The following is a 283,318-nucleotide window of genomic DNA, read 5'->3' as shown; positions in this document are numbered from 1 at the left end:
TTTATATTCTGCTGTTCTATTTAAACTAAGACAAGCCATGACTTGGAAAAGGAAACCCCAGACTGGAGCAGTGGGTCCTGGGGGCATGGAGTCATCTGGATTACAGCCCCTGTAACAGCTAAACTCTATTATTATAAAGTTAAACATGTGAGGAGTGTAGCCGTTACAGGGGCTGTAATACATAAAGTGTCCCGGGGGCACAACAGGCATTTACGCCTGCTTTGCGTGCCCCCGAGGCACATAGAATTACAGAAGGGGTGTCAAACGCTTGTGCGGCCCCTTCTGTAATACCAATAGCGCTGGTGCAAATCTTCAAGGGGGGTGTACCTTCATTTGCACGGGGGTGTGGCCCATGCAAATGAGGGAATCCCTTTGTCTCTGCTCCTGCACCATATTACTGACGTGGGCACAGCGGCAAAGAAGTCCTCAGGACATGCCCGTGCGCCTCCTGAGAGCAGCGCTCTGCAGGGGGTGGAGGGGGACCCATGGACCCCCCTGACATCCCTTTGCAGGCGGGTGCAGTCACTGACTGCACCAGTGGCGGCTGGTCCATGGGGGCATTTGGGCGCCGCCCCCCCTGTTTTCTCGCCGTGCGAGAAGGCAAACAAAGGTAGTTATTATTACCAATGATAATAACTACCATTTGTTTCTGCCTTGCCTTCTCGCACGGCGAGAAAGCAATAGTTCCTGATTGGGCGGTGTTACTCGAGGACAGGGGGGAGTGGCTTGCCCACTGTTGGTAATACTGTCTGTTTGGGCAGCCTGAGAGGCTACCCAAACAGACAGTATTAACACAGTAGGCAAGCCGCTCCCCCCTGCCCTCGAGTAACCCCTCCCACTCTTCCTGTCTCTCTGTATGCTGCTGTGCTGCAGCATACAGAGAGAAATTACGTCAGTAGGGCAGCCGGCCGAACCAATCACAGCGCTGGCTGCTGTGGAGGGGAGGGAGGCTGCCTGCCGCCTTCTGATGACGAGCTCAGCCCAGAGGAATTTGAATGCAGCGACGGCGGGAGTCGCAAGTCTCGAGTCTCAGTCTGGACTTAAAGCGGGAATCCAAGGTAAGTTATTTATCCCACCTCCCCCCCCATCCACTCCACCGCAACAACCCCATTTCCACCCCCCCCCACCCCCCTAATGCAGGCCGCGACTGCTGTGCCTGCTGCCCGGTGAAAGCAGTGTGGCTGGTACAAGGGTTAGCAATATGTTTGTTATTTGGGGGAGGTAGTGTGTTAGTATACAGGGCTTTACGCCTGATAACCACGGACTATAGACATTGTTGTATTTTAAATGGACTGTAGTTATTTTACTTTATGTTAGTATCCTAGAAACCTAGCAGCGACCCAGCCCTCCCGGGCCTACATTGGGTACTTGTGGCCTGGCGCGTCTGTGTCTGGAGCGAGCCGCACGTCTATGCATAGGAGTGGGCTGGGCAGCGACTGCATCTGTTAGCGGCAGCCGCAGGGCATTGTCTGTCACAAAACCTTTGACTAGACGCGGCGGTTCGTCTTTACAATACACAGTGTGCCTGTTACATGGCCTGGAGGAGGGTGCTGCAGAGCGCGGGAAAACAACCCCAGAAAGGGCTCTGATCTGTCTGTGGTTGAGGAATGCTCCTTTTCTGTATTTTTGTGTATAGTTTTGGGATTAAAATAATCGGAATTGGTTAGACTCAGTCCCCGGAATGGTATAGCGCACATTCTGCCATATGTATGACCTCATAGCGCTTTTGGCAGTTCATAGAGCTTCCCAAACGTTTCGGTGTTACTATGACAGGCAAAGGTCGGGTTCAGTTTGTATAATGCTGTGTACTGGTCATGTTCCTGGTTAGGAGGCGCCGTGCGTCTTGTTCATTGTTGAGCTGTGGGTGTCGGATTACAGTGTTTGAGGGTAAAGGTCGGCTCCGCCCACATTGTTCTGGTGTTTCCACGCAATAAAGTAACATTTCTAGTAATGCAGAAAGGTGTTGCTTTCCGCCCAACTACTTTTACCATCTACCAGCCGCCACTGGACTGCACCCACCTGCAAGGAGATCTTTATTCTCCATAAATGTGCAGGCGGGTACCCGCCTGCACAGTGAAACACGAAGCAGCTTTAAAGCAGCTGATCCGTACTTCACGGGAATGCGTTGCCCCCAGGACAGCATAGGCTCGCGGCTGCCCGGTTGGCAGCACATTCCCATTAATGCAGCCCATTTTATTTTATTTGCCCTGGGTGCAAGGTGAGCCCAGCGTAATGAAGGAAAATGCACTGCATGTGTACTGCGGCCGCAGGTTCAAGGCTTTCTGGTACATGTAGTTTTGAAAAAGGGACTACAAATACGAAGGGCCACATTACAGACAAGGCACATTTTTATTGCTTCAGTCGGGTACAACTTTTAAAAGGTGCGCCAGGGGCAAACAATGAAAATTCTCCCTATTATGATGAAAGTGCTGCCCCTAGGGCAGGTGTGAATTTGCACCGACCTGGGGTCACTGCATCCAGTGGAAAAAACGGAGCAGCTGCTTTTGAGCCGCTCCATGTTTTTCGTTTTCCCAGTGCAAGCGGCACCCACCTGCACTTCTAAAGGGGATTAGAAATCCTGTGCAGGTGGGTGCAGTCAGTGACTGCACTCGCCTGCAAGGGGATGTCTAGGGGGTCCACGAGACCCCCTTTCCCACCACCAGAGGGCTGCTCTCAAAAGGTGCATGTAAAATGTGAGTGCGCCCCTAAGAGCATCTTTGCCTCAGCACCCACGTCTAATACAACGTGGGTGCAGAGGCAAAGGGATTCCCGCATTGAAATGGAGCACATCCCCATGCAAATGACGGAATGCCCCCTGAAGACAGCGCTGGTGCTTTATGTGCGCCAGCCCTATCGGTATTACAGAAGGGGCTGCACAAGCATCTGTGGCCCCTTCTGTAATACTAAAGTGCCCCTGGGGCATGCAAAGTGGGCACAAACGCCCGCTGCGCCCCCTGGCGCACTTTCTGTAAGACGTCCCCAGAATACAAATGATTAAAATGAACTGGATGAGCTACACAAACAGAATCAGTGAACTTGAGTTCTCAGATGCCTTCTGGGAGTTGTATTCCTGAGTCACCTCATTTGGTAAAGAAGCAGGGTTTGGTCTTTTGTTCCGGCCTTGAAAAAGAAGAGAGGTAGAGGGTGTGGCATGATGGCCAGAGCTGATGACTTTGGAGCTAGGGAACCAGGTCTCAGTGAAGGCTCAATATCCTGTGATTCTACGCAGATCACCTACTCCCGCCCCTCCCCCACCCACCAAAAATGAATGTAACTGGTGCTCATGCAAAGCTCTCCAATGCCTTTGGGTCGAGTTTGCACTAATTAAAAAAAAAAGCTACCTTCTCAGCTTCCAAAGCGAGGTGGGGGATTGTTGTCTCTTATGCAGACATCACTGTTCCATAAGATCACAACTGCTGTCGACAGAAAGGGGTGCCAGCCAGAGGCAACAACCTATGCATAGAAATGTCCCTGTGTCCCAATGGGTAACATGGGAACTAGTAACTAAAACGGGAAAGAGGCCAGGGCCACACAAGCCGGGGTGCCAGGGTCAACTATAGTCCTAGTCATCCAAAGCGGGGAGCTTCTTTTCCACCGCCATCCACTGGGTATTTACTGACTGGCACCAGGAGGGCATGAACCTTGGATTACACGGTGGAAGGCAGACCCCACATGTGGAGTCTTCATGCCTCCATCGTGGCCTTAGAAAAGTGCCAAGTGGGCAGGCCGCAGATAGCACTGGAGACGGTGCCACAGAACCTCTGCCAGGAAGAGCTGGCGAGCCAGAGAGCTGGTTTTGGTTAGTGGGGGTGTGTTCAGGCAGGCTCTGGGCAGGATGTATGTTTGCAACCAGAAAGCCTACAGAGGTGAACCATTGTGTGATCTCTGAAGTGCTGAACTGAGGGCTGCACCAGGGACAGGGGAGCCCGGATGCCTTTGCAGTAAGGAGGCCGCAACATTTTTGAGCTGCTAGAAATATGTCCCTGCAGGGAACGAGTCATGGCCAGTGATATCATTCAAAACGATGGCCCCCACCTGCAGACTATTGTGAAGGGACCACTACTCCCCCATATACCACAAATATTCATTGATCTTGGCCTGAATTTGGGGCCCTCTGAAGGGTTGGGGTCCCTGGAGCTATGGGGGACCCCTGCGAAGGATGGGCTTCTGTTACGCTGCTGGTCATGCCATGCCCACTGGCCAGCGGAGCCTAGTGCTCTGCGGGCGGAACAGGGTACCCCAGTGAACTCATACATTTTGTGTTTCACTGAGGTGAAACAGGGAGGAAGGGCAGGACATGGTGGAAAAGAGTAAACGGCCCTGCTTTCCACACAGTACCAGGACTTCACTGAACCCACGTCACCGGTTACAAGGACAGGAGGCACGGGTGGAAGGAAAGTGATCTGGAATTGTTGGACTCAAGGTAATTGTGAGAAACAGGGGTGTAGGAAAGTGCCCTTTTGTGCATGGTTACCACTCACTTTTTGCCGATATCTGATGCACTTTGACTGAGTGTGCACTGGGTCCCTGCCAATCAGAGTCCACATGCCGGAGTTCTTACCCAAAACTGTACTTCTGTCTCCACAATTGGCACACCTCTGGCTCACATGAAGGTACCAAGGACCTTCTGACCAGAGGGGCTTCTAAGCACTGCAGCATGTAGCGTGCCACCCTAAGAGATCCCTCACCAAACACATAAACACTGCCATTACAGCCTGCGCTTTTTGGTGCAAGCAAAGCTTAGAAGTCGACATGGCACAAATCCCAGTGTACCATGCCTACCAACCACTGCCAATGGCAGAGGTAAGTCACCCCTCCAGCAGGCCTCACAGCCCTAAGACAGGGTGCACTATACCACGGCTGAGGGCACAGCTGCATGAGCAATGTGCCCCTACAGTGGCTGTGCCATTCACAGACATTGTAAGTGCAGTGGAGCCACATTGAGAACATGGCCTGTGAGTTTGTCATTATGAACTTCACAGCTCCTTGTTGACTTTTCTGAATGCTAAAGAGTTTGGTATCAAAGAAGCATAAATACTCTACGCATTGCCTGTAAGTTATTCTTGTAGATCCAGGTGCAGAACCAGTGCTCTGCCTGCTTGGCAGCTCCCTGGTACTGGTGAGCTTTATATCTATTCGGTGTTCCTTAATGGCAGGAAAAACATGACCGAACACATTCTCTCTTGAAAACAGATTGCACAGCTCCTCATAGGTTTGACCTCTCTACTCTTCACCCAACCATCCAGTAACAAACTGAAATACTCAGCAAAATCCACCCAAGACTGGTAAGACAACTTCTGGCTGTTACTGGACTTTAATCTCTATTTCTCAGGGGGGAGTCTCATTTTTCTGACATGGGCTGCCTCAACAGGGGGGTATTTCATCCTGACACCCTTACCCTGGACAAACAAAGAATCTGTCCCTTCTATGGATATGTGCCTCCAAAGACTGGGTCCACAATCCTCCTCATGGACCCCTTGCATCTCTAGGGCTATGTCATAGGCCTTAAACCATTGATCTATGTTGTCGCCCCACCATCAAGCTAGGCCCCAGGTCTTTAGCTATGTGGACTCTCTTTTCTCTATTGAGCACTGGGAGGTCACTGCATCCATTGTTGTTGGACTCTGTGTGCTGTTTGGCTTCTTTGTCCAGCTCTTTAACCCCTCCCACGCTTATGACGGAACAGCTCCGTCACGCCCCTCGGGTGGGCTGTGCTGGTGACGGAGCGGTTCAGTCATGGCCCACTCGCCGCGCTTGCGCGGCGCGTTCTATTGAGCGGTAGGGGCCATGACGGAACCGCTCCGTCACAAGCACAGCTCACCCGAGGGCCGTGACGGAGCGGTTCCGTCATAAGCGTCGGAGCGCCGCGCGGCCGCCCCACCCCCTTAGAACTGCGGCGGAATTGCCGCCGCAGCGAAAGGTTTAAGACTCATTTCTTGAGCTATTAAGATGTTTCTCCCCTCCAATTCTCTCTCAGCCTTATTTTCCTCTGTCAGCCTCTCTTCCAGGGCCAGTCACCTTTCCTCCAAGGCCGCCTTTGAAGCAGCCTATCCCTAGTTGCTCCTGCCTTTTTCTCATCTGCAGCCAGCTTAGGTTTGGACAGCTAATCTGAATTCTTTTTCTGCCCTCCTGTCTCCCAGTTCTGCATTATAGGTGCACAAATGAGGGACGAGTTAAATTTGGAAGAAAAAAAAGTAAAAATAGTCAATTAAGGAGAATTAAAAATAAATCTGATATCAGATTACTCATAGGGGGGGTAGTATTACACAAAATCACAGAGTGGTGCTGCACAAACACAAGTGGATCCCACCCCTAAACACCAATGTAAGAAATGTTTTTATTAGTTGAGGGGTAGAGGCTTCAGTCAGGAAACAACCACAGTCCTGGCCAGGATGAACCACAATAGTCAGTAAATTACCCTGTGCTTAACCCTCTATTAGCTTGATGCAAGGCAGTCAAGAATAACTTACAGGCAATATGTAGAGTATTTATTCTGCACACAGACAGTAATAAAGTGAAATCACAGCACAAGAAAACTCCCAAACCAACTTAGGAAAATAGAGCAATTTCCCATAAATAATATGATACCAGAACAAAAAATCCAATCAGTACAACAGGAGATATTACATTTTAAGTAAAAATAGCCCCATAAGGCACACAATGTCAACTGTGGGTGTGTGGTTGCGCTGACTGAAGCAGGATGGCACATGGGATGAAAGTGACACAAATAGTGGCTGTACAAAACCTAATTTCATCCCGGTGGAACTTGCCTACTAGGATGAAGAAAGGACACGAATGATGAAGCATGCCACAAAAATGTGGGTGAGATGTCCTTTTGCATAGTCATTTGATACTGATGGTTCTCTTCGGGGCAAATAACAGTGTTCTACTAACTGTTGCACCTTTCTGGAGATATCAATCAATAGAAAACCATATAAACAGCAATGAGCTGCTAATAACCACAAGAGACTCGACTCTGACGGCTACTCACAGAAAGGTTTTTGTTGGAAAGTGGATTATTGGTAGTGGTAAATATATATCTGCCACTGTAAATATGGCTCTTTACACAGTCTAGGTCTCGGAAAATTATTCCCATGCTCAACCCTAGGTAGCTTGGCTACGAGAAGAAAGGCGTATCTTCAGAGACAGGTATGTAAAGCATGTAGGAGAGTAGGGTCTGCAATCCTATGATCACCCAGATTTTTTGCTTTTGTTTCACTGGTTTACGACTTTCTCTGGCTGTGGGCCTGCCAATCAGACCCACAGCCTGGCTGTTCTCTTTCTAAATTACGATATGTACAATAGGTGCATTCACCAATTGGTACTGGGCCACCTTATCAGACCCCGTAACGCAGGGCATAGGTGTACCCAGGGCCGCCAGGGGCTGCAGCATGTATTATGCCACCCCTGGCTGGCCTCCTAAATTTGACACAACTGGCTGCATGACAGCTGGGGCAAAGTCGTGTAATCACCCTTTGCTTTAGGTATAGTAGCTCTATATCTAACCATACAATGGACACCCGAGTTCCTATCAGTCACTCCTATGGCAGGCCTTGACAATCCTGAAGGCAGAGTGCGTGGGCTCGTGTGAACTAGGTTCTGGCCCGAGCCGAGCCCGGTTGCAGCTTGCGGAATCAAGACCCAATGGCTGTTCCATGATAACGCGTACCACATCGGTAACTTCGGTGTCGCGTTATCAAAACATGTCGAGTAAGGTGTCATACGAATCGGGATGCTGCCCTCTCACCAACTCTGGCGACGAGGTTAGCATTCCGCCGTTCTAGAGGGACACGACATGTACGTAACTGTGAACCCCGGTTAAAGTTAACTAAAGCCTCAGCTCCACAAAATGGATGCTGCCACCACAGACACGAGTCTGACCTCCTGCTGCTGGGAGTCCTTCCAGCGAGGAGAGCTTGGACAAAGGGTTTCCTGTCGAGGGCGGTGTTCGCACCGTCCCAGACAGGGTTTGTGCATTCTGGGTAGGTAGGGCTTTTGCGAGAAGGTGACTGCGGAGTGGCACCCCGGTGCTCACTACGCATCTGCCGGTTAGAACCAGTTCCAGGGGCACCAGCCCTGGCCTGGGGAAAGTCCGGCAGGGGAGAGGGGTGTAACTACCCCCCTTCCTGGTCCCACCCTTAGGGCAGGACCTAGTCATGTACCCACCCCTTTCTTTAGAATAAAGGCCGGAGCGGGGACCCTTCCAAATTAGATCATCTTTGAATCAAGAATACTTTCTACGAAAGGACTTCGAGACTCTTCTCAAGATTTCTCCCTTGTGACTAAGGAGTAGTCACCCTGCATCAGCGGGCACCATCTAAGAACTCTGCGGTTTGCTGTAAGTCCTTCCTCAAGGAATCCGACGGCCCAGCTGGACGAGAACCGGCTTCCCTGGCACCTCTGACCTCTACCCATGTCATCAGCTCAGCTGTGATCTGTGGGTGCGACGAGACCTCGAGGGACCGGCCATCATCAGAACCTGCACGCTCTTAACCAGCACGACCATCGAAGCAATTCTCTGGTGAGTGCTCTGGGGTCCGAGAAGCCCCGACCCGGAGCCGCTCCAGCACCGAAGTGCAGTCTCCCAGCATCTCCACGATCTGCGTGGGGCCCTTCTGCTCGCTGCTCAGCACGTTGTCTGGTCACTAGCCGCTGGCTTGTGCCCTTCTGTGACGACATCCGACAATCAACACTGCTGGTCTGGTTGCTCCAGACTGGCCCTTGCTTCCATCTTTGCGAGAAGCACCCCGGACCCTCCTGGTCCACTCACGACGCCATCTTAGGCCCACCACGTGGCCCTGAGACCTGCCAAGGCTTGTTGCCCCATCCTGGGCCCAGCGACGCCGACAGCATCATCCTTCGTGGGACAGCTCGCACCTCCATCCTGGTCGCCGACAACGCCTCCTGGTCCGTGAGACTGCAGAGCCTAGCGTCGCCCACTCACCTGGCCGAGGTGACGGCCAACCGGTGCCTTCCTGGTACCCTCTGACTACTGGCTAGTAGTACGAACTTGGTCCCCTCTGCTTTCAGGTATCATCAATCTCTGATCCAGGCTTGGATCTCTACGAACTATTCATCACTGGTCGCCGGCCAGCAACTCCTTTTCTTCCGGCTCCTGGCTCGTCAGCGAAGACCCCGACGCCTGTAAGACTTGTGCAGCCGCAGCCCTCGTGGCTAGGTAACTCGGCATTTCGGTGCCTGCATAGCCTCTTTACTCTAGGGTCCCGAGTCCCTCGCTTCCGACTTGCCTTATCGGGTCCGCCCGAGACCTTAAACTTTCCGTGCCCTCGGACACTTGTTTTAATTGTGCACTTGAAGTATTTTCCTAAGAGATTTGGTTTGTGCTTAGTACCCTGTCCTCATAAAGAGTACAGGGCTGTTGTGATTCTTAATAAATATACTGTTTATTTTCATAACACTTGTGTGGTGTCGTTTCACTTGGTGTTCAAGGGGTACATGTGTGGTAAACAGCTGGCTTAACGCGCCCTCTCGAGTCTTTAGCCTTAGACTGCTCGTATCCACGCTACTAGGATAGCTGGTCTATAGGTTGACTTACAACCAATCACCATAAGGGTCGTTTGGAACGATACATAGCGGTCGCTAGAATAGCGAACGCTGCATATCGGGCCAACTCCTCACATTGGTGAGCAGCGGTTGGGATTTGAGCTTGCTGTTGTTTTACCACACGTATCCTAAGAATATCTTGTTGAAAGATCACATAAGTACTGTTAGTACATAGTACATATAACTAAAGCTTAGAATACTCTGAGTTCTACTGAACCAGCTGTTGCAGCTCCTCAAGGCTTAGCACACCTTGGCTGCAACTCTTAGCAAGGGAACAGTAGGTAAACACATAGTGTAGGTAGGTGCATCACTTACACCACACTAGAAACAGTATGTCGGACAAAGGAGGAAACTCTGAGTCTCCCCTTGTGTCAGTTGACCCTCCACAGGTCATCCCTTCGAGATATACTGTGCTGAGCTTCAAGGAGTTAAGACAAGTGTGTCACTCCAGGAAGATCAAGCAGGGGTCTAACCCCACAACGTCCTTTCTGATTGGTCTCTTGGAGACTTATGATGCCAGAAAAGCTGAGACCCTTCCCAGCTCTTCTAATCCAGAAGGAGACATGCCTCCCCTCGAGGGAACCAGAGACGATCCTGACCTCATCCACCTCGCAACTGAGAACGAAGATGTGGAGGATGATGAGGATGAGGATCCCTCTGGGGATGAGGCAGATAAGGGACAGGTAGAAGTCGTCAGACTAACCCGGTCCAACTTAAGCAAACATGATAGTGGTACTGGGGGACCCCCAGCGCTACTGTCAGGTCAGCTTAACATTGGGAATGGACGAGCCCGATCTCTGTCGAGAGACTCTGGCAGATCCCTTCAAACCAATGGCTCTCACAACTCTTCTCAAAGAGGGATGACGTCCCCTCAGAGGAGAGTGTACGAAGCTAAGGAAAGGGCAGCTAATCTGAGGATTGAAAGGGAAGAACTTGCCCTGGCCAAAGAAAGGCTTGCCTTTGCTAGAGAGCAACAGTTAAGTGGGGTAGTCCCCACTGGTGGCAGCATTGTACCTAGCAATAGGGAAAGGAGTTTTGATACGAAACACCTTGGGAAGATAGTGCCCCCCTTTAAACAAGGGGACGACATCCACAAATGGATTACTGCTTTGGAGAGGGCCTGCACTGTGCAAGGTGTTCCCCAGAGTCAGTGGGCAGCTATCTTGTGGCTCTCCTTTGAAGGTAAAGGAAGAGACAAGCTCCTCACCACAAGGGTGGAGGATGCTAACGATTACCAAGTCTTGAAAAATACACTCGTTGAAGGGTTCGGCCTAACCACTGAGCAGTACAGGGTGCTGTTCAGGGATACCCAGAAAACGCAGTCTCAAGACTGGTCTGACTTTGTCGATTGTGCCACTAAGGCTTTTGAGGGCTGGTTGCTGGGCAGTAAGGTTACTGATTACAAAGGATTGTATAATTTGATGATGAGAACAAATTTTAAACAATTGTCAGAACCAGTTGTTGCATCAGCATCTTGTCGACTCGGATCTGACCTCTCCCCAAGAATTGGGAAAGAAGGCAGACAGATGGGTTCGTACGAGAGTTAAACAGAACCAGGGCCAGAATCAAGGTGGTCAGAAGAAAGCAGACCAGAAGGGTAAAGATTCAAAGGGGGAACAAAATGACCAGAAGTCTTCGACAGGTCCCCAACAACCCAAAGAGGGTGGGGGTCAGGCTCCCCAAAAGAAGAAAGAAGGCCAATCCAAAAGATGGTGCCAGTACTGTAAAAGTAAATCTCACTGGTTTAGTGAGTGCACCAAGAAAGGAGGAGGGCAGACTCCTGCCACTGCAGCCCCTAAGGCACCTGTGCCCCCTAGTACAGTCAGCAGTGGTAGTGCGCCTCCCAAGGGTTTAGTAGGGTTAACCCTGGGTTCTGAGGGGCGTGACAACTTAGTTGGCACACTCACTCAGGCTGTCCTTGTCAGTACAGGGGACGTGGACGTGTCCCCTGACATAAGTCCCAATACTTTGGGCAAATACAGACAGACGCCTTTCATAAATGGAAAGATGGCTCAGGCCTATAGGGACACTTGTGCCAGCGTCACCATGGTGACGCCTAACTTTGTGGACCCTGGACAGATCATGCCAGGTACAGAATTCCTGGTGACCAATGCAAGCAATGTCACTACCAATCACAGTATGGCAATTGTAGCTTTCTCCTGGGGAGGGGTAACTGGCCAAAAGAAGGTTGTAGTTAGTTCAGACCTCCCAGTGGATTGTTTGTTGGGCAATGATTTGGAGTCTTCACAATGGTCAGAAGTGGAGCACCGGACTCACATGGAAATGTTAGGTTTGCCAGCACATGTGTTCGCTGTGACCAGGTCACAGGTCAGGAAATGCCCCACTGAACAGGTGCTGGATCCTGGAACAACGGACCAGACACCTCCCAAGAAAAAGAGCAGTAGGGTTAAGGCTGCGCCTTCCCCCTTGCCCCAGGTCGTGGATCAAGTCTCAGAGGAGGCTGACCTACAAGAATTGAGGGAAACTGAGCCTAGGGAGTTCGAACTTGATCAAGTTGAATTCTTGGGTTCAGGGGGACCCTCAAGGGAAGACCTGGGGAAGGACCAGTTAGACTGCCCTTCTCTTGAACCCCTCAGACAGCAGGCTGCTGCTGAGGCTGCTGGGAACGCCACAGGTACCCACAAGGTATACTGGGAAGACTGACTCCTGTACACTGAGTCAAGAGACCCCAAGCCTGGCATGACCAGGAGGCTGGTTGTACCCTTGTCTCAGCGTGGTTTCCTACTTACCTTGGCCCACGAGATTCCCTTAGCAGGTCACTTAGGCCAGACGAAGACGTGGGACAGGCTTGTCTCACACTTTCACTGGCCTCATATGAACGAAGATACCAAGGAGTTTTGCCACTCCTGTGTCACTTGCCAAGCCAGTGGTAAGTCAGGTGGCACGACAAAGGCCCCCCTTATACCAATGCCTGTGGTGGGGGTGCCCTTTGAACGGGTGGGGATCGACATCGTCGGTCCCATGGAACCACCAACAGCATCAGGGCACAAGTTTATACTGGTGGTAGTGGATCATGCCACCAGGTATCCTGAAGCTATTCCCCTTAGGACCACTACAGCGCCTGTTGTGGCAAGAGCCCTAGTTGGAGTATTCTCCAGAGTGGGCTTCCCTAAGGAGGTCGTCTCCGACAGAGGTGCAAACTTCATGTCGAGCTACTTAACTGCTATGTGGAAGGAATGTGGTGTCAACTACAAGTTCACTACACCCTATCATCCACAATGCAATGGGCTTGTTGAGAGATTCAACAGGACCCTGAAAGGGATGATTCATGGACTACCGGAAAAGCTTCGGCGTAGATGGGACGTCCTGATCCCCTGCCTCTTGTTCGCCTACAGAGAAGTCCCACAGAAGGGGGTTGGCTACAGCCCTTTTGAACTTTTGTACGGACATCCTGTAAGAGGACCCCTGTGTTTGGTGAAGGAAGGATGGGAGAGACCTCTCAAAAAGCCTGCAGCCAACATAGTGGACTATGTGCTTGGCCTCCGCTCGCGGATGGCTGAATACATGGAGAAGGCATCTGAAAACCTTAAGGCCAGCCAAGAACTCCAAAAAGCTTGGCATGACCAAAAGGCTGTCTTGACTGTTTATCAGCCCGGACAGAAGGTGTGGGTGTTGGAGCCAGTGGCCCCAGCAGCACTCAAGGACAAATGGTCCGGGCCCTACACCATCCTGGAGAAAAAGGGAGAGGTCACCTACCTGGTCGACCTGGGAACTCCCCGGAGCCCCCACAGGGTGCTTCATGTCAACAGGCTCAAGGCATATGTCGACAGGAAGGACATGAGTTTGCTCATGGCCCTAGATGAGGGACAGGAAGAGGAGAGTGACCCTCTCCCCGACCTGCTCACTCAGAATCCTGACGATGGATCGGTAGATGGTGTTGTCTTTTGTGGCAGCCTCTCCGAACATCAACAGAGCGACTGTAAACAGGTTCTTCAGTCGTTCAGACATATGTTTTCTCTAACACCCAGTCAGACCAATTGATGCACCCATGAGGTTGACACTGGTGACAGCTTGCCCGTTAAGAGTAAAATCTACCGGCAGCCTGATCACGTTAGAGACTGCATCAAGAGTGAAGTGCAGAAAATGTTGGAGCTGGGAGTCATTGAACCCTCGGACAGCCCTTGGGCTAGTCCCGTAGTTCTAGTGCCGAAACCTCACACCCCGGGCGGTAAGAAAGAGATGAGGTTCTGCGTAGACTACAGGGGTCTCAATGCAGTCACTAAGACTGACGCCCACCCAATACCAAGTGCCTGGTTGATGTCCTGCCAGGATTTTGAAGCAACTTCTGGGAGAAGATTCAGGAACAGATGTATGGTCAGTGGCTGTATGGTCAGTGGCATGGACTCACCTTCCTATAAGGGTCCGCCCTTAAGCGCTAGAAAAATCTGCCCAAAATTGGCAGTATGTAAAATTGCACAAAATAACATGTGCATTCTAGCTGCAACCAAATCCCAATTGCATCTTTAAAGTACACCCAAAGCAGCTTTGATAACGGAAACCAATACTATTCTAGTGGCTAAATTGTACAGCAATACTAGAAAACCTCTGCTTGGCCAATTTTTGTGATCCTAAGAAGCGACCCACCCCATTAGCTCAACAAGCATTTAAAACGGGCACAACTGCCCTGGTGACACATAACCCTGACTAAGCATCTCATACGGACCATACAGTATACACCTCTACATCTTAGGGGCCAACAGTCTGGGCTGTTCTTCACCCAGCGCAATAGCAAGAATTCATGTTTGGGCATTAAAATGACAATACTTATAGCGGATTACCATTATAATGCGTTGAGGGATCCACGCAAGCCATACCTCCCTGGAATTCCCTGGGTGTCTAGTTTTCAGAAATGTGTATGTTTGGTAGGTTTTCTCTAGAGCTATTGCCAAGATATGCCCCCAAGGGGGGCAGAAAGACTGGCTATTCTTTTGGGCGGGCAGGCATTGGCATGCCCATTCTGGGAAGCCCCCCCCCCCCTACTAATAGAAAAGCCAGCATAACCACTGACACCTAGTGGACTTTCTGCAGATCAGGGGTACTGTCCCATCTGCCTCCTGGGGAAGGGGGGGGGGGGCAGAAAAGCTGCAGCATCTTTTTTTGGAGGGGTGGGCAATCCCCACCCCCAACTTTGGGAGGAAAAAATCCCTGGTGGTTAGTTGGATTTCTGTCCAACCGGGGGAGGGGGGAATTGAGATAAGGGGCTGTCCCACCCAGGGGGGGGCGGAAAAACTATTGGGGGGTGGGCTTTAACATGCCCATTCTGGGCAACCCCCACCCCGAACTTGGGGGGAAAATCCCTGGTGGCTAGTGGGATTTGTCCCACCCAGCGGGGGCAGATGAGGGGCTATTGCCCCATCTGCCCCGGGGGGGGGGGGGGCGTTGAGACTTTCTTTGGGGGGGGGGCCTTGACATGCCCATTCTGGCCAACCCCCGCCTACATAAAAAAAATGCTTAGCGCTTAGTGTGCTCTCCTCCCCCCCCCCCCCCCCCCCCCCCCCGGGGAAGATCAGGGACTATTGCCCCCATCTTCCTCCTGGAGGGGCAGCAACTCTCTACTTTTCTTTGGGGGGGGGGGTAGAGTGGGGGCATTTGCATGCCTATCCTGGGAAGCTCCCAACCCCAGGCCTATATATAAAAAAAAATGAATCCCACGGGGGGGGGGAACAGATTGAAGGACTGGAATTTGGGGGGGATGGGGCATTGGCATGCCATCGGGGTTGGGGTCAGAAAAACTTATTCTGCAGGGGGGTGGCCCCTCCTGTGCCAGGTGAGATTCGTGAGGCTAAGGGTGGTCCACCCCCTGCCGCTCTAGTCTGATCAGGGGCCCATTTCTAACCAAGCACCCTGCCTCACATGTTGGAGAATAGTTTGGTGGCTGGCGGCACCACCCCAAAGCACACCAACGTTCCCTTACATATGTCTTCCCATAATATGCCAGGTCACCACCCAGCTCTGCATAATTCATGCCATGCCATCTGTACCTGCTCCTAGGATGCGCACGCCAGGAATCTCCCCGGAGCAGCCCCTACATGTTCGTACATGCATGTACACATGTCTGCATACAACTAGCCCAGTGCCCCTTAATCCAGCAGCCTAGTCTCACCAGGGGGACACCATTAAAATCCACATGCAGTCTCATCATGAGTTCACTGTGGGAGAATCCCAACCTATGAAGCTCTCCCACAGTAAAAGCTCATTAGGTGTTTAAAAAGTGTAAAATCCAGGCGACTCAGATGGTCAGAACCATGTTCTAATGGGTGCTAGTATCCTAATTTTTTTATATTCGTATTAACCAACCCCAATAAAAAGATTACCAGAACACAAGTTAAAACATTGTATTGGAGTATACATTGATATAATAAAAGTTAACTATGCACAGCATACCCCTTTTTACCCCCTTTGTGTTCTTGTAGGATACCACCTCGCAAGTCACAAGAGGCTGTGCCCAATATAAATTGCGTATTAGGGAAACACTACTTAAACTACTGCCAAATTCAAAAACTGCTTGCCTTGAGCTGTAAAAAAGTTCAGACAAGTCTTGTCCTATTTCAGACACCGGTGGGATGCGAAAAATATTTTAACCTGCAGTCCCAGCTTCTTGGTGGATCAGCAGATCGCAACGCCAGTTAGTGGTATAGTGTCTGCCAAGGAGTGACGGACCAAATGATTGTTGCTGTACAGTTTTAAAAAGTAAGTAATGTGGAGCTCAAAATCCACAGACCTAACATCCATGGAGGTGAGCCTGGGAAGAGGGTCTCAGGAGTGGAAGGAGACCAGACTCACATGGAGCAAGGGGAGAAAGTGAAGCAAAAAAAAAAAAACGCCCACCATGCCAACACCCTGTACTCTTGCCTGATCACCCTGATGAGCCAGAACTGCTTAGAGTGGACATTTGTGCACTTCCAGGTAAAAATGACCATCAGCATTAGTGCTTTAAGACTTGTTCGCCATTAGGATCACTGATGATGCTTTCATACTGTATGCTGTAAGAAGTTAATGCCACCACCCCCAACCCCCTCTTCGGGGACTATACAGGCTGCTTTAACCAGCTCTTAACCTTCCAAATCTCCTTCAGGAAACTAAAGACCTGGCTGTTAGAGCAGTAGCAACCCCCCGCGCCTTGAGACCCTAGCGGGTGAGTAGCACGCTATACACTTTTGTTTGATTGAAGTCATTGTGACCCGGGCCCCACTTTACCATCTTCAGAGGCCTCTCCTTTTTAGGATTTGCCTGCACAGCGCTTGGCTGTGCTTGAGAAATAGATTGTTTTGCATCTAAACTTAAAAAGGGACTTAAGGCTTTTCATTGGTTCCTTTGCGTGCCATTCGCCTTTCCTCTATTATTGTTGGCGTAAGCATATTTTCCAATTTTACCAATGCTTGCTCCTAGTCGGCTTTGCATCAGTTTCCCACCACCGAAATACTGTTAACATCCACTTGGTGGGACTATATTTTCATTAAATACGGCATAATTTCACCCAAAGAATAATATATATATATATATATATATATATATATATAGAGGTTGCACGTCGCAGACTCGAACCGGGCTCCCCTGCTCGTGAGTCAGCAACTCAGCCCACTGCACTACATACTCTCCACTCCTGTGTTATCTGTCAAGGAGCTCTTTCCTTCTCCCGGACGATGATTGATGAACAGCTCTCAATTACAAAGGCGAAAGGCTCCATAACAAAACAAGTTCATACCTGGAGTTTAGGTGCCACAAGAACAAACCAATTCATGGCATGGAGTGTATCTACATTGCAAAACTGTCTGACTTCCCCATTAAAGGTAGCTGTATGCATGAAATGCTGCGGTTTTCTGTAAACAAATGTTTGGCACAGATCTACTTAACTGAGGGTAGCCCTCACATGCATGATCAGTTCCTTGGTGCACATAGAACTGTCTGCAGCACACAAGAGCTTACAAGCAGCAGAACTAGTATCCATCCAAGAAAAAAAATATATATATATATTTTTTTAAATACGAAGTGCTCCGTCAGATCCTCTTTTTTGTGGTGGCTCCTGGGTTACTGGGGCTATCATAGGGGTGTGAGCAGCTTGTGTTTTAGCTAGAAAATGGGCTGTGCCAGAAAGTAGTAGCTTATGCAGAAGGACTGCATCCAGGTACAGGGAGGTAATGTTTTTACCTTACTCTTCTAGTAAGAGTGCGCTTTATATAGAACCTTGTTATTGGAGCAAACCATGCCACCCCAGCAGCACTGCTGGACGGAGCAGTTCAATAAATAGCAACATTCCATGAGTCAAACTAAGTGCAAACAAACAAGTAAACATATGTGAAGCACAAATACCATGGGGTTGTCCTGTGAGCAGGTGAGGACATATGTGCAAAGCTCTCTACCAACTTATGTTAAAGGGAGCAGTGCCACCTGAGGCCCATCAGTGGCTGAATGAAGCCAGAAGTAGTTCATCTACCACGAGTCTTAGAGAAGGTTATTATACAAATTTGTTCAGTTTTCACCGACAGGACAAAAGCGGGTTATTTTCCTACTCGCCAGAAAGGGTGAGTAATACCTCAACAGCTCGACCTGGTTACATTTAGCTCCACTATGCGAGCGGGTCGAGTGGAATTTGAGCCCTGCTGTAGAAAATAGAGAACTCACTGCAGTAATGTAGACTTGAACCAACTCCGCTAGTGTTGCACCACCCACCCCAGGTAGAACTGCAGTGACAATGAATCATACATGGTATCATCTTTGAAGATTAGCACTGTTCACCGTGGCACCTTTTTTGAAGTGGAGTGCCAATACTCCACCATTAACCATGCAAGCAGCAGCAAAGTTAAGAAATAAGACGTCATTTATTTGAGAGTAAGCATATGTACAAGTCCAGAGTAGGCACGTCAAGGCCACAGCAGTGCCACAGGCACCTTGAAAGGGCAGACCATTGGCTGGGACAGCACAAGCTCCCATGTACATTCAGGCCTTGCCGAGCCGCAGTTGCTCCACTGTGGGGACTGGGCAGCCTTCAGTTCAGAGATGCAATGCCTGGCACAGCTGCCGCTACAGGGTCAGTCGCTGGGGTATTGCCATTCAATCAGAGTCTCGAGTTTTCTTCTTTTTTTTCTTTTTGTCACTTTTGGGCGTATCTTCTGGGACAGATTTCTTCTTTTTCTTGGACGGCGTTTCCACCACTTCCTCTTCAACCCCATTTTCTTCTAACTCCACCTCTTCGGGCTCCTCTGCCTGCTTCTTTTTCTTCTTTTTTTTCTTTATTACAGTCACTTCAGCATCCTGAAAGTTGAAAAGAGATGGTCAAAAAAATAGAATTGACACAAGCACTGAAATACGAAACTAGGGCCCGTGTGGCGCACCCCTCTACAGCCCGAACAGTGCGCCCTCTGCTTTGCAACAGCTCTAGACAATAGTTTGCTAACCTAATACTGCAGTGTTGAAGCTTTCAAAAGGTCTGTTTAAATTTTAAGTTGAATTGGTCTAGAGTAGATCAGCGGAAAATGACCTGGGCCCAAGCTGGATATAAATTGAAATAGGGATAAAGTCTGAAAAGGCGGGTCACTTTAATGACACATCTACCTTGATTTCTATCCGGGACTTGTGGGTGACTTTCAGACTTCAGCCTAGAGAAGACCACTAGGAAAGGAGTGGTTAAACTATAAAGATGTGTCCACCTTTCTGGTCATAACTGGATATGTATGTGTGAGAAGGTGGTTCTGACCATCTGAGCCTTTTGCTTTTCAAACACCCGAGGAGCTTTAACTGTGGGAGAGCCTCATGAGCTGGGACTCTCCTAGAGTAAACTCACGATAAAATTGAGTGCATGTGGGTTCCCCAGGCATCTGCCTTGAGATAAGGCAGCTGCAAAGCAGCCAGGGTAAGGGGCACAGGTGCCACTGTGTAAGGGCTGAGTGGGGGATATTCCAGCTGTGCAGCCCAGGAGATGGCTACAGATTGGGACAATGCAGAGGTGGGTGATGACATGGAATAGGCCTTATAATGAGAGACATGTATGGGATGGTCAGTGTGCTTTGCTGTTTGGTGAGGTTTAGGACTACACTGAGGTGCGAGGCTGAATATGGATCTTCGTGGAGACATCCCCCGGGGTGGAAAGGTGTAATTGCACAAGAGGTACATTTATGCAAGGATGTTCCTTTCGAGGACTGGATGCAATATGTGATGTAATAAACACATTGGAAATACGTTTCCATCATCTTTGCCAGGGTGCCTGGTTGTTAAGTAAATAGCCATGTGATTATTAAGGTTATGCCTTCTAGGGGGTGTGAGTGAATTACATTGAACATGTTACCAGATATGAAAAGTACCCCTTGTTCCAAGGTATGCTTAGACATGTATTCTTGCTACTGCATTAGTTGAACAGGACTGTCAGACAATGATTCAAGGGTGTACACCAGTAATAGGTGCCCTCATCCAGGGTTGTGTCACTATGGCAGGTGTTCCCATTAGAAATGCTTGCTGAAAGAATGAGTAGGCCACCACTGGGGCGGAGCCAGTGAGAAGTACTCCTGAGGCGGAAGCCGGGAGTGATGTTATTTTTATTGTTCTCGTCTTCCCCTGCCTATATGCAGTGAGGATTTTCTTATTAAAAATAGCACTACTTGTGTACTTGCAGTGCTTATTTACTTACTCTGCTCTCAGACACTTGGGGCTCCTGTTATATTCATTGCTGGGCAAACCGAGGGCCGAATCAGGGCTCCACTCTGTCACAGGTAGCCTTCCCGGGGGCGACGACTTTGGCCGCCATCTTGGGGCAAAAGGCACGGTTAGCGCACTAGCGGTCGGGCGAATCACGGCCCGGGTGCTATAAAATGAAGGCCAACTTCAGTCTGTGCAGCGGGCGGGCGCAGCGATGGCGTGCCAGAGGCAAGCCCGTCTGAGCCAGACCGGGCTTAGGGCCAGTTACTATGCCCATGGCTCATAAACGGCAGATGGCGTACTCCAGGGAAGAACTCCTGATGCTACAAGATAAGAAAGGCCAGTTTGACAGATTTGATGAACAATTCTGCCGGTGCAAGCTCTGTCCGGATCCTACCCCTGTGAGGATAATTGGGAAGGAGGTCTGCAGGGATCTGGGGATAGCCTTATCGAACTGTAGATCTCTACCAAAGCATGCGGTAGAGATTAACCTACTGATGGACGGCAATCCCGATGTGCTCTTCCTAACAGAGACGTGGTTATCTCCTAACTCAGAGTTTAATATCACCACTGCACTTCCTGACGGATTTTATCCAGTCAGAGGGAACTAGGGAAGGGAGGAGGGCTTGCTATAATCTACAAAGATACTCTTACTTGTAGAATTGAGGACGGAGATATCAGTCTCAGAAAGTGTCCTCTTCAATATTCAAATAATTCCTACCAACTCTCAGGATTTCTTATTTACCGCCCGCCGGGCTGCATAAAACAGTTTGCAGGTTCCTTGCTGGAATCCACGTTGGCAGCTGCAGCCCAGTCACCCAATTTCCTTGACCTGGGAGATCTGAACTTGCATTTTGATGACCCTAACGATAAAGTGGCCTTAAAACTTAATTCGAACCTTAATGCCTTCGAACTGAAACTTATAAATAAAGAGGCACCTCATATCAGAGGGCATCTCCTAGACCCTATATTTTCAAATTGCAACGAGCTTACGACCAGACCCCCACTACCGGTGCCATGGTCTGACCATTTAGTAGTACCATTCTCATGGAAAATTTGTATTGAAGGGAAAAGTGCACCTCGCACTCGCATATTACAGAGAGCTTGGTCAAAGCTATTGGTGGAAAAACTGACACTTGCCCTAGAACAAACTGCCCCTGTGGTAGAATCAGACCCCCTGTTGGCAGACATAAGCTTCCAGAACAACTCCCTGAATTAGGTACTACCTCTCAAAAAGGTCACTAAGAAAAGTAGTACTTTTAAATCGCCGTGGTATACTGCAGAGCTTAGAGATCTTAGAAAGGCCTGCAAAAAATTGGAACGTAGTTAGAGAAAAGACTAGGCAGCTAACAAAGCCGCCTACCGCTCCGCCTTGAGACTATATATAGCCGCCCAGAAAAAAAACTCAAGCAACTTTCTGCGAGAATAAAATGAACTCAGTCAAATTCCTTGAAGGAAACGTTTAAAATTGTTAAGCAACTTCTTAAAGTCCCTTCCCCGGTGATTGCTCAAGATTATACTGAAGCAAGGTGCAATCAGTTAGCGGAGTTCTTTTGACACCAAGATACAAAGAATCCTCGATAGCCTACCACAGAATGTTACCTCAATCAATGACGATACCTTTCCAGCACCTATCTCCGGCCCTTTGCTGGACGCTCTTAGTTGCATCACCAAGGAGGATTTATGTAAAATCCTATCCTCCCTGAATAGTGGTTCCCCATCTGACCCGGCGCCCATATATATCCTGAAACAGATTGCAGACACTATTGCCCACCTAGCAACAGAGCTGTTAAACTCCTTATTTATCTGCGGGATGGTGCCACCGAGTTGGAAACAGGCAAGAGTCAAAACACTCCAAAAAAACGGGGCTTGATACCTCCAACCTGTCTACTTTTCGCCCGATCTGTTACCTGGTATGGGCAAACTTGCTGAAAAAATTGCTAACCAACAGCTCTCAGGGTTCCTAGAATGCAAGGGGCTGCTGAGCGACTCTCAAACAGGATTTCGCCCGGGACAGGGTACTGATACAGCCCTTATAGTGGTGGCAGAGGAGGCAAGGTGCATCTTCGATTCAGGAGGATCTGCAGTTGTGATCCTCCTGGACCAGAGTGCAGCGTTCGATACGGTGGACCATGATATATTAGTCCACTGTCTCGCTAGACTGGGCATAACAGGTTCGGCCCTTCAATGGCTTGAATCCTTTCTGAATAAACGATCGTTTAAGATCTGGGAAAACGGTGTTATGTCCAAATCTACCCCCTCCAGTGCGGAGTGGCCCAGGGCTCCTCGTTGAGCCCTACCCTGTTTAACGTTTATATGGCCCCACTGGAGGAGGTGGGTGCCCCCTTCTGGATTAAATCTGTCACTTACGCAGAAGACACTCAATTAGTCGTCTCGTTGGCTCAACAAGAGGGATGTCTGGATAATCTTTCAGCCTGCCTCACAGGAATATTCTCTTGGATGACAGGCTCGAAGCTCAAACTGAACGGAGCGAAAACTGAGATCATGCTTCTGGGCCACCAATTGACATCTTTCCCCAAAGCTTCTTGGCCTCCCTGTATGGGTGAGCCGCCCGTGCCAAAAGAAAAAAAATCAAAAGCCTAGGGGTGTGGTTTGAGCCCGAGCTAACTTTCAGGACGCATGCTCAGAAAGCCGCTGGCGTCTGCTTTGGCCTGCTTCGGGCAGTGCCGAAAGTTCTTCCTCTCCTGCCTTTCCAGTCCAGGAAACTATTGATCCAGGGATTAATTTTATCCAGACTGGACTATGCAAATGTGTCCAACAGTAGGTGAGGAAATTCAGGCAAGCATGCGAAGTGCTACTTTCTCAACTGGGTCTGCATCTTATTTGCAAAAACTTGAAATCTAAGGGGGGGGTTGAGGGGGAAGAGTACGAAGTGTGGACTAGCAAGCTGGTGAAGTGTTCAGTGCTGCATTGATCCTGCACAGTAGTCCTACTGCTGAACCACAGTTGGAATGGGTGTGGAGTACGTGAAGCCAGGTTGGGACTCCTGACTCCCAGCGAGCCTAGAACACAAAGCTCCCATCGGCTTAAAGAATGTGGAGCTTTCATCAAGAGCGGAAGCAGCTAAGCTACCGTGGGGGCCTCCTCCAGAGCTGTACTCTGAAACTGTGCAATGATGACAATTGAACAGGGGTGCCAGCTAAGGAAGACAGATCACTGCCATCAACCAGCGATCAAAAGCCAAGAATGAAGCTCCAGCCACCTGGCGAACCCAAGCACATACCTCCTCCTCCTCCTCCTCCTCCACTCTCGCCTTCTTCGGAAGAGGCTCCTCGTCGTCCTCGGCCTCCCCTGCGGCGGCCGCCAGCGCCTCCAGCCTCCTCTGCTCGCGCCTCTTGCGTTTCTTCTCCCTCTTTTCAAGTTTCTTCTTGAGAGCTGCGGTCACCTCGGTGGCCTGGTGAGGGCGAGACAAGATCAAAGGTTAGAGTCTGACGCGAGAGCGTGCTGCCCGCCCCATGTAGACGGCACTGCTGGATCAGCCTCATTAAATCAGTGTTTGCCTCCAGTTGTAAGTCAGGAGTAAAGTTCACATCACTTCCAGCAGACGCAGATCTGCAGCATACAGAGGACCCCCACCCTTGCTCACCTCCAACAGGGCCTCCTTCATGACGTCCACGTTCTTCCTCGGGGCCTCCCCGGTCTCGTAGAAGGACAGGCGCTCCTCCACCTGCTCCCGCAGCTTGTCTCCGTAGACACTGGTGGGGAACTCTGCGGGGGAGAGGGACAAGTCAGCACTGCATCCAGCATCAATGTGCAACATGACAACCCAACTACCGACGGAGCCCCGCCATCACCAAACCTGCCCACTTCTACTGGCGAAACCCAGGACAGACTCCAGCCTTCTCCCTAACGAAGACCCCTGCCATAACTGGCTCTGCCCACTTTTACTGGCGAAACCCGGGACAGACCCATACCAACGGCCTCTGGAAATACTGAGCCCGCCCGCCCCCCAATACTGTCCGGCTACTCTTGAAACGCCCCCCATAACGGCTTCGCTCAGAGAAGTTTTATCAACATTCACTTCTGGTGAAATTCTGTTGACGAAAAATAGTTCCATCATTGCAGAAGCCGAGGCGCGCAGTGCAGCGAGGCCAGCTCACCTGAGAAGCAGTCTATCCGCGACGCGATCGAGCACTTGTTGGCCAGGTACCGAGAGATGCGGCCCTTGTTCTTGGCTGCAGCCCGCCCGATGAAGGTGGAGTGGAAGATCAGGCCGTACTTGGGGGTGTTCCCCCTCGTCTTCAGAGCCCTGAAACAGAAGAGGGGAGTCAGAACAGAGGGTCCCTCCCACCCCATGCAATACCAGGAAGACACGGAGCCCCACAGGGAAACAATCTATCGAAGTCATCCCACGGAGGCCTCGATCCAGAGAACGAGCCATCAGCAACACATTACATCAGAGTCCAACCCTCAGGGCCTCCAAAGCCCACCCGAGGCTGGGAAAGCCGCACCCCTCTGCTGGGACTGACATGCACCAGTAGTCTAACCTGCGGCGCTCACGGGCGCGGCCACCAAAGGCCCTTCAGGTGACGGACGGAAAGGAAAGCACAGTGGTCGCTCAGAGTCTGGGGCCGGCCGTATCACCCACACAGCCAACGCGTTCTGGACGCGTCCCGCCAGCATGTCAAGGCCAGCACCCAGGAGCCTGCCATCACCGTGACCACACTGCAGAGGTACCTGAAGAGAGCCTTCTCCGCCCCCAGGATCTGCACCGTCGATGCAGGGTACTTGGCCAGGTTCGTTAAGCTGCCAGCGTGGGATATGAGACGAGCGCCAACCTGGAAGACAAAAAGAAAAAGCAAGGTGAGCAAAACTCACACCACAAACGCTCCGGTGCTCAGACGACTAAAGGTGCCCCATCGGACCACAGGAGCAGCTCACCAGTCTGCATCTCAAACGTAAACTACTCCTTACCCGACCCTTAGAGGAGCCTGGCCCGATGCTCATGAACAGCCTTCACCCACCACTCGCAGTAGCGGAGCTAAGTGCACCAGCTGAAGAGACTTCAGACCAAACACAGCGACCAGACTCCTCGCATCACACCCCATTTTAATGAACTACAGCCTCCAGTTCAAGATGCGGACCCACGTCTACAGGGCCCTGCACGAAGGACCAGGATACATCAATTAATCCACCCACCGGACACCCCAAGAATCCGCGGAACCAACAGCAGAGGCGGATTATCGCTCCTGGCCGCCACGGCATAAAGCCACCCCCCCCCCCCTGCACCGCCCTCCTAGCAAAGGATCTTTCCACACAGCCCACAACCTCTCCGCGCCTAGGAGCGCAGCGGTGCACAGATCAGCAGTGAGGGGTGTCACTCAGCAGTTCAGAGGATTGACAGATTCACGTGATCATCATGTCCATGGCACCGGCTACGCGTCACTCACGACGGACACTTACCACTTCCCCGATCAGGGAGGACAGGCTGGGCGCCACCTGGCTCATCTTGGAGCGCAGGTACTCCTGCAGCTCCTTGCGGTACTCCGACAGGGAGATCACGCGCGCAGAGAAGCTCTCGATGTTGATGAGGTCGATGGGGGAGATGTCCATCCCTGAGAAAGAGGCAGGAAGAAAGGAGGTCAAGAAACGCGAGCACGCAGCGGTGGGATTCACAAGTACTCGCTTCCACTAACTAAAACCCCGCTGGACCATTGCTAGAGTGCACCAACGGAGCAAAGAACAACCCAGCATGTTTCATGCAGACTCGGAGCGCGAGTGGCGCTGATTTAGCGCCATCCTTTGGAGTAAGTGGTCTGACGCTTCGGGAACAAGGCACTGTACTGCAGGACCAACCACCCCAGCAAGAAACAAAACTGAACACTCCTAAATCTGCAGGCTTAACTCGTGTTTATGGTAACCCCGAAATCAACTACCCACCGGCACTCACCAAAAAAGCAGCTAAACGCTTTAAACACAACTTCCTTAGGTCACACCATGAAACACCCTTTGCTGACACCTACTTCTCACCGGTCAATGGATCCCTGAACACTGATATCATCTTCCACACCACACGCAGAGCTCAATGGCAAAAGGCGTTCCACACCCTACTCACCGTCTCTTCCACCAAGAAATCCTCTCACAGCCTAACTCTTTCCATCACGCCATCCCAACTCTTTCCAGGCAGAGCCACCATCACCATCTACAATAACGGGATTGTCCTATCTCAATCCACAGACAGAAATCTGGAACTACTAGACAACTTGTTCCCGACTCTCATAGAGCACCTCTCCAACTCGCGGAACAACATCTAAATTAGGGACGCACCTATTACCCCGGACCCCCCATCTCCCACCCGCAACTCTCCTATCCCAGTTCAGCACCGGGCAGGTGACTCAAGCGCATCAAACACTGACACAGATTGCTCCCCCTCATACACCACCCACACCCCCACCCCTTCTACCAACTCACGGGCATCCACACTTTTCATCAACACTACTCACACACCTACAGATGGCCTTAACACCCAGCTCACCGCAGACGGCACAGCTCCTTCCCACAGCACACCTAACCTAGTTCAACACCAGAACATTACCCCTATTTATAAATCCCCCTCTCTATCCCCCCCATACTCAGCCCCCATTACCCTCGAACTAACCACGCAGAACACACATCCTCTCTCAATCTAACTACCCCTCCCCACAACAGGTCCACCTCCAATCTCATCTTCCCTCCTACTCAGCCCCCACTACCCGACCGGTTCCCCCACCACCACTATCAGTCTCCCAGACTACACCCTGATCCGCCCGCCTACCATCAATGCCCTCACCCAGACCGCCAACCTCCTACCTACCTCATCCACTCCTCACCCGCCCAAAACTTCTCCCCCCTAACATCACCCAGTACACTAACACAACGCAACCCCGTTCGAACACCAGCCCTCACTCCCATCAGCACGCGAATTCCCCAGTCGGTCATTCACCTTTGACTACCACCCCCAACCCCACCCCTTCCCCCTCCACCTACCTCACGATGGACAACACCCCCTACACCTACCCCACGATGGACAACAACATGGCCACTCTCTTCCAGATCAAAGAAGACATACACATCATCAAAGAACTACTCTCCATACACCCCACACATCCCTTACCCACCCCCACGCCCCGCCCCAAACTGGCCACCCCCCCCAGCAGACACCCTCACACACCCGCCCAAATTGGCCACTTCCCCTACGGCCGACACCCACACCCTACACCGGGCGTCAATACCCGTTCAGTCGCAACTTCTGCCCTCGGCCCCCTCGCCGTCCCTGCAACCCCGCAAACAACTTCACCTCCCAACCCATCTTGTCCTCCGCCCTCCAAATTAACTCTCCCACTCAACTCTCCCCCAACCGGACCTCAATGCCAGCTCGCAATCGCAACAACCGCCCTCGTCGCACCCACAACCCTATTTCTGATCGACACACTCACCCTTCTCCGCTCCTATGACCCAGCATCCCAAAATGACACAACCTCCCCATACCTCACCATCCCCTCGATACACTCAAATCCCCTTAGACCCCCCACACTAAACAGATCCTCCATCCCCAATAACCTCAGAAGAGTCCCCCTCGCTCTTGAACAACCCACCACCCCCAGCACACCCAGTCTCAAATGCACCCTCAATTGTAGATCGGCCTCGAAACATGCCGCCGCCATTGCAGAGCTCCTCTTATCGCGGGACCTCGACATAATCATACTGACTGAAACCTGGCTAACTGAATCTTCTACACCTATAATGGACATTCTAGTTCCCCCTAACTACCACATTATCAGGCTCGACAGATCAGGCCAACTGGGGGGTGGAATCGCATGCATCTACAGGAACAACATCTCTGTTCGGAGAGCCAACTCCACCTCACTACCATCTCCAAATTCCTGTGAATACATCTGCCTCGACAATATCAGTGAGGGCAAACAGATATGCTCTTCACAGCATTTACCACCCTCCCAGGGACAACTTCACCTTTTCCCAACAAATCATGGATATGATCTCAACCAATTCCGGGCGGCAGCTCACCCAAATATACCTTGGGGACTTTAACCTCCACTGGAACGATCGTAATGACGCGGTGGTAAATAGTCTTAAAAATGTCCTCGACGCCCTTAACCTCACCCAAATATGCAACAGCCTGACACACGAGAAAGGCTCTATCCTTGACCTGATCATCTCCAAAGAGGACTCTATCCTACTCGAGTCCGTCCAACCCTGTGACTGGTCAGATCACCATATTATCACATTCTTCAATGAAAAAGTTAAAGTCAACCCCGACTCAATTCCCCAAACCGAAAGTTTGGAAAAGAGACATGACAAATCTCAACCCAGGCTCTTTGCCCCCCAACAGGCGCAATCTCCTTCCACCGACAGACGATACGGACGTTCAAACCCTGACTGACCACTATCTCAATGCCATGACCACAATAATTAATGAGGCTGCACATTTGCAGCTGAAAAGAGTCAGTACTAAAATCCCCAACCCATGGTACGACGGGAGTCTCAATGAGGATAGACGAGACATGCGAATGGCTGAACGTATCTGGAGAGCAGCCCCCTCTGCAATGCACCTAAAAGACCTGAAGAAAAAGAGAAACGCCTACTTCAGGAAAATAAAACGTACAAAATCAGACTTCTTCAGCCGCCAGCTCGACCAGGCAAAAAACAGACCGAGAAAACTATTTGAGCTTATCAGATCACAATCCAAGGAACAACCCCAACCACTTAACACTGCGAGTAAAGCACCCTCCTGTGAAGACTTCGCTGCTTTCTTTATCCAAAAAACTGACAACATAAAAAGCGATCTCCTTATTGATGCAAGCCTCCATTCCAAACCCCAGTGCCCAGCAACCGCTGAACCAAAAAACAATGCTACATGGTCAACCTTTGGCACATACTCGGAAGAAGAAATTGGTAAACTGCTCAACACCCTGAAACCATCCAATCACCTCACGGACCCCTTGCCTGCCTCCGCAGTGAAAGACTTTACCCCTCTGCTTCTCCCTCTGGACTAAAATTGTCAACAGCTCTCTCCAACAAGGAAGCATCCCTGACTCCCTCAAAGTTGGTCAAGTCACACCTCTACTAAAAAAGCCCACAGCCGACCCCTCTGACCTCAACAACTACCGACCCATCACCAATATTCCCACTCTCGCTAAACTACTAGAAAAATGCGCACAACTACAATTGACTAATCACATTGAGCAATTTGATCTCCTCAACCCGCACCAGTCAGGCTTCCGAGCGGGACACAGTACTGAAACGGCCATGACTCACATAATTGACGACGCACTTCAAATGCTAGACCAAAACGACACTTGCCTCCTCATCCTTCTTGATCTCTCTTCAGCATTCGACACCGTTAAACATGAGAATCTGCTAGAACTCCTAAACACAAGAATGGGCTTATCTGGAACTGTTCTCAAGTGGTTCACTTCCTTTCTTCACAACAGGACGCAGAAATTCAAGAGCAACAACCTGATGTCCTCGCCAATACCTGTAACGCTAGGAGTCCCCCAGGGCTCCTCTTTATCCCCAACTCTGTTCAACCTAGTCATGGAACCACTCACCACCTTGCTACAAGCATCCAATGTACACTTTCACATGTACGCCGATGACACCCAACTCTCTCAAATTACAATCTCCCAATGACATCCTGCTCCTGAACGCAAGAATCAGATGCACCCAATCCTGGCTTGCCGATAATCACCTCAAACTCAATGCCCTGAAAACAGAGTTCCTTCTGATCTCACCTCCAGCTAAGAGCTCCACTGCTCAAACCTGGCTTAAACACCTAACTGCACTCAATGTCCAACCCACCATCGTGGACTCAGCAAAATCTTTAGGCATTACACTTGACACCAATCTCAATATGCAGCAACACATCAGCAAGGCAACTAAGGGCGCGAACTTCCAGATCAATACTCTGAGAAAACTTAAACCCTTCCTCCCAGCCAAAGACTTCCAAACCGCAGTACAAGCTATAGTCATCCCCCGAATTGAATACGGCAGCACCGCACTAGTCGGACTCCCCCTAACCACAACCGCACCCCTAAGAGCCTCCCTAAACGCTGCAGCGAGACTCATCACTGGGTCAAAAAAGCACTCCCACATTACCCCTGACCTGAAAGCCCTGAATTGGCTGCCATTTGAAGCCAGAATACACCTGAAAATCGCCTGCATGACACACAAGGAGGTTCACCTTAAATCACCCGGTTACCTCGCCCAGAAATTGACAATATCTGGGGGAACCAGAAACACTAGAGGCACAAATAATCTTCTGCTGACACCGCGAAGATTCCGGAAGGAAAAAACATATAAGCGCTCCTTCTCTGGAATGGCACCTAGGATCTGGAACTCTCTCCCTCCAGAAACAAGGCTTATCCCATCCACTACACTCTTTAAAAAAGTAAAAGCTATCCTCCTGGCTAAATACACTTGAACTAGTATCTAGAACTCTGTTAACACTGTACTACATGCTTCTACCTGCTTGACCCCTTTGCCTACTTGTATGAGTAGTCTCCCTCACATACCCCGTATGTAACCTAGTTGTACTGTTTGATTTATTTGTATAATTACGCCCCCACCATGTACCCCTCTATGTAACCTATTTGTACTGTTTTGATTTATTGATTTATTGGTATGAGTACGCCACCATCTATGTAAAGCGCTCTGATATCTGCAAAGATCTTGTCCGCGCTATATAAAACTTTTAAAATAAATAACCTGAGTTAGTACTGCCGCTAGGGATGCCAACAAGCCCAACACTTTTGCAGATAGATCAGGACTCACCCATGGAGGAGCGCGAGGCCTCCAGCACCTCCTGCGCCTTGGCACTGTCCATCACGATCTCCTCCATGCCCTCCAGCTGCTCCTCGCTCAGCTCTTTGCGGTTCCCGATGAACTTGGCCATGCGGCAGTACGTGTAGTTATCGGAAACGATCCGGATCAGCTCCGGGAAGTGGTAGCCGTACCATTCTCTGAGGAAGAGGAGACGGGACAGTTGAGGTGAAGAGTAGACACTGTGGACAGCTATACCCGCACAGATGCTGCCTGGCAAACACCGTAACATGTATGTGGGAAGCACACATTCACCCAAGGCCATCCTGGAGATACACAGATATTGGTTACCAAACTTAATGATGCTCATTTTTAAATCCTCAGAAGGATGAAAAGCTGTGTGGATTGAAACATGTGACCATGAGGGTACACATTACTCCACAGAGAACGCACTAAGCCTCCAGACCCCTCATGGCTCTCCGCAGGGAGCGATTGGACATTGGCATTTCACACATTTCTAAGCCCACAGGTTGCCCCTCCCCGCTTCCTTACTCGCGTATTCGTGGGCACCCAACGTGCACCAGCTCGGCCAAGTGTCTCCCCGCTAACAATACAGACAAGGTCTCCATTCACCAGGCTGTGGTGTATACACGGGGATGTTGCTTTTCCTCCACTTTCTATACAGTCAGCACAGGGAGAGCACTGCTGTGGTAAGCACTGGGAGGGAGAAGGGAGCCCCCAGGGCCAGTCTCCGGTACCCACCTGACCCGCATGGAGAAGGTGTTGATGTCCTTGTCGAGCTGGTCCAGCAGGCTGATGGACTGGATGATCATGTTATCCACCCGGTTCACATTAAACTTCACCTTGGCCCTTGAGTAGCTGTGGCCAAGGCCCAGCTGAGCCTTGGAAGCGGACTGGGCCGTCAACCCCTTGACGAGGGAATGGAAGTGCAGGCGGATGCCTAGAAACGACATTAACACATTAGGTCAAGCCCCATCCTTTCAAAGAGCTCAGAAACAAGATACAACAAGACTAGGTACACTGCAGGGCACATAAAACATTGTTTTTCTAAAGGTTGTCGAGGCAGAGGTCAGAGACTCGTCAGTGTGCCATGTCATACAAGGGACTTCGACGATTTTTATCAAACACATTTGGCAATATGATCATGTGACAGCCTGCTTCTAGACATACATAAAATGTGAGGGTATATCCTCACACACCAAAGCCCAAACAAAAAAAAAAAAAAAAGAAATTATGCTGTATAAATGGACTGTCTTTCAGGTACATAGAGACCTGAAAACTTAGGGTGGCTGCAAAGGCCAGACCACCAAAACAGTGGCATTATGTGCCACAAGATCCAGTTTTGTCTTGACAGATGCAGTGGACTCGAACCAACAGGTAGAAACAAACTGAGTGGCAATGGTGTTCACCCCTTCGCCACACAAGTTTTAACCCGCTGAATGCTGATGACGGAACCGCTCCATCAGCTACGGGCGACCTGTGCTGATGACGAGCGGTTCCGTCATGGCCCGCTCGGCACGAATTCCGCGCATGCGCTGACGTTCTATTGAGCAGGGCGGGCCATGACGGAACCGCTCCGTCACAAACACAGGTCAACCGACGCTGGTGACAGAGCGGTTCCGTCACCAGCATGCGGCCGCCCGCCCCCTTAGCACTGCGGCGGAATAGCCGCCGCAGTGAAGGGGTAATACCAAGTGATACCCCACTACGATGAAGCGTGACAGACACATGGTGGTGTGCGAGGACAGTCACATTTGTTTGAGTCTAGGAGCCTGCTGATGTAAAACAACCCTATTGCGTTATAGTTTAAGTTTATTTTGCATAGTTAATTAAAACTATTGCAATAAATTACACAATTGTTAAAGACATCCTTATTTAAAACCATTAAGAAAAATCAAGTGAGAAATACATTAGTTTAAAATGATAGTTCAATAAAGCCGATTAAAGACCCACATTTATACACTAACTGCTGGGTAGTGTTGATCCCAGTTTTCACTTGCTCTCATCCAGTTCAACTGTATGCTGTTTACCATGTGGACTCTGCTTACACAAATTGTCCCCCTAGTGCTAAATGGACATCTTTAATAAGGTGTTGCTAAGTCCTACTGTCCCATCTGCTGGTCAGCCTGGGTCTGTGGATCTTGTAGAGCATGTTTCACCATTTGTCATTCATTCGACGTCAGAAATTTCACGAATCTGCAGTTTAGTTTAGAGTTTGACGGATTCAGGCAGGCGAGCACCGCTTCCTTCTGGTGCAAATCCTTTTTTGCTGGAATCAATCTTTAGGAGCAGTCGTGCTTGGTGCAGCTCTTCACAAACAGATTACGTGAAGGATGTCACCATAGTTGGAGTTGCACAGCCTGCACTCATCCATGGTGGTAGGTGCCCTGCACATGGAAGAATCATTAGTCTGTGCTTTAAAAAGTTCACTTTTATAGCTGTGGGGTAACCCTAATTGAAGTAGATTTGTAGAGTTAATGATTTATGAGAATTTAGAGTCATCCATGCGCGAGATCTTTTTGAGAAGGACGCCTTGTCCTACAATAAGGAGTGTGATTTTACATTTTTCCAAACTAGTTTTTTTTAAAATTGCTGTGGCCAAGTTGTAAGTCCCAAAGCTCAGAGTTTAGTGACTTCCAAGGCTAGCTGAAGAAGATCCCTCACCTCAGAGACGTCCATGTGTTGTATGTCGAGCCATAGCAGATAGTTTAGTATATTTGTAGTGGCGCTTCTTAGTTTGTACCAGATATATGCCCTGTACCTGGCTTAGACTTGTTTTTGCAGGCCGAACTCCAGTCTTACTTGAGCCAGAGATGTGTAAAGCAGGAGGGAGAACATTGTTCTATAGGCTTTAACCTGTGTACTATCCAGGTCTTTGGCGTCTTCCCCACATTGCCTCACTACTGTACTGTAGGTAATTGAAGGGAGCAGTTTGGCCTGAATTACCTGGTCATAGACGTATCAGTTGGGTTGACAGGTTTTTCATCGTCATGGCAATCAATTACTCTCCTTATTGCATTACAGATTAGATAACAATCTCAAAAGTTGAACTCTGGTGGCTTGTTCGTCACGAAAAGACCTGCAGTTAGTAGTGCACATCAATCTGCCATGGTCCCAGCCCTTCCTGCACACGCTGGCTTAGCAAGCAGCTGAAAAATAAAACTAATAAGTATTTCTATTTTTGAGCTGTTAGCTGAGCCAGTGGGGCGATGCGCGGCCACCCTCCGCTGAGGAGGAGGCGCTGCTAGTGCTCCGGATCATTGGATGGGGGTCGGGATGAAGGCTGTATTGTCAGGATTGGTAGTTTACCCTTGATGGGGCAGGCTGTGTGAACGCACAACTAGCCTGCCACACTGGAGCAATGGTTTTTAGAACAAAGGTGTAGTTTAGGATCCTTACTTCTGTGTAAAATCTCTGCAGATAAGCATTTCAAAAAGTGAACGTCCAGGGCACTGACAGGCCGACAAACAGGCTATTAGAACAGGCAGTTATGCTCGTACGTTTTGTGGTCTGCATTGACAGTGCACCTGTTGCCAGATTTGGGAGGAGAAACAGGAGCGGGATGTTAAGCTCTGCCCATGTTTTCTCAGGAGTACGTTTCCTAAGGTGACGAGTTTACAGGTGTTTATCCCTAATGAACGCATCGGGACACGAGAGCGCGGAGTAGAGTGCTGTTAGTGCTCCCGGTTTCCAGTGTGATATGGGTGCATCTACCTTGCCGTAATCGGTTGTGGCCAAAGCAGTAATGACGGGTACAGTAGACGTCACTCCCCACCCTCCATGGTCATCTGCCCACCTCACTTACCTCTAAGGAGCTCGGACACTACGCCACCAGTCTGGCATGGGTATCCCAATTCTTCCTGTATGGCAGCCCCAATTTTGGCATCTCCCACTCCCAGCAAAGCCTTTTTCTTTTTCGCGGGCATGTTTGTTTCTAGAAGCAGCTTCAAGTCCTCGTGAAGTATACCTGTTAAGAGGATCAAGAAGTGAATGCTTAAGAGTACCTACCGAGCTAGCATGCACGTACGAGTTATTCACTATTCAGAGTGAGTGCGTTAGAAGTCTGTGTGCTCAGTCCAGAATTTGACATCACATGGTTCAGTGGATTGACAGATTAATTTTAACATCATGGCACGTCAGACGCTACCCGGGAGCCCCGAATCCCAACACGCAAAAAGTGATACTTGTCACGTACTATTTAGAATTCACACAGCAAACACGAATGTTCGGTCTATAAATATTAGTTTATAAAACCGAAATGCTTGTCATCTGTTTCTATAGATTACACGAGAGGAAAAGGTTGAACTCACCTTCAGAGATGGCATTTATATTCTCGAGAGCACTTTGGGCGGATTTAAAGGGGGAAAACCCCGCTAATCTGACAATGTTGTTAAACCTCCCGATGTTCAGCACGCTCTCCTCCACCTGGAAACAAAAGATGCAAAATGAACGTAGAGCGTACACCCATACTACGCAGGCAACAGTAAACGTATGCACTCTAGTTTTCGAAATATACTAGACCTGGGGAAATATAACGACGCCCGAAAACATGAGAATTTTGTGCTTCCTCGTGACCCGCAATTGTTGATAATGAGCAGCCAATTTGCGCAAATAAAAGTCGAGGGAGGATAACCCGAACTCTACAGACTATGGTGCATTCGAGGCGGACTTCTCTGCATTCGTTACGAGCCTTAGTTTCGAGCCAAACTATTCTTTTACGATAAAAGACGGGGCAAGTTTTTTTAAAGCGTGTTTACTAATCAGCGTGCAGCATTTCGGAAACTAGAAAATAATGTCTAAATGGGCCCATAAACTACAAGGATGAGAGTGTTGAAAAAACTGGAAATGCAGGTGGACTGGAAAGACGATCATGGGAGTGGGGCCTTCCAGTTATATTTAAAGGGGTGCCATCAAATAAGCAAACTCACGAGACCAGCATGGCTCTGCAGGACCCCCCCTTGCCCCTGCAGACACAATGGTAAAGGGGAATGCTGCTGGATAGTCTGTGGCAACATATTGTGTAAGGGGTAGAAACCGAGTAAATACACCGAGGGGACTGCGTCTAGAGCACTGTACTTAAGACGGCATTGGGAAGTTGTAGGTTTACAAAATAACTCAAGAAATCGATTCAAAGATCACAATTAGGCCTATGCCCTCCACTGCTATGGACGTCGGGATCACGTCCATGACAAGGCCTCGTCCCCCTAGAAAGCAGTGCCAGCGCTCAGAGTCGAGTCTCACATCAGGCGTCAGTGGATTGACAGATTTGAGTCACATCACAGCACCGGCTTGGGGGGGGGGGGGGCGTCCAAGGCGGGGGGCGGGGGGGTATAGGGCACGTACCTGAGGCAGCAGCATGCTGATCTCCTCCACCTCGCACACAGCGAAGAGCGCGTAGCCGGCCGCATGCTCGTACAGCACGTGGAGCAGCACCTGGAAACAGAGGGAGGGTTAGGAGGCGCTACACAACAGACATGACGCAAACAAACCTAAAGACGCACATGAAACCAGACATGGGGCGTATGCGAGTATGGAGGCGGATGAAGCAGCGCCAGGGGAGCACGTGCATATGGAGGGCCTGCCAGCGGGCCCCGCTGCAGGGAAGAGTCCAGCCCACCATGCACCCCCCAAAACAGGGATCACAAGCAAAGCGGCAGACACCCTAGAGCGAAAGACCACAAAAAATCTCGGGCCAAAAGCATGCGAGGGCGCAGCGGCCCCTCTCCCTCTCACGCCCGCACCCTGGCGGGCCTGCAGACATTAACGTCCACGGCGGCCCTCCCCCCACCCCCACCACCACGCATGAAAAATAGTCACATGGAAAGCATGATGTCACAGCCGAGCGCAACAGGCCCACTGACCCCCCCCCCCCCCCAATCTTCCCGTACCCTCCTGCACCGGGCCCTGCACCCCAACCTACTGCATCCCACCCCTGGGTCCTCTGCCTCCTAGGGAGTCTCTTAAGAGCCCCCTGGCCCCGCCTCATCCACCCAGAGGAGCCTACGGCCTGCAGACGTGGCCGCTCCCGCCGCACACGTGGCCGCTCCGCAGGGCCTACAGCTAGGCCTCAGCCGTAGAAGAGGCTCCCAGGGAGTTCCGCGGCGCGCGCCTTAGACATCAGCTGCGGCGGTCCGACCAACGGACCTCAGCGCGCGGGCCGCCGCCATGCTGCCTGCGCGAGCCCAGCACCCACCATGTTTACAGCTGCGCGGCTCCCTCCAAACAGACTAAGAGCGGAAACCTCCCCGGACCCTAGGGCTCAGCGACCACGAGACGACACGCCCCTAGCTCGCTCCGCCAATCAGTAAAGACGCCGCGACGGAACACAGCACTGTTGACGGGGTGACGCAAAGGTGGTAGCGGAGACGTCAGAACACGCGCTCGGTTCAATCTCCAAAGTCGCTCGGCTACAAGGACGGCTTATATGACAGCGCAAGGGCCGCTGGGAATGGGTGGAAGGAGGCCGCCATCTTGGAAAGTGCACGCTGTCATTGCTGTGAACCTAGCCCGGATTTGAGAAGAGGCCCGTTTTTTTTAGGTCTCGCCTGTCGATGCGCATGCGCATCGAGCAAGGCGAGAGTATTGGGACTTATCCGCTCTTTATCCACACTGCAAGGAATCGTGGCGATTCCTTGCAGTGCCCGTGACTTTTAAGCTCAATGCGCATGCGCATTGAGCTTAAAAGCGCGTGCACGTCCGTCTTTGTTTACCCGCTCCGCCCCCTCCCCTTCCCGCCGTGTCGCATTTCTCCTCCCCCCTCCCCTCTCCTCCGTCCGTCCGTCTTGTTTGTTTGTTTAATTTAATTAACCCGCTCCGCCCCCTCCCCTTCCCGCCGTGTCGCATTTCTCCTCCCCCCTCCCCTCTCTTCCGTCCGTCCGTCTTGTTTTCTTTCTCTCCTGCCTCTTGTGTTTTTCTCCTTCACTGTTGCCTTTTCAGAGTTGCCTGTGCGCCCTGAGGACGGTTAATCACCCCGGCTCTCCCCTGCTTGCACCCCTGGCGCCTGAGCCCACAGAGGCCCATTGAGTGCCGACCCTAATTGGTGTGCGCCCACCGTCTTCTCACCGGCGTCTCCAAGCACTAATTGGACCGGTCTCCCCCTTTCCTCGCTGCCAAGATGAAACCGAAAGAAAGTTACAGATGCTACGCATTTAATATGCAACATTTATCTGACGTGGTTAAAAACATCAATTTCCTGCTGACATGCATTCATGCAAAACAATGCATTTTCATGAAAAGCTGAAGTTGGATCCACATTCTAAAGGTAGGGGAGCTCTTTACAGGAGCGGCAGGTCTAAGGTTTTTTATTTTATAGACTTGCAAGGCATGGGTGCTCGTCGTGTTGCCGCTGATATGTCGGACTGGCAGAGGTGCCGTCCTCTGTGCCTGCGGCCTGCCACTGGAGAACAGTTTGAGTTACTTTATAAGTCAGTGGCCCACAGACAAGGACACACACACCGATCTCTTACCGCAGTCTTGATCTCGCAGGACGTACTCCAGGGGTCAGCTGTGCCCTGTTGCTGAACCCTGACGGTATACCGAGCCGGCAATGGACGTTCGCTTGCACTGTACCAGAGTGAGAGGCACGCTCAGCCTATAATTTAACAATTCCATGGGGCGATTTTTGACAGCCCAGCCTGGACAAGCAGAAGGCAGTTCTGCGAGCGCCATAATTACAGCGCCGGCTCCGGCGATAAACAGTCTCTCCGTGCTGCTTCCTTCCAAAACAAACTCCCCGCCGTTGGCAGCAGGATGTGACGGCGCCAGCCTTTAATTGTAATCAGCCTGCACCCTGCCCCAGCTGTAATGGTAGGAGGCTCGGAGGCATTGCACACCTCCATCCAGGCTGTTTGAGATTTTATTATAGAATTTGCGTGTCCCCAAATAAATTATAAAGGCAGCCGCCAGTGCCGCGCGGCCCCCGTGTGAAGAGCAAGCGCACCTTGTAAATGCAGCCTGGGGCGGACTGCCCCCCTAGCTAAGCCACGGTTCCTCCTTTTTCGCCCGTTTTCCCCACCGCCACTGCTGCTCCCGCGACCTCTTCCCCCCTACCCCCTCCCCCCTTCCCCCCCCCGGTCTCCCCCTTTCCTCGCTGCCTTGGTGATTAATGTGTGCGCTTTCGAAGCAATTGATCCAGGTTTAGGGTGCACTGAGGGGGGGGGGGCTTTTAAGCACTGTACCCGTCCTGGATGGGGCTGCTGGCCCATCACAGGGCACCTCCCCGGCCAAGCAATTAAGTGCCCTCAAGTGGAGGCTTTCAGCTCTATTTCTATTTTAAATAAACATTCTGCCGCGACCCCAGCACTGGGTTCAGATCACTTGACTGGGCGTTTCCCGGCCTCCGAGGACTCTCGGTCCTGACGTGAGTTTCTAGAGGGAAACGTAACACACACACAAACATAGGTTTTGTGTCCCTTCAGGTATGTCGTACTTTGGGTGAATTTCGGTGCGCCGTGTATTGGAAGAGCTTGCTTCTTTTGACCTCCTTTGACTGCAGGGAACAACAACCTCTCCCAGAGCTGAACCTACAGACAGTTTATTACAAGTAGACCGAATATATTTAATTGGCTTCACAGGTGTGAAAGGTGTTGCCAAAGTAAACACTTCTAGTACGTGCTGTGGTACAGTCTCTCCCGTGGTGGTCAGTCACATTTGTTCTCGGTATCTTTCGAAGCACGTTTTAGGCATTGTCTCTAGTTAGTGACGTAATTTGCTGCCCTCCCCTGACCCCCCACCCTGTTAATGGTAAGCCTCCTTGAATCATGCTCAGTGTTTACTTCACTTCAGTGCTTGGAATGGGAAAACAGAAGTGCAGGTACTCAGTAGCAGACTCGGAGTGCCTGCTTGTTTCCTCAACCCCTCACCCTCACCCTCACTCACCCTCAACCCCTCACTCACCCTCACTCACCCTCAACCCCTCAACATCAACCCCTCACCCTCACTCACCCTCACCCTCACTCACCCGCACTCACCCTCACTCACCCTCACTCACCCTCACTCACCCTCACCCTCACTCACCCTCACTCACCCTCACCCTCACTCACTCTCACCCTCACTCACCCTCACTCTCACTCACCCTCACTCACCCTCACTCACCCTCATTCTCATTCACCCTCAACCCCTCACCCTCACTCACCCTCAACCCCTCACTCACCCTCACCCACCCTCACCCTCACTCACCCTCACTCACCCTCACTCACCCTCAACCCCTCACCCTCACACAGTGCAATAGGTCTCGGAGCATTTGAGTTAGAGCTTTTAGAAATGTTTATGGCTTTTTTTTTAATTCTTTAGCATTGGCTACAGGAAACAAAAATGCTAAAGATTTACAAAAAAACCCATAAACAATTCTAAAAGCACTAACTCTAATGCTGCGAGACCTATTGCATTTCCAATGCTTGTTTCCATCATTCCCACGAATGTGCTTTATTTCACGGTTTTTAAGTGAGATATATTTTGATATGTTAGAGTGCAGAGTATTAAAGTCCATTACCCTATCAAGTAAACGACACTAATTACCAGTATGAATGCATGCCTACATTTTAGAGGCAGGTTTTGAAAATAAAATCAGTGGAGTGTATTTTCCCCTCAGCCTACATTGAAACAATGGCAATTCTAATCGGAAAAGAGTTAAAATTAAGCCATTTTTAGCTTTGAAAATCAGAAGTCTCCTGCCTAAATTGGGTCTGTTGCATAGCTGCCAAGGTTTCAGATTGCTTATGTGTGACATGTTCATAAAGTATGAGTGACATTTCAATCACTATGAGTGACACTTTCTCGCGAGCAAAATCAAGCAATAAAGATGAGAAAAGCATATAAATATCAGAAATTGCACCCACTTGAGCAATGAAAAACTTTAAAAAGATCTTAAAACTGCTGCAATTGACCTATGTCTTTGTTGTTACTCAATATTTGTGACTGCTGTAATTTCTACTTTAATGCTCTTAGTCTATCGTAAATGGCCCAAAACCATTTGTAGTATTATTTATATGCCTTATATCATCTATTTAATTTGTAAAGCACTCTAACATCTTTCAATCCCTTTCTCACAAACCGTTCAGGTGTTTTATAGTGCTGCTCATGCCAGTGCATGGTGTCAAAGCTCTTTACATCACACACACAATATAAAGACAGAATGACTAATTTGTAGGTAATCCAGTCTAGAAATGATATTTGTAGCACATCCCCCCTGGCAACAGCTGAAGTGTTGTCATAGGTAGTTCATCCATCCAGCAATAGTCTGGGATGAAACTGAAGTGATTTGCAGTGGGCCAAGCATTCTGCCTGGTGGTGCACTAAGAACTCCAGCAGAAATATCGAATAAGTAACTGGGGGCCAAGACTATCTAGATATTTGATATTAAAAACATCCTGCAGTGTCACCTTAGAGTACTAACACCTGCAGGCATCGGCTGCAGCTGCCTGGTACGGTACAGCACAGGTGCCTCTGAGACTTTATGTTTATGAAGCACAAGAATGGAGTCACTGTGGCTTTCGGTAACTATCCTGTTGTTCGTGCCTTGGTGCACTTTTCTAGATGAAACAAAGGTAGCAATGTCCACAGGCAAGTAGCAATTTGAGCTCTTGCAGTGAGTAAAATCACTAACCAGATCGCAACATTTAGGGGTAAAGGATAAGGTGGAACTGAAATTAACTCTAGGTAAATTCATTTATGCAAAAAAGGTGGCTACGGACAAAATCTCCGTTGTGTGTCATCCAAACTTGTGTGGTCTCCAGGGCATAGATTTTCAGCGTGGGCACAAAAGTAAAGGAGGCATCAAATTGTGATGAAAATTGAGACATAAAAGGGTTTAAGTAAATAGCACTGTACCACAGGTAAATACACAATGCTCTGTGGATACTCAAGAAGGGATTCAATCATAATTTACATTTTATAAATCCATGATGAATAATAGTTTTCTATATTGCGGGATCCTGAGAATAATACATAACCCTCTTTTTTTTTCAAAAATCTTTATTTCGATCACAGATCATAAAAGATACAGAACAATATATACAATTAAAAGTTATTAAACACAATGTGATCCAAATTTAAGAAAATTAGTTTAAATATTGAGTAAAACAGGGGAAAGAACCGCTGATGGTGTCCATTATACCAGTCTTTTCATCATTCGACTTCGGGTGAACCACAGCGAAGTTAAAAATTTTGAGAGTGCAAAAACTACGGGAGGAGAGAAGTCTGATTTTAAGACTCTATAAGCGGTTTGGTAAGATCTAAATCCCAAGTTCCTGAGCATCGGAACTAACCAATATTTCCTGCTCCGCTCGTAACCCTTGCAGAAGAAGACCGCGTGCATGTCATCCTCCTTCGGGTGTGCACACATTGGGCAAGATGATACAGTGGAGCATGATGTCCAGGACGCTGTGAACGAAGCTAGAGGAAGGCATCCATAGCGCCATTGTAAAAACAGTTTCCTTGTTAGTGCAGGGGCAATCTCATCTAATGTTTTTTCGAAGGAATAGGTGTCTTTCATTTTCAGGAATAAGCTTGTCAGGGACCCCTCTCGAGTGTCATTAGAGGCTCTATTGAGCATCATGGCATAGTAGGCACTCGCGAGTACCTTTTTTGGGATCTTGGTACATGAGTTAGAAGGATCGGTCCATAGTTCCGGGAAACCCATTTCCTCGAAATTTCCCTTGACATAAGTCAGCCAAGGAATCCTCTTTATGTTCCGCAGTTCCAGAAGTTCCTCTTAGTTGGCATTATGTTCAGGCTGACCAAAGTACTTACTTCTCTGTTCTGTAGTTTGACTGGCAGGCTGGTAGTCGCGACGTTGCAGCCCACAGAGTCCTATGTCACTCTGTCTACTCTGAGTGTCATGTTCGGTGCAGTGGCGACGGTGAGCACAGCACTGACTGCAGCTTCTCGCAACGCCCGAGGCCTCGACCCCTGCACTGCCATGATGATATGAGTGTTGAAACTGCCGTCCTGTCCGGTCCAAAGAAGCCCCGGGAATAAATATGCGCAGGCAGCAGCCATTTATTATGCCATGTCACTGGGACAGCAGTCAGCACACCACCCAACTCGAGTCGAGCCCCCCGGCTGCCTCTTCCTGAATCTGACCTCACTTCCGAACAGGCGCGGCGCGGGAATTTCTAAGGCCAGAGGCAGCAGGGAAAAAAGTAACATTGTAGCAAGCAGCACAATGTGTTCGAAATTATTAACTGTTTACTGAGCCTGCCGGCAAGTCCCTATAGGGAGCTCAGTAGCAGAGCCGGTGCGTGTGCTAGCAGCCTGATAACCAGTTTCAGCACTGGTACAGCAAAGTGACACAGTGGCATTTAAATGCGTGACAACGTATTTCAGTGCGGTGATGCGGAACACCACACTGAAATGCATTAGTGTCACACGTGAAGCGTGATACTTGACAGGCATGCTGTTGGTATGTATGAGTATGCACTGCCTTCTCAGAATCTGCAATTAGAAAACTTCCTCATTTACTCTCAACCCTTTTCCTCCCCTGTTTCTGGAAAGACACTGTCCTTTCAAGATTCTTGAGCAGGATAATCCTCTCCTGCATTTCCTTAATAGAAAGTGAGCATTATGCATGTTCTAACTTTACTGAACATAGTTCAAAATACATATCATTTTAAGTATGTGTACTGGGCACTAGTCATTACGAGTTACCTAGCTACATAATGGCTTCACTGAAAATAATGGTGCATAGCTGCCAAGGTTTCAAATTGCTATGAGTGACATTTTCATAATTTCAGTGTAATTATGAGTGACATTTCAATGACTATGAGTGACACTGTCTCGCTAATAAAAAATCAAGCAGTAAAAGTAAAGGGAATCATATAAATGTCAGAAATTACATTTATTTGGGCATAGCTGCTAATGTCTCAGATTGCTTATGTGTAAAATTTTCATAGATTCAGTGGATTTACAAAAGACATTTAACTAAATGCATGACAGTTAGAGCTACACTTCTTGTGGCCAAATCATGCAATGAAGTCCATGCAAACAGACAAATTTCAAAAATCACACACATTTCACCAATAAGAAAGTCGAACTCAGTAGCAGGTGCTTTTAAAGCAATTATTTATTTTTTAAATAATCAGCACCCTCCAGCGCAACCTCAGCTTCAGGTGTGGCTGAACCACAAAAATCAAAGGGTTCTCTGTGACAAAAGCAGCAACCCAACTAGCTATCTACATATAATACAGTTCATTACAATACAATATGCTGTTAGACTTTCGTTGCAGTATGCATTTAAACTCTCTGCTCTACTTAATAGTGAATGAAAACAGCCATAAGACAAAACTCTGACAGCTCTCTAGCAGGGATATTAATTATCTGCCTTACTCTGACTAAGCAAGTCTCACAGTGCTGGGAAAATAAAGGCTGCTGCTTGTAGTACCACTGTCAAGTAAGGATATTAAACCCTTTAACTAAACTAGCAGCTTTGGTGATTTATTAGTGCAGACTAAACTCTGAGATGGCCTGCATTTACAGCACAAACAGACAACTTCAGTGTACCCATTTACAATGCAATATTCTGTGCTGGAGGCCCCCCTCCCCATTCTCTTAATAAACATTTTGAATTTCATCAGTGAATTATTAGATTAGTATCTAACTTACCTTGTGTGGTCTCTTGAAAGTCAGAATGAGCCGCTGAGAGGAGCTGCCTGAGTGTCACGGGGAGATCGTTAGCCTGTCTCTTCTTAAGAGAGTCAGACAGACAGCCGTGCTGCAGTCTACATCTGTGCCACCTGCTCTCAGTATGAGTTGGGCTCTGACTGGCTGGGCAGGGCACAGTAACATGTGCCCAGGTCATGTGGAGGTGAACAGGTGATCGATTGTCGTACACCGGTTTCCTCCTTTAACTCTAGGCCATGCAGCAAAGCGCGCAGGGGAACAGCAATTAATTCCTCTGTGCCTTGGGGCCCCATGGCAGGCAGGAAATAAAATATCCTGTCACACAGACTGGGACAACCGAAGGAGGACCCGGCAAGGCCCGGGAACATCTACTAACAGTAGTTTTGGCGCTTGTTTCTTTGGCATAAGAAAGCCTTCGTTCTCTCCATGAGCAATTATTGCATTTGGTAAGTATGCGCCTCGGCAGAGTTTAAGACGAGAAACAGTAAACGGTGTCTCTCCTTGATCTTTTGTCCTTGCACGGACCCTCCCCTCCCCTTGGGAGAAACTGCCGTACCAACCTCCGGAGGGGTGGGGGGGTTTGCGGGGAACGGGAAATGAATCCTCTCAGCTTTTTCTTCCTCTCTGCCCCATGCTTACTGAGCCGGCCCGGAGTGCCTCCCAACGGTCCGCGCTCTCCAGACTGCATGATGCAGCAGGGCCCTCTCCCTCACCCAGTGCCCTCGAGGCCTTTCTTTATTAATTGAGTTTCTGGGCCTGTCCTGTCATAGCGTGGGGACCTGGCTGCAGGGCAGAACAGATCTGAGGTGCGAATAGCAGTGTGGTGTGAGAATGCGCGGCCAGGCCAGCAAAACTCACACTGTGCAAGGTGACGACGAATCAGTTAACTGCAGCTCATCAAACATAAATTCACGCGATGTTAGCAGGACGTGTAACGTCACATCCTAGCGGCGCTACTGCCAGTCTGAGACTGTCACTCAGCCCGCGGCGCCGCAGAAATCATATAGATACATTGTAGCAGCATTTACTGAGTGCCACTGTGAGTCTCAGAGAGCCGGCTCAGCTGCTGGAACTGCTCGAAGCCTGTGAGAGCAGCCAGCCAGGCACTGGAGCTCGCAGCTACTACTGTTTGTGGTTTGCTTTGTGTGACAGCTGATTCTGCGGCATTATGCGTGACAATGCATTTCAGTGCGGTGATGCGGATCGCCGCACTGAAATGCGTGAGTGCCACACCTGTTGTGTGACGCTTGGCAGGACTGATGGTGTCTGGTATCAAACACCTCCTCTGCACATGATTCATACTGATGCCAGTATCAAAGTCTTCCTGACATGCACCCAGGTGCCCCTGAATCCTACTAGTCCCTTAGTGTGCTGGCTGACTGGTATAAATCTAGCCTGTCACCACACAAGTTTCTGACCACCTGCAAGTGAGATCCTGCGCTCTCTGAGGTTAGTAACAATACCTGCTCCAGAGGAACGTGTTTACACCTCCTCCAGCAGGATGGCTAGTGTTTTTTAGTACATTAAGGCTGGAGGCTTCAAAGCTTCTGCTACCTTTGATATGCAACTCTGGCTTACCCCTAGACTTGGGAATGCTTTCTCCTGCCCTGAGGCCCATTTTGCACCAGGACAGGTGGGAAAATGAGCTAGTCAGAAGGCGTGTTCACTCTCAGGATAGTCACTCCCCTAAGGTGGGCTACCTGAAGTGAATAATTTATTTATTTATTCATAAAGTTTTATATAGCGCGAACGTGACCCACGAGGGTATCAGAGTGCTTTACAGTATAAAACATAAGCGGATGATGTACTATACAAGCATTTGAAATGTATCATTACTTACAAAAGAGATATATAATATATAGATAACAAACCAAGATGACCGGGGATCAGCAGGACTTTGCACAATATACGGTTATTGAGCATTAGGTGGTTGTGCTAATAAACATACATATAATATACTCCTTCGATTTACCATGGGTATGAAGTATATGGATAATATAGAAGATCCGAGGCCCAGTGCGCTTTACGCTATATACAGTTATAGAGCATTAAGTGGCTGTGGTAATATTCATACATATAATAATCTCATTCATTCCACTGGAGGTAGGCAATGATATGCAGCTCTTATAGGTGACTCAGTGTCAGCCTAAAATTAAGACTTAGGAAGTGAATTTGTTAATTAGTAGTATTTTCACTTTTTTTATGAAGTAAAGGAAGAGATTCCACGCACCGCAGGAGGTAAGGAGTTCCAAATCTTTGGTACAATCCCTGAGAAAGCTCTGCAACCAGTTCTCTTCTTATGGAAGGATTGTGGTTTGAGAAGTAAAGTACTCACACTACGAAGTTGTCTGCTACCTCCCGACCTTTCTAACTTTAGAGCTAAGTAACTGGATGTATTGTTATGTAGAGCTTTATGGGACATGCAGGCAACCTTTAGGTGTATTCTAGCCTTGTGAGGCAGCCAGTTCAGGGCTTTCAGGGTCGGAGAGACGTGGCTGTTTCTTTTAATTCCTGATACCAGTCTAGCCACAGCATTAAGTGATGCCCTCAGCGGAGCCAGCTTGTATTTGGGGAGACCGCAAAGAGTGGTGCTTCCATAGTCTAGTCTTGGTAGCCCTAGGGCTTGCACTGCCATTTTAAGGTCAGCCTGAGGGAGGAAGAGTTTGGGTTTTCTCAGTATATTCAACTTGTGATTGGCTCCCATGGTGGCATTAGAGATGTGCGACTGCATATTCACGTGTTTGCCTATGGTGATTCCTAGGGATTTTGCTGAGTCAATGATGAGGGGAGCACAGTCAAAGGAGGTTAGGTGTTTTAACCATAGGTTTATCTTAGGTGTGTGATTCGGTTGAGAGATGAGAATGAATTCAGTTTTTTTGGTATTCAGCATGAGGTGGTTGTTAGTGAGCCAACCTGCGTGTTCAATAGAATTGCATCAATGGAAATGAAATCTTCTGGAGTGGAGATTTTCAAATACAGTTGGGTGTCGTCCGCATACAGGTGATATAGAATGTTCGCTGATTTCAGTGCGTTCGCCAAAGGTTCCATTAGTAGGTTGAAAAGAATGGGTGAAAAGGCTGATCCCTAAGGGACACCCAAGGTGACCATGGAGGGTTGTGCGACAGTGAGTTCTTCATCTTGATTCTTTGTGTTCTGTTATTTAGGAAGGAGGAGAACTATTTCAACACTGTGTCCGAGAGGCCCATCCTTCGTTCCATTAGGGACAAAAGGTTGTCATGCTTGACCGTATCGAAGGCGGAGGATAAGTCAAGAAGTATCATTAGGCATGACTCGTTGCGGTCAAGCATTTTTAGTATGTCGTCCATAATGTGAGTGTTAGACCTGTCGGCCCTTTGGGTGGTCCCTCCTATTATTTATTTATTTTGTCCCTTTATGCCTCCTAGTACTTTTCATTTTTATGTTCACTGGAAATTTTTGGTGTTGTCCTAGGAGTAAGGTGCTACCTTGTCCCTATAACTTTTTGAGGCCTAGGTGTTTCCTTATAATGGTGAAAATTTAGTCACACAAAATAGTGGCTGGTAACTGCCACAACTGATTACCTCAGAAGTTGAGCCATAGGACTTCAATGGGAAGGTTCTAGAACCTTCCAGCTGGTTCCAGTAGCCTGGGCGCAGTCTATATAAGGGTCAAAACCAGGGCGGCCATTTTAGGAGTGACCAGAGCGCTGTAGTAGAACCTGGTGAGGAGTGAAGCAACAGTGAGGGGGGGAAAGCGCCTTGTTAGGGGCTAGATCGTCCCTTAGGCCGGCTGCTCAACTTGATGACATGCCCCCTACCTATTGACTGAGCCCTGCTGCGGTTATAGCACCACTAACGCTCTGGTTTTATCAGTAGCTGAGAGGAACTTGTTTCTAAAGAACTGGTGGGGTATCGTGAGAAGTTCATACAAGAATTCTACGAAGAAAGTAGTTAACTGAAGAAGAGCCTGAGTAGTTTTCCCTTCCCCTGTCTTCAGTGGTCCAATCAGACCTGCTTTGATACTGAGGGGAAGAGGGAAAAGGCTCCGGTAATATCTCCGCTACTGATCCCTAGCACTACCGGTGCTGAAAGAAAGTGAATCCGATCCTACCTGGACGCAGCGGTTGCCGAGGTTCCTCTCCCTAGATCACCGCCGCTTAGTTACTGGCCCCCACTGTGGAGATTCCGTGCGGGAGTGCCCTGGTTGTCATCAGCGGTGAAGCAGGTCAAAGGAGGCGGTGTTGCGGAAGCCAGCGGCGCTGACGCGGATGCGCTGAGGAGAAGGGGGCAGGTATCGGAAGAGGCCGACCTGCGGAAGCACCTTCCCTCGACGATGACGAAGCTGTAGGAAGCATCAAGGGGGCGTGAGGAAGTTCCGGCCTAGCCTGCTGTGAGGTGGGTGCAGCGCTGGGGCCGGGAAGCTTCAATGAATAATTGCGGAGCAATCAGTGGTGAAAGCTGACCGGGACGAGTTGTCCAGCACCCGGTAAGATAAAGAAGTGAAGTTCGGGGCCCACGAGCAAAGCGGGCCTCGCTGTCATCTCAGAAAAGGGTAATGGGAGGGGAGGATCCGAGCTAACCGGCTTCCCCACGAGAGCCATCCAACTGCGGGTGCCTGGTGAGACTAAATCTTGCGGCACGGCTCTGGAGGAATTCCTACCTAATAACCTGCGCTGCTAATGGTAACTCAGGCAAGCGCAATTCAGTGGTGTTAATTCCATTCCTGCATAACGAGATTGCCTGGGGAGTAGCTGGTATTGGAAGAAATTTTTAGTACTGACTTGAGGAACCGAGTAAGGGAGCGGAGCTAGACGCAGGGCACCTTGGTTGAGAGAGGGGATTGATTCTTTGGTGCAAAGTGTGTGAAAACTACAAATTTCACTTGGGCAACCTGCCAATTGGGTAGGGAGACCGCGAACTATTGGAAAATATGAACTAACAAAACAACATGCCTATCTTGTTTTAGATGCCAATTTGAACTCAGATATTGTTTAGATAACTGTGTCTTGTTTACTGACCTGCTGTAACCTAATGTCATTAATAACACTGATTTTTCTATGGCCAGGTACAGATGTGGAGGAGTGTAGAGAATCTGATTATTGATTAATTGCTTCCATTGAAACTGTGGAATATTTAATGCAAACATAAGGGCCAAGAATTACCGCTGAGCTTCCATCAAGGAAGGAAGGGGAAGGTGACCTTATTGTTAATTGGGACTGTGAAAGTGCTACCTGTCAGATGTAAAGTAGATCTATAAATGAAATCTTAACACTGCTAAGAAGCCAAGGGTAACTACAAGAGAATTTTATAAAACAGCCCGTATTTTTCTAAACTGGTGTAGTGTCATTTATTTTTGGTGGTGGAGCGCTGAGTTACTGTGAGTGAGTGATGTAAGCACAGCATAATTGCCTTTGGAGTGTTGCTATTTCCCCTCTGTGCCAGGCTACCCTATGTGGACTGGTAACCCCAGGTCCAACAGTGAGTGAGTGCAGATTCAGTACCGTGACCTTGACAGAAGCCAGATTGGTGACTGTCTAAGAGGTTGTAATTCTCAATATGGTTGCATAATTGAATTTGTACACATTTCTCCAACAGTTTCGTCAAAGTGGGGGTGTTGGATATTAAGCGGTAGTTGTTGAGATCAGATGGGGTAACGTCAGCTTTCTTTAGTATAGGTGTGAGTATAATGAAGGACAGGTTTCACCATCGTGTCTTTGGTGAAACTTTGAACTCTGGCGTAGGTTTTTGTCCACTCCTAGTAGGAAGTGGCCATATAGGGAGTGTAGTTGGTTTTGCTGAGGCTAGACTATGGCAGTGCTATGCTCTGTGGCCTTTCTAAATATACCTTGGCCCTACTTAGGGCTGCACTGAATGCTGCAGCCAGACTGACCACGGGCACAAAAAGAAATGCGCACATTTCCCCAGTCTTGAAATCTCTAAATTGGTTGCCTTTTAAAGCAAGATTACAGCTAAAGATTGCCCGCCTGTCTCTCAAAGCTCTCCATTTCAACCCCCCCCCCAAGTATGTAGTCCAAAAGTTAGAATTATCTGGAGGTGGTAGACCCTCAAGAAGTCCTAACTCCTTTCCACCTGAAACCACAGATCTTTCGCAAAAAGAGAACTGGTCAAAGAGCTTTCTCTGGCTCCGCCCAGAGGATCTAGAACTCTCTCCCTCCGGAAGAACGCAGACATACCTCCAACCGTTGCTTTGAAAATGGAAGTAGAAAGATTCCTTATGAGCAAGTTCTTACCTTAATTGGGTTTGGATCATCTGTTGTACGATACTGGAATTACACTTTCACGACTTGTACTGATTTGCTATACTTCCTTAGTTAATTTTTACTTCCCCTCCCAGATTCACTATTGTGATGTTTTTGATGCACCCTTTGTAACTGTTTTGTTTGATATGTATTTGACGCCTGTACATCCCTGATCATCCTTCCTTATGTAATTGTGAAGTGCTCTGATATCCCTCGGGATCATGTTTGTGCTATATAAAACTTTATAAATAAAAAATAAAATAAGTAGTCACCCCAGGGGTAAGTAGTCTATTGGCTACTACCTTACACTCCTCTTAACACCCCAAAATTACATAATTAGGTGTCCCCCTCCAAACAGCATTTGTAAAGCGCAACACTGTCACCCCTAGAGGTATCTGGGCACTGTGCCTCCGTCGAGAGCCAGGTCTTGACACCAGGAACTCAGATTCAATTACTGGGAACAGTGGAAGGATGAAGAAGTACTTACAGAGCGAGAACAGAAAACCTCCACCAGAGATTGGCACCAAACCATGACAGGCAGTTTGCCCCTCAACAATTGCAGAGACTGAGTAATCCACAATCTGCACATCCTCTCCAAACCCATGAAGGACTGTCCAGCATCTGAACAACCAGCCAAGACCTCCCTTGAGGTGGAGTAGCCACTCCCCTGCATCTGCAGGCACTGACTGCACCAGCCCGGTTCACCGTTTTGCTGACTCCTGTGTCCACGGAGGGAGCAACTCACTAGGGGAAGGTCACTGAGAGTCCAGAAAGCCATCCCCATGTCTAGAGACACAGAGCCTTCCCAATGCCTCCCTGCGCCAATACCCAAGGTACCGAAGCCCTTGCAACTATCAATGCTTATTGAGTATCCAGTCTTGGCACCACCAATGCCAAAACGCACCTGCCAATGAAGAACGCCAGGATATCCAAGGTCATCACTGAGAGTGGCCGTGCAATCTCGGCAGCGATCCTGACCTGGGATTTAATGATCCCTGACCTGGGATCTGGGGATCCCAGACCTCTCTCAAGCTTCGAGATGACACTTGCAGCCTCAACCTGAAGGCCACCCCAATCGGAGCTGGTAAAAAAAAAAACAACACCAAAAGACACCCCTGCACCCTGATGCCCCACGGACTTGGGTAACCCAAACAACGGTGTCCAGCCATCCCCTAAGAAACCAACTTACATCTCCAGTCAGTGGTTGCCTGCAGAAGGTCTTCCTTGCCGAGCCTGCAGCAACGTTGCCGAACCGAAGGTCTCCATTGAGAATCACAGGGCCCCCGACGTCTCTTGGCACCCTGCACCTGGCTGCCACAGTGCCGCTGGTGGTGCAGATCCTGTCCTGTTTGTTGGTCCCTGCAGTGCTGACCATAACCCCAGGAGCTCTGCTCCCACACCTGTGTGGCCTGCTCATAAGCAATCCTTAACCGAAGGCCCCCTTAGCCCCTTTGGCTCACAATGGGCCCATGCACTCTGCACCTGGCCGCCCCAGTGTCGCTGGTGGTGCAACTTGCATGCCTACCTAGACTATGGGCGAACCTTGGTCCTAACCCCCCAAAACTCCTACTTGTGAGACATTTACTTACCTGTGAAACTGTTAACCCATGTTATGAGTTTTTAGGCCTAAAATGTTCTAAGTGTTGAACTGTTGTTTTTTATGGAGGAAAAGTCACTATAACTTAAACCAAGAACATTCTTAGTTACCTTGTATTGTGAGATCACTCGGTGTGGTATCTAGACATACCACTCCGAGTAGTCATTTTGCTTACCTGTGCCAAGTCCTGCTTGGTTCTAAAAGTAAAAAATTAGTATACCCTTTTTATATTTACTTAATTGGTCAGGATTCAGTCTCTGAGTGGGTGCCATCAGTCTTGATTGAGTGAATACAATGAATGCTTAACACACCCTCTGGATAAGCCTAACTGCTCGCCCACACTACCACAAACAGAGCTATTAGTAATTACCTAATTTAGCCTCTACTATACCTCTGGAGACTCCCTGGACTCTGTGCACGCTATACCTTACTATGGTATAGCATATACATAACCAGATTCTACACTACACTGTTTCAAACTGAATTCCTCTAAAATGGAGGTCATGATATTCAGTAGGAATCCTTTTGTTCTCCTAGTTGTGGCCTCAGGATCTTGGTGCCCCCCTGACCCCAGTGAAAAATGTTAAAAACCTTGGGGTGTTGTGGACAAGAAACTGTCATTTGAGGGTCAGATTTGTCATGTCACGTCAGCCTCGTTTTATATGCTGATATTGTTGAGGAAAGTCGTCCCTTTTATCCCGGTGGATCTAAAGAAATCTCTGGTTCCCGCCCTCATTGTAATCAAAGCTAGATTATTGCAATGCCCTCTTCATGAGCATTCAGAAAATATTTTTGAAGAAGTTACAAGCCACTCAGAACGCAGCTGCCAGACTATTGATGGGTATCACTAAATACAAATCAGTATTGCAATCTCTAAAACAGCTGCATTGGCTCCCGGTCAGGAAATGTATTGACTTATGGCATTATGCATTGCATTGAGATCCATACATGATATAGGTGCTAAATATTTCAAACAAAATTTGCTCTCCTATGTCCCATGCAGACCCATGCAATCTGCTTACTTTCACAACCTCCTGATTTTAATTTAATTTTTTAACTTTTTATTGTTTTTTTTTATTTTGCACATTGTGTTCAACAACAACATCGTATACTAGTAACAGTGAATTGCATTACAACTCTGAAATGTGATCATTTTGCATTTTGTTTGTGTTTGGTTGGGTTGTTTTTTGTATGGCTAGGGTGGAGATGTTTTGGCTCCGCATGTGCTGCCATTAGTTCGTAGGCTTAATCATTTGTCCCGTCTTCTGTGGATACGAGATGTGGGTGCGATTACCCAACTGGGGATTAAACTGGGGGTCGGTAGTTGGGAGAAGGGTGTAGGGTGGGCGTCTGTGTGTCTTTCTTTATGTAGCCCTTCTGTGCTGGGTGCAAGTTTGTTATTGCGGTGCTGAGAAGGTGCACCTCTTTGTGGGGGAGTCCAGTGATGTATCCGTGTGGGAAAGGTTGGGGGGTTGCAGGTAGGGGACACTCATTTGTGTTTATGGTTGGGAGGGCTGGGTCTGGTGGGCCTGTCACTGTAGATGATTTCCTGGGTGATTGGGCTGATGTCTTTATTCGTTTGAAAATTTGAAGGCCTGTTGCCCACTTTCCCAATCTCCTGATTTCCAGGTTTAAGAGCTCTTCCTGGGGAGGTAGAAGTTTTGTAGTCTGCACAGCCAGATGAAGTTGTTCCTTCTCTTCCTTTGGGGCCAGTGCCTAGACACCCTAGAGTAGGGGAGTGCTTTAGAAATCTTTTTTTCATTTCATTTTCATTGATGTGCTGGTGTTATTTGCTGAGGGCTATTTTGTGAGCTGCTCTGTCGAGACAGTTCTTAGTGGCCCACCATTGTTTCTACAGCTCGTGGTCCAGAGTTCTCAGGTGTACCAGCTGGAATGTTTGGAGGTTTTGTTGGATTTGGTAAGTTTTAGTGGGGCAACTTTGTTGGGGCTGTTGCTAATCCAGATGACAAAGTTCTGGACGGCCTGCTTGAGGTCTGGTGAGGCTGAGATATTGAGGGTCTGTCGCCACAGTTTCAGTGCCCTTGCTCCAACGGCTGATGCCTGGTGATGGTGGGCTGGGCGTCGGTGATGGTGAAGTGTACAATTGCGGGGTCAGTCCAGGTGAGTTCAGTGGTGTGGCTGAATCTGATTCTGTCGCTGGAGGTGAAGATGGGGTTGAGTGTGTGTCTGGTTTTGTGTGTGGGTTTGGTGTCCAGTTGGGTCAGGCATCATGTAGTTACGTTTCTCCAGGAGAGCGATGGAGTTGGCATTGTTGGTTTTGTCAATGTGGAAGTGAGGTCACTGAGTGGGACATAGTGGTGAAAATCGATTGCTAAGTGGGCGATGTGGTTGGGATGGCATCCCAGAATGTTAGCACACCTATAGAGTCCTGATGAATGCCTGGTAACTTTACACCGTTTCAGAGGCAGAAACATGTTGACTGACAATTAAGGAAATAACCACACAATTAACTGTGGACTGCTTTCCTACACATAATTTTAATAATATGTCCTAAGTGATCACATAATAAATCATTTTTAATACACTAAAGACATTTTTAATCCCCTCACCACTATTTAGTTTATTTTTCACTGCACGCCTTGAACTCACATATCCTGCTCCGCAGTAGATCTGGCGTCGAAGCACACTGAAGAGGCACTCTGCCTCTTCAGTGGGGCCCAATGATGAAGCATGTCATCACCAGGTGGTGAGTGAGGGCTTTCCTAAACGTCCTGAGTGAGGCCGTCTCCCCCCTTTCGTTGCTCCTTCGTGTGGTCTCGTTGAAACCATATGACACTCTTTTTTTGCTTACTGAAGATCCCAGAATGTTTCCCAGGTTCCCGGGGATTCTGTAGACGAGGGTGCCTCTTATTGTGGTCTTTGTATCAGTTTGGGATGTATGACGTTACAACGCATACATTCACAACGCATACCATCACAACGCAACTTTTACAATGCAAGATCCATTACAACGCATGCCATTACAACCCATGCCATTACAACGCAGATGCTATTACAACGCATGCCATTACAATGCAAGTATAGGTAAGTATATAATTTTATTAATATTTATTTAATTTTAATGTAATTAAAAAATTTTTAAATTATTTATTTAAATAAATTTTAATTTTTATTCAATAAAATTTAATTTACTATTCTAAATCCAGGAGGGTGTAATAGTAGGGTAAGAGTTGGATATAGTGTAGGGGTAAAAATTACTATTCTAACTCCAGGGGGTGTAATAGTAGGGTAAGTGCTGGATAGTGTAGGGTTAAAAATTACTATTCTAACTCCAGGGGAGTGTAATAGTAGGGTAAGTGCTTGATAGTGTACGTGTAAAAATTACTATTCTAACTCCAGGGGGTTGTAATAGTAGGGTAAGTGCTGGATAGTGTAGGGGTAAAAATTACTATTCTAACTCCAGGGGGGTGTAATAGTAGGGTAAGTGCTGGATAGTGTAGGGGTAAAAATTACTATTCTAACTCCAGGGGGGTGTAATAGTAGGGTAAGTGCTGGATAGAAATGTAATTTAATTAAATATTAATTTTAATTACTTAATTTAAATAAAATTAAATTAAAATTTTCAAATTTATTATAATAAATTAAACTATAACTATTTTAAAAAAATGAATTAATAAATTAAAATTAAATTAATATTAATAAAATTATATACTTACCTATACTTATGTTGTAATGGCATGCGTTGGAATAGCATCTGCATTGTAATGTTAAGGCCGTACTTTTAGAGCGCACGGCTACCCCAAGGGGTGTCCCGGCGCTTTGGCAAAGAGACCTGAAACCTAAAAACACAGAGGCAGCAGCACTACAGTCACAGTGATTACGCGGACAAGAGCATGGTCTTCAGCTCTTTCCTGAAAGCTAGGAGACTCTTAGCTTTGCAGAGGGAGAGAGGGAGCTCGTTCCAAAGGCGAGCTGCCACATGTTGGAAGGACCGTCCTCCCATCCGAACTCGTTTGGCGATAGGCACCTCCATTTTAGCCAAATCGGCTGACCGCAACGTCCTCCGCGGCACATAGAAAGCGGTACGCTTCCTGATATAATTAGGACCGACAGAGTGTAATGGCATGCGTTGTAATGGATCCTGCGTTGTAAAAGGTGCGTTGTGATGGTAGTGCGTTGTAAAAGTTGCGTTGTGATGGTTGTTTCCCTCAGTTTGTGGTAGGACTTTGAGGTGTTCCTTGAGAGGCGTGTGATCGTTGTTGGTGATGGTGCATCTGAAGGTTTCCTTGAATATGATGGTGATACCTCCACCTTGTTTGTTTGCTCGGTCTTCGTGTATTATCTTGTAGCCTTCAGGAGAGGTGGTGGTGATGTCTGGGGCTCGGGGAGGGGTTGAGCCACATTTTGGTGATGGAGGCAACATCCGTGGAGAGGGTTGTGATGGTATCCCAGATTTCCGTGGCGTGTTTGCAGAGGGAGCGGGTGTTTAACAGGATACAGTGGAGCAGTTGTGGGATGTTCTTGGTCTTGTGCGCAGGAATGGGGCAAAATCTTTCATACATTGTATCACAGGAGAAGTGTCAGTGTCAGCAGGTGAAGGATCCTTTGGTGGATAGTGGAGAGGAGGTCTAAGGTCCAGCATGCCAAGTTTCATAGTGATCCGTGTACAGAAATCAAAGTTAACAGGGGCTGAAAAAAGAGGTGCATTCCCATTTTAGCTCCCATAGTAAATGCTCCTTATCCCCCCCACCCCCCTCTGAGTGCCAGGCAGCAGACAGAAACAGGAAAAATAAATTGAGCATAAAAAAATAGGTATTTTTTTCTTGCTGCAGGCAGCCAAGTCTGGGGGAGCGTGCAATGACGAGTGCAGGAGGAGGAGTGCACACTGTAAAGTGCGCATGATGGTTAGGCTTGCTGTCTAAGATTGTCCAAACCGTCATGCACACTTTTATCTCTCTCTACTGAGCTGTGTTGTACAGCTGGCTGAGGTAGAGGCCCACGCTCCTAGGATCTAAGCAAGTATTAAACAAGCCCGATCAGGCCAATCACGGTGCTGTTCTCTAAAAAGATGAACAAATACAATTTTTGAAGTACAGTATAGCGACTAATTGAGTTGAATGTGAAATCTGCATAATTCATTACCAGTATCAGAATTGGTGGCCAGGAGCTTTTGTGGGTAAAGAATGTTCTCATGAGAGCAGCGTCTTGATTGGCGTCTAGGAGCCTGCGCAGTCAGCAGGGACCCCGAGCCGTAGAATACCAAGTTCGGCGGTCGGCAGCACAGCAGCAGGTAAATGGTTTTTAAAATGTATTATATTCCTCTACCCACCCACATCACCCCCCTTCCTACCACTTGTTATGAAAGTGAGCAGCAAATGCTTATTCCTACAGCCCAACACCAGCCTACAGATTGATATGGAGCCTGGCTTCCACTGGAGACCAGAATCCTCAGATATCCACTTTCTGCGGATGACTTCCTCAACCTAGAAGTGATGAATCTGTCACTACTGTCAGCCCCATGTTGGCAAAGGCTGGTGACCTGCCACTTTTGAGCAGATACTACTGTAGATCTACAAATCAGTAGATCTTTCTCCTGAAATCTGGATGGCATCTGTCAGATTTCCTTGGTGCCCTAGTATTTCAAATTCCAATGCAGGGTCCGCATGTGCCACCTGGTGTAGCCGACCAGGGAAGTGCAGGAGGCTAAGAGGCCAAGAAGCCACATAATTGTTTTCACCAAGATCCAAGACCAAGGTTTAAACACTGGGGTTTCGCTGCGGTGGAAGGAAGGCCTTGAACGGCGCTGTGTGCAAGAGAGGTTCAATTAATGGCATGCTCTGCGAAGGAGTCAGGTGTGACATAGATTCAATGACTATGAACCCCAACAATGTCAAGTGGCTTGCCCAGCGGCGGCCGCTCCATTAGGGCAGAGGAGCGCCGCCCCCCTGCCACCACCAGTATTGTATTGTAATTGCATTTATATAGTGCTTACTACCCCTGATGAGGTGTTGAAGCGCTTTATTGTATTGTAATTGCATTTATATAGCTCTTACTACCCACAACAAGGTTTTGATGCGCTTTTTTGGCAAGTAGCACACTACTCTGGAAGGATTAGTGGTGAATTATTATAGTGAAATATGAACCAAACCTAATTTGAGCGTTGGATATGTTAGTCTGTTATTTAGATTGAGAAGGACAGTATTGTATTGTATTGTATTGTATGTTGGATTTATATAGCGCTTATAACCCAGGGGTCTCTAAGCGCTTGCCTTGGGAACCCGTCCTGGGGAAAAGGTTTGAATTTATATAGTGCTTGTTCCCCCCTGATGAGGTGTTGAAGCACTTTTAGGCGAGTAGCACACTGGTCTGGAACCAATAAAGAATTAGTGGTGAATTAGACTGGGGAAATATGAGATTAATTGAGCGGCGGACATGTTAGTCTGCTATTTGGATTGAAAAGTATAGTGGAGCGATAGAAGAGGGTATTGTAATTGCATGTATATAGCGCTTACTACCCCATACAAGGCGTCAAAGCACTTTTTCGGCGAGTAGCACGCTACTCCAGGACCCATAGTTGATTAGTGTTGAATTAGTATAGTGACACATGCAGGTCTAGAAAGTTTTTTTTTTACATCTAACTACACCTTTACAAGTTTAACAAAATATGCTGATAATAAGCGCTGCATAAAAATCTGGGCTTGGCCCCCAACAGTGTCATACCCCTGGAGACAGCCTTCTGTGCATCTCACTCTCAGAACCACCTCCATATCAGTGAATTAGCGGGCATTTTGGAAAGTGTGGAATGAGGGGGAATGTTTTTTAATTATGGTCTCCGGATAAGCCTAAATCGCGCAATATTAGACATTCATTTTCGGTCTTTGGTTATTATTACAAGATTAGAAGAATTTAGAATTCACCTTGGAGTTTCTAGAAGTGTGTGATAATAAAAGTGGATTGGACCCCAACACATGCTCATTAGATATTATGTCTTTAAAGATTGAACCCAGTACATAAATGGATAATAAAACAGGTTTTAAACCCTTATATTATTGTTTTATTTTAATCCCCTGGACCGGCCCCCAGGACTCTGATGAGTCTTGGGGGGCAGGTCCAGGGGATGACACTGCTGGTGGGGGAGTGATGGGCACTCCCTTCTCTGCGCATGGTGTTTGACCGGCCGACTCAGCTGCATTGTTGGGGCAGGAAAGAACACACACAGGCTCCCAGTCCGACTGGGAGCACATGTTGTCAACGCTCAGGCTAACCTTGAAGCTGCTCCCATGTGAGAGCAGCTTCACGATTGGGCGCAGAGCAGGCTGGGAGCCTGTGCCCAGCCCCACAGCCACAAGCAGGAAGATCCGATGCGCGGGAGATGGCGGCGTCGACAGCATTAAGGTATTTTTTTTATGCCCTAACGCACCACACCTTCCTCCTTCCCACCTCCCTCCTCTGACCCCCCCCGCCTCTGACACAGGACGGGCCGCTACTGCAACTGCCTGTGGCAAGCCTGCCTAGAATAGGCAGTCGTAGATGTAGGGGAAGAGTGATATCCCCAGCCTCTGAAGGTGTGCTGCAACCACCACCATCACTTCCATGAACACTTGAGAGGCAATGGAGGAGCCAAAGAGGAGCACTGCAAACTAGAACTACTCCAGGCCTACATTAACCCACAGTTACTGTTGAGTGGAATCTTTATTATGTCATTGTTCCCGTGTTCTTAGTGTAATGTAAATGTAAATCCAGTACTTGTATAGTGCACGAATCACCCCAAAGGGTTTCTCAGTGCTGGGGGCTGTTGGGAAGATTAAGTGAGCCATTGCCCAGAGTTGCATGGTGCTGGGCAGACCCCTGCCGCTGAAGCCAGGGATCGAACCGTGATCCCCAGCGTCCAGGGTCAGTCACCCTGGCCGCGGTGCTGTTGTGTATTCCGTGCACGAGTCAGCGCGAGCATATGCTCGGCGCGAGTATTTCCTCGCGCATCCTTTTACATACACTCGTGCCGACTCGTGCCAGTGTTATTATTCAAGCACATGTCTCGAGTGTTATTGTGGTTTGATTGTGCATCACTCAAGACCATGTACAGTTTTTTATTAACGTCTTCTGTATCACAACTGTATTGTGGAGTCAGTTACCGCTGAACTCCTGGAGACTTCAGCTGTATGCAGGGAGTGCTTCTCTTGTACAAATAAACTTACTTTGCTCATCATTTGCTGTGGATATTTACTCTACAATTTGGCGACGAGGATGGGATGAACACTGAACCCTTCAGAGAAGCATTTCCTGTTTTATTTTATGCAGATTTTACGATTTTTTCAATTTTCCGTTGGAACTAGTGAAAGTAAATAATTTTTTTTACTTATTCATCTACCTGTTTACAAGTCACGTACTGCCATCCGAAGGAAGAATTAAGCGCTGCACAGCCATCTGAAAGGAAGAATTCATTTATTTCCTTTTCTTCACGCTGCAGTGCGATAGTGATTTCTTCCTACACGCTCTGGTTAAAGACGAAGCGATGTCTGCACCTTTGAGACGCTGAGACACTGCTCTTGATTGGTTACTCCGTTTTGAGGTGAAACCGATGAGGTGACTTCGTTTCTTTTCCCCGGATGTGTTTCATTTTACAGTTTAAATAAACGGGGAGAATTAAAAAACCGAGTGGAAATCGGAAAGGCAGATTATGATACAAAATACAGGAAAAGACGGATATTATCTTCATTGAACACAGAAAAACGCTTGGATTCTTCAAAACTTGTTTGAAGGTTTTATTTTTCTTCGATTATCAAGTACTTTATTTTTTTCTCTGGCCATTACCACCAAGTACTTTATTCTAGTTACTTTCTTTCAGTGTAAATTAACTTGCTAATTCTTTTCATTATGTGTGCTCAAGGTTATACTCTTGCTCCTCCTCAAAGTTATTGGTCAGCTGGTAGTTCTCCTTGTATGCCTTGGATCGAATGGAAAGCTTATTTCTTAAACTATATTGAGACATTAGATGCCAATGGTAAAATGAAAGCACCTGAAAAAAAAGGTATTTTTTTACACTGTTTGGGACCTGAAGGATTAAAAGCCTTCAATCAACTTCCCACTTCACAAGCTAGTGGTGACATGAATGTTTTTGATAAAGCAGTATATGACTTTGATAAATACTGTTCTCCTAAAGTATGCATAGGAATTTCTAGATTTAAGTTTTTCCAGAGAAAGCAGTTAAGTGAAGAATCTGTGGATAATTTTGTTTCTTGTCTTAAAACTTTAGCACTTGATTGTAAATTTGGTAATTTACAAGAGGATCTCATCAGAGATCAGGTAGTTATGCATTCCAGTAATGAAACTATACAGGAAAGACTATGGATAAATGGTGATGAAAACTTAGACTTTGTAGTAGCTATTGTAAGAAAAGCTGAACTTTCTTGTAGGAGCGCATTGCAGGTTAAAGGCAAAGAGACTTCAGTTAGTAAAGATGTGGTTGCTAAAATTAATCATAAATATGATGGTAAAAATAAGGACTCTTCTAAAAAGAAACAAGTATTTTCTCATAAAGAAAATCTTGAAGATTCAAGAAGTAACCTTACGTGTTTTAGGTGTAACAGTAAGTCACATTTGGCAAATAACAAATCTTGCCCAGGTTTAAAACAGAAATGTTCCAATTGTGGCTTAAAGGGTCACTTTACATCTGCTTGCAGAAAAGGTAAAGTTAATCAAAAAGTAAAGTGTATTGAACTAAGTGAAAACAGTGATGATGAGGATTTCACTAATGACTCTAATAACTGTTCTTTTGTTTTGAACATAAAAGATTCTGTAATTTTGAATGTGAATGACAACACCATTAAGAAGAAACCATTATGTGATATGGTTATTGGAGGGGTAAAAATCAACATGTACGCTGATTCAGGATCACCCTACTCTATAGTGTGTGAATCTGTCTGGAAAAAATTATTCGTACCTAGACTAGGCAGTCACTTAGAAGACAGTGATATCAATCCCGAGGGATATTCAGGGGGAAGGATAGATATTTTAGGGTTCAGAACCTTAGTTTTCAGGTTTAAGAACAGAAAATGCATAGCAAAATTATATGTTTCAAAAAAGGGTCCGTCAGTGCTTAGCTGGTTTGACTTTGGCAAACTTGACATAGTTCTGGATCCAAATAGCCCTAATCCAGTGATGTTAATTGATGAGCAGAATGGCATTTCCTCATTAATGTTAAAAAAATTCCCTAATGTTTTTTCTAAAAGTATTGGGAAGTTAACTAACTTTAAACATGAGATTCGCTTAAAGGATAATGCTTGCCCTAAAATACACAAAGCCAGAAATATTCCTTTTGCTGTCAGAGAGGAAGTTAAAAATGAATTAGATGGTTTGGTGGAAGGTGGCATAATAGATAGAATTGAATCGTCTGAATGGGTTTCGCCCATAGTAGTTGCCAGACGGGCCAATGGCAAGGTGAGATTATGCATTGACCTTCGCCATCTTAACAACAATATTGTTGTAGACCAATTCCCTCTTCCTCGTATTTCTGAAATGTTGTCTGTTGTTGGGGGGTCAAATATTTTTTCAAGTATCGACTTATCTGTTGCTTACCATCAGATAGAGCTAAATGAGAAAAGCAAAGATCTAACTGCATTTATTACACCTTTTGGGTGTTTCAGATTCAACAGGATGCCTTTTGGTTTGGCGTCTGCAGCAGCAATTTTTCAGAGAGTTATGCAAGACATTTTAAAAGATTGTAAAAATGCTATCTGTTTTCAAGATGACATCTTGGTATTCAATGATGACAAGGACAAACACATTGCTGCTTTAGAGGAAGTTTTGAATGCACTTAATACACATGGCCTTACCATTAAGCATGAGAAATGTAAATTTGGTGTTCATTCTGTAAATTATTTAGGTCATGAGCTGTGTGCAGATGGTGTCAAACCAAAGCCTTCACTTTTAGAAGCAATTAAGTCTGCTCCTCATCCTCGATCTAAGGATGATGTAAGATCTTTCTTAGGCTTAGTTGAGTTCTACGCAAGGTATGTGCCTGATTTCTCATGCAGAACATATAATATTAGACAGTTGATTAAGAATAGAGTTGTCTTTGAGTGGACAAGTGAATGTGAGAAGGAGTTTTGTGATGTGAAAAGTGCTATTTGTTCTGCAAGTGCACTTTCTTGTTTTGATCCTTCTCTGCAAAACATTATTACTACTGATGCTAGCGCAAAAGGACTGGGTGCTGTGTTTACTCAGAAAACCAAGGAGGCTAAAGAAGTAATTATTGCGCATGCTTCCAGAGCTTTTACCCCTGCTGAGGAAAAGTACTCCACAATAGAAAGAGAAACATTAGCGTGCATTTGGGCTTTAGAACATTTCAGAGTATTTGTATGGGGCAAGGAATGTACTCTGAGGAGTGATCACAAACCGTTGGTACGTCTTCTCACCACGGAAGGCATGTTGAGAGTTTCAGCCCGCATTGCACGCATGTCCATGCGTTTACAAGACTTTATTTATAATATACAATATTTACCTGGCAAAGAGAATGTTTCTGCTGATTTTTTATCTAGGATGCCCCTACCTATTCAGGAAGATTTACATAATGAATGGGACAATTTTCAGATTGCCATGATTCATGATGAGGGTCCTATTTCTATTGATCAAACTCTGTGGAAAGAGAAATTTGAAGTTGATGAAAATTTGAAGAATGTTGCTAGTTACATTACTGGTACTTGGCCCGACAAGAAGTGTTTGAACTCTGAATTGAAAAGTTTCTGGGAAGTGAGGTCAGAACTTTCATGTTGTGAGAACATCATCAGAAGAGGTGAGCGTATTGTTCCACCCGTGGGTGTGAGGAAAGTTATAGTGTTACAGGGTCATGAAGGTCATAGTGGCATGGTTAGGACTAAGCAACAAGTTAAACATTTATTTTGGTGGCCAGGGATGGATATGTTTATTGAACGGTTAGTTAGGAATTGTGTAGTATGTGCTAATTCAGATAAGTCTTTGGTTACTTTAAAACCCAATATGGGTGCGCATACCATTCCAGACAACCCTTGGGAAACCATTGCCATAGACATCATGGGTCCTATTGGTTGCGAATCTAAGTATGTCATTGCAGCCATTGACATTTTTTCTAAATGGCCAATTGTCAAAATTGTCCAGAAAATAGATACAGATTCGGTTCTTTGTTTTTTAGATAAAGTTTTTATTGAAGAAGTTCTTCCAGTAAGAATTATTTCAGACAATGGTGTGCAGTTCAATTCAAAGAAAGCCCATGATTATTTTTCAAGGCTTGGTATTGTCCATTCCACTACTTCCTTATACAATCCTAGTGGGAATGGAGTAATAGAAAGATTCAATAGGGTTTTGAAGAGTGCTATACTGTTTACTGGTAATGATGACAATAAATGGGAAATTGAGATTTTAAAAAAAGTATGGATGTACAGGATAACCAAGAATTCCATGACTGGATATTCTCCTTTTGAGGTGATGAGGGGAAGAATCCCTAGAACTAAGGTGAATCCTTCGTGGTTAGTCAAGTCTACTTCTGCAAGCGTAGATCTGAGTATAGTTAAGGAAAATCTTATTCGCACTCATTGCTCTAACAAAAAGTACTTTGATGAGAAATGTGGTTCAAAGAAGGATCCGAAAGTGGAAGTTGGTATGTTGGTAAAAGTTAAGAAACCATGGAAGGTCAAGAAAGGTGAAAGTTCATTTATGGGCCCTTTTGAAGTTTTAGAGGTATTAAAAAACTCTGTGAGATTATCTAACAATAAAGTTTGGAACCTGGGTAGAATTGCTATTCTTAAAGCTGACAAGGATGTTTATTGCAAAGAACCTGTTCCTGAACATCCTGATCTTTCTTTTTTGGATGAAGATTCCAGTGAGGGTGCAGTTCGTGATAACACAGATGCTTTGCCTTGTTGTTCAAGCACTGGTTATACCAATCAGAATACTACATATACTGTACCTTCCTGTTCTAGTAATAGTACCTCCAGTCAGGACGTTGCTGTTCTGTGTGATGTTCCTTTATCCAAAAGAGTTTCTAAGAAACCTAAGTGGTTGTCTGATTTTGTTGCTTATATGACAGGAAAAATGTAATTTTATGTTTTTTTTAAGAGTAATGCAACTTTATTTTTTTTTCTTTCTGTTTTTTTTTCTTTTCTCCCTTTTATAAGGAGGGAAGGTGTGTTGTGTATTCCGTGCACGAGTCAGCGCGAGCATATGCTCGGCGCGAGTATTTCCTCGCGCATCCTTTTACATACACTCGTGCCGACTCGTGCCAGTGTTATTATTCAAGCACATGTCTCGAGTGTTATTGTGGTTTGATTGTGCATCACTAGAGACCATGTACAGTTTTTTATTAACGTCTTCTGTATCACAACTGTATTGTGGAGTCAGTTACCGCTGAACTCCTGGAGACTTAAGCTGTATGCAGGGAGTGCTTCTCTTGTACAAATAAACTTACTTTGCTCATCATTTGCTGTGGATATTTACTCTACAGGCGCCACAACTCTGTGTTGCTAGGTCACGAGTTAGAATGTGCTAAGGATCATTTTGTATGCTGTGCTTACTGGTACTGGAGGTTCTCTGTTCTCCGCACTAGTGGGTTTTAATATGTTTATTTCTCAATAAACATTCAACATATTTACTTCGATGTGAGACTCCTCTTTACATTGGCGACGACTGGGATCACACCCACCATGAAGGAGGGAATTGAGCCTGACCCTCTGCACGTCTAGTGATGCGGAATCATTTTTTATTTCCCTTCTACCGCAACTTCACACTATGTAAACCTCTGCTGGTGTTCCTGGAGGATTCTACTGGAACCACTGCTGTTTTTGAAGAGATGTCCTACGGTTAAGGTACTTTTCTTACCTTCAGTAGTTTGCTGTGAAGGTTGGTGTTGTCAAGCGGACCTGGACCCAAGCATACTTAAGGACTGAACAGTAACCAAGAGACTACTAAGAAAAGATTGTAACCAGCGCAACTACAAAGAAAAAAAAAGGAAAGAAAAATACATGAAGCAGAATGGAGTAAAAGGCAAGTCAGCCCCACCAGTGTCCTGTCATCAGACGGCCCCAACTTGTGTCCTGCCTGATCTTACTCCATGGACTTGACCACAGGTATGGTCTGTATGATAGGGTATGAATGTACTCACTTTCACCCCACCACTTCCCTTTGAATCTGCTGTATGGATGTATCCACTGCGCAAGGGAAATGTGGTTGTTCAAAGATATGAGTTATAGTCTAACTCAGTGAATTTATTCACACAAGAGCGTTGTGGTCATGCCAAGTTTGTTGTCTTAATTACTCATGCCAAGCTGATGACCTACGCAACATTTACTAATTTCCACATGTGCACACTAGAAGAGAATTTCATTTTATCTAAAGTGACGCTGTCTGCACTCTTTCTGACTGTTTGTAAATGAAACTACAAGAAACAGAGCATAGCTAACGGCGAGTGATTTAACCGGACAAAAAAAAAACTGTTGAAAATAATTTACACAGATAATTGCAGCAAAAGTTGAATATTTGATTAATAAACAGCCGAGCAACTAAGCGTGAAAGAAATGAGCTGCTGAGTGAAAAGGAAACTGTCTTTGTAGTACAAATAGCTCTCGACCAACCAAGCGAGAAATCAAGTAGAAAATGAAAAGAAATTGACAGTGCTCACATTAATGAATTAGTGAAAATATACAATGCTTGTGCCGTTAATAGTGGATATGATGATGCCACGGAGCCTCTAATTAAAAAGTATTTACAATCCAAGTATTTACATACCAATTATTTACAATCCACGTCAAAGTGACATCAAGTAATGTTTGCTGCGTTTACAGAACCAACATATTCAGTGTCCAACTGCGTGAATGCCCAGTGCGTAGTTCTTTGTCTTTGTTTTTCCGACATTTCTTTTTCTTTTTGTGTTAAAAGACATTTATAAAACTTGATTTTCTTAAGCCCAGTGGGAAATGTCAGTTTTACTTCGAATTCAAATGTAAAATTGCCTCATGTACCTCACCCGGTCAATTGTGTCATCCTGGAGTCTCTCCAGACTTTCATGACGTCTTTGTGTCTTCAAGTTCTACGAGGCTGCTAAAGGATGTTAGGGACCAGGAGCGCTCCGTGTGCCATTCGGTATGCGTCCTTTGTACGTGACTCCATTTTGAGATTGGTAGATGCAGACAATGTGCAGTGACGCTTTCGGAATCCCTCAGTGTAACTTTCATCGCGCAATAAACAGACCACGCAGTGTCAGCGTAAAAGGCCATTTTATTAGACCAGAACTGCGTAATCTGTACATAACAGTAACATAAACATAATAATAACAACAAACCCCCACTCACACTCCCCTCTCATTCGTTTCACTCGTTCCGCTCCATCACCAAGCCCTAGAAGCTCCAACCATGCTTTATTATTGCCCCTCAATCACTTGTCATCCAGCCCACTCCTTGCGTCCTGCCATTCACGCTTCTATCCGCCCTACGAACCCCCCCCCCAAGGGATGGGTGTGCCCGCTCTTGACCCCCCTGTCCCTTCAAATCCTGCCTAAAGCAGCTCTGGCCTAAACTGGCAACGCTATGGACCGACCCAAACACACCTCCAGCTGCCGGGTGGGTGGGTGGGTGGCCTTTTCAGCTCCCTCCCGATGGTGCCAGGCGCAGGAAGAGGAAGTTTCCTTCCTCCCCTGCGCCTAAATACCCACCCCCTAACTCCTCCCCTTCCCCTACCTGGCCTATCAATGCGCGAATGACCCCGGGGGAAGACTAGTCTGCGACTCTGCTTCCCCCTGGGCCCGGCATCGCGCAATAAACACACCTCGCAGTGTCAGCGTAAAAGGCCATTTTATTAGACCAGAACTGCGTAATCTGTACATAACAGTAACATAAACATAATAATAACAACAAACCCCCACTCACACTCCCCTCTCATTCGTTTCACTCGTTCCGCTCCATCACCAAGCCCTAGAAGCTCCAACCATGCTTTATTCTTGCCCCTCAATCACTTGTCATCCAGCCCACTCCTTGCGTCCTGCCATTCACGCTTCTATCCGCCCTACGAACTCCCCCCCCAAGGGATGGGTGTGCCCGCTCTTGACCCCCCTGTCCCTTCAAATCCTGCCAACCAGTGAACCCCCTGTAGGGCGGTTCACTGCCCCACCCCCCTTCCAAGTCCGCCAGTTCGCAACAGACACTTCCGCATTCACTCCCTGCGACACCAGATAGCCTCATTCCACAACTTGCTCACCACATCTCTCATCTCCATCAAGTAATACGCATTGCCCAGCTGGGACAAGTGCACCCCGCCGTCCCTGAAAACTAAAGGCTCTTCCAGTCGTATCCCGCCATGTGCAATAACCTTAATGTCTTTGTCACCACAGTAGAGTCTCATTGCCCTATTGAGCTTCCTTCGTGCTTTCTCGAAGGCCCCATTCTTCATAGCCCCTCTCCACACTTTCCTGGGGACCAACTCAGTCCAGGCAATGCAGGTCCCCGCAAGCCTCGCTTTCAAAACCTCCAGGTCCCGTTGCATGAGCTGTAATAGTGCCAATCCGGACAGTTGCACCAGGTCATTCTCCCCAGATGAATGATTAACAAATCAGGACATCCCCGCTGTGGGATCATCTTCTCGAGCCAGGGCAGTAGTGCCCCTCATCGCATGCCACTTTTGACCCACCATTGTACCTCGTGCAAGTGTCCTCTCAGTCCCATGTTACGGCCGTAAACCTGCTGCTCCGCATATTTGGATGCCCAATGCACGAAGGAGTGCCCAACAATCCAAGTCACCGTCTTACCGCCGGGTCCACCCACGCAACCTACGAAGAAAAAGATGTTAGAACAAGAAAAACAGTCTGAATCAACCAACATCCTGCCTGGGACCACCCTACCGCCTCACATACCTCTCACAGCAGCTCGACTTCCATCGCCCAAGTCTCCTAATCCTATCCCAGGACCAACCCAACCTGGCCGCCGCTGTCGCAGCCCCAATCTTGAAAGAGTGGGTCCCAAAACCAGCCTCATCCATGCCCAACCGCCTCAAAGCCTTGCGCAAAACAGCCAACAACTGGCCCGCCGTCACTCTTGCGCCAGATGCATGACAAAAAATCTCCCCACAACGCACCCTCCCCGTCCCCAGGAAAGTCCGCCATTCCAACACCGGGCAAACCGCCCCGCCTGTCTCATTCAACCACACCCACTTGCCCCTGCCTAACTGATCAGTCTTGGAGCATCGCAGCCAAATACCCAAGCGCCCCCCATCCACTCGAATCTCCTCAAACAACCTGCCAGCCCCTCTCCTCGTACCCAAAAGCTCAGAAACCCGAAACGCCCCGAAAAACATCCACACCATACACAAGCGAAAAAGACCCGCCTCAACCAGGTCATAACAACATTCCGGCAACAACCCAACCAGCCGGACCAACAATTCAAACGTCACCGCCTCCCTCAGTCTACCCCCCCCCCACTCCCTCGCTCCCTGCCCCAGCCCCGCAACATTCTGCTCAGTATCACATCCTTGGTCGGGTCAAAGCCCAGAAACAAAACACAGTAGAAGGATATCCCCGCCAATTTACCAGATATCGTAGCCGCGGTCAAACCCCGATCCATGCAATCCAACACATAACCTCTCAGCCCTTGTTCCACAGCCGACTCCACACCCACAACGCCATTCACCGTCCAGCCCATGAAAGCACTAAATTCAGACCATGCAAAACGATAAGTCCTCCTCGTGGTCTCAGCCAGCGAACCCTCCACCAGTCCAATCATCCTCACTCCCCCAAGGCCCAGATGCCGGCTGGCAGCTCGGTCTTGCATGTATCCGCTCCCGGTGCCAGGTGTCGAAACCGCTGCCACTGCGAACGAGACAAAGGATCCGCAATGTCATTATTCGCCCCAGGGACATGCTTAGCCCGAAACACCACATTCAACCGTAGACACGCCAACATGAACCTCCGCAACAGCCGCAGCACTCTCAGGTCCCTTGCCCTCTGATGATTCACCAGCTCCACCACCGTCATATTGTCTACGTGGAAGAGCACAGACCTGTTTCGAAATTCATCCCCCCACACCACCAGTGCCACCAGCAAAGGGAAGAATTCCAAGAAGGCAATGCTCCTGCCCTGTTTGATCCAGGAGGCCGGCCAGCTCTCCGCACACCACCTGCCGTCCCAGAAGACACCAAACCCTGCTGACCCAGTCGCATGCTATATTATGTTATGTTAAGTCTGCTTATATAGCGCATGGCTACCCCAGCAATGGGGCGTCCCAGCGCTGCGGACATACCTAAGAACAGTGCGACACAACAGAAAAGGTGAAGTTAAATAGAAGAGAACAGCCAAGTTTTAATCTGTTTACGGAACAGCAGGTGGTTAGAAGTGGCCCGAGCCCCAAGAGGGATCGAATTCCACAGCTTCGGCGCCAAATGCCTGAAAGAGCGACCACCAGCTCGGCACCTTCGGATCTTAGTCGTGCGTGCCAGTGATAGATCGGCTGAACGAAGGGCACGTGAGGGGACATAGAAGGAACAAAGTCCCTGCAAGGTTTGAGGGGCGGTGTTATACAAAGTTTTATGAATTAGACATAAGCTTTTGAACTGGATGCGTTGTTTAACCGGTAACCAGTGTAACCGATGGAGAATAGGAGAGGTGTGGCATTTTTTTGGCAGTGCAAATAAAATGCGAGCCGCGGCATTCTGGGCTCTCTGTAGTCTGTTTATCACCGTCAAGTTAGAACCTAACATAAGAGCATTGCAGTAGTCTAGATGGGATAAGACTAAGGCCTGAATTATAATCTGGCGAATGCAGGGCTCAAAGAATCCGAGGATAGGTTTAAGGGAGCGCAGGCGACCATAGCAGGTGCCTGCCACTCTCTTAGCATGAATTTCCATGGAGAGTGAATTGTCCAACATCACACCCAGGTTTTTGACAACCTCTTTGGGGGCAGGAGAAGGTCATCAGCATCAAGCATCAGAGTAAATTTGGCATTGCCAGACCGCCCTCTCCTCGTCAAATTCCAAAGACACACCATTGAAGTCCTGCAGGAAAGTAATCCATGCCCTCAAGTCCGTCCTCACTCCCATGGAAATCCTGACCCTGTGATGTGGAAGCACTGCCCCCAACATGGCCATGCCGAGCCGCCTGCAGAACGTCTGCCCTGCCCGCACTACCCTACACGCAAAGTTAAGGAAACCCAGAAGTTTCTGCACTGCCCGCAAAGGAATCCGCCGTTCCCCCACAGCCCACTCCAGACATGCCAGGATCTCCGTCACTTTGGCCGCAGGAAGGCGCGCCAACCACTGCACTGAATCCAGTTCGATCCCCAGGAAGGTGAGGCAACAGCTGGGACCAGCCGTCTTCTCGGGCGCCAGAGGCACCCCAAACTGAAAGGCCATCTCCTGGAATCGCGACAGGGCCCTGCCGCAATCCACGGTATCCGACCTCCCCAGGAAGAGGAAATCATCCAAGTAGTGAGTGACTTCACGACACCCACTAACACGCACCATGACCCACTGCAGAAAAGTGCTGAACAGCTCGAACAGAGCGCAGGAGATGGCGCACCCCATCGGCAAAACCTTGTCCACGTAGATGGCCCCCCCAACTGCATGCCTAAGAGTGGAAAATCCGCCGGGTGAATAGGCAGTAAACGGAAAGCAGACTTGATGTCACACTTCGCCAATTCCGCTCCCGTCCCACACACCCTCACCAGGCGGATCGCATCGTCCACCGACGCATAGAGCACTCTAGAATCTTCCACTGCAATAAAGTCGTTCACTGACTGGCCCTCCGGCCACGACAGATGGTGAATCATCCTAAACTCCCCTTCCTCCTTCTTCGGCACCACCCCCAATGGGGATATGATCAGGTCCTGCAACGGCCAGTCAGTAAACGGGCCAGCCACCCTTCCTTCCTCTACCTCCTTCTTCAACTTAGCAGACACTACACACGGTAATTCTTTGGCAGATCTCAAATTCTCGGCCCAACGTCGCTCCCTGGGACCCTGGTAGCCCACCATAAAGCCCTCAGTGAAAGCCCAGAAAAACCGCGCCGCCGCCTCCTGATCCGGTTAGCACGAGAGCCACAGGGCCATCGCCTCCACCTTAACCGGTGTAGGCGCCCTTCGGTCCAGGGTGGCCCCGCCCTCTGGCGTTCCTCCATTGCTCCGATGGTGTGGTGAGCGTGAGGCACTGCGTAAGGGCATGCTTCCCGCCGCGCTTCGAGCACTCGTGTTTGAATTTACAGGGATACCGGGAACAATACCCCTTATTGTAGCTCCAACAGGCCCCCGTGGAATAACCCCCTGGCTTGGACTGCTGCCCTGAGACAATGGTGCTGGGCACTGTTCCACCCCCCACCCCGCCTTGGGCGGGACGCGGCGGAAAAGACCGATACACAACCGGTAGGCCACTGGCCGTGTGTGTGGACGCAGTGGAGTGCGAAGACGCCATCCACTGAACCCAGAGTTCCTGATCCACCTCCCCCCAACTCTTCTCGGGATTCGTGCTAACCCTAGCTCGAAACTCCTCATCATAGCTTAGCCAAGCAAAACCCCCGAAATGCATCTGGGCCTTGCGAATGATGTCCATGTACTTGAAAAGCGCGATCGCCCTATCCAAATACTTCTGGCAATAAACACTGGCATAGATCAAGAACGCCGACGTCCAGTTCTCCATTGTCACCGGCACCCTAGGGCGCCTCGTCAGCTCCCACTCTTCTTCCTTAAACCCCTCCTTAGCCTGCACCTCCCTGTGTAGCAACTTAAAGACATCCACAAACTCATGTTTCCAGATCCGATCCTTGAGCTTCTCCGAGAGATGCGACCCCAAAGGCATCTCCAGCCCCATATATGGTAGCTTCTTAGGTACCTTCACTCCCTTCTCCTCCTTACCATCCCCTTTGTCCGTCTGCACCCCCAAAGTCACCGACTTACCATCCACCTTCTTACCATCCTCGGGTGGACCGCCCGATGGCTTCTCCGCCTCCCGCACCGAACCATCACCCACTCCCACCGACCTGCAAGTCCTCTTCCACCCCTCCCCCCCCCCCCGGGGAACGTCTTCCCAGGCCGCCCACCAGGCTCCCTCACCTGTGAGTGCCGTGGTCCGCTCCCGGGGCCGTCCTCTGAACTCCGTCACCTGGACCGCCGCCGTCCCGGCCTTGGTCTTCGTCGCCGCCTTGTCCTGCAATACACCAAGGTCGCCGTTGTCCGCAGCGCCTCCTAAGCCTTCCAAGTCATCCCGCACCTCCCTGTCTTCCAGCTCATCACTCTCCGCACCATAATCCAACTCAAGCACCGGTTCCAGATCCACACGCAAATCGTCCACCTCCTTCACCGCTCGCTTCACACCTTTCTGCACACCTCCCCGCCCACGCACGCCAGTCTCCACACGCGCTGCAGGAGCCCGAGCCCTCGGTGGAGGGACAGCCGCCGCGGACTGCCCTACTGCTTCCGTCCTGCGTCTTGGAGCCGTCTTGCTCCCCGCCAGGCACCCCGGGCTCTGCCGACAGCCGCCGGCTTGGATCCCCTCCCACCCCTCAGGTCGCTCCAACCTGAGCTGGCCCCAGCACCATCGGGCCTCAAAGCCGTCCTGGCCGTCCCTACTCCTGCCATACTCCCCTTGGGGGGGTAGTCCTGCACTGCCTTCCTGGCCCTGACCCTCCTTAACTCTTCCTCCAACTCCGCTTCCCTTTCCTCCTCAGAGGTCGGGGTGGGAGGGCCCTCAACCTCATGGCCCCACACAGCACCCACCCTGGCTCTGGTCTCCTCGGCCCACCTGACCTCCTGAATCTGCTCCAGGATCCTCTCACCCTGGGCCCTATCCTCCCAGGAAGTGGCGCCCCAGATCTGGGGGGGGAAGGGGGCGGGCAGTAGCCAAAAATTTCAGCCCCCGGGGGGAAGAAACCCACCTGCGGAAAACCAGGAACCCAACCAGGCCCCCCTCCCATGGGAACCAGGGTGGAAAGCCCACCCCGGCCCCCCAGGTCCCCCGCCGCCGCCTGCCTCACTGGGGCAGGGGTGCCAGCCCTAGAGCTGGTAGACAGGTCGATGGGGGCCTCCTCTTCCAGTCCCCGACTTCCCTCGTGTTGTCCCCAGTCAAGCCAGCCCCAGGGGCAGTAAGAGCCGACTGCCCGTCGAACTCTGGGGCCCCATTCCCACCCGGGGCTCCCTCTAGCTCCAGAGCAGGCCCAGAAAGGCTGTCTGCCTGCCCCTCCCCCTGCACAGCGCCGGCCGGCACCTACAAAGGCCCCTGGAAGCGCGGGGGCGCGGCCCTCACAGCAGCCCCCGAAGCCCCAGGCAAAAACTTGATCGGAGGGTAGGCCCGCGGGGGCAGGCTCCTGCGTTTCCCGCCCCTCGCCGGGTCCTTGGGCGCTCTGCCCCCCCTCCGGTCGCTACCATGGCCTGAAGCGTCAGGCTCGTCCACCTGGCAGGTCACCACTGCGGCCTTAACCCCGGACGAGGAAGCGCGTGTGCCCCTGGTGGCCCCCACCCACGCCTGACCTAGAACCCCCGGCTGAAGCAGGTCCTCCCGCCCGGCCCTCGCTAGCAGTAACAAGGCCTCCCGGACCTCTTCAGACGACACCCCCGACATCCTGCCAAATGCCACGCTACTGGCGGAATAAAGCTGAACAGGCTGCCGTGAAACAGCCCCGACGCCGATCGGCCTAACCCAGAAACCTGCAGACTACGCTAAACAGGTGAAAAACAGCCCTAAACTAACCTCCCTTTTCAGCTCCCTCCCGATGGTGCCAGGCGCAGGAAGAGGAAGTTTCCTTCCTCCCCTGCTCCTAAATACCCACCCCCTAACTCCTCCCTTTCCCCTACCTGGCCTATCAATGCGCGAATGACCCCGGGGGAAGACTAGTCTGCGACTCTGCTTCCCCCGGGCCCCGGCATCGTCTGTGTTGCTGAGCAGCTGTTGAAACGTTCATGGAGGGTGCAACAATTAATTGTGAGTGGCCTCACGAATAGTCATTTTTCACGCTCCCTGGCAACTCATCGGCTCACAATTTTCTTTCAATTTTTCGTTTAATTGTAGCACAATCTTAGTTATACTTTCAGTGTGCTGAGGTCAGGTTGCCATCTAGTGTCTCTAGTTGGTATTCATTCTTCATTTTCAAGACTATTTATTATTACTCTTGAATTATGCGCATATATTCTAATTCAAGCACAACTCGGGTGAGAGATCGCTCACTGGCGTGGGGCACAGTTTACTTGCTCTAGTGTTGCTGGATATGTGTCAGTATTAATCCTGTTATTGGATTTGCGTTAGTGTTAATGCTATGCTACAGTTTCATTTGTTGTGATGCCACAGTTTTACGCTATTTATAACTTGGGACGTCCTGGTCTCCTGGTGGGTGGACTTCACAGGTTCTCCCTTAGTTGAGGGTGGTTCTGGTTTTGGTGGGTGGTTCCCATCTTCTTGTGTTATGTGTTGGTAAGTTGCCTTGCGCTGCACATCTTATGTTTGTATGTGTGTAAGTCGCCCTGCGCCTCACATGTTGTCCTGTGTAAGTATCCCTACGGTTCAGATGGTGTTATGTGTAAGTCGCCCTGCGCCTCACGTGTTGTCCTGTGTAAGTCGCCCTGCACTTCAGATGTTGTTCTGTGTAAGTCGCCCTGCGACTCATGTGTTGTCCTGTGTAAGTTGCCCTACGCTTCAGGTGTTGTCGTGTGTAAGTCCCCCTGCGCCTCACGTGTTGTCCTGTGTAAGTCGTCCTACGCTTCAGGTGTTGTCGTGTGTAAGTCGTCCTGCGCGTCACATGTTGTTCTGTGTAAGTCGTCCTGCGCTTCAGATGTTGTCGTGTGTAGTCGCCCTGCGCCTCACTGTGTATGTACCCTCTATGTGGTCCATATTGTGGTACACGTGTATTTGTAGTGTTTGTTCACCCTTGTTGTTGATTTCTGGCCTCAGGTGTTTGTCCAATGGTGCGTCCACTCTTCTCTACTAAATTGTTCTTTTGTGATTGGGAAAGAACGGGGTTATTCCTGATTTGTAATGTCATATTGCTGTTTTTCCTTCCCAATTTGATATTGTCTGATGGTTTGTTTCTAATGTATCTTAACAAATGTTCACGAGGGAGGATGGGGGATTTTGATGCATGTTTTTATTATGTCGTATTATGCCCATCTTCTCTTGTTTGCTTTGTTCTCTCTTTGGTAATGTTTTAAATTCATTTTCATCCCTTAGTTATGTACATTATCGCCTTTTGTCTATAGTTATTTTTTTAAAGATTGTAAGTTTTTATTTTCATTTTTACAGGAAAAGGATAATGTTATATCCTAAGATTTACATTCCTATGTGAATCAGCCTAGGTCTTCCTAGCTGATCAGCCAGAGTGAGAGATGGTGATGGAATGTTGGTGTGCCTGGGATGAATGGAATGCCTGGGTGCCTGTGTGGATGAGTGGGTGACAGTTGGAGATGGGCTGAGCAGCTAGGCAGGCTGCTCCTGGTGGGGCTGGCATAGGAGTAATTAGAGCTGGATTAAGAGCTGTACTTGGATGATCCCTGTTTGATGTTACAAAACATGGATTAATAAAGAAGACTTCAAGAAACTTACTATCTGGCTACCAGAGTCTTCATTGTACAGTACAAGTAGAAATCCTCACCATACACGAAGTAGCAGGAAAACAGCTAAGTGGTAACTGATTGTTGGACACGCCTGAAGCCTGATAGAAACTGAGAAGACTGCATATTTAAAGTCAGTACGTTTAAAAGCAGTATCAAAAATTGTGGCTTGTCTTACTGTACCCCCATCAATGTTTCCACAACACACAGAAGGTTTTTACATCCATTAGGTACTAATTCCAAAAGTGTAGTCACTGTACGCTAGATGGCTGCACATCTCAAATAGTGCCAAAGATTTAAAGACATTGAAGGCTCTGTAGAGCGCTGTAACTGGAACACAAACAATCAGGGTGCTTAAGGAATACACATCTCAAAATTGTGCCTTGACCTTTATTCTGTCACTTAACTGAAAGGCACTCTTCACACATTAGTGTGATGTGGCTGGTACACCAACACCTGGTTGTAGAGACGCTACGCATCCAACTCACAGTCAATTTAGTACATTACCAAGTGGCTGGAACTCCAGATGAGGCTGTAGTTGAACTACTCAACCAACTCACTAGTCACCGTTGTGGCTGAACCACCCAAAATCGGTTGTAGTTGCACTACTCCACCAGGTCACAGTTGCAGATGTATTCCCAGAATGAAGTGTCAGTTGGTGGTGACACTGCTCGTTGGGGCTGTCCAAAGGAAGGACACTGGTGGAGCTGGCGCTGGCTTACCGGGAAATACCTTCTTTTTTTCTTGAAATTGCTTGTAGGATCTCTTGGTTACTCTCTTTGTTCCTCAGTTTCTTAGTTACTTAGTTGCTTTGCTGTACCAAGAGTCACTGGGGTTCAAGACTGTCCTCGTTGCCAAAATAATGTTGTATCCTTAGTGGAAAGACGCCAGGATGAATATTCAAGACTTGTTTATTCAGTCTTCAGATCAGGTTACATCTTAGATGACTCCAGCCAGCCTAGTGTGGTACCAGCCCCACCAGGAGCAGCCTCCCTAGCTGCTCAGCCCAACTCCAACTGCCACATTCACCCACTCAGTCACCCAGGCATTCCACGCATCACAGGTACACCAACATTCTAATACCAAGACACACTCTGGCTGAGCAGCTAGAGGCAGCAGTGCTAGAATACATGTTATATAATTATGTAGGATATAACAGTTGGCATTTGGAACGGCCTCTGCTGGAGCTCTTCTAGCTCACCCCCGTCGCCTGTGCTCGTGATTGATTTTCTTCAACATGCCAATCCTTCCACGTCACACTCTGCCTCCACAAGACCTAATTCTTTAGAAATTATACGTCACAAGACATACGTGGCGGCCATTTTTAATTGATCTTGTTTCCGACAGTATCTGCTTTTCAGCTGCAACTTAACTAGCTGTTCTTCACGCAGTGTATCAGTGATACACACAATTTAATTTCACGAAGCTCCTTTTCGTCTCACTTCATACCAGCTACAGTGGACATCATTTCCAAGGTATTTATTTTCAGGAGTGCATATTTTGAAGCAGATTTCTTCTTCTTTACATTTATGACTAGATACTTCATGATTAAGTGTATTTTGTACTACAAGTTATGCGCTCACTTTGTAATTGGTGCATATCAACATCAGTGATGCGCACACTTTGAATTTGTACTTACCTTTTGACATTCTACGCTTTCATTTTTCTATTTGTAGGCACACTTTTTACATTTCTTTTTTTTAAAAAATTTTTTGAAAACCTTTATTGTGCACAAAAACAGTACAAATACGGGCCCACAACCTTCCGGCCGGCCACGAACTCTCGTGTAGCACTAGTGCATGCAATACGGCGACAAGGTAATGCGGCTTGGCAATGGCTACGGTGCAAGAACAGACTGGAAAGCGCCGCAATACCCAGGCACAGGAGCAATGTAGGTTAATTTAAAAAAAATTTGTGCGATCATTAGGATCAGGTCATGGTATTCCGTACTTAAACAATGAAAAAAAGAAGAGCAAGGTCCATGTAGGTGGGACTTGACAAGAAACATCATTACCAGGCAATTCGATTCACAACATGCAAGTCCCGACCAGAGGATGGCCACAAAATAGTCAGTCCACAAGCAGCTGCCTCAACAACCCATCTGCATATGCACCGCCACCCATCCCCCAGTATGCCTAGCACGGGCCAAAGAAAGAAGGGAAAAATCATAAAAGAGCAAAGAAAGGCACCATAGAAAAAAACTCGAACTAAAAGTTAACCCCCCACCCTACACACATGCAGAGGCTATGGCCTGCCCCCCCCCCCCCCTAGCAGAGTGTCTGTCGCCCCATAAACCCGAAATATAGCAAGAGAAGAGAAAAGAGGAAGAAGAAAAAGCGAAAGAGAAAGTAAAAATAAAAGAGCATAATCCAATGACATAGGGAGTAGGAACAGAAATCCGTCCCTAAACTCCCACAAGAGAAGATCCGGGAGGAGGATCAATTAAACATACATACGAACTCCGCCGGCCCAATAAGCATTCCCCGCCCCAATAGCAACATCAGGTAGAGCAACAATAAGCAATCAATTGGGGAGAGTCAATGCACAGTCCGTGACAAAACAGGCCATATTCGAGGACACTTTTTACATTTCTGAATATATATAATATTTGCTTACAAGTTTATTACTATTATTCCGTCATTGCTTCGTCACAAATCTGCAATCAACCATCAATATTTTTAAATGTACCTGGAAAACCCACATTAATCTGGAAGAAATGGTACAAAACCTTTGAGAACTATATTGTGGCAATGGATGGTAAAAAAATTCTGCTGAAAGGAAACATGCGCTCTTATTTACTTATTTGGGATCAGCTGCCATTGACATTTTTGAAAATGTACCACATATTACAGCACCAACAGGAGCAGGTGATTCTTGGGATATTTTCAAGGAAGCTGTTGCTAGGTTATAAAAACAATTCACTGAAGAACCTAATGTTTTAATTGAACGTCATGCTTTTCACAAGAGGAAACGATATGTGGATGAAACTGTTGAACAATATGTAGCAGCATTAAAGGTGCTTGTGGCCAATTGTGAGTTTAGATCTAATTTATGATATTTGTATAAGGGATCGATTTGTGTTCAATTGTGAGTCTAAAAAAAATACAAGAAAGGTTATTGGCTGGTCGTAGTCCCACGCTAAATGAAATTTTGGATGTAGCCAAAGGTATTGAAAGACCTATACAATCATCTAAAGTGTTATCATCTGAGGAGAGTGTTGTCAACAATCCTATGTGTGCAATTCAAGTTGGTAAGAAAGTGTTTAAAGCTAATAACGTTGCTAGGTCTATTAAACCTTCTTCTTACTGGTGTGGATCCAAGTTTCATCTTGCTAATAACACAGAATGCCCAGCTATTAGGAGAAGATGCACCGAATGCAATAAAATCAGTAATTTTCAAACTGTATGCAAGAACATAAGAAGTAGAACTAATGTAAGTGTGAATTCTGTTAGTGAGGTCATTAATAATCTGGAGAATAGGATTATTACTTTGTATGATCCCATGATTAATTCAATATGGTTGGCATTAGCTTCAAAGCACCTTTAGGAGAAGTCCATACTGGTGATTTCACATTGGAAGTTATGGCTGATTCCGGCTCTCCGATTACTGTCATTTCTGATGTTACTTTTGAAGGAAAATGGAAAGGTACACAACTTAAAGTCACAGATGTCAATCCCAAAGCTTTTGGCAATTTTGACATTGAAATGTTAGGTTTCTTTGAGGATAATTTAAATTTTCAGGGATGCTGCATTTTCACCAAAATGTATGTAGCAGTCAATGGTAAGAACATTGTTGGATGGTGTGATCTGGGCAAGTTAGGTATCATTTAATGTCCAGGTACTGATACTCCAATTAGATTACTGGACATTTCTGTTAATCAAATTGTAACTCAAAATTCAAGTACTGATATCATTTTAACAAAACACAACGCTGTGTTTCCAGATAAAGTTGGTCATGTGAAGGATTTTACTCATTGCATCAAATTTTAAAAACGGTGCCATACCTGTACAGCACAAAGTACGTATGGTACCATTAAGGGTTCATCAACACTTAAAGAGCATCTTGATAATTTATGTACAGAAGGCATAATTGAAACGACCAACAGTTCTGAATGGATTGTGCTATTGTGATCGCACTTAAAAATAATGGCGATTTACGGCTGTGTTGACTTAAGGTTGCTCAATAAGAACATTATCATTGACAGTCATCCCCTCCCCAGGATTCAAGAATTACTCATGGCTGTCAATGATGCTAAATATTTTTCTATTATCGATATTAAGTCGGCGTACCATCAGGTAATCTTGGATGAAGACTCTAAAGATTTTACAGCTTTTGTTACTCCCTTTGGAGTGTATAGGTTTTTGAGAATGCCTTTCAGACTAGCTTCCGCAACCAGCGTTTTTCAAAAATTGGTTGATGTTTTGTTTCAAGATCTAATAGGAATACAAGCCTTCCAGGATGACATCCTTATGTTTGCAAAGTCTCTTGAGGAGCATGATTCTATACTAGATAAAGTTCTTACCAAATTTGAGGACAGAGGCATGACTGTTAGCAAAGAGAATTGCACATTTTTAGGTCTCGGCTAGCGTAGGCTGCGCGCATGCGCAGTCTCGCTGGCGAGATTTAATGAGATAGAGAGAATATCACTAGCGAGGTTAAACCCCGCCCCTCTTCTCCATCGGCTGGCTTTCTAAACGGTGGCCAGCCATTGGAGAAGAGGTCCTTGTGACGTTCTCCTTTCTCGCTAAGCCCCCTCCTTTTCAGACTGGCTTACTTGACTTACTGCTGAGGTAAAAGCTTTCTTATCTTCTTTATGGGGCAATCTGTTTCGCTCCATAAAGAAGATAAGAAAGCTTTTACCACAGCAGTAAGTCGGGCCAAGCCAGTCTGAAAGGGACCAGCCCCAGGTGGTCAAAATTTCAAACACTTTACAGTATTACTGGTGCCTCTTCTTAAAACTAACAACGTGCATTTTTTAACCATATTGTTATCAAATCCAGTGTCGTTTGCTCCTATTAACAAATTACTTTGCTTTAAACTTTATAAAAATAAAAAGAAAGCTGCAATAGTTGCTTATGTGAACGCTGCATATCCCACAAATTCCTGACCAAGATGGCCGCCACATTGATTTTTGATTACACTTTATTCGCTCCACTTTGGGCAAGATAATCATTGTATTTTGGCTACCACATGCATAGAAACTTACTGACCATGTGTTAGTTTTAAAAAGAATGGTGGCAATGATTTTATATTGGGCTTCCGGCTGTGGGTGCCCAAGCATGTATGAAACTGCTGCTGCCAGTCCTTCTTCGGTTTCCTTGGCTCAGTCGCTTGCGACAGGCGTTGGACTGGGCAGCTACATTTTGGGGGCCTTTCGTCTCCACCTGAGAAGAGACGGACCTAATCCAGAGACAAGCAGAGCCTCCAGAAGGAAAAAATGGGGGGACAGGAGAAGAAAAAGGTAAGAAATTCTGCATGGCGTTAGAAAAAGGTACTAAACGGGATACAGAAGGAGAAAGTGAAAGGGCTTGGAGTAACAGTAGAAGATGAAAGAAAGGGTGTTTAAGAGCAATGGACGTGTGTAATAGAGACAAGTAGGCACTAGAAAAATGTTGTGAAATCAAATAGGGTTGAGTAGGCACGCGATAAAATGAAAGCAAGTAAGATAAACATGGGCAGGAGACGAAGAAGTAAGTAAAATAGGTCTAACAAGTGCGAGCAAGTAAGTAGTATAAACTAGAGCAACAGGTAGTACACTTTGTGTCAAGGCAGTAATATAAACCTGTTATTTGTATACGTCTTCTGTGACAACAAGGTGGCAGTTACAATGTCCCAAGACATTCGTCGGAAGCTGCCTGGGAACCCGCGAGCCTGGTTTACCTGGTCAGATCCGTCTCGGACAGCCTCATAGAGTACTGCAGGCTGAAGCCCCATTTGACCACAGAGTGGAGGTACGCAGGGCTACGGAGCTCTAGGAGTGGGCCTCCTCATGGCTGGGTCTCAGCTCACAGCGTTGACAGAATCAGTTCCTACTTGCTTTCAGTCAGAGGCGGGTTCGACGTATACTAAACATATTGCAGTTGCTGGGTCAGTCACATCGATGTCATGGACAGCATGCCAAACATCTAAACCCTGAAATGTCACCTTCAACTCTGCAGATCGCCCACCATTCAGTGTCAAACACAGCACACCATTCAAACTATTGTAGAAGACGCTATTGATATTGACATCTTAACCAGAGTCGATATCGACATCGGTAGGACTTCCATCTACAATGTCGAAAACTGAAGACTGATCCATTCAACAACAAAAAAACAAACAAGGCAACCTCGTGACGCAAGGTGTTTACTTCAGCACCCAGTGATGGAGCCCCGGGCGCATGTAAGCAAATGAGCTGTCAGCACCTCCACGGTGCCCCGGATGCTTCTTCACAAGTAATTTTTAAACTAAATTGGCTCTCGGAATTATGCTCTGGGGCTCTGTGTATGTGTGTGTGGCTCCGTGTGTGTGTGTGGCTGTGTGTGTGTGTGGCTCTGTGTGTGTGGCTCTGTGTGTGTGTGTGGCTCTGTGTGTGTGTGTGGCTCTGTGTGTGTGTGTGTGGCTCTGTGTGTGTGTGGCTCTGTGTGTGTGTGTGGCTCTGTGTATGTGTGACTGGCTCTGTGGGGGTGTGTGTGTGTGTGGGTGCAAATGCAATAGGTCTCGCATTTGCGAGAGATTAAGCTATTTTCATTGTAAATGAAAATGCCATTTATTTATCTGTTTTCAAAACCAACACATAAATAAATATTGTTATTTACAATGCCAATAGCTCTTACTTTTGCAAAGGCGAGACCGTTGCATTGTAAATGCTTGTTTGTGAGAGAAAGTGATTATTTAGGACACAAAATTTCTTGTGAGTGCATTTCTCCTAAGGTTGATTTAATCAGCGCTCTTAACAATGCTATTAAGCTGTATGACAAAGATTCCTTGAGATCCTTTTTAGGACTTGGAGAGTATTATTCCAGATTTGTGCAGGGGTATGATCTAGTTAAACCTTTGAGACAATTGCTTAGGAAAGGTGCATCTTTTGTATGGACAGAGGAACATAATAATGCTTTTGGGAAAGTCAAAGCACTCATTTCACAAGCTCCTGCTCTAAAAACATTTGACCCTAATGGAGAATCTGTTGTAACTGTTGATGCCAGCTCTATTGGATTAGGAACTATTTTTAGTCAATTTGCAGCTAGTAGAGAGAACCATTTCTTTTATTTCTAGAGCTTTGAGGGGTGCTGAACAACATTATAGTACGATTGAGAGAGAAAAGCTCTTGCATGTGTCTGGGCTGTGGAGAAATGTAAGATTTTTTTATGGGGAAATCCTTTGAAGTTGGTCACGGATCAGAAGCCATTAGTGTACAGTACAGGGATGTGGAATTCCTATAGCCCGAATCCCCAGGACATATTGTTTGGGGTCAAGGGCAACAAGTTTTAATGTGCATTTTGTCCTTGGGACAAGCAGGCCCAACCCCCTGAAGCGCAAACCCTTTGGCTGTCAGTTTGCAGTACCACATTAAGGATCTCGGAAGGGCACTGCCTGCAGTTAAGTTAATATTTGTGTGCATATGTTAATGCTGTTCAAGCTAGTATTTATGGCTCATTAATTGAGAGCCTTTATTATAAGGCTGAGCACTCTCAATAAATGTAAGTTCTGACTGCACTAATGACAGTGGTTCCAGTATAAAAACGTGCACATGGTTTCAAAGTTTAGCAATATGAGGCTATGCATAATGTTCCCAGAATGCTCTCTGATTAGATGCAAATATTTGCAGAAGCTTGAAAGAAAGACTAATGATTATTTGCTTTCAATATAAAATGTTCCTAAAAAATGAAAATGGGAAAAACATTTTTTTGCTAAACTGCTGTAAAATTTCAGTTACCATTTCTTTTCAGCATAATTTTGTAAAATGTATTGATGCATGCTAGTATTTCCCCAAAATATTCATATTAGAAAATCAGTGTAACCAGTTTCAATAAGATTTTGGGAAACAAAAATAAACAAGCATTGGAAAGGCCAAAAGGTCTATAATGGTAGTCTCCTTTTTAGTTTTGGCAATGTGTGACTTGTGTTGGCATAGTTTTTGTAAAACCCTATTTGATGTAAGAACTGCCGGTCCCTCACCAATATAACAAACATTGGCAAAAGCAAAAATTATTTTTGGTCTCCAAGCACACACTGCCACATTAGTTACTGGCACTCAACAAAATACTTTGTGTGCTGATATACTCCTTCTGAAAGAGCAGAATGCTGTCACTCACCGTGAAGCCAGCCGATACAGAGAGAGAATTCTAATAAACACAAAAGGTCATGGTTAACGCCAGACCAAATTAGGGGCCCAATTATTAAAGAAAGTCTCAAAAGTGCACCCTATGTATATTTCTTTGCATTAAGGGCAGCTATATGGCTTTCGTGAATTCACAAGAATTTACAGCAGTAGGACAAGAAATAGTACTCCTTGAAAATATCTGTGAACTGCATTTTAGCATGAGCAATTATGTATGTGTAGATTTGCTCATGCGAACACCTGAGTGTTTGCAAGTTTATTTTCCCTCCAACCACTTTTTTCCCCCAACTCTGGAAGAAGGTTTACATCTGCCATTGTCAGGGGTACATTTCCAACATTTCTCAGTATTGGAAAAGAATAGAGAAGAGTTGTTGAAAACCCTTAAAGCATGCAAGTTAGTATGTTTGCACAAACTCAAAAGGACATGCCAACCCTGGAACTATTGTTTACCACTACCTTCAGTCCCAGTATGTAGATCTGTGGAAACGTAGCAATATAAAGGGATTTCTAGTATTCAAACACTACTATGGTAGGAGCCCTGGCATAATCTGAGAGGCTATATAAGTGCTCTTATATAATAAGATTGCTGCCATAATTTGTTGCCACCCAACATGGCACCAAAGGGACAAGTGGATTTTGTTACAGGACAAGTAGATTTATGAAGCAACATGCCCCATGGACAAGTAGATATTTTAATAAATGCCACAACCCTGAGTGTATATGATGGATGGCGTGCGTTCTGGAAAAGCTTCTTCTACACTTATTCGACTCATTGCCAGATTGCAAGAGTTTAATTTTGGGATTCAACACATTGGAGGAAAAAGTATTACAGCTGATCTAGGTTGCCAGCTAAAAATGTCAATGAAGATTCCAATATTGATCATCATGAGTGTGTAGTTGCCTTGGTGGACATTTTACACAGTTGCGAGGGCAAGGTTTCAGAAGCTGAGTGGATCAAATATTTGGAAGAGGATATTTTGCTTAATAAAGTCAAGCAATTTCTTTTTCAAGGGTGGCCACCTGCGAGAAATCTTGAGACAGGATTACACAGTTATGCACAGGTACCTAGTAAGCTTAGTATTGAGAATGTTTGTTTGGTCAGACATGACTTATTTATTCTTCCAATGGGTCTTAGATATAAACTTATTGAATTAGCTCATTATGGTCATAATGGTGTCTCTAGCACTAAGAGATCCCTTAGACAACACTATTGATGGCCTGGAATGGATGCCTCTGTTGACAAATTTGTTGAAGCTAGTGCTGTTTGTGTGAAGTCGGATAAACATTGTAAGATTTCTTTTGAACTGGTTGGTTTACAAGAGACCCCCAAAGGACCTTGGGAGAAGGTATCCGTAGATTTTTCAGGTCCTTATGATACTTTAGGGCGACAACACAGATTTTTGATTGTCTTAGTTGACAATTTTTCAAAATGGATTTATCATATATTTGTTGAGAATCCCAACACTGATGAAGTTATCACATTTTTGGGAAAGGTTTTTAAAAATTAAAGGTTTTCCCCAAGTTACTTATGTCTGACAATGGAGTTTAATTTATTTAATCTAAAAATTGTACCATTTCTTACAAAATGTGGTATTCGAGCTGAAAGAGCTCCTTTATCTTGTCCAAAAGCAAATGGTCAAGTGGAAAGGGCCAACAGATTAATTAAAGAGGGCACACAGTCTGCTCATGAGAGTGAGAAGAATGTTTTTGATTTTCTTAAAGAGAAGCTTTGGTCCTATCATACCACACCTCACTCTGTCACAGGTGTTTCTCCTTATTATTTGATGAGGGGGAGAAAGAGTTGTACTCTTATTTCGCCTTGTTTTGATTTTACTGTTCACAAGGATTTTGAGACGGTAGAAGACAAAGTTAAGAAAAGTTTGGATGAAGTGGCTTTAATAAACAAAGCATACCATGATGACATATATAGAACCAAATCCAAAATTATACGTGCAGGTGATTGGGTTTGCATCATTAAGCCTGGTTGACAACACAAAGGTACTTCTGCATTTTCTGCTGCTGTACAAGTAATTCCTGTCTCTGGCAGTGCTGTTCTTCTACACAAAAGAAGTTGGTGGAACAAAAGTCCCATAGTTCTAAAACCTGGTCAAGAAAAAATGTTTAGTGTAGTGAATTCTGATGATTCATTTTTTGACTTAAACATTTCTAAGAAGTGTGGAGTTGTTGTTCCCAATGTGAGTAATTCTGGTGTTGATACACGTTTTGTCAGTATTTCTTCTGACTGTGATTCTAATTCATGTTCAGAATCATTACATTCTGTTGTTAAATCCCATGTAATTCCCGATTCTCATGTTCATGATGTTTCTTACTCTGAGGAGTTAGCTCTTGAAAATGTCAAATCTGATACTTGTTTGAAAAGGGTAGTTAAGTTACCAAAGAAATTTGATGATTTTGTTTGAAAGTAATTTCCTTTTGCCTTTATTCTTCTACTTCCTAATTTCTTTCGTTTTTTCTCCTTCTCCTCTCTCTTTCCTACTCTATATCTATCATATCTCTTTCTTTAAATAAAAAATAATATAAACAAGGGGTATGTTGAGTGGAATCTTTATTATGTTATTGCTCTCGTGTCCTTAGTGACTGTAGAACTCTCTGTTGCTAGGTCACAAGTTAGAATGTGCTAAAGATCATTTTGTATGCTGTGCTTACTGGTGCTGGAAGTTCTCTGTTCTCTGCACTGGTGGGTTTTAATATGTTTATTTCTTAATAAACATTCTACATCTTTACTCATCTATACAGGTACCACCTGTGGGACTGAGGAACGGATGTTTGAAAATAAACATCCTGCAGGTTGTTATGTTGCCCTTTAATTCTTTTAGAATGTTTCTGTATGTATTCTACTGTATCCTAGTTTCCCCTCCCTAGCAACTATGGTAGTTGCTGATGAAGACAGGTCCACGGGCGCCACCCATTATGACGCAGATAAGACCTGATATGTACACTAGCGCTTCCCCAATTCTGCACTTACACTTTTAGTATTAGTGAGATTTTACCCTTAATGGATTATAAAGGATAGTCTTCACAAAATGGAATACACAACTTGCATCTTTATTTTCAAGCCACAGCGCATGTTGGCAATATTCAACATAAAGATTTATTATTATTATTATTATTGCATTTATTGAGCGCACAGCTACCCGGAGGTTTCCCGGCGCTTGCCTTGGGAACCTGTCCTGGCTTTTCCCTGTGAGATAGCCCCTACAGGGCATCCCCAAGGTGAAAGCCAGGCATCCCGCCGCAGGGGGCCGTTGTGGAGATTAAGCAAGCTTAATGCCCAGAGTTGCCAAGTGAGAACCCATGATTCGAGCAGGCACCGAAGCGAGAATTATCGAGTCCGTGGACATTTGAGCTCAAGACCCTGCCGCATCGGGAATTGAACCCTGGTCCCGGGTCTGACCTCAGCTTCCGGGTCTGCCTGCTCTACACCGTGAGCCACACTTCTCCACTTCTCAAAGATAAAATGTCAACACGTGGTGCAATGTGCCCTGCAACATTTCATTTCTTAATAAATAAAGATTTGATAAATATAACATAAATTAGTCATAATAGCTGATGTGAACATTGTTTAAAATTCTAAAGTTTTGGAAAACAAAACATTTGTCACATTTTTCTGAAGTAATGAGGGTGCTTGTGCTTACTGTAGCTACTACATTCAAAATTACTTCTCAAACCCTCGGGCAGCCGAACACAAGGTGCAGGAAGAGACTGCCATGCTCTTAGGTCCTATTTTAACGTGCCTATATCTATAGCAGGGGGTGCCATGATCCCCTTCCCCCACACATTAACAGCTAAAGTGGGGTGGAGTTATTGGTGGGCCTTTTTGTGAGCAGCTCTGCAGACAAAGTCTTTTAATTAACGTGAAATGGTGAGTGAGTGAGTGAAAGGAAGGATGGATGAATGGCTGGATGGATGAGTGGAAGGATGAATGGCAGAGAGAAAGGACCTCTTTGGCCTACAACACGGCAGAAAAAGGCTCATAATTATCGTAAAAGGAAGGGTGGATGGGTAAAAGAGTGAAAGGGTGGATGGTTGAGTGAAACTGTATGGATAGATGTATGGATGAATGAGTGAAAAGATGGGTGCAAAGATGGATAAGTGAAAGAATGGGAGGATGAGTTAAAGGGATGGCGGATGGATTGAAGGATGGGCGAAAGTGTGGATGAGAGTGAAAGGGTAAATGAATTGATGAGTTTGTGCATGGAAGGGTGGATGGACGAGTAAAAGGATGCATGAGTGAAAGGAACAACAGATGGATGAATGAGTGAAAAGGTGGATGGAGTGATAGATGACTGAAAGGTGGAAGGATGGGTGGTGGAAAGGGTGGATGGATGGATAGGTTTGGAGATGGCTGGATAGGTTTGGTTATGGATGGGCGGATAGATGAATGGACAGACAGAATGGTGATAGACTGAATGATGGATGAAAGTATGAGTGGATGACAGAATGTACAGTTGAAATGATAGATATCAGTGGTGGGTGGATGAAAGGATGAATGGATAGAGGCTTGGATGGAAGCAACAAAAGAGATCTTCTGGGGTGGGTCACGATGACTTGATTCACTTGCTTGGGGCCAAAGTTGTGGGTATTTTTATTTTCTGGCTACTCCCTTCGTCTATATACTGGTTGGAGCACAGACATTTCATCTTTGCACATATTCTGGTTCTTCTGATCAAGCTTTACAACTAAATGACAATTCAAGAGCACTTTATCCTGAACCGATGCGCAGTGACAATTATTACATTCTGTTCTCTTCACTTTGGTGCTTTTGGGTTAGAAACTTTTAACATATCACACACGAACACACACAGACACACAACATAGTAAGGTGCAGGTGAAGCAGCAAGCTGGCTGCGGAGCTCACACCTCCACAGAGGTCTGGTACGTGGCCTGTTGGGCGTCTTGTCTACGAATGGAGGTTCGCGATCACGGAACGCGTGAAGTCCGCACACGTTCCGTAGCCGCCCATGTCCAGAGTCCGCACCTGCAAGGAGTGGAAGACAGCGGTTAGTGTGGGCAGGAGAAATAGGTGTAAATAACTATCTGATTGTTTCCAGGAGCTTCCTCTTGGATTCTTACAAGACAAAGGCTCATGCCTGACTCACATAAGAGTCTTCTAGGCTTCTTCTGAGAGCTTGTACATAACAGCAGAATGTGCCAGCAACCTTTGGGAAGGGTCCCAGAGACCAGCCATTTAGAACAGGGTCCTACAGAAAATGAGGTGTTCATAGAAGAATTTACTTTTCCAATAGTTAACTGCAGGGGCAGTATAAGGATTTGTACCAGTGCTGAAAGCCTTGAGTACTAATGAAAGACAGGCTGATGCGTCTAGCTCTTGCGTATTTATGCACACAGGGGATAGAATTCCAGAACATCCGTTCATGATGTTGTGATACAATGTGCTGTGAGGCTGTTCCTTTCTGCGACTTTTAACTGTGCTCATGTACATGGCGCCTTGACCCAGTGCATGAATGTATTTTGTCTATGTAACTTTGTCAATAAAGGATTTGAAAACTTGAAGAAAAAAAAAGAACATCTGTTCATGGAAGGCTCCCAATCATCAACTGTTTTTAAATGTGTAATATGATGTAAATTTGGCCAAAAGCAACGACACTGGAATAGACTTCAAGGTCAATTCCACAGAGGACATGACCTTGACAATCACATAAGCGTCTTAAAGGGCACACGAGATGCATTTCCCCCATTTGAGCCGATGATCAGTGCTAGGGACCCCCAGCTCTCCAATGAGCCAGCCAACACCATTCCTCATTTTACTCCCAAAATGGGTGCCCCATGGTTCCCAATCAAGGCACACCATTGCTATGAATGGCTTCCAAGCACCGACCATGCTTGCCACAGTAATGGAGCCAGATGCAGACAGTGGCATCAGCTAGCCATGGTGGCCCCCTGCTTTCAGTTAAGTATATGAGTTCCATACATCAGCACATGATGTTGGTGTCCATCAGCACAAGACCATAGCATGCACCTTAGCCCGTGGAAAGGTAACTAGAGCGCATTATGGCTGCTGCTCTGAGAGCTGAATGAGCTTTTAAGCAAGACGGGAGGTGGGTGGACTTCGCAGGAGAAGCCAGAAGAGCAGCAAAGGTGCCGCGGTTCTTCGGCAAAAGAGCTGGGAGAAAGTTGAATAAACCCCCATCTGGTACTAATCGAAGTTCTTTTCAGGTTACTCTCAGTGTAATGCCTATAATGGTGTGATGATCCCGTAGTCGAGGGAGCCCATTTATTGGTACAGACCAGGTGAACCCTTGGCCAAGTGTTTTCTAATTTTTGTGATCACTAACAGAACACACTTCATATTTCACCTAGTTTGAGGTTAATTTTTTTCCAAAAGTCTCAAAGCCCAAACACAACCTTCCCATTTCTTTTTAAGTTCAAAGTGTTTTATTAGATTCTACAACCAGAGATGGACAGTAGTCAACAAAATAAATATACAGTGAGAAAAGGAGGATACACCAGGGGGAGGGGAAGAGGCTGCGCATAAGATTATACAGTAAACAATCGACAATGGGGGTTTATCAGTACTTTGCATATGAGTTGATACATAGTTAGGTAGGCATGTAGTACCACAGGGGAGTCGTAGAAGGTCATTATAATTCGGATAGTTGGGATTGCAATAAATCACATAACGCTACACAAAAACCTTTAGATGAACTTGAGGGTTAGATACAACTTGAAAGATATACATTGACGTCTATGACACATTGGTATGCACAGGTGTGAATCAAATGATTTTGTCTCATGTTTGAGGGAAGAAGGTGACACGAGTATCTATGGCCCTGGTGCATTAGAAGTAGCGTGGACGGATTATATCTGGCGTGAAAGGCGAGATTTGAAGAGAAGGTGAGTTTACCTGTGGGAAAGATCATGGGGGATTATAAATAAAGGCACTTGTGTCTAGCGCATTCCAAATTGAGCAGCGCGAAGATCTCCACGGGGAGAATTGGAGAGCAATGTTGTCAGCGCCTCTGAGGAAAGATAACCATTCTTGCCACTTAAAAAAAAAGAGACCACTTTGAAATGTTTCCAGTTGTTTAGAATTAGTTTGCAAGCTAGAGTGAGCATTAAGTCCATGAAGAAACAATTGTGTCTTTCTTGATTTGGGGATCCAAAGGACCCAGAAAAATGTATGGGAAATCTCTTGTGGGAAAAATATTTTGAGTATGTATAATGCAGTCAAAAACTTTATTCCAAAAGTCTTGGAGGAGGGAGCACTCGAATAGCATGTGATCAAGGGAGCCCTCTTGTTTGCCACAGCACCAACAGTTAGGGTCTTCTGTAAGGCTGACTTTGAAGAGTCTTGCGGGAGTCCAGCATGTCCTATTTATTAACATATATTTTGTTTGTGATAGGATAGGTGCGAGTTTATGTGAGAAGGGGGAATTGTTGATGGCGACCCAATTAAAAGCAATATCTATCTTGGTAGAGTCAGCTTCACAGTTCTGTTGATTACGAGATTGAGTTTTGTTTTGGTTCGTCAGGAGAATTTTGTATATGCTAGAGACCAGATGCCCTACCTTGGATAAGCGATTCAGGAGGGTCGTGACAGAAGGACTAACACCCGAGACATTTTTGGGGGCAAGCCCTACTTTAAGCTGCAGGAATTTGTAAAAATCAAGGTTAGCAAGATTGAACAGATTTTGCAAGATTGAGAATAGAAGAGGAGAAGTATCTTCAAAGATGTCCTGTACTAGTTTAATGCCCTTACGAGACCAGTCTGACCAGAAAAATGAGGACCCGTCAATTTTGAGTGTGTAGGGAGGACATGTGAGAGTGATGTATCTTGACCTCTAGAAGTGAGTCAAGGAGCAGGATGGCCCTTTGGTGTTCTGTATAATGTTTCTAGAGTGTGGAAGATGGTTTATATTCATAGTGGGTGGAGCGGCGATAGGGATGTTCTGTAAGAGGGACTTTCCTATCCCCACCCAGGGTGGTTCATATGTTGGGTTATGAATAAACCAATTTACACCCTGTTTCCAGAACAAGGCAGTTTGATAGTTTCTGAAGATGGATAGGGAGAGGCCCGTCTTTTTTCATAGAGATTCTGGGCTTTTTGCCCTGCCAAAGTCCATGGCACAGTGTGCATGATTGTTCACTACTGTAGTGCTACAATCCGTGTCACACTTCCGAGGATGGGTGACTCGTAAAGTCACACAGTCCATGGCACGGATTGTAGCACTACAGTAGCGAACAGTCCTATACATTGTGTCACGATGCGGAGGCCGGGTGAGCAGTAAAGTCATAGGGTCCATAGCACAGTGTGCAGGACTGTTCACTACTGTAGTGCTACAATCAGTGTCATAATGCGAAGGCTGAGTGACTAGTAAAGTCATACAGTTCATGGCGCAGTGTACAGGACTGTTCACATCTGTAGTGCAACGATCCTAGTCACTGCGGAGGCCCAGTGACTTGTAAAGTCATACAGTCCATGCCAGTGTGCAGGACTGCTCACTACTGTAGTGCCACAATCCATGTCACACTGCGGAGGCCGGGTGATTAGTAAAGTCATACAGTCCCTGTAGAGGTTCAGCCCCGACACAAATTACAGAACAGGAGGCTGTTTCAGTGATGCATATTCCTATCACTTCTGTAGTGATACAGGGCTCTTCCAAATAGACATCACTTTAGACATCCTTCTGGTTACTTTGTATATACAGATGTTGCACAAACCACTATCGTACAGAAGGGCTTTTCACACTAATGCATGACTATAGTAGTGACACAGACCATGTAGTGATTTTGGCCCTGTTCCACTTTGCTGGACCGGTGACTACTTTCTTGATGCAGCTGCTCTCACAGTGTGATGGGCAGGTCACTTCTGCAGTGATGGACTTAATGTCACAGTATATGTGTCGCTCCAGAGATGCCTCTCCAGATGGTCACTCAATACATGCAGCTCTTGTCCAGGCCTCTGTAGTCCTGCGTGTCTTGTCACGCCTGTCCTCGGGTCTCACAGACATGCGGCTCCTGCCTCACCTGTGCAGGGCACTATCCATATACACATCTCGTGTGCAGGTTCTTACTGGCAGCAGCGTTTGTTACACGTTTTGGAAAGTTATTAAGGGCATGCAGCTTTCATGCATTAACAAAGCAATCTAGTAAACTGTGTACTTGTGTATCTTGCATGTTCAGCTTGTTGTTTTGACCTACTTGTCTTCCTCCTTTTGTCCCTGATCATCTGTAAAGTGCTCTGATACCCTCTTGGGTCATGTTCGCGCTATACAAAACTTTATATAAATAAATAAAATGGGTAAATGTATGCATTATTGCGGCATTGTTGAAGGAGACAAGTACTTGTTTTACTTCTTCTGGGTTGAAGCTTGCCACATATGTGCACTGCTGGTGTATTAAGCAGAATGAACAGCAATAGGTTGAAATGGGAAGGAGATACCTAAAGGCAGTTCTGGAGAGGTTCAATTTGGGATACAACCTGATCAAAATTATAATGGCTCTCTACCACAAACCCACTGCTAAAGTCAATGCTGGAGGTATAGTTTCCCCCACATTTATTAACCTGAACCAAGGGACGAGGCAGGGCTGTCCTCTCTCGCTCTATCTATCGCCCTCTCTCTCTATCTATCGCTCTCCCTCACTCTATCACCCTCCCTCTATCACCCTCCCTCTATCTATGTATCTATCGCCCTCCCTCTATCTATCTATCTGCCTTTGGACGCTGCGAGTGCTGCCTGTCTGCCACTTAGCCCTTCATCTCTCATCCTTGTTTCCAGCGCCTGCCACTTTCTCCACGCCTCGCGGCACCCGCTTCGCGGGCGCCGCTCGTAGGCAAGACTTTTGCTGAAGTTAACTGCCCGAGGTCACTGCGGAGTGCACAGGAGCACCAACGCGACTTCTGAAGAGTCAACATCTATCCTTCTCCTCGAGGCGGGACTGCGAGGACCAGCGTGCAGCGCGGCGCTGATCGGCCGCAGCTGGTCCTCTTCCCGCCCCTTCCACCGATAAAAATCAAGCGGTGTGGTAGGAGTGTGGGTTCTGCCTTTGGACGCTGCGAGTGCTGCCTGTCTGTCTGCCACTTAGCCCTTCATCTCTCATCCTTGTTTCCAGCGCCTGCCACTTTCTCCTCGCTTCGCGGCACCCGCTTCGCGGGCGCCGCTCGTAGGCAAGACTTTTGCTGAAGTTAACTGCCCGAGGTCACTGCGGAGTGCACAGGAGCACCAACGCGACTTCTGAAGAGTCAACATCTATCCTTCTCCTCGAGGCGGGACTGCGAGGACCAGCGTGCAGCGCGGCGCTGATCGGCCGCAGCTGGTCCTCTTCCCGCCCCTTCCACCGATAAAAATCAAGCGGTGTGGTAGGAGTGTGGGTTCTGCCTTTGGACGCTGCGAGTGCTGCCTGTCTGTCTGCCACTTAGCCCTTCATCTCTCATCCTTGTTTCCAGCGCCTGCCACTTTCTCCTCGCTTCGCGGCACCCGCTTCGCGGGCGCCGCTCGTAGGCAAGACTTTTGCTGAAGTTAACTGCCCGAGGTCACTGCGGAGTGCACAGGAGCACCAACGCGACTTCTGAAGAGTCAACATCTATCCTTCTCCTCGAGGCGGGACTGCGAGGACCAGCGTGCAGCGCGGCGCTGATCGGCCGCAGCTGGTCCTCTTCCCGCCCCTTCCACCGATAAAAATCAAGCGGTGTGGTAGGAGTGTGGGTTCTGCCTTTGGACGCTGCGAGTGCTGCCTGTCTGCCACTTAGCCCTTCATCTCTCATCCTTGTTTCCAGCGCCTGCCACTTTCTCCACGCCTCGCGGCACCCGCTTCGCGGGCGCCGCTCGTAGGCAAGACTTTTGCTGAAGTTAACTGCCCGAGGTCACTGCGGAGTGCACAGGAGCACCAACGCGACTTCTGAAGAGTCAACATCTATCCTTCTCCTCGAGGCGGGACTGCGAGGACCAGCGTGCAGCGCGGCGCTGATCGGCCGCAGCTGGTCCTCTTCCCGCCCCTTCCACCGATAAAAATCAAGCGGTGTGGTAGGAGTGTGGGTTCTGCCTTTGGACGCTGCGAGTGCTGCCTGTCTGCCACTTAGCCCTTCATCTCTCATCCTTGTTTCCAGCGCCTGCCACTTTCTCCACGCCTCGCGGCACCCGCTTCGCGGGCGCCGCTCGTAGGCAAGACTTTTGCTGAAGTTAACTGCCCGAGGTCACTGCGGAGTGCACAGGAGCACCAACGCGACTTCTGAAGAGTCAACATCTATCCTTCTCCTCGAGGCGGGACTGCGAGGACCAGCGTGCAGCGCGGCGCTGATCGGCCGCAGCTGGTCCTCTTCCCGCCCCTTCCACCGATAAAAATCAAGCGGTGTGGTAGGAGTGTGGGTTCTGCCTTTGGACGCTGCGAGTGCTGCCTGTCTGCCACTTAGCCCTTCATCTCTCATCCTTGTTTCCAGCGCCTGCCACTTTCTCCACGCCTCGCGGCACCCGCTTCGCGGGCGCCGCTCGTAGGCAAGACTTTTGCTGAAGTTAACTGCCCGAGGTCACTGCGGAGTGCACAGGAGCACCAACGCGACTTCTGAAGAGTCAACATCTATCCTTCTCCTCGAGGCGGGACTGCGAGGACCAGCGTGCAGCGCGGCGCTGATCGGCCGCAGCTGGTCCTCTTCCCGCCCCTTCCACCGATAAAAATCAAGCGGTGTGGTAGGAGTGTGGGTTCTGCCTTTGGACGCTGCGAGTGCTGCCTGTCTGCCACTTAGCCCTTCATCTCTCATCCTTGTTTCCAGCGCCTGCCACTTTCTCCACGCCTCGCGGCACCCGCTTCGCGGGCGCCGCTCGTAGGCAAGACTTTTGCTGAAGTTAACTGCCCGAGGTCACTGCGGAGTGCACAGGAGCACCAACGCGACTTCTGAAGAGTCAACATCTATCCTTCTCCTCGAGGCGGGACTGCGAGGACCAGCGTGCAGCGCGGCGCTGATCGGCCGCAGCTGGTCCTCTCCCCGCCCCTTCCACCGATAAAAATCAAGCGGTGTGGTAGGAGTGTGGGTTCTGCCTTTGGACGCTGCGAGTGCTGCCTGTCTGCCACTTAGCCCTTCATCTCTCATCCTTGTTTCCAGCGCCTGCCACTTTCTCCACGCCTCGCGGCACCCGCTTCGCGGGCGCCGCTCGTAGGCAAGACTTTTGCTGAAGTTAACTGCCCGAGGTCACTGCGGAGTGCACAGGAGCACCAACGCGACTTCTGAAGAGTCAACATCTATCCTTCTCCTCGAGGCGGGACTGCGAGGACCAGCGTGCAGCGCGGCGCTGATCGGCCGCAGCTGGTCCTCTTCCCGCCCCTTCCACCGATAAAAATCAAGCGGTGTGGTAGGAGTGTGGGTTCTGCCTTTGGACGCTGCGAGTGCTGCCTGTCTGCCACTTAGCCCTTCATCTCTCATCCTTGTTTCCAGCGCCTGCCACTTTCTCCACGCCTCGCGGCACCCGCTTCGCGGGCGCCGCTCGTAGGCAAGACTTTTGCTGAAGTTAACTGCCCGAGGTCACTGCGGAGTGCACAGGAGCACCAACGCGACTTCTGAAGAGTCAACATCTATCCTTCTCCTCGAGGCGGGACTGCGAGGACCAGCGTGCAGCGCGGCGCTGATCGGCCGCAGCTGGTCCTCTTCCCGCCCCTTTCACCTCATTTGCTCCTCCTATAAACCAGTCCAGCCCTAACGCGCACGCGGGACGCGCGCGGGGCGACTACCGGGGCGAAGACCGGGCAAAGAGCGGGCCGTTTAAGGCCGTTCAAGGACGGCAGAGGACGGCCCTGGCCCAGAACTCTTGTGTCTTCACCCCTGTAACCAATACCCAAGATGTCGACCATACGCAACAGAACTCGAAGTTGCGCGAAGAAAGCTACGGCGGTAGCTCAGGTGACTGGTCCTATTGATCTCTTTATTTCACGCGTACATGAGACTATCGACCAAAGTATTGTTATATTGGAAAAAAGAGTCTCTATGGACCTCGCTAACGCTAGGCGTTCATCCCTGGGCCCTTTGGCAAAGGCCAAATCTCCTGTTCCGCAGAATGTGAATAATTGTTCATTACCTATAACTTTGCCCACTAATCATGTTTCGACTGTACCGAATACTGTAGATCTATCGGTTGCCACATCAGACTCGGACCCGTCTTTTGAAGATCTGGAGGTTACACCAGATCTCGAAATCTGTCAGTCACCTGACAAAGTGGAGCCGAGTCTGAGTGGGCATAAGGATGCGGAAACAGTTTCTGTACCCACTGCTCCACGGGGGAGGGCTCCTAAGGCCATATTGAAGGGCAAAAGTAAAGCAAAAGCCCCAGTTAGGAATCATAATTTGATCTCCCCTACCCCACAATTGACATCAGGTATTCCGTGCTGGGTGCAAAACATGGTAATAGACCTAAAACTAGACCTAGAAGCCACTTTAGCAGCACAAATTAAGCCTTTAATTTCTAAAGTGGATAGGCTTACTTCTCTAATACATTCCAAATGGCCACAAAAAAAGCAGGTACAAGTGTCTGTCCAGTCACAAGGGACCATAGAATCAACCCCTGAATGTCCAATGAGCACTCAGGCCCCCAATGGTGTATTAAATAAGGCTCAAGGTACTGTAGTCCATGGGAACCCAGTTATACTCCCTAAGCCGCAAATAGGGAATATTCCCGCTCAATCAATATCTGCTCAGATTACAAAGGGGAATACTCCTGTCCAAGCGACCCAACATTCTGTTGTTGATAATACTGCTACTCCCACTATCCAAGCTAAAGAAGTAGCAGGGAAACCTAACTCAACTTCTGCACCTCCCATTATAAACAAACCTGAAGGGCCCAAACCAAAGCAGACACGTTTTAGGTCCATAAACCTACCACCAGAGGTTTCCCCTTTTGTAGTCGTGTTGACGGCGGTTCCCCCATTGAAGGAGGGAGTAAAAGAATCGTTTACCGAGCTCAGAAACAAATGTGCTCAATGGCTTCATTTACATAAACCCCTACCTAATAACGTGAACGGTGAAATCCTTACCGTGCGTAGAGGGGATTGGGTGGGCAGAAGCAAGAAATCAATAGTAGGGGACGTAATAACTGTTAATTTTAGGGATGTAGGGGCAGCAAGCTACGTGTGTAATGCACCCAATAGTGGTCCTGCGACCCAAATTAATCCACTTCCCCTGTCTTATTTTCTATCAAAGCCCGCACGACCTAACACTCCCTGTCCCAATTTTCAAAGCAACAGTGGACCTGGATATTTTCCACAGCAACCTGCTAAATCTTGGTTGCAACCACCTTATCCGCCCCCTTTTTTTCCACATCATGTTAATTTACAGCAGCAGCCCCCAATTGCCCCACTCTTTCCTATGCATCAAGCAAAAGCCCACTGGCAACACCCTTTTCATTTTCCGCCACCTTTACCTCAGTCAGTTTATCAATGGCCGCAATCTTTTCAGCCACCTCAATTGGATAAATATTCTTGGCAACAAACGTGGCAGGACCCGCCCCACTCTCAAGACCCCATGTCCTCACAATTCGCCCACCCAAATAGATATGCCGTGCTAGATGAGGTAGACTGACTCAGCTCACTAGAAGCATTGGATCTAAACAACCTTAATTCTGAGATGGAGTATTCTTCTTCTTCCTCTGCCAAGCCCCCAGTTGTACCCCACGAATCTATTGAATTGTCATCATTAAGACCTTCCCAGCACATAGGCAATCAGGGTAGCCTGGATATATGTACAACTACTGCTAGCCCCAGACTAAGTCCGGTTACCATCTTTCAGGAAGAGGGTCCTGCTTTATTATCACCAGTAAACCAGCAGGAGTTACCTGTTGCTGGTAATGCTGGGAAACCAGCAGGAATCTCTCTTATTTCCTGGAATATTGCTGGTCTTACTAGTAAATTGGGTACACCTTTTTGGACCAGCTTTTTGGGCGAGGGTTTTGATTTAATTTTATTACAGGAAACTTGGTGTCCAGACCCTATTAATATTGAAGGGTATGCATCTTTTTGTCTCAGAGCAACCAAATCCAGCTCGGGCAGGGCTAAGGGAGGCCTTTTATTGTTAGTGTCAACTAAGCTGTGTGATTGTACGGTCAAATATAGTACAACTGTGGGGACACACAGCCAAGTTATAAGGGTGGAATGCAGAAAGAACATTGACTTAGTTATTGTTAATTTCTATAACAACATTTTTGATGCCACCAGGGGGGATATTTTACTGCCTTTAGAAAAGGAAATCATTAAAGCTTTAGATATCTCGAAAAGAAAGGCTGAGGTGGTATGGGCTGGGGATTTTAATTTGCAGCCTTGCCATCTATCTAACGGGAATATCTGTGGCTTTGATGTAGTATTAAATAGCCATTGGAGAGATCAGGGGGGGAAGGAGGATTCCCCTCATTTCCAACACTGCAGCTATGGTTCCACCCTAAATAATATGCTAGCCATGCTAGATATGACCCTGTTAAACTGCAATGTTAACAATCGGGCAATAACATGCCCTACATTCACGGGTAGAGATGCATGTTCATTTATTGATCATATCTTGTTGTCTAGCAGTGGAGACTACACTGATTTATATGTGAATGAAGAAAGTCTCAGTGACCATAATAGCCTACGTGTTACCCTCTTGGGGCATGGCACCTCAACAGTTTCAGGTGGTAAATGTACAACCGATATAGTGCCTACTAGACCAAAGGGCCTTAGGGTTAAATGGACCGGTGTAAATTCCAAAGTTAAGCAGAAGGAGGTTGTCACCCAATGCAAGAATCAAATTAGTTATTGTTTGGATGATGACAGCGATTCTGGCTGTTTAATAGAATGTTTTGTATCTTTGAACATCATTATTGAGGGTATCTTCACTAAGACCCCGTCAGCCAACAGTGGTCAAAAGCAGGGGTGGTTTGATAAGACATGTATCGTCGCTCTCCGTAACCTAAAGAATGCGCTAGGCACCAAACCACGTGTTAAGACTGTGATACAACACCTCAGGGCTAGTTATAAATTAGCCATCAATAAAAGGAAAAGGGTATTACAGTCTGAGGCGTGGGACAAGCTGAGGGAGGCTGCTGAGACTAAGAACAGTAAACTCTATTGGGAAACGATTAATAGTTCGTTTCTCAGTAGAGAAAATGTTCCAGAACTGACCTCATATGTGGCATGTAGCGACTGGGTTAATCATTTTTCTAAAATATTTAACCCTGAAGGGCCAACTTCTGAGTTACCACCACCAGATATAAACCCATGGTTGCCCCTTTCGTTGGCTATAACATTGGAAGAATGTCAGGAAGCAATTTCTTTAAGTAAAGGAGGCAAGGCACCTGGCCCCGATGGGGTTCCGCTGGATTTATATAAAGATGAAACAGCGTTATGGGCTCCCATTTTGACAAGGATTTTTAATTGTGCGGCTGAAAATGAATTCCCTCCTACCTGGGGTCAATCGATCATCATCCCTTTACATAAGAAGGGCGATAAGTCAGAGGCCTCTAATTATCGCCCAATTTCATTACTGGACGCCTCCGTAAAGGTGATGAGCAGGATTTTACTGAAGAGGCTAGAAGACTGGGCAACTGATTTTAACATCTTAACTAAAGTCCAATACGGTTTCCGCAAAGGTCTGGGTACACTGGACCAATGCGTAAATCTGGACCTTTTAATCAGTAAATATACTGTGGCCAAAAGTGGCAACCTCTTTTTATGTTTTGCTGATTTGAGCAGCGCTTTTGATTTGGTTAACCATAGTATTCTTTGGGAGGTTCTGCTCGAAGCAGGGGCACCAAGGGAAATAGTGTATTTTTTAGCCAGACTATACGAAAAACTTTCATGTAAAGTCCGCTATGGTACTCTTGGCGAATGTACCCCGTTTTTTAAAGTGTCTCGGGGCATTCGTCAGGGTTGTGTTTTAGCCCCGCTTTTATTTTCCCTTTTTATTAACGGTGTAGACCGATCCTTGACCAATATTTCAGCAGATGCCCCCCTGATTGGTGGTAAACCTGTTCCGCTGTTACTTTATGCGGATGACGCTGTTCTTTTATCTCGAACACAGTTGGGCCTACAGCGCCTTATTGACAATTTCACGCAGTTTATACAAGCTAGGCAGCTTCGTGTGAATAAAACTAAGACATACGTAATGTCATGTGGTCAGGCAGCCAAGCAGGTAAAACATACTTTCTTCCTAGATAAGGAAAAGCTGACCTCTGTTAAATCCTTTTGTTATTTGGGAATAACATATAGTAACAGTGGGTCCTGGCATGCGGAATTTGATGCCGTAAAAATAAAAATGTTACGGTCCACTAGTAGCATTTTTCGTTTTGCCTCTAAACTTGGCTCACGAAGTATCTATGATATGACGAACATATATAATGTATGCTGTGTTTCCTCTGCTCTGTATGGGGCAGGGGTGTGGGGTCACTGTGAGGGTATTCTTTTGCAGAAGGAGGAAAATAAGTTCTTAAGGAGGCTATTATGTGTTCCCCCCTCCGCCTCCATACAGCTGATCCATGACGAAGTTGGGATCGAGTACATCTCTGACTTAGCAGCAGTTCGGCCACTTTTATTGTGGCGATCTATTTGGGCTAAGCCGGAGACCCGATTCACTCAGGATATTATCCTTGACTGTATAGGTTTGGATCATTCCTCACGGGTATTATGGTTAAGATACATCCATCATTGGTATCTACTTTTGTTTAACATTAATGTGTTTCGTGAGCCGGAAAAGGTTGTATCCATTTCAAAAAAAGAAATTAAGATAACGTTCCTTAATTTTCGTAAGGCTGAGCGAGACAAAGCTGTTGGAAATCTTGCTACTTTGAAATTTTACAAAGATCTAAATTTAGCTTTTGGACTGCAATCCTATCTTGTATTTGTGACCCGCCCTTCCCACCAGTATGTTCTAACACGGGTCAGATTGGGTATTGTACACCACTTGGTTGCTTTTCCAAACACAAAGACTAGTTCAAACACACCTTGTCCGTGTGACGGTATTTCTCGTCAGAGTAGTTGCCATTTTTTACTTTTTTGTAAATTTTATCAGTATTTTAGGCTTAAATACCTTAAACCAATTTTTATCAAATATAATATCTGTACCACACAAACAGCACTGATATTTTTATCCTTACTAGTGAACGAGGAGATTTGTTTCTTCTTGGCTACTTTTATTTTAAAATGTACAGCTGCCAGGAAAAGTATTGTACTTTAATGTTGTTTACTGACCTGTCTGTACTTGTGCTATACAGCTGCCAGGGTTTATTCATGATGAAATTAATGTTATTATCCCTGTCTGTATATATATGTTTATCTTTCTTTGAATTTTATATCAATGTCTGTATTAAGGTATTTATGCAGTGCCCCACAGTATTGAATGATTATTTAATAATTTTAATATACAGTCCCCAGTAAAGGCCTAGTAAGTAATTTCTATTGATTCCCAGTTAGTCCATGTAAGAACGTCGTGTATTTTATAAGAACATGTTTGACCTATAGAGGCATGAATACCTTCCACTTGCTGCACTTTAGCTTTTTCCCTTTTCAGGAAAGATTATTTTGTGATTTTAATATTTCAATTGTGTTTTTGCTTGTATGATTTGTATGTACAAATCGAATAAAAGCTTTTGAACTGAACTGAACTGAACTATCTATCGCCCTCCCTCTATCTATCGCCCTCCCTCTATCACCCTCCCTCTATCGCCCTCCCTCTCTCTATTGCCCCCCCTCACTCTATCTATCGCCCTCACTCTATCGCCCTCCCTCCCTCTATCGCCCTCCCTCTATCTATCTATCGCCCTCCCTCTATCTACCTATCGCCCTCACTCTATCTATCGCCATCCCTCTATTTATCTATCGCCCACCTTCTATCTATCTATCTATCGCCCTCACTTTATCTATCGCCCTCCCTCTATCTATCTATTGCACTAACTCTATCTATCGCATCACCACAGCATCATTCAGCACCACCACAGCATCACTCAGGGGCACCATAACACCACTATGCACCACAGCATCACTGAACGCCACAACATCACTCGTCGCCACCACATCACTCAGCGCCATCACAGCATCAATCTGTGCAACCATTCAACAACAACTGTTAAAATATGTTCTCTCAATGTTTCAAGCTTTATTACAAATGTCACAAAAAGATGTTAATATTTCAGTTCTATTGTTGGATTTTCGTCACAATAAAATACATTGAACATAATATTCACGAAAGTTATGTACAAAAGTTTAAGCTATTCCTATTATAGATTACAATAACTTTTATTTAAGTATTAATTAGAAAAAAAAATAAAAGCCATTGTTATTTGTAATATCAATACATCTAAGTCACGTAAATACAACACATATTGCATTACAAATGCTATATGTGTCACATTTGCGAAAGTTAAAACGATTGGAATTGTAAATGACAAAGCTATTAATTTAGCTATTTTCAAAACTAACACAAATACAAAATGTGTAATTAACAATACCAATAGATCGTACTTTCCTAATGCAAGACCTATTGCATTGCAAATGCTTGTTCTCCTGGCTTTGGAGCCTTTCCTGCAACATATCAGGTAAAAAAAAGACATTACTGGTATTCCTTTGGTGATTTAAATGCAGACAATGTATTAACTGTCACAGAGGAAGCTGCAGCTGAATGCAGGGAAGACTGAGGTGATGGTAATTGGAAAACAGCCCTCTCTTTGGTCTTAGCTATGGTAGCCAGAGGAACTGGGACTTACTCCGGTCCTGAAAGCTAAGGTCGAGAATTTGGGAGTAGGGTTCGATGACAATTTGTCTTTTTTAGAGCAGAAATCCGCTGTGGCTGGAGCCTGCTTTGGCATTCTTAAAATGCTACGAAAAATCACGGACCTACTTCCACCGGATGCTAAAAGAACTACTGTACAAGCCCTTGTTACATCTCGTCTTGACTATTGCAACATATTGTACCTAGGGGTGACCGCCAGAACTTTGAACATCTTGCAGAAGGTTCAAAATGCGGCAGCTTGGCTGATTCTGAATATCCCCTGGTGGGCATTGGTGGGAGAAGCTCTGATGAAACTTCATTTGGATCCCTGTACAGGCCAGAGTTACTTTTAAGGACCTATGCTTTGGCCATAGGATCCTTAATCAGAAGGGGCCGCAATCTTTTCTACCTCTTCTTACTGCATATCAGCCTGCTCGAAACCTGAGATCAGTGGGCACAACCAAAGTGACTGTGCCCAGGGTGCGGAAGGTTCGAGCGGGAGGGAGATCCTTTGGCTTCTTGGCAGCTAAGGCATGGAATGATCTGACTGTCGATCTACGGATGTGTGTATCGGAGACTCTGTTCCGGAAGAGATTAAGAACCTGGCTCTTCCGACACCCGCTTGGAGGATGGAAGTAGTGCTTCTACTCCGATTGCTGGACAGTCAGAGGCCCAGGAAGGTTGCTAGCTTAGGTCAGTTGTTGGGGTGCTGATGGTGTTCTGGCGCGGGGACACTCCGTTGGAGAAACCAGGCACTTTACAAGCTAAATAATAAGAAGAAGAAGAAGCCTCCACTGCAATCCCAGCACTAATGAATACCATACACCAATTCTCAGAAATATCTGGATATTCCGTTAACAAGGACAAATCCGAGGTAAAACTCCTCAGTCGTTGCGGCGATGAAAGCATTCTAGGCTCGTCTGGCCTAACCTGGCAACAGGACTCTATCAAATATCTAGGTCTTGAGTTCACAAATGATCTAATCACTACGCTACATTCTAACAAAAAATTCTGTCCCAAAAATTAGACTCACTTTTAGATAACTGGTCTCCTAAATATCTATCATGGTGGAGAAGAGCAGAATCTCTGAGGAGGATGATCAATCAATCAATCAGTGCATTTTATATAGCGCACTACTCACCCGTAGGGTCTCAAGGCGCTTGGGGAGGGGTGGTCCGCTACTGCTCGAACAGCCAGGTCTTGAGCTGCTTCCTGAAGGCGAGGTGGTCCTGGGTCCGGCGGAGTTGGGTCGGGAGGGAGTTCCAGGTCTTGGCGGCCAGGTAGGAGAAGGACCTTCCTCCTGTGGTGGCTCTTCGGATGCGGGGGACGGTGGCGAGGGCGTGGCTGGTCGATCGAAGCTGGCGGGTGGGAGTGTAGAAGTTGAGGCGGTCGTTGAGGTATCTTGGGCCTTGGTTGTGTAGGGCTTTGTGTGAGTGGGTGAGGAGACGGAAGGTGATTCTCTTGTTGACCGGGAGCCAGTGCAGGTCTCTCAGGTGTCCGGAGATGTGGCTGTGTCGGGGGATGTCGAGGATGAGTCTTGCTGAGGCGTTCTGGATCCGCTGGAGTCTCTTCTGGAGTTTGGCAGTGGTTCCGGCGTAGAGGGAGTTGCCGTAGTCCAGTCGGCTGGTGACGAGGGCCTGGGTGACCGTCTTGTCAATTATATTATTAGCATGCTACCCATGTTTCTATCAGTAGACTTCTTAAAATACATTGACAAAACCTTTAGCAAATTCCTATCACTCAATCAATCAATCAATCAAAGGACCCTATGATCAGCCCAGCTCTCCTACGCCGTGGTCCCCGGCACCAGAAAGACCAGACCAGTAAAAGTTAGGGAATCAGTGACTAGATGGCTCGAGAGATAAGAGCCGGGGTTTAAGTCACTTTCGGCTCTGTACTTTTTTAATATTCCCTACACAAACAGCATACAAACGGATCGCCAACCCTGGGGTGGGAGGGGTGAAAAAAAAAGAACAGATCGGGAGGCCGCTACCTCTCCTTCCTCGCGGCAGAGCCTGGAACGCCCTTCCGCTTCACCTCAGACAGACAAAATTGCTCCCCATCTTTGCAAGAAACCACAAAACCTGGCTCTTCAACAGACCCCCTCCTTGATGGTCTGGAACCTGCACTCCCCCACCCCCAGCGCCTTGAGACCCTTAAGGGTGAGTTGATTGACTGTATGACTTTACTAGTCAGTCGGCCTCTGCATCGTGACTTGGATCATAGCACTACAGTAGGGAATAGTCCTGCGCACTGTGCCATGGACTGTATGACTTTACTAGTTATTCTGCCTCCATAGCGTGACATGGACTGTAGTACTACAATAGGCAGGCGTCCTGCGCACTCGGATATATGCTGTATCAGTCATTCATCCTGGTTAGTGACGAGCACTCTGCCTCCGGTAGTCACCAGTCGTGCACACTCCGACTAGGACAGTATCACTGTCTGAGTCAACCTTTCAGTGTCTAATGGCAGGGGGTCCATCACTATAGTAGTGACCTGCCCTGCTCACTACTGTTGCACCAGCGCACTGCAGCTGGCATGCATCACAGTGTTCCACTCTATACAAGCGGCCATATAACATTGGGTCCGCGGATTAACATACCAATGCTGCCTGCATTATAAGACCCTAAGAGGCCTACACTCAACGGCTCTGCAGAGCTGCTGCCCACTGTGTTTGAGATGTACATAGCATCACATAGAGATATAAATTTGAGAGCTCAGAATCTTTATTCTTAGGCCTAAAACCATAAATGTGAAATCTGTGAAACACGCGTTGCCTTCAATAACAGACCTTCTATAGTCAGTTTTAAAGGCTGCCACTCTTTCGACCCAGAAGTAATATGTTCCACATAGTGAGGCTCCCACTCCAAGTCAAGGAACGTCGAGATTTGGCTAATCATTTTATGAAAAAGTTACAGACATTTGAGCCCCATAGATATCCTTCATGTCCCTAACCAGGGCCAGTTTATTCCCAGGAAGGGGGATCCCACAGCCTCCGGGTCTACATTCCTTCCTCTCTGACTCAGGCCAAAGCATTGCAGCCTCTGACCCAAAGCCTGCAATCCCCTTCTGACCTCACACCCTCAGCTCCAGTCACATCTGCCGAGCACTGCACCTCTGCCTCGAGACCACTTCTGCTTCCCTTAAGGAATGGTATTTTCTTGACAAAGTAGGTCGTGTCCACCTGCTCCTCAAAAACTCAAATGTGGACCCAGATCTTCAGGCCCATCACCCGGCTACCCTTTCTTGCCTTGGATCATGGAACTGTGTGTTGGAAGCAGACATCATAATCATCCCTGAGAGAACAATCCGATAGGATGTCTGCAGTGCGCTGCATGGCCCTGGCACAGCACAGAGACCGCCATTCGTAGGAGTGTATATGGTGCCCTACGGATCTTAGACGAGGAGGAACCCTTCCGTCTTGTTCTACTTGACCCCTCAGCGACATTCAGCACCAATGATCATCAAATGTTTCTTCTTCCTCTTTAAATCCGAATAGAGATCAGTGATTCTGTTCCAAGGTGGTTTCAATTTATCAACATCTGTACTGCCACATCTGCCCTGTGTCTCTAGCCTATGGAGCCCTCAGGGGCCCATCCTTGCCCTATTACACTTTCAACTTCACTTTGAAGCGCCCCGACACATCTAGTAATCATCCCACTGTTTGTTTTCTTCAAATATGTAAGCAGAAGGTATACCACCGGGCCTGGTTCTAGCATGGGGGGATGTAGGGTAGCTCCATTGTGTAGAAAAGGAAATAAAGACTCCAGGAAGATAGATTCATGAAGATCCGGTAAGACAACTCTTTAATTGCATTCAGACCACCATGCACGCATCCACATTCAAAGAACAACATACAGACACGCGGTACCAACACGCTAACACACCTCACGCGAGCACAACACACAGCGATTCACATTCAAATGATAACACTGGATAATATTTGTTGTGAATGACGCGCGTGCGTTCACGCGCGTCATTCTTAATAATAACCTCATACTACACATTGCCCTCGAGGGTTGTTCTGTAACCCCTCCCCCCATTTACAAGCAGATAAGAAATGCGTTACTTACCTGTAACTGCAGTTATCCAGTATTAGTGTCTTTCATAGATTCACATGCCTGAATCATTCCCCGTCGTCGAGACGGGAGCCTCCGGTACATAAAAAAGTAATGTCCTAAGACATACATAAAGAGAATAGGTCTAAGGGTCTAACCTTAGTAACCTATCTAGGTCCTTATGCAGGAAGGACCAAATAGAGTAGGCTCCAGGGTCCCACCTTGGTAGCCTATCTGCGTCCTTTTGTAAAAAAGGACCAAAACAAAAGGAACAACCAATCAGCTACTACCTCCCTCTAGAACCTTCCTGTGAGGAGCCTCAGTCTCTCAGATTTTCGTACGCACCAAGTTGGATAGGTGTAAACCTGTAGAGAGAGGTGAGTCCTTCCAGGGGAGGCGGGAGGGTGCATGTGAATCTATGAAAGACACTAATACTGGATAACTGCAGTTACAGGTAAGTAACGCATTTCTTATCCAGTATTTGGGTGTCTTTCATAGATTCACATGCCTGAATCAGAGTAGCAAGCAATACAATATGCACATTCTGTGAAGATACAGACAGTATATTACTGCAAGAAATGAACATTTGTGACTGTAGGAAAAAAACAACAGCATACAATGTCATGCAGAATCTAGTAACAAAGAAATGTGCATACCAGTCAAGGATGGTGGGAAGTAGGAGGGCTCACCTCACTGGAATAGATGGCGAAGCACTGCTCTGCCCACTGCTGCGTCTTTCGTCAGCTCAGCGTCCAAGCAGTAGTGCCTGGTGAAGGTATGCGGGGACTTCCAGGTCGCCGCTCTACATATGTCTAGGAGTGGCACTCCAGCAAATAGTGCCGCAGACGTAGACATGGCTCTGGTGGAGTGGGCTTTGGCCCGTGAGTCCAGAGGTCTTCCTGCCTTCTCGTGGCAGAGAGTTATGGCTGAGGAGATCCATCGTGATATGCTCTGTTTAGTTAAGGGCATGCCTTTCCTAGGCCTGCTGAATGCGACAAAGAGTTGGGATGACTTCCTGAATTGTCTTGTTCTGTCAAGATAGAATTTTAGGCATCTTTGAAGGTCTAAAGAGTGCAGTGATCTCTCAGCCGGGGTAGATGGGTTCGGAAAGAATGATTTAAGAACCACCGGCTCATTAAGATGGAAGTCCGAAGGGACTTTGGGTATGAAACGTGGGTTGGTACGCAGGATGACTCTGTCCTCCTTGAATTGAAGGAATGGGTCCTGGACGGAAAGGGCCTGTAGCTCGCCTACTCTTCTGGCCGAGGTCAGAGCAAGTAGGAGGGCTGTCTTCCACGACAGGAATTTTATGTCAGACTTGTGGATAGGTTCGAAGGGATGTTTCATCAGCTGGTGAAGAACTATGTTGAGCTGCCACGTTGGAGGGACAGGTTTTGGTCTAGGGAAGGACCTAAAGAGGCCTTTCAGAAATTGCTTAATGAGTCTGTCCGCCCACAGAGAGGGGCCCCTAGAAGTTCGAGTGAACCTAGAAATCGCTGCCAAGTGGACCTTGATGGACGCATGGGCCAGGCCTGAGTGCGCCAGGTGTAGAAGGTATGGCAGGAGTTGTTGGGGAGTGACCCGGAAGGGGTGTAGACCCTCCTTTTCACACCAGATGCAGAAGCGTTTCCACTTGAGAGTATAGGTCTTTTTTGTGCTGTTAGCTCTGGCGTTGGACAGGACATCTTTGCACTCTTGTGGGATGTTTAGATGGCTGAACTCACGGTAGTCAGGAGCCAGGCTGACAATTTCAGAGGGCCCAGGTTCGGGTGGAGAACCTGCCCGTGAGACATCGTGAGCAGGGTTGGGTGACTGTGAAGACGAAGAGGTGGGTGGACGGATAGACGGTGGAGCTCCGTGTACCAGTGCTGCCTCGGCCAGGATGGGGCGATGAGGATTAGAGTGCAGGGCTCCGATTTCATTTTCCTGATTACTCTGGGTATCAGTGGGAATGGCGGAAAGGCGTAAGCAAACACGTTCTGCCAAGCTATTGAAAATGCATTCCCTAGAGTTCCTGGTTGGGGAAGCCTGCTTGCGAAGCTTGGGCATCTGGCGTTCTCCCTGGTGGCGAAGAGGTCTATCTGTGGTGTCCCCCACTTCGTGAAGATGTGGTTCAATGCACTCTCGTCTAACTCCCATTCGTGGGATAGGGACTGTTCTCTGCTGAGGGCGTCCGCCAGGACATTGTCCTTGCCTGGAACGTATTCGGCTTTGAGGGTGATGCCATGTTGTAGAAGCCAGTTCCAAACTCTCTGAGATTCTCGAGAGAGAGATAGCGAGCGCGTCCCACCCTGTTTGTTCAGGTAGTGCATAGTCGTGGTGTTGTCCGTCCTGACTAGCACTGGGGAGTTTCTGATGCGCGGGAGGAACGATTGGAGCGCCAGGAAGACCGCCCGTAGCTCTAGAATGTTGATGTGGAGCTTGGACTCCTGTGGCGACCATTTTCCGTTGGTCTGCAGTTCTTGTAGGACTGCACCCCAGCCCTCCAAGGATGCATCCGTGGTGATGATATGTGGTTGCGCCGGAAGCAGGAACGGTAGTCCTTGCGACAGGTGTTTGTCTGAAGTCCACCATTGTAGACTGTTGATTAGATGTTGAGTGACTCGTAAGCGGTCCTCGAAGGATCCCTTCGCTTGTGTCCATTGTTTTGACAGTTCTTCCTGAAGGGGGCGCATTTTTAGGCGGCAGTGAGGGATGAGAAGGATACATGACGACATCATGCCAAGGAGCGATTTGAAGAGGCGGACGGTCAGAGACTGTTTGGATGCCACTGACTTGGCCAAGGAGATGAGTTTCGACTTTCTCTCCTGTGATGGAAAGGCCTTCGTGCAATCCGTGTCCAGGGTAGCTCCTAGGAAGGTGATGACTCGAGCTGGTGTCAGGGATGACTTTTCCCTGTTGAGGGTCAGTCCAAGGCGGCGGAAAAGATGCAGACAGGCGCTGGAAGATGCAGCTGCGGCTGCTCTCGACGGAGCTTTTACCAGCCAGTCGTCCAGGTAAGGGAAGACCTGGTGTCCCTGCTGGCGGAGATAGGCTGCGACCGGAGAAAGGCATTTCGTAAAGATCCTTGGAGCAGATTTGAGGCCGAAGGGGAGTACGCGGAATTGGTAGTGTATCCCTGCGACTGCAAACCTTAGGAACTTTCTGTGACCCTTGAGGATAGGGATGTGGTAATAGGCGTCCTGTAGGTCGAGTGATGTCATGTAATCGCCTTTTTCCAGGAGTCCCAGGATCTCCTGTAGCGTGACCATTCGAAACGATTGCTTCTTGAGAAACACGTTGAGGGCTCTTAAGTCGAGAATTGGACGCCATTTCTTCCCCTTCTTGTGGATGAGGAAGAAGTGGGAATAGAAGCCCTCCCCCATCTGGGCGTGTGGAACTTTTTCTATCGCGCCTTTCTGGAGCATGGATGTTAGTTCTTGCCGAAGCAGCCGCAGGTGTCTGTGAGGACGCTTGACAGGTGGTGTCTGAGGAGGGTTTGAGAGGAATTCTAGAGAGTGGCCGAATTGAAGGAGTTGTAGAACCCACCGGTCTGTCGTTATTTGCCGCCAGTTTTGAAGGTAAAAGGAAAGCTTCCCTCCAAGTCGCAAGGGAAGCGATGGTGGAGGGGCTGGCCAATTGGAAAAGTCATTGTCGATTGCCTGCTGGTCTCTTCTGTCCTTTCCCTCTGTAGGACGATTTATTGAAGGAGGACTGACGTCCCGACTGGTTTTGGCGCTGTTGAAATTGCGTTTTACCCTGAGAGTAAGAGTAAGAGGACTTGTTTTGATAAGATCCTCTATAGGAGGATTGTCCCCTCCCCCTGTTGGCACGAAAGGACTGAGTGCGAGATTGCAGAGTGCCCAGGGCTCTGGCTGTGTCAGTGTCCTTTTTAATTGCAGTGAGGGCTTCGTCAATCTTCTCGCCGAATAGGTGATCGCCATCATAGGGCATATCTAAGATCTTGGTCTGGACCTCCTGTCTGAAAGAGGTGGCTTTAAGCCAGCCTTGGCGTCGCAGGACAGCGGCTCCCGCCAGCTGTCTGAATCCAGTCATGGCCACGTCAATGGCGCAGTCTATCAGTTCTGAGGCCGATGTTTGGCCCTCAAGGAGGAGCGAGTGTGCCTCCGCTTTAGCATCTTCCGGCAGGTCGGCAATGTAGGGCGCGATGTCCGCCCAGAGTTGGCGGTTGTAACGCCCAAGAAGGGCGATGGAATTGGCAATTTTCACCGTTGTCGCAGAGGTAGTGGAAAAGCGTTTCCCAACTGCATCTAACTTCCTGCCTTCTTTATCTGGTGGTGTCGATAAAGGTGATGCAGGGTTACGCGAGTTCTTCTGCGCCGCCTGGGTGACCACAGAGTCCGCCTTGGGGTGACCCGTGAGGCATGCTGGAGCTGAAGACGTAGCTCTGTACTTTTTATCCAGTTTGGGTACGATTACCTGTAGGGAAGCTGGAGATTGCATGAGCTGCTTGCCCTGTTTGAGTAGATAATCAATGATCGGAATCGATCTAGTAGTTTTCTTAGTTGGTTCTTTAAAGTCATAGAGGAAACATTCAGTTTCCTGAGATTCCATTGACATATGGAACCTTTTGGCAGCCCTTTCCATGAGGTTATGGAAACCTCCAATATCAGCAGGTGGAGACTCAGAAGATTGTGGCTCCGGAGAGGCTGGAGAGTGAGTAACATAGTCCTGGTCCGCATCCACGTCCGTATCATCATCTCGGACTTCCCCTTCTTCATGTTCCCTGTCCTCTTCCTCGGACGAGATAGGATCTTGAGCAGGGTCCTGTGTCCTAGGAAGGATCAGTGGAGGGGGCCTAGGTCTTGTCCCTTGTGCAGGAACGGGCACAGATGGCTGCGGGGTTGGTGGGACAGTAGGGGTGGCTTTCTGCGGAAACCGCAGTTTGTAGTCTTGGACGAGAAAGCTCAAGTCTGCAACCAATGAGGCCGGCAAGCACACCATTGGGGTCACCTGGGTGTGGACTTGGGTAGGCACTACTGGAGGGGTCGATTCCTCAACCTCCTGCTCTTCGTCCGTACTCTGGCACTTGACAATTAGGTCGGAAGGACTAGTGGCTTGGGTAAACTCCTCCTCCTCCTCCGGCTCCTGGTCCTGTAAGAAGCAGGATGGTGTCAGCTGTTGGACCTTACTAGGTGAGGTCATCTCCGGAGTGATCTGCCTTTTGGTGATCCTAATGGAGACATGGGAAGTCTGAGCGTCCATTGCGTGTGACAAGAGCTCGGATTCTTTCCAGGTACCAGTAGCCGTCGGTATAGTCTTCGTCGACGGTGCATCCGTCGACGACCCTCTCGTCGACGGAGCTTTAAGCAGCGTTTCCTTCGTCGACTGCTTCGTCGTCGGCGCCGCCGTCGACGGAGCGCCCTTCGTCGACGGAGTGTCCCTCGTCGACGGCTTCGTCGACGGTGTGACTTTCGTCGACGGTGTCGTCGTCGACGTCTTCGTCGACGGTGCTGTCGTCGACGCCCTCGTCGACGGTGCCGTCGTCGATGTCCTCGTCGACGGTCTTGTCGTCGACGGTGCGGAGGATGAAATCGGTCGTCCTGCTGACGACGAGTAGGTTAGAGTCGTCGATGAGGAGGACGCCGACGATGCCATCGTCGTCGATACCGTCGTCGTCGATGTTGAGACGGTTTTAGGCGATGAGGTGGTCGCCGATTGCGCCGTCGTCACCGTAAGCAGTGGTTGCTTCCTAGGGACAGGAAGGTCCTTGCTAGATACGGCAGGCTTGCCCTCTGAAGCCTTTTTAGACCTCTTAGGAGGGGTCGCTGAGTGGCCAGGCGAGGAAGCCCTAGGCCTCTTCAGGGAAAGTTGTGAGGCGACCGACATGCTCTCACCCTCGGAAATGAGGTCGGTCGGTTTGTTTTTGAGCCTGTTCAGCCAGATAAGAAGTCTCCCTTCCCGGTCTTTCTGGGTTTTGACGGAGAACTTACGGCAAATCTTGCAGTCGATGGTCTTGTGGTGAGGGTAGAGGCAATACAGGCATTCCTCATGTTCGTCGTCCACGTGGAGCCTTAGTTTACCACAGGAGGCACAGGGACGGAAAAGTGCTCTTTTCTTGACGTCAGCCATAGTAGAAAGTCGAAAAAACTGTGAAGTTTGGAGAAAATACGATATTCCTGAGGAGAACTCAGGTGGAGACTCCCTAGCACAACGTGCGGTAGAAAATCTGAGAGACTGAGGCTCCTCACAGGAAGGTTCTAGAGGGAGGTAGTAGCTGATTGGTTGTTCCTTTTGTTTTGGTCCTTTTTTACAAAAGGACGCAGATAGGCTACCAAGGTGGGACCCTGGAGCCTACTCTATTTGGTCCTTCCTGCATAAGGACCTAGATAGGTTACTAAGGTTAGACCCTTAGACCTATTCTCTTTATGTATGTCTTAGGACATTACTTTTTTATGTACCGGAGGCTCCCGTCTCGACGACGGGGAATGATTCAGGCATGTGAATCTATGAAAGACACCCAAATACTGGATAAACATATTTTGTTCTCCTTCATTGATACATCTGACCCCGAAACCTTGTTTTCTGATATTAATTGTTTACCTGCCATAAAAACCATCAACGCTTGTGGGTCCCCGCAGAGTCTCTGGAGAGGTGTGAAGTTCGCAGGGCGGTGGCTATTATCACGCACGTGTGAAAAGCAGGGGTACCTCGAAAGAGGCCCGCAGGCTCCCATTACCCAGAACCTAAGAGGCAACGCATTGCCTGGCCCACTGGAATCATGCAAGTCTGCAACCACTATTTGTTCGCATTAAATATGGATTTACCACACAATGCATCATCTTCTACAAAATTTACAGACTTTAAAAAAGAAAAAGGATTCTGGTTCAGAGTGATCAAAAGTGCAGCGACGCCTGTTCCTGCACAAGGGGGGGGGCCCTTGGCAAAGATGAACCGTTCAGTTGTTTATTGCTGTATTTGGGTGTCGCACTTTTTCTAATCAGGTGAAACCTTTGCACAGACAATGGTAAGATGTTAAAAATAAATAAAAAATAATGAGGTAATATCACAAAATGTGCCCTCTTGAGCTGTATAATTCGCCTTCTCTTGCCGCCTTATTTAGTAAAACCAGCTGCATAAATTGATCCTGCCTTGCCACATAATTCTAATATCCAGCATATGGCAGAGACAAGCTTATTGGATGTTGCCATCTTAAGAGAAGTACATACTATCAACTGATATCTTAGTTGTGTTTTGCTTTATTTTCTTCCTGCCGTGACACTATTCCTAATTTGTGACAGTATATGGGGGAAACCTGCTCATGCCGCATATTTTGACTTTCCTGAAGTGAAAAGTCTTCTGCCCGCACAGGTAGAGCCTGGGCAGGAGCAGGGCGAGTTCCCGGTACACTAAGACCAGTCCTGTCAGTACTTCTGTGGCAGCTCGGGCAACGCATACTGCCACCGTCCTGCCCACGCCCAGCCTCCAGAGGTGCCAGCCGAGTCTGCTGAGACAATCAGAAGCCACAGACACCACACACGAGCAGACAGACTGCTGCTGTAACTCCACATGTCCTAAACATGGAAGATAAAACTGTGGGCTAATGCACTTGCTGCTGAGACGTTCTTACAATCTGTGAAGTCATACATTCAAATGTTGTTACTCAGCCTTTCATCTCTGACAGAGTGGGGCAGCAAGTGCTGAAAAAAGACTTGTAGGTCCGGCCATCGGAATAAACATCCTGAGCTGCTCGTGTCCCTGATCTGGATTCACAGCTCACTTCTGGGATTGTGTTGTTTTGGTACATTTCGAAAGGTAGTGAGTATAACCCATTGAGGCCAATAATGTTGTCAGATGTCCAGAAAAGCCAATGTCCTCAGTTTGATCAACTGTGGTTCCAAAGGGCAGCAAACACGATAAAAATATAGAATCTTGTCAGGAGGTGGTGGTGCTGGGATAGAGAGAGGAGATATGTAGGTGGTTTGCAGGAGACTGTCGGGATAGAAAAGTGATGGTAAGTAATAAAATGAAAGATAAGACAATAGTTTTATAAGGAAAGAGGTAAGAGGAAATTAGTAGGTATTAGGGAAAAGAAGAAATGTGACCATCTGAGATGGTGTGAGTGAATACAGTCAGGCACAGGAGCAGCATAAACCGTAATATTTAGGCAAATCATTCATTGCAAATTCAAATATTGTTTTTCCAGCCCAGAAAGAAGAGACACATGAAAGAGACTGCACCGCATCAGATCTGTGGACAAGCGGATGTTTCCTTCCCCTACATTCGTTGAGTACCACACAGTAGTACCGACTCACCGAGTTGATTGCACCTGTTTCTAACCTCCAATGTTAATATGTATTAATTCGTTGTGTCCAGTGATTAAAGCACTTCTCTTTGTAAGTAAAAGCACTGGGTGGAAAATGATTGATTGTTATTATATGTCTCACTTAGGAAACTGGACTTTGCAACCCTGAGAGTAAAATACTAAAGAGGCAAACTTGGAGCTTAGTTGTGAGTTCCACAGGAAGGTCAAACCCCAGACATCAGTAGTAAGAGAGTCTCATTCATACAGTCAGAATGAAGCAACTCTGCCTGCCCTGGAGCTCACACTGGGAGCAAAGTGCCTCTTTCGGTTCATACACATTCAAAAACTCTCGTTAGATTTTGTCATTTTAGAGACTAGCTCCTTTGGAATCCTTACACATTCTATACTACTCTGCCCATTGTACAAGACTGCGAGAACACCTTGTCTGTTCCTCCATTCGGGATATTCAAGTTCAGACCAGTCACTGATGCACTTAGAAGTGGGAAGTGTGGCTCACTGGTTAGAGGAGGCAGACCTGGAAGAAGAGGTCAGCCTGGGACCAGGGTTCAATTCCCGGCTCGGTGGGGTCTTGAGTCCTAAAATGTCCATGGACTCGATAATTCTCGCTCCGGTGCCCACTTGACTCACGGGTTCACACTCTGCGACTCTGGGCAATAGCTTGCTTAATCTCCACAACGGCCCCTCGCGGTGGGATGCCTGGCTTTCACCTTGTGGATACCCTGCTGGGGTTATCTCACAGGGGAATACCAGGACGGGTTCCCTAAGCAAGCGCTTAGAAACCAGTGGTGATTTGCGCTATATAAATTCCTGTACATTTACATTTAGATTAGTTATCCCGCTGAGAGCTTTGGCTGTACTTTTTTTGTTACAAAATATTATCTGCTCAGCTTCAGCAGTTTACTCTGCAATGCATCTACTTCACACATATGTGAAGGAACTTCCTGACATAGAGACGATCTACGTCACTGGCTCCAGGAGGCCAGGATTAGACGCCTTTGGTGGTAGGAGCTGGTAAACCTGAGACCACGTAAGGTTGGCTTTCTTCAAACCTCAAAGTCTTCTCACGATCAAGGAGAAGTGCACTTTCCTTGGGCCCAATTTTCTTAGTCTTATGGATAAGGGAGCCTGACGCCAAAGCAGTTTGACCTGTGGAATATTGCTATAAAACAGACCCAGCCCTACGAGCCACTATTGCTAGGTACAAGCCCGCGACACTAGAAGAGGGGACGGAGCACAGCAGCAAAAATATACAGCAAACAAAGGAAAGGCAGGGGAATCCTCAGCCTTCAGAAAGCTCTTTTATGAGGATCACACCCAGTAAAATCTCCTACCCCCAAAAGAAACTGCAATCTTTGCATAGAAAAATGAAAAGTAGAGCGTATGTAAGTAAAGGACTGAAGGGGTGCTTACAAAAGAAGGAAACCAGTAATGTCTTGCCTTTACAGGGGAAACCGTAGTATTTTATAATTATTATTTTTTAGGTCTCCCCTGAGCCAGCGCCTGCGCTGTATGACGAGACTTTGAGTGAGGGAGCTTCAAAAAGCTCACCACACGCTTTTGCTTGTGGCTTAAAGCTTGCGGTAACGCGTACAGGCGCCATCTGGCTTTCCGCTCTCGTCATGGCTCATTAAACACATCGCTCGCGGGCCCCCTTACGGTGCGCAATTGCTTTCACTTTCACCGCCGCACGGCTGCGTCACTTTCACGCCTCCTCCTCAAACCGCCCGCGGTTGTTTTACAGATTTTAGCAGCAAAAAGCCCCTGGGAAAAATCAGGATCAAAAAGCAGAACATACTTCCTGTCGAGCGACTTTCTCTTATTTGTGCATTATGTGGGGCAGAGTAACAGCGTGTGTTGTATAGCCGAGTGTGGTTGTAGGCTTCCAGTACGCAGGCTGGTGACAGTAGTAGCTTCGAAAGAATACAATTTACATTGGACCATAAATCACAAGAAACACTCCTTGCGTTGTGCCTTGCGTTTACAGGCTCGAGGCTGCAGAAATGAGGTCTCGTGGCCCGGACCTTATCTTTCCCTGTGCCTCCGACAGGCGTTCAGTTAATGTAGTCTGGCTGTCTTTAACCTCACTCTAACCCTGCAAGCATCATTGCAGGAGAGGCTTGGGCAATAAGCACGTTCAGCAAAAAACACTGCTATAAGATTACTGCAAGCCTTTTCTTTTGCAAGAAGGAAACCCAAGTCAAGTGTTTAAGTAAAAACATGCAATATTTAAATTACAAGCCATGGAATCATACTCGTTGTACAGTGCTTTGATCGTCTGTTTATAGTGCTTCGTGGCAATCCCCCATTGTAATACAATGGTGTCCTTGAATTGCACACACTGTACGTTGGTCCTATATAATGTAAACCATGCATACATGCTTATCAGATGCGCATCTGAGGTAGTGCCACGCACTCTTTAATCTGTGCAAGCGCCCTCTTCCTGTTCTCGCTTGCTTCAGTGAGGTGGGATGACGCACAGTGCAGGGTAATTCTGAGGTATGTGCCGTCCTGTGACGCGCTGCCCGGGCAATGTTCTTCTGCGGCCCACACACATGGAAGACATGCACGTCTTTCTTGGAGGTACATTAAACACGTTGATGTTTCTTTGGAAGCACTTTGTTGAGTTGAAATGAATTCCATCGAAAATGGACTCAAAAGCTTGACGGTTGAGATCTGCACATGCTTCTGACAATTATTCTAGACGAGGCCAAATCGAGTTACGCTTGGGTGCGGACAGGCAAAGAAACCTGCTTGATCTGCTTCATTATACATACACCAACCTCTTTTTTGCATGACCCTTTAAACTTGTTGCAGTTTCAACTCTTTTTGTTTTAAGATCTATCCATGGAGATAGCTGCCTCGTCAGACTGTTGTTTTTCAAAGCACTCATACATAATATAAATACACAGAGGCCATGGACGTCAATTCATCAAAATGTCTGGATTAGCGAAAGTGAGAGCACCTGCCATTTGTTCTGTACTTTCACTCAAACACATGCTTACTCATGCACACAGTCACTTATGCATACACTTTCTCTTACATATGGACTCCTCACCCGCAAGCACGCACACAAAATACATTCAAAAGCATTTTTAACTTACCACAGTTGCAAAATAGGGTCATATTCCACCTAACTGCACTCCATGTTTTTACTACACTAATAGTGAATACCACATTATTCACTATTAGTGTGATAAAAAAAACTGCCTCAACCAACATCTAATAGGATGAGCTGCTCTTGTGTTCCTGGCACTGACTTTGCAACCTCTGAGGTCAGGGGTCGCACAGGCAGTGCCAGAGAGCGCAGAGAGCAAGCCAGGGGTCACTACTGCGACCCCTGAATGACCATGACAGAGGGGCTTTTGGGCAGAAAGGGTCAGTGGGTCACCCACCTTTCTATTTACTCTAACACTGTGCATAAAATGAAGCAAAGTGTTCTGCCACAATGTTAATCACAATCTGCAAGAGCTAAGTCCCTTTCTATACTCCCAACATCTTAGGGTGCTGCTTTGTACCACCCACATGTCGGCATATCAGTCATCAATTATGCCGATGACACCCCACTCATCTTCTCCTTCGAGGGTAGTGATGCAGTTTCTAGGGAAACATTTCATCGCTGCATGACTTCCACGGCGGATTGGCTAAGCCAAAATTCTCTTCAGTTTAACGGGCCAAAAACTGAGGAACTGCATTGTTCTTGGATCGCATGCCTCGCCCCCTGCCTGAGGAGTTTTGGCCTACTTCCATTGTAGGCACAGTGGCCGCAGCAGAGTCTGCTCGTAATTTGGGTGTCACGTTTGGGCCAAGTCTTCAGCTGGACGCTTTTGTTAATAAAAGGTGGAAGGTACGGCGACCTCACGGATCAATTTTCTGTCCAGAAAGGTGTGCGCCAAGGGTGCGTCTTGGCGCCCACACTATTCAGTCTCTATATTAATAGACTTGTGGACTATCTGAATGGTGTGGTGGACAATGATGCCCCAAAATTGGCCACAGGGAGAGTGCCCGCTCTGATGTTCGCAGACGACACTCTCCTGTTGTCTAGAACATCAACGGGCATTCAAAAAACACTCGACGGATTTGTAGCGTTTTGCGTGCTGCGGGGATTGGAAATCAACTTGGAAAAAACAAAGTTCATGATTCTCAACCCCCCGAAGCGGACACGCCCAAACCCGGTCTTAACGGTATTTCCCTCGAGAGGGTCAATACTTTTTTTTATATTTGGGTGTTACCCTGACAGAGAGCCTTGAGTGGTACACGCAGATTGCCAAGTCAGTACTCAAATTATCGCAGATAGCGGGGGGTATAAGTAAAGTATTTAGGGGGTCAGTCTTTAAGCCGGTGTCTCCGGCTCTGGAAATATATTGTCATCAGGCCAGAACTGCTGCAATTTATGGTGCCGAACTTTGGGGGCATAAACAGATATTGAACCTCAAAAAGGTGGAACAAAGCTTCATGAGGAATCTAGTTGGATTACCGGCAAGTACTCCATTGATCCCTCTTAGACTAGACCTTGGGATGGAGCCTACAAAGGAGATTACAAGTGCAAGACCAATTATGTATTGGAAGAGGTTCTGGTCAGTCCCGGAACTGGCCGACTACAGAGCAGAATTATCTGAGGTTTGGACCTCCCTTAAATGTAAAAAGATCCCATGGCTGCAGCACATAAGGGCTGTTAGTACCCGGATAGGCCTTCCGGAACTTTGGGAAACACCCGAGACCTATTGCCCTGGGATATCAAAAAGGGAACTCTACACTCAGATACGGAGGCAGAATTTTCTAATATTACAGAGCTCTGCAACTATGGGCAGGCTAACGACAGAGTTCCTCTTAGTTAAATCGGAATCTAAAATTGAGGAATTCCTGGATGCAATTGAACCTCCGCTTGCTAGAAAGTTGTATCTTCAGCTAAGGCATGGCACTTTACCTATTAGGTAATTTACATGTAAATGGTTAAAATTTAACAATGAAGCTTGCCCTGCATGTGATTTTAAATTCGAAAATGTACCACATGTACTGTTTTTTCCCCTGCCTCTTCTACAATTAGAAACTGTTGGCTGACTCCAATTTGCAAGAACCTTAAACTCCTGAATTTCAATCAGGCGTGCAGGATACTAACCTATGATACCCATCCCCCGATTGTGTTTGCCGTATCCAGTTATTTATTTAGTATGTGGCGTAGAAGACAAACTTTCTTAACCTAACGAATAGTTTCTTACCTGTCGGTGTAGTTTTGCAGCTTGAAGATCTTTCTGGATTCACTATGCTGTGCATATTCCGCAATCTGGTGGTTGGGTCCGGAATCGTAGTCTTTTTTCTCTTTTATTTTTTATTTTTTTCGTAGCCCAGGTGGGCGTCGACGTCCCACCTTCTGGAGTACCTTCGGTGACGTCGGCATGCTTCCGGCGGAAGCTACCACCCTTGGGCGCCATCTTCGGATTCTTTTTTCTGTCTCCTTTTGTCTTTTCTGCTTGTAGTGAATCCATGGCTATGTATGTTAATCCTCTTTTTTTTTTATTTTTTTTATTTTTTAACGTAAATCTTTCCACGTATCTTGAAAGCTTCAACTTTCTTTCCTTTTCTATGCATTTTCACCTTCTTTTCCAGCCTCATCTTTCTGGCGGAGGCGGGTGAATCCAGAAAGATCTTCAAGCTGCAAAACTACACCGACAGGTAAGAAATTATTCGTTTTGCAGTGTGAATCTTTCTGGATTCACTATGCTCTGCATAGATTTTGTAGCGGTTTTTGTTACTTTTGTGGCGGTTGGGTGGAAGATGAGCGTTGGTTGTTGAAAATATGTTGAAGCACCTTTTGTCCTACTTGTGCAATTGTTGCTCCTTTCTTCCTGGTTGAGTGGGCCTGTGCCCCTCCTGTTAGCTCCTGGCCCGCTTGCTTGTGGCAGAATTGTATAGTCTGTGCGATCCATCGAGCTATGGTGTTTTTTGTCACTGATTTACCCATGTAACTGTTTGCGAAGGATACGAAGAACTGTTTTGTCTTCCTGTGTCCTTTCAATGTAGTGCATCACTGCCCTTCTTGCGTCTAGAGTGTGGAGTGCTCTCTCAGCGCTTGTATTGGGGTTTTGGAAGAAACTAGGGATCTGAATACTTTGATTCATGTGGAACCTTGACACCACCTTCGGCATGAAGTGCGGGTCCGTTCTCATTACGACCCTGTCACTGTGTATCTGAATGTAGGGTTCCTGTAGTGTTAGAGCCTGCAGTTCGCTCACTCTCCGTAGCGATGTGATTGCTACCAGAAAAGCGGTTTTCATAGTCAGCATTTGCAGTGATGCTTTGTGAATAGTTTCGAAAGGTGCTTTCATGAGCTCTGTCAGTACTACATTCAGGTTCCAAGCCGGTGGCTGCATTCTTTTTGGTGGCGCTATTCTTTTAGCCCCTTCCAAGCATCTTTTCACGACTTGAGATGTGAAGAAGCTTCTCCCTGTTTTTCCTCTTGTGTATGCCACAATCGCTGCCAGGTGTACCCTTAGCAAGGATGAGCTTAGTTTAGCCTTTATTAGGTGCGTGAGGTACCTTAGCACCGTACATTCCCTGGTCATTTTTCTGTGTAGTTTTTTCTTGCAACACCACTGAGTGAATATTTTCCATTTTTCCCCATAGCATTTGCGTGTGCTGGGCCTTCTTGCCTCTCGCAGCACCCTCAGGGTGCTCTCTGGTAGTTTTAGATGTGCGAACTCCAAGTCCTCAGGAGCCAGGCTGAGAGGTTGAGGCTCTCCGGCTCTGGGTGTAGAACTTCTCCGTTTTCCATGGAGAGTAGGTCTCTTCTTTTTGAGAACTTGTGGGGGCCCCCTGCGCCATCTCCATTATCTGAGAGTACCAGGTCTGCCTGGCCCATTGTGGTGCCACCAGGATCAGCGTCATGTTGCTTGTCATGCATTTGTTGAGAACCCTGGGGATCAGTGGTATCGGGGGAAAAGCGTAGGCAAATGTTTTTGACCAGCTTATCCAAAGGGCATTCCCCTGTGATAGTGCCTCTGGTTGCCTGGATGCAAAGTATTGGCATTTTGCATTCCGGCGTGTTGCAAATAGGTCTATTGTCGGAGTGCCCCACTTCCTGAATAGTTTCTCTGCCTCCTGTATATTGAGTTCCCACTCGTGGGATGCTGAAGTCTGCCTGCTGAGCCAATCCGCTTCTACATTGTCCTTCCCTGGCAGGTGTATGGCTAGCAGGTCTATTTTGCATGGTAATGCCCATCTCCAGATTTCCTGTGCCAAGCCTGACAGGGGGAATGACTGAGTTCCCCCTTGTTTGTTTATGTAAAACATTGTTGTGGTGTTGTCTGTTTGTATCAGCACCTTCCTGCTGTACAGGTGTTTCTGGAAGGTCTCGAGTGCTAGCAACGCTGTTTTCAGCTCCAGGTAATTGATGTGTTTGACCGCATCTGTAGGGCTCCACAGGCCCCTCACTCTGAGCTTGTTCATGTGTGCGCCCCACCCCTTCTGGGATGCGTCTGTGATAATGGTCACTGTTGGGTCCGGTGGTGTTTGAGGTTTCCCTACGGTTATCCTTTCCTTGGTCCCACCACCTTATTTCTTCCTGCACCCTGTGCGTTACAACCACTAGATCCTCCCAACTTCCTATAGCTTGTGACCATTGCTGTTGTAGTCACTCTTGGAGCGGTCTCATCTGTAGGCGTACATTGGGGACCAGGTGTATGCATGACGCCATCATCCCCAAGATCTTGCTCACTGTCCTCACTGTCAGAGCTCGCCCCTTCTGGTAGTGAATTTTCTCCCTCAGTAGGCTGAGTGTTCTCTTTTCACTGGGTGACACCCTGCATTGGACGGTGTCAATTTGAGCACCCAAGAAGATCTTCACCTGCTCCGGTTCCATTGAGCATTTTCCCCAGTGTATGGAGAATCCCAGGCCTGTTAGCGTTCTCATGACCTGCTGTGCGTGATCTTTGCATGCCCTGTAAGAGCTTGCCTTTACGAGCCAGTCGTCGAGGTAGGGGTACACGTGTATCCCCTCCCTTCGCAGATGCGCGGCCACTGCCTCGAGGCATTTGGTGAACATCCTTGGTGCGGATTTTAGACCGAAAGCCAGGGTTGTGAATTGGTAGTGATCGTTGTTCACTGCGAACCTTAGCATGTGCTTGTGCTGCCTGTTCATGGGGATGTGCAGGTACGCATCCTTGAGGTCTATGGTGGACAAGAAGTCCCCGGCCTTTATCTGTGGGATGACCTCTTGTAGGGACGTCATCTTGAATTTTTGGGTCTTTACATATTTGTTTAGGAACCGTAGGTCCAGGATGGGTCTTAGGCTTTCGTCCACTTTCGGTACCAGGAAGTAGTTTGAGTACACTCCTCTGTTCCGTTCTTTGAATGGGACCGTTTCGATGGCCTCTTTGAGGAGTAGTTCTTGAGCTTCCTTTTGGAGCAATCGCAGGTCTTTCCCGAGTGCTCTCTTCTCTTTGGCTTTCTGTTTGGTGGATTCTTTAGCAGCTCTATGCAGTATCCGAACTGCATGATGTTCAGTATCCACTTGTCTGTGGTGATTTTTCTCCACTCCTGGAGAAAAAATCTTAGCCTGCCTCCTACTGGAGTTACATGTTTTTTTGTGTCTTGTCCGTGTAGCCCTCTCCTCTGTGTTTTTCCGTGCTCTTCCCCCGGAGGGTTCGAGTGGGTGAGCACCTTTTCTCGTGTGCAGTCACTTAGAGGGGGGTTGTTCACCGCCTCTTCTTCTCTGTCCTTGTCCGTTTCCTCTTGATCGAAAGGACTGGCCCCTGTTCTCGTAGTTCCAGTTTTGTCTCTGCTGGCCCTGGTGACCTTGGTTGTCACTCTGTTGTCCCTGGTGGAACGTCTGGTGTGATTCTCCTCGCTGGTTTCCACTTCTGCCGTTTGGCCTCCGCGTAGGAGTGCCCCTTCTCATCCCCCTGAATTGCAGGCCCCCCATGGACCTTGCCGTCTCGTTGTCCTTCTTCAGTTGTGTGAGCTTCTCATCAACTGGGGCTCCGAACAGTGTTTCACCATTGAAGGGTTTGTTCAGGATGTTGTTCTGAACCTCAGCTTTGAAGCCTGAGATCCTGAGCCGGGCTTGCATTCTCTCTGTGATGCCTATAGCCATCAGTCTGCTGGATGTTTCAGCGCCATCCAAGGCTGTCTTGAGGCACGAGTTAGCAATGCTTTTCCCTTCTTCCACAAGGTGTGATGCCCTCTCACGGTATTGTTCCGGTAGGTGCTTGAGCAATTGCCCCATCTCATCCCAATGTTGGTATTGATGTCTGTTTAGGAGGGCGTTTGAGTTCCCCATCTGCCAGTGCGTTGCGGCGTTTCTCTCTATTGTCCTCCCCGTTAGGTCCATCCTCCTGCTTTCCTTGTCAGGTGGAGGCCCAGATGTTGTTGGGACGTTGGCCCTTCTTCTGGACGTCGCAGCGATAATAGAATCTGCTGTGACGGACCCCTTGATATAAGCTGGGTCCTGTGAGGAGAATTTGTATTTCTTTTCCGTCCTCGGCGTTACTGATCTGCATGTAGCCGGGTCCTTGAAGGCTTCCTTCCCCTGGTCTGTGATACTTTTCAGCATGGGAAGGAATTTGCTTCTTGTCTGTGTGGGGAGCAATGTTTCCAGCAGGATATCTGCTTTTGGCTTCTCCTCCTCTAGCTTAACCCCATAAGCTGCTGCCGCCTTCCTGACGACCTCGTTGTATGCCCGGATGTCATCCGGTGGCGAAGGCCTCGAAGGATATGTCTCCACCGCCTCCTCCGGGTTTTCGGCCTCGATGCTCTGCCAATCCTGGTCTTGGGCCGTCAAGGAACCTGAGCCGTAGCTTGACTGCTGGTCCCTGTAATCACCTTCTGTATAATAGAGGTCCTCTTCCTCTTCGTGCTCCGAGAGCTCCGGAGTTTTCGGTGGCTCTTCGACGTTGAACTCCTCCTGCTCTGTCACCTCAGCGACGGATGTTACCGGCCTCGAGGGGATCTTGTAACTTCTCATTCTTTCGTCGAAGTCTTTCGTTCTCTGGAGGATGTTCTCCATTTCGGCCTCGACCCTTCTTTTCTTTCTCAGCATCTCTGCGGCTTGTTCGTCATCAAGCGTTTCGGCCGCTCTCTTCGGCGGCGTCGTTGACGTCGAAGCTTTCTTCAGCTCCTTTTCCTTCGAAGTCGAAGACCCTTTTTCGGGGGCTTGCTTCGACGACCTTTGCTTTTCGCCGGTCTACGTCCTCCGGGAGTCCTTGTCGAAGGATCCGCTGGGCTCTTTTTCGGAGGATGCAGCTTCGGCCGTCGAACTTTTCGGCGCCGGTGCTCCTTTCGAGGCTTTGGACTCTGCCTTTCGAGAGTCTGCCTCTGGCTTTCGAAGCCCTCTGGGAGTGTTCGGGGTCGTAGACTCTCCTACCTTGTCAGGCGTTTTCTTATCGGTCTCTGCGACCGTGAAGTCATCTGGACCTTCGGCGATGTTGTCCTCGTCGTCGGTGGAGAGGCCCAGTTTGTAAAGCGTCGGGCCTGGCCCTTGCCCTGCATCGTGTGATGAGCTATCCTCTGCTTCTCTCGAACTCGGAGTGTCTTCGGCTTGAAGACGGAAAAGGCGTTGCAGTCTCTGCTCTCGTGGTCGATAGGCAGGCAGAGGTTGCAGACCGGGTGCTGGTCCTTCTGCGCGAACTTGTGGTGGCAGTTTTTGCAGAATTTAAATGGAGTCTTGTTCATCCCTGCGCTCAGGGGGCCCCCTGTATGCGCATTCCTCCAAGGACGTCAAAGATCTCGATGTTCTTCTCTTTCTTCGTCGTCTCCTCTCTGATGGTCTTCTTCTCCCAATCTTTTCCGGTCTTTACCGTCGAATAGTAGTTGTATTTCCTCCTTTTTTCCTCCAAAACATCTGGAGCTTCATGCGACGATCCAGACCCAACGGCGGAAAAAAGAATCTGAAGATGGCGCCCAAGGGTGGTAGCTTCCGCCGGAAGCATGCTGACGTCACCAAAGGTACACCAGGAGGTGGGACGTCGACGCCCATCTGGGCTACGAAAAAAAAAGAGAAAAAAGACTACGATTCCGGACTCAACCACCAGATTGCGGAATATACACAGCATAGTGAATCCAGAAAGATTCACGCTGCAAAACTGTAGTAAATATGACACTGTCTATTTTCCAGCTCTTGATAACTCATTGTTTAATTTTCTTCTTAACATTTAATGATTATTTATTGTTTTAATATTTTGTGCTTGTATGTATTTTATGTGCACTTTTATGGTCTTCGACCGAAATAAAGTTATCAATTGAATTGAATTGTTAATAAAACCACTGCGACATGCATGCTGCTGCTTCCCACTCTGCGGATAGTCCTCCCTTTACTTCCTCCTTTGGCAAGACCTGAAGTAGTGCGCAGTATCATTCTCAGTAGGCTTGACTACTGCAATGCGCTGCTTCTGGGAGCCCCTAACATTCTGATTATGAAGCTGCAGCGTGTTCAGAATATGGCAGCTAAGTTGGCTCTTTCTCGTCCACGCTCCGCTTCCTCTTCCCTTGCACTTTCGGACCTCCACTGGCTGCCGGTTCACTAGCGGATTTCTTTCAAGGCCTCTTGCCTTGTCTTTAGAGCCCTTCACGGTTTGGGACCGGCGATGCTGCAGGACCTTTTTTCCTGGTACTCAGCTGCTAGAAATCTTAGATCCTCTTCTGCCTTCCTAGCGAGAGCCCCTAGGATTAAAAGGGTGAGGATGGGCGGCGTTCTTTCAGCTTCACTGCCGCTAGGCTTTGGAATTCTCTGCCTTTGTCATTACGGAGCAGGCAGTATCTGTCCTCTTTCAAAAAGGGCCTTAAATGCCACCTCTTTCCAAGGGTAGTGTAATGGCTGCTATGTGTAGGTAAAGTCAAGGTCAAAGCGCCAGGATACCCTCTGGGTGACAGTCGCGCTCAACAAGTATGTGTTACATTACATTACATGTGGATTTCCTCAGCTGTTCTGGTGTGTCTTGCTCATGCTATATACAATTTCAAATAAATACATAAATAAACTTCTCAAAGTCCATGTCCTTTTTTAAAGATCCACCTGTCCTCCAGGATACAGGGATGTTGACCGGATTCTAAAGAGACTGAATTTGTCTGATAAACCTTTGTCAGTAGTGGTTACACAAATTAAAATACAATTAACTTCAGTAGGAGAAAACGAAGTAAATGCAACATCTCACTGTATGCACTGGGAAATGTTTTAATCTTGAGTTGGAAATCTGAGAATATAGGCTTACTTCTAGACACTGTGTATACCCAATTTAAAATTGTGAATGGGCATTTTTATATTAGTGGCAGCCTCATCTCCATGGTTTAGATCGTTTCAGAACCTTCGGTAGCCTTCTTGCCACTTGTACCACCTATGAGGAAGCAGGTCTACTCACTGGTCTACTCACTGGAGATCTTCTTGAACGTTGTGGAGCCTTGGGCCTACAGCAGAATATCCTTGGTGCAACAACATTGGTTGAGACTTCTCTCAACACATCAGAGCCTCCTCCAGAGGCTCTGATGTGTTGAGGGAGGTCTCAAGAAGCGAGGAAGAGGATCTGGTGTGTTGAGGTAGGTCTCAAGAAGCGAGGAGGAGGCTCTGATGTGTTGAGGGAGGTCTCAAGAAGAGATGAGGAGGCTCTGATGTGTTGAGGGAGGTCTCAAGAAGTGAGGAGGAGGCTCTGATGTGTTGAGGGAGGTCTCAAGAAGTGAGGAGGAGGCTCTGAAGTGTTGAGGAGGTCTCAAGAAGTGAACACGAGGCTCTGATGTGTTGAGGGAGGTCGCAAGAAGTGAGGAGGAGGCTCTGATGTGTTGAGAAAGATCTTAAGAAGCGAGGAGGAGGCTTTGATGTGTTGAGTGAGGTCTCAAGAAGCGAGGAGGAGGCTCTGATGTGTTGAGGCAGGTCTCAAGAAGCGAGGAGGAGGCTCTGATGTGTTGAGGGAGGTCTCAAGAAGTGAGGAGGAGGCTCTGATGTGTTGAGGGAGGTCTCAAGAAGCAAGGAGGAGGCTTTGATGTGTTGAGGCAGGTCTCAAGAAGCGAGGAGGAGGCTCTGATGTGTTGAGGGAGGTCTCAAGAAGTGAGGAGGAGGCTCTGATGTGTTGAGGGAGGACTCAAGAAGCGAGGAGGAGGCTCTGATGTGTTGCCGGAGGTCTCAAGAAGCGAGGAGGAGGCTCTGATGTGTTGAGGAGGTCTCAAGAAGCGAGGAGGAGGCTCTGATGTGTTGAGGAGGTCTCAAGAAGTGAGGAGGAGGCTCTGATGTGTTGAGGGAGGTCTCAAGAAGCAAGGAGGAGGCTCTGATGTGTTGAGGAGGTCTCAGGAAGTGAGGACGAGGCTCTGATGTGTTGAGTGAGGTCTCAAGAAGCGAGGAGGAGGCTCTGATGTGTTGAGGTAGGTCTCAAGAAGCGAGGAGGAGGCTCTGATGTGTCGAGGGAGGTCTCAAGAAGTGAGGAGGAGGCTCTGATGTGTTGAGGGAGGTCTCAAGAAGCGAGGAGGAGGCTCTGATGTGTTGAGGGAGGTCTCAAGAAGCAAGGAGGAGGCTCTGATGTGTTGAGAAAGGTCTCAAAAAGCAAGGTGGAGGCTCTGATGTGTTGAGGGAGGACTCAAGAAGCGAGGAGGAGGCTCTGATGTGTTGCTGGAGGTCTCAAGAAGCGAGGAGGAGGCTCTGATGTGTTGAGGAGGTCTCAAGAAGTGAGGAGGAGGCTCTGATGTGTTGAGGGAGGTCTCAAGAAGCAAGGAGGAGGCTCTGATGTGTTGAGGAGGTCTCAGGAAGTGAGGACGAGGCTCTGATGTGTTGAGGAGGTCGCAAGAAGTGAGGAGGAGGCTCTGATGTGTTGAGAAAGATCTCAAGAAGCGAGGAGGAGGCTCTAATGTGTTGAGTGAGGTCTCAAGAAGCGAGGAGGAGGCTCTGATGTGTTGAGGTAGGTCTCAAGAAGCGAGGAGGAGGCTCTGATGTGTTGAGGGAGGTCTCAAGAAGCAAGGAGGAGGAGGCTCTGATGTGTTGAGGGAGGTCTCAAGAAGCGAGGAGGAGGCTCTGATGTGTTGCCGGAGGTCTCAAGAAGCAAGGAGGAGGCTCTGATGCGTTGCGGGAGGTCTCAAGAAGCGAGGAGGAGGCTCTGATCTGTAGTGGGAGGTCTCAAGAAGCGAGGAGGATGCTCTGATGTGTTGAGGGACGTCTCAAGAAGCGAGGAGGAGGCTCTGATGTGTTGCCGGAGGTCTCAAGAAGCAAGGAGGAGGCTCTGATGTGTTGAGGAGGTCTCAGGAAGTGAGGACGAGGCTCTGATGTGTTGAGTGAGGTCTCAAGAAGCGAGGAGGAGGCTCTGATGTGTCGAGGTAGGTCTCAAGAAGCGAGGAGGAGGCTCTGATGTGTCGAGGGAGGTCTCAAGAAGTGAGGAGGAGGCTCTGATGTGTTGAGGGAGGTCTCAAGAAGCGAGGAGGAGGCTCTGATGTGTTGAGGGAGGTCTCAAGAAGCAAGGAGGAGGCTCTGATGTGTTGAGGAGGTCTCAGGAAGTGAGGACGAGGCTCTGATGTGTTGAGGAGGTCGCAAGAAGTGAGGAGGAGGCTCTGATGTGTTGAGAAAGATCTCAAGAAGCGAGGAAGAGGCTCTAATGTGTTGAATGAGGTCTCAAGAAGCGAGGAGGAGGCTCTGATGTGTTGAGGTAGGTCTCAAGAAGCGAGGAGGAGGCTCTGATGTGTAGAGTGAAATCTCAAGAAGCAAGGAGGAGGCTCTGAGGTGTTGAGGGAGGTCTCAAGAAGTGATGAGGAGGCTCTGATGTGTTGAGTAGGTCTCAAGAAGTGAGGAGGAGGCTCTGATGTGTTGAGTGAGGTCTCAAGAAGCGAGGAGGAGGCTCTGATGTGTTGAGGTAGGTCTCAAGAAGCGAGGAGGAGGCTCTGATGTGTAGAGTGAAATCTCAAGAAGCAAGGAGGAGGCTCTGATGTGTTGAGGGAGGTCTCAAGAAGTGATGAGGAGGCTCTGATGTGTTGAGGAGGTCTCAAGAAGTGAGGACGAGGCTCTGATGTGTTGAGGTAGGTCTCAAGAAGCGAGGAGGAGGCTCTGATGTGTAGAGTGAAATCTCAAGAAGCGAGGAGGAGGCTCTGATGTGTTGAGGGAGGTCTCAAGAAGTGATGAGGAGGCTCTGATGTGTTGAGGAGGTCTCAAGAAGTGAGGACGAGGCTCTGATGTGTTGAGGGAGGTCTCAAGAAGCGAGGAGGAGGCTCTGGTGTGTTGAGGGAGGTCTCAAGAAGTGAGGAGGGAGGAGGCTCTGGTGTGTAGACGGAGGTTTCAAGAATTGAGGAGAAGGCTCCGATGTGTTGAGGAGGTCTCAAGAAGTGAGGACGAGGCTCTGATGTGTTGAGGGAGGTCTCAAGAAGCGAGGAGGAGGCTCTGATGTGTTGAGGGAGGTCTCAAGAAGCGAGGAGGAGGCGCTGATGTGTTGCCGGAGGTCTCAAGAAGCGAGGAGTCTCTGATGTGTTGAGGGAGGTCGCAAGAAGTGAGGAGGAGGCTCTGATGTGTTGAGAAAGATATCAAGAAGCGAGGAGGAGGCTCTGATGTGTTGAGTGAGGTCTCAAGAAGCGAGGAGGAGGCTCTGATGTGTTGAGGTAGGTCTCAAGAAGCGAGGAGGAGGCTCTGATGTGTTGAGGGAGGTCTCAAGAAGCGAGGAGGAGGCTCTGATGTGTTGAGAAAGGTCTCAAGAAGCGAGGAGGAGGCTCTGATGTGTTGAGGGAGGTCTCAAGAAGCGAGGAGGAGGCTCTAATGTGTTGCCGGAGGTCTCAAGAAGCGAGGAGGAGGCTCTGATGTGTTGAGGGAGGTCTCAAGAAGCGAGGAGGAGGCGCTGATGTGTTGAGGAGGTCTCAAGAAGTGAGGAGGAGGCTCTGATGTGTTGAGGGAGGTCTCAAGAAGCAAGGAGGAGGCTCGGATGTGTTGAGAGAGGTCTCAAGAAGCAAGGAGGAGGCTCTGATGTGTTGAGGAGGTCTCAAGAAGTGAGGAGGAGGCTCTGATGTGTTGAAGGAGGTCTCAAGAAGTGAGGAGGAGGCTCTGATGTGTTGAGGGAGGTCTCAAGAAGTGAGGAGGAGGCTCTGATGTGTTAAGGAGGTCTCAAGAAGTGAGGACGAGGCTCTGATGTGTTGAGGGAGGTCGCAAGAAGTGAGGAGGAGGCTCTGATGTGTTGAGAAAGATCTCAAGAAGCGAGGAGGAGGCTCTGATGTGTTGAGGAGGTCTCAAGAAGTGAGGACGAGGCTCTGATGTGTTGAGGGAGGTCGCAAGAAGTGAGGAGGAGGCTCTGATGTGTTGAGAAAGATCTCAAGAAGCGAGGAGGAGGCTCTGATGTGTTCAGGTAGGTCTCAAGAAGCGAGGAGGAGGCTCTGATGTGCTGAGGTAGGTCTCAAGAAGCGAGGAGGAGGCTCTGATGTGTTGAGAAAGGTCTCAAGAAGCGAGGAGAAGGCTCTGATGTGCTGAGGGAGGTCTCAAGAAGCAAGGAGGAGGAGGCTCTGATGTGTTGAGGGAGGTCTCAAGTCAGTCAGTCATAAGCTTTTATTCGATATGCAGAGATATCTTATAAGCACATTTACAATACAATCATTACAGTATACAAAAAACATGGCTATAAGTCAGTATAAGAACTCATTAAAAAAGATAAAAGGACATAAAGTGCCCGTTAATAATTTAGCTAAAAAAGGAATTAAACCGCTACTGACAATCTCTTACAACGAATAAGCCAAAACTGTTTTAAAAATTTTGCTGTTCCACACACAATGGAGGGGGAAGTGTCCGTAGTTAGAATGCGCAAGGCTTCTAGGTGGCTACGTGTACCCATATTTCGGCAAAGAGGTTTCAACCAAAAACTCCTAGGCCTTGCATAATCCGGGCATTCAAATAGGACATGCGCGATGGACTCAACCCTACTCGGGCAACATGCACAATTGGGGGAAGTACGGGCCGCTGATATCCATTTTGATACCACAGCACCCAGCGGGAGGGATCTAACTCTAAATTTAAAATAAAGGGCTCGGTCAAAGGGGAGGGTGATCAGGTCTAGGTAGGGTTCAAAGGCCACAATATCTTTGATTTGTAAGAAGGCGACAGTGGACTTGCAGTGGTTCGAGTTTGTAATTAGGCGCTCCGCAGTCCATTTCCAGAAAAGCGCCTTGACAACTTCTTTTGGAGGGGCTGAGCGTGATGACCAACAGTCCCCTAGTCCGATCTTTTCCAGAAGCTTTTTAGTTTCTCTTAACCATCTTATCTTAGCCCAACCCCCCAGACTCATTATTTCCCCCAGGCCTTCAGCGTAGGATTTTAGCTCTTCACCCCTCCAGATTCGTGTCCATAGCAGGAGCGGGCGAAGCTGGGCTTGATCTTTGATGTTTTTACAGCCCGTGTCCAACAGCACTGGTACAGATGGTGTGCTCAGTGGAATAGAGATAAAGGATTTTAGCAGCTTACTCTCTGCTGTCACTAGGGCATCCAAACGGCAGTGGCCCCACAGTTCTGCCCCATACAAGGCTGATGTCACTACTTTGGCCTTGTAGATGTCGATTACTGGGGTGAGTGATCTCCTAGGTGAGGCCCGGAACTCCCTCATGAGAGCTCCTCCTACTCTCCTATGGTTGAGGACCATTTTATCGATGTGATTTGCCCAAGACATCCTATCCGTAATCCGAATAGCGAGGTAATCGAATTCGGCCACTTTCTCTAGGGGAACCGAGTTAAGTGTAGGTGGGCGGCCCAGTTTCCTAGGTGGGTTTAGAACTAAGTATTTTGTTTTGTCCACATTTATTATTAAACCTTTAGCAGCACAAAACTCCTGGAAACGCGTTAGCAATTTCTGTAGGCCTTGGGGAGTCTTCGAGATCAGAAGCGTGTCGTCCGCAAAAAGCAAGGTGGGGATACGGACTCCTCCGAGACAGGGGGCGTCAGCTGGTTCTTGTTGAAGATGTTTTACCACCCCATTCACATATAGTGAAAATAGGGTGGGCGCCAAGACGCAGCCCTGTCTTACGCCTCTGGACACTGGTATCTTTTCAGTGAGCTCTCCGTTTTTACCCCAACGGACCTGTGCAAAGGTATGGGCATGGAGGCTAATGAGGAGGGACAAGATGTAAGGGGGTAGTCCCAACTCATAGAGCACCCTCCAAAGTTCTTCCCGGGGGACTAGGTCAAAGGCAGTCTTCAGGTCTATAAAGGCCAAGTAAAGACTACCCTTGCCCAGTTCCACCACCTTCCACCCCAGTAGTGACAACCTAAACACCTGCTCTATTGTCCCCATTCCGCCCGAAAACCTGCCTGAAAGTCTGATAGGATTTTATTCTCCTCCACCCAGCGGAGAATCCTTCCAAGGATAGCTTTACCAGCTATCTTTTGGGTGGAGTCTATCAGACTTATGGGGCGGTAGTTCCCCGCGGTTTCCCTACACCCTTTTTTGTAAATCGGGACCACCACCGCCCCTTTCCAGGATTCTGGCACTGCCCCTCCTACCATGATGTCGTTTAGGAGAGCGGCAATGACCCTTCCCCATTCCGCTGGGTATCAGTGGGCGCTACCCACCCTATAACCCCCTCAATCTCTGAAGGAGTGAAGAGATCATAGGCATGAGGTTCAATTACTAGCGTAGGGTCCATCCCAACAATCTGTTCCCCATCTGGAGGGAGGTATAAGGTCCCGAAATGTTTTACCCAGTTTTGAAGCGGGATATTGCAGGGTCTCATAGATGCATCGGGTTTATTCCGTGTGCCTATGAGGTTCCAAAAGGCCCTTGAGTCCCTACTTTTACTAGCCTGGAGCAGGTCTTCCCAGAATTTGTCTTCCCATTCCCTCCTAGCAACTTGGAGGGACTTACTATAGGCCTTCCTTGCTTCCTGTATCACACTTCGGGATTTGTGCTTAACTGCCTCAACTAACTTTGCCTTGTGAACCCTACATGTTTGGGTGTACCAACCAACAGCTGGTTTTTTAAATTCTTTGTTACCCGACTTATTAGGGTGTGAGGTAAACACGTTAGTTAAGGCTTCTACCAAGGAGACAAATAGCCCACTAACACTACCAGCCCCTTCTAAGGATGTTCCGAGGATTGTTACCGCATGATTTAAGAGAGTTTGAATTTCCCCTACCTTTGCCTCGGAGAGTACCAATTTCGCCCATTTTATACGTCTGCCACAGGGGGAGACTTCAGACTCATCCGGGGGTGCGGCTACCGGGTTAATGTTGACCTTCCTTAAAGGGCGCCACCACTGGTCCATACTTAAAGAAAGTGAGTTGTGGTCACTTTCAGTCGTGGGGACCACCTGCATGTCCCTTACATAAGACCATAGGTATACGTCTATTAGGAAATAATCTAACCTAGAGGTATGTCCTGATCTATTGAACGTGTGGGCACCCCCCCTATCCGAGGGTGTCCTCCCATTAGCTGCCCTTAAGTTAAATTCGAGGCTCAGGGAATATATCTGGAGCGCCACTTCTGTCCATCTTCTGATCGGTGGGATTTCCAGTACCGGGATCCCCAACCTGGTGTCCTCCTCGTCTTGGTCGAGGGAGACGTCCGAGCCCAAGGGCTCGAACGTACAGTTCATGTCGCCCGCAACCAAAGTACACTTCTTATATGGGGTGTTATTTAACAAGGTCTCGAGGAGAGATATTACAGGAGACTTTCTCCCGCCCTTGGTTCCCCGGGCATAAACATTATAAACATTTAGGACAATTCTTCCCCTTTGATCTATTAGGGTGATGTTTTGTATGTCAGGGCAACCTGTGGGGAACTCCACTACTCTGCAGTCTAGAGAGGCTGCGACCCAAATGAGAAGGCCACCCGAAGGTCGCCCCCTCCCTGTTTCCGAGACTTGCGCAGGGGTGGAATAGGAAGAAAATCCCACCCTATGAGCCGGCACCAAGCTCCATGTCTCTTGGAAAAGGCACAGGGAGTGCTCATCAACCCAAGCAGTGAAATCCGGTAGAGCCAATTTTCTTGCAATCCCTGCGACATTCCAGCTGAAAACCTTTAGAACTAGGTCCGTCACAGCTGGAGTGTCGCAGGGCGCCAGAATGCCCCTATCTGTGATCCTCCTTGAAGATGTCTGAGGGGAGCAGAGATCTTGGGGGGTGTCTATAGAGGCTACTATCCCACTTGCAAGATTTGTTTGGGTGGGTGGTACTCCTACTGGCTCTACTCTACTCCCGGTTTCCAGTCAGCAAGGCCCTAGTGCCCACAATTGGTTCTCCCTTGTACCCCCCGTAACCCCGGCCCAGTTTGGACTGAAAACAGGGGAACTTAAACTTCCTCTAGTTGGGCTAACAATTTGCCTGGGGTAAAAATAAGAAAGATCAACCACTTTAACCCCCGGAGCCCCCATACTTTTAATAGGAGTACAAATCGAGGGCACTACTCTAGGGTCCTGAAAATTTATAATTATACAGTCCCCCTCCTGAGTTTTTTTCCCCTGCCCTACCCACCCGACTCTACGGACACTTAGAATGATACCATCCACACCCAACGGGATTGGCTTGTTAGCCTTCAGCCAGTGGATACACTTATTCTTAAGTGACTGGTGGTTTTCCGACTGGCCTTCCTTTAAAGGGGGCACGTTAACCATAACAGCAACAAAAGGTTGACAGTCTGGTGGGAGGTTTACTGGAGGAATCCTTCGTGCTGGATTACTAAGGACCGGTAAGGCGGTGGATGGGGCAGTAGGTTGGGATACAGATCTAGGGGCTTTCCCTATCGCTAACCCGTTGGGTTTGTTGCGTGTGCCTAAATTTGGGGAATCTTCCGTTTTGCCACTAGCTATCTGTGGCTGCTTTTGTGGAAGAGACTTAGGCTTATTTTTGTCAGGCTCTAAGTATGTTGGTAGCCCCTTATGTTTTGGCCCTGCTTTGGGACGGGGAGGAGATTTTGGAGCTGGGATTAATGGACTATTAGAAACAACCTTATTTAGACATATTGGGGGTTTAGGGTCTCTCTGGGATGGTGGTTCTTTCCCCTTTGTGCCCATGTCCTTGTTTTCACTCACTCTCGTTATTTGTTTAAATGTGGTTTTGAGTGAGTGGAACCCGTCAAGGGTTGATTGCTCTAATTTATCTATCCTCTCCCCTAGACCCTTGACCTGTGTTAGTAGCGGTTTCAAGAGACTATATACCTTCTCGAAGATATTTTCAACTGTTACTGAATCAGTTAGCTTAGAGTCCTTGGCAGTGTTAGCTTCTGAGTGTAGCCCCTTGGGGGAGATCAGCACATCCCCTACTATGTCAACTTCATTCACTATAGACCTACCCCTTATATTTCTCATACCAGGTCCAGAGGGCTTTCTTGCTCTTTGATAAAGGGCGGCCTGTCTCACTAGCCTACCCTTTTTGCGTTTTCTAGGCTTTTTACTTAAGGGCCTATTCTCCTGCCTAGTTTCGGGAGTTTGGATGTTGGGGGAAACCCTATCTGACTCCCCTTCTGATATAACTAAGGAGGGGGTGAACGGTTTTGTAGGCAGAGGGTCACTGGTAACTTCATTTGAGAGATTAGGTGATAGTGGTGAAGACAGTTTACTAAGGCTACCATCTTCCACAGTAACTATAGGGAGGAGTGCGGCCAGATTTTCCAGCCTATCTATAGTTTGCTCTATACCAGCCAATTGGGGGGGATCTCTGGAAACACCAGGGACACTAGGTGGAGTAACAGAGTGAACCCGGACACTGGCCGGTGTAAGCGACTGGGCAGCAGCCCCCAAGGATGAGCGTCTTGAGGGGAGGTAGACCTCGGATAGACGCCGTTCAGACATAGCAATCTCCTTTCCTTTTCAATCACCGCCGCCACCCTGGTGATAAAGCGGTCCATAGTTCCTATTACAGGGCTCGCGGCATTGGTTCCCCTTTCGCCTTCACTCCTAAGAAGCTTTGCAGAGCGGGTAGTTATGATTGTGGGGAGCAGCACGGGAACTCACACCGGGCGTATGTACTCACTGCTGATGGAAAGGAAAGGGACGTGGCCCGGCCCAGCCTTGACAGCCCCTGACTGCCACAGACTGCCCGCCCTTTGCCCGGGCTTCGCTCGGCATCCCGCTCGCGTCCCGCTGAGCGTCAGGCAGTTTGTTAAGTAGTGGGCGTTGCAGGCGGGGGCGTGTCTGAAGGTGGGCGCGTCCGCTCTCAGGCCTGGGGAAGCAGGGACTCCTGGTCTTCTGAGTCCCTGCTTAGCGCCGGCGAGTTGGACCTTCCGGGCGCCTCCCAGGGACAGCGCGCAACCTTCACCTCTCCCTCCTCCAGCCGCGAAGCGGCACCCGCGGAGCGGGTGCGGCGAGAAGCAGCGGCAGAAGCACAACCCAGCAACAGGTCAGTTCGTAGAACGCGGGTCCAACAGCAACAACCAACCACTTCCAGGTGGGTCCCAGCGGCTAGTGCAAACACGCGCCTTTTACTCCTGGACAGGCGGGGGCGTGTCTGAAGGTGGGCGCGTCCGCTCTCAGGCCTGGGGAAGCAGGGACTCCTGGTCTTCTGAGTCCCTGCTTAGCGCCGGCGAGTTGGACCTTCCGGGCGCCTCCCAGGGACAGCGCGCAACCTTCACCTCTCCCTCCTTCAGCCGCGAAGCGGCACCCGCGGAGCGGGTGCGGCGAGAAGCAGCGGCAGAAGCACAACCCAGCAACAGGTCAGTTCGTAGAACGCGGGTCCAACAGCAACAACCAACCACTTCCAGGTGGGTCTCAAGAAGCGAGGAGGAGGCTCTGATGTGTTGCCGGAGGTCTCAAGAAGCGAGGAGGAGGCTCTGATGTGTTGCCGGAGGTCTCAAGAAGCGAGGAGGAGGCTCTGATCTGTAGAGGGAGGTCTCAAGAATTGAGGAGGAGGCTCCGATGCGTTGAGGAGGTCTCAAGAAGTGAGGAGGAGGCTCTGGTGTGTTGAGGGAGGTCTCAAGAAGTGAGGAGGGAGGAGGCTCTGGTGTGTAGAGGGAGGTCTCAAGAAGCGAGGAGGAGGCTCTGATGTGTTGAGGGAGGTCTCAAGAAGCGAGGCGGAGGCCCTGGTGTGTTGAGGGACGTCTCAAGAAGTGAGGAGGGAGGAGGCTCTGTTGTGTAGAGAGAGGTTTCAAGAATTGAGGAGGAGGCTCCGATGCGTTGAGGAGGTCTCAAGAAGTGAGGACGAGGCTCTGGTGTGTTGAGGGAGGTCTCAAGAAGTGAGGAGGGAGGAGGCTCTGGTGTGTAGAGGGAGGTCTCAAGAAGCGAGGAGGAGGCTCTGATGTGTTGAGGGAGGTCTCAAGAAGCGAGGAGGAGGCTCTGGTGTGTAGAGGAGGTCTCAAGAAGTGAGGACGAGGCTCTGATGTGTTGAGTGAGATCTCAAGAAGTGAGGAGGGAGGAGGCTCTGGTGTGTAGAGGGAGGTCTCAAGAAGCGAGGAGGAGGCTCTGATGTGTTGAGGGAGGTCTCAAGAAGCGAGGAGGAGGCTCTGGTGTGTAGAGGGGGGTCTCAAGAATTGAGGAGGAGGCTCTGGTGTGTAGAGGGAGGTTTCAAGAATTGAGGAGGAGGCTCCGATGTGTTGAGGGAGGTCTCAAGGGCCGAGGAGGAGGCTTGGATGTGTTGTGGGAGGTCGTTCCAGATTTTGGGTGCACACAGTGTAATGCACTATTGGCCGTTCACTCTGGTACTGGGAAGCACCCACACATATACAACAGCCACACTACAAACACATGAAGATAAATGAGGGAGCTCAGTAATGGAGGACTGGATGGACCCTCAACAGGAAGAGCCGCGAGTCAGGCTTCCTACTCAGGTGCAAGTAAAAGCTGGAGGGACAAATCAGTGAGCTGCCACAACTCGTTAGAATCGCAAGAAGATCAACTCAGCCCTCTATCCTCCTGAACGTAGGGTCACTGAGAATCATGAATGGGCAGGTATCTAGGAAGGGCTATGAATTTCACAACACTTGACACAGAGGAGGAACGAGGCTGTGGGGCTGCTCTACAAGTGGTATTGGATGGACAGTAGTTTAATCATAGAATGGGACGCTGATGGCAGTCACTGTGGTGGAGGAGAGACAGGGAGAGCTTTATTCTCAAGAGATTTCCTCATTTTTAAACCAGGTTCTAGGTCTCTAGCGGTTTCTTTACTTTTAAGTCTTACCACCGAAGACAGAAGCAACCATATTTGGTAAGAACTCAATCGCCATGGAGTTTGTCTTAAATTGTGAAGCGTTAGAGAGCTTTACTCGGCGTTTTCCACTAAGGGTTTCATAAATGGGGATGACCAAATTCATAATAGGTGAAAGAAAATCCAGCCAGCAGAAATAAAAATTCAACAAGCACTGACAAATTTAAATAGTTATGCCATTTGTATTGTGAGCATTCCTTTAAATTTTCATTAACACAACAGCTGCAATATAGCAGTGCATGCTTCACTGTAAAAATAAAGAACAGCACTGCGAAAGCTCTGCACCAAACTACACCGTACAAAGTCATACCACACCACTCCACCACACTGTACGCACATTACACTGTAACACCTCACAATGGACCATACCACATGCCACGATACATACCACAGTTCACCATGCTACATCTGATCGCACAGTAGCACGTCACTTTACATTAGACTGTAAGACCCTTAACCATACCACAAAGATCAATAAAATATCACTACCTGCCCATCACAGCATCTCTCAATAAAACAAACTACATCATACAACACCCCCAACATACACAGAACCATGCAAGCCCAATCAATACATTTCACGTTTTCATCACACCCACAACACACCGTTATATCCCCACATCGCTATACCAAACAGATCACCACAACACACCATTCCATCTAACACCACATCCTCCGTAACATATCACATCCCAATAAAACAATCCATTCAAGACAACGCGTCACGCAACTTAACACATCAGCATACTATATTACAACCACAAGGGTCAAAGTTTGGCATATTCTGATGCCAGACAACGAAAGACGGCACGAATAAACATAAAGGCATTGACATGCGTAGTGTATCCCAAATGCAAAGCAAATGCCACAATACACATCTTTCATCTCAGCATACCGGAGAACAAATAGATACATTAAATGGACGTAGCGGGCACCTGGCTGTAGTGAAAATAGAAGGCGAGCATAGGCGACAATTGACGAACGGGGAGCACTGAAGTAGCTCACAGACAGTTACTTATTTCAGTTGTGCCCTAGCTTTATGTCACCCATAACACTTATTGTGACAGATAATCCATCAGGTTCTCAGACTTGCCTCAGTCTCTGGGGACCTCTATTCTTGGTGCCTCCAGTCCAGCATCACCTCAGTAATCAGTGTGCTCACTTCAGGAGGACGTAAGCATTCAGGTAACCTTTAATATACCTCTCCCCAGATCCGCGCCTTGTGACTGTTCAGCCCTAAGCACCAGACTGAATATGGAAACTTTGTTCTCTCATCAATAGCTTTTCAGCGCTGCCAGAAGGCACCTAGCAGCTTCATCTGCCAGGGATGTGAGAACATCATGATCTAGCTAAATATCTGAGCTGTATTATCTTTGCCAACAGAGAGCCACTTTATTTGGTAATGCAGAAATGAAAAATATTCACAAAACCCTCATTTTCATTTATAGTTTTATCAGTAAACTGTATGCCTGTGCAAAGTTAGTGGACATTTCAATGGAAAATGTGCAGTCTGTAAATGACAATGCACTACCAAACAATGCTTTAGTTGCATTATAAAATCACCCTCGTCCATTAAAGGCAGGCGGGTTTTGAAAGTTCGAACCACTTTACGAGACGACACCGAGGAGACAACACGCAAGACCAACCTGGCGAAGGTGAACACTTTCATCACCTGTGCGTATGCGCATTTGACATCCCTCTGCGCTGGAACATATTCTTCTTTCAAAAACCTGTTCAATCTACCACAAAAATAAAAGGATAGCTGCCAACACAGCATCTGGAGACAGGTGCCATCTTAATAGCTGGAGAAATTTGTTCCAACTGATAAAATCCTGTACACTATACTACATCCCATCAATTCGCCCTGAAGAAGTCCTCTGGACGAAACGCGTTGGCTACTTTGTGAAGACTGAAAATAAAGAAAGAAAAGAACACATAATGGCTTACTGATATATTTTTTGACCTCTCTGATATTGCTCATTGAACATTTTGTGGTGTGCCGAACTATTTCTTTGAATTGTGTACAGTGCCTTGGCACTGATTTTGGAGGCCTAGGGGTATATGGCCTCAGGTTTTTGGCACCCCTAGATATAACGTGACCAAGATTCATTAGATTGAGTGCAGTTAAGTGTCCTACCCTATACCCTGTTCTAGTGTTATAAAGGGTTTTGAATGTTTGTCATTTTAAAAAAGTGGGCTGTGGCTCTAAAAAGTCTGGAAACCACTGCCATGACAAATGGCGCCAACTAGCACATTGGCATCAATTCATATGATTTTCTGTGTCCCACTGATAGAGGTCAAGAGCTTGTCTCGATATTTTAACAATAAAATTACTCGACATTTTGATATATTTGCTGTTGAAATGCTAACTCCTTAGGTCTCAGGATATGAAACTCGTTGACGCTATCACAAGAACAGGTCTTAATTGGACTCACAAGATGTGTGTGTGGTGTCTTGGATGCAACCAAAACCCATTTGGCCTGTAACTGGTACTTCTTGCATGCTCCTCCCTCAGGGACCTTGGGTGCATTAAGAAGACCCCACAGTCATAAGAAACCCCATAAGGAACTGCCCCCCATGTGATGTTCCCAGAAAAAACACCAGAAATGGCATAGGAATACGCAGTCCTTTTCTTTTCCAGAGAAATAAGTTCTGTTTCTGGGGTTTCTCCCGCCAGCATCACTCCCATCACCTGACACAGGGGACTGCTTAACTTCAACCACACTGAAGAGAATTACATCTTAGACCCATCCCAAGCTGGGTTAAGATGTTTAAGAATCAATGAGCCTGGAACACACACAATGTTGGATGATCTACCATGCAAGGTGGACAACAGCAGAGCTGAGGTCCTAATTTCACAGCTCCATTCGCATGTTTCAGCTTCTCTACTTTCACATTTGTTAGAGCTTGGGGTTGGAGGTTAAGCGTTTGATTGGTTATGTGCTTTTCTATCAGGGATAACTCAGATCAGCATGCTGCTACATTTTGGTTTGACCTGAGTGTCCTCCAGGGCTCTCGTCAGACCACATGCTTTACTAAGTACTTCAGACGGCTACTAAAGGGGATTAATTCCTTTGGAATCAAATGGTATTCCATTAATGACCTGCTGCATACGATGTTCTGATCTGACACTAAATTGCAATCTGTATATGTAGAAATTGTCATTATAGGTTTTTGAAAATTAAAAAAATAAAAAAATTCCTTTGGAATCAACCTCGGAATTACATAGCTAAACCAAACTGCTCTTCAGGCTGGCTGGAAATGAAGAGAAAAAAAAACAGTTTAATTGCTTGTATTCAGGAAATCGATAAACGGATGTACACAACTTAGCTAAAGGTGACAGTAACTAAAGCCAAGAGCTTGACTTGATCAAGAAGTGCCCTGATCCATTAAGATCTGCACAGACGTTTTGGGAAACCGCTCACCCCAGTTATACTCGGCTTGACAATTGATGCAGATTTATCAAAGGCGTCCATTGAGATAAAATGTGGGTTTTCTATCTGGTGAAATTATGGAAAACGTCTTTTAAGAAGCTAGGACTAGACCGTATCAGCTCTCAACTTCTCCGGGTTGGACATCTCAATATGTCACTATCTTAGAATTCAGACGTTTCTCAGTCTGCTTCTGCAGTGATGTGGCAACAAGGCTGCCAAGCCCATATTGCCACAGCTATCACACTGCCTGCCCGTGCAAGAAAGGATTAGGTTTAAATCTCTAGGCATAGTTCATCCTCCTATCACTACGAAAGCCTTTGTTTTATCCAAAAGATATTTCAGCTATATCTCCCCCCAAGATCTCTTTGCTCTACTCAGGTGCTCAAATTCTGTTCCAAGTTTAGTAAGGCTTGGGCATGGCGTGAACTCTCCTCACCGTTTGCAGGACAGGCTTGGAATGCACCTCAGCACAAAAAGGAATAGGAATATTTCTTCCATATCAGGAAGGGACTTAACATGATATTACTGCCATCTCTGTTAACTAGCTCATTTGTTGACTTGGTAAACCTCAGCGGCTAGACCTACCACAACTGGGCTGGGTAGCTGCATGAGTGTATGTAGTATCAGCAGTGTCGGAAAATTATTGTGGTGAAAATCACATGCTGTCTCTTATAGGATACCTTAACCTAACATATCACAGTACAGCCAGAAGTCTCTTATAGTGCCCTTAATTTGATGTTATCTCACTTCCAGGATCTTCAACCAGGAGGACATAATGCACACTGCACACCCAGAAGCAGAGAGAAGCCAGAGGAAGCTTTCAGGAACTGATGTCTCACCGTAGTCACATACAGGCATAACAACAATAGCTTTGGCCTATATGGCATTAAAATGTCTTTGTAGCCACACCTACTAAGATACACAAGCATGGAATAAAAACAGAGAAGAGGACAACAAAGGAAAGTGCCAGCAGGATAAGAAACCAGCTAAAGATTAAGGAAGGGAGCAAAAACGAACTGAAACAGAAAACAGCAGGAGAAAAGAGCAAATCACATGAAGGAACAGATAAAAATGGAATCCAAGAAAGATATTCTTAAAGAGTAAATGAAGGCACAAAAATGACAAGGGAGCAATTAAACAGACATGAGATTAGGTACAGGAAGACGCAAAACATGCCGCAGCAAGAGATAGTAAAAGGGTAAACAGCAGAGGTATTGGGGATGAAAGATCATTTCTTGGGAAAATAATGGATGAGATAATGAAAATGCACAAATGGAAAATGTAAACCATACAAAGGGAAAGCTTTGAAAATATTTATTTAATAATACAAAATATTTTAATAAATATATGTGCTGAAGCGCTCCAGAGTGGTTTCCATCAGATATTCACTTGAATCTCTACCTTAAGGAACTTGTATAGTAGATGAGCGAGCGTCATATTGCAGCAACAAGGAGTGTCATATTGCGGCTCGCTCACTCTAAAACCATGTGAACAAGAGCATGCGTGTGCGTTATAAACATCTCTCATGCTAATGGAATGGTTTTCTAATGCCTTTGGTTTGCTTTACACGAACATGTTGCACAGAATAGAAGCATTGCATGAAGCCCTCTCTTTGGAAATTGAATTCCTTGTGCGATTTCAATCAGCGATAACTTACCCTGCCAGGAAAGTGTCAAGCACTGACCAGTGGCCAGCGACCAAAATGAAGTGTAGAACATTAGGGTACTACATCAGCAACGAGAAAACTATGGAGAATATACAAAAAAACATAAAGAAGCTAAAGCAACTTGAACAAAAATACCAACACAACAACCAATCCTGAAACGGACGTGTTGAGAAATTAAATCAGCAGCAACAAAAAAACTGACAACAAGACAAGCCCTGATATAAAGCAAGCCAGAAGACGAAATCATCAACAAGAAGATGACAAACAAACACACCCCAAATGGCTGAAAGCCTGGACACTAAGTCGGTACTGGCAACTAGTTCTTGAGAGATAAATCAGGAAAATTAGCCGGCAACAAAAAGATTTTCAATATCACACTAAGCAAGAACTTGCACCAAGGCTAAGCGTAAACGGAAACTAAACCAGGAAACAAAATCAGCACTAACCGCATACAACATTCCAAGAGTGTTGTGGAACTAAATCCGCAATAACAGGAGAACAGGCTCCAAACTAATCCCCAGGGAAAAAGGGAATAAGAAGCCATAATGCTGTCACAACTGGTGTAAAGATGCAAAGAACACTGTCTTGCACTGCAGGTCAATGAAGGCATGTCGAGGAATTATCTGAAAGCAGAGGTGCGATGGTAGTGCCTAAACCAGCCGCCCCAGAAAGCAGAAATGACCAAACAAGGGGCAAACCCAGCAATACAACCCCATGAAATCTCAGGGTAGAACGAGAAAATACATTTGATTACAGGAAGTTAATATTTGAAACTGCGATTCAGATTGTCAACCACAGCGTTCATGAAGTCCGAGGTGGTGGAATAACCGCCCATGTCGCGTGTCCGAACCTATAGCAAAAAGGGAAGGCAGCACAAACAACAAATACAGAAAGAAAATAAATGAAAATTTGAATGCAACAGAACTGAAAATGTGATAAAATATGAAATTAAAGATGAAATGAAAATAAGATGAATAGCAGAATAAAAAAAACTTAAAATTATATATCTGACAACAATTACCATGACACTAAAATAAAATAAAAATATTAACGTGGTCAAATCCTTCACTTATTTTGAAGACCGCTCCACTCACACTGAACACTTTATAAAAACAGTAGGCTTTAGTTTTCCTATTTCTATTATTTAGAAAAAACAATCATAGCATTTTTAAACACAATTTTAAGTAAAACAATGTAACAATGTAACACAAATGTACATTTAGCTTTAATACATTAAATATTAAAATGATATATTTTCCTGACCTATCACTCTGGATTTTTTTATAATACACTGCAATATTTGGACAAAGGATTTACACACTTTTATCACATTAACTCTAGTCCTCTTTCAGTATTAAAACCAGAACCATCTCTGAATACCACCCATCAATGTCCTGGTCTTGTTTTTTTCCTGAGTGATGCCACCAGTATGATTGTGGTGCAGCTGAAAAGGGATCCTTTGAAAAATACCCCATTGTACGCTGCTTCTAAGACTATATCCACCTTCATTCTCCCTCTGGGTGAATGAACCTGGAGGGCTTATAAATGGCATCGCAGAGGCACCTGTTGATTAATTGCCAATTCATGTCATCAGAAGGATCTTTGGCTCCCATACTGGATTTTGCTTTGGAAGACTGGCCTCCAAATGGGCCTCCATTTTGAAGGAACTGTGAATATTTCACTTTCAGGTTAAAAAAAGTGCACAAGGGCCCTTCGATGATCAGAACGCTTCAGTGAGCTCGACGGCCTAGGTGCCTTCAGGCTCGCCGTATCAGGCTTCGCTCCCTGTATGGACTGGACTCAAGAAGGTCCAGATACATCCTGCGAGTCATCCTGGAGTGCAATGCTCTAAGCTCTGAACATCACTGCTTTCTGAAATGAGCATCTTCTCGGTTACTACTCCTTGTAGACACCAGCGAGAGGACTCCCTAAGCCCGGCTCACTCGGAGTGGGACTGGGCCGCCACCATAGCCTCTGCGTGCAGCCCAGGTTTTGGATTCTTGGAGGCCAGATACTCCGTTGAGCGATACTTGCAGTTCTTTTAAAATATATGGTATATCAAGGAGTTAGACTGTTTGTCTTTGTTTTAGGTTGATGAATGATTTATGTAAATTAGAAATACTGGGGTTGTTTTAAGACATTGGAGGGTTCAGTTTCTAAATGACATGAAATATTGCTGTGCATTGACCTGGTTAATAGGTGAATAGTTATAAGAAATGAAGGCTGCTGCGCGGTTGAACTGTGTATTGTTAGTTCACAGCTGATAATGCTCTCATGATGTGATTTTCTAATTTATTTGAGTTTGAGTTCATATGAGTTCAGGCAGCCTTATCACAATTATGTTATGTTACAGAACTATGTGTCTGGAACATTACATTTTTAAGTGAGATACTTCACCCTATTTTGTACATCTCAATTTGGTTTCCAAATTTTGTCTCGATTTTGTTTCTTTTTTCACTACTGGGTGCGGCACTGTAAGAAAGTGCCCCTCTTTGACATGGTCACCCCCACTTTTTGTCTGGTATCTGAAGCAATTTTGACAAAAGTGTACTGGGCTCCTGCATTCCCGGCCCCAGTGTCAGATCTCTTTCCCTAAAACTTTACAATTGTTTCACCAATTGCAGTGGTTAATTTCTGAAAAGAATGGCTCTCGTCAGGAGGCACGTGCACCAGCCCATTGCGCCTTTTTGCCCTGCCTATAACAGAACTAACTACCAACAATGATACCCTACACGTGGAGAGAGGAAGTGGCGTAATGGGTAGAGCTTCTGGTGCTGGAGCTGAGTAGCCAGGTTAGAGTCTTAGAATAGGCTCAACATCCAGTGATTCTGGGCAAATCACTTAATCTACCCGTGCCCAGAAAATATGAATGTGTCCTTAATTAGTGCTCATGAAAAGCGCTCCAATACTTTTGGGTCGAGTTTGCGGTTTAAGCACCGGTGTTGATCAATAAGAGGCGGTGCTGAGCACCGGACACCACTGGTTCAAATTAAGCACTGCCCAATTGGTAATACCTTTAGCACCCCTAGTATCTCCCTATTAGATGGTGCCCCTGGTTCCAAGGGAAAACAAAAGAGGATCTCTAATGGTTGTGGCATGTTTTGTGCCACCCTAAAGGACCCCTTGTGAGAAGTTGGCCCGATATGCAACGTTCGCTATTCTAGCGACCGCTATGTATCGTTCCAACGACCCTTATGGTGTTTGGTTGTAAGTCAACCTATAGACCAGCTATCCTAGTAGCGTGGATACGAGCAGTCTAAGGCTAAAGACTCGAGAGGGCGCGTTAAGCCAGCTGTTTACCACACATGTACCCCTTGAACACCCAGTGAAAGGACACCACACAAGTGTTATGAAAATAAACAGGATATTTATTAGGATTCACAACAGCCCTGGACTCTTTATGAGGACAGGGTACTAAGCACAAACCAAATCTCTTTAGGAAAATACTTCAAGTGCACAATTAAAACAAGTGTCCGAGGACACGCAAAGTTTAAGGTCTCGGGCGGACCCGACAAGGCAAGTCGGAAGCGAGGGACTCGGGACCCTAGAGTAAGGAGGCTATGCAGGCACCGAAATGCCGAGTTACCTAGCCACGAGGGCTGCGGCTGCACAAGTCTTACAGGCGTCGGGGTCTTCGCTGACGAGCCAGGAGCCGGAAGAAAAGGAGTTGCTGGCCGGCGACCAGTGATGAATAGTTCGTAGAGATCCAAGCCTGGATCAGAGAGTGATGATACCTGAAAGCAGAGGGGACCAAGTTCGTACTACTAGCCAGTAGTCAGAGGGTACCAGGAAGGCACCGGTTGGCCGTCACCTCGACCAGGTGAGTGGGCGACGCTAGGCTCTGCAGTCTCACGGACCAGGAGGCGTTGTCGGCGACCACGGTGGAGGTGCGAGCTGTCCCACGAAGGATGATGCTGTCGGCGTCGCTGGGCCCAGGATGGGGCAACAAGCCTTGGCAGATCTCAGGGCCACGTGGTGGGCCTAAGAGGGCGTCTTGAGTGGACCAGGAGGGCCCGGGGTGCTTCTCGCAAAGATGGAAGCAAGGGCCAGTCTGGAGCAACCAGACCAGCAGTGTTGATTGTCGGATGTCGTCGCAGAAGGGCACAAGCCAGCGGCTAGTGACCAGACAACGTGCTGAGCAGCGAGCAGAAGGGCCCCACGCAGATCGTGGAGATGCTGGGAGACTGCACTTCGGTGCTGGAGCGGCTCAGGGTCGGGGCTTCTCGGACCCCAGAGCACTCACCAGAGAATTACTTCGATGGTCGTGCTGGTTAAGAGCGTGCAGGTTCTGATGATGGCCGGTCCCTCGAGGTCTCGTCGCACCCACAGATCACAGCTGAGCTGATGACGCGGGTAGAGGTCGGAGGTGCCAGGGAAGCCGGTTCTCGTCGAGCTGGGCCGTCGGATTCCTTGAGGAAGGACTTACAGCAAACCGCAGAGTTCTTAGATGGTGCCCGCTGATGCGGGGTGACTACTCCTTAGTCACAAGGGAGAAATCTTGAGAAGAGTCTTGAGTGTCCTTTCGTAGAAAGTAGTTCTTGATTCAAAGATGATCTGCTTTGGAAGGGTCCCCGCTCCGGCCTTTATTCTAAAGAAAGGGGTGGGTACATGACTAGGTCCTGCCCTAAGGGTGGGACCAGGAAGGGGGGTAGTTACACCCCTCTCCCCTGCCGGACTTTCCCCAGGCCAGGGCTGGCGCCCCTGGAACTGGTTCTGACCGGCAGATGCGTAGTGAGCACCGGGGTGCCACTCCGCAGTCACCTTCTCGCAAAAGCCCTACCTACCCAGAATACACAAACCCTGTCTGGGACGGTGCGAACACCGCCCTTGACAGGAAACCCTTTGTCCAAGCTCTCCTCGCTGGAAGGACTCCCAGCAGCAGGAGGTCAGACTCGTGTCTGTGGTGGCAGCATCCATTTTGTGGAGCTGAGGCTTTAGTTAACTTTAACCGGGGTTCACAGTTACGTACATGTCGTGTCCCTCTAGAAGGGCGGAATGCTAACCTCGTCGCCAGAATTGGTGAGGGGGCAGCATCCCGATTCGTATGACACCTTACTCGACATGCCTTGATAACGCGACACCGAAGTTACCAATGTGGTACGCGTTATCATGGAACAGCCATTGGGTCTTGAGTCCGCAAGCTGCAACCGGGCTCGGCTCGGGCCAGAACCTAGTTCACACGAGCCCACGCACTCTGCCTTCAGGATTGTCAAGGCCTGCCATAGGAGTGACTGATAGGAACTCGGGTGCCCATTGTATGGTTAGATATAGAGCTACTATACCTAAAGCAAAGGGTGATTACACGACTTTGCCCCAGCTGTCATGCAGCCAGTTGTGTCAAATTTAGGAGGCCAGCCAGGGGTGGCATAATACATGCTGCAGCCCCTGGCGGCCCTGGGTACACCTATGCCCTGCGTTACGGGGTCTGATAAGGTGGCCCAGTACCAATTGGTAAATGCACCTAGGGTACATATCGTAATTTAGAAAGAGAACAGCCAGGCTGTGGGTCTGATTGGCAGGCCCACAGCCAGAGAAAGTCGTAAACCAGTGAGACAAAAGCAAAAAATCTGGGTGATCATGGGATTGCAGACCCTACTCTCCTACATGACCCCCCCCCAAACGTCGGAACACTAAGCTAACCTTGACCAGGTGAGTCTTCTTGTTCTAAGTGGAAATATCTGGAGAGCCCATCGGCATTGCCATGATCAGTACCAGGTCTATGTTCCACTGTAAAGTCCATCCCCTGTAGGGAAATGGACCACCTAAGCAGTTTGGGGTTTTCACCCTTCATCGGATTTAGCCATAAGAGGGGCTTATGGTCGGTCTGAATCTTGAAGTGAGTGCCAAACAAGTATGGCCTCAGCTTCTTCAGGGCCCAAACCACAGCAAAGGCCTCCCTCTCAATAGCTGACCAATTCTTCTCTCTAGGGGTCAGCCTTCTGCTTATAAAAGCAATGGGCTGGTCTTGACCATCAAAATTCAGTTGAGAAAGAACAGCTCCCACACCCAACTCAGAAGCATCTGTTTGGACAATGAATGGTTTGGAGTAGTCCGGACTCTTGAGGATAGGCGCCGTGCACATGGCCTGCTTTAGGTCATCGAATGCTTTTTGACAGCTCGCTGTCCACTGAACCTTTTTTGGCATTTTCTTGCTTGTCAGTTCATTTAATGGTGTCACGATGGAACCATAGTTCCTGACAAACTTTCGGTAGTAACCAGTCAGGCCCAAGAAAGCTCGAACCTGAGTCTGGGTGGTTGGAGGAGCCCAGTCCCTGATTGACTGTATTTTGCTCTCCAGTGGCTGAACCTGGCCTCCACCTACAAGGTGGCCCAGGTATACAACCTGTGTCTGCCCTATCTGGCACTTGGTGGCCTTGATAGTGAGGCCTGCTGCTTGCAGAGCCTCTAACGCTTTCCGCAGGTGGACCAGGTGATCCTCCCAGGTGGAGCTAAAGACAGCAATATCGTCAAGATACGCCGCACAGAAGTCATCCAGCCCAGTAAGGACTTGATTCACCAACCTTTGGAAGGTGGCAGGTGCATTTTTCAGACCGAAGGGCATCACCACGAACTGATAATGCCCACCAGGGGTTGAAAATGCGGTTTTAGGCTTGGCGTCCTCAGCTAACCTGATTTGCCAATACCCAGCTGTCAGGTCAAACGTACTTAGGTAGTTGGCCGAAGCCAATCTATCGATAAGCTCGTCTGCCCTTGGTATTGGGCGGGCGTCAGTCTTAGTGACTGCATTGAGACCCCTGTAGTCTACGCAGAACCTCATCTCTTTCTTACCGCCCTGGGTGTGAGGTTTCGGCACTAGAACTACGGGACTAGCCCAAGGGCTATCCGAGGGTTCAATGACTCCCAGCTCCAACATTTTCTGCACTTCACTCTTGATGCAGTCTCTAACGTGATCAGGCTGCCGGTAGATTTTACTCTTGACGGGCAAGCTGTCACCAGTGTCAACCTCATGGGTGCACCAATCGGTCTGACTGGGTGTTAGAGAAAACATATGTCTGAAAGACTGAAGAACCTGTTTACAGTCTTTCTGTTGATGTTCGGAGAGGCTGCCACAAAAGACAACACCATCCACCGATCCATCGTCAGGATTCTGAGTGAGCAGGTCGGGGAGAGGGTCACTCTCCTCCTCCTGTCCCTCATCTAGGGCCATGAGCAAACTCATGTCCTTCCTGTCGACATATGCCTTGAGCCTGTTGACATGAAGCACCCTGTGGGGGCTCCGGGGAGTTCCCAGGTCGACCAGGTAGGTGACCTCTCCCTTTTTCTCCAGGATGGTGTAGGGCCCGGACCATTTGTCCTTGAGTGCTGCTGGGGCCACTGGCTCCAACACCCACACCTTCTGTCCGGGCTGGTAAACAGTCAAGACAGCCTTTTGGTCATGCCAAGCTTTTTGGAGTTCTTGGCTGGCCTTAAGGTTTTCAGATGCCTTCTCCATGTATTCAGCCATCCGCGAGCGGAGGCCAAGCACATAGTCCACTATGTTGGCTGCAGGCTTTTTGAGAGGTCTCTCCCATCCTTCCTTCACCAAACACAGGGGTCCTCTCACAGGATGCCCGTACAAAAGTTCAAAAGGGCTGTAGCCAACCCCCTTCTGTGGGACTTCTCTGTAAGCGAATAAAAGGCAGGGGATCAGGACGTCCCATCTACGCCGAAGCTTTTCAGGTAGTCCATGAATCATCCCTTTAAGGGTCCTGTTGAATCTCTCAACAAGCCCATTGCATTGTGGATGATAGGGTGTAGTGAACTTGTAGTTGACACCACATTCCTTCCACATAGCAGTTAAGTAGCTCGACATAAAATTTGCACCTCTGTCGGAGACGACCTCCTTAGGGAAGCCCACTCTGGAGAATACTCCAACTAGGGCTCTTGCCACAACAGGAGCTGTAGTGGTCCTAAGGGGAATAGCTTCAGGATACCTGGTGGCATGATCCACTACCACCAGTATAAACTTGTGCCCTGATGCTGTTGGTGGTTCCATGGGACCGACGATGTCGATCCCCACCCGTTCAAAGGGCACCCCCACCACAGGCATTGGTATAAGGGGGGCCTTTGTCGTGCCACCTGACTAACCACTGGCTTGGCAAGTGACACAGGAGCGGCAAAACTCCTTGGTATCTTCGTTCATATGAGGCCAGTGAAAGTGTGAGACAAGCCTGTCCCACGTCTTCGTCTGGCCTAAGTGACCTGCTAAGGGAATCTCGTGGGCCAAGGTAAGTAGGAAACCACGCTGAGACAAGGGTACAACCAGCCTCCTGGTCATGCCAGGCTTGGGGTCTCTTGGCTCAGTGTACAGGAGTCCATCTTCCCAGTATACCTTGTGGGTACCTGTGGCGTTCCCAGCAGCCTCAGCAGCAGCCTGCTGTCTGAGGGGTTCAAGAGAAGGGCAGTCTAACTGGTCCTTCCCCAGGTCTTCCCTTGAGGGTCCCCCTGAACCCAAGAATTCAACTTGATCAAGTTCGAACTCCCTAGGCTCAGTTTCCCTCAATTCCTGTAGGTCAGCCTCCTCGGAGACTTGATCCACGACCTGGGGCAAGGGGGAAGGCGCAGCCTTAACCCTACCGCTCTTCTTCTTGGGAGATGTCTGGTCCGTTGTTCCAGGATCCAGCACCTGTTCAGTGGGGCATTTCCTGACCTGTGACCTGGTCACAGCGAACACATGTGCTGGCAAGCCTAACATTTCCATGTGAGTCCGGTGCTCCACTTCTGACCATTGTGATGACTCCAAATCATTGCCCAACAAACAATCCACGGGGAGTTCTGAACTAACTACAACCTTCTTTTGGCCAGTTACCCCTCCCCAGGAGAAAGCTACAATTGCCATACTGTGATTGGTAGTGACATTGCTTGCATTGGTCACCAGGAATTCCGTACCTGGCATGATCTGTCCAGGGTCCACAAAGTTAGGCATCACCATGGTGACGCTGGCACAAGTGTCCCTATAGGCCTGAGCCATTTTTCCATTTATGAAAGGCGTCTGTCGGTATTTGCCCAAGGTATTGGGACTTACGTCAGGGGATACGTCCACGTCCCCTGTACTGACAAGGACAGCCTGAGTGAGTGTGCCAACTAAGTTGTCACGCCCCTCAGAACCCAGGGTTAACCCTACTAAACCCTTGGGAGGTGCACTACCACTGCTGGCTGTACTAGGGGGCACAGGTGCCTTAGGGGCTGCAGTGGCAGGAGCCTGCCCTCCTCCTTTCTTGGTGCACTCACTAAACCAGTGAGATTTACTTTTGCGGTACTGGCACCATCTTTTGGATTGGCCTTCTTTCTTCTTTTGGGGAGCCTGACCCCCACCCTCTTTGGGTTGTTGGGGACCTGTCGAAGACTTTTGGTCATTTTGTTCCCCCTTTGAATCTTTACCCTTCTGGTCTGCTTTCTTCTGACCACCTTGATTCTGGCCCTGGTTCTGTTTAACTCTTGTACGAACCCATCTGTCTGCCTTCTTTCCCAATTCTTGGGGAGAGGTCAGATCAGAGTCGACAAGATGCTGATGCAACAACTGGTTCTGACAATTGTTTAAAATTTGTTCTCTCATCATCAAATTATACAATCCTTTGTAATCAGTAACCTTACTGCCCAGCAACCAGCCCTCAAAAGCCTTAGTGGCACAATCGACAAAGTCAGACCAATCTTGAGACTGCGTTTTCTGGGTATCCCTGAACAGCACCCTGTACTGCTCAGTGGTTAGGCCGAACCCTTCAACGAGTGTATTTTTCAAGACTTGGTAATCGTTAGCGTCCTCCACCCTTGTGGTGAGGAGCTAGTCTCTTCCTTTTCCTTCAAAGGAGAGCCACAAGATAGCTGCCCACTGACGTTGGGGAACACCCTGCACAGTGCAGGCCCTCTCCAAAGCAGTAATCCATTTGTGGATGTCGTCCCCTTGTTTAAAGGGGGGCACTATCTTACCAAGGTGTTTCGTATCAAAACTCCTTTCCCTATTGCTAGGTACATTGCTGCCACCAGTGGGGACCGCCCCACTTAACTGTTGCTCTCTAGCAAAGGCAAGCCGTTCTTTGGCCAGGGCAAGTTCTTCCCTTTCAATCCTCAGATTAGCTGCCCTTTCCTTAGCTTCGTACACTCTCCTCTGAGGGGACGTCATCCCTCTTTGAGAAGAGTTGTGAGAGCCATTGGTTCGAAGGGATCTGCCAGAGTCTCGTGACAGAGATCGGGCTCGTCCATTCCCAATGTTAAGCTGACCTGAGAGTGGTCCCAGGGGTCCCCCAGTACCACTGTCATGCTTGCTTAAGTTGGACCTGCTTAGTCTAACGACTTCTACCTGTCCCTTATCCGCCTCATCCCCAGAGGGATCCTCATCCTCATCATCCTCCACATCTCCGTTCTCCGTTGCGAGGTGGATGAGGTCAGGATCGTCTCTGGTTCCCTCGAGGGGAGGCATGTCTCCTTCTGGATTAGAAGAGCTAAGACGGGTCTCAGCTTTTCTGGCATCATAAGTCTCCAAGAGACCAATCAGAAAGGACGTTGTGGGGTTAGACCCCTGCTTGATCTTCCTGGAGTGACACACCTGTCTTAACTCCTTGAAGCTCAGCGCAGTATATCTTGAAGGAATGACCTGTGGAGGGTCAACTGACACAAGGGGAGACTCAGAGTTTCCTCCTTTGTCCGACATACTGTTTCTAGTGTGGTGTAAGTGATGCACCTACCTACACTATGTGTTTACCTACTATTCCCTTGCTAAGAGTTGCAGCCAAGGTGTGCTAAGCCTTGAGGAGCTGCAACAGCCGGTTCAGTAGAACTCAGAGTATTCTAAGCTTTAGTTATATGTACTAACAGTACTCATGTGATCTTTCAACAAGATATTCTTAGGATACGTGTGGTAAAACAACAGCAAGCTCAAATCCCAACCGCTGCTCACCAATGTGAGAAGTTGGCCCGATATGCAACGTTCGCTATTCTAGCGACCGCTATGTATCGTTCCAACGACCCTTATGGTGTTTGGTTGTAAGTCAACCTATAGACCAGCTATCCTAGTAGCGTGGATACGAGCAGTCTAAGGCTAAAGACTCGAGAGGGCGCGTTAAGCCAGCTGTTTACCACACATGTACCCCTTGAACACCCAGTGAAAGGACACCACACAAGTGTTATGAAAATAAACAGGATATTTATTAGGATTCACAACAGCCCTGGACTCTTTATGAGGACAGGGTACTAAGCACAAACCAAATCTCTTTAGGAAAATACTTCAAGTGCACAATTAAAACAAGTGTCCGAGGACACGGAAAGTTTAAGGTCTCGGGCGGACCCGACAAGGCAAGTCGGAAGCGAGGGACTCGGGACCCTAGAGTAAGGAGGCTATGCAGGCACCGAAATGCCGAGTTACCTAGCCACGAGGGCTGCGGCTGCACAAGTCTTACAGGCGTCGGGGTCTTCGCTGACGAGCCAGGAGCCGGAAGAAAAGGAGTTGCTGGCCGGCGACCAGTGATGAATAGTTCGTAGAGATCCAAGCCTGGATCAGAGAGTGATGATACCTGAAAGCAGAGGGGACCAAGTTCGTACTACTAGCCAGTAGTCAGAGGGTACCAGGAAGGCACCGGTTGGCCGTCACCTCGACCAGGTGAGTGGGCGACGCTAGGCTCTGCAGTCTCACGGACCAGGAGGCGTTGTCGGCGACCACGGTGGAGGTGCGAGCTGTCCCACGAAGGATGATGCTGTCGGCGTCGCTGGGCCCAGGATGGGGCAACAAGCCTTGGCAGATCTCAGGGCCACGTAGTGGGCCTAAGAGGGCGTCTTGAGTGGACCAGGAGGGCCCGGGGTGCTTCTCGCAAAGATGGAAGCAAGGGCCAGTCTGGAGCAACCAGACCAGCAGTGTTGATTGTCGGATGTCGTCGCAGAAGGGCACAAGCCAGCGGCTAGTGACCAGACAACGTGCTGAGCAGCGAGCAGAAGGGCCCCACGCAGATCGTGGAGATGCTGGGAGACTGCACTTCGGTGCTGGAGCGGCTCAGGGTCGGGGCTTCTCGGACCCCAGAGCACTCACCAGAGAATTACTTCGATGGTCGTGCTGGTTAAGAGCGTGCAGGTTCTGATGATGGCCGGTCCCTCGAGGTCTCATCGCACCCACAGATCACAGCTGAGCTGATGACGCGGGTAGAGGTCGGAGGTGCCAGGGAAGCCGGTTCTCGTCGAGCTGGGCCGTCGGATTCCTTGAGGAAGGACTTACAGCAAACCGCAGAGTTCTTAGATGGTGCCCGCTGATGCGGGGTGACTACTCCTTAGTCACAAGGGAGAAATCTTGAGAAGAGTCTTGAGTGTCCTTTCGTAGAAAGTAGTTCTTGATTCAAAGATGATCTGCTTTGGAAGGGTCCCCGCTCCGGCCTTTATTCTAAAGAAAGGGGTGGGTACATGACTAGGTCCTGCCCTAAGGGTGGGACCAGGAAGGGGGGTAGTTACACCCCTCTCCCCTGCCGGACTTTCCCCAGGCCAGGGCTGGCGCCCCTGGAACTGGTTCTGACCGGCAGATGCGTAGTGAGCACCGGGGTGCCACTCCGCAGTCACCTTCTCGCAAAAGCCCTACCTACCCAGAATACACAAACCCTGTCTGGGACGGTGCGAACACCGCCCTTGACAGGAAACCCTTTGTCCAAGCTCTCCTCGCTGGAAGGACTCCCAGCAGCAGGAGGTCAGACTCGTGTCTGTGGTGGCAGCATCCATTTTGTGGAGCTGAGGCTTTAGTTAACTTTAACCGGGGTTCACAGTTACGTACATGTCGTGTCCCTCTAGAAGGGCGGAATGCTAACCTCGTCGCCAGAATTGGTGAGGGGGCAGCATCCCGATTCGTATGACACCTTACTCGACATGCCTTGATAACGCGACACCGAAGTTACCGATGTGGTACGCGTTATCATGGAACAGCCATTGGGTCTTGAGTCCGCAAGCTGCAACCGGGCTCGGCTCGGGCCAGAACCTAGTTCACACGAGCCCACGCACTCTGCCTTCAGGATTGTCAAGGCCTGCCATAGGAGTGACTGATAGGAACTCGGGTGCCCATTGTATGGTTAGATATAGAGCTACTATACCTAAAGCAAAGGGTGATTACACAACTTTGCCCCAGCTGTCATGCAGCCAGTTGTGTCAAATTTAGGAGGCCAGCCAGGGGTGGCATAATACATGCTGCAGCCCCTGGCGGCCCTGGGTACACCTATGCCCTGCGTTACGGGGTCTGATAAGGTGGCCCAGTACCAATTGGTAAATGCACCTAGGGTACATATCGTAATTTAGAAAGAGAACAGCCAGGCTGTGGGTCTGATTGGCAGGCCCACAGCCAGAGAAAGTCGTAAACCAGTGAGACAAAAGCAAAAAATCTGGGTGATCATGGGATTGCAGACCCTACTCTCCTACACCCCTCACCAACACGCAAACTGCCACTGCAGACTGAAGCCATGGTGCAGAGAAAAAATGAATACACAACATGGCACACCTCCTGAATGCCATGCCTGAAGACACTGCATGCAGTATAGATAAGTAACCCCTACACTAGGCCTTACAACCCTAAGACAGGGCACACTATACTACACGTTTGGAAATAATTGCATTAGCCGATATGCCTTTGTAATGTCTAAGTTGATTCTTAGATACCACACGTGGAAAGAGAAGTCATTTTAAGAACATGTGCTAGACACTGGTAATTATGAGTTGCACAGCTACATGATGGTTTCACTAAAACTAGAGATGTTTGGTATCAAATACTACTAATAAACCTACATAGATTCCAATAATGGATTTAATACATGCACCCAGTGGGAACTTGAGAACATACCAACTACTTGTGTACTGGCTGACTGGAGGGGACCAGTCTTCCACCGATGACCGGTTTCTGACCTCTTGAGGTGAAAGCTCATGCTCTCTGAGTGCAGAAACAACACCTAGTCCAGCAGAAGGTTTTCACCTCCTTCAAGCAGGATGGCTACGTAATCATCAAATTAAGGCCGGAGGTTTCAAAGGCCTCATCCGCCTTTGATATATGATCCTGGCTTCCCCCAGACTTGAGAGAGGCCACCCACTGGCCTGAGGCCTATTTAGAACCAGAACAGCTTAAAAAATTAGCTAGACATTAGGCGTGTTCCCTAGCAGGCTAGTACCACCCCTAAGGTGGGCTACCTGATGTGAACATGAAAACGAGAAATCCACAATCTTGATTTTTGGTGGAATTAGGCTCATTGGGTCAGGGTCATGCCACTTCCCTCAGGAAGTGGTCATATAGAGGTGTAGTCACTAACCCGTCCAGCACCATTCTTGACAATCGTGACTGAGTGACTCATCCTGCCACTGAGCAAGTACCAAGAACCCAAATAGACTGCCAGCACTTCACATATTGCCAGCAATCTCCCTTAGAGTAGAGGAGCTACTTCAATGCAGTCCGCAGGCAAGGAAGAAGCAGAGTACGGTTTACCATGTTGCCGCTCCCCAGCAGCCTGACACAGCAGCACCCCCCCCAAGAAGAGGTACTTGTGCTCCCGAAGGTCATATCTATCCCCACACCGAGTGAGAGGACACTAAGAGCGACCTGAGCCTCACAGTACCAGTACCTAGGGTACCAGACCCTTTGCAGCAGCCAAGACTGCTTTGTCTAGTCGGGAGTAACAGCACCAAGACAAAGCAGCCATTGAGGTTACTCAGCACTGCAGAGGCCCACTTTTAGAGAGGCCCAGCTGTTCTGATTCTGCACCCTCCAACCGGCGAGACAGACAACGTCAGCAAGTGCCTTTGACGCAAAGAGCCCAGCCGACCTATCTAGTCTGCACCCGAGCGCTCCAGCCCGGGTACCAACAAACGGGCTGTGCCCATTGCTTCCAGGGCCCTTGTGATCTGAGCCCCCATTGGGAGTTCCCGGACTTGTCTCCAAGTCCCCCTCTGCAGCCTGTTTTTAGGTGGCCCCCCTTCTTTCCACTGGCCTAGCATGCAAAGCTACCAACCCAACTAGAACCTCTCCACCCGGACACCCCAGGGCAGGTAACGAGTATTTGCTAGTGGTACTTTGGACCATGGCCCCTTACAACCCCAAATCCAGAAGGAGACTCCCTAGAAACCAACCACAAATAACTGTATGCTACATGTGTCTTTTTTCCTATATAGGGAAGCATTGCTGTGTAAAGAAGCATTTTAGTGAACAATGTACTCACCTGTAAAAATCGATATTTAAAAAAATACTTACATTTACATATAAAATACAACTTATTTTTTATAAATATGGGCTCAGATTAATTCTCGAGATTTTGCCTCATTTATTGCCTCTGTGAGTACAATAAATGCTTAGCACTACCCCTCTGATAAGCCAAAACAACTTGCCCAAACTACCACAAAAGAGAGTATTTAGTGTTATCATTTTTGCCTCTGCAAACCAATAAGGGCTGCCTGGACTCTTTACACACTTACTCTTTGTTTTGGTCCACTATATAAAGAGACAGCTTCCTACAATTAGTAACCCCTTTCTTTTGGTCACCCGCTTCTGGAGACATTTTTGGACACCCTAATCTTGACCAAAATGTCAGCCTTCTTCCCCACCCCCAACTCCTGGGAAATAATCGAATCTATGTTCACAAGTATTGAAGCAACTTGTCAGAAGTTACACAACAGATGCTCTTTCATAGTTAAATTATAAAGCCCATCATAATCTTGCACCTGTCTTCCTTTAACCAACCACCTAGTGTTTTGACTGAAAAGTCTACAAATCAACCCAGGACTGACTGAGTATACCTGAACTTAATTCTATACTTCACAGTGGTGAGTCAAAGGCACTCAATTAGGGTTCCCTTCATGAGGTCATAGGACTCAGCATCGGTCTCATCAAGTGTCGGGAGACTATTCTTGCACTTGCCTGAGAAAAGCTTCTAGAGAGACCCAATACTTTTGGCTTAGTTTCCTCCTTTAACAAACCTGCTAAAAAGGGTTTACATTATTTGGTGAGATCATCACCTTCTACATATTTTGAGACAGTCCCATTGGGGAATTTAGGGTCACATGTTCCATCCTTTCCTTATTTGACATAGTGTTGTCGCCAGAGATGGGCACTAGGCCCATCTCAGCTCTAGCTTTTTCTATAGCTAAGATTTTAGCCTCAAGGCTACTCTTCTAGCTAGTGTTTGAAGATCAGGGTCTTCATCTTCTACTTCTTCTGAGGTACTCCCAATAAGGGTACTATCTGTAGGGGTATATGAGGAATCATCATCCTCACCGACAGCACCATCCCCTGTAGGTTCAGAGTTTTCTACCATGGCCAGGGCCCTATATTGTTTGGCAAATAATTCCTGGAGATGTGCCCTAGTGGATTTAGGCCCAATGGCAATATCACAAGCTTTACAGAGGTTCTAAAGTTGTCCTAACTTAAGGTGTTTGTGGGGAGCCAGGTTGAGCTCCAGGCTTGTACCCTCGATATCAGACATGTTTTTAAAACAGTTGGGACCTTATTAGATAATTAAAAAAATTTGAACAGACGTTAAGGTTTGTCTAGGATACTTTCTATTCTCTAATGCAATAGGACTGGGGGACTTAACCAAAACCCTAACAGTTAAAAAATAAAAAGGTTAAAAAAAGAACAAAAAAAAAAGGAAAAAAATAGTTTTTTTAAATGTATTTTTAACTAATGTCAATTCTGGATTTACTTCGAGGAGTCACCTATTTACCAAGTGATATCAGCAAATTCAAAGACTTGTATCCCACCTCTGACTCCAGGGTAGGAAGCTGGCATCTATATGATGCATCAAAACAAGGTACACTGTGTAGAGAGTCTAGCCAACCATTATTGGTTTACAGAAGCACAAGTAACAAACACAAACGCTCTCTTTTGTAATAGTGTGGGCGAGCAGTTTAGGTTTATCAGAGGGCAGTTTTAAGCATTTGCTGCACTCGCAGAGGCAATAAATGAGACAAAAAAAATCAGAGACGGATTTTTGAAAACGAACAAATTTTTATACAAATTTCAACACCACGAACTTCGTTATCAAGTGCATACTCTTCAAGATATTGATTTTTTCAGGTAAGAAAAAGGTTCACTTACAAGCGCCTTTACACAGTAAAGCTTTCCAATAGGAAAAAAAGGTGGCAGGAGGCTATGGTCCAAAGAACCCCCAGCAGTTCATCCTTACCTGCCCTGGAGCGTCCGGGTGCAGAGGTACTTCTTGGGTTAGTCGCTTTGTGCGCCACTCCAAAGGAAAGAAGGGGTCCACCCAGAAACAGGCTATAGAGGGGGACTTGGGGACAAGTTCGGGAGTTCCCAAAGGGGGCTCGGTTCGTGAAGGCTCTGGGAGATAGTGAGCACAGTTGGTTCTCTGGAACCCAGGCTGGGGAGCTCGGCAAAGGCGCAACAGGCCTTTGAAGCCTCCTGCCTTAATATGCTTATAACTAGCCATCCTGCTTGAAAGAGGTGACAACACCTCTGGCCAGACTGGGCATTGTTTCAGCCCTCAGAGAGTGTGGGTTCTCACCTGCTGGGCGTCAGAAACCTGTCTGTAGTGGTAGGCTGGTTTACAACAGTCAGCCAGCACCCTAGAGGTTGGCAGGTTTTCAGGGGGCACCTTTATTGTGCCCGCTGATTTCATGTAATAAAATATTTAGTGCTACCATTGGTACGTATTTATTAGGATGAGGTGTTTGATACCAAACACCATAGGTTTTAGTAAAGGCAACATGCAGATGTGGAACTGGTGATGACCGGTGCCCAGTGCATATACTCAAAATGGCTTCCCTTTTCACTTGTACTATCTAGCGACTGGACAGCACAGGGGAATATCTGCTCATGCAGGTATGTCATTACATGCAATATAATGCACCCTGTCTTAGGGCTGTAAGACTCGCTTGCAGGGGTGACATACCAATATTGCATGCAGTGTCTAGGGACAAGGCACACAGGGTGCGTGTCATGCTGTTTTTTTTTGCTTTTGTCTGCACTATTTAACGCAGCCTACAATGGCAGTCTGCACGAGTTTTGTAGTGGGTACCTTAGAGTGGCACAATACATGCTTCAGCCCTTATGTCCCTCTTTAGTGCCCATGCCTGAGATACCAGTAGTCCCATTTACTAGGGACTTACAGGGGTGTTAAAGGTCTTGCCAAATGTGGAACAAATGCACAGTTAACTTGTTGGGAACGAAAACTGGCACAGAGGACCTGGCTAGCAGGAACCCAGTGCACTTCAGTCAAAGCTGCATCTGATACCAAGTAAAAATAGGGTGACCATGTCAAAAAGGGGCACTTTTCTACAGTCACAATGCAAATAAACAATGTCCCAGTAAACTGTTAAACATCTCAGTGGGTAAATGCTTCTATTGGAGAACCTGAGAACAAAATCCACAGTCAACAACCAGATTGAACTTTTCCCCCTCTGGTGGAGGACATACTGAGATACCGAGGATGGTATATACAGAGGGAGGGAGCTGGCATTAGTTACAGCACTGCAAATTAAAGCTTTGTATGACAAACAATTCTTATACTTCAAGCAGACAGGCGGGGTCATATGCATGTACTTTAGAATAATTTAACTGCTGAGAGGAACAGAAGCGAAGAAAAAAAAGGACACCGTCCGAAGAGCAGAAGAAACCCGTCCATACTTGGAAACAGAGGTGAAGACTCAACACTCATGCAAGAGGGTGGCATACTTTGTGAAACATCAGAACAGTACTGTTACTTACTTTGCCATCTTTTATCACCTTCCTGACAGCCTCTAAGATAAGTTTGGAGTGATATTCCAGGCTGGATGAACAGAGACAAAAGCGCAGGTCATGACTGTATGATTAGTAACATATAGAGCGCAAGCCTACCTCGCAAGCAGCAGAATACTGTACACAGCAGTAGAAAGAAAGATATTACATCACAAGAGCGAAGGCAATAATTAGATCTTGAATAGTAACAGTGCATGGAAGAGAGGAGAATCTAGGCGTTGACCCAAGACCAGCACAGTGGAGGGAATCCATGATGCGCCTTGGTTTGTGCACTGCCAGAAAATATGCAACCAAGATTCCACGCTCACCGCTCAAAGCACATTGGTAGATACAGGAAAAGGTCTCATTCCACACAATGTACAATGAGTCAAATACCACACCCACACACTGTCACTGCGGGAGTCCCAATGGGCTCTTTGAGTAGAGTCCACGTGCTGATAATTGACTCAGAGAGGCTGAGCACATCTATTAAGTGCACGTGCGAGTAAACCCAGAGCCAGGCACAGATAACACAGAGGTGTAATAACCAAATACAGAGCGAGTAACCCCAGAACCAGGATTATTAATGCAGAGGTGATATAACCAAATACAGAGTGAGTAAACCCAGAACCAGGCACAGATAATACAGAGGTGTAATAACCAAATACAGAGCGAGTAAACCCAGAGTCAGGCACAGATAATGTTGATGTGTAATAGCCAAAAACAGAGAGAGTAAACCAAGAACCAGGATTATTAATGCAGAGGTGTAGTAACCAAATACAGAGAGAGTAAACCCAGAACCAGGATTATTAATGCAGAGGTGTAATAACCAAATACAGAGAGAGTAAACCCAGAACCAGGATTATTAATGCAGAGGTGATATAACCAAATACAGAGAGAGTAACCCCAGAGCCAGGCACAGATAATACAGAGGTGTAATAACAAAATACAGAGCGGGTAACCCCAGAGTTAGGCACAGATAATGCAGAGATGTAATACCCAAATACAGCGCGAGTAAACCCAGAACCAGGCACAGATAATGCAGAGATGTAATAACCAAACACAGAGAGAGTAAACCCAGAGCCAGGCACAGATAATACAGAGGTGTAATAACCAAATACAGAGAGAGTACATCAAGCACCAGGCATGATTAATGCAGAGGTATAATTACCAAATACAGAGAGAGTAAACCCAGAACCAGGCACAGATAATGCAGAGATGTAATAACCAAATGCAGAGAAAGTAAACCCAGAGCCAGGCACAGATAATGCAGAGGTGTAATAACCAAACACAGAGCGAGTAAACCCAGAGCCAGGTATGATTAGTGCAGAGGTATAATTACCAAATACAGAGAGAGTAAACCCAGAGTCAGGCACAGATAATGCAGATGTGTAATAAACAAGTACAGAGAGAGTAAAGCCAGAGCCAGGCTCAGATAATGCAGAGGTGTCATAACCAAATACAAAGAGAGTAACCCCAGCACCAGGCATGATTAATGCAGAGGTCTAATTACCAAATACAGAGAGAGTAAACCCAGAGCTAGGCACAGATAATACAGAGGTATAATAACAAAATACAAAGCGATTAAACCCAGAATCAGGCATAATTAGTGCAGAGGTGTAATAACCGAATACAGAGCGAGTAAACCCAGAGCCGGCATGGTTAATACAGAGGTGTAAGAACCAACTACAGAAAGAGTAAACCCAAAGTCAGGCACAGATAATGCAGAGGTGTAATAACAAGATATAGAGCGAGAAAATCCAGAGCCAGGCATGGTTAGTGCAGAGGTTTAATAACCAAATACAGAGAGAGTCCACCCAGAGCACAGATAATGCAGATGTGTAATAACCACATACAGAGCGAGTAAACCCAGACCCAGGCTTGCTTAGTGCAGAGGTGTAATAACCAAATACAGAGAGTAAACCCAGAGTCAGGCATGGTTAATGCAGAGGTAGAATAACCACATTCAGAGAAAGTAAACCCAGAGCCAGGCACAGATAATGCAGAGGTGTAATAACCAAATACAGAGCGAGTAAAGCCAGAGACAGGCACAGATAATGCAGAGGTGTAAACAACTAAATACAGAGAGAGTAATCCAGGTCAGACATATAGATGGTTATAAAATTATTTAGAAAAATGCCAAAGAGTCTTGTGGTCAACTACGAGAGCTAATAAAACGTGGTACCACTTTAATCATTATAGCATTAGCAACAGTCAGACCACGCTCACCACCCCACCCCACCCCACCTCACTGAAGCCAGCAGCACTGGATGCTTAAAGCAAGAAAAACAGTTCTCTAGCTAAAGCCGATGAAAATGATTTAAAATATACCACTAACTAGACCTACAAAATATCAAGTAAACCCTAAGCAGAAGAAATTAGACTTATGCATTGTTTAGCGTAAAGCATTTGAGTTCTTCTGGAGGAAATTAAAAACATCAATCGACAAAGGTTGGGCTCTGTGAGGTGCCTCGTAACTTATTACGCCTGTCGAGACTCAAATCCAGTCTCTGAGAAGAAGCCAGTGCAGAGAAGGAGTACTTTAACCAACCAACATAACATGAGTAGCCACTAGTTGAGGATTGTGAGAAGTTGGCCTGATATGTAGTGTTTCCAATTCTGGAACCACTTGGTATCAGTCCAAACAAACCCCAAAGATGTCAGGTTGTAAGTCAACCTTGTAGACAAGCTATCCTAGTGGTAGCATGGACTAAGCAGCCTTAAAGGCTTAACTTAAGAGGTCGTGTTAAGCGAGCTGTTTTACCACATACAATCCTGTAATCAAATGAAAGGACACCACACAAGTATATATTGTAAAAATATATGTATTTATTCCTAAATTACTCCCCAGTACTCTTTATGAGGAAAGGGGCACAAGCGTTAAATCAAAAGCACAGTAAAACATATAAAGTTGCACAATTATGGATGAGGGCGGGTGGCCACTCAAACCATATACTAAAAAAATGGTATAAGTAACACTTATCGAACAATGGTTAGGCCTAGGGCCTAGAGATTCGCTGGGAGCAGTCAGGACTAGCAATGCTGAAGTCGGGAGTAGCCCACAGGAGACGGGTGCAGCACGGAAAGTGCGGCGCGCACCAATGCAATGTCAATGGTGCGTAAAAGTTAGTTAAAGTGAATTAAATGATACTTCCGCTGAACCTAGGAACACAAAACTTTAGACACAGACCCTAGAGGTGTGTACCAGTGTATGGACACCGGCGTTGCAATGTTACCTCACCCACAGGCCGTGGGTGCACAGGGTCGAAGTGGCGTCGGGTTCTGACACGCAGGTTCTTGGTGCTTGAAGCTGTTGCAGCTGCAGGCGAGGTGAAGCAGAAGTGTCCGGTGCGATCCAAGGGTGGATCGAAGTAGAAAAGTACCTGAAAGCAGAGGGGACAGAGTCTGGGTCACTCAGCAGTGACCAGGGTGGAACCAGGACGGAACCAGGCAATGTCGGGCGCAATCAGGCGGTTGTCGATAGGCTTCTCTCCGCTGTCACGTGGGCTCTGGGGCATCTGCGACGTCCAGGAGCAGGTCACGATCTGTCCCACGTAGGCTCTCGCCGTCAGCACCGTCGGCTTCAAGATTGCAGCAAACAGCACTTGGCAAAAGCAATCCACGCGGAACCGGGAGATTGCTTATCACTCGAACCAGGAGGGTCAGAGTGGGGGCTCCTTTTCACAGGAGCTGGTGCAGATCTGGAGCAACCAGAAAAGCGAGTCGTATTTCAAGTTTCGTCGGCACAGGGGCCACAAGCCAGCTGGCAAGTGACCGGGCCAACGCGTCGAGCCCACACAAGCAGAAGGGCCCCACGCAGCACTCGTCGAGTGTGGAGGGGTGAGCTTTGGTGCAAGTGGAGCTCGGGGCTGGGGCTTCTCAAACCCCGGTGTACAGCTTCGAGGGTCACTCGTGGGCCGCACGGTCAGCGTCTCGTGGCCTTTTCAAGATGGCGTGCCCCACGCTTCCGGTCGCCTCCACGGGTCCCAGCTCTGCAGGGACTGTGGATCGGGCAGGTAGAAGGCAGGCAAGCTTGATCTCGTCGATCTCTGTCGCTCGAGTTCCGGCGGGAACTGCAACAAAGCAAGGGTTGAGGGCTGGTTGGTACCTGTTTGCACAGGGTGGTCACTCCTTGACCACAAGGGAGATTCTTCAGTCTTCTCACGTCGTGTAGAAAGTCGAAGGGTCCAGAATTCGTTTCTTATGTTTCTTCAGGATGATCTGAGGTCCGTTGGGACTGCTCCCCCTCTTATTCGAATCTAGGGGGTTGGACATCCTGCTAGGTCCCCTCCTATGGGTGGGACCCAGGAAGGGGGTGGTTACACCCCTCTCCTTTGATCCTGGCCGCGCTGGGACAGGGGCTGGGAGGCCCCAGAACCGGTTTGGCCGGATCCTGCAAGGGGCAGCCTTGTGCTCCCCAGGCAGTGTCTGGTTTCTTTGAAACCTCCCTACTCCAATCCACTATCTCCTGTCTGGGGTGGTTTGACACCGCCCTGTGACAGGAAACTCTTTGTCCAGGCCTCCTCTGCCGGGTTTCGGTCAGCAGCAGGAGGCCAGACCCGTGTCTGTGGCAGGGGCATCCATTTTGTGGATCTGAGGCTCATTTTAAATCAACCGCGTTTCAGTAAAGTAACATGTCTTCTCCCTCTAGAAGGGTGGAATGCTACCCCCGTCGCCAGAACTGGCGAGGGGGTAGTATTCCAATTCGTATGACACCTTACACGACATGTTTTGATAAAGCCAAACCAAAGTTGCTATATAACCGCGAGGATTATAAGGCGCTTAAGAGTATATGGTATGGCATTATCCCGGATCAGCTTAGGGAGTTGTTCCCGACAGCTGCAGACAGGCTCAGCTCATGCCAGAGCACCATCTCACATAAAACCACGCACTCTGCCTCCAGGATTGATGAGGCCTTCCATAGGAGTGGCTTACAGGCTATATATGTGTCCAGATATAGGTTTAGATATAGGTATACTATATCTAAGCAAGGGGTGATTACACCCACTTGCCCCAGCTGAGTGATCAGCCAGTTGTGTCAATTTAAGAACCAGCCAGGGGTGGCAAAAGCTATGCTTCAGCCCCTGGTAGGCCTTGGTGGCACCTATGCCCTGAGCACCTATAGTGCCTGGTACAGGGGCTGACAAGGAGTCCATTTCCAATTGTGGTATGCACCTATAGCACATGTATTATAAATTTAGAGAGAGAACAGCAGGCTGGGGGTCTGATTAGCAGGCCCACAGCCTCAGTAAGTCGAAAACCAGTGAAGCAAAAAGCAAAAATTGGGGTGACCATAGGATAGCAGACCCTACTCTCCTACATAACCCCCCCCCCAAACGCAGGGACATTAAACTTAACCTTGACCAGATAAGTCTTCATGTTCTAAGTGGAAGTACCTGGAGAGACCATCTGCATTACCATGGTCAGTCCCTGGGCGGTGCTCCACTGTAAAGTCCATCCCCTGTAGGGAAATGGACCACCTGAGCAGTTTGGGATTTTCACCCTTCATCTGATTTAGCCACAAGAGGGGCTTATGGTCTGTCTGAATTAGGAAGTGAGTACCAAACAAGTATGGCCTCAACTTCTTCAGGGCCCAAACCACAGCAAAGGCCTCCCTCTCAATAGCTGACCAACGTTTCTCCCTGGGGGTCAGCCTTCTGCTAATAAAAGCAATGGGCTGGTCTTGACCATCTTGATTAAGTTGTGAAAGCACAGCTCCCACCCCCAACTCAGAAGCATCTGTCTGTACAATGAACTGTTTGGAGTAGTCAGGACTCTTCAGGATAGGTGCAGAGCACATGGCCTTCTTCAGGTCATCAAATGCCTTTTGACAGCTAACTGTCCACTGAACCTTTTTGGGCATCTTCTTGGATGTCAAGTCATTCAATGGTGTCACAATGGACCCATAGTTCTTTACAAATTTTCTGTAATACCCAGTCAGGCCCAAGAAGGCTCTGACTTGTGTCTGGGTAGTTGGAGGAGCCCAGTCCTGTATGGTCTGGATCTTGCTCTCCAGTGGTTGAACTTGACCCCCACCTACTAGGTGGCCCAAGTACACAACCTTGCTCTGCCCTATCTGGCACTTAGTAGCCTTGATAGTCAGGCCTGCCTTTTGCAGGGCCTCCAGAACCTTCTTCAGGTGGATCAGGTGATCCTCCCAGGTGGAGCTAAAGACAGCAATATCATCTAGATATGCTGCACAAAAGTCATCCAGCCCAGCAAGGACTTGATTCACCAACCTTTGGAAGGTGGCAGGTGCATTCTTCAAACCAAAGGGCATCACCACAAACTGATAATGCCCACTAGGGGTAGAGAATGCTGTTTTGGCTTTTGACTCTTCAGCTAGTCTGATTTGCCAGTAGCCAGCTGTCAAATCAAATGTGCTCAGAAACTTGGCAGAAGCCAATTTATCAATGAGCTCATCTGCTCTTGGAATGGGATGAGCATCTGTCCTAGTGACAGCATTGAGACCTCTGTAGTCCACACAAAACCTCATTTCTCTCTTCCCATCTTTGGTATGAGGTTTTGGCACAAGGACCACTGGGCTAGCCCATGGGCTCTCTGATGGCTCAATCACTCCAAGCTCCAACATCTTTTGCACCTCAGCCTTTATACAATCCCTGACATGGTCAGGTTGCCTGTAGATCTTATTCTTCACAGGCAGATTGTCACCAGTATCCACCTCATGGGTGCACCAGTTAGTCTGACTGGGTGTGAGTGAAAACAAATGTCTGTGGGCCTGCAACACCTGTCTGCAGTCCACCTGTTGCTGCTCAGTGAGGCTGCCTGCCAAGGCTACTCCATCAACTGAACCATCATCAGGGTTCTGGGAAAGCAGGTCTGGGAGAGGGTCACTCTCTTCCTCCTGTTCCCCATCTGTGGCCATGAGGAGACTCATGTCCTCCCTGTCAACAAATGCTTTCAAACGATTGACATGGAGCACCCTGTGGGGGCTCCTAGGGGTGCCAAAGTCAACCACATAGGTGACTTCTCCCTTTTTCTCAATGATAGGGTAGGGTCCAGTCCATTTGTCCTGGAGAGCTGCTGGCCCCACTGGGTCCAACACCCACACCTTCTGCCCTGGCTGGTACTCAACCAGAACAGCCTTTTGGTCATGCCAGGCTTTCTGTAATTCCTGACTTGCCTCAAGGTTTTTGGATGCTCTCTCCATGTATTCAGCCATCCTGGAGCGGAGACCAAGTACATAGTCCACAATGTCTAGTTTAGGCTTTTTGAGAGGTAACTCCCATCCTTCCTTCACTAAACTCAATGGACCCCTTACAGGGTGGCCAAACAAAAGTTCAAAAGGGCTGTAGCCAACCCCCTTCTGTGGGACCTCTCTGTAAGCAAAGAGCAAGCAGGGTAAAAGGATGTCCCATTTCCGCCTAAGCTTCTCTGGTAAACCTTTTATCATTCCCTTTAGGGTCTTGTTGAACCTTTCCACAAGCCCATTGCACTGTGGATGGTAGGGTGTGGTAAACTTATAGTTTACTCCACACTCTTTCCACATTGCTTTTAAATATCCAGACATAAAGTTGGTACCTCTGTCTGAAAGAACCTCCTTTGGAAAGCCCACTCTTGAGAAAACTGCAATGAGGGCTTTTGCCACCACAGGAGCTGTGGTGGTCCTCAGGGGAATTGCTTCTGGGTACCTGGTGGCATGATCCACTACCACCAGTATAAATCTGTGCCCAGATGCTGTTTGAGGATCCAGGGGACCCACAATGTCTATTCCAACTCTTTCAAAGGGTACCCCCACCACAGGTAGTGGTATCAGGGGGGCCTTTGTTGTGCCACCTGACTTACCACTGGCTTGGCAAGTGACACAGGAGCGACAAAACTCCCTGACATTTTCTGACATGTGAGGCCAGTGAAAGTGTGGAACAAGCCTGTCCCAAGTCTTATTCTGGCCTAAGTGTCCTGCAAGGGGAATATCATGGGCCAAGGTAAGAAGGAAGCCCCTAAACTTCAAAGGTATAACCAACCTCCTGGTTGTGCCAGGCTTGGGGTCTCTAGCCTCTGAATAAAGGAGTCCTTCATCCCAATACACTTTATGGGTACCTTGAGCATTCCCTGCAGCCTCAGCAGCAGCTTGCTGTCTGAGGGGTTCAAGTGAAGGGCAATCTAATTGGGCCTGCCCCAGGTCTGCCCTTGAGGGTCCCCCTGTCCCCAGAAACTCAACCTGATCAGGTTCAAGCTCCTCTGAGACAGTCTCCTCTTGGACTGCAGAATCAGTTTCCTGTGAAACCTGATCCTCAACCTGGGGCAAGTGGGAAGGCACAGCCTTAACCCTCTTGCTCCTTCTCTTGGGTTGTGGTTGGTCTATTGTTTCAAGATCCACCACTGGTTCAGGAAGGCACTTCTTAGCCTGTGACCTTGTCACTGCAAGGACATGAGCTGAAATCCCTAGCATTTCTGCATGAGTCCTGTACTCCACTTCTGACCAAACTGAGCTTTCAAGATCATTGCCTAACAGACAGTCTACTGGGAGGTCTGCACTCACAACAACTTTCTTTAGGCCATCTACCCCTCCCCAGGAGAAGTTCACAACAGCCACACTATGGGAAGTAGTGGAGTTGCTTGCATTGGTCACTAGGTAACTTTCACCTAGTACAATCTGTCCAGGGTCCACAAAGTCAGGTGTCACCATTGTGACACTGGCACAAGTGTCCCTGTAGGCCTGAGCCAGTTTCTCATTGATTAAGGGAGTCTGCCTATATTTGCCCAGGTTACTGGGGCTTACTGCAGTGGGCAAAGATAAGTCCACATCATATAGGAGAACTGCCTGTGTGGGGATTCTGACTAGGCCAGATTCCACCTCAGTACCCAGGGTCAACCCTACTAAACCCTTTGGCTGTGTACCACCACTGCTGACTGTACTAGGGGGTGCAGTTGCTTTAGGAGCTGCAGTGGTGGGGACTGGATTTTTCTTAGTGCATTCACTGCCCCAGTGTGAAACTGATTTGCAGGTATTACACCAAGGTTTCTTTGGGCCATCATTCTTCTTTTTCTTGTTTCCATTTTGGGAACCCCCCTCCTTATTGCTAGTTTGGGGGCCTGAAGACTTCTGGTCCTTTTCTTTATCTTTCTGATTCCCACCCTTCTGGTCTGTTTTCTTCTGGTCACCTTGGTTCTGGTTTTTCTGCTTAATCCTTGTTCTGACCCATTTGTCTGCCTTCTTTCCCAATTCTTGGGGAGAGGTCAAATCAGAGTCAACAAGGTATTGATGCAACAGCTGGTTCTGACAGTTATTAAGGATCTGTTCTCTCATCATAAGATTGTACAATCCTGTATAGTCTGAAACTTTACTTCCCTGCAGCCAACCCTCCAGAGCCTTAGTGGCACAATCTACAAAATCAGTCCAGTCCTGAGTCTGTGCTTTTTGGGTGTCTCTGAACAACAACCTGTATTGCTCAGTGGTTAGGCCAAACCCTTCAATAAGAGCACTCTTCAGAACAGAGTAGTTTTTGGCATCCTCAGGTCTAACAGTGAGGAGCCTGTCCCTCCCTTTCTCAGAAAAGGAGTACCATAAAATTGCTGCCCACTGATCCTCAGGGACCTGCTGTACCATGCAGGCCCTCTCAAGAGCAGTCATCCATTTGTGGATATCATCCCCTTCCTTGTAGGGGGGCACAATTTTTGTCAGGTTTCTATTGTCATAGGCCCTGTCTTTTTCTTTAGGAACTTTGCTGCCACCAGTGGCATCTAAGCCACACAATTTTCTTTCTCTTGCTAAAGCAAGTTTAGCTTGAGCCAAGGCTACCTCTTCCCTTTCTATTTGGAGTTGGACAGCCCTCATCCTGGCCCTATGCTCTTTTCTCTGGGAGGAAGTCATCCCTCTTTGAGATTCTCTTGAGGCACTAGAAAGATGAGAATCCCCTGATAGAGATCTCACCCTCCTATTACCTGGGAGAATGTGGTTATGAGATCTGGAGTGGTGCTGGCCCTCTCCATTCCCATGTAGGTCCAAGTTGGCCTGGTTAAGCCTGGCAACCTGTACCTGGTTTCCCTCCTGATCCTGATCTTCAGGCTCTTCTAAACCAGAGCCTTCCTCTGGGTCTTCCTCCTCCTCCTCTATTTCTTCTGGAAGATCCTCATTCTCAGGGGAGTTTATCCCTTCACCTGTTTCTAAGGGAGCCTGACTCACCTTATCTAGGTCATCCTTTTCTAGGAGAGCTATTAGGGAAGGAATGGTAGGGCCTCTGCCCTTTTTTAGCCCCCTGGCTGTGCACAAGGCACTCAGGTCTTTGTGGCTAAGGTTGTCATATCTGGATGTTGTCCCTATAGGATCAACTATTACAGGAGCAGAGCCTGAAGCTCTTTCTGTATCAGACATGACTGCTAGTGAGGTGTAAGTGGTGCACTTACCTACACTAAGTGGTTTCCTACTGTACCTTGCTAGTGAGTTGTAGTCAGGGTGTGCTAATCCCTTTAATCTACAACTTCTAAGTTCAGTAGAACTTAATATGCTAAGCTTTTGATTTATATGTACCTAGAGGTACTTGATGTGATCTTTCAATTTGATAAAGATTGCAATGGTAAAACAAACAGCAAGCTCAAATCCGCACCGCTGCACACCAATGTGAGAAGTTGGCCTGATATGTAGTGTTTCCAATTCTGGAACCACTTGGTATCAGTCCAAACAAACCCCAAAGATGTCAGGTTGTAAGTCAACCTTGTAGACAAGCTATCCTAGTGGTAGCATGGACTAAGCAGCCTTAAAGGCTTAACTTAAGAGGTCGTGTTAAGCGAGCTGTTTTACCACATACAATCCTGTAATCAAATGAAAGGACACCACACAAGTATATATTGTAAAAATATATGTATTTATTCCTAAATTACTCCCCAGTACTCTTTATGAGGAAAGGGGCACAAGCGTTAAATCAAAAGCACAGTAAAACATATAAAGTTGCACAATTATGGATGAGGGCGGGTGGCCACTCAAACCATATACTAAAAAAATGGTATAAGTAACACTTATCGAACAATGGTTAGGCCTAGGGCCTAGAGATTCGCTGGGAGCAGTCAGGACTAGCAATGCTGAAGTCGGGAGTAGCCCACAGGAGACGGGTGCAGCACGGAAAGTGCGGCGCGCACCAATGCAATGTCAATGGTGCGTAAAAGTTAGTTAAAGTGAATTAAATGATACTTCCGCTGAACCTAGGAACACAAAACTTTAGACACAGACCCTAGAGGTGTGTACCAGTGTATGGACACCGGCGTTGCAATGTTACCTCACCCACAGGCCGTGGGTGCACAGGGTCGAAGTGGCGTCGGGTTCTGACACGCAGGTTCTTGGTGCTTGAAGCTGTTGCAGCTGCAGGCGAGGTGAAGCAGAAGTGTCCGGTGCGATCCAAGGGTGGATCGAAGTAGAAAAGTACCTGAAAGCAGAGGGGACAGAGTCTGGGTCACTCAGCAGTGACCAGGGTGGAACCAGGACGGAACCAGGCAATGTCGGGCGCAATCAGGCGGTTGTCGATAGGCTTCTCTCCGCTGTCACGTGGGCTCTGGGGCATCTGCGACGTCCAGGAGCAGGTCACGATCTGTCCCACGTAGGCTCTCGCCGTCAGCACCGTCGGCTTCAAGATTGCAGCAAACAGCACTTGGCAAAAGCAATCCACGCGGAACCGGGAGATTGCTTATCACTCGAACCAGGAGGGTCAGAGTGGGGGCTCCTTTTCACAGGAGCTGGTGCAGATCTGGAGCAACCAGAAAAGCGAGTCGTATTTCAAGTTTCGTCGGCACAGGGGCCACAAGCCAGCTGGCAAGTGACCGGGCCAACGCGTCGAGCCCACACAAGCAGAAGGGCCCCACGCAGCACTCGTCGAGTGTGGAGGGGTGAGCTTTGGTGCAAGTGGAGCTCGGGGCTGGGGCTTCTCAAACCCCGGTGTACAGCTTCGAGGGTCACTCGTGGGCCGCACGGTCAGCGTCTCGTGGCCTTTTCAAGATGGCGTGCCCCACGCTTCCGGTCGCCTCCACGGGTCCCAGCTCTGCAGGGACTGTGGATCGGGCAGGTAGAAGGCAGGCAAGCTTGATCTCGTCGATCTCTGTCGCTCGAGTTCCGGCGGGAACTGCAACAAAGCAAGGGTCGAGGGCTGGTTGGTACCTGTTTGCACAGGGTGGTCACTCCTTGACCACAAGGGAGATTCTTCAGTCTTCTCACGTCGTGTAGAAAGTCGAAGGGTCCAGAATTCGTTTCTTATGTTTCTTCAGGATGATCTGAGGTCCGTTGGGACTGCTCCCCCTCTTATTCGAATCTAGGGGGTTGGACATCCTGCTAGGTCCCCTCCTATGGGTGGGACCCAGGAAGGGGGTGGTTACACCCCTCTCCTTTGATCCTGGCCGCGCTGGGACAGGGGCTGGGAGGCCCCAGAACCGGTTTGGCCGGATCCTGCAAGGGGCAGCCTTGTGCTCCCCAGGCAGTGTCTGGTTTCTTTGAAACCTCCCTACTCCAATCCACTATCTCCTGTCTGGGGTGGTTTGACACCGCCCTGTGACAGGAAACTCTTTGTCCAGGCCTCCTCTGCCGGGTTTCGGTCAGCAGCAGGAGGCCAGACCCGTGTCTGTGGCAGGGGCATCCATTTTGTGGATCTGAGGCTCATTTTAAATCAACCGCGTTTCAGTAAAGTAACATGTCTTCTCCCTCTAGAAGGGTGGAATGCTACCCCCGTCGCCAGAACTGGCGAGGGGGTAGTATTCCAATTCGTATGACACCTTACACGACATGTTTTGATAAAGCCAAACCAAAGTTGCTATATAACCGCGAGGATTATAAGGCGCTTAAGAGTATATGGTATGGCATTATCCCGGATCAGCTTAGGGAGTTGTTCCCGACAGCTGCAGACAGGCTCAGCTCATGCCAGAGCACCATCTCACATAAAACCACGCACTCTGCCTCCAGGATTGATGAGGCCTTCCATAGGAGTGGCTTACAGGCTATATATGTGTCCAGATATAGGTTTAGATATAGGTATACTATATCTAAGCAAGGGGTGATTACACCCACTTGCCCAAGCTGAGTGATCAGCCATTTGTGTCAATTTAAGAACCAGCCAGGGGTGGCAAAAGCTATGCTTCAGCCCCTGGTAGGCCTTGGTGGCACCTATGCCCTGAGCACCTATAGTGCCTGGTACAGGGGCTGACAAGGAGTCCATTTCCAATTGTGGTATGCACCTATAGCACATGTATTATAAATTTAGAGAGAGAACAGCAGGCTGGGGGTCTGATTAGCAGGCCCACAGCCTCAGTAAGTCGAAAACCAGTGAAGCAAAAAGCAAAAATTGGGGTGACCATAGGATAGCAGACCCTACTCTCCTACAAGGATGCAGACACTATCCGGAGTAGTCAAAAGTAGCAGTCTTTACAAACATAGATATAGTGCAGCTACAGATGAACAACTTACTTAAGATGGCGTAGCATGTTGCTGGCGGTCAGTAACATGGCAGTGGGGTTGGCAATGTTCCTACCCACAGCATGGGCAAAGGGGTGTCGAGCGCCCTACAGGGAAAGAAAACAACTTAGGGTTAGGTAAATCTTGCCAGTTAGCACTGTAAACAGACTTTGAACACATACATTTAATAAAACTATAATATGCTTGAAAACCCTATCCCTAACACCACCGACTAAAATCAGGATCTACCAGTCCTTCGTAAAGAACTGAAAATGCACTGCTGCAAACTGTACCTCAATGACTAATACTTCCATCTTTTCTGCCCTTACCACTTTTTCAGTTTATCGACTGAATGCAGCTGAAACCCAGGCCCTCAGCCGCCCGCCAGACCACTAATGTAAAAGATGCACTCTCTTTCATTGATGCTCCAAGTGGTGAATCAAACCCTATTTCAGGGGTGGTATCAAGCCCAGCTGCCTTCTGTAAGTCCATGTAAAAGATGTCATCTGTATAATGAAAGGGGAGAAAGCCATCCCCCTCCCCATCATCATCATTTCCCTTTTTAGGGTGCAATTTGTTCTGAGTCAGAGCATCTGCTTCGGAATAAGGCTTTATGACAACCGGCTGCACATTTGTAATCTCTCAGTGAGACATCTGGGCTGTAGTCAATTCGGTGTCAGACATCGGAATCAGCACCGGATCATCTTCCGGCACCAGTGGCACTGGTATCAGAGTTAATGAGGAAGGGACCGGTGCGGATCTTGGAGATGGAATGGATGCCTTCACCAGAGTCTGTACGGTGTGCAGAGCAGGTCCCTAGGGGGTCAGATGGTGCCAAGGACAGATCAGCCAACGCTAACTCGTCTGGAGGCCCCTGTGCTTCTGTGGGGCCCTAAGGCGTGCCACAGGCAGTAGCAAATGCATCAAAAATCTGCAGCATGGCCCTCTTGTAGACATCAATGACCAACTGACTAGATTGGCTCTTTCTCTTCACCTGAATGGGCCACAAGGGGTCAGGAGCCAGTCACAGGGACCACTTAGGTCAGGGAGACAGTTACCTGTTGGGTCCAGGAGTCTTTGGGTCCTCAGTGAGCTTTTCTCCTTTACCGCAGTCTAGCAAAGAAATGGTCCTGATGCTGGGGATACAGAATACTGAGGATGCTGTACATGCTGAAGAGAAGTGGTGAGTGTTCCTGCGGCGACCCTTGTATCCACTGGGATTAGAGGTCATCTTCGTCCTCATGACTCGATCTCCCATGATGCAGCAGTGGAGTTCAGTGCAGGTCCAGTCACAACTGGTCCCCTGGTTACAGCAGTCGCTTATTGGTAAGCAAATAATTTCTTTCTGGAGACTAGGGTCCACTTCAAGTATGGGCCCACGGATTTAGGAACACCACAGGAAGGCCAGGACTTGGTCATCCAGCAGGCACTGGGCAGCTGGGATCCTGACGAGTGCAGGTTTCCTTGGTTTTTGGAGGTCCTGAAGCTAAACAGGCATCTATCCAACAAGCCCTTGGAGACACTTCTGCAGTCATGGCACAATTGGAGCTCTGTTCCAGGAGTGGGCACAGCAGGCATTCTCGGCGGGTCACTCGAGTGCAGCAGGTGCAGTCAAGTCCTTGGGGCAGCCTCTCTTTGCTGGGTCCAGGAAGCAGCAGGGCAGTCCTTCTTCTGTTTTCTTGCCCGTCCAGAAGTGATCTGAGGACCGGGTGTACGTGGTGCCTCTTTTATGCCATCTTCACATAGTGGTGGGTCACTAGTTCTCAAAAGACAACCCATCCCACTTTACATCCCTTCCTGGGGGTTTGACCACTAAACAATCCCAGGATACCCTTCTCAAACCAAATCCAAGATAGCACTAGCCTTCTTCCCCTGTGCGGGGCCCTGGACATACCCTGGGGTGTACCCAGCATAATGTGACCCTTCTCCTGGAAAACCGGTTCTGCAATGGGTGGAAAATCCTGTGCTGGAGATGCCAGCCTATTTGCCTACATAAATGAGCGGGCCTATCGAGATGTGATTCGCATTTGCTTCCATGATGCCATAGCCCACCTGGAGCTGGTTATCTGTCCCCTCCGCCTGGCAGTCATCCTGCTGGAAGATTTCACACCTCCTCCCTCTAACAATTCTTTTTGTTCCCTGTTCTTGGGAGCAGTTCACACTTGCTAGCTTGGGTAGCATATGGTCTCAGGAGACTACTGCTGCAGATAGACAGGAAGGTTTGGGCAACAAAGTGGTGACTTTATAAACTTACTTCTCTATTATAAGTTATCTTAATTCTGGCAACAGCAATAAGTCGAGTTTATTGTAACAAATAATTTGATACCTTGGTGGTATCAAATGGAGTAACACTTAGCACGACGGTTAATGAAACTCCATGGTAACCAATGGGAGGACTACAGGTTTTGCTATAGTGAAATCAGCAATTTCATCATTTCCCAGTCAGGGCATGTTAAACACTAAAGAAACACACCCTTGTTTTCAATACTAAGCACCCTGCCTGGTGGGCTGCCAAGGCATTCCCCAGGGGTGGCTTACTATTATTAAAAAGGAAGATTTTGTACTGGTAAAAGGGTTTAGTTTGCCATGTTGGGTTGGCAGTTTTAATGCTGCCTGACTAGGTTGCAAAGGCAGGCCTAGAGTCATGTTATTCACCTTTGTCACTGTAGTGGTGGAACAATTATGTGCTGTAGTCGCTTGCTTTAGGGGTGAAAGCCTTGAACTGGGGCCTGGACAGCATGGCCAGTGCACTACAGAGCTGAAAAAAACAGCTGCAACCGTCCAAAAAGTTAGGGGGTGATCATACAAGATGTCTTTTCCTAAATAGGGGATAAGGAACAATCCTAGAAAATAGGTTTCCACAGAAAGGAAAGTAAGAGCATGAAATGGTGCCCAGCAGAGTCTGCGAAACAGGATAAACTAATTTGAGAATAAAGCTGGAGAACGAGTACGTGAGTGGATAAGATCACTTGTATAAACCACACACTCTGATTCATAATGTTGTAAGATCTGTATACTTGAAGGAGAATGGGATGGATGCACGGTGGTTCTGCTATAAAGTTCAATGTATGTATGCAATGATGTATCAAGTGCTTAAGCTATCTCTTGGAAGACTCACTTGTTCAGTCTCACATGCATTTTACATCCCAGCCCCACTGAGGCTGCCTTACCGTTTCGAAGACCGCATACTCCGCACTGTAGCTCTCACCAGGAACGACACCAGCACCTCCGACTAATCCAGCAGCCAAGTTGTCAATAATGTTGCCATAAAGGTTGGGCATGACTAAAACATCAAATTGGTAGGGATTCTGTACCAACTGGACCAAGAAAGAACATGAGAGGTATTAACACTCACAACTTGAACGCATCATCACAGTCAAAAACCTCCAAAAACGTAAGCACGTAAATATCTAGATATTGAATTAATCATGAATAAGGCTTAAGTGTTTTACTGTATTATGGGCAGAATAGGGGAGCGAGAACTATGATTCTGCAGAGCCGTTGCTCCGGGGCGTGTCTCCCCCCCCTCTGCCCCAAACACCTGCGATAATGATGGTCTAATTTAATGTCCCTGCAGTTAGTAACCTCCTCCTCAGCGTACCTTGTTCACCATTACACTACATTGCAGCCACTAATAGTCACGTGATTGTTTCTTCCATATGTTTATCGTTGTGGGTTACTTTTCGCAATGTTTTCATATGCAATACGGTCTTTGATACTGAAGATGCATATATACAGGAAAATAGTGATACAGTGCACTCTTTATGTATAATGTAAATTGTGCTAATCTTACAGTGGACAAATAGTATTTTCTAGAGTCAAAATGTTAGCCAAGGACTGAACAAAAAAAGCTATTCAATTGAGATATAGCGTCATGGGGAAGAAAGTGGAATTACTAGACAAGAGAGCCAGGTAAGTACTAAGGGGCCACATGTACGACCAAATTCATTTTCGAGTCCTGAATTACGATTTTTTGCAACTTTAATTAGGAACTCACAAAATGTGATGCACAAAAATGGCTCAGACACATTTAGCGATTCCTAAAGGGTTCGCAATTGACCTACCTCATTAATATTGATGAGGTAGGTTGAAATTTGCCACCAATTGAGAATCGCAAAAAAACACAGGGATGGCATGTCTGTGTTTGCTTTTAAATAAATCATCTTTTCTTTTTTTTTAAATGCAGCTTGTTTTCCTTAAAGGAAAACGGGATGAGTTTCAAAAAGAAAAATGGAACGTTTCAGTATCATTTTTTAAGAATAAGAAGAAATATATAATAGCACCAGGACTATGACCTGACCCGTATCAGCTGCCATTCTGCGATCATAAACATTGAAACCAAAGCTGATTTAGTCCTGTGTCCGGGAAAGAAACCCACATGAGCTGGGTTTAGCAAGAAATGAGGCTCTAGATCTTCCTGTCCAATAAAGATCATAATGCAGGACTCCTATTTCCTGATTTTATGCGTTCTGTCAGCAACTGGATAACAAGACAGAGGTTATTCTGTTTAGAATCCCAGGATTCCTACTGGTCCCCATCATGGTGGCCAGAAGGATTGGGAACTCTACCTTCTCCAGTGAAGAAGGCACAAAACCTAGGAATTGTCAAGGACAACAAACGTACGTTTGGATGCCAAGTGAACTTCATCACATCATCTTCATTTTACATCCTGAGAACTATAAAAAATAATACTCCCGTTCTTACCCCCAAATACACAGAAAACGGTGGTAACTTCAATAATGCTCTCAAAGTTAGACTATTGGAATAGTCTTTATCTCAATATGCAACAGCAACATCTCAACAAACTCCAAACCGTGCAGAATGCGGCTGCACCAATGTTGCTAGACCTCCCAAAATATCAGTCAGTCTCCAGATTTCTTCATAAGCTTCATTGGCTCCCAGTCAGACAGAGAATTAAGTTCATGGCCTTATTATGTACAGCCTATAAAGCACTGCATGATTCTGGCCCAGCTTTACTGAAAAAGAGTTTCAGCTGGTACGAGCCACTATCATCACTGTCTTCAGAAGAGGTGTGATGCTTGCAGGCTTCTGTGAATTGGTGACAGTGCATAATGTGAGTGTTGCATTGTTAAGGCTTGTGAGGTTAGTGTTTTGAAAAAATACAACATTGTGTTTGCCTCAGTGAGTTACTGAAGTTGGGATGAAGGGTTCTTTACAAGAGCTGTGGTGGTGGAAAGATAAATCTCTGTGTGCCTCAGCAAGTTCCCTGTCTATTTACAGTACCACCTACCCTTTAACAAAATGCCACGATATCCATTCACTAATTACAGGAGCCCAAGAGGTGTGCCTGTGGTGATTCCTCAAGAGGAAAGCCCATAAACTAAGACAGCTTTTCACTAATTTTCATAACGATTAATTACATGTTTGGCATTATAAGCAAAGACGTTTCTTCTACTGTTGCACAGTTCGACAGTGGAGAAGACAAGGAAATCTGTGTTAATGATAGATCTATAACCAGAACTCAACTACATCACCACAGGATAGTTGGCTCTTTAAAGAAAAATCTTCCCACCTGCATGCAACAGTTATCAATTATCATCGTGTCAAAGTGGATCTTGGGGTAGAGCTCCGAAACGTCTTTGCAGCACTGCAGAAACAGACCATCTCCCAGCTTCCTGCAGAGGTAAAGAAACATATATTAGCTTGTGCGGTTACACAACACAGAAAGAAAACACAACCTTAGTCAAGTGTCCCTTGTTTATCTTAGGCATAAATTCATGCTTTCCACAAAGACGGGTGCAAAATCATGAGACCTCATGACAAAAGAGCAAACATCTGGTCTGGTACAGTCATGACTTTGTGTACAAATGAAAGAATTAAGGAAGCTAATTCACTTTGCTATTGAGAGACCATGCGTAGCTGCTGCAAACACAAAAAACACAGTGCAGATCCAGCTTTCTGCAGGAAATGAACTGCAGATTTGACATTACACCATCAATGAAATTTCTTGATAGCATCTGGCTTCCAAACAACAAAGGACCACCTTCTAAGTCCTATTTCCCAAGGCAAAATCATTCTGTGGAAAGTGTCTGCGCTCTCTTTTCTTTTCCAAATTTTTCTTTTTTAAGATTTTTAGAATTTGTAACATCAATCGTGTAATCACACTGTGGACAACTGAAAGTGTGAAATTTACGTAGCCTACCACGCAATTAAGTTCACTTCCTTGGGTTAGTAAATAATAGTAACAATTAGAGAAAGACGCCTGTCCAGAGAAGCATCACTCATTTTGCAATAGGTGAATGAGTGGTTCTGAACAAAGGTGCCGTCAAAAGACAGAGGTGTGAGGGAAAGGCGCGAGACACGGAGGATACATGGAGCAAAGAATAGGGCTGGGTGATCACAGATCATGAAAAATGATTGATTCAATAAATTGGGTTTGCCAAGTGGTCTTGCCCGATATCCTCAGGATCCAGAGTCTATGGATGTGGGAACAAAACCAAAATTAGGATTCATGTAATCTTGATTCTATCTGTAAGGAGATGGTAAGGGGGGAAAAAAAGAGTGCATATCTTGACGAAGATACCCAGCCTATTTTATGCTCAATAAATTAATCTCATGCATGACGCCTTGCCAAAGTTATTTGTTAGCCCCTTCCCAGGGGACACCACCAAAGACTATTTCCGGTAGCAGAGGACGCCCACATTTACAACTGGAAAAGAGGAGGACATCTGATGGACACCCGATGGGGCCAATGATGGAGAGCACAATGTGTATCTACTATGTTGAGTAGCACTCCTAGTTTCAATAAAGGCCACAATGACAGGTAGCTTTACCCAGAATTCCATATCTCTGTCCAGCGTGAGCCTAAATCAGGGCACAGCCATATGATGTGGATCCGGTCACATCGGGGGTCGTTACATTTCCAGAGATAGTCATGTTTGAGGCCTGCCCAGAGGATATTGGATGGGGTTCTATACCAACTATGCAGCTTTTTAAAGTACGTAAAAGTGCATCTCACCCACTGCATGCTGCAATCATGGACCTCCAGGAGGCAAAACTATTCTTGCTCTTTGAATTAGTGAGATACAAGAGCACTCGAGGATCTGTACATACTAGACACAATGAGGCTGGGGAACAACACAAGAATAGGAACAATATACAACTCTGTGTGGTCCTCATGTTTCTATATATGAGAGTACAGGCGGCGCTGTTCTCATAGCATCCAGCTCACATTATTAGCAACATGACATCTGGAGGTATTTCTACCACTGATCAATCCCAGAGCAACATTCCATGTGGACTGCACTGAATGGTAAGATGGATACTCCAAGGACCCTTTCTCTCTCTCTTTAAAGTGACCCATCACTACTCAACAGGACAGTGTCCGGTGTAGCTCATCAGTATGACAGGCATTGCCAAATACAGATGAAAGAAGCAAGGCACAAAGGATCTGTTCTATGGAAAGCTTTAGAACCTTCCTCAAAGCCCGGACCAGCTTTCCGACATTTGAAAAGATACTAAAGAAAACGCTTTTCAAAGAAATCCTTGACCAGGGAAGCCATCTTAAATCATGTACTGGACACTGGTGAGAACGAGTTTCCCAGCTACATGATGGTTTCAATGAAAATAGGGATGTTTGGTATCGAACATATCGTCTTGATAAACCCACACTGATGCCAGTGTTGAATTTATCAAAGTATGCACTCAGAAGGCATCTTTGAAGTGCCCGCTGAAAACCTACAGCCTCTGGTGTGCTTGCGGACTTGATTCTGCCAACCTGCAACTCGGGACACATTTCTGACCTACAAGGGTGAGGGCCATTTGCTCTCTGTCTGGGAAGAGGGTGTAAACCCCATCCCACAGGATGACCTGCTGATTAGCCTCCTTGGGCTGGCAAGCTTCAAAGGAGTCGCCGCATTTGGAATGTAAATCTAGCTCTCCTCACAAGAGCCACTCCCCCCTTTCCAGAGCCCCCTTGACACCTAGACAGGCAAAAAAATTGGCTAGTCAGGTAGTCGTGCCAACCCCAGGTTAGTTCCACCTCTAAGATTTTCCACAGGGTGGTTGTTCGCAACAAAGGGCAAACTAAAGTGGCTTGGAAGCTGTTGCACCAAAGGAGGGGTGTGGAGGGACTGACGTCTGTGGCGACCTACAAATTGTCACCAGATCCATGTCTCTGGTCTTGAAAGGACCGGGGTGACTACAGTGGGGGCTGGAGAGACTGGCACTGCCGTACGCCAACCCTCACCAACGACCCCGCCACCGCCAGAGCTAGCCTCCAGGAAGGAATGAAAGACGTCGCGGAATGGATGAAGCTCAGCCGTCTGAAGCTGAACTCAGACAAGACGGAAGTCCTCATCCTGGGACCATCCCCTTCTGCCTGAGATGACTCCTGGTGGCCCCCTGCCCTGGGAACCGCACCCAAGCCAACGGACCATGCACGCAACCTGGGCTTCATCCTGGACTCCTCGCTCACAATGACCAAACAAGTCAACGCCGTCTCGTCATCCTGCTTCAACACCATGCGCATACTCCGAAAGATCTTCCGATGGATCCCCACCGAAACCAGGAAGACGGTCACCGAGGCCCTCGTCACCAGCCGACTGGACTACGGGAACACCCTCTACGCTAGAACCACAGCCAAACTACAGAAAAGACTCCAGCACATACAGGAGACTTCTGCAATACTCATCCTGGACATCCCTCGTCACAGCCACATCTCTGCCCATCTGAAAGACCTGCACTGGCTCCCGGTCGGCAATAGGATCACGTTCAGACTCCTCACCCACGCACACAAGGCTCTCCACGACACGAGCCCGAGATACCTCAACAGCCGCCTCACATTCTACACACCCACCCGCCAGCTCCATTCCGCCAGCCTCGCCCTCGCCGCCGTCCCACGAATTCGCAAAACCACCGCCGGAGGAAGATCCTTCTCCTACCTGGCGGCCAAGACATGGAACTCCTTACCCACCCACCTACGGATGGCCCAAGACCATCTCTCCTTCAGGAAACAACTCAAGACCTGGCTGTTCGAGCAGTAGCGACCCCTCCTCCCCCCTCCCAGCGCCTTGAGACCCTAGCGGGTTAGTAGCGCGCTTTACAAATTTGCTTGATTGATTGATTTGGTGTGGCCTTGGAATGTTCCAACCTGGTCAGAAAACTCTTTGGTATGGGCCGTATGGCCCAGGGAGCGTGTTGTGTCCCTACTCTTCTCAAAATGTTCTACGGCAGAATCAGCTTTCTCACTGAATAGGCATAAATGTAGGTCTCCCAAGAAACCTGTGGATCAATCTACGCATGGCGATGGAGCACCACACTGGTACTGGCCTCTTGCCCCAGACTATCAGTAGTATCCAGGCCTTCAAGAATCATGTAAGTGGTTGCATCCTGACCTTCTTGAATGGTTTGAGACAAAAACTTCTTCCGGGACCCCCGGCACGATCTTGGTGGCCATATTTCTGAGGGCATGCATGTACCGGCCTAATACGCTAACAACATTTATCAATTTCAATGCTAGGCAAGCCAAGGAGAACATTTGTTTTCCAAATGCCTGAATCCACTTTGACTCGCTTTCTTGGGGGGAGGTGGGTATGGGCGAGTCATAGGGAATGAATTGCGGTTCACCTTGCAGAGGGAAGCCATGCAGAGGTCACCAGCATATTCAACAGCAGGCAAGAACAGGGTTTAGACCAAATGCCCATCAAAGTGTCAGTGACAGCTTCATTGAGCGGAAGCAAGGGCTCAGATGAGGCCGGCTCAGGTTGCAAAACATCTGTAAGGCTATTCGTGTTTACTTCAACAGAAGGAGGTTCAGGACCTAAGCAGCTTGTTGAATTACCAAAGCAAAGGAACCACTCTCTTCCGTTGGGGATCCAAGAGGTGAAATTAACCCTGTATCAGGGGAAGTACTAAGCCCACTGGCCTTCTAAATTGTCACCATCATAATGAGGGGTAAACTATCCTTAAATCCACCAATATCATCATGTGGTGGAAAGCCCAGGTCAGAGTCGAAGCCCAAAAAATACAATGGCCTCCATGGTAATCGAAGCACAGGATCATACTCAGGTGGTATGGAAACCAACTGCGTTTTAGAAGGTTCAAAGCGCAATTTTGGTTGGAGTCGGCATCCAATTTCCTCTGGCGCTGGCAGGATCTGTACTCCTTTTGATGAGGAAGGTACCAACGCAGGTTTTGGAGCAGGTGTGATAGTCTGCACCAGAGTCGGTGCGAAACCTGAAACCCCAGGGATTCAGACAGCACAGAGAATGGATCCTCCAATGATAATCATACTGGAGGCCCCTGGAGATCCTTGGGCACAAAGGCATGACAAAGTGAGAGGGCCAAAGACACGCAGCATGGCCTCTTTAAAGGTATCAATCTGCTGCAGCATTGGGGATGGCCCAGGGAACTTGAGGCGCATCGGGATCAACTGCAGAATCAGCTCCTCAATCGGGGATCATGAGTAAGATCGAAAGGCACTATGAGGCCCTTGCAACATCTCCTTAGATAGAGAGTGGCGGGATGGGTGGGCCCGAGTCCTGCTTCACTTTTTTATGTTTCGGCTTGGCCATCGGCTTTCAAGAGGACTTCGACCATGAAGACACAGCAGGCCACATCCTGTTAGCTCTTCGCAAGTAACTAGACACTGTTAGCATTTCAGAATTCCAATATCTAGACACAGAGTACACATTTTCTATGCTAAAGTTTAAGAAATCATTGGGCCTATCAAAGAAACAAGCAAGTACCATCACACTCTATTTCAGCTGATCTATGGTTACTGTGTCAGTGGACTGCATGATCGAACTGTAAAGAACACCACATTGTTGTTAACTTCCTGGATGCTTTATATTTCTATCCCCAGTTCTAAGACATGAAGCAGGTTTTTTTCACAGACTCTCCTGTAAGCAGATGAGTGGTCGGGCTAATGGAGAGTGAAGTGTGAGAAGCAGAGGGCTGAATCGGTATGGCGGGCAGTAGAATTATCACCTTGCAAACCAAGAATGAGGAGAACTGTAAACTGGATGAGACAACGGGTTGGTATGGGTTGTTAACAAAACTGTACAGACGCTTTTGGATTCAACGTTTTCATATTGCTTGCCAAACAAAAGATTAAGCCTTAGGATTTTCAAGTCTAGGAATCCAAAAATGTCAGATTTTGATACATTTTATTTGATGCTGCTGTTATATTACAATGCCTTTTGCAGTTCCAAAACCACCTTGAAGAGGTGCAAGTGTCAAGATATACACTGCCTCGCATATTGATTGCCGAAACACATTAAGATCGCAAGCGAAATCGGAGATGCTCCACTGAGAATGCCAACAACAACACACCATTGTAAAACCAAGAACAGAATACTGCTGGTTAAACGGTGAAAGAAAACGAAACTCAATCGCTACCTAAAGCAAAGCATATTTGAAAACATTCTGAGAACATGTGATGACAATCACAACTTTAATACAGGACCCAAAGTGCTATAGTCCAACATTCTTTTAAAAAACACATGTGCTGATCACACAACCTTCGCCAGGGGAAAGGAATAATACCAGGTGTGTAAGGCTTTTCTACAGAACGGCTTTTGGAGAAAGAATGCTAAATATTTGTGGCCTGTGAACAACTTGCCAAGCAGAACACCTGTTTTAGTGTCTTTATTGGAGTCCAAGCTTTCTTGTAAGCCAGTATGGAAACTCTGCATTCTTTTTTTTAAAATTTTTTGAAAACCTTTATTGTGCAAGTAAAAGCGTACAAATACGGGCCTACAACCAATCAGGCCGGCCACAACACAATATAGGCGCACGAAATCAGAATTGAAATTCTCCAGCAGTTGCTAAGCAGTATATGAACAATCATTCACAGTAAGGGACCAGACACAACCGCTAGGAGCAGGATAAGAGAAGGTTAATTTTATGATATAATAGGAAGTATAGCAGGATCAATTGCAACTGTTGACATCTGAATTCCTATGGCGGGCAGTTGGTAACGCGGCAGTACAAAGGAGCAGTGAGAATCAGAAGTAATGGCAACAATTGGCAGAGGCAACGCATAGTTTCCCCGTTACGAATCAGTACCCACCGCTGCCCACCGTCCACCCGTCACCACTTGAATATGTGCTGGTACAAATCAAAGAAGTCAGAGCAGCAATACAAAGATAGCCATCCACTATACTAACCCAAAGAAAGGGGAAAAAAGAAGAAGGATAAACGAAGGGATGGGAAAAACAAAAAAGAAAGAACGCAGCGCCACAGTATGCGCCCCACGGTGAGTAGAGCACACAATACTAGAGACCCACAGTCAGGAACGAGGCAAGTAAGACGTGTAAGAGTGCTGTCATTAACATTAACGCGAAGAAGTCATGTCCTACACTGCCAGCCAACACCCCATGGGGTACGCACGCATACACAGCGTCTCGATAAAGTGATACAAAAGAGCCATAGAACTAGGAAAAAACGAACAATATAAAGACCCCACCCCGCCCACACCACCCTGCACCCCTGCAGAAGGCTACGGCCCACCCCCCCGGCAGCGTGCCTGCCGCCCTAAGTAGAACCGGAAATACAGAAGAATCAGAAAGTAAGAAAAGAACACTACAGACAAAAAGAGGAAGTAAAGGGAAAAGAAAAAAACAGTGGGAGAGGAGATATGCAGTCGAACATTCAGCTCCCACCCCCCGCCTTAGCACAATTCGAAATCACTTCGAAACAAAATCGACACAGACTCAAACATCAGGAACATGAAAAGGAATTGGTCATACAGTTTCAGCTGCGAGCAGTCCTCATCTCCATACATTAATTAGCAGTCCGCCGAGTCAAGCCTATCTCACCCCTGTCCTCTCCTGATCACTACTTTAGTACAGAATAAAGGAGAATACAGCAAGCAGTTAGACATGGAGTGTACATAGGATCGAAACAAGGCAGGCCAAGGATGCAAATCAGGGGGTCCCAGTCTCAAGCAGCAATGCAAACTATGGCGGCACCGGCCCAAACTGACGAAGAGCCACGTCAGGAGCAGCAAACAGCGTAGGTGCAGTCCCGCCGACCAAAGGGGGGAAGGCCCAGCGGAGTCTCGCCGGGTCCCGCCAATGGCAATCTTGGTGCAGAAAGATGGGCCGCCAAGACATTAGGGGTAGCCGGCGCCACCGTCTCATGGACGCCACCCGCCGAGTCCGGGCGAGGGGCTTCATGATGGCCGGACAGGACAACAAAGGGGGGGACAAGCCTCCTGTACGGTCAACCCCCATCCGAGGCAGGCCGCGCCCCGCAACTGAGCCCCCGGGCCACCAGACCGGGCCCGGTCAGTTGCCACCGGTTCAACCGCACAATGGCCTCTTCAGCCGACTCCCTCCTCCACCGGGGGTTGGCGTCAATACCCCGCTCCGGCCGACCGTCGCAGGCGGGACCCCGGCCTGCACGCCACGGAGGCTCCAGAATAAACAAGGGCACAGCTCGAGATCCGCGGCACCCAGGAGCTCCCGGGACAAACGGTGAGTGCAAGCAGCCTTTCACTTTTCCATATTTCGTCGAGTGCGTCTCCTCGGGGCAGGATGAAGTACAGGATTTACGATTCAGGCAGGAAGGTTGACGGAGCCGAGCTACAGTGCGGCCATCACGGTCGCGAGCTTGGCTCCTCCCCCGAAACTCTGCATTCTTAATTAAACAAACATGTCACCCAAGAATGGAGACTAGAAGCGGATATTTGGAGTGCAGCTGATGCTACTTACCCCTCTGGGGTAAATACAGACAGAAGAAAGCAGCTGAGTCACACATCAAGTGACAGGGATACCCTGCCATGCTGCCTTGAACAATGGTAATCCTCCAAAGGCCACAAAGTACAGCTGGAAACAGATTCTTTGTACAGAACTCTACAATTAATTTATGACTTTGGTGCTACTTAGAACCTCAACAATGTTCTGAGCCTTGGATCCCTTCATTGCATTACATGCTACAACGCTCCCCCCCTGTGGAGCGCCATATCATTCTTTCAATTCATTGCATCCCCACCACGCTTTGCTTTCCTTTGCTTACATGATGTTGGCTTTGTGCACCGCTGTGACCTTGGAACGGCCTTTCTTTGTGGCGAAGTCAAAGGCGAACTTAGCAATCCGGTTGGACTTCTCTCTGGTGATGATTTTCAAACATTCAATGACACCGTCTGCGCTCTGCATGGGGCGAAAGAGGGGGAAATGAATATTTCTCTCACTTATCAACTTATCAACTTATTGAGACAACCCCAGAACATAACTAACCACAGAATGCTGAAATTACCACATGCCATGCAATACAGACAAATGACAGGTATATCAGTCGTTAACACAAGCTGCCTTCTTAATGTCTCTGAGTAAGTGACCTTGCTCTTAAATCCGATACTAGAGCCTCAAAGCTACTGTACAGGTTTCACCTTTCCAAGGCATCCCTTATCAAACCCCATTCATTTTTTTATTTTTTTTTATTGTATTTTGCCCATGTTGGTCTTTTTCCTAATTATTATAACATCAGCTTGCATCTGGCTAGTGTATAACCAGCTACCTAATGATAGATAACCGTGTTGACATTACGTATGCTGGTTGGGAGTCAATAATCTAAGAGGACTTCCAGAAATCAATAGCGCGTCTGCCGGTAAGCGTCTTACCCACTTTTTAACTGAACCCAATAAAGGCTCCAAGCCTACTTTAATATTTCTCATCTTTCCTTATGGGATTTTTAAATTGTTAGCTGAGGATACCTGTGTGCGCCTGCTGTCTTGCCTGTGAACATATCTTGGCCACTCCTGAGTCTCTCATCGAGTCTTATGTTAAGGCCACAAGCCCTTCAGTTGCACAATCATAAAGTTTGCTTCCTCTAGCTTTTACTCGAGTAACTCATAAGAATGGCTGCTTACGCACTCTGTTTCCTTTTGTCGTCACATGACAGACAGTTAAATCTTTAGACATTTTATCAAAAAGTCTAATCTTTCATAATCTACACCAAAGCGAGATTATGAACCAATCACTGCAGCTCTCACCTTTTAACCCAACCTCATTCCCTCACTGCTAGCATTTTTGAATCACAATGTTTAGAGTCTTCACCTGGAATATTCCATGCTAAGGTACTAGAAATCATTGGTCCTATTAGAGAAAGAAGCAAGTACTACCACAATCTATTTTGCGTGCCATGGAGCTAGGAAAAAAGTTACAGGGTCGAACACTCTTTTTCCTGCTCCAGTCTTATCATGTTACCAAGAAATCTATCCAAATGAGACACAATCCCGAGATCACACTATTGTAAGTTGCTTTTCAAAACACAGCCATCCATCATGCATTGCTCACACCGATTTCTGTGCCTTGAGTGTATTTTCTCCCAGTTGGTTGCAATCATCCTTAAGTTCCCCCTTCCATAATACTTCTGAATACTTTACGGTTATAATGTTTTGTTAATGAAATTTAAAAGGAAATGTAATGTAATGTAATGTAATGATGTCTTGTAAAGCGCAAGAATCACCCCACATGGGGTATCTACGCGCTGTAGACTGCTGGGGAACCCGTCCTGGCTTTCCCTGTGAGATGGTCCCTACTGGGTATCTCCAAGGTGAAACCAGGCATCCCCGGCATAAATAAGAAACACAAATACATCCTAAAACACACAGTTCATGCACTGGCCATGAAACAAGAGAAACAGGTTAAAGGAATATTCCCACTGTTGTTTAGCAGCTGGAAGTAACATTTTTCCCCAAGATACAGATGTCCTTATTTAAGTCTTTCCTAGATTCTTGTTATTTGGCACTCAAATAGCACTAACAGGCATAATACTTTTACACTCCAAGATATTTTACAAACTCACATGTCTATAGTAATTTATTTAAACCTTCTCATCCCCAACGCCCATGAACTCTCTAAGCATTCTTTAATTTTTCACGAAATTTCCTCCCATCTTCACAACCTTCAATTGCACAAATACGTTTTCCCTGTTGAAACTGTAGTGTGCCTGAGGTCTGTTAGCTATTGACAAGGCCACCATCTTTCAAACTCTGGTAGCTGTACCCACAAGTGCCCCAGGACTCTGGGTGACAGATTTAGACACCTCCTGTGGGGTCAGGTAAGGTAACCTTCTCCCAACTTCAGAAACTCCAAATCAGCCTCTGCAAGTAGCCCCTACACTCTAGGAAGCAGTCAACCATTGACGAATCAGTGAGAATTTCATCCTACTCACTCGGAGTCCCTGATGCTAAACTTGCCTCCTCTTGTGACCCTGCATCCAGCTGGAGCACTAAACATATTTCTCATCAGTATCCATTTCATGAATTTCAGGTCTTTGTTCACTATTAGGAAGATGCTGGCCCCATATCCAAAACCAGAAGCGTCATTTAAAAAGCCATATTGACTAAGCATGGGCGGAGTTCCGCGCTACCTGCAGTTTCGCGTTACGCAGAGTCTTGCAAGCGACAAAGTGCATTACATTGCACTGTTTGTGCTGAAAATAAGTGCTGGGTGATTGTCCTGAGCTGTAAAAGTGCGAATGCAAAAAGAAAAATTGATGGACAGAATGCAGAACAATGTCATACATTCACCTCAATACAGACATCTGGGCCTAAATCTATCGTTTTTTGCTCACCATGCCTTTCCAGTTTGGACCCAGCCATATGCAAATCAGTCTTGACCCTGCGTCCAATGGGAACAGTCCAGCCCGAACTGCCAGGCCAAATCCTCCTTGGACTGCAACCAAGCATCCTAGGACCAGTTTCGGGGTTTCACCCCTCATCAGCCAGGATAGCTTGACTCCAGTGGTGTGGAGAACACGGGACCCATGTCTGGACATACCTGTCCCACTCGGAGTGACAAATGCAAAAAGAACAATTGATAGATGGAATGCAGAATAATGTCATACCAAGAAGTGGTCTACACAGAAGGCAGCAGGACTTTATCATCTATGCACTCAGGATGTGGAACAACAACCCTGTATCCAAGAGGGGCCCCAACACTGCCCCAATTTAGGAAGAGTTGAAGAAGCACTAAAGAACACAACAACACAGTGCTTTAACAGTCCACTAACCAGCCTTCTTCTATCACTAGTTGACCACATGCTTGTCTTTGACCCCCGTATAAAACTGTGCTGCCTTTTCGCCAGATATGCACTATAGAAATACCACATACATAAATGCATTGCGTCTCTTCACAAGAAAAGAAAGTTACAATAATGAGGAACAGTTATGTTTGAGGTGCAGACCACCATTTCCATAGCTGAAGGAAGCCTTCAAAAAGAAGAGCTTAGTCAGTGCTCGATATCATTTTATTTCACCAATTACTAACCTGGCACAGGGACTCTCCTCAATGTTGTTATCGTAACACAGCTCATTGGGCAGAACAATTGGCACATGTCAAGGAGGAAGCCGAAGGGACAGACTCCAAGACCCAACATTACTGAACTCTATTGCCATTCCTCTAAATATGCTTCAAACCTGGCCTTCAAGATTGAATGGTCTTTCCTTGTTTAGATGGTTGCTTCCAAAGCCACAACTCTTAGATATTTCAGACCAGTGGCCCAACTCAGGAAAGAGGTACAAGCCTTCTGCAATATTTGCTTGAATCATAACCTGCGCTCGAGAAGAAAAGAACCACTGAAAAGGATGCAGAGCTGAAGGAAGGAGAACCGGATGCTTATTACAGTGGTTTTCTCCTTCTTACTAGTCATGTCAATAACCTCCTAAATCTGGGGACAGATTAAGGCAGTTACCCTCTGCACACTGGACAGACTCATGGATTTTAATTGTGATGCAATCCTTACAGATTATTACTCTATTGAATTACAGTTTTCTAGTGCCTCTAATGGTACCTGATGGATCCATGTTATTTTGTAAATGCAATTTACAGTAAAACTTGAATAGAATGAAAATATAATGAAGATTATTCTTGAAGAAATCTCTGCACATTAATAGCAGAAAATTACAAAACAAAAACAACAAAGTAACCAAATGCTATAAAGCTGAAATATAATTAAAAAGTATTTACATGTTTAAAACAAGAGGATCCACCCTTCTACCACTATTTTTCAGCAGCACCTTTTCCCTGTTTTCCGGCTGTACCACTTGGTAATTTCTATTTTTTTACAAAATGAATGTATATGCCAGTTATTGGGTACAAGCCTTTTCTCTTACTTGCTCTGCTACTCACTCACTTCCCACCTGTTCTTGCGTATGCAGCTGCTTTGCCAAGTTATGGCATCTGCTAAGCACCACCTTATTTACAATTTCTGTGGCCCCATCTGCATGTTGTTTTTCACTCTATCCTGCTGCAGTAAAATTATTTAAAACTCAGATTTAATTTTGTGTGAGTAATCCATTTTGACTTCTGTTTTAAAAAGAAATGGCTTTAAATGTGTTTTTACAATAAATCCCACATTTTAATTTTTTTGTACTGATAGTAGCTTAAATGTAGATTTAGCAAAAGTATTTCTTGAGAAGGATAGAGATATTGAAGGTTATAAAACATCTGCATTTAATGTTCATGTTTTTACTTCTATGGATATGTACTTCTCGTCAAGATTCTTACAATGTGGATATTTAATTATAGAACTGCATTGTAAATGTTATGTTAACAGGAATCTCTTCCTGGAAAGTCCGGCCTACCTCATGCTCCAGGGAGCTGTACTCTCCCTCGGTCTGCTCGCGGATGATCACAAGGTCCAGGTTGTTGTGCCTGGTTTTATAACCGGGTAAGCTGTTCACATGCACTACATTGGCAAAGAGGTCCAGCTTGCGTCTGGGAAAGGAAACAATGCTGTTAATATTCTATTCAGGTGTCTCCAAATAAACGTCGATTCTCAACAGGTGTCAGAAGTCACATATAGTTCCAAAGATTTAGCAAAGCAAGGAGCCACATACCGCAGTTTCATTTCATAGGAGGTCAGCTCACCCTTGTTCTCCATGGGAGTATTAATTTTCCCTGAAAAGTTAGACATCAAGAAGGTCAGCTCTAGGTTTCCCCAAACACAGCCACAACAACTACAAGACCTTCCAGTGTTAGAGGAGAAACAGGAGAGGGAGAGAGAGGCAAAGAAGAGGCAGAAGGAAAGTGATATAAGAAATACACCGCCAATGTTGAACATTAATATTGCTGACGGGCTTGATATCTACTTGAGCATGAAACAGAGTTTCTGTTTCCAAAGATTTAACAAACTATGCTGGTCGATGACCAATCGTTGTTGGCTGTCTATTTTATATGAGGTGTTAACATACAAAGTGAGCTTCTGCTCTGCACCGGGCGAACAATATTACAATACATTTGTGCAGCGATAAAAGTATTTTAAAGGCCCAGGTGGTGGTGGCACTATTCTTCCCTTGTGCAGAATTTCCTGGCCTCCCCTGTTAATACCCCAGTGAATCCCACTCTACAGAAGTGTTCCAAATAATGATAAGACGATCAACAGCAGGGCCTTGACTCCAATTAGGAGTCATACCACAAGTGTGTCCTCTCTCCCAAGCTCGCTTTCATTAAGGAATAAACTCAATGTACTAGAAAACAGGGGATACATTTTAAAGACTCATTTTAAAATCAAAATCTTAACCTAGTGCACACAATATGAACTGTAACTACAAGGATGATAAATAGAATGGTAGCTGCAATGTTTACCAAAAGCGAAAACAACAAGAAAAGTCCCAACACATTTACTGGATGGTTTTCTTTTAGTAATCCTACCTCCATTCTTCTATTTCTATTTATTAAACTAATCTAGCACAAAAGAGTAAATAAAGTCTAATTTAAGTGTCAGAGATGTTCACAACAGCATACCTGTTGAATAATAAGGCGTATGCTCAATTTAAAAACAGCGCCAGCTATTCTCGCCTTGTGCTCCCAGCTGGCTGACAATCACAGCAAGTAAAGGAGCCTTTAGCTAAAGGTGGGTGATGGGATTAAGAGTGGCCCGTCTCATCCGTTGTCGCCTGGCACGAAGGTTCCTCTCTAACCCTTTACACCCTATGCCTGGCTTTTATAACATTATTTAGATGTTGTTGAATATTTTAGGATAACATAATCAACAGAAAGCAGCCTAATGCCCTTGTTCTGTGAATAAGGCAATAAGCCAAACACACAGTTATCAGCTTTATATGAAACGTTTGCCATAACTCACTAATACTTATTTAGAACAGAATAGTCAGCAGAGACTAAATACTGTGAATACATTCAAGCAGACTTAGTCAGCAACTTGCAAGGAAATAATAACATTAAAATAAACATGCATTCTATATCAGCCACACGTTCACTCCTAAATGATTAACATGCGTCTCCTAAAATGGGAATACCTACAAGAGAAAAGACATGATAATTATAACATGCTTTGTGGGTTCACATGAGTAACATGCTATGCAGAGTATGTGAAATGGTGAAAAGTGTCTGAGGAAGATAGGGCAAGAGCCTGCATAGATGATGGTTCCCCACCAGGTAGTATACTTTTGTGCGAGATTCAAACGTACACATATGTCCATAGACCCCGCATAGGACTGTCCTCCCATACCCGTTTGGTCTCTGAAAAGCATAGCCCACGTAATGTTTCCGTCTGTATTCACATACATCCCGACTCAATCAGCTTTGTGGGGGAGGGATGATCTGTGCCATGTTTGTATTGTTTTGCCTGCAAGTTGTGCAGGGGTTACAGTTTCCCATGTATGCATCGGTACCTTTGATATATCTGGTGTTCAGTATGTATACAGTGGGCCACAGCGCTTTATGTACCTTGAAAATGTAATCATTTATTTATTTATTTTAAATGTACACATATGTAATGGTATGGCATCCTTAACAGTTATGGAGAAGGGCATTTCTTATTTTAATTTGAAATGAATGTCATCCAGTTTAGAAATTAAAAAATCCCATCTTTAATAGCTCTGCCCTTGTCTCATAAAGATGCATGTTGGTTACTTCTTAGCATAGATCTCTGAAATGGTGGCGCTTGCCAGCAGATTTCCCTAAAGGAACATTATGGAATCAACAGAATCTGCATTTCAGTGGCTTCGAGAAACCTTGCTGAACCGGATATGAATATTTGCTAAGTGTGGTAAATGGGGCATTCTAGAAAATAGCAAGTGTAAATTGGCTTTCCATGCTACCAAGTCTGCACAAAGGTATTGTAATATTGTGCCATAAAAGGCACTATTTATCATGGTACACCAATAAACCATGGAGACACAGCACATCCCCCTGGAAAGTGAGCTTTAAGTCATATTGTATGTTGTCCAATGTTACTAGAAAGTGACAATCAACATGAACATGTTTCATCAAAATGTTCTAGAAGGTGGAGAACTCCTAGTAAAGGGATTTTAATATGTTTCAGGAATAATGAGCCTTAAATATGCCATTCACCATTCACCAATAGGGTGCACCTTTACTAAACTTAGAGGGGAGTTTGTGTGACGCTTTGCAATTTAGCGTAGTGCACGCAGGTCTTTGCGTTGGTGAGTAAACTGGAGCTATCTTTTGCACTTTATCATGTGAGCACCTGTGCAACGCTTTCCCACGTGAAGGAATTAACAGGCTCTTAGTAGGGAAATGTCCCAGGCCTCCTGGTTAACCTGCAATAATACACCAAAATCTTTGTACCAAAGTTACTGATCTAATGTGTTGCAAAATAGCGCTATTTATCACTACTTTAACAAACATCTAAAAGGGTAATTCACCAACTCCTTTCCAGGGTGCGCTTGTAATCCTTTCAATTCTAATCTGTTTACTGGCACAGAGAATATTTATTTTTCAATTATTCCTCGAGAAGAACCAACCAACTATGGTTGTCAGGTCTTTAAATATAATCAGATTTTGATTACTGCTGCTGGAAATAAATGAGCTAGAATGAACCACGTGCCAGTAAAAATCCCCACAAAATACTGTTGATTACTACATATTTACGTGCATTACCTACGTGCAATGTGCCCATTACTGAAGGAACTCGCCTTTCAATCCTTCGACTAGCATTCTGATGCAGATATGCTCTCTTAAGGTTCGCATGTTGCGCACCATTTGAACTGGGACACAAAAGGTTGGCAATACCGCTCTTAACCTAACCAGAAGTGTCACTCCCTGTTATATCAAATTATGTCCCTTACTATTTGCAGCCCATGCCTCTCAGCTCTTCTACAGTTCTCTGAAGCTGTGAATAATAAGTGGCAATCACTGACTACTCACCTTGTTGCAAACTTAGATGTGTATTACTGATAGTGAAATGGTAATACACCACTATTTCTTAAGTGCTCTGCTACTGGTTGATACAGACACACAATAGAAAAAACGTATTTGATGTGGGCTACATTAATATTATATTTGAGAATGAAATGAGTAAAGGAATACCTCCAACTAGCTCAATTACTTTAGTTCGTATTGGATAACCCTATGCTCGCATGTACAGTAGGGGACATATAAACTTGTTGTATAGCACTTTAGGACCCTAGTGTAATTTTCCCGATTCATACCCTTGTATAGGTATAAATCACCCTATCCTTATATAGGCATAGAAATCATAACCATATTTAGACATAGCTCATGAAGTACAAATACGGCAGGGCTACTTCCACTAGTTCCGAAAATCCATAACGATTTCTTGGAAAACTCGCCTTCAGCAGTCAGGGACTTCCCCGTGCTTGAAAATTGATTTATCCAAGAACTCATAGAGTTTTCAAAGAACTGAGACTCTTTGATGACGTTATTATGTCCAACCATACGTCAAACTCGGCACCTTCAAGGTATAAACATGCCCACACTTGCCATAGCAAACACATGGTGCTTTGGAGCAGTTCGACTATCTACGTGCCCAATGCATCTCGCTGCAGCAAGTGCCGAAGGAAGCCGACCCTCCAGCAGACGCACTGAGAGAGACGCTGTCTTTTTCTCTTGACGCAAAATCCAGCTCCAGTGTTTCCAAGCTACCCTTGTGGGTTGTTGGGAAATCGAGTCCTGAGAGAGAGATACCAGACCTCCTTCATTCTAAACCAAGGTACGTAGCTGATTAGACCCTTAGAGAAATCTTGGATAGATTCTTGCAAAAGAATACTAAACCTATGCTACAACTCACTTACTTCTTCCCTTGTACTAGACCTAGGTTAGGTACATCGGGGTAGGTGTATTTTAGAAGCACCAGTTGAATACTTTTAGTGCTTATTTATTTAATGTATGTATTCTATGTATCTTATGCTTAGAAACCATACCATGCTTTTACAGTATTATTTTATCATACTCTTCTTGCTGTAAGCATTATACTTTACAGCCAGTATTACGATTGTAGCAGTTCATTTCTTCTGCATGAGAAAGAAGACTGTTCAATAAATACTTTTATTGGAAACGCCCGTCTCTCTATTTCTCTGCACCTCTGGTGAAACGAAGCATGCACGATTGACTGAGTGAAATAGCTATCTATTTTTCCCACGACTCTAAAGATACGTTTTATCTTGGGATACAAAGGTGTCCCGTTTTATGCGGTTGTCAGAAACGAATCCCTTCTTGTTTATTCGAGAAAGTTTCTAGTGACCTCTGAGCTAGCTGGCACTCACAATTAAGTCTAATATATTCGATAGAGACCTAGTAGACATAAGTCCTACGTCAATTCTATAGGATATATTATTCCAATGCGCAGAGCCTCATGGGAATATAGGAACTACACTACAAACTACAATCGCTGTTTTAAGAGGTTTCCATAAATATGTGTCCTAGGAACTATTGTTCTGTCGTTATTGCTCTATGGAGGGCATTCACAGAAGATCTGTTTGTTCCAAAATACGATGCACAGTATGCAAGACATGTATTTTTAGGTTTAGGTAATTTACCCGGAAGTTGAATTTATAAAGCTCAACAACGTGCACAATAAAGTTTTTATTAAATTATAAATCAGGAGTAAACTCTAGAGAAAACTGTCTTGGGTTGAATATTTTGGAGTAGATTCTGAAATCCCTGCTCTATTGTCTGGGTCAGATTTGTGCACCAGTGTCTGCTACTTTACATAGATGGACAGGTAGGTAGTGGGAAGTGAAGCGTAGGCTGCTGCCCTCCCGCGACGAGGAGACTAGTAAAGGAGAGGTAATGTTTTTGGTACAGCTATGCATGCAGCTATGCAAAGGCGCATCTTGCACAAGGAGGGAGAGAGCAGAAATGGCGGAGATTTGCACCTTTGGACAAAACAATGATAGCACAATAATGTTGGCTGCCAATAAGCAGTGACTGATTAGCTGACGGTGCATGAGTCAAAGGTGGCACTTTTATCGTGAGGGTCCAGTTGGTGGTGGCAATGCATGGTACAGTCTACTGCATTGCAGATGGCTGGTTGGAGGGGTATAAATCAAACGGCATTCACTGCTCTATACAATGATAGGCCGAGAGTAACACGAGAGACAGTGCTAAAGATGACTTAGCAGCAATGGTCAACAGTTTGTGAAAGGCGCTTGTACTGCCAGCTGCTGCTATGAAAAAGTAAGGGTATGATTTAGGTCTTGGCGGACATGTTACTCCTTCACAACGGTGATGGATAACCCGTCCGTCAAAATATAAATCTTATAGGATATAATAGGATTTATATGGCGGACGGGAAATTTGTTAGCGCTGTGCAGGAGTAACCCGTCCGCCAAGATCTAAATTAGGTCCTAAGTTCACTGGTGAACCATGAAACAGCATCACTAATGTATGTGAGAGGTAGGAAGCAACACAGAGCATCAGGAGAGAGCCGGCAGGATGAGCTGAATACAAACTCCTGGTGCCAACCATTAAAGGGTTTGAAAGAAAAATGAACAACAGCGCAACACGAGTCACAGTAAAACTGAAGTAAACTTAGAATAAATGTACCCAAAAAGAGGGATTATAAAAAAAGAAATTATATATATATATAAAATTATCCTTTGCATTTGAAAAGAGCTATTAAGATTTTTGGTATGGATCCCGGTAAGAAAAAAGGAGAGGATTATAATTATTAGTTAGGGTAACATAAGGGGGTTAGTGGAAGGATTGCGGTTAGGCAAAAGATTAAGGCAATGGGTGGGTGAGGTGCAGGGTAAGGTTTACGGCTACAGTTAAAGTTAGAGATGTCCGCAGATAGGATCAGGGGTTAGGTAGAGGTGAGAGTTATGATAATGGATGGGTAAGGAGAATGGTTGACACAGGTTAAAGATAGGATTGGGAGGGTGCTAAGGGTTAGTGTAAGGAATGGCATTGGAGTAAGAGCTGAATTAAGGTCATGTAAAGGCCTAGTGAGTATACCGTTAGGGGTGGGGTTAATAGCTAGGGTCTGTGTAAAAGATGCTGGTAAAGTAAAGAATGGGTAAGTATTTACTTTATGCAGATGTTATGACGACAGAGTAGAAAATGTATCACATCTTTGGGGCATTCATTCGTCTTTCATTTCCTGGTACACAAAAATGTAAAACCATTATTAAAGGACCACAGTGTAACTCAGTGCAACGCAGCATCCCGTACCTTTGATGGCGACGCGGTTAGCCTTCATCGAGTTCAGAACCTCCTCTAGCTTCTTATCCGAGGCTGTGGTCTGAACTTCGCTGACGTGAAACTCGTCGAACACAACGGGCACGCCCGCAGCCTGCGGAGCACAGACACTAGGGGTAAGAACACTGCTCCAATGTCAAGAAACCAGAGAATGGATCATGGGCACATTACATGATAGATGACAAACGGACTCACCTTGAAAACCTCTTTGACGGACTGCATGAGCTCAGGACCCACACCGTCCCCAGGGAGCATGGTGACATGGAACGCCCCCTCAGTTTTTACACTCCCTTCAGCCTGTCAACAAGAAAAAACACCTTGCATTAGGGACTATAGTCGCCCACTGGTTGTGGTGGCAGATAAGAAGCTAAGCTGCCAGGGTATCTCCATGGACACAGATCCCACCAGTAGGTAGAAACCCCTTCTATGGTCACAAACTTCCAGAGGAATTTGGGAAGTGTGTATATAATGGGGCAGAGAACAGAAAAGCAGAATACGGTTGACTCGAGAGACTTTTTAATGTTGCCAATGCTAGGCAGACAGATTCATCTGTATTCTAAATTAAATTTTATATGGTACGAGACACCTTAAACATGTACTAGGTTGCTAGCTTGGAAACAGAAGATGTTATTTTCAAAGTATAGCCTTAGTTTGTGGCTGAGGATTAAGACAAGCACATGCAGTAGTTACAGTGTCACAGTTCGATAACCTTGACCTCGAACTAACCTGACTGTGAGGACAGCACTGAGCAAAATAATACAAGAAGCCGACTTAGTGCAAAACCGCCCTGGGATACCTTTGAGTTAAGAGTCCTCCTCTCTGATCATGCTTTGTAGAGATATCGCATTTAAAATCTTGCCCATGCTTTGTTAGAGATGTAGAATATAAAATCTTTTTTCCCTGTGAAATAGATGCCTTACACTTCAGAGGCTTCTCATCTATCTGGTTCAGGCATTTTAACAAATGAATGTTTATAACTTTACAAATCCTTCCATTTTTAGGCTGCAAGGCTGATCAGCGACATTGCTCCCGAGTTCTGGAAGCTTTTAGTAAGCAATCTAAAAGAATATGATTCAGTTACTGTGAAGACATATTAGTACTGGAATTCAACAAATGGTACAAGTTGTTCATCGCATCCAAACTGACCCCACATCCTCCACCCAGGTCACTGTATTTAATGTGCTTCAGTCTTAATTAAAATTAAAGAGGTTCTGCAGGCAAAATGTAAGGAAATGAGCACATTCGTCTTCTGAATAGACTCTAGAACTAGCTTTTTCGACATTTTATATAGCTTGGTTCTCTTTAAAAGAAGCAACAAACAGATTGACTAAGGACATATTTTTATCTCAGTCGCAAAATCATGAACGTAAGGTACTATAAGAAGATCATTGTTCTGGTTAACACACTTATAAGAGCATCGTGATTGGCTAGGGAAGCCTGGGAGCTTCCTGCCTCTCCTTTCCACGTTGAGGACACGTGGACTGAGAGACAGCAGCCGTCATGAAGGTAAGTCGATTCAATTTTTCACCCCACCCTCCTCGCTACCCCAGTGAAGCATCAGCTGCCACTGGCAGGGTTAGAAGCTAACCCTTCAGTTGTGATAACTACTGAAAGGTGAGACCAAGGTTAATACTCCAAGGTATCAAACAACTTGTTGCATTAAGGCTCACTTGGTCCTCAAGTTGAAATTAATGTAACATGTTAAAGTATGCAACTTTGCTGCCGTCAATCTCCGGTGCCCTTACTGGTTGCACATGGCGCCTGAACCGAAGACACCAATCTGCCATCCTAGGGAGACATACTAACAACTCCCAGGAAAGGAGACGATAGGGGTCTGCACCGGATGGTGTTACCTCCCTCCTGCAGGAAGCCATTTGGATGTTGGCCCAAAAGACAAGCTTCAAAGCTAAAGCCGTATTTGAAGAGCAAATGGGAGAGGTGCAGCCAACTTGGCACCCGAGAAGGAGTGGGGAAACCTGTTGTCAAATGATTTTTTTCAGGGGAATGCAGCCACACCTCTAGGTTGGAATGGGTCATTCTGGACACCAAGAGACGGTCTGACACATTGGGAGTGGCCATAATGGTGCATTTTGGCATAGCCAGATGCCACACTTCCCAAAAAGTGGTTCGCAGGAGGCAGGGACCTAGTAACCCATTGGCTACTGACAGCATCTACCTTGAGGGCAACTTTCTCAGCATAACCTGGGTACCCAGAAATCATATCTCGTCTCGATTGGAAGAAGGACCGAAAAGGGTGTGCCCTGCTGCACCTTAGAAGCGGTAAAGAGAGGCTGCACCGGTTTTGACTGCTCCTGGTGGCTAGGAAACTTAAAGGGACAGTGCCTGCAGCGTCTTGCTCTTGGAGAAGTCGTCTCAGAGCCTAGCCAAAGTCAAGCGATGCTAAAGCTCAGCTGACTGACCTCCTGTTCACAGTACAGGACGACAACAGCTGAGAAGCCTGCTAAGGCAAATTGCTAACTGCCGCCGTGCATCTCCAGCGACCAGGTCTTGATGTTGAAAGTTGCACCCGAGTGCGCTGAGCATGAGAGAGTTATCGGAGTGCAGTTTGGTCACCCAGAACCCGAGTATTTGCCCAGGGAAGGATCTGTCTGGGCTTCAACCAGCACTAAGAGGTTCTCAAGGGACGTCGACTCTGTGACCAGAACTACCTTACCCCTTTTTGGACCAAAGAGAGCCCGAAGAAAGACCCCCATTGACTATATCGCATTTACAGCATCCTTCATCCCATTTATCAGGACCACTTACATAGGAAACCACTGCAATGGATAAAGGTGCCTCTAACTGACTGAGTGATTGTTTCAACCCTTGAGGTAACTGTTCCTAAGGTCCATGCTATTACCCCTGACTGGCTCCCTGCTGGATTTGGTCGCCTAAATTGACTGAGTGACCGCAATACAACTAGCCTAAATTTTCAGTGAAAAAAAATGTTAGGTGTCAAATTCTTAGAATTTCCCATTGTTTATTAGCTGTTGAGTGAAATGCTTTGATTTACTATACCTTGTAAATTCTACATCTTTTGAATCCTTCAGGTGATCTGTTTTGTTGTTGTGTCAGAAATTCATTCAAATACAGTCTATTTTTATAAATCATTGTCGGATTTTTTGTAATGTCTTATTGGTCGATTTCTTCTTCAATTGTTTTGCTGCTGATTAAATGCTTTACACCTGTTCCTTTGTGTCTTGTGACTTGCAGCTCAGAGCCACAGCTATCCAGGGCTGAGCTGAAGGTTTGACAAAATGGGGTTGGTATGTGTATTACACGGTCTGGTTCAACAACCACACCATATAATACGCCCCTTTTCCTCACAATGCCTTTCAGTTCAGGTTGCTGCCTGTTGGATGTTAGTTTACAGGCTTCTGGGAAATATTATGACCACATAAGATCTCTGATGGGGGAGCATTCACATTGCTGAATAAATAGGAATTGCAAATGGGGGAGTATTGCTTAAGGATCATCCCCAACAAAGAACTAGGTAGGCCTTCAAATGGCATAAGGTAACCTACTTGTAGCTCAAAAAGAAAGAAGCCTTCCCTACCAGTCTGCACAAAGGATGGCCAATTGTGTGTCAAACCACTGGGATAGGCATACCTGTCTCTCACCTGTGCTTCTGACCACACAACTTGTCTCCAGAACTGGGAGACACACCTCCTATAGGGTCCTCATGGACACCTGCACCTATCTGAATAACCAACCGGATGGAGTGATTTGCACCTAGATGCCGAGGTGCCTAAAGAGAGCCTGCTTGAAGGAGGGATCATATCTGTTGAGGAGTACAGGCCTAAGAGCTGTGGAGATGAGCGAAGGACTTAGACACCGGACTAAAGAGAGACTAGGTTCAGATGACAGTGATCTGAAGAACCTGTCAATCATATAGCATTTTATTAACAATCTAACCCTAGCTTCCCAAGTCTCCAAGCCATGTACACCCATGCTCAATCCAATCTCAAAGCTGGGCTCCATAGCTCAAACTGCTCAGAGCTTGAACGGCTCAATCGATTGCTTTTAACCTGAATATAGATTCTGAAGTGGTACATGCATTGGTATGGGAGATGGAAAGACATTGACGTACCAGACATCATTCAAGTTCCCTCACAACCAGATCCGCCCATCTCATTTGTGCTATGATACATGCATTTTCAAACCTGATCTGCACTACGTTTCTGTACTAAATGACATGGAAATCAAAAAACACCATCTTGCTGAATGATGTTTATTAAGATGTCCTCCATCTTCTAACACATCATCTGAAGCTCCGATAAATATGATTTGGTGGATTCTGTATGTCTTTCCCACAACGAGATGCAGTTTACTGAAATTAATTATCTCCCAACACCCCAGTTTTGTACAATGTTCAAGCTAGGCTTATGGGATGGACAGGCATACATTCTCATTCCTACATCCCCGCAATGCCCCACTGACACTCGCCCCAGCTTAGCCGTTGGAGCTCACCTGTTTCTTGAGAGGGTGCTGGAGACTGGAAGATGTTGCAAGAGTACGCCAGCCCACGTGAGTCCATGGCACCATGAATCTCTACAGAGAAGGCATGGAAACATTAGAAATGAAGAGGCATGACACCACACACTCACAGTCAAAGTCTCTGCGAGGGATAAATGGAAGCTTTGCAATATTTTCCATGAACTACAATGACTTGCCTGGAGACCTAGCAGTGAATGAGGAGATGACAACTGCTGCACAGAATGCCTAATAAACAAGCACTCCCAAAGCCCACAGGCCTCACTACAGTAACTTAAGTGATTGCCAGAGAAGCCTAGAGCCAGCCTTCTTTGCTCTAACAGTCTGTAGTACCTTAGACCTTTAATAGCGGCCTTCTGAGTTTGACACAAGTCATGAGAAGCCTAGTGCGAGATACTCTGAAGAAATGTAGAGTATGAGATGGTCACAAATATGAACATTGGTGTTTGTAAGATGCTCAGAGAGATGAGTAGCCTGGTGCAATGTGAGCATGAGAAGCCTAGTGTGAGTTACTCAAAAGAAACTTAGTGTATGAGATGGTCACAAATTTGAGCGGTCTTGTGTGTAAGATGCTCAGAGAGAGGAGTAGCATGGTGAAATGCAAGTATATGACGCCTATACAGTGAGATGTTCACACGAGATAACGAGATGCCAAATACATGAAATTAGTAGTGTGAGAACCTGAAACACATGAAGCCTAATATGTAATACTCGCACACAAGTTTGGTTTATGGGACGCCTGTTGAGATCTGGCTCTGTACATACTATGCCAAAGTGAGGTATAGTGTGCACTGAGTCCAGCGGCACCCCAAAGGTAGGCAGAGGTAAAGTTAGATAGCACCTCACTCTATATTTGTGGCAGTGTGGTCGAGCAGTAAGGCAGTAACAGAGGACAGTGTTAAGCATTTGTTGCACTCAGTCAGCAAATGAATTCACACACTCAAAGACTGAACATCAGACCAATGGTTTTTGAATAAAAATTTTATTTTTGTTATTTTATTTCCTAGAACCAAGCAAGCCTGGCACAGGTAAGTGATAAATACTTTGCTGTAAATACACAGTTGTAGCACAGTTTGGATTGTAATTGTGTATGCACTTTGTTTTGATTTACAGTACTGTTACTGAGAAATGCAATGCTTTGATAATGCAGTACATAAACTTTGAATGGGTTTTTTAGTAAAATGACCAGTACATTACTTTCAGATTACTTTTCTTATCAGTGTAGTATACCTGGATATTACACTGGTACATTTCCTGTAAACAGGTAAGTAAAAGCGTTTTTGTTATTTAGCACAGTTGTAAAAAGATTTCTTGGATTTTCCAATGCCACACTTAAAACATTTTCATAGAAAAACAGTAAAGTTATCCTATGGAGGAAAATAGTGTTATCCGTTCAAAGGTAAGTACTTTGTTGGGGGAGTTGGTATTCTGGGGTTAGACTCAGGGGTCCCCCAGGGCCCGTGATGCACTCTTGTTACACCCTCTGCGGCAGTAGGATGGCCGGGTGCAGAGGGCTGAGGCCCAATGCTATCCAATAGGGGATAAGGGGACTCCAGTTGGTGATTGCTGACGAGCAGGCCACTGGGTTGTGGGAGCAAAAAGCTACTGGACTTAAGCTCAGGGCAAATGGAGGTTTAGGCCAGCACAAAAGATGCACGCTCAGCGGCACTGGGGCGGCTGGGTGGAGAGTGCTGTTTTAGAGTTGGGTGCCCTGTAGCTTTCAATGGGGAGTCTCCGGTTTGCAAACACACAGCAGGCTCGGGGACAAAGGTCTTCTGGCTGAGACCACCACTTGGAGAGGTAAGTTGGGATGTTGGGGGTTGGTTAGGCACCGTCGGTTGGGCCACCCAAGGCCTTGGGGCGTCGGGTGAAGGGGTGCCTTTTAGGGTCATATCTTAACAGCTCCTGGTTGCAGTTGGGGGGACCTTCCGGTTTGAGGCTGCAGGCGTCAGCTGGAGGATTGATGCAGGTTAGGGGTCGCCGTATCTCAGGTCAGGATCGCCGAGGAGACATCCTCTTGTTGTTGGGCCACTTGAACTCGGCCGTGGGCACCGGGTGCAAGTGGTGCAAACTTGCGGAGCTGGAGTCTGTTTGAACAAATCCAATGTTCATGGGAGACATAGTCTTTGGGATTGAAGGCAGACAGGTCCTCCGGGTTTCCCCACGGTTGCTGGCTGCAGGACACACCGGGATTTCGCTGGAGCAGGTTCGAGGTGGGGACAGGCCGGTAGGGCTGGGGCCAAGTCAGTGGACCTCCCCCTCTTGTTAGCTTCGGCATGGCTGTTCGATCCTTCTTCTTTTCTTCTTCTGGTGTCTTGTCTGAGGTCTTGGTTCAAGGCTGCCCCTAAATACTGTATTTAGGGGGTGTTTTAGGGGTCTCGATGTCAGTAGCCAATGGGCTACTGACCTTAGGGTGACTACACCCTGGGTGTGCTCACCCCACGTGGGGGAGTGAGCACAATCCATAATTCTGATTGGGGAGTGCCTGTCATCTGCAAGGTGGCGGGCACTGAAGAGTGGGCTTCACCTCGCCACCCCCACCTGATGGTAGGGTTGGCAGAGGTGGGCACACCTTATAGGTTGGCTAATTATTCCCACCTGTCTTCCCGCCGAAAAAGAGGGGAGATAGGAAGGGGGCCTGCTCCTGATAGCAGGAGAGGGTGGAGTCACATTACAGGCCTTTGAAGCCCCTTGCCACAGGTGGCTCTTCCTGGCCTGGGGAGGAGTGAACACCTCTGCCCAGGAAAGGCTGTGTTTCTGGGCTCAGGGAGCGAAGGCTCCCACCCTAGGGGTCCAGAAACCTGGTGGCAGGCTGGTGTGTACTAGTCAAGGAACCCACCAGATTCTGGTCGTTTTTCAGGGCATATCTAAGATGTCCTCTGAGTGCATTTTTCATTAAATCCCACACTGGCATCAGTGTGGGTTTAATGTGCTGAGACGATTGATACCAAAGTTCTCAGTTTTCAGTGTAGCCATTATGGTGCGGAGGAGTTCGTAATAGCAAACTTCCAGCATCATATACTCTTAATGGCAGCACTGCACTTACAATATCTAAGAATGGACTTAGACACTGTAGGGGTACAAGGCTCATGCACCTGTACCCTCACCACTGGCATAGTGCACCCAGCTAGAGGAGTGACTGATGTATACCAGGGCAGTGGGTTGTAGGCATGGCACGGCACACAGGGATGTGTGCCATGTCGACTCTTCACTTTGTTCTGCAACAAGACACGCAGCCTGCAAAGGCGGTATGTGAGTGTAAAGGTACAGGGCCTCTAAAGGTGGCACAATAAGTGCTGCATCCCTTAGAGGTCTCCCCTGGTCACAGTACCATTTACCAAGGGATGACCTGTGGCCAGAGATGCCAATTGGGTACAGATTTGGGGAAAGAACACAGGCCCCGGGGATCTGATAGGCAGGACCCAGGGCACATCAAGTCAAAGTGCATCGTTAGTCTGGCAAAAAATGTGGGCGGGGGTTACTGCAACAGAAACCCAGCTTCTCAAAAAGTGAGATATCTGTTACACGCACACAGGCAGAAATAGTGCACCAATCTCTCATTTTCTTGGATATAACCTAAAGGAGTCCATGAAATACAGGATTCTCAATAGTTACTTTTTTGTAAAATACAGCACGATATAAAAATCAGATTATATCGCCAAGTAGCTATTAGCATGAGCAGTGGATATGTTCCTTACGAAATGTGATTGATAAGTGACATTTTCCAAGTATTGTTTAAAAATAACTAAACATTTAATTTGTGTAATGTCCACTGTTTTGCTGGGATATTAGGACAAACGTTAAAATATGCATATCAAATGTGCATTTTAACGCATCTGAGACACAGTGAATAAACCAATTTAAAAGCTATTTAGAAACTAATGCACACAAGCAAATCAACTTTCTGCAGCAGCTTCCAACAAGCATTTGCAATGCAATAGGTCTCGCATTTACGCGAGTTTAAGCTATTGGCATTGTAAATGGCAATGCCTTCGATTTATGTTTTTAAAACTAAAACAAAAATAAAAGGCCTTGTTATTTGCAATGTCAATAGCTCAAACTTGCATGAAAGGGAGATCTATTGCATTGCAAATGCTTGTCTGTTTTGGGATAGGGTCGGTGAAGAATAAAGAAATGTAAGGTTTAAGGTAATTTATAGTGTGTACCACAAAGGGGGCAATGATGTAGTCTTGTATCCCTAACTCTGCCGCTACATTAGAGCAAGCTTTTGACAACTAACAGGTTTCTGTATAGCTTCTGTCCACTTTATTAAAAGACCCTGAAGGTAGAGGCTGGGGGATAGGATTGGTCTGGTTATTTCTAGTGCAGGAACATTAGAGTTGATGCATAAGAGGCAATAGGTGCCAAGAAATGCAAGGCTCGAAAGGGAAGAAACAGAGCTAACAGTCCAATGCAGCAGTAAATGCACAGACCCATGTCCACGTACATGCAGGATAATTAAATCCGTGTGCACTGTTTATGTGCAGATCTGTGGTAAAAGCAGCTCCACATTGCAACAAGAAGGCACTCTGCTGTGGTTAACATCTAGTCTAGAAAAGGGCAATGAGGAAAAAATAATTTAAATTATGCTGCACTAGCTAACAAGAGAGTACAACCATCATTTATGTAAATTATGTCACACTAGCCAACAATAAAGTGCCACCAGCATTAAATTAAAATATATTTTTAATATATGTGCCTCTAAAAACTTCTTACGAGACTGATAATTATTTTCCAACTCCCTAAAAATAATGTAATCCCAAATTTCTGGAATGAAATAGGAAACAAAAAACCAGCTACAAAATATTACCTGGAGTGCTGCTGGCAGCTCCATGTTACTGCAGCCAGAGGCAAGATTGGACGGTAAGTGTGCAATAAGTTCCAGATGAAGACTGGAGAGGCCTGCCAGAATCCTATTGACTAGCGCAGTGCGGGCAGACTATTTTTTTTTTTTTTTTAAATATATTTTTATTGCAGAATTATAAACCACAGGATACAATTAATCAGCCAGTTCACTCGTGATATCCCCCCGTCCAATAAGAAATCCCAATCGTACACAGCCATTCAGCCCGCATCCCGGAGGTCGGGCGGCATATTACTTCATTCAATAGGAAAACATCACGGTGCACGTCCCATGGGGACCATGGTTGAAATATCGTTTTGCGTATCTGCTTTTACCCCCCCACCCACAACATCACTCCCGTCAGCCATCCCAGTGATAATCAGTGGTACCGCCCTTGTCGGGACCTGCCCTGGGCGCTATGGGTTGTCACGCCTGGCCGCTCTCCCCAGCCATTCCACACTCCACACAGTACCCACCGTCCTAGTAGATCCAAGGTGCCCTAACGAGCTACCATCTAATGGCTTCCGGCCCACCCCAAACTCCCGTTGACCAGCCCCCCCTCCCCTGGCAACTGCTAAGGTGTGTGCCTCGTCCTGTCGAATTGGATGGATCCACTACAGTGCGTGGTACAATACTTCTGTGTTCGCCCCGCGGTGTCCACCGGCTTAGTTCTCACCATCCTCATCCTCTACCAAAGAATCACGCAAAGCTTGTGTGAGAAGGTGGCCTGATATGCAGTGTTCACTATTCTAGTGACCACTATGTATCAGTCCAGCAACCCTTATGGTGATTGGTTGTAAGTCAACCTTATAGACCAGCTATCCTAGTAGCGTGGATACGAGCAGTCTAAGGCTAAAGACTCGAGAGGGCGTGTTAAGCCAGCTGTTTACCACACATGTACCCCTTGAACACCCAGTGAAAGGACACCACACAAGTGTTATGAAAATAAACAAGATATTTATTAAGAATCACAACAGCCCTGTACTCTTTATGAGGACAGGGTACTAAGCACAAAACAAAACTCTTACGAAAATACTTAAGTTAGCACAGTATATACAAATGCCCGAGGGGCACGGAAAACCATATACTCTGAAAGTGGAATGCGAAATTACTAGCAGGTAAGTACAGTACTAATAGGCTTAGGAATCGCTAGGACTTGACTATAGAATCTTCAGATTACTTCTAGGAGGCCTAGGGGACTCGGGTGCAGAGTGTGCACTCTCACGCGTGATGCGGGACAAAGTCTATGGTAGCTAGTAATGACAAAGTTAGTGTTCTCGGGCGAACCCGACCTGGTAGGAGGAAAACGAAAGTGGATCCTGACCCTTGGATAGTGAGGCTATGCTGGGGCACCGAAATGCCGAAGTTACCTAGCCCAGGGGCTGCAGCTGCATAGGTCTCAAAAGACGTCGGGAATCCTCGTTGCCGGACCAGGAGCCTGGAAGAAAGAAGTTGCTGGCAGGCGACCAGTGAAGAAAGTTCGGTGGATCCAAGCCTGGATCGATGGAAGATGACACCTGAAAGCAGAGGGGACCAAGTTCGAGACTACTAGCCAGTAGTCAGTGGGCACCAGGAGGGCACCGGATGGTAGCCACCTCGACAAGGTGAGTGGGTGACGCTGTGCTCGAAGATCTCACGGACCAGGAGGCGTTGTTGGCGACCAGGAAGGAGGAACGAGCTGTCCCACGATGATTGAAGCTGTCGGCGTCGCTGGACCCAGGATTGGGCAACAAAGCCTTGGCAAATTCAAGCCCACGCGGTGGACCTAAAATGGCGTCTGGAGTGGACCAGGAGGGTCCGGGGTGCCTCTCTTCAAGAAGGAAGCAAGGGCCAGTCCGGAGCAACCAGACCAGCAGCAGTGATGTCGTCGGGCGTCGTGAAGAAGGCCACAAGCCAGCCGGCTAGTAGCCACACAGCGCAGTGAGCACGCAAAAGCAGAAGGGCCCCACGCAGATCGTGGAGATGCTGGAGGGCTGATCTTCGGTGCTGGAGCTGCTCAGGGTTGGGGCTTCTCGGACCCCAAAGCACTCACCAGTGGAAGACTCGGTGGGCTTGTTACAAAGAAGTCGTGCAGTCTTGGCGATCGTCGGTCCCTCGAGGTCTCGTCGCACTCACGGTTCTCAGCTTTGCTGTAGAGGTGAGTAGAGGTCAGAGGTGCCAGGGAAGCCGGGTCTCATCGAGCTGGGTCGTCGGATTCGTGATGAAGGACTTGCAGCAGACCGCAGTGTTCTTTAGGATGGTGCCTGCGGATGCAGGGTGACTACTCCTTAGCCACAAGGGAGAATCTTGAGGAAGAAATCTTGAAGTCCTTTCGCAGAAAGTCGTGTCTTGATTCCAAAGATGATCTAATTTGAACAGGGGGCCCGCTCCCATCTTTATACTAAAAAAGGGGGCTGACCCGGTGACTAGGTCCTGCCCATGGGTGGGACTAGGAGGGGGGTGGTTACACCCCTCTGCCATGCCGGATTTCCCCAGGCCAGGGGCTGGTGTGCCCCTGGAACTGGTTCAGACCGGCCTATGCGTAGTGAGCACCGGGGTGCCACTCAGCAGTCACCTTCCTGAAAAGCCCTGCCTACCCAGGATACACAAAACCATGTCTGGGACGGTGCTAGCACCGCCCCTGACAGGAAACCCTTTGTCCAGGCTCCCCTTGCTGGGAGGACTCCCAGCTGCAGGGGGTCAGACTCGTGTCTGTGGTGGCAGCATCCATTTTGTGGAGCTGAGGCTTCAGTTAACTTTAACCGGGGTTCACAGTTACATACATGTCGTGTCCCTCTAGAAGGGTGGAATGCTAACCCCGTCGCCAGAATTGGCGAGGGGTTAGTATTCCAATTCGTATGACACCTTACTCGACATGTTTTGATAAAGCAATACCAAAGTTAGCATTTAACCGCGAGGATTATAATGCACTTAAGAGTATATGGTATGCGATATCATGGAACAGCTATTAGGACTTGGTTCCGCAAGCTGCAGACAGGCTCAGCTCATGCCAGAGCACCATCTCACACGATTCCAAGCACTCTGCCTTCAGGATTGTCAAGGCCTGCCATAGGAGTGACTGATAGGAATCTGTGTGTCCATTTTAGGGTTAGGTATAGGTATACTACACCTACAGCAAAGCGTGATTACACGACTTTGCCCCAGCTGTCATGCAGCCAGTTGTGTCAAATTTAAGAGGCCAGCCAGGGGTGGCATAATACATGCTTCAGCCCCTGGTAGGCCCTGGATACACCTATGCCCTGAGTTACAGGGTCTGATAAGGTGGCCCAGTACCAATTGGAAATGTACCTAAGGTACATGGAATCCATTTTTAAGAGAGAGCAGTAGGCCTGGGGTCCTGATTGGCAGGATCCCAGGTCGACTATGTCCAAAACCAGCTAAAACACAGGGCAAAAAGTTGGGGGCAACCATAGTCAGGATGTACCTTCCTACACAACCCCCCCCCCCACCCCCCCCCCCAAACGAAAGGAGATAAGGCTATCCTTGTCCAGGTAAGCCTCTATTACCTAAGTGGCCATATAAGGAAGGACCAGCTCTGGCTTGGTTTCCCCCTGTGTCATGGTCCACTAGGCAACCCCTCACCCTAAGGGTATCTGAGGGTCTCCACCATAGGGAATCTCTGTCTCTGGTGTGTCTTGGGAAAGTAAAAGGCTGATGCTGGGATGGAGTACTGAAGTGAGGCTCCTCTACCTTTGGGCTCAACTTCCTCCAATCACCCTCCATCATATGTGCCTTTCTTTCTTTAGCTGAGATGCACTGAGCTCTCAGGGTCAGCCTCTGGCTACCTAAAGCTGGAGGCTGAGTCCCTCTGTTTGGCTTACTGGAGGGACAGGTCAGGTTAGGGGATTTTAGGCCCCAGGTTTGGCTGTGCCCAGCAGTGTCCAGCTGTGGGAGTTCCCTACCTAAGTTTAAGGGGGATCCCTCAGGAGTCTGTTTTATTTTCACTTGGCTAGGGCTACTAGCTTCAGTGATCCTAATCTGTTGATTATGGATTTTTGGACAGGGGGCCCTTTGGGGACCACCACTGGCCTTCCTGACCTTTACAGCCCTGGGCTGATTGAGGCAGGGTAGAGAGGTGCAGGCTACCTGCTCCAGACTGGGTCCCACCTGTGAAGGGTCCACTGCCATCAGGGGCTCTGCCAGGCTAGGCCTGACTACCTCTGGGGCAGTTCCTTCAACAGGGGTAGAGTCAGTTCCCTGAGGAGGCTGGCTCTCACCTAGTGTCTGGGAGGGGGAAGACTTTTCTTCCTCCTCAATGCTCTCTGTTTGAGTGGAGTGATCCACTGTTTCAGGCTTCACAACCTCACTATCTGTTTGAGTAGAGGCTGAGACCATTTCAACCTTGCCAACCTTTTCAGGAGGGCACTCAGTTTGTGTTTGGGCTGTGACTGTCACAGCCCTCCTATCCTGTTCTGGAAAGTCTGTCTGAGCCTGGGCAGTGGCTACCACTGCCCTTCCAACCTTTTCAGGGAGGAATGGTGTTTGGACTGGGGCTGTAGCTATTACTGCCCCACTAACCTGTCTGGATAGGCCTATCATTCTGGAATGAGTTTCTTGCTCCACCTCAGCCCATGCTGAGAGTTCCAGGTCATTCCCCAGTAAGCAATCTACAGGAAGGTTATCTGTCACTGCCACTCTCATGGGCCCTGTGACATTACCCCAGCTGAGCTTGACTACTGCCATGGGATGCCTTCTCTTCACTCCATGAATGTCTGTTACCTGATAAGTAAAACCAGGGGTCAGTTGAGCAGAGGGGACCAGATGGTCAATCACCATGGTGATACTGGCCCCTGTGTCTCTGAATGCCTCAACTTTCTGACCATTGACTAGGAGCTCTTGTCTATACTTTCCCAAAATGTGGGGTCCAGTAGTAAAGTTGGCAAACCCCATGCCAGTCTCACAGACAAGAGTGTGGTTAGGGGACCTGGCTAGGCCATAGTCCTCCTGGTTTCCCAAAGTAATGCCCACTACATTTTTGGGGGCACTCCCACCACCTGGGGGATTACCACTAGTGGTAACAGGAGGTTTGGGAGTATTACCTGGGGGTATGTTTTCCTTATTGCCATTTTTAGGGCAACTGGCATCACTTTTGTAATGGCCCACCTGTTTACAGGTATGACAATAAGGTTTCTTCTGCTCTGAAGGAGTGTTCTGGGACCCACCACCCTTGTTGGATTTTTGGGGCCCTGGGGAAGTCTTCTCTGTGGATTTATCCCCACCCTTCTCTTGAGGCTTGGTTGATTCCTTCTTCTGGTCACCACCCTGGTTCTTAGGCTTGACCCTGGTTCTGACCCACTTGTCTGCCCTCTTACCCAATTCCCGTGGAGAGGTCAGATCAGAGTCTACCAGGTGCTGGTGTAATAACTGGTTCTGACAATTATTTAAGATTTGCTCCCTCATAATTAGATTGTACAATCCTTTAAAATCAGTAACCCTACTACCCAGTAGCCAGCCTTCAAAAGCCTTAGTGGCACAATCAACAAAGTCAGTCCAATCCTGAGACTGAGTTTTCTGGGTGTCTCTGAACAGCATCCTGTATTGTTCAGTGGTTAAACCAAACCCATCAACCAGTGTATTCTTCAGGACTTGGTAATTGTTAGCATCCTCCACTCTAGTAGTGAGGAGCTTATCTCTACCTTTACCTTCAAAGGAGAGCCACAAGATAGCTGCCCACTGACTTTGGGGGACACACTGTACAGTGCAGGCCCTCTCCAAAGCAGTAATCCATTTGTGGATGTCATCTCCTTGCTTAAAGGAGGGCACTATCTTACTCAGGTGTTTTGTATCAAAACTCCTTTCCCTATTGCTAGGTACAATGCTGCCACCAGTGGGTTTTGACCCACACAATTCTTGCTCTCTAGCAAAGGCAAGTCTTTCTTTGGCCAGGGCAAGTTCTTCCCTTTTAATCCTCAGATTGACTTCTCTTTCCTTAGCTTCATAGATTCTCCTCTGAGGGGAGGTCATCCTCCTCAGAGCAGAGTTCTGAGAGCCATTGGTTTGAATGGATCTGCTAGAGCCTCTTGATAGAGACCTAACTCGTCCACTCCCAATGTTAAGCTGACCTGAGAGGGGTCCCAGGGATCCCCTAGTACCATTCTCATGCCTGCTTAAGTTGGACCTGGTTAGTCTGCTGACTTCTACCTGTCCCTTGTCTGCCTCATCCCCTGACAACACATCCTCATCCTCCTCCTCAGCATCATCTGCCTCCTGGAGGGGCTGGTCCTGGTTATCAAAGGGACCCTGTAAGGAGGGCATACTCCCATCTGGATGAGAAGGATCTGTGTTGGCAGATCTCCTGGCATCATAAGTCTCTAAGAGACCCAACAGAATGGGAATGGTGGGGTTAGACCCTTGTCTCAGTTTTCTGGAGGTACACAACTGTCTCATCTCCTGGAAACTGAGACCAGCATATCTGGAGGTGACCTGTGGAAGGTCTACTGACAGAAGGGGAGACTCAGTGTTTCCACCTTTGTCTGACATGCTGATTCTAGTGTGGTGTAAGCGATGCACCTACCTACACTACTTGTTTGCCTACTGATCCCTTGCTAAGAGTTGCAGCCAAGGTGTGCTAAGCCTTGAGGAGCTACAACAGCTGGTTCAGTAGAACTCAGAGTATTCTAAGCTAAGTTATATGTACCTAAAAGTACTTATGTGATCTTTCAACAAGATATTCTTAGGATACGTGTGGTAAAACAACAGCAAGCTCAAATCCCAACCGCTGCTCACCAATGTGAGAAGGTGGCCTGATATGCAGTGTTCACTATTCTAGTGACCACTATGTATCAGTCCAGCAACCCTTATGGTGATTGGTTGTAAGTCAACCTTATAGACCAGCTATCCTAGTAGCGTGGATACGAGCAGTCTAAGGCTAAAGACTCGAGAGGGCGTGTTAAGCCAGCTGTTTACCACACATGTACCCCTTGAACACCCAGTGAAAGGACACCACACAAGTGTTATGAAAATGAACAAGATATTTATTAAGAATCACAACAGCCCTGTACTCTTTATGAGGACAGGGTACTAAGCACAAAACAAAACTCTTACGAAAATACTTAAGTTAGCACAGTATATACAAATGCCCGAGGGGCACGGAAAACCATATACTCTGAAAGTGGAATGCGAAATTACTAGCAGGTAAGTACAGTACTAATAGGCTTAGGAATCGCTAGGACTTGACTATAGAATCTTCAGATTACTTCTAGGAGGCCTAGGGGACTCGGGTGCAGAGTGTGCACTCTCACGCGTGATGCGGGACAAAGTCTATGGTAGCTAGTAATGACAAAGTTAGTGTTCTCGGGCGAACCCGACCTGGTAGGAGGAAAACGAAAGTGGATCCTGACCCTTGGATAGTGAGGCTATGCTGGGGCACCGAAATGCCGAAGTTACCTAGCCCAGGGGCTGCAGCTGCATAGGTCTCAAAAGACGTCGGGAATCCTCGTTGCCGGACCAGGAGCCTGGAAGAAAGAAGTTGCTGGCAGGCGACCAGTGAAGAAAGTTCGGTGGATCCAAGCCTGGATCGATGGAAGATGACACCTGAAAGCAGAGGGGACCAAGTTCGAGACTACTAGCCAGTAGTCAGTGGGCACCAGGAGGGCACCGGATGGTAGCCACCTCAACAAGGTGAGTGGGTGACGCTGTGCTCGAAGATCTCACGGACCAGGAGGCGTTGTCGGCGACCAGGAAGGAGGAACGAGCTGTCCCACGATGATTGAAGCTGTCGGCGTCGCTGGACCCAGGATTGGGCAACAAAGCCTTGGCAAATTCAAGCCCACGCGGTGGACCTAAAATGGCGTCTGGAGTGGACCAGGAGGGTCCGGGGTGCCTCTCTTCAAGAAGGAAGCAAGGGCCAGTCCGGAGCAACCAGACCAGCAGCAGTGATGTCGTCGGGCGTCGTGAAGAAGGCCACAAGCCAGCCGGCTAGTAGCCACACAGCGCGGTGAGCACGCAAAAGCAGAAGGGCCCCACGCAGATCGTGGAGATGCTGGAGGGCTGATCTTCGGTGCTGGAGCTGCTCAGGGTTGGGGCTTCTCGGACCCCAAAGCACTCACCAGTGGAAGACTCGGTGGGCTTGTTACAAAGAAGTCGTGCAGTCTTGGCGATCGTCGGTCCCTCGAGGTCTCGTCGCACTCACGGTTCTCAGCTTTGCTGTAGAGGTGAGTAGAGGTCAGAGGTGCCAGGGAAGCCGGGTCTCGTCGAGCTGGGTCGTCGGATTCGTGATGAAGGACTTGCAGCAGACCGCAGTGTTCTTTAGGATGGTGCCTGCGGATGCAGGGTGACTACTCCTTAGCCACAAGGGAGAATCTTGAGGAAGAAATCTTGAAGTCCTTTCGCAGAAAGTCGTGTCTTGATTCCAAAGATGATCTAATTTGAACAGGGGGCCCGCTCCCATCTTTATACTAAAAAAGGGGGCTGACCCGGTGACTAGGTCCTGCCCATGGGTGGGACTAGGAGGGGGGTGGTTACACCCCTCTGCCATGCCGGACTTCCCCAGGCCAGGGGCTGGTGTGCCCCTGGAACTGGTTCAGACCGGCCTATGCGTAGTGAGCACCGGGGTGCCACTTAGCAGTCACCTTCCTGAAAAGCCCTGCCTACCCAGGATACACAAAACCATGTCTGGGACGGTGCTAGCACCGCCCCTGACAGGAAACCATCTGTCCAGGCTCCCCTCGCTGGGAGGACTCCCAGCTGCAGGGGGTCAGACTCGTGTCTGTGGTGGCAGCATCCATTTTGTGGAGCTGAGGCTTCAGTTAACTTTAACCGGGGTTCACAGTTACATACATGTCGTGTCCCTCTAGAAGGGTGGAATGCTAACCCCGTCGCCAGAATTGGCGAGGGGTTAGTATTCCAATTCGTATGACACCTTACTCGACATGTTTTGATAAAGCAATACCAAAGTTAGCATTTAACCGCGAGGATTATAATGCACTTAAGAGTATATGGTATGCGATATCATGGAACAGCTATTAGGACTTGGTTCCGCAAGCTGCAGACAGGCTCAGCTCATGCCAGAGCACCATCTCACACGATTCCAAGCACTCTGCCTTCAGGATTGTCAAGGCCTGCCATAGGAGTGACTGATAGGAATCTGTGTGTCCATTTTAGGGTTAGGTATAGGTATACTACACCTACAGCAAAGCGTGATTACACGACTTTGCCCCAGCTGTCATGCAGCCAGTTGTGTCAAATTTAAGAGGCCAGCCAGGGGTGGCATAATACATGCTTCAGCCCCTGGTAGGCCCTGGGTACACCTATGCCCTGAGTTACAGGGTCTGATAAGGTGGCCCAGTACCAATTGGAAATGTACCTAAGGTACATGGAATCCATTTTTAAGAGAGAGCAGTAGGCCTGGGGTCCTGATTGGCAGGATCCCAGGTCGACTATGTCCAAAACCAGCTAAAACACAGGGCAAAAAGTTGGGGGCAACCATAGTCAGGATGTACCTTCCTACAGCTTGTACCACTAACTCCCATGCACGCGCCGCATCCAGTGCCTTCTCATTCCCCATCTTGACAGCCTGCTTCATCCGGAGCACACTCTCGCAGTCAGACCACCGCAGCAGTTCATTCTTCCATCTACGCAGTGAGGGTCCCCCCCCTGGACTTCCAATGCCACGATATTTCCCTCTGCGCCAAAATCAGACCCAGGTCTATGAATTTGCTTGTCACCTTGGTGTGTTTAGTATGCGGGAACCAGAGCAGCAGGCACGCCGCCATATCGAATTCCACCTCCCTATCAGTCACTTCATTCAGGAGTTCCCCTACCTCCGCCCAATAGGTCCCCAGGTGTGAGCACCCCCAAAACAGATGGTCCATGTCCGCTCCCAGAGACGAACACCGTGGGCATCGAGCATCCGGCACCTGAAAGTACCGCTGTAATTTCTCAGGAGTTAAATAAGCCCTATGAAGCACATAGAAATGTACCTGCTGAAAGCGCGCATTTCTCGTGCCCTTCCACGTGCGCCGCAGGATGTGGCCCCATGCCGTATCCGGTATGGGTCGGCCTACGCTCACCTCCCATTTAGCCTTGAGCCCCTGGAGTGGTTCCAGTCCCTCATTCAGCATCCTATTATGGAGGCACGTCACAGCTTTGAACGTACCTGCCGCCATCACCACATATTGGCACGCCATAGTCGTTGAGGGTTCCATGAGCCCCCCTGTCCAGTGCTTCTGTATGGCAGCCACCACTGCCGCGTGTAGTAGGAAACCCCCACCGGGCAGCCCGAACTGGTCCCGGAGCGCTTCGAACGGCGCCAAAGCCCCGTCTATGTATAAGTCGCCCACTACCTGCAGTCCCGCCTCTTCCCAATCCAGCAACGGGGACCAATCTCCCCCGTGCGGCAAAGCCGTCAGCATTCCGATCGGGATCTCCGGTGCATAAGGCCGCGATGCCCTCGCTCTCCGAAGGCTCCTCTGCCAGCACAGCCGGAGCGTCCGCTCTTCCATGGTGAGGGCCCGTAACTCGAGCCTCTGTTGCATGATGATGTAGGACAGCACGTGGCGTTGTATCCCCCGATCCCGGTCCTCCTCTGGACCCCGAAACACCCTAGCTACGTTCTGTGTAAGGACCTGCAACTGCGCCGCAAGATAATACAGCTCGAAGTCGGGCACAGCCATGCCCCCTTCTAGCTTGGGGCGAAGTAGCGTGCTCAGGGCCACTCTACGGCGGCCATGCCCCCATAGGAAGCCAATAATCATTGACCGCAGGTCTCTAAAGACCCCCTGGGGAATCCAGACAGGCAGCGTTCGGAAATAATAGAGGAAGCGGGGGAGCGCCACCATTTTCAACAGTGCAATCCTACCCAGAACCGTCAGCGGGAGGGTCGACCAGAAAGACAAGCTGCCCCGCAGTGCCCGGACACAGCGACCAATGTTGCCCTCCAATAGGTCCGCAGTCGCGTGGTAGATGCGAACACCCAAATAGGTGATGCAAGAGGGCTCCCATACCACACCCAAATCGCTGCCAGGGACTGGCGATCCCGCTCGCAGCGGGAACACACAAGTCTTCGCCCAATTGACCTTAAGGCCCGACAGCCGGCCGAACTCAGACAACAGATCCATCGCTCCGACCAATGCCCCCGAGGTGTCAGCTAGGTACAGGAGCAAGTCATCCGCATATAGCGATATATAATGCCACTGCCCGCCGCTAACTATCCCCGCGTACCTGTCACCTGACCTCGCATGGACCGCCAAGGGTTCCATCGCCAGAGCAAACAATAGGGGGGAGAGAGAACATCCCTGTCGTGTGCCCCTGCCCACCGGGTACGCCGCAGACACTAGGCCGCCCAAACGCACTCTCGCCGTTGCCGAGGTATATAAGACCCTCGTCCACCTGCGGAACCCCTCGCCCATGCCAAACCTCTCTAACACTCCATCCAGGAAAGACCATTCCAAACTATCAAAGGCCTTCTCGATGTCCACGGACAGGACCGCCGGAGCTCCCTCCCCGTCCAAGATGGCGTCCATTATTCCCACCAGGCGGCGGATATTCAGCGCCGTGCTCCTCGTGGGTATAAACCCGGCCTGGTCCTTGTGTACCAGGCCCGTCATATGTGGGGCCAGCCTGGTGGCTAGGATTCGGCTCAGGATCTTATAATCTACCGTCAGCATGGATAGCGGGCGATAAGACCTCACATCCGCGGCATCCCGGCCAGGCTTTAGGAGCGGTACAATCAAGGCCTCCCGCATGGACCCTGGCAACGCCCCCGCCTCGAAAGCTTCCGTATACACCACCAGCAGCCTGGGAGCCAAGCTGTCCACATACTGTTGATAAAATTCAATCGGCAGTCCGTCCACCCCGGGCGTCTTGTTGCGGGCCATATGTTTGATGGCCACCCGTATTTCCGTGAGCGTGATCGGGCTACCCAGCTCCTTCGCGTCCTCCTCGTCCAGGACCGGAAGCTGCCTCTCCTCCAGGTATTCCGCAATGTCCTGAACCCCCACTCCCAGCTGACTCTGGTATAATTCCTCATAATACCCCCTAAAACGTTCCAATACCGCTGCCTGGGAGTACACCATTTCTCCCTGCGCATTATTAATGCTGTGGATCGGGCAGCCCCTAAGTTCCGGGTTAGCTAGTCTGGCCAAGAGGGTACCCACCTTGTCCCTTTCTGCATGTGCCCTGATGATATACTGCCTGTAGTCATAACACCTTAAACGTTCCGTCTCGGTGGCAACCACTTCCTTCGCTTCCAATAACTGGGCCTGTAAATCTGGCCTAGCCGGCCTGCGGCGCTCCAAGTCCCTCAAAGTTTCTTCCGCTTTCATTAGGTCGTTCAACACAGTCGTGCGAGCATTCGAGAACCTACCCAAACACACCCCTCTCACCACCACTTTCATTGCATCCCATTCAGTGGACCTACTCGTGGCCGTGCCCTCATTCACTCCGAAATAGCTATCAATGCCTTGCCGAACCGCATCGCTGAACACAGAATCCTCAAGCGTCTCCGGCCGAAGCCGCCATGTTGGTATCACTGAGCGCTCTCTCTGCCACTGAATGTGTACCAATAGGGGGTTATGATCGGAGATAGTCCTAGTCAGGTACTCCGCATGGGAAATCAATGGGGCTAGGGATCCACCGCAGAGCACCGAGTCAATCCTGACATGCAGATCATGGAGAGCAGAATAAAAGGAATAATCCCTGGCTCCCCTGTGCCGCTCCCTCCAGACATCCAGCAGCCCCCATCGTTCCTGCCAATCCTTCCTGTGCGCGGCCAGCCTGCGCACCGGGGAGTCCACCAGGGGGGGATGGGACCTATCCAGAGCTACATCCGTGATCGAATTGAAGTCCCCCCCTAACACTATCGGGCCCGCCAGGAAAGAGGCCAAGGACCCCGAGAGGCTATCAAAGTATCGAGCTTGTTCAGTGTTCAGTGCATATACACAGCAGAAAATCACATCCCGTCCATGTAACCTCCCCTCCACCGCCACAAACCGGCCATCCGGATCCACTACTTGATTCAGCACTTGAAAGGGTATCCCCGCCCTCACCCAGATCAACACCCCCCTGGCATACGCTGAGTAAGTGGTGCCAAACACCTGGCCCCGCCATCTTTTCTGCAAGGCAGCGCACTCTTTTTTGGTGAGATGAGTCTCCTGGAGCATAGCAATCTGAACCCCCCTGCGTACTAGATATGCATGTACTTTGTGACGTTTCACCATAGTCCGTAGCCCCCGGACATTCCACGTCAGGCACTTCAAATTAGGTAATGTCCCCATTCCAACTTCGTACAGTCTGATTCAAATAACGAGGGTTCATAGCCCCCCCAATGCAGTTGCCCCCCCCCGAACATTCCCAAAACTGAAAAACTTCCCAAACCCCACTCCCCAGGACAGAGCACACGAACCCAATGGCCGCCCCCATCCAAACCTTGAACCAACTTCTCGCACTCTTACCCTGTGGTCTCCACCACAGTCGGCCTTAAGGGCCCAAGGGGGGTGAGTCACCGCCGACCCCAGCAAGCGGAGCCCGCGCCCCGCGCCTTCATCCCCTCCGAAGCACACAGCTCCCCTTCCCGGCAACCCGCCCTCCATCAACAGGATACCACCCTACCAAGAAGTCTCGATCTAGGCCCAATTCTATCTCAGCCGCAGAAAATACCATCCGATGTCTGTGGGGTCACTATCGGCCCCTTCGAGCTTTCCGCCTCTGAGAGTTCCTCTCCCGTCCTGCTGCCTTCCCCTCCCGAGTCCGTTTCTGCCCGTTCACTGTTCTGTTGCGACCCTGTAATGGCCGCCGTCGCTGCGAGCGCATCCCTCTTCTCCGCCGCCATTTGAGCCTCCCGTTTCTCCCGCTGGCGCCTGTTGCGGGATCTGATGCGTTGTGACTGCCTCACCCGGGGCTGCTTGGGTTGGTCTCGCCTACTTTTATGCGATCTGTCCGTCCCCGCTCTATATGACTCCAGCCATTGCCAAACTTCATCCGGAGTCTGAAAAAAGTGCGTAGAGCCATCCATTATGATCCGCAGCTTAGCCGGGTAGAGCAAGGAGTACTGGATGCCTTCCTCCCTGAGCTCCTTCTTCACCGCGAGGAACGATGCCCTGTTCTTCTGGACCGCTTGAGTGTAGTCCGGGAAGATCGTAACCTTACTGTTCTCCACCTCATTCGGGCCCGACATCCTGGCCCGCTGGATGAGGAGATCCCGGTCCTTGTAGTGGAGGAGCCGCACCACCATCGGTCGGGGGGGGCGGCCAAGCCCCGGCGGGCGAGCAGGCACTCGGTGAGCTCGCTCCAGGGTGAAAAAAGGAGTAAGCCCCTCCGGCGCTACCACAGTGCGGAACCAGTTCTCCATATAGGCCACCGCATCCTCCCCCTCAATCCGTTCCGGCAGGCCTACGACCCGCACGTTGTTCCGTCTATTGCGGCCTTCGGCATCCTCCGCCCTCCGCTCCAGTGAGTCCAATCGGGCCAAAATGTCCGTGATCCTGTGCTCCGCGGTCACCACCGATGGCTTCAGGTCCAGCAACAGTTGGTCATGGTCCTTGACCCTGTCCGCCAGCTTCGCGTGATCCGCGCGTAGCAGCCCCAGGCCCGTGGCCACTTGGGCAATGTCATGGTGCAATGCTTCCTTAGTTGAGGTGATCGCATCAAGTATGGCATCCAAACGCCGGTTCAGCCGCTGTTCTTGGTCAAGCTCCGGGGAGGGACTCTCGCTCAGCCGAGTTGATGTCGCCGAGTCCCCCTCAGCGCGACTCCCGGGCATCGGCCCTCCAATCGCCGCCATGCCAGGGCGCTGCGTCACAGGTCCAGGCGCCCGTTTTGCGTTGGCACCCGTGGTTCCGTGCCAGTCTCCGGGCACCGGGCAGTGCAATGTCCCCACCGACGCTCTCAGGAGCAATGACCAGTTAGACGAGCTCCGTTCCGTCGCCCCCCTCCGAAACCTGAGGGGGGAAGGATGAGTCTTAGGGCGGTGGCCAACGAAGGTCCCCAAGCTCCTGGGCGAATCAGGTCAGCGTCCCCTGGTCTCAGGACACAGCACCGCCGATCCTAGTGCCTCGATCAGCCGAGTGCAGGATCTCTTGCCAGTCGGCGACAACTTGGCTCAGGGCTGAAGTTCGGGGCCGCCCGACCTCCTCGCCGCCATTTTCTTCGCACCCTCGGCAACACCTCGGCCGCCACTTCACTCGATCTTCTCGGGGCCAGCAGTCCCCCAGCGACTCTCCGATCGTGCCCAGCTGTCCCCTTACACTTCAGAGGGCAGGAGCGTCGTCTTCGGGTCGCCTAGGGTCCCGAAAACAGGAGAATTAGCAGGATTTCGCGCGGAGCTGCGAGCTCACGCCGCCATCCCGATCGGCGTCCAAGCCACGCCCCCAGTGCGGGCAGACTACTTGCAGTTCTGTGTGGGAGGTGGACAACAGCAGGCCGCAAACAGCAGACCCATCACTTTGTCGGCTTTAATGCTTGTCAGAGGTAAGTAGACCATTGCTCACTAGGTAAGCATGAAGCTCACATCGTGGTGCACACAACCTCAGACTGGGCAGACTCAATGAACTGCTGTGGTATTATACTGCTGATCTTCAGAAGGTGGATGCTTCAAATACACCCACTCTTCAACTACTTGTGGATTTCTTGAGGATTTATTTACTGAACCTTCTACAACAACTGCCTGTTTGGCATTAAGAGTCTTGAGTAAAGAAGTTGTCCATCACTGCACATAAACTACTGCTTTGGACCACAGATCTTAAATGTCATGCCTGTTAATCCTTGAAGCCTAATACATCTGACCACAAGTTTGCTTGACAGAGGGCTGGGATATCACCGAAAACCTGGCAGTAAAAATGCTTCTTCTGAGCAGGTAAAACAAGCATTTACAATGCAATAGGTCTCGCTGCATTAAAGTTTGAGTTATTGGCATTGTGTATGACAATGCGTTGCATTAAATTTTTAGCAAACTTTGAATTGGTGAGCAGTGAGAGTGTGTGCAAGAGTATGCTGTTCTTGAAAGCAGTGTGGTAGAGTTGAGCCCTTTAAAAGTGGGCGACCCCCCCCCACCCCAGGGACCCCCACTATGTCCCCTGATGTGCTGCAGGAGCCGGACTGAGTGTTTGCCTTTGTGGGGTGGGCGAGGTGGCCGAGCAGTTTGTAAGGGTTGTTTGTCCCCACCCATCTCCATTGCACGAGTCAGCGCACTACTGTTCTCACTGAAGATGCACAGTCGGGTTCCCTGCGCCCCGATGTTCTGCTTCTCAGCGCTGGACTTCCGGCGATTTGAGCATGGCTTGGTCTTCCATTTATTTCTCGCTGCCACTCAGGACGAATGACTGGCAGCAGCGTAGCCTCGTGCAAGAGCCCTGTGCCATAGTACTTGCTGTACTAGTGGAAGCGGCAGCTCTGGGCTGGGCTGGGCTGGGCAGGCCACAGGCGGAGAGAGTCGAGCCAGTTTTAAGGCAGCCTCCCCAAGACACCCATCTTAATGGAAGTTGCATGGGAGAAGTGGCATTGTGGTTGTCGGGGAAACATCCATCATCCTTTGCAGTAATTTTTAAAAAAAATTGTTTCAGCTCCTATTCCACCCTAGCTTTTATTTTTTGGGAAGTTTTATTTAGCGCGTACTAGACCCGAAGGATCAAAGCGCTTTACATGAGCACCAGTTGTGCTACATGAGGACACACATTTATCGATTGTGTTAGGCAGGGGGGGATTAAGTGATTTGCCCATGAGCGCCACTGCGGAGCCCGCGCCGATGTCGACGCTCTAGCCGTTAGGCCACATCCCCTCCCCTTAGGAGTGGGATGGAGTTGGAAAAAAAACGAACCGTTGAGTAGGTGGGAAATGTGCCGTTGTTAATAGTAGGTGTCAAGCAATGCCCACGTTGACAAAATAGAGATTTAAGTAATGACCCCTCAGTTTACTCAATTAAAATAATAGTAGGTGTCAAGCAATGCCCACGTTGACAAAATAGAGCTTTAAGTAATGACCCCTCAGTTTACTCAATTAAAAAAAACTCTAAAGAGCGCTATGCGATTGCCTCAGCAGTGTGACCTTTTACCCCAAGTGCAGCGTCAGAGGGCAAAGCGGCCTGTTCCACAAGGTCAAAGGTGGCTCTGTTGTTGCAAAGGGTTTAAGCTGGTGGGATTGGTGGGGGTGACAATGGTGTTTGCGGTACAGGCATGGAAGACACATTAGCTCAATGAGACCCATTGATACTGGGACATCTGGCCGGGGTGCAGAGTGCTATGAAAATGGTACAGATGGGGGGAAAACACCTGTCTGACTCCAGGCTGGTGCATTTAGACCCCTTCCTCACCACCACAGAGGAAGGCCACTCGCCACCTGGGCGGGACAGGCGCACACATTTCTTTCTACTGCCCAGCAGCAACCTGTGTGGAGTTTTCTATTTAACTCTCATGTCAATAAAATCGAGATGGGCCAGGGAGGAGGCTGATGCAGCAAAGACTGTCTGGAGCATGTTGGTTTTATTTTGTTTTTGGAACATCATGCATGTGTGTTTTCCAACAACATATTGAACCTCCTTCCTCCCGTGATGCCACACTTTGATATCATGTTTGTGGCTCATACTTCTTTGGCATCGCTACCCACAGGGTGTGCCTCTTACACTTGTAAGGTGTGGGGGTTGCGGGACGTTCTGCAGTGTTCCGCCCCACAACTTTTAGCATCTACCAACCGCCACTGGGGTCGCATCACCACCGCTGAGCTGAGAACTGCACATTTGGGCGAGAAGGAGACCTGGGAGAGGCAAGGGCTGGCCGCGCATGCGCGGTAAATGTTACATTTCACATGCGCGGTGGCTCGCCCGTGCAAATGGTGTATGCAGCGCCCGTCCTCTTCCGGGGCTCCCGTGATGAAGAGGGAGCCCCGGCACCAAAGAGGAAGAAGATAGCAGTGCTGGGCTCCTATGCCTAAGGAGGAAGCCCCACATCGTGCTGCTAGAAATTGGCCGCGCCCTGCTGATGATCGACTGAAGAGAGCCCCCACTAGCCACGGAGTGTGCGGTATCGGCTCAGACGGGGGAAGCTGGTGCATGGAAGCCGACTCCACAGGATCCAAGAACAGGGTGAGTCACTGCCCGATAAACACCTTGCCCTGCGTTTGTGCACCCATCACGGGGGCGCCAGCTATATCTAATGAGAAGAGCCCTCCCCTCCCCAATCCCGGAAGCACCAACACGCCGCCGAGGGCTTCTCCACCACGGTCCTCCTTGAAGCGTACTGGGGCCTCTTGCCGGTGTTATGGAGGGAAAGTCCTCATTAACGTCTCGGATCAGCTGAGATAACCCGTTTCTCCTGACTGCAGTGGGGAGGAAAGTCCTCTAGGTTGTGCTGTGTGAAAGGAGCACTCCTGTGCACGGTGATGGGCAGTGGAGCCGACGGCGGAGGGGGAGGGAAAGTGAAAGTAAGCAGGAGGCTTGCAGGGGAGACAGGAGATGGGTGTGCGCGCGCGTGTGTTTCAGGCATGCTGTCTGCGCGCGACCTGATCCGATGTCTGAGGCTGCGCATGCCCATCTCCTGGCTCCTGGGAAGCAGAGCCGACGAAAATAGGTCTTGCTACGACAGGGCTTCGCCCTGTATCGCAGGGCGAGACCTAAAAAACTGTTCTGACAAACAACTGATCGGTCTCCCTTCTCCCTCCGAGGGAGCGTTCTCCATAAACAAATCGTCTTTACAAACCAAGGGTGTGATGCTTGGTTTTTGTGTACTCCGTGTACCACGTAAAGCATGTTTTTAAATCGCTCATAAGCAGCTCTGCGCAGAGCGGAGTGCATGCCAAGTGTTATCTGTCGGCCTTTATGGGGCTCCGGGAACATGTAATTGCGGATGGTCGAGATGGCGAAGCCTGGAGCGCTCACTGGAAAAGCAGGTTTCTCTGCCCTTCGCTGCATTCACAGGAATGCAGCTGTCAGGCAGGCCTCCCATTGTACCCACTGCGGGGTCTCCGTGCGGTGCGCGCCATAGAGATGGAGACCAGGCAGGATGCTTGAGCCACTTTCATCCTTAGTATCGGCTCCACCTTTTACAATCTGTGATCTTAGAAGGGTCGGTATTACAATCAATCAATCAATCATTTGTAAAGCACACTACATACCCGCAAGGTTATCAAGGAGCTGAGGGGGGGGGGGGGTGTACTGATCGAACAGCCAGGTCTTGAGCAACCTCCTGAAGGTCAGCAGGTCTTGGGTCTGTCGTAGGCTCAGTGGACATTAAGGAAATGCAAGACAGGCCACTCGTGGCGTACCACAAATAAGTGTTCCATTACAACAGAAGGTTTCAAAAATACTCCTGTTGCTAGGATAATTCAGGGATAGCAAAGGGGTCAAATACTATTTTACCTGGGGCTGCAAAGGTCTTGAAGCATGACTGGATGTCTGTACAATCGGTTTATCCCACCGGTTATTGATTGAATTACTACTAATTAATTTATGACTGTCTTATTTCAAAGCCTTCGATTGTCACTCAAACGTAGAGTCCATGTAATTTGGTGGTCAAGTTACCAATTTTGTAATTTAAAGAATATGTTTCTAAACTAGGATACCTCACTTGTGAGTTCCATGAACACAACGGCACCTTGTAGCCCAGTTCTTTATGCTGCCAGGTAGCGCTTACAAGGAGCTGAAGCACTTATTATTTGCTCTAGTGCCAGGCATGCATGGCAAGGGCTTCGAGGCACTGATTCACTCCCAAACAGGGGTGACCTTCCACGTTAGCAAAGGTGTTTACCCAAAAAAATCTTTATCTGCAGGTGCCGAAGGGATCAGGGACAAAGTCTGCCCATAGCTAGGGGCTGATAATCCAATCACGTTAGAGAGCACCTAGACGGGCGGGGGAGGGGTTGGGGGGATGTAGGGTTACTGACTGAAAGCACCTGAGCGTCATCCAGTCGAGTTGTCCCTAAAACCCCATGGCGCTCTAAAACCAATACATTTCTTATCGCACTTCACGCTCACACAGAAACAGGGAAACAAATAAAGATGCTACAGCCGTGGATGGGGTCTGATTCCCAAAACATTTCAGACATTTTCGCTCGCAAGTGAACGACCCCACATGGGTTCAGAAAATCCATAGGAATTATAAAGGTTTTCAAGCGCACACCTCAAAATCTGCGACTGTCGCATGTTTACAGAGGCACTGCTGGAAAGCCTTTGTGAATTCCAAAAAACAACTGCCTGCATTTGGTGAAAGGCATGGTGGCATCGGTTTAAAGTCTGCCATTTTGGGACGGATTCTCAGCAACGGATTCGCGTGACTCCTACCAGAATTTAGCTAATCAATCTGTGGAAGTGACAGGGACAACACGATTTGCACCTGTATGCCTTTTTCTGATGTCAGTTCTACTCGCTCGTTATCAGTACAAGTCCAAAGCAGATCAACCCTCAAGTGACCCCTGGGCAGGCTTCCTTCCTCCCACTCTGGGACAAATACTGTCAGCGTCATCTCCCTCAACGCAATGTGAACAAGCTCTCCAAACAGTGCTTGTTTGTTACCGCCCTGTCTCCTTTTGGGACGGTCCATCCGGACTAGATACCACGCCTCCTTTAGATAAGAAATTGCTTCACGACAGCCGAAAAGCAGATAATCCAATCCAGATGGGCCGTCCCAAAAGGCGTAAGGGCGGTAACAAAGAAGCCTCATTTTCAATAGGAGGCCATCATTTACCAGAAACGATGACGCCTTCCAATTAAAAATGAAGGGCGGGGCTTCAAGTCCCCTTCTGAAATTCCTCTCTCACGATATCTCTCGCCTAGCGAGCAGAGCATACACTGCAATGCTAGGCAAGACCTAAAAAGTATTGTAAGCAGTGCACATGGGCGCGGCATCTTCAACCCATGAACACATTGGTTGGAGAGGCTGGTTTGTCTCATTTCTGAACCCCGCCAACCATTGCATGGATCGAACCCTCCGCCTGTAGTTCAACTAAAGAACTGAGGCAACGCTAGGCCCACAGTTCGATGGATTATTCCTGTCTAGGCATCACATACAGCTCCTGTATCGCAGTGCAGAAGTCACCACACTGTGGCATAGTTCCCAAACTCTGTATCCAATTAAATGAGCTATGAGAGCATCTTTCATTCAGAAACAAAGAGTTTGAGAACTACTCAACAGTGTGTCTATGGCACATTGCTTCTTTCAGGCATTTCTATAGGCTACATCACACAGGCTCAAATCTCCCAGCGCCTTGAAACACAATTTACTTACGCGACACAAAACCCATTAACAAAAAAACAATGCAAACCACCTTACTCTACCTGCTTCTGAAAACCGTTGTAAGCCTTCTGAAAATAGCCACTCATTTTGAAAACGAAGCAGTGCTGCACATTTCACTCCCAAAACATTACAAATGTGAATATCTCAAATGTGGGCCTCTTAATCATGCACTTTGAATGGCAAACAGACACAGACTATGCTCGAGGAAAAAGCTGGGGCAAACGCAGGGCAGTGGCTGCTTCCACAACAGTGCAACGCATATGAAAGCTACATCTTTATGCTGGCTTCGCTACAATGTTGAATAACTCACAAACTTCTACCCTTATGAAATGTGCTATAGCTCTACGAAGCCCTGTAGAGCTGAGACCTTTGACTCTAGTGAAGCAGTTAAAGTTCCACTTCCCGCATAGTAACAGCTCCTCCTCAGTGAGCAGGATAATGAAAAGAAGAGATGACCGGGTAAGTGAGACCGCGTGGAACGAAGCTGGTGGGAGGCAGGAGGTGGAAACGGCTAACGGTGAGGAAAGCAACAGGGTAAAGAGCGATTGCCAAAAGTCAAATCCTGGGAAATACAATTGAGAAAATAGCTCCTCGACGTCAGCAGTGGAAGGACACAACTCAACCATCAAAAACAAGTGAAATGTAAATGCTCCTGGGAGTAACAAACAAGAATATGGCGGAAAGCCAACGCATCACTATAAGACACATGAGAGAGACAACAAAGTCATCCAATAGTGAGCAAGGGGCTAATGCAAAGTCCATGCTTTGTATTGGAAGCAATAGGTCTGCCAACATAAGACTAAAGTGGCCTGCACCCAAAACCTAAAATGCAACCAATTATGGCAAACTAGAAGATGCATGAAAAAGTGTGCTCAACCCTGCTTGCCTCTCTTAGCAAGTGTTATATACGTTCAACAGGTTCGCCCCCATTTCAAACCTGGACCGGCTGGATTGACTCCCAGACATGGCGACCCCTCAAGTCACTTGCAACTTGTTGAAGAAGCATGGGCCTCCTAAGACTTCAGATGTTCACATGCCTGTTTTGCATGCCGGCGACAGGTCTTCCAAGGGCCCTGAAGGTGATAGAACCCAACCAATGTTGAAAGCCTCAGGGAACTTTGCAAGTCTGGCAGGCAAGCTGCGTAGGCACGACTGGATAAATGTCATTGATCATCATGCTGTTGTCTGCCTATAAGAGACCTGGCTTAATGACCCGGTCTTTATGGATGGGCACACTACCTACATTACACAGGCCACTGAAGGAGCTATGGGCCAGGCCAAGGGGGGCCTTGTTACCTTTATTTCTGTCAGCTTCCCTGCCCAAGCGTTGTGGTCGAAATGTGGCTCTGTGATCTTTCTCCAGTGTCAATTAACATGCCTGTTATTGGTAAATCGGTATAAAAATGTTTGACATCACTGACATTGATTTAGTTGGCTCATTGTCAGATGATATTGAAAAGTGTATTAAAAATATTCAAGGGGACAGTGCTGTGATACTAGAGGGGGGCTTTAATTTTAGACCTTGTCAGTTTCCTGCTTCCAGAGTATGTGGCCTGGTGGACGATTTTGGAGACCCTTTCACCTACTTTGATCACTGCCCTAAGGGGGGACGCACTTGATATATATAGCTGGCCAAACTTAATTTAATTTTCTCTTATAACTCTCCAAGTACAGTACCAGTTACCACACCCACTTTTGTTAGGAGGGGTATCCCGAGTCACATAGATTTGAATCTTTTTTCCAAGTCACTGGGGAAATGGGTGCTGGATTATAGCCTTGCTGACTCAATTGAGTGACCATAGACTGTTGGCCCTTTCATTGCTTGCCCGCTCTTGGTCGCTAAGGCTGTCGTGAATTATCGCCTCCCCCTAATATTTTCTAGGAGCCATGGGGTTATCAAGAGCTGGGCAGAGAACGATGAAACCACCTTTCTAACTCAGCTTGTGATCTCCTCTCTCTGGCATTTCTTAAAATGCCTAGTCAATGATTGTAAACAGGGTAGTGGCCTGGAGCTTCTAAAGAGTTTTAATAGAATTTGCAGTACAGCCTATGAACTGCTTTTGGCCCCGGTTAGGTTAGATAGTAGATCACTCACTAAATGGTTCGATCTCAATTGCACCAAAGCACACATCATCTGCTTGCTACTCTAAAGTAGAACCCAAGAGACCAGAAAGCAATTAGAAGCTGCAGATCCTTCTCATTGTACATAAATGGCCTTGAGGAAAATCTGCTGGAACTTCAGCCCGACTGCCCTCGCAAGAGTAACCACCCATGTTCAATGCCAGTTTATGCTAACGGTACTGTCGTAATGGCCAGGAAAGCAATCGGCTTACAACGCTTGCTGGATTGTTATTTGTCAGTTCATGACTAGTATAAATCTGAAGGTCAACCCGCCCAAGAACCACGTTATGATCTTGGTGCAAAGAAAAAGAACAGCACCTCCTTTGCAGTTACTATCGCTAAGGATAGCACTGTGCCTTAGTTCTCATATCTAGGTATTCCCTTCAACTCTCATTTAGCATGGGGCCCCTTCAAGACCAGTGGAGCCGCTGCTTTTTCTAAACCCGTCGAGGCTCTCCTCAACTTTGCCCACAGATTAGGTCATACGCTAATTAAGGAACTTGTGGCCATTTATTAAGCCAAAAGCTGTGCCGTCACCTCCTTAGGGCTGGGTTATAGGGCACCACGGATGAGCAGAGCATAGAAGCAATTGAGAATGGTTTTATCAACAGGCTACTATCTGTCCCCAGAAGCACCAGCTCTTTCATTTGCCACTCTAAGGTTGGGATCGGTATATAAATGATTTTATAAGGTTGTAACCACTCCTGTTGCTTCGAATTTAATCTAGGAGTCTGACTTCATTCAATAGAGCCGTGCTCGCTGACTGTCTCAAACTGGACCGGGCCTCACCATTCCCTGGATAAGGTATATTCGTGACACTTGCATAAGTCTGGGACACGAAGACCTGTTCAGCTCTCCTAGTAGATGGGCAGTTGCCTCCCACACTTCACCTAAAAGCACTTTTTTAGCCAGCCGAATGGATGAGAGCATTTGGAGGGTTGTTGATAGGCCTTCTGTCCAGGCATACATGCGGATTTGCATAAAGAATGGCATTGAACCTTACCTCACATGGGTGTGTAATGAGCACCACAGATTTTTGTTAGTCAGATTCCGACTATACTATGTGCTCTTTCTGGCCGCTTTTCCACATCAGGACTGTTTAATCCATAGTCTACCTGCTTGTCCCTGTGACAGTCACTCAGCATAAAGCATAATTCACTTGATGTTCTGTAAATTTTATTCTTTGCTGATAAAAAGCTATCTGCCTCCTTTTTAGGTCTCGCGCCTGCGATTGCAGGGGCGAAGCCCCTGCTGTCGCAAAAGCGAGTCTATTGCAATCGTTTCAGTCCTTTTAGCTTTCAAGGACTACCAAGAGGAGACAAGAGACTGGCACGCGGACGCAGCCTGCCGGAATCGGATCAGGTCGCCCGCGTGAACACGCGCTCCGATTCCGGCAGGCTGTTCACAACACATGCACACGCAGGCAGGCACACACGCAGGCACACACACACAGACAGACGCACGCGCACACACACACACACGCACACGCGCACACACAGATGCACACGCGCACACACACATACCCCTCCCCCCACTCACCGGGCTCTTTCAGCATGTTCCGTGTCCCTGTCTCTCTCGTCAGTCTCGAGCTCCCTCCGCAGCGCTGGTCTTCACCCGGGCCCCCTCCTGGGACCCGGGACTTCAGATGCCGCACTCCACTTTGGCGCCGGGGCTCGGAGCGCGCATGTGCGGACAGCCCCCGCCCTCTCACTCTAAGCCCGGGCTGCTTTCGGTTTCGCTGGTCATGTGCCCGTAGCCACGACAACACGCGGCGCGAGCGCGGACTGCTGGGCGCACATGTTGTCTAAGTACGGAATTTTGGTATCTGACAGGAGCTGCATCGACCCCGAGAAGGAGCAGAGAAGCGGCTGGCAAGTGGGATCCCGAGCGGAGGACCCGAGCAGCCAACATGACTGGAAGGTGGGAATCCTCAACCCCCAGCCCTAATATAACTTACGACCTATCCCCTACTTCTCTAGCAGACACTTAACCCAAACAATGACCATCTCCTCATGCACCGTAAGCATCGACTGAGGATTTTCTTTGGAAACGGTGCTTGCCCGCCACACCCCGCAGATCATCAGCACCCGGCATCGCTAGTACACAGACCAACTATTTGAGAAGAACTCTCCCCCTCCTCTGCCTCGTGCCCCACTAGAACCTGTAGAAACATGGTCCATGCAAACACCATCACACAGAAGTGAGAGGGGTGTGTGAAGAGTAGTCACTGAATGCCAGAATGAGCAGCTGTCCCCAAGGCTGAGCATTCGATTCAGTGATGGCGGAGGGGGAATCTGGGTAAATTGAGGTGGCTGCACTGTTGTCGAAGACTTCAGGTGCCTGTGCCCTAACTGAGGCAGCAGTCAAGAGCGCCAAATCAACAACTGGAACTCTCCCAAGCGTTGTGAGGCGCTTTACATCATGGTGAGTTCTTATCATTAGAAAGTCACACATTAGGACAAAAAGGTAAGAGCAAAGAGAACCGATTCGCCAGGGTGCTGTACAGCACTGGGGCGCTAGTATGGCAGCTCGTGTGAGAGCTGCGCTCACCGGTGCTCGGCTTTCACCTGATTACAAACAAAATATATGCGCCAGCAGGCGGCATAATATCACAACATGCAGAGATACAAACACAGCCACTGTATGGATACATTCAGGCAGAACATTTCTGAGCAGTTGGTGGAAATGACAGAGTTCCTGTGGGCAAAGGTGATAAAAACGTGAATATTTCATACTGGCGGATCACACTGCTGGGCCTCGGGGGACTGGAGCAATTTGAACTAGCATCAGCAAATGCATTTCTCATCTTCAGCTGCCTGTATAATGAGCTGTGTGCGACTGCCAATCATCTCCCACGGCCCCGGCCTGCTCGGCAGCCAAACTGCTCCGCTCACCAGAGGAGCACAAAACACACAAGCCACCGCTGCCTGCCAGCCAGAGCATCTGCACTCACTGTCAGCCCCCACCTAAGCCCCCAGCCTCGGCTCCAACATAAATGTATGTGTAGCATGCGAGCATGGGCGATGTGCGTGTGTGTATGCGGTGAGAGTGTGAGGCTAGCGTCTGTGTGGGGTGGCATGCAAGCGTGGGGGCTGCATATGTGTGGTTTGGTTATAAGGGGAATATGAGGTACATCATGCAGGGACGGCTCCTCTGTAATGGCCAGTGGCGGTGCGTCTATTGGGGGCGTTGGGGCGTTGCCCCCTCGCCCGCACCGGCAGCTCCCTCGGCGTAGCTCTGAACTGAAGTAAACTCTCAGTTTACTTAAGTTCAAAACGCCGAGGGACAATGCCTGTCAGTCAGCATGATCCAGGACCGCCCACCCCCTTCAGAGTCTGAAGGGGGTGGGCGGGCCTGTGTCATGTTGACTGACAGGCATAAGGCATTGTCTGGGGGAGGCAGCACAGCAGCATTTATTTTTGGTAATAGAGTTAGTTTGCAGAAAGGGCAAATATTAAGATTCAGCCAATGATTGAATCTGGGGCTTCTGGTAATTTTGTTGATGCTCATTTTAATAAAACTATGGGAATAGCTATTGAAAATAAAACAGTTCCAACGCTAGATTGAACCCTTGGTGGGTAAGAATTGACATGTGGAGGTGTTTGGACAACAGGAAGCAGGGATTATTTGAGATCTAATTGATGCCTTAACTTTGCTGTCGGCCATTAATGCTGTCACTGTGTGGGTGGGTGGGTGGATGGGTGCATGGATGGATGCATGCATGATGGGTGGATGGATGCATGAATGATGGATGCAGGTTAGATGGGTGGGTGGATGGATGGATGGGTGGATGCATGAATGAATGATGTATGGATGCAGGTTAGATGGGTGGGTGGATGGATGGGTGGATGCATGAATGATGTATGAATGGACGCATGGATGCATGCATGATGGGTGGATGCATGAATGAATGATGTATGGATGCAGGATGGGTGGGTGGATGGATGGGTGGATGCATGAATGATGTATGGATGGATGCATGGATGCATGCAGGATGGGTGGGTGGATGCATGAATGAATTATGTATGGATGCAGGATGGGTGGGTGGATGGGTGGATGCATGAATGATGTATGGATGGATGCATGGATGCATGCATGATGGGTGGATGCATGATGGGTGGATGCATGAATGAATGATGTATGGATGCAGGATGGCTGGGTGGGTGGATGGGTGGATGCATGAATGATGTATGGATGGATGCATGCATGATGGGTGGATGCATGATGGATGGAGGGGTGGATGCATGAATGAATGATGTATGGATGCAGGATGGGTGGGTGGGTGGATGGATGGGTGGATGCATGAATGATGTATGGATGGATGCATGGAAGGTTCTCGATAAAGGTGGCCACCCTGTGGAATTCCCTTCCCCTGCAACTTCGCTCGGAAACGAGTTTGCTTCGGTTCCGTAAACTTTTAAAAACTTTTTCATTCTCGGCCTAACCCCTTTATTGTTCTGGTAGCGTTATGCTCTGGTGAGCGCTGGGATGCCTAATGGTAAACAGGCGCTATACAAAACTCATAATAATAATAATAATGATGGATGCATGCATGATGGGTGGATGCATGATGGATGGGTGGATGCATGAATGAATGATGTATGGATGCAGGATGGGTGGGTGGGTAGATGCATGAATGATGAATGGATGGATGGATGCAAGGTGGTTCGGGCTCGCTCGCTGCGGTGCAATATGCAAATTAGTTTACGCCTCACCACTTTCAAATGTCACCAGCCGCCACTGAGCGTAGCCCCACTGCCAGCACAGGATAAATAAAATGATAACACGTTACGTTATTTTTATCGTTTATTATTAATTATAATATTAATTATTTTAAAAAAATAAGCCATTGTTATTTGTAATATCAATACATCTAAGTCATGTAAATACAACACATATTGCATTACAAATGCTATAGATGTCACATTTGCGAAAGTTAAAACTATTGACATTGTAAATGACAAAACTATTAATTTCGCTATTTTCAAAACCAACACAAATAAAAAAATTGTCATTTACAAAACCAATAGCTCAAACTTTCCTAATGCGAGACCTATTGCGTTGCAAATGCTTGTTTAAAAGAAGAGAACATTCGATACAGTAAGTCGCCTTTCAATTATTTACAGACTCTTCCCTCTTTGAAAATTTGTTTTCTAACTGCCGCTTTCATTCAGTGTGCGATAAAGCAGAGGGCGGCGTTGATTATGTGATAATTGATGCACTCTTATTTGCTGGTGTCTGCATGTGTCTCTTATATTTTATGGTCATTTGTACTTTATGGTTTTTATTGTCTTTTAATTGCAATCCGCCTGTTGTATGAATTGATTGCCGTTTGTATTCGTCTGTATGGATTTACCGTTTTATACTTTTATGGTCTAGCTAGACCGAATAAAGTTGCAGTTGACTGACTGAATGGTTTTTTTTTTGTTTGTTTCATAGTTTATTGTATGATTGATTAAATTTGTTACAATTTGCAAAAAAGGTAAAAATGACATAACATACGCAAACGGAAAAAACACCTAAGCGAAGTCACACCCAATGCAAAAAGGGGTTACGGTTATTAAAATTTAAACAACACTAATAAAACACATAAATTGGGAAATAAAGTGCCTCAGGCATATATTCTTTTGATCTGATCAGAGTTAGTCTTAAGCTATTAAATTACTCTTACCATTTTAAAGTGTGAATGTGCCTAAGAACCAGCAGCTTTATGATAAGAACTGCGCGCAGTTATACTTAAAACAAGAAATACAATGCTTTATAATACAATTACAGTCAGTCTTCAAAGGTCGCACAGTGCATTTAATCAATTATGGGTTGACATGTGGACCGCTAGTTACGGGGGCTTTGAAGGTGCTTCATTGACTGAATGAAATACCACTGGCTCTGGGAAAATATATCCACTACCCAACCACAAAAGTATAAAAGGTGCAAGTCACGTACTGGGGAGAAAGAAAAGAAATGAACAAACTCAAAGTCAAATTATCTTTATTTGGTTTTCCATTATTTTTGAAATACCATAAAAGTTCATAAAAATACATCAATTTCATAGTCATTTTTAAAACCCAATAAAAGCATAAAAATTCGCAATTTGAATTCCAAATATTAAAAACTGATTTTGCCAGTATTCACATTGACATTAGACAATTTAAAAAACCGTATAAACAGCAAAGTGTCAGTTGTGCCTGAATAGATTGTAACTTCTCCAACTTAGTCTAGGGCCTATGTTATCATCTGAGAAAACCATTTATCAGAGATTAGAGCGATGTCTAATACAAAATTTAAGAAAGTAAACTATGGATTTTGTCATGGGTTCAGTTTCCAAAAACTGTAAGGCCAAATAGTCTGAACGACATTGACACATCCTCAAAACCTTCAAGAGTGGTACTATCCACCGCCTGCGTGGTGGGACATAGAATTTACAAAAAAAGAATACATGAATAGTGGATTGTAAAGAAATAGAATCACAAGGACAGGGGGAAAGATTTGTAGACCAGTCGTTTTGGGAATGAAAGGAAATCATACGATGGAACACATTAAACCCAAAACGGGTCAACAAAAATTTGCCATACTGATTTAGATTGTACTGTAGGTATGGCTGAATGGTAGGAACAAGTTGCATTAGCAGGCATTGCTGTACAGAAGGTTTCCCTATCTCATTTAACAGATGCATTTGGGACAAATGCAACAAACAGGCTGTTTTTAAATCTTTTTTTGAGAGGTCCAATACAAACTCAACTTACAGTTACACTACTGTCCCTTGAACTTACACGTGATGCAATGTTGATGTCTTTTACCGCAAAAGATACAAATGTTTTTTTTGCTGCAACTGTCACACCAGTAACCAGCCTCTAGACATCCCGCAGGCCTTATGAAAACAGGTTTTCAAGGCGCGCCTCCTAGAAGTGAATGCTACTCCCTTCTTGTTGTCCAAGGCCCATTAAAGGATCTATTAAAGGCCTCGTTGGCTAGGTTTATTCTGTCATACTCAATGTGCCTGTTATATATACAAGTTCTCAAATACCCCTACCCTCGGGTTAGATAAGACTTAGACAAATACACTTAGAGATATATGTTATCTTGCATTTAACGCTGTATATTAAAGGATAAACTACGGCCACCTCCATGAACATATATACGCGAAGCTTGGGCACTTGTCAACTCAGTTATTACAGCCTCAGTCCAGATGGATGGATTATCTACTGATTATTTTTCAGCATCTGTGTACCTGAAGTAAAAGAACAAGAGCACTCATATCTGCACATCTAAATCACTTTTTGTGACCACTACTTTACTATCCCACGGTTGATGTTCCCCAGAATAATCATCTCACTCTTGACTTGTACATCTTTCTGTATTAGAGGCCTCTTTCATCAATCTAGGCAGAGATCTTCTTCCAGCCTTCTTCGTCTTGACTATCGGAAGCAGTCGCTCCCCACGCTCCCTGGTCTTCCCTGGTATCGTTGGGCTCTCTCGCATTGCTTGTTGCTATTAAGAATGGCTGCCTGCCTAGATTGCTGCCTGCTTAGTTTTCATTTCATAGCTTGTGCATTGTAATACCATAGCCCTCTATAGCTGATTTGCACATTGTAATTGTCATAGCGCTTTCTTGCTCATTGCTGCATTATCGTAGCGCTCACATTGCATTACTGAAAATAATTACCAGTGCCTAATTGACCCGGTGCCACTGCCCACAGAAGAATCCCACTTTGGGCCCCAACCTGTTTCAGTTTTGTTTTTTGCTGCCATCCATTTTGTTGTTGTGTCTCGGAGCCCGTCCCCTCCACCCCGCTCCCGCCTCCCAGCTGCTCCTCCCTCGCTCCGCCCTCCTCCACTATCTACATATGTCAATGCAACAGACGCGCAGCGGACGCGCCCCATGCGCACCAAAGGCGAGCGAAAGGTAAGCCCGTCTACGCTCGTCCGCGCCTGGAACACGCCCAGCGCCAGTCCCCCTGGCCCCCGCTTAATCCACTCCACCCGCATAACGTACGACGCCGCAACCCTCTCAGCCCTTAACCCAGGCAGAGCACCAAACTGCTACCAAGCCGCCCCAGGACACACCTATGGACCCTTCACCTGCCACTCCTGCAAGTTCGACTGCATCAAGACCCACACCAAATCCACAAACTCCAAACAGAGCTCCGACACTAACCACCTGAAGTGCATCCTACTCAACACCCGCTCGGTCCACAGACACGCCATTGACCTTTGGAACCTACTCGACACCACATCGCCGGACGCCGCCTTTCTTACAGAAACCTGGATGAACGCCTCTTCAGCGCCCGACATCGCCATAGCCATCCCTGACGGCTACAAGATCATCCGAAAAGACCGCATCAACCAAACAGGAGGAGGCATCGGCATTGTTCATAAGAACACCATCCGCATCACGACCAGTTCCGACGATCGCCTCGCAGCCGCCGAACACCTTCACTTCCAGATCCACAGCAACCCCAAGACCACACTCCGAGGCACCCTCATCTACAGACCACCAGGACCCCGCACACAATTCAGCTAAGACATCACTGACTTCATCAGCCCACACGCCCTCCCCTCCGAGGACTACATCCTCCTTGGGGACCTCAACTTCCACCTGGAAAAGAACAACAACAGCAACACCACCACCCTTCTGGACAACCTCGCCAATCTCGGACTCAATCAATTCGTTAACACCCCCACCCACTATGCCGGACACACGCTCGACCCAATCTTCACCTCCAGTAAGCACATCTCCTTCAATCACACCACAGCTCTCCATTGGACAGACCACAGCTGCGTTCACTTCAACTACAAAAATACTACGACCCACAACCACCCACAACCAATTCCCCGCAGAAACTGGAACAAAATTACTACTGAGCAACTCTTCACATCGCTTCACCAAAACCCTCCTGCAAAACCATCGGACCCAAACCTCGCAGCCACCAACCTCACACAATGGATCACCCACAGCGCTGACGAATTAGCACCCTTGAAAAAACATCAAATCAAGCAAGGTAGCAAAAAAGCCCCCTGGTTCAACGATGACCTTAAGAAATCCAAGAAGTTCTGTCGCACCCTCGAGAAAGCCTGGAGAAAAAACCCAACCACTGACAACCTGGCCACCTTCAAGAACGCCACCCGCAAACACCACCAACTGATCCGATCCACCAAGAAATCAGCAGTCCAGGATCGACTCGACAACAACACCCACAACAACAAGGAACTATTCAACATCGTCAAAGAATTTACCAACCCCACCGCCGGCACTAACGACATCACTCCCTCCCAAGACCTCTGCGACTCCCTAGCCACTTTCTTCCACAACAAAATCACTGACATACATAACAGCTTTGATAACCAGTCCGGAGACCAGTCCACCCCACCAACCTCCGAACTAAAACCCCCCTCCAACAACCTTTGCACCTGGAACCCAATCACCACTGAAGACACCATCCGCCTGATGAACTCCATCCATTCAGGATCGCCAACCGACCCATGTCCCCACCACATTTTCAACAAAGCAGGCTCCATTATCGCACCCCATCTCCGAGACGTCATCAACTGCTCCCTCAACTCCGCTACCTTCCCGGAAAGCTGGAAACATGCCGAATTCAGCGCCCTTCAGAAGAAACCCACAGCAGACCCCACTGAACTTAACTACCGCGCCATCTCGCTCCTCTCATTCCCTGCCAAAGTCATTGAGAAAGCCGTCAACAGTCAGCTCGCCGCCTTCCTCGAAGCCAACAAATCCATCGACCCTTCACAGTCCGGCTTCCGATCCAAACACAGCACCGAGATCGCCCTCATCGCAGCAACAGACGACATCCGAACACTACTGGACAACGGAGAAACAGCTGCCCTCATCCTACTTGACCTCTCCGCAGCCTTCGACACAGTCTGTCATAGCACCCTTATACAACGCCTCAGTAACGTCGGAATACAAGGAAAAGCATTGGACTGGATCATCTCGTTCATCACTGGAAGAACACAGAGAGTCCGCCTCCCACCTTTTAGATCAGAGGCCACCGAAGTCATCTGCGGCGTACCACAAGGATCATCACTCAGTCCCACCCTCTTCAACGTATACATGAGTCCCCTCGCATCCATCGCGCGCCAACACAACCTCAACATCATCTCCTACGCTGACGACACCCAGCTGATCCTCTCCCTCACCAAAGACCCAAACACCGCCAAAACCAACCTACACGAAGGGATGAAAGAAGTAGCCGAGTGGATGAAGAACAGCAGTTTAAAACTGAACTCGGACAAAACGGAAGTCCTCATCTTAGGCTCATCCCCCTCCGCCTGGGACGACTCATGGTGGCCACCGGCCCTGGGAAACGCACCCATACCAACGGACCACGCACGTAACCTGGGCTTCATCCTGGACTCCTCCCTCTCGATGACCAGACAAGTCAACGCCGTCTCATCATCATGCTTCAACATCCTACGTATGCTCAAAAAAATCTTGCGCTGGATCCCCAACGAAACAAGAAAGACAGTCACCCACGCACTGGTCACAAGCCGACTGGACTATGGAAACACCCTTTACGCCGGAACCACATCCAAACTACAGAAAAAACTCCAACGCATCCAAAACGCCTCAGCCAGACTCATACTAGACATCCCCCTCCAAGCTCACATTTCCGGCCACCTGAAAGACCTCCACTGGCTTCCCGTCAACAAGAGAATAACGTTCCGTCTCCTCACCCACGCACACAAAGCCCTCTACGATCTAGGACCCGAATGCCTCAACACGCGCCTGTCCTTTTACACCCCCACCCGCCAACTACGATTGTCCAATCAAGCCCTCGCCCCAATTCCATGCATCCATAGATCCACCATGGGTGGAAGATCCTTTTCCTACTTAGCGGCCAAGACCTGGAATTCTCTCCCCACCCACCTCCGCCTTACACAGAACCACCTCTCCTTCAGAAAACAACTAAAAACTTGGATATTTGATATGTAAATTACCCCCTCCCTCAAGCGCCTTGAGACCCTCTGGGTGAGTAGTGCGCTATATAAATGTTAAACTTGAACATCATCAGCATCCTTTGCCTCCAGTAGGCGACTCCAGGTGCCTAACATCACCAGCCCGAAGCATCGTGTCTGACTCATCCCACCGGTTCTCCAATACAATCCTAATATTTACAGCACTACTGGAATTCAGCAGGACCTTGGATCAACCACCAGCTCTTTCTTCACCATGACCTGGTTTTCAATTTTCCAAACACTTACCTCAATATCTGTGAGGAGCACTGTCCATGCTTCAGACATACTGTGCAGCGAGGTCACTGTTGCCAAGATAGTCCTGGTATTTTTGTGTACACCCTCAAGTGATGCAAACAGAGCCTCATCTCCTACTCTGGGACGCCTCTGGGTAGCCATCGCGCTTTACAAATTTTCATTCCATTCCATTCCACTCTATCAAATTATTGATGGAACAGTTACGCAATATGTATGAATTAACAAAATAATAACAATAGACAAGAATTCTAGATTGGATGTGGTGGGTACATTCTTTTTCTTGCGCCCAAATAATTAGTGTGGATGTTGGATATTTTTTTACAGTTTCCACTTGGCGCTCAGACACAGCAGATTGTGACTGGTTTGTGGAAGACATCCAACGGCTGGTGTGGGGGCCGGGTTTTAAGGTTTCCAAAGGCTGAGAAGGGACTGATGCAGGTTTAGGTGCTCATATTTCCATCTGCAACTCTAGACAACATTTGTGCTTTCATCCGATCGATCACTTCACCTGCGCTGGCGCTTGGATTTATATGGTCTTCTATCTGGGCTCTTTTTGATGATCTGGGGTTTCTGGACAAATGCACCTGCTCGTCAGCTGCTTTCTTGCCAATGCTACGTCACTCAACATATCATGCATGTCTTTGCTGGGCAGCTAAGTCTCAGACAGTTAAAGTATTAGGACAAAATAGCTGGATATAGCAGTTTAATAAGCTTGTGCTGCACCAGGAAATTCAGTCTTCCCGTTCTAGCCCACTTTATCATCCACGTATGACAGTGCACAGTAGCTACCGCTGTGAAGGAGCACATTTTCCTGTTCCCAAAGCTATTCAGGCAGCATGTCCCTATTAGGTTGTTCTGTGAAGGTGTTGTACTGTTTCTGAAAGGATACATGTGCTGTTAGAAGCCTTACTGCTTCACTTCCTGAATCTAGAGGCCATTGAGCGAGTAAGGCATAGCAGGCAATTGAAACCCTGGAAACGGGGAATACTTCAGTACATACTAGATGCAGACGGATAGTTCTTGCTAATGTGACTTCAAGACCGTCTTGAGCTCCAGGTCCTTTAAGTAGATAACTGTGTTACCATCGCTTCTTATAGTTCGCTTGTGCCTCTGTACATCATAATTTACAGCATGTTCAATACCGTGCACACCATTTCAATTTTAGGACTGCGTTAAGTGTTTTGCTGCTGCTCCTAGTGAATTCTCAGGCACTTTGCTATTCTCTCCAACAATCCCTCATATGAGCGGCCACACAGCAGAGCTGCAAAGAACACGATGGGCACCACCTTGCTTTCATAGACTTGCTGGATCATACGTTGCTACCATAATAACACGCAATACGCTTCCGTCCGCCAATAACTCCATTTGGTTGGCTGAATTCAAAAGTTGTCCATTTCAACTCTTCTTTTGGAAAATTAATTGAAACAAAGTTCAGTGAATAAAACGCATAACCCTGAAGATATATTTTTTCAAGCTATACTAAGTGTTGCCTATACTGGTAGGGAAATTGACTATTGTACAAAAGTGCATAAAAAGATAACAGCACAAAAAATAAGACAAAGATAAACTTAGGAGAACTAGGAATAACATTTTCATACATACTTTACACCAGTAGAGTTGCAGGTAAACAACCATACTAAAAATAAAAGTATTGCACTAATAAGCAAAGGTAAGTTGTAAAAATACAAAGATGCTGAAGGCCTGACAAAAAGATTTTTTTAAATAACTGAGAAAATGTGAAGATTTAAAGGAAGCATTATATACAATCGTGGGTCGGAACCCAAAAAGGCTTGTTAGGAGCAAATGGCAATCCGAAACTTGTAAAAGTAACACCATCTGGCAACAAAGATCTCAGAAGAGTAAAAGAAACATGTTCCTTTGCCTTAGGGTGCGAGGACAAGGGCATAGCAAGGCAAATCCCCGCACAAACCGATAGCCCTGAACAGTAGATGTCTTTGACCCTTTGTTTATGTGACATTGTACAAGCTCTTTTTTTTACTGAGTTCTGACCTAAAACTCCAGAGTTTTTAGAAGGCAGAAGGCATCCACATTTGCTCCATGTCAAGCTTGTTTCTGCCTTCACTGTACTTGATGTTCCTTCCCCTTATGGCTGAAATAGAACAGAATGTGGCGTAGCAGGACTCAATGATGAGGAACACAAGTTTTGAATCAATCTGGGCCACAGGTTCAAGATCAGTCTGAAAGAGGCAGTGACATGGGTCAGATGAGAGAAACCAGCAGCACAGGCCAAGGAGCAGTGGTCCACTGGTGGCGGTGTCTAAAGAACAGGAGTGGGAGGCGGACTGGGGTGGTGGTGGTAAGTCTGTGGTCCAAATAAAGCTAGGATTTGGTTGCTACGGTCTGAAGCAAAAGACGCTTGGGGAGGGGTTGGTGAATTTCAGGTCTGTCATATGAAGAACAAAACTGGGGGTTGGGGGGGGGAGGTTATGCAGGGTTTATTCCAGTGCTCAGGACTGGATGGAGACCAACTATCAGGAGTACCAGCCGGTGGCCATCAGGAGATGCAAAAGGGGGAGTAAGTCACCAAGGGACCAAGATGGGGAAGACATCCGTCACAAAAGGGAGCAAGCCATAAGGACTGCCAGAAACTGGGGTACAGCATTAATGCTAACAGGCCAGGGTGGACATTAGGGGAACAAGCAGCATAAGTGGGAGTTGGACCTGCAAGAGCACCGATTGGACAACCATCCACAATTTGCAGGATTGTCCTGCAACTGTCACTCCTCTCCACATCCTCTAACAAAGGAACTGTAAGATGCCCATTGTTCCACATTCTGGTTCACTGCATCTTTCTCCCCGCCACATTTAACACTTTCATAACTACACTAATAAACACTAATAAAACAACTCTCACTACTTCACTCCCTTCCAGGTAATATCCAGCACACATTTTTAACTACATACTTACTAGCAGCTTTTACATTGAACCTGAATACTCCCATTCTCATACATGCCAACAGACCCTTTTCAGCTGGGAGACTCCCGATTTTCTAAGCAAAAATTGCCTTTTTTTCTTTTAGCTTTATCCTATCTAATATTTCCTCAGCTTCAATAGAATTCAATGGAACAAACGCACTTCCCCATGTTTTCCAGAATCCCCAACTTTCATGTTGCAAAATATTGACAGGTATGCATTCTTCGCAAAAGTGAGCAGAGGAATAAGCTGAGAAAGTGACTGCCCCAGAGCACACAATTTGGCCAAATAGGGTATTGGAACTAAAAAGCATGTTTTCTGGTTCTACATTTCCAACTAGTTCAATAGACCACAACTGGGGTGGCAGAGATATTGATGGTAAGGCCAGCTGTCTTCAGAAACATTCTAAGATGACAGTTGACAGTCGAGAACATTTCAAAATGGGTATTAAACCGGTATTAATTAGGTGAAATTTAGGCCCAGATAGTGTTACTCAATGCAAAAAATGACCAAATAAAGTAAATGTATCAAAAAAGTGTGCTGCATGACGACACATAATTTTCATTTTCGTGCCACATAATTACATAGTTACTCAGTATATTGTATTTAGCCCTGAACCCCGTCACCCTACTCGCTGGCTGTTCCACGGTACACTCAGGATTACAGTTGCATTTTCTTTTACGCAGTTTAACTTCTGCATATAAAAGAAGACATCCTTGAGAACGCGCCAGATAAACGTTGCCGCTTCCAGGCCCTTTTCATTTATAAGTCCTTCCTTGCAGACGCGGTTGCGCCCCACTGGGAATACAGTCATGGACCCCGAGAGGGTGCGCCCCACTGCTTGAAGACCTGTGCTCTAAGCAGTGAGATTAAAACTAAGTTACAATATGAATATTAATTACATGAGATAAATTCAACCTTTGGCAAAGTTATGTATTTTAAGATGGCTCGGTGCAGAGGTGGGAGATTTAAAAACAAAACCCCAAAAATTTGTTACATGACTCATTGTGCTCCTGCTCCCCAACAAATAGCTTCTAGTGTCTTCCTGTGTGTAAAGTGTCCTTTTAAGGGATAATAGAAAGTTGGCCACTCTGAGGGGAAGGGCCGGCAAGGAGCACTAGAACAGAGGGTGGAGGTGAGCAAGGGGAATGGCAGAAGCACTAGAAAAGCACACTAAAATATTTACAAAGCTAGAATTTTGTCACCTGCAGGCACATAAGATCCCTGCAAAAAACTTCCGAACACCACAAAACTTACTGGAAGCTGGGCATGTTATCTGTATGCTATATGCAATACAGCAGTAGGCACACCAAGATATGATCATTCAAACCTCTAACCAGCCATGACACACGTATGCCAGTAGCAAGTATGTAAAGAACAAGAGAGATCTGGCAGTGCCACACCCAAAGTTGCTGTATACACACTGCTCGCTGCTGCAGCTTTTTGGCCCCTAAGGCACAGGCCCCAGAGACTAAGATGCACATGTAGAGCGTGGACAGTGGAGGCGCATTACAATAGCTGTGTTTGAGACCTGGACCGGTGGGGAGTGGGAGGGGAGGCGAGGAGGGGGGTGGAGGGGGTCTGTTAGTAAAAAAAATAACCTTTATTTGGTTTATCACAACCCTAAAGCACACAATAAATAATAATAAAAAAGTATTTAAAAGAATGGTATTTCCAAAAATGTAATGCCTTGTTTAAAATGTTTACCATTTTTAGAACATTTCCAGTCCTGTTCCAGCCCCAATTATTTATTCCAAGTCCGCTTTTAGTAGAAGGTTGTCGACCAGTGTCAAGAAACTTTACCCCCGGCAAATTAAAATATTTAATAAGAACAATTCCCTCCCATGTTTATAATCTGATTTGTGTTTCACAAGATCGCGCTCCTCGGGTGTTTTTGTCGGGCTCAACTTAAGATAATCAAAGACTACAGCTTACAGAATGCATTGCATTCCGACAAGGACTCCACGTGAAATTATAAAATATCCCTAGAGGATAATTACAGGCCGGTGTTCCAGGCAGGGCAAGGACTAGAGTCACCGAGGCTAGTACTGCGGGTCAGCCAGGTCAGGAGGGCAGGCCAGGGACCCCAGAGGCAACAGCACAGGTGAACAACAGGATGGTCCAGCGATGGTTCCTTCTGTTATCCTTCTCAGTCCCTTTAACACTGGGGCTCCCAGGGGAAGAGTGTCACACTCTTCTCCGCCGTTACCCCGCTCCACTACCCTGCCTCCCCGCACCCCTCAAACGCTCACCTGGGGAACAGCAAGGACCTTCCTGAGCGCCGCCATCTTTCAACCTCAGGAGCACTAAACACAGACGAAGGACCAGTGCTAGTCACAAACAACGGGATATTCGTTGTTGCCTGTACTGGGTGCTAAGCCAATTTCGCTGTCACAGGCACCTAATTAAGCTCGATAAAGGCACTGCGTTTACAACATTCCCATAAGGGTATTTTGTTTTGCTAATATTTTAAACACTTTTTTTAGAACGCTATTACTAAGAAACCTCTACGTCTCTAATTTTCAAACGAAAAAGTTTGTACTGCATTCCATCTCATTTGAACAGTTTTCTTTCAATGTACTGTAGTTTTTATAATTGACATTGTAATAGGGCCGCCAAGTGAAAGCTTGCGATGAAACAGCCTCGGGCTGGGTTGATTTTGGACGCCATCTTGGATTGGTTTGTTGGTATGGTTTTACGCTCCTGTCGAACATAAGAGTGTAAAGGGCATTATTGTGAGCTAGTGGCACAATGTATGAAGGCTGCTGTTCTTAAAGAGGTACAAACATGTATCTGAAAATTTGAACTGGAAATACAAACTACCTAACTATATATAGAAAGTTTGAATTTCAATTAAGAGCACAGACACTTGTATTCTGCTTGATTCTTAATTTACAGAGTCATAGCTATCAGGTTTTCAGATTATCATACATGGCAACATTTAAGAAGAGGAAAAGGAGATTTTAAAAAACAATCAGGAGAATGCATTTCTCTTATGATTGACTTCTATTGTGCCAAGGTGTATTAAAGGATGAGTGGGTGTATGAGTGTCTGAATGGATGATTTAGTAGGTGTGCAACTGACTGTATAAGTGAGTGATTAACCGTGTCTTACTGAATGCATGGATTAGAGAATAAACTCTGTGAATGTCTTTATTAGTCTGTTAGTGTATAAGCGGCTGCATGGCATGGTGAGTAGCTACATGAGTGTCTATATGGGTTATTTATTGGTTGTCTGAGTATCTTTATGGGTGCCTGAGTGTCTTTGTTGGTGGGTGGGGGTGTGTGTGACTCTGTGCATAGAAATGTGAGTGGTTGTTTCACTGGGTGTATAGGTTCAAGAGTGCATATGGAAACACCTGTATTTGTGGGTGAGTGTGTGTATGGGTGTGTTGATGAGTACATGGATGTATCAGTGGTGCATGTGTGAGAAGCAACATATGTTTTAAAGCAGTATATGTGAGTGTTGGAGTATATAAATGACTATATGTGAGAGAGTGATTGCAAGAGTATCTGTATGGATGAATGTGTGTTTCTATGAGTGATTGTTTAAGAGAGTAAGTATTTGTTAGTATCTCTATAAATAAGTGTGGTGGTGTGTGTGTGACTGTATAAGCAAGGAAATGGGTGTGTGATAGTTTCTTTGCATGACTGACCAGGTGTATTAGTAACTCTTTGGGTGAGTGCCAGTGTGTGAATGTCTATATGGGTTTATGAGTGGATGTATCAGTGGCTGTATAGATGAATAACTATGTGTGTGAGTGACTATGGGTTAGTGGGTGGATGTGTGTGTAGATGTATGAATCACTGAGCAGGTATGTACTAACTGCTATTGCTCTGTCTATGGTCTCGATATTGATTGTGTGTATTTTAGAGTGGGTGTATGAAAGATTTTATTTTAAAGGGTATGAGGAGGTGCCTCAGATGATCACGTCGATTATGTCATTAGTGATGTCATTTGAGATGTCATCAGTGATGTCACTGAGCATTTAATGAGTGATGCAATATGTGACGGCATCAGCAGTGCATTGCGGGGTGCGAGTTATAGTTAAGTCTACTAACTATAAAGGCTGAATTTCTATGGTTTTATACAAGTGAAATCTTACACTAACTATAACGTCCCTGAAACCTATGGTTTTTTCAGTGAATTTCTAAGGTTTTTTAAATGCTAATTTCTAACTATAATGTGCCTGAAATCTATGGTTTTTTCAGTGAATTTGAAAGATTTTTTAAATGCTAATTTCTAACTATACCTGCAAAGGTGGGACATGTAAAGAAAGAGGAAGAAAAGCGCAGAAAGAAGCAAGACAAATGCAGAAAGAGGCAACAGAAAGACGAAGAAAAGTGCAGGAAGAAGAAGAGATGTGCAGAAAGAACCAACAGAGGAGTAGAAAGAGGCCTTTTTGCAAAATCATCCTGTGCCCACAACTTTTTCAGACGGGCACTGGTGGTAACTGATTTTGACTAACCAGGCCTAGAGCCAGTGCAATGCTAAAAGACACATCCAGTACAGTGAAAACACCTACATACACTAGGGAACAATATGCGTTGGGGTACCCCTGTGATTAGCATGACCTCCTCTGTACGGCCCTAATACATAACAGGGCAGGGGATTAAAACTACCTCTAAGTCAGAGGTGTAGAAATATGCTACTTTAACTAGTAGTCGCGTTTGCAGAGTGGTGGAGAAAGGGTGCTGGGCGTCCAACCAACGCTCAGAAATTCCACTGGGCCTGATCCCTTTAAAAAAAAAAATGAACCGGAAGGGGGCAGCATGGGCCTCCCTCCCATGGCCAATTCCGGCCCTGGGGACCCCATTCCCTGGGGCATGGGCACATTTTTTTTTATGGAGGGGGGCTTCGTGGCCCCCCTCCTAAGGCCTCTATTGGCCCCGGGGACCCCATTCCCGGGGCCGGCATTTATTTAAAAAAATTTTTTATTTAATTTTAATTTTGGGGAGGGGGGCCACGTGGCCCCCCTCCCGGGTACCCTTTCCCCCGGGGCAGGCCCTATCCATTGGGGACCGTGAGGGGAGCCCCAATGCCCCCACGGTCCCGCAGGCTCCCCTCGTCCTGCAGGAGCCGGCATTGCTTTTCCACTTGGGGAGATGCTGACATGCAGCTCCCCGTGTGGAAAAGCAATCTGCTTTGCTTCATTGAAGTGCAAACAGGTTTCCCTGCTCTCGCTTCAATGAAGCAAAGCAGTTTGCAATTTGCAATGACAGGGTGGGAGCGGCACGGCTCCCGCCCTGTCATTGCAAGCAGCAGTGTCCCGGGGGTGGGCACCCTGGGACACTGCGGGAGCCGGTCCTGAAGGGTGGCGGTCCGCAGGGCCATCACAGGGAGGTGGTGGTCCCTGGAGCTCGGGTGTTAAGGTTCCTCCCCCGGTGGGGAGGAGACAAATTCCACAGGAGCGAAGATTAAAGTCCCCAACACTTCCAAACAGCAATGACCCGAGTGGAAATAAAACACACTCAATGCCAACTGCTCCCAAAAAGTGTGGGGAAAATCCAAGGAGTTTACCAACTCTCCCCCAGCTGGACTTTTGAAGCTGCAGTCTCGAAGGCGGGAGAAAGCTGTAACAAACATGCAATAATGCTATACTTTAAAGATAACCTCCAAGATTAATAAACAAGTGTTCAACATGAAGTTCCACTTACCCCACGATCGTGAGCGTCAGGACTTGAGTGAGCAGCCACGGGGGTAATTCTGAAGAGGTCACGTGCCAGGTGGGAAAGGAGGGGTACCTGGCTACAACAATAGTTAGGCTCACTCACCAGGGGATGTCCTCCAAGCTATGCTAACAAACACAGCGTGGTAAGAACACACCCAGTCCTACTCATAAACTGAAGACAGCGCAGGACTGGACCACCAGAGATGCAGATGACTGACTCGGACCACTTATAGAGCTAAAGACAAAGTGGCACGGAGTACACACACCACGTCCGACTCTTAAGCTTAAGACAGAGCACAGCGGATGTACATAAAACACACGCTCAAAAGAGAAACCCCGTCCGCTCATAAACTAAAGACAGAGCGGAACGAAGCTCTCAATTGGCCAGCTTGACGTAAACAAACACAAAACACGAATGCGTGTCGTTTAACTCGTAAACTAAAGACGGAGCTGAACGAGCACAAACTGAACAAACACACAAAAGACAGTACTTCACAAGCACAATAAAACAATGCCAGTTGACAGTGCTAGAGGTCGGAACCATGAGAGGTCGTAAAACAGACCTAGCAGTGGAGCGCAGGCAAAACTCTCCACCCCTGGGGAAAGGGAATACCGGGGAAAGGGAATACCGAGGAAAGGGAATTGAGACAGCAAGATGCCAAGAAATACCGTCAAGCAAAAGGGTTCAGGAAACATGGTCAGAAACTTGAACAGGCAGGGAAGCAGATACCAAAAACGCTACAAGAGCTGTACAAAGCAGAACGCTGAGTACAGCTCACTAAACCATTCAGTAAGCCAAGCGGGGATTCGCGGGAGAGACTTCCTTTTCAGTTCGTCAGGGAGCGTCTCCAAATTATCGAACAAGGCACAACAGAACCCACGGAGCTCTACTAGGGACTGTATAGAAACATGCAATTCTTTAAACATGTGGAACAGAATGCTGAACACTCGTCATAGTGGGTCAATGAATTCGACCATCCCTGACATCGGGGGTCCGTAACGGACCCCTGAATTTACATAGTTAGTGCCCCGAGGAGGTGGCGGTCTGCGGGGCATGTGGGGGGGATCGAGCCCCCCCCCACACAGGTTCTTTAAAAAAAAAAAAGCCACGGGGCTGTGGAGGGACCATGTGCCCCTGCAAATATTTAAGATAAGCCCGGGCGGGGGGTGGCAGTTCCCAGGGCTTAGGGGGGCCTTGGAGACCCCCACCCATTTTAAAAATGATCCCTGGGGGTGGTGGTCCTCAGGGCTGTGTGCCCCCCGCAAATATTTAAGGAAAGCCCTGGGGACTGGCAGTTCCTGGGGCTTCGGGGGCCCCCTTGGGCCCCCACAATCACAATATAGCATGCCCCCGGGACTTGGCCCACCCAGGAGCTAAATAATAACAAAGCACGGGAGCCCGCACTTCGTTTTGTTTTATTTTCGCCGCAGGATCAGCGGATCCTCAGTGACTTCTGCTGATTAAAAAAAAAAAAAGGCTTTTTTTTGCCCTGGGGGTCCTTGTGAGGGGGTCAGGGTAGTTCTACACTGCCCCCTTTTCTTGTTTTACGCGTTTGTTTTTCTGTTTTCTTATGACTGGCTCTATCGAGTCACAAGATGGCTGCCAACACTTTCTGGTTTGGAGTGATGACAGCCAATTAGAATAAAGCTCATGGTCAGGAGGGCCCGCGGATCCACTGCGCCTCTATATATTGAAACTTTTATTTTTTGCTTCTCTCAGCAACTACTTAAAGGATTTACACCATTTAAAAAAAAGGTCTCTTTCTGAACCAAGGACTACCTTTTTGCCAAAGTTGGCGTCATTCCGTTCAGCAGTTTGAGCTGTAGCCGTGTCTAAAGTTTACTATGGGAAATTGATTTTCTGACCACTATATTTTGAATTTCTCAGGAACTACTGAACGGATTTACACCATTTAACAAAAAGGTCTCTTTCTGAACCAAGGGCTACCTTTTTGCCAAATTTGGTGTAATTCCATTGAGCAGTTCGAGCTGTAGCCTTGTCTAAAGTTTCCCTATAAAAAATAACATGGAGAAAACACGTTTTGGGACCCTTCTTTTTTATCGGCCCCCGCTTGCCGAATCACTCCGAAAAGTTGAAGACAGGTGCTGACCAAAGCGCCCTACGAACTTTGAAAATTTCACGAAGATTCGTCATCCGGCGCCAAAGTTATTGGGAAAACAAAAAACGCTTTTCCTATGGAAAATGGGTCCTAACTATAACTATCTACTGGCGACCGCGATTAGATAATATATAGTATATATATATATATAATTCTGATGTCAGAACACCCCTGTAGAGAAAATGTTATCACGACTCACTTACTGCTGTTTATTAATAGTGAATAGTGAATAGTAACATTACAGCGCCATCTACAGTTGGTGCGAATGTGTATGAGACATTCGGGCACCTCCTAGACTCCACCGGCCCCGAAGTCGCCTTTCTGACGGAGACCTGGCTGAACGCCACCGCAGAGACCGCACCAACGGAGTGGTAGGGGGAATCGCCATCATCCACAAAGGCACCATCAGAATCTCGACCAACACCGACGACACCCTCACCACAGCCGAGCACATGCACTTCCAGATCCACACTGACCCCAACACCACCCTCAGAGGAACACTCGTCTACAGACCCCCCGGACCACGACCACTACATCGCAGACCTCATCAGCACCCACGTCCTCGCCTCCACGGACTACATCCTCCTCGGGGACCTGAACTTCCACCTCGAGAACAATAACGACGCCAACACCACCGCCCTGATCGACAACCTCGCCAACCTCTGACTCAAACAGCTTGTGACGACCCCCACCGGAAACACGCTGGACCCCATCTTCTCAACAAGCCCCCACGTCTCCTTCAACCACACCACCGAACCGCACTGGACCGACCACAGATGCGTCCACTTCACCTTCAGGAAACCCACCACACACCACCGCACCCAACAGCTGCCACGCCGCTGCTGGGGCAAGGTCTCCAAGGACCAACTGACCACCACCCTTGCCCTGAGACCACCCACTGACCCCACCGACCCAGACACCGCCACGACCAACCTCAAACAGTGGATCAACGACTGCGCCAACACCCTCGCCCCTCTTAAGACCTCCACAACCAACCACACCAACAAGAAAGTCGCCTGGTTCACCGAAGACCTCCGGATCTCCAAGCGCACCTGTGGGAAGCTGGAGAAGAATTGGCTCCACGACCAAACACCTGACAGCAACACAGCCCACGAGCGCCACCCGCAGACACCACCAACTCATCAGGGCTGCCAAGAGGACCGCCTTCAAGGATCGCCTAGACAACAACGCACACAACACCAAAAAACTCTTCAGCATCGTGAAAGAACTCTCCAACCCCAGCTCCAACACGACATCCCACCATCATAAGACCTGTGCGACTCCCTGGCCACCTTCTTTCACCGCAAGATCACCGACATCCACGACAGCTTCAACTTCGACGCCCCCGCTCCCACGACCGAGACCACCACCCACAGACCATGCACGCAACCTGGGGGTCATCCTCGACTCCACCCTCTCCATGACCAGGAAAGTCAACGCTGTCTCCGCGTCCTGCTTCAACACCCTCCGCATGCTCCGCAGAATCTTCAAATGGATCCCTCCCGACACGAGGAAAACTGTCACCCAAGCCCTCGTCACCAGCAGACTCGACTACGGGAACGCCCTCTACTCAGGAACAACAACCAAGTTCCTGAGACGACTGCAACAAATCTAGAACGCCTTGGCACAACTGATCCTTGACGTCTCCCAACGCAGCCACCTCACACCCCACCTGGGAGGCCTGCACTGGCTCCCCGTCAACAAGAGGATCACCTTCAAGCTCCTTATCCACGCACACAAAGCCCTTCACAACCCTGGACCTGCATACCTCAACAACCGACTCAGCTTCCACACCCCCGCCCGAAACCTCCGCTCAGCCAACCTCACCCTCGCAACAGTCCACCGTGTCTGAAGGGCCACCGCCGGCGGAAGATCCTTCTCCCACCTCACCGCCAAGGCTTGGAATGCTCTCCCCACCAGCCTACGACAGACTCAGGACCTGCTGGCCTTCAGAAGACTCCTCAAGACCTGGCTCTTCGATCAGTAGCGGCCCCCTCATCCCCCAGCGCCTTGAGACCCTCACGGGTATGTAGCACGCTTTATAAATGCAGTGATTGATTGATTGATTGATTGATTGATTGATTGATTGACATTCTTCTGAGACCTCACCCCAGGGAGGAAGGAGGCCTTGCATTGTCATGGAAACACACTGCCAAGCCGGAGAGACAATCCCTGTCATTTGCCTGCTGTAAGTCTGCACATTATAGCACACCCCTCTGTCATCGCTCTCAGACAGGAAATGGGACAGATGTGGCTTGTCAAACAAGGTGAAGACATTGGGTGACTTTATAGCTGTGCCCCTGTATAAGGTATACTGCCCTCCTAACCAGGTACATTATACAACTATTGAGCCTGAGCTTCCTATGACCTTAGTAAGGCAACAGACGTGCATCCTTGTGCCCCTAAAGGGTCATGTAAGATCTCAGTGACTTCCAATATCCTTAGACTGTATAGATGGAGGTATATAATCCCATATATCGATTATATTTATCAGTATTTGAACGTGCATCAGAAATGACGTATTTTCATATCTGTGAAAATTATGTACAAATCCTAGTAAACCACCTACCTAAAAGAGTGAAAGAAGTAATTAGCTGACTGCTTAATCTTATAAGCATTTGCAATACAATAGGTCTCCCATTTGTGAGAGTTTAAGCTATTGCCATTGTAAATGACAATGCCTTTTAATTATCTGTTTTGAAAACCACCACATAAATAAAAGGTATTGTCATTTACAATGCCAATAGCTCAATCTTTGCAAATGGGAGACCTATTGCATTCTAATTGCTTGGTATGTGAATGAGGTACAAAAGGGGGTAGTGATGAACGGAGCATTCTGAATCAATCAAACACTCACACCCAGTCAAAAGATCTGGGTTTAATCCATCACCGTTCTTTAGCCCACTCTGCCACCCCAGTTCATACATGGCTATATGTATGTGAATGAGGCAGACAGAGTGACGGAAATATACGCAGGCAACAGTAATTGAGAATATAATGTACAGCAGGGAGGAGGAGGACATGTGGGGCCTCCCAGGGATTGATTTATTATGTGTTCTTATACAGCACAAACTTTACCTGAAGGTGTCAGAGCGCTTTACAATAAAACCAGTTACATTACAGAAGCACTTCATGAAGCACTTTATGAATAACATAAAAGATACAAACAGATAAATTCTAAACTTACAGAAGAAGGGAAGTAAGTAAAAAAAAATATTACAGCTACTGCTTGGGTGGTGTGCTCCCTGGTGCTAAAGAGAGATGCATGGAATATTTATATGCCCATACTGTAAATTTGATAGCATATGTGTGCCTGCCTGTGTTCCAGTGCCGCTCTGTGTATGTTTATTTGTGTGCCTGCAATCTCCTGTGCATGTTTGTGAGTCTGCATTCGTGCTGGTGTGAGTTCTTGTACGTTTTGTGTTCGCATGACTGTGTTTATTGTATATGTATAACCATATTTGTTATAATTGTGTTTGTGTATCTTCTGTTCTTGGGCATATGTGATGTTTTGTGTGTCTTGTATACATGTTTTAATATGTGTGAGTCTTTGTGCTCTCTGTGTTTTATTAAGTATGTATTTATCTGTGTGTCTGTGTGTGTTCCCGTTTCTCAAATATGTTAACTCTAAAACATCCTCCTCAGGAGACAGGTTAATATTATTTCTGCGGAGGAGCTACGCTAGCGAACAAGATGGCTGCTTAGGCTTCCGGCTCGGCCGACCTCCGTCTCCTGCCAGATGATCCTGTCATTTATCCTGTCCTTACGCCCTGCCTCCGTGTGTATGAACCGGACTACAACTCGATGGTGCGATCCTGAGATTTCTACTGCGGTCCGCTGAGTTGGTAAACATCGAAGGAGGGGCGACGATGCACGACTGAGGCTGTGGGCGGAGGTCCCTGACCCGGTGGCCTGGTTAGCCACCGACCGGCGTTCACTGGGTTGGGATCTTCGCTTGCGGTCCCGAAGCACATATCGATGCCACTGTGAATATTGAGTCCCCCTCTGCTGTTGTCCGTTCCACTTTTGACTGTTCCCCCGGGGAGACCGGGCTCTATGGGGGACATGAAAATGGTTGATATCGGGCGAGGAGCGGTGGAGCGGACAAAGAATGAACCGTCGTTGCGAACTGTGCTGGCGGCCATTGGGGCTCTTCATACTAACGTGGAAGTCCTTATTCATAAAATGATAGGACGTTCGTTTGAAATTGGGCGGATTGGATCGGACCCTGCTCCGTTACAAGGAATGAAGCAGCTCGAGATACCCACGATGGCCATTTTGATAGAGGAAGCGGGCCCAGTGCAACGAGAGGTTTTGGAGCCTCCGGTCGGTGTGATGGCCGATAGGAGCGAGATCAGTGCTTTGAATGGATCGTCAAGCCTACTATCATTGCTGACTGTGGAAGGACTAATCGGTGCTCCCTTTCCGGAGACTTTTGATGAAAACTGTTTTGGGCTTGAAACCGCGTCCCTCCCCTATCCGCCAGTTCCATTACGATGGAGGAGGAAACAACGTTGGGAGTTCATGACGGTGAGGAGAGTCTTTGGATCTGATGGAGTTCTCAGTGACTTAACATCTTTGCTTGATCTCAGTTTGAACTTTGCTGCACTTTTCTCGTATTTTGACTATCCTGTGGAGGCGGCAGTTCGTCCGGAAGGGGTTCGCATGTCCGATTGGAAGGGTCAAGGATGAGACTGATTGACTGGGTTTGACATCGAGGTCTTGATAGATGTGGGATTTGCTACCATGATGCTTGCGGGAGGTTGGGCGGTGTTTACAGTTTCCCCTGTTGCGTACTGCATTAGCTTCTTAATACATTTATGGATTTCCTCTGGGGGATTCTTGGTTCTGGCGGGAGGGAGGGGGGACCGGGGGCACGTACGAAGGTGCCCTCCTCCATTTTCTATTTTTAGTATTTAGTTAGATGGGGCGACAGGCACACTGCTAGTTGGGGTTCAGCGAAAGCCATATGCAGGGGTGCAGGGTGGGTAGATGGGTGTTAGTGTAGTTAGTTTAGGCTGTGGCGTGAATATTTTTGTCATTTATCCTGATTTTGTTTTACGTATCTGGGGCACTACGCCTTTCTTTATCTTGTTCTGTTGGGTGGCGGGGACTGAATACCGTAGCGCATCAAATGTAGCTTAATTGTGTGCAGTCAACCATTATTGAACGATCTACGCGTCGATGTTTCAATGACCCCGCCCACTGTTTTTTACAGAAATCCTGATATCTGAAATTGTTTGCTTATTATTGTAACTGAATGTGATGTCCCGGATACGACATTGTTTTATTTAGTTTTATATTTGAAAATAAAAAGAAATATAAAAAAATATTATTTCTGCAACAAACTATCACCTTGCCTTGGCTTTAGGGACACTGTAGGAAGGAGGCAGGTTCACATATCGGACGTCATTCGTTCGTAAAAAAAATGTGAGTCTATTGCATAAACAGGGTAAGTAGTCAGTCTGGTGTGTGTTTTTGGCTGACTCCACATTAGTGTCAATATAGGCAACTCACCCCAATATGGAGACATAGCATGCACCACAATAAATAACCACATGAGACTTGTTTATGGGAAAACATTTTGCTGCAGGTTTATTTCATACAAGAATTATGCCAACGTGGTGGGTTAACTTACGGGTGATCCAAGGGCAGGCAGTGGTGACTGACCTAACCTGCCCAGCTGACAAGCCAACTGCACCGTGGCCAACCCATTCGGTGCTACCATTTAAGTGGGGATTATCCCCCTTAAATACCATGGACCACCAGTCCATCCTCATAGTCACGCCTTTTTGGGGTGGAGCGGATAGGGTCCAGGCACGCCCCCGGTTGCTCAGACTTACGACTGCCTGAAGGACTAGAGGGGCACTGTTGTTTTCCTCCAGGGTCCTGCCTTAAGGACTCCTGGGGCTGTTTGGCATATGCACACCGATTGTGCTCCTGAAGAGGGTACCCCTATGTACCATTCAGCCTCCAGATCGCCCTGTAACTCCACCTGCAACACAAATTAACAAGTTATCAGATTCATGCCCTAGCTACCCACACCAGCCAACACACCGGGTAGGCGGTAGGGAGGGAGACGGGGTGGGGCAATGCTCAGAAAGGCAGGACAGGTGGGAGGGGCAGGTATAAGTACCTTGCTCCTGCCTGAAAACATGCCGGAAATGACACATGTACTGCGCTGGACTTTGGGGACCCCGGGGGTCCGAAACACTAGACTTGTGGCAGTGCCTAATGTGCAGTAAGCTGGCCGCCATCCTAAGTGGGCACACTGTGTGTGCCGCGGGTAGCCTCATAGTGCCAATATGGGCAAATCATCCCAATATGGAGTCATAGCATGCACTGCAATAAATAACCACATGAGACTTGCTTGTGAGAAAACATTTTGCTGCAGGTTTATTTTATACAAGAAGTATTCCAACATGGTGGGTTAACTTAAGGGTGATCCAAGGGAGGCAGCGGTGACTAGCCTAAGCTGACCCGCCCGCTTGATGAGCCAACTGCACCGTGCCAGCTCAATCAGTGCTACCATTTTGTGGGGCTTATCTCCCTTAAATACCATGGACCACCAGTCCATCACTTTACTCACGTCTTTTTAGGGGCGGAGTGTGTCCAGGCAAGCCCCCGGTTACTCAGGCTTACAACTGCCCAAAGGACTAGCGGGGCACCGACGTTTTCCTCCAGGGTCCATCCGTAAAGACTCCTGGGGTGGTTTGGCATGTGCACCCCTATTGTGCTCCTGAATAGTATGTATGTACCATTCAGCCTTCGGATCACACTCTAATTCCGCCACAGCTCTGGATGTGGCAGCCGTCACATCCTGAACCCCCCACTAGAGCAGGCAACTTTCTTACTTACAAGCCGCAGTTTCTAAGGCTTCGCACAGGTCCAACAAGAACTGGTCCATGCCCACCTGGGGACAGATGGACTCCATCATCATCTAAATACCCTGTGACATTGGCATGTAGAAGTCCATGTCTACTGAAGCCAAAACCCCTCTGTTCCGTGAACTTGCGCATGGTGCTGTTTACCCTTCTACGAGAAAGTTCGATGGCCTCCCCTGACCTGGCCCCATGCCAGACCCTCCTCGGGGTGATCTTCTACCTCCATAACATATTGTGGCCTTCATAGCCTGTACAAGCAGCCTTCTAACCATTCATATCAGATCGTTGGCCCCAGGGTGAATGGCCAAACTGTCAGGAGGGGGTCTGTGACCTGTCAGTCTCTGCTGCAGCCTCTGGAGCAAGCTGTGCTCACTGGTTGAACCCCAACCAGACTATCTGAGTGACAGAGAACCTGTGCCTCCAACTCCTGCTTTCTGCACATTGCGCCACCCTATGGATACCTGAATGGCCGATCACCCAGACCTTGGCTCCTGGCAAAATAAATAAATGCGAAGTTGCAGACACCATTTAATTAACATATACAAATAACACGAAATCAATGACAAAACTCTATAAATCCTACTAAACTCTATGACTCCTACTAACACTGCCAGCGCATCTAACTTCTCTTGACGACTGGTCTACATAACACGCCCCTATTTCTCCTTTGCAACCTTTATGGATGGATATGGTGCTTGTAGCACTGTGACTCCTACCGCCCCACCTTTTTGATGAATTCAGGTGGCAATCCCACCTTAAAAGCTAAAGTGGAGAGGAGCATATGGTATTGGTCTCCATTGACCTAGCCAAGGCTTTCGACACAGTATTTTGGGGATACCTTCACGAGGTCCTACGCGCTGTGGGGTTAGGCCTTACATTTTGTCATTGGATTGGCATCCTGTATACAGCGCCCCACGCAAGGGTTAAACATGGGGGAGCATGATCGGAGGACTGACAAGTGCGGAGAACCGCCTTCTCTCTGGCAGGGTGGATACTCAGGCACTGCAGGAAGCTCTGATGCAGGGCAGGGGGTCCGACACAGCTCTTCCCTACATAGTGCGACACACAGCCGGTATATGGCAGTGTTTTGTCGAAAAAGTCCTACGGAAAGCACACTTTCACAGGGAGCTCTCGATTTGAATACTGGCCCTCTTCATAAACATGGGATGAAACATGTCCTTTCAACCTTGGAGGGAGGGTGGATGCGAAGTTCTTGCCAACCTTTAGCCTAACGAAGCCTTCCTCACCTAAGAACAAGCAGGGCCAATTCCTACACTGCCGTGGAATTCAGGACATAGTGAAAACCACTTGGCCACAGTTCCCGTATATTCCACCTCTCACGCACACCCTAGATATCCTGCTCATGTGCGGTACAGGTCGCAAACTGATCTCTCTCCTCTACAAGGCTATGAAACAAGACTCTGCCCCTCCGGTGCCGCCATCTCGGGCTGCTTGGGAGAAGGACCTCTTTCTTTGGCTGGAGGAAAAACAATGGGCACGCATTGGCGCACTCACGTGAAAAGTCTACTGCAATGCCCGGTTTAAATTAACATATTTTAACTTCCTGCATCGTACCTAGCTAACTCCGGTATCCCTGAACCGCATTTCGCCTGACAAGGGAGATAGATGCCCTAGATGTGCCGCAGAGAAAGCAGGCTTTTTACATTTAGCCTGGGATTGTCTACTGGTCAAGCAGTTTTGGGTGGAGGTGGTGGGCAGGATTGGGGCGGCCACAGGTATTCGATTGCAGCTTGAACCCCTGAATTGTTTACTTGCATTTGTCCGGAAGCGAAAGAATAGGAAACTCCCATATAAGCTCCTACAAATAATGCTGGTGCTCGCTAGGCGAAGGGTAGCTAGAACGTGGATGGGGCAGAGGGGCCCAGAAGTGCCCACCTGGCTTAAAGATGTACGAGAGTGGTCCCTAGAGGAAGAAACACACATGCAGCTCACCCAAAGGGATGAGAAGCTGCAAGAAGATCTAATGATTTCGCAGAAGTTGTGTTCCTCAGGGTTAGCTGAGAGAGAGTCCTCCTCGCAGGATACAACTGATGGCTAGGAGAGTAGGTAGGATGTTGAAAGTGGGCCTTCCCTTGCCACGGAGTGAAAGGACTGACCTCAGTTATATGCACAATGGGAAGCGTTGCTATACCCCATGCTCCCTCCTCAATGTAATATGCTTCGGGATGCTTATGTGACCCCATGGTATCTTTCCCCCTGTTCTACATGCCATTGATAATATCAACAATATGCCTATGTACGCTATATGGATGCTGATTTGTTTCTGTATTTGTATAATGTAAATTGAAAAAAAAAGTTTAAAAAAAAAAGCTGAAGTGGCCGCTCCTATCCGGAAAGAATGGCTGATAAAACGACTCCCGGCCAAAAGGTTCTCTGACCTCTCCAAGCAAGCCTTCATGACCTGCTCGACTTGGAATTTGGTGAGAAGCTTGTGATCGGCGTGCATTAACAGGTAGCCTTCCGTGTTAGGGTGGAGGGCTAAGTACTCGGTGGCCAGGTCCACAGGACACCTCTTGTCCCCCAGGGGTTTTGGCAAAATAACCTTCCCCAGCCCTGCTTGGTCAGCTTTAGATCTTTTCACCAGTATTCTAAAGGAGTCACTTATGATCTGGATGTCCTGCCTAGACTCATCATTCTTAGACCCTGTCACCAACTCACTTATTCTGAATGCCCTAAAGAATGCCAAGCTAAAAGTCGCAGCAAAGAGGTTAGCTTCAAAAGGCGAGTATGTATCCCTGTGCACTTCGCCTTTCATACCCTGTAGCGTGCAGAACACAATAGGAGAGAGAATCTAGAACCTGTGTCTCCCCTCTAGCCCATCCCTTAAGGGCTGCCCTGATGGGGAACGCCCTGGCAGGATCCTGTTGCCCCTGATTGTGGCATGATAGCTCACAGCAGCAGCTAGGTGGCCCGTGGTTCAGGAGTGGCTCTTACCCTGACCATTGGCCCACAAGACAAATAGTTAGACTTTGTGTTCCAATGTGGATGCATCAACTCTCCAACATCCTTCCACCTTGCAGAAAGTGGAGACGCAGGCCTTGTACTGTCTCCTGGTCCCATGTGCTCGGAAGAGTTCGCCCAGTTCCATTAACTGTTGTTCCTCTATAGAAGGTGCCAAAGGTACGGCAGGAATGGGTTCATTCTCGCTCGCGGCCACTCCTCCCGGAAGCAGAGCCACTGAAAATGAGAGAGAGCATCAGCTGCCACATTCTTGACCCCTTGGATGTGCCTAGCCCTAAACGCCACATTGTTAAGCAAGAAAGCCCGCACCAGTTCTCTCAGTAAGCAGAGCACCAGAGGACACTTAGCTGATTGTGCGTTTATAGCCTGAATCACTGCCATATTATGAGACCAGAACAAGACCCTTCTCAACGCCAGAGTCTCTGACCATAGATGTAGAGCTGCCACTATAGGGAATATTTCCAGTACAGTGGCCTTGGCCGTGATCTTCTTCTTACGCCACGCATTAGGCCATTTCTTCACGCGCCACTCGCTCCCCATGATTGCTGCCTTATTGTTCCTGGTTATGTTTCATAACATAAGGTGCTGTACTATTTCAACATCGACTTTACCTGAGGGAACACAGCAAATCTGTCTGTTTTCATTTGTTAAGTGGTATTAATTCGATTTTGTGCGTATGTTGCCTATAATCATGCTAAGTAGGGTTATGGTGCTTCAGTGGTTGATGTTTTTTAAGCTGGGTTACCCTTTGCTTTTGAAAGCAAATTAGAAATGTGCTTTCCAGAGCGAGTTTCGAGGTGCTTGCTAAGTTGTTAAGGGGTCTGCCCTTCTCTGTGCTGCTGTTCTGCAGATGCAGCAAAGGTGTTTTCTATGGTAATTTGATCTAAAATTTTCAAGAAATTTGCATTTTTCACTGAGTGCCTGTGTGCCCTCTGACAAGTTGATAATTTTGCCTTAACTTGTGCAAAATTTTGCACAGTCTTATGCGCTAAAACACCATCACTCCGCATTTTTTACTCCGCATACCTTTACTCCTCATACCATGATAACGCAGGTACTGTTACTCCGCATTATTTTACAACGCATGCCATTATATATTATATGCTTTTATCACCATGCTTTTACAACGAAATTCATGATTGGTAAAAGCATATGTTTTTTATATTTAAGTGTAAGGTAAGTTGTAAGGTAAGTATATGGTTTTAGTTTGGGGTTTTGGAGTATATGTTTTTGGGGTTCAGGGGTATTTTAAGGGTGGGTTTGGGTTATGGGGTGCAGGGGTATTTAAGGGTTAAGGGGTACAGGGGTATTTTTAGGGTTCAGGGGTAGGTTTGGGTTTTGGGGTACAGGGGTATTTTTAGGCTTCAGGGGTATGTTTGGGTTTTGGGATACAGGGGTATTTTTAGGGTTCAGGGGTTGTTTTGGGTTTTGGGGTACAGGAGTATTTTTAGGGTTCAGGGGTTGTTTTGGGTTTTGGGGTACAGGATTTTTTTAGGGTTCAGGGGTTGTTTGGGGTTTTGGGGTACAGGGGTATTTTTAGGGTTCAGGGGTTGTTTTGGGTTTTGGGGTACAGGTTTTTTTAGGGTTCAGGGGTTGTTTTGTGTTTTGGGGTACAGGATTTTTTTTAGGGTTCAGGGGTTGTTTTAGGTTTTGGGGTACAGGGGTATTTTTAGGGTTCAGGGGTAGGTTTGGGTTTTGGGGTACAGGGGTATTTTTAGGGTTCAGGGGTAGGTTTGGGTTTTGGGTTACAGGGGTATTTTTAGGGTTCAGGGTTAGGTTTGGGTATTGGGGTACAGGGGTATTTTTAGTGTTCAGGGGTTGTTTTGGGTTTTGGAGTACAGGGGTATTTTTAGGGTTCAGGGGTAGGTTTGGGTTTTGGGGCACAGTGGTATTTTTAGGGTTCAGGGGTAGGTTTGGGTTTTGGGGTACAGGGGTATTTTTAGGGTTCAGGGGTAGGTTTGGGTTTTGGGGTACAGGGGTATTTTTAGGGTCAGGATGGGTTAGTGTTTAAGGGTGCTGAGGTATTTAAAGGGACTAGGGTGGGATTAGTTTTTAGGGTGTATAGGGTAATTATTAATTTAAAAAAATTAAATATATCTATATTTATATATATATATATAAATATATATATATATATGTATATATATGTGTAATATTAATATAGTTCTAAATATAATGTAATTTAAAAGAAATAATGTTTCATTTTAATTAAAAATATATATGTGTATATATATATATATATATATATATATATATATATATATATATATATACATATATATATATAAATATTTATATATATATTTTTTAAAATAAAGTACTTTTACAAAGTATATGACTTCACCACACATGCATGTGCTTTGTAATTGCATGAGTAGTAAAGTCATATGCGTTGTAAAAATTTCAGGAAAAATGGCTTGCGGAGTAATGGTATTTGTGTGCTAAAAAATGCGGAGTGATGGTATGCGGGATTTTTGTATGCGGAATGGGATCATATATTCGTTTTATGCATGTAATCTAGTGTAGCTTGATTTATGAACAAGGAAGCTCTTTTAATCTGTTTGTACTTGGCTGAGAGGCCCTCAGTCCCCAGCACAGCTACCTCCCTCCTCTTGCTAGTTACAATAGCAGTGTTATTAGGTTTATCTTTGTTTTTTATAACAGGCGTACAAGACTTAGCCAGTCCAGGAGTGGAGTGTGATCACATTCACCCCACCAAGTGGAACCCTCTCACCAGAGTGTGGTAAGAGTGGAGCACGTTAGTTTAAGGTCCTTATGAATGCCGCGGACCCGGATGGGGACCTCACTCAGAGCGGTGTGGGGACACTAATATCTCTATGACACCGATCACCTTATTTTAACTACCATATGGATGCCGGCACTATTAAAATTTAAGCGGACACCCATAATGGCCTTTTAAATCACTTTATATATTATTTGGGCCCCCACTTAGTTTAGAAGTGCATCCCTGTGGTCAGGTGTATGCCCGCCCTCTATCAAACCGAGTTTTTAGAGGGTGAGGACTGGTCAATGATGAAGCATGACACCCGGTGGTGTGTGAGACCAGTCCATAACTTTTTGTGAGATGCCTGCACTCACATTCTAACACTGTAACTTACACTAGTAACACCAAGACTGGGAGCGGCTCATTGTGGTACACAGTATATGTTGGAGGCTGCCACCTCCCAGTACCCCGTGCCTCTAGTTCCCTCAGTCCAGATCCATCTGGCATTTGTGGTTATATAATACATCAAATCTGTCTGTTTTCATTTGCTAAGTGGTATTAATTCGACTTTGTGCGTATGTTGCCTGTAATCATGCTAAGTAGGGCTATGGTGCTTCAGTGGTTGATGTTTTTTAAGCTGGGTTACCCTTTGCTTTTGAAAGCAAATTAGAAATGTGCTTTCCACAGCGAGTTTCGAGGTGCTTGCTAAGTTGTTAAGGGGTCTGCCCTTCTCTGTGCTGCTGTTTTGCAGATGCAGCAAAGGTGTTTTATATGGTAATTTGATCTACGTTTTTCAAGAAATTTGCATTTTTCACTGAGTGACTGTGTGTCCTGTGACAAGTTGATAATGTTGCCTTCACTTGTGCAAAATTGTGCACAGTCTTATGCATGTAATCTAGTGTAGCTTGATTTATGAACAAGGAAGCTCTTTTAATCTGTTTGTCCTTGGCTGAGAGGCCCTCAGTCTCCAGCACAGCTGCCTCCCTCCTGCTCTGTCTGCCAAGCGTCATGAGCAGTGAATTCCAGCAACGGGCGAGGCAGGGACACCGCTCTCTGCCGCCAGCTCTTCAGCCTTAAGGCGAGGGCATTGGAAACTACCTGCACAGTCCTCCATTTCTGTCCACGTGACTCCGCTGTGCTGCAGGCGCGAGCTGGCGCCCCGTGACTGACTGAAAGGGAGTGGGGAGCGAGAGCAGTGGGGTGGAGGAGCAGGGAAAAAAGAAGCTCCTATGCATTACTGTGCAAAGAGGGGGTTACATGGGTGGAACATGGGTGGTCCTGTGCAACCAGCAATGCTTTTTGGTGATAAGCTCTATCTTCTAACATTAGCAGACAGGGTTTAGCACCTAAAATTAATGCAGGCATTAAAAGGACAAATGTTTTAATTTCTCTATACTGCAATGTGCAGCACACATACAAAGTAGAAAAAGGTTTTAAACTTGCCTAGCCAAAGTTTTGTTTTGGAAGGGTATCATTTCTGTACCAAACCTATGGAAGAGTTAGGCACACACCCTAGCACTATGGCGCTAAGGTGTCTGCCTGGAGCGCAGTAGATTGAATGAACGTGGAGAGAGGAGAGGGGAGGGGGGAGAGAAGAGGGGAGGAGAGAGCCATATCTCTGTAGATAAGGCACTCTCCCGCTGCCTCCCTGTCAAGCAACGCAGTGCAGCATTTTGGCTGCTTTGCTGTGATTTTTTGAGAATCTGGGCTACCATACACCCGTTTCAGGACAACAAGACTGTATCACATTATGTTACTTCCACCCACATAGCGCCCAATCTGCCAGTGCTATAGCATGATAGCGCTTTCAGTATATCGGAGGTGGTTTGCTAAATACTTCTCAGGTGTCCATCATAGACCAGGTCACAGTCAGTGGCGTACCGAAACTTGAGGGGGCCCCCCTACAAAGCAGATGGAGGCCCCCAGAGGTGCGGCACACCATGCCCCCCCCCCGGCAGCGCAGCCCACCATGTGCCACTTTGCCCTACCACCCAGAAATCTAGCATATTTTGCTTTGAAACCTCCAACATTTACATTCTTCTAGTGGGAGACACCATTTAAACATGGAAATATCAGTAGTTTACGAATTGAATTGCAACCTAAAATTACCTTTTAACCAAAAAGTGCAAAATATTGAATTGTGAAAGGTCTAACACAGATCTATCTTGTCACCGAAAATGGCCACAAAACCTCCGTAGTTTGCCAGCCAGCCCCCTTTTTCTCATTCCTTCCACCCAATGCTATCAGGGGTTACAACTTGTGACTTACAAGAATCCAAGCTTTCCCACCACACCCACACTCTTTACTTCCTCTCCACGCCACCATGGATGTTCTGCAGTGAGCTCGAGTCGGGGTTCTGCTAAATCAGAATGATGACAGCACTCTCATAATTCCTTTAACTCTCTGCTCTCCCCTTCTTAGATTCCGGTCTTTCTTTTATGTCTGGTGCTTAGTTTCTCGTTGGGTTTAATTTCTTATCAATTGCATGATTTAGCTCACAAGAAAATGTCACTCTCGTAGTCTATCAAATGTCACTCATAATTATACTGAAAATATCAAAATGTCACACATCGCAATTTTAAACTTTGGCAGCTATGTTTTTATCTATTTACTGATCCAAGATGTGGCGTGCTGTAAATAACAAGCATTTGCAATGCAATAGGTCTCTCATTAGGAAAGTTTGAGCTATTGGTATTGTAAATGACAATTTTTTTATTTATATGTTGGTTTTGAAAATAGCGAAATTAATAGCTTTGTCATTTACAATGCCAATAGTTATAACGTTCGCAAATGTGACACCTATAGCATTTGTAATGTAATATGTGTTGTATTTACGTGACTTAGATGTATTGATATTGCAAATAACAATGGCTTTTATTATTTTTTTAATAATTAATACTTAAATAAAAGTTATTGTAATTTATAATGGCAATAGCTTAAACTTTTGTAAATAACTTTTGTGAAGATTATGTTCAGTGTATTTTATTGTGACGAAAATCCAAGAACAGAAGTTAAATATTGACTTTTTTTGTGACATTTGTAATAAAGTTTGAAACATTGAGAGAACATATTTGAACCAGTTGTTGAATGGTTGCACAGATTGATGCTGTGGTGGGGCTGAGTCATGTTGTGGTGGCGATGAGTGATGCTGTGGCGTTCAGTGATGCTGTAGTAGCGCATAGTGATGTTGTTGTGCCCCTGAGTGATGCTGTGGTGCCCCTGAGTGATGCTGCGGTGGTGCTGAGGGATGCTGTGGTGTTGCGATAGATAGAGTGCAATAGATAGAGTGAGGGCGATAGATAGAGGGAGGGCGATAGATAGAGTGAGAGCGATAGATAGATAGAGTGAGGGTGATAGATAGATAGACAGACAGACAGATAGACAGACAGACAGACAGATAGAGATAGATAGATAGATAGATAGATAGATAGATAGATAGATAGATAGATAGATAGATAGATAGATAGATAGATAGATAGATAGATAGATAGATAGATAGATAGATAGATAGATAGAGTGAGGGCGATAGATAGATAGATAGATAGATAGATAGATAGATAGATAGATAGATAGATAGATAGATAGATAGATAGATAGATAGATAGAAAAACTGAGGGCAATAGATAGATAGAGTGAGGACGATAGATAGAGTGAGGGCGATAGAGAGATAGAGTGAGTGTGATAGATAGATAGATAGATAGATAGATAGATAGATAGATAGATAGATAGATAGATAGATAGATAGATAGATAGATAGATAAATAGATGGTTGTGTGTGTGGTTGTGGTTGTGGTGGTGTGTGGTTGTGTGTGTGGCTGTGTGTGTGTGGTTGTGTGTGTGATGGTGTGTGTGTGGTTGTGTGTGTTGTGTTTGGGGTTGTGTGTGTGTGTTTGTGGGTGTGTGTTGTGTTTGGGGTTGTGTGTGCTTGTGTGCATTTGGTTGTGTGTGTGGGTGTGTGTGATTGTGTGTCTGTGGGGATTTATGTGGGGTTGTGTGTGGGGGTTGTGTGTGTGTGTAGGGTTGTGTGTGTGGGGTTGTGTATGTGGGGTTGTATGTGTGTGTGGGGTTGTGTGTGTGGGGGGTTGTGTGTGGGGGTTGTGTGTGTGGGGGTTGTGTGTGTGGGGTTGTGTGTGTGGAGGGGTGTTGTGTGTGTAGAGGTTGTGTGTGTGGAGGGGTTGTGTGTGTGGGGGTGTTGTGTGTGGGGGTAGTGTGTGTGGGGGGTAGTGTGTGTGGGGTTGTGTGTGGTGTGGGGTTGTGTGTGTGGGGTTTTGTAGTGAGCTCAGAGTAACAGTATAGCTGAGAGCAGCATGGTACGACCCCGGCACGGGTCCCAGGAGCCAGCGCGAGGCGCGTCTGAACGCTCTTGTCAGAGTCTAACATCAGGGTATTAATACTGGAGGGTAATTCCACAAGTTTAGACTTTGCTTCAATGTCTTTTTTTAGGGCCTGGCACATTTTAGACGTGTTTACTCAGTGAACAGCCATTTTTAAGTGCATTGCATTAATGACGACGGGCACCCTAGTTTATGTTTCCCCTGTACTCCATCAACGTATGGTGAAGAGAGAAACGGTGCAGGAAAGAGAGGAAGAGAAATCGCCTAAAACAAACACATGCTCAGTTAGTTGGAGCTGCATAGATCTGGATGGAGAGATGCTGTATCATGAATAGCCTTGCACGTCTTTGCAAACCTCTTGGGCGCGGTGGCCTGCACTCTGAATGCCTCAAACCGCGCCTCGCTAGACTTTTCATCAGTACTGGCTTTTACATGATAATCTGGAAAGAACAGTACTGACCAGACACTAGAACATATGGATTGATACAGCGCTGACTGTGGATAAAATGGGCATTTTGAGAAGATGAAAGCAATGACATCCACTTATATAAACTGACTGGTTGCCGAACATGGCGACGGCAGCAACTCACGAAAAAATAAGGCGCCTGGGCCAGTGGGTGCTGGGGGAGGGGAGAGGAGGGCCGAGGGCTGCCAGGGAAGACCAGGAGAGGAGGGATAGGATTAATTCCCCCACAGATGGCAAGCTGCCATTCACGAGTCTCTAGCGCACAGTTGTGCACCTAAAAAAGCCTTTGATGCAGCAGGGGGCGGAGCGGGAAGAGCTGCTGGCGTGGGAGGGTGATTGATGGGCGGGGCAGTGCTGGGGAAACCTTTGATGTGGCCTGGCGGCCGTGGTGAAATGCTGCTGGCAGTGGGATGGCTCGGGCATGAGATGGCTGGGCAGAAATGCGAGTCACCGTAAGGGGAGCCTTTGAAGAGCAAGGTGAGGTTCCGTGACGATTTGAACCCGTGTTTTCAATATTGTCGGAAATACATAATATTGGTATCAGCGAACCGCAAATGATCCATTTAGCATATCCTGGTGTTTTCGCTACGCTACGAGCAAGAGTACTCCTGTAACGAACACATTTCTGATCTACCCACGGCATCCATCTTAGATCATGGCAGCCATTTTGTGTTTCTTGCCCTCACATACGCAATAACCTCTGATCACTTCATTTTGATTAAGGACACGTAGCTTTAACCGGAGATTCACCTTTCTAGTGACACGTGCACCTTGGAACAGAACACGCTGTAGCTGCATGACTGGACAAAGGCTGCCTCCTCTGCCCGAGGCCAGTCCTGCTATACTGGTTCTTGTGGTCGTTGGCCTGATCATGATTAGGCGGCCGAAGCCGGTAGCCTTGCCCATTTACAACCCACAAACATCCCTTATCCTGCTTTTCTATCTTCTGCACCTGGCTCTGCTCCCTTCCTTCTGGGCCTTTATTAGGGGGAGGTAACGAAATTTACGATGAGGCGGTCCGGGTCTTGAATGAAAAGCTGACATGAGATTATGATGGAAAAGTGGGAACCCCTCGTTCGTAATGTTTTGACATCAGATATTGTCGACGGTTCCTGTGCAACGCCAAATATTTATTGTTTAGGACACAAAGGTTTGGGAATGTACTAACATGTAAAGAATTTGCCTGAAGGATAATTTTTAGTATATAAGGAGCAACCCTCTTTGTACAAATCGAACAGGCTCCTAGTAACTGCCCATGCGTAGTTTCTGTGACTTCTGTGTCCCTGCAGTAATAAACCTTTGGTCTTTGACGCCACCATCGAGAAGCCCGTGTTTCTGTTTATTTATGCACCAAGGCAGGTGGAACTCCGGGGTCTTCGGGTGTTGTTCCCTGACACCTCTGGACGGAACCAAAAAAGTCCAGAACTCCAATTGGCGCCCAACGTGGGGCGACGTCATTCGGTACCGGTCCAAAAGCCTGAAGAGTTCGAGAAGCTTCGTGTGAAGATTCCTGAGGGAGGCGCCCCACTTCATCGATCCCGGCATATCGCAAAAGTGGCCCGACGTTCTCTTCCACGAGGGTTCCCGTTCAGGACGGCTGCAGTGGTCCGTTGCCTTGACCGTCGCCCTGTCTTGGACCCGAGGTGCAGTCCTTAGTACAGCGAAACGTGACGGGTTTCTCCTTGGTGACGTCTTCAGTGCCTCAGTTAAGTATTTAGTGATAGCTAGCTGGTTACTTTTGTGAGGGTTGTTAAAATCCTTGATCGGTTCTTGGTTTGGTTTGGTTTCGTAAGATTATCACTGGTTGTTCTAGTTACGATAATCTATTTGGTTTAGTTTGGGTATCGATACATCAGTTCGTTTTGGTAGGCCTAAGTTCTTGGTTCAAGTGCACATATCTGTTCCATGTTTTGTTTGTTTTGTGTTCCGGACTGAAAATGGTAAGTCGGAAAAACTGTATGTTGTCGTGTTTTAGTTGCAACAGTGACTCACGATTGGAGGACTCATGTCTGGTTCCTCCGCTTGGGACTCCCCTATATGACTTATATTGTAAACACGGTGTGGGTCCTATATCTTATAATGAGGTGTGGGTCCGTTACTGTAAAAACGATGGTGTCCTTAGTTGGCCACTACATGGTAGTTTCGAACCTGAAATTCTCGACAATTTGGAAGCGAAATTGTTTAGGAAGAAAGCCCGGCCGGCAATGTTTGATTCTTTCCGTTATTGGCGAAAGGAATCCAAACAGAGAGAAATGAAAAGGTTAAAGAAAGAACAAAAAGAGAGAGAAGAGTCGACTCTAGAGCAAGCGGCTAAACAGTTGCAGGCTAACGAGTGTGAGAAGGCCATAGATGTAGCCATTAGAGAACATAATCTAGCGATTGACAAGTGCTATCCTGCCTTGCCATCGAAAACAGCTAAGCTACTGGAGGATTCAGAAAACGATCCTCTGTTATCTTATTTGTTACGGTCACCTCCACCGTATGCACAAGGTGCTACGGCTCCACCTTTACCGAATGTTCAATTGCCGGTTGCTGGACAACCTGGTGTTCCTGTTCCTGCCCCTCAGAATCAAGCTCCTGTACCTCCTGTGGTTAATGTGAATGTTCCTACGGCTCCTCCTCTTCCTGGATTGCCGACTTCTATACCTGTATCTGTCTCGCTTACACCTACTGTTCCACAAACTATCTTCCTTGATACTTCTACTGTTCCGTTATCTGTTCCTACCTCTACTGCGTTTTCTGCTTCTGCGAGTGTGTTGACTCCACTTTCTGTTCGTCGGAGAATTGCTGATTCTGTATCTAACATTCTGTCTCCCTTCTATAAAACTCTAATTAAGACTCCTACTTCCGACTCTGTTCAGAGGCGTAGTCAGCTTCCAAGTATTGAGGAACGGGGAATTTTAGATTCCACGGCTCTCAGATGGATTTCGAAGAGTAGGAGATATAGTACGAGAGATGTGCTAGATACGTTTATGCAGTGGAAAGAACCTACGCAACGGTATGTCTTTGACGAGATGTGCTCGTTGTTACGTGAGGAAATAGAAGAAGACGATGTTGAATCAAATTTAGAAGACTTAATTAAGGTTCAGAAAGAGTTTGCTGCTGGAACGATAGTGGGTGATAATATAGGAGAAGCGATGGAACTTATTTTAAGTTTTAGGAATGATCCATCACTTCGTTCACCTAGAGATTTAGAGAAAAGCAAGACGAAGTTAAGTCGCCAATATCCAATGAGGGAGGTTCCTCCTATTTGGCGCGAAGCTGTGCAAGCTGACGCACCGAATAATATTGCAGCCGCTCCAGCACAATTCCAGAGAGTATGGATACATATTCCGTGGAAGCGAGCTGAAGTGCTAGCGGTGAAACAGGCTTTACCTGACCCGCGTAAGAATCCTGCTGGATACTATAAGGAATTAGCACAGACAGTTGAGGCTTGTATAATGAACTTAGCAGACATCGATATGTTATTTGGTAATGTAGTTCCGCAACCAGTGTGGGCTAAAATTCGTAGAGAGGATCACCAAGTTGCGTTAGGTGGTGATTGGGCAGCTATCACCGCAGCGGATGGTCAGCAAATAGGTGGTGCGAAACCCGAACCTCTAATTGCTAATCTTCCAGGTAGAATAATTGACTTAATGAAGACTCTGATGCCCGCATTGCGTGTTAATTGGGACAAGTTATCAGCATGCAGGCAGAAGAAAGACGAAAGTGTCTCCGACTTTTTCACAAGGTTCGAAGAGACTTTTGTAGATCATAGTGGTCAGGACATGAGTACAGAAGGAGGACAAAGACTGTTTGTCGATAAATTCGTGCATAATTTGTTACCTGAATTATGCAATAAATTAAAGGATTCAGAAAGTGCGTGGGCTGTTTCCACAACTGCGCAAATACTTGCAACTGCACAGTACTACGAAAATAGGGATAAAGAGGAAAAGGAGAAATCAGAGAAGAAAACGAAAGATTTAAAAACTAAAGTTCTTTTACAGCAGGCGTATCCGCCTCGCACGAATCAGACTAATGTGCCACAGGGTTCATATCAAAGGACAGATTATAGTTCGACAAGGCCTCAATATCAGTGGAACCAATGTGCGTACTGTAAGAAAGAGGGTCACTACAAAAATGAGTGTCCGATCTTAGCGCAAAATAATGCTGCAGCGGCTCAAAGAGGTCGTGGTGGTTTCGTACAAAATTCTAGAGGTCGAGGACGAGGTGTTATGCCTCCACAAACGAATGATCGCCCTTCCAATCACTTTGATCAACGAAATGGACAGTCTGCCCAGCAAAATAGATCTCAACAGTATCTTGTTGAGGACTATTGTGAAGTGGATGAGGGATTTCAGCAAAATGGGTACTAGGACAGCCATGGACAGAGAGAGGGAGTAGTATCAGTTCCAGTAGATCAGAGTGGGCCTTATGTCGCAGTAGCAACATCAGGTGTAGTCGAACCGTTTCTGTTGGATACTGGTGCCGCAAAAAGTTCTATCATTCATGCGAAACTCCCTGGCGCACCTTTGTCTGGCTCAACAAATGTCTCTGTAGGTTTTTCAGGCGCCCCTGTTTACAACCCGATATCTGGTCCTTTGTCTATTTCTGTTGGACCATGTCACTTGAAAGCACCTCTGATTTTGACGACAGGTTGTAATGAAAATCTGCTTGGTTTAGATTTGTTAAAACGACTATATGCGACATTGTACTGTTCTCCGGAAGGAGTACAGCTTACATTGGGTAAAAATATCACTTCTCCGATGTACTTGTCAATGGATGCACTCCCGCCAGAGCTGCGTTCACTCCCTGATTCTCTTTGGGCGACTGGTCCTAATGATGTAGGGCTTTTAGAGATACCACCATATGTAGTAACTTTGAAAGCAAATGTGAAATTTCCAAGAATTCCTCAATATAAAATATCTAGTGAAGGTGAGCGTGCACTTTTATTGATTGTGCAAGATTTGATTAAGAAAGGTGTGGTTGAAGAAACTAGAGGAAATGTCTGTAACAGTCCTGTACTACCAATTTTGAAACGAACTGATCCTACAAAGCCTCCAGTTTATAGGTTTGTCATAGATCTTAGAGAGGTTAATAAGATTGTGGTTCCGCAGTTTCCTGTAGTTCCAGATATTACTGCCTTGTTAACATTAATTCCTGCTACAGCCACATGGTTTTCAGTCATCGACTTGAAAAATGCCTTTTTCAGCATTCCGATAGCCGAGGAAAGCAGAGATATTTTCGGCTTCTGTCTTGGAGGTCGCAGTTTCAGATTCAAACGCGCTCCACAAGGCTATTGTGAGAGCCCATCCATTTACAGTCAAGCACTAAAAAGCCAGTTAGATTCCTTTGTCCTTCCTCCAGGTTCTGCTCTAGTACAGTATGTAGACGATCTTTTAGTGGCTGCCGATGACAAGGAAACTTGCAAAGCAGCTACGATCTCGTTATTGCATCATCTGTCCAATTTGAATCACAAGGTGTCTCCTTCCAAAATGCAATACTGTTGCCAAGAAGTGACCTACCTAGGTCATCTCTTGTCAAAGGAGGGAAGGAAGTTGACCCCAGAGAGAATAAAAGCAATTACGCAAATGAGTATACCACGCACACAGAGAGAAGTACGTGCCTTTCTAGGTATTACCTCTTACTGTAGGCAGTGGATCCCAAATTTTTCTCTTTTAGCAAAACCGTTGGTTGCTTTGACTGGGAAAAATGTTCCGAGTCCGGTACCATGGTCTGATGAATGCCAAGAGAGTTTTACTGAATTACGGAAAGCATTGTGTTCAGCTCCTGTATTGGGTACACCTGATTACAGCAAACCATTCACGCTCTATGTTCATGAGAGGGAAGGTTGCGCGTTGAGTGTTCTGACACAGAAGTTTGGTGATAAACAACGCCCTTGTGCGTATTTTTCATCAACATTAGATCCGGTAGTGTTGGACAGGCCACATGAAGGGCCGCTCTCCCCCGGCCCAACCCGGTCCGAGCCCGGTCACACAGGTACCACACACCACCATTGCACATCCTCCGTCCCCGCAGGGACCCCTGCCTTCGAACATATCGACCTCGTGGACCCGATCCACTGCTGGCCCGCGCGCCCATCCTGGGCGCCATCTTGGACACTCCACCACGAGGCCGCCTGGCCCCCGATCGACCTCAACCCTGGGCCTGGCCAGGCCTCAGACATCCCGGCACCGCCATCCACCCAGGAGGTGAGCGGGCTACTTGGCAAGTCAATGAGAGAAAGAGGTGTCGATGGCTCTCCCCGCCAAGTGCCGCTCGCCCATCGCCTCCCCGGGCGCTGGCTCCACCCCCCTGCTGGGTGTCTGGACTCCCCCATCCCGGACCTCCCGACCTCCAAGTGCGAGGGTCCGGACATCAAAGAACACCAGCCCTATAACTGGGGCAGCTCCAGAGCAGGAAGGCAGTTGTATCTTGGAGTCGAGAGACGTAAAGAGGAACTCATCCTGGACGGACTACTGGCGCTGCCATAGCTCTGTCCTGTGCACCATCGTCCTGCCTGTTGGCGCTGCCACAGCCATCGTAACCTTCATCCTTCATCGTCGTCGGGACCTGCTGGCGTGGCCGCGGACCGTTGTAACCGTCATCTTCTACCGGGACCTGCAGGCTCCGCCGCGGACCGTCGTCCTTCCTTCATCCATCTCGGGACCGGCTTGGCTCCTCCACGGCCCGATCATCTAGAACGCCGAGCTCGAGGATTGAGAGCTATTTTGTACTCATTGGTAACTAAGACTGTCCCGCTACCCCTTTTCTAAACCAGAGACTAGAACCGAGGGGACCCCTGAGTCCAGACCTCCTTGTAATCCATCATCGTAACCTAAGAATTGCACATAAAGTCTCGTTAACCTTCAACCTTGTGTGGTGTCCGTCTGTGGGGGGGAAGTTACTTATCTGTACAGTCGTTGGAGACGGCTCTCCCTGGAGACCTCTCCCCGTAACCTCGGCCGACCCTCCCGGTCCGTCTAACAGGTAGCTAGAGCGTTGCCTAGTTGTTTGAGAGCTACAGCGGCAGCTGCGGCTTCCATTCGACAATCTGCTGGTTTGGTGATGAACAATATGCTAGTGGTCATGGTTCCTCATGCAGTGGATACACTCATGAATCGAACGAAGACACAACACCTTACCAGTGCGAGACTATCTGGTTACGAGCTGACATTACTAGCGAGTCATATTCAGATCAAAAGATGTAATGTATTGAATCCAGCAACGCTGTTGCCGACTGATCAAGAGTCGAGTGATTCCGAGCCACATGATTGTTGTTTTAAAACGGAGGAAGAGACAAAAGGACGCATCGACTTAAAGGATACTCCGCTATCCGATCCAGATGGTACGCTGTATGTGGACGGATCATGTTTTAAGTTGGAGAATGGTGATGTGACTGCTGCTTACGCAGTAACGACTTTGAAGACGATTGTGGAGACTGCAAGAGTGAGCCAGAATTCTGCCCAAG

At 47.6% G+C, this 283,318-nt stretch overlaps 2 protein-coding genes and 3 non-coding genes across 7 annotated transcripts; all 5 read right to left on the bottom strand.

The window, feature by feature from the left end:
- Window positions 1-18,385: 18,385 nt before the first annotated feature.
- On the bottom strand, window positions 18,386-37,358 carry NOP56 (NOP56 ribonucleoprotein). 2 transcript variants are annotated; one of them, XM_086964318.1, is made up of 12 exons: window positions 37,208-37,358; window positions 36,358-36,447; window positions 35,325-35,439; window positions 34,820-34,981; window positions 31,756-31,954; window positions 31,006-31,193; window positions 25,639-25,790; window positions 24,913-25,013; window positions 24,336-24,484; window positions 23,822-23,943; window positions 23,459-23,629; window positions 18,386-18,837 (listed from the first exon to the last, which is right to left on the bottom strand). In XM_086964318.1, the coding sequence occupies exons 1-12, from the start codon at window positions 37,208-37,210 to the stop codon at window positions 18,637-18,639; spliced, it is 1,653 nt and encodes a 550-aa protein (XP_086820444.1). In that variant the 5' UTR covers window positions 37,211-37,358; the 3' UTR covers window positions 18,386-18,636. The 2 variants fall into 2 exon arrangements, with proteins under 2 accessions (XP_086820444.1, XP_086820445.1); XM_086964319.1 differs by having other exon boundaries at window positions 18,386-18,839; window positions 23,470-23,629; window positions 37,208-37,329.
- On the bottom strand, window positions 23,708-23,775 carry LOC147725629 (small nucleolar RNA SNORD57). The gene has a single exon (XR_015309859.1). It is a non-coding gene; the product is annotated as a small nucleolar RNA SNORD57 (small nucleolar RNA).
- On the bottom strand, window positions 24,228-24,300 carry LOC147725628 (small nucleolar RNA SNORD56). The gene has a single exon (XR_015309850.1). It is a non-coding gene; the product is annotated as a small nucleolar RNA SNORD56 (small nucleolar RNA).
- Window positions 31,585-31,720, bottom strand: LOC147725627 (small nucleolar RNA SNORA51). The gene has a single exon (XR_015309852.1). It is a non-coding gene; the product is annotated as a small nucleolar RNA SNORA51 (small nucleolar RNA).
- A 52,535-nt stretch (window positions 37,359-89,893) lies between the features above and the next one.
- On the bottom strand, window positions 89,894-253,041 carry IDH3B (isocitrate dehydrogenase (NAD(+)) 3 non-catalytic subunit beta). Of its 2 annotated transcripts, none has more exons than XM_086964317.1 (12): window positions 252,939-253,041; window positions 208,377-208,457; window positions 204,102-204,203; window positions 203,880-204,000; window positions 197,321-197,381; window positions 197,066-197,198; window positions 192,493-192,626; window positions 184,043-184,145; window positions 181,680-181,826; window positions 178,522-178,616; window positions 165,111-165,171; window positions 89,894-90,279 (listed from the first exon to the last, which is right to left on the bottom strand). In XM_086964317.1, exons 1-12 carry the CDS (start codon window positions 252,972-252,974, stop codon window positions 90,202-90,204), a joined length of 1,152 nt encoding a protein of 383 aa, XP_086820443.1. In that variant the 5' UTR covers window positions 252,975-253,041; the 3' UTR covers window positions 89,894-90,201. The 2 variants fall into 2 exon arrangements, with proteins under 2 accessions (XP_086820443.1, XP_086820442.1); XM_086964316.1 differs by lacking the exon at window positions 89,894-90,279 and adding an exon at window positions 146,083-147,299.
- Between the last annotated feature and the right edge of the window lie 30,277 nt (window positions 253,042-283,318).

The sequence above is a fragment of the Lissotriton vulgaris genome, chromosome 3_2, assembly GCF_964263255.1.
Source record: "Lissotriton vulgaris chromosome 3_2, aLisVul1.2, whole genome shotgun sequence".
NCBI classification, from domain to species: Eukaryota; Metazoa; Chordata; class Amphibia; order Caudata; family Salamandridae; genus Lissotriton; species Lissotriton vulgaris.
This window is presented reverse-complemented; position numbering and strand designations above follow the sequence as displayed.

Coding starts and splice junctions, on each gene's coding strand:
- IDH3B (XM_086964316.1), bottom strand. CDS start 252,974: ATGGCGGCGCTCAGGAAGGTCCTTGCTGTTCCCCAG. Junction 197,382..203,879: donor TAACCGCGTCGCCATCAAAG/GTACGGGATGCT, acceptor CTAACTTTTCAG/GGAAAATTAATACTCCCATG. Junction 184,146..192,492: donor GTGCACAAAGCCAACATCAT/GTAAGCAAAGGA, acceptor TTACCTCTGCAG/GAAGCTGGGAGATGGTCTGT.
- NOP56 (XM_086964318.1), bottom strand. Junction 34,982..35,324: donor TATAAATGCCATCTCTGAAG/GTGAGTTCAACC, acceptor TCCTCTTAACAG/GTATACTTCACGAGGACTTG. Junction 31,194..31,755: donor ACCTTCTCCATGCGGGTCAG/GTGGGTACCGGA, acceptor CCTCTTCCTCAG/AGAATGGTACGGCTACCACT.